This window comes from Oncorhynchus keta, chromosome 10, assembly GCF_023373465.1.
Source record: "Oncorhynchus keta strain PuntledgeMale-10-30-2019 chromosome 10, Oket_V2, whole genome shotgun sequence".
Taxonomy (NCBI): Eukaryota; Metazoa; Chordata; class Actinopteri; order Salmoniformes; family Salmonidae; genus Oncorhynchus; species Oncorhynchus keta.
The window spans coordinates 44249579-44537936 of NC_068430.1; the positions used below are offsets into that span (position 1 = coordinate 44249579).

The 288358-nt window shown below is 42.8% G+C and overlaps 11 protein-coding genes, 1 long non-coding RNA gene and 1 pseudogene across 29 annotated transcripts in view; 5 read left to right on the forward strand and 8 right to left on the reverse strand.

Moving 5' to 3' along the window:
- Positions 1-16309: 16309 nt before the first annotated feature.
- Positions 16310-22050, reverse strand: LOC118388809 (prolargin). The gene is made up of 7 exons (XM_035778290.2): positions 21888-22050; positions 18464-18899; positions 18160-18345; positions 17834-17991; positions 17373-17569; positions 17075-17153; positions 16310-16906 (listed from the first exon to the last, which is right to left on the reverse strand). Exons 2-7 carry the CDS (start codon positions 18893-18895, stop codon positions 16816-16818), a joined length of 1143 nt encoding a protein of 380 aa, XP_035634183.1. The 5' UTR covers positions 18896-18899; positions 21888-22050; the 3' UTR covers positions 16310-16815.
- A 28389-nt stretch (positions 22051-50439) lies between these two features.
- On the reverse strand, positions 50440-59659 carry zgc:113307 (uncharacterized protein LOC553753 homolog). 2 transcript variants are annotated; one of them, XM_052527101.1, is made up of 8 exons: positions 59163-59659; positions 58405-58477; positions 57851-58063; positions 57481-57622; positions 56802-57126; positions 56470-56620; positions 55816-55982; positions 50440-51211 (listed from the first exon to the last, which is right to left on the reverse strand). In XM_052527101.1, the coding sequence occupies exons 3-8, from the start codon at positions 58042-58044 to the stop codon at positions 51060-51062; spliced, it is 1131 nt and encodes a 376-aa protein (XP_052383061.1). In that variant the 5' UTR covers positions 58045-58063; positions 58405-58477; positions 59163-59659; the 3' UTR covers positions 50440-51059. The 2 variants fall into 2 exon arrangements, with proteins under 2 accessions (XP_052383061.1, XP_052383060.1); XM_052527100.1 differs by lacking the exon at positions 58405-58477 and having other exon boundaries at positions 59163-59658.
- Positions 59660-78921: 19262 nt separating this feature from the next.
- LOC118388812 (fibromodulin) lies at positions 78922-83771 on the forward strand. 2 transcript variants are annotated; one of them, XM_052527102.1, is made up of 6 exons: positions 78922-79050; positions 81014-81444; positions 81591-81713; positions 82026-82166; positions 82290-82557; positions 82945-83771. In XM_052527102.1, exons 2-6 carry the CDS (start codon positions 81073-81075, stop codon positions 83094-83096), a joined length of 1056 nt encoding a protein of 351 aa, XP_052383062.1. In that variant the 5' UTR covers positions 78922-79050; positions 81014-81072; the 3' UTR covers positions 83097-83771. The 2 variants fall into 2 exon arrangements, with proteins under 2 accessions (XP_052383062.1, XP_035634187.1); XM_035778294.1 differs by lacking the exon at positions 78922-79050 and adding an exon at positions 79127-79150.
- Positions 83772-90854: 7083 nt separating this feature from the next.
- LOC118389355 (sodium- and chloride-dependent neutral and basic amino acid transporter B(0+)-like) lies at positions 90855-100075 on the forward strand (annotated as a pseudogene).
- A 16117-nt stretch (positions 100076-116192) lies between these two features.
- Positions 116193-188433, reverse strand: LOC118388815 (acidic mammalian chitinase-like). Of its 9 annotated transcripts, XM_052527098.1 has the most exons (12): positions 188300-188432; positions 187833-187862; positions 187484-187685; positions 187067-187123; positions 186815-186980; positions 186458-186582; positions 186204-186327; positions 185878-186063; positions 185556-185678; positions 185093-185231; positions 184856-184930; positions 165404-165762 (listed from the first exon to the last, which is right to left on the reverse strand). In XM_052527098.1, the coding sequence occupies exons 1-12, from the start codon at positions 188337-188339 to the stop codon at positions 165575-165577; spliced, it is 1455 nt and encodes a 484-aa protein (XP_052383058.1). In that variant the 5' UTR covers positions 188340-188432; the 3' UTR covers positions 165404-165574. The 9 variants fall into 9 exon arrangements, with proteins under 9 accessions (XP_052383056.1, XP_052383054.1, XP_052383053.1 ...); XM_052527096.1 differs by lacking the exons at positions 165404-165762; positions 184856-184930; positions 185093-185231; ... (4 more) ...; positions 186815-186980; positions 187067-187123 and adding exons at positions 116193-116620; positions 116767-116905; positions 117230-117352; ... (3 more) ...; positions 118594-118759; positions 167933-167989 and having other exon boundaries at positions 188300-188433; XM_052527094.1 differs by lacking the exons at positions 165404-165762; positions 184856-184930; positions 185093-185231; ... (3 more) ...; positions 186458-186582; positions 186815-186980 and adding exons at positions 116193-116620; positions 116767-116905; positions 117230-117352; ... (2 more) ...; positions 118164-118288; positions 118594-118759 and having other exon boundaries at positions 188300-188433.
- Positions 145101-149016, forward strand: LOC118388813 (acidic mammalian chitinase-like). Its single transcript, XM_035778296.2, has 11 exons — positions 145101-145217; positions 145641-145670; positions 145811-146012; positions 146385-146441; positions 146526-146691; positions 146918-147042; positions 147191-147314; positions 147474-147659; positions 147857-147979; positions 148304-148442; positions 148589-149016. The coding sequence occupies exons 1-11, from the start codon at positions 145178-145180 to the stop codon at positions 148870-148872; spliced, it is 1476 nt and encodes a 491-aa protein (XP_035634189.2). The 5' UTR covers positions 145101-145177; the 3' UTR covers positions 148873-149016.
- LOC127932222 (uncharacterized) lies at positions 186850-191664 on the forward strand. The gene is made up of 2 exons (XR_008144624.1): positions 186850-186998; positions 190176-191664. It is a non-coding gene; the product is annotated as an uncharacterized LOC127932222 (long non-coding RNA).
- Positions 191665-194328: 2664 nt separating this feature from the next.
- LOC118388818 (zinc finger and SCAN domain-containing protein 2-like) lies at positions 194329-198538 on the forward strand. Its single transcript, XM_035778305.2, has 2 exons — positions 194329-196655; positions 196993-198538. Exons 1-2 carry the CDS (start codon positions 196469-196471, stop codon positions 198198-198200), a joined length of 1395 nt encoding a protein of 464 aa, XP_035634198.1. The 5' UTR covers positions 194329-196468; the 3' UTR covers positions 198201-198538.
- Positions 198539-198826: 288 nt separating this feature from the next.
- Positions 198827-201798, reverse strand: LOC118388819 (zinc finger protein 79-like). Its single transcript, XM_035778306.2, has 2 exons — positions 201370-201798; positions 198827-200244 (listed from the first exon to the last, which is right to left on the reverse strand). Exons 1-2 carry the CDS (start codon positions 201593-201595, stop codon positions 199361-199363), a joined length of 1110 nt encoding a protein of 369 aa, XP_035634199.1. The 5' UTR covers positions 201596-201798; the 3' UTR covers positions 198827-199360.
- A 259-nt stretch (positions 201799-202057) lies between these two features.
- Positions 202058-223419, reverse strand: zc3h11a (zinc finger CCCH-type containing 11A). Of its 6 annotated transcripts, none has more exons than XM_035778303.2 (19): positions 223312-223419; positions 222560-222606; positions 221224-221294; positions 219157-219283; positions 218919-219038; positions 218399-218522; positions 217989-218171; positions 217537-217626; positions 210806-210886; positions 210594-210701; positions 210396-210470; positions 209920-210018; positions 206599-206661; positions 205894-206421; positions 205694-205761; positions 205011-205590; positions 204725-204894; positions 203971-204155; positions 202058-203852 (listed from the first exon to the last, which is right to left on the reverse strand). In XM_035778303.2, the coding sequence occupies exons 4-19, from the start codon at positions 219208-219210 to the stop codon at positions 203624-203626; spliced, it is 2757 nt and encodes a 918-aa protein (XP_035634196.1). In that variant the 5' UTR covers positions 219211-219283; positions 221224-221294; positions 222560-222606; positions 223312-223419; the 3' UTR covers positions 202058-203623. The 6 variants fall into 6 exon arrangements, with proteins under 6 accessions (XP_035634196.1, XP_035634194.1, XP_035634192.1 ...); XM_035778301.2 differs by having other exon boundaries at positions 221224-221779; positions 223312-223408; XM_035778299.2 differs by having other exon boundaries at positions 221224-221816; positions 223312-223379.
- Positions 223420-256066: 32647 nt separating this feature from the next.
- LOC118388820 (acidic mammalian chitinase-like) lies at positions 256067-261822 on the reverse strand. Its single transcript, XM_052527103.1, has 11 exons — positions 261711-261822; positions 261052-261088; positions 260646-260907; positions 260383-260439; positions 259489-259654; positions 259007-259131; positions 258753-258876; positions 258214-258396; positions 257940-258056; positions 257627-257759; positions 256067-257404 (listed from the first exon to the last, which is right to left on the reverse strand). Exons 2-11 carry the CDS (start codon positions 261074-261076, stop codon positions 257160-257162), a joined length of 1437 nt encoding a protein of 478 aa, XP_052383063.1. The 5' UTR covers positions 261077-261088; positions 261711-261822; the 3' UTR covers positions 256067-257159.
- An 11292-nt stretch (positions 261823-273114) lies between these two features.
- On the reverse strand, positions 273115-277127 carry LOC118389529 (acidic mammalian chitinase-like). Its single transcript, XM_035779427.2, has 12 exons — positions 277061-277127; positions 276413-276479; positions 276238-276267; positions 275767-275971; positions 275609-275665; positions 275213-275378; positions 274876-275000; positions 274530-274653; positions 274142-274324; positions 273899-274015; positions 273665-273791; positions 273115-273527 (listed from the first exon to the last, which is right to left on the reverse strand). Exons 2-12 carry the CDS (start codon positions 276435-276437, stop codon positions 273319-273321), a joined length of 1368 nt encoding a protein of 455 aa, XP_035635320.1. The 5' UTR covers positions 276438-276479; positions 277061-277127; the 3' UTR covers positions 273115-273318.
- A 3075-nt stretch (positions 277128-280202) lies between these two features.
- The window catches only part of LOC118388821 (contactin-2-like), an 89076-nt gene continuing 80920 nt past the window's right edge, over positions 280203-288358 (reverse strand). For all 3 annotated transcript variants that reach the window (XM_052527105.1, XM_035778308.2, XM_052527106.1), the window contains 9 exons: positions 287843-287963; positions 287418-287576; positions 287089-287309; positions 286723-286957; positions 286422-286537; positions 285544-285730; positions 284505-284617; positions 283882-284050; positions 280203-282374 (listed from right to left, as the gene is read on the reverse strand). In XM_052527105.1, the coding sequence (XP_052383065.1) occupies positions 282265-282374; positions 283882-284050; positions 284505-284617; positions 285544-285730; positions 286422-286537; positions 286723-286957; positions 287089-287309; positions 287418-287576; positions 287843-287963 (1431 nt within the window). In that variant the 3' untranslated portion in view covers positions 280203-282264. The remainder of the gene's footprint in view (positions 282375-283881; positions 284051-284504; positions 284618-285543; positions 285731-286421; positions 286538-286722; positions 286958-287088; positions 287310-287417; positions 287577-287842; positions 287964-288358) is intronic.

The following is a 288358-nucleotide window of genomic DNA, read 5'->3' on the forward strand; positions in this document are numbered from 1 at the left end:
CCGACAATATAAAGTATTTGTTAAGGCCAGGCACCACACCCTCATCTGGTCATTTATCCCCCTTTGTAACGGTTTTCTTGAGTTGAAGGAGAGGCGGACCAAAATGCAGTGTGGTTACTTGTATACATCTTTAATAAAGATGAACAGTATACAAAAACAATAAACGTGAAAAAACCTAAACAGCCTATCTGGTGCAAACAAACACAGAGACAGAAACAGGAGGTGCTGAAGGAGGGGGTGCTGGAGATGAGGTGGGAAGGCCACTCCTCTCCCATCGATCCATCCTCTCCATCATTTGGTCCATGGCCGAACCAACCCTATGAAGAACGCTGGTATGATGGAGGACCCTCTCCTCCATCGATGTTTTTTTCTGGTGCGGGATTTCTGTCACGGGATACTAGGAGTGGTGGGTTGGAATCAGGCGCAGAGAGCAGGGTTCAGTATATCGTGATTTATTCTCCTCCACAAAAACGGTCGCGCCAATATACAGGGCGCATAGACCAGCCCAAACACAGGACCAAACAGTCCGGAGAATACACACATGGAAACCACAATCCAACAGAGTAACAAAAACAATCCCGCACAAAACAAGGGCGGGACAACCTACTACATATAGGGAAGCTAATTAAATTAAAATACACGCAGGTGAAACTAATAAGACAAAACCAACAGACAAATGAGAAAGGGATCGGTAGCAGCTAGTAGGACGGTGACGACGACCGCCGAGCACCGCCCGAACAGGCAGGGGAGCCAACTTTGGCGGAAGTCGTGACACCCTTAATCATGTCACAATCAACTTTTACCAGTTGAATGTACACACAAATATAACACTTTTATGTAATACAATTTTTCTGAAATATTTTATTAAAATATACAAATGAGTAGATATCTCATTAAATATGCACATATTTGTATATCACTGTATATGAATACATTTTTTGGGACACTGGATGAAGTCAGCCTAAATATTTTGGTTTCATTTTCTTAAGACAATCCAGGACCAATCAAATTGTGGATGAATACGTTTCTCATCCTTCTATCTGTAAAATACTATTTTTGGCATGTATCTGAAAATAAATATTTTAAAACATATCAACATTTCCCTCTGGGAAAGTCTGGGGAATATTTCTAAGGATAACCACACAACGTTTGGTGCTTTTGAAGCTGAGAAAAATGTGTTGGTAGCCCTTTTCTGCAGTCAAATGACCAAATCCCCCTCTAGTAGCCTCATGGTTGGAATGCTATTCCTATTTTTCATAATGCTTTTGTTATATTTCAGTCTTCTGTGATGTAAAGTGCCTTCGGAAAGTAATTGGACCGCTTGACTTATTCCACATTTTACTACATTACAGCCTTATTCTAATCTGGATTAAATAAATACAAATCCTCAGCAATCTACACACAATAACCCATAATCACAAAGTGAAAACAGGTTTTTAGAAATTGTGGCAAATTTATTACAAATAAAAAAACTGAAATACCTTATTTACATAAGTATTCAGACCCTTTGCTATGAGACTCAAAATTGAGCTCAGGCGCATCATGTTTCCAATGAACATCCTTGAGATGTTTCTACAACTTGATTGGAGTAGACCTGTGGTAAATTCAATTGATTGAACAGGATGAGGAAAGGCACACAACTGTCTATATAAGGTCCCACAGTTGACAGTGCATGTCAGAGCAAAAACCAAGCCATGAGGTCGACTTAAATCTGGGATTGTCCGTAATGCACTGAGACAGGATTTTGTCGAGGCACAGATTTGTGGGAGGGTACCAAAACATTTCTGCAGCATTGAAGGTCACCAAGAATACAGTAACTTCCATCATTCATAAATGGAAGAAGTTTGGAACCACCAAAACACTCTTCCTAGAGCTGGCCACCCCGCCCAAACTGAGCAATTGAGGAGAAGGGCCTTGGTCAGGGAGATGACCAAGAACGTGATGGTCACTCTGACAGAGCTCCAGAGTTCCTCTGTGGAGATGGGAGAACCACCCAGAAAGACAACCATCTCTGCAGCACTCCACCAATCAGGCCTTTATGGTAGAGTGGCCCGACAGAAGCCACGCCACAGTAAAAGGCACATGACAGCCCGTTTAGAGTTTTCCAAAAGGCACCTAAAGACTCCCAGACCATGAAAAACAAGATTCTCTGGTCTGAAGAAACCAAGATTGAACTCTGGCCTGAATGCCAATCATCACATCTGAAGGAAACCTGGCACCATCCCTGCGGTGAAGCATGTTGGTGGCAGCATCATGCATTGGTGATGTTTTTCAGCAGCAAAGTAGAGAGAGATCCTTGATGAAAACCTGCTCCAGAGTGTTCAGGACCTCATAATTGGATGGAGGTTCACCTTCCAACAGGACAACGACCCCAAGTTCACAGCCAACACAATGCAGGAGTGGCTTTGGGACAAGTCTCTGAATGTCCTTAAGTGGCCCAGCCAGAGCCCGGACTTTAACCTGATCAAACATTTCTGGAGAAAATAGCTGTACAGCAACGCACCCCATCCAACCTGACAGAGTTTGAGAGGATATAGATACTATATAAATTGTAAGGTAATGAAGCACAAGCCATTTCCTGTAAATTGTAAAACTGAGTACAAGAAGCCCTCTTTAGATTCTGGGTAGAGAGCGCACTCTAGTATTCTCAAAATGGTATAGGACTGAGAAAATATCCTATAGAGATTGGAAAAACAAACTTTAGTGTTGCCTGGACATTTAATGGGATTTTTGTAGCAATTTAGTTTTTGTTTGCAAATGGAGGCCCCTGTGGAGTGGATCTTTTAGCCGTTTCAAGGTTCACAGCGGGGCATGCCGGACAAAGAGACGCAACTACAAATCCAGGCCACTCTGCCCTCTGGGAGATCGATGGACTTCAAAAACAACTTTGAACGTGATCCCATTTATTAATAATTTCACATCTACTTAAGATGCACCTCACACTTTCTCCTCTTCTCCCCCTCTTTTCTCTCCTTTCCTCTTTCCCTCTCCACTACCATCTTCCCCTCTCTCCTCCCTCTCCTCTTCCTCTGTTCTGTTCTCTCCCACTCTCTCCTCTCCCCTTCTCTTCCCCTTTCATCTCCTCTCTGTTTCTTCTCCAGCCCACCCCTAATGGTGAGATAGCCTTTTCATCTTCGGTCCATGCTCAGACATCAAGTCTGGTGCTAAAATACTAATAAATTGGAGCCAATAGGGATTGTGTTCTGTGAGGGCTGTTGTTGAATTGTGGCATCAGGATGCCTGGGGACATTCTGAGACTGGCGAGTGGGAGTGGGTGATCGAGGAATGGGAGTAGGATGGGTAGTGGAGTAGGGTTGTTGGGGGATGGGACTGGGGCATTCTCATCCTACAGTAATAAAAACAAGCATATTGAATCCCACCAAGAAGGTCCTTGAAGATAAGGCTGAATATTTCACATGATATGCCTCTTAGAGGGTCACCTCCACCAGTGTTCCACCACCTCTCTAGAGGTTTTGGCACAATGAGAAACAATCAATCATACCCACAATCACAATCATACCCACATCCTGTAGTGTACTGAAAACCGGTTGTTAATGGGCGACTTTGAGGACCATAATATGCACATCACTCACAAATGAAGAGATATATTTGGAATCTCTAGTGCAGGCACAATTACTGTCCAATCGTCTTATCCGACAATTATGGCTGAAGACCGTCATGAAAATAAAATAACCATAACCGTTTTTAAAAAGCTGTTCATTTTGTAGAACGAACAGCTGACTGAAGACTGGAAGGCCAGACATTTGTGCAGTTGAGTCCGTTGTCACGGTAACATGGACTCTTTACAAAGTGATGAAACTTTGTTGCTCCTTGCTGAAAGAAGCAAGGTATTATAGCGAACAAGTCTTTGGTTGCCAAGGCAACACCCCCTCCCTGTAGTTAGAAGCAGAGGAGAGGAGAAAATGTGCATCTTTCAAACGATTATAACGATGACCATGATCATTTTTCTGACCAATAACCATCATCCAAAATTCCATGACCATCACAACCCTAGTCATCTCCCTCAGAGTTCACCCCACTTGAAAATCCCCTCGGTGGAGGAATAGTGGTGGGCAGACTGGGACAAAGAGGGAAATCCCCAGCCTTTGTCCTACAATGAGATGTTCAGGTTGTGGAGGAGAGGAGAGGGATGAGAGGGGCTTTACACCTGGTGGTGTCAGCTGTTTGAAGGGAGGGAGGGAGGAAACAGAACAGTTGCACCACCACCGTGTATCTATAGCAACCAGGAGCACCCTTTTTCTCTAAGTATTTTCTTTCCACATAGGAAGTGATTAAAAGGAGAATCCAAGTATAAAACGATGGAGAAAAGAAGATTCTTCACTGAACTGAAAACCAACCTTTAGTTTATCCTCTCCTCTGAAAGGTGTGCTTTTGAAAATGTAAAATTCCCCTTCCATACAAAATCAACGGATGTTCTCTGAGTTTCAAACACTATTCCAACTCTGGCTGTGTCTGAAATGGCACCCTCTTCCTTATATATTGCATTTCTTTTGACCAGAGCCCTATGAGCCCTGGTTAAAAGTAGTGTGCTACATAGGGAGCCATTTTGGATGCAGGCACTTTTCTTCTGTCTGCCCCCCACCCTTACTCCGGGTGGCCCAAAGATTTCTCTGGGGGCTTCTGACCTTGGGAACGGGTCAAATCCTAGGGTTTTAAAACTAACAACCTGAGATCAAATAGCAGTCCTAGATCAAAGATGGTGAACAATTGAATTATATCATCTGAAAGTAGTTGGGATGGACAGAAGAACAGTAAGCTGAGCAATAGGGGGCTACGATTGCCACTCTACTGTGGACTCTAGAGCAGAGGAACTTTACCAATCTCCCTTCATACCAGTCAACTGAAAACAGAGGCAGCACATCTGTCTCAAGTGGCCTTTCCCTGTTCCACTCCTCATCTCTTTCAGGCAGAGCCAAGATAACCAGAAAAAAAACAACAACTCCGAGCCACGGAGTCTTTATGGGGATTGAAATCAACTTCACTGCATGTCCTGGGAGACTGAGAGGGTAGGTGCTAGGTAGGAGGATTGGGTATCAGGAAACAGGACTGATCAAACAGGGAGTTTGAGGACCCTGTGCTGCTAACAGATAGATAACAAGAATTTGGAAGGAGAGTGAGGGGGGGGGGGAGGTTAACAGAGGTTCACAGTCTTCACACAGGGAACAGTAGGAGGCTGGAGAAAGAGACACAGAGACACCCAGCAGGTTGGTGGATGGTGTTGACACTGCAGCTGGGTGGGAAGAGGAGGAATGGAGAGGGGGCAGCGGGGTGGACCGAGGAGTAACAAGCAGGACTACAATGGGCTTCCCTCATCACATGACCAGAGAGTAGAAACCATATTTACATGTTTTTTTATTTATTTGATTTATTTCACCTTTATTTAACCAGGTAGGCTAGTTGAGAACAAGTTCTCATTTGCAACTGCGACCTGGCCAAGATAAAGCATAGCAGTGTGAACAGACAACACAGAGTTACACATGGAGTAAACAATTAAGTCAATAACACAGTAGAAAAAAAGGGGAGTCTATATACAATGTGTGCAAAAGGCATGAGGAGGTAGGCGAATAATTACAATTTTGCAGATTAACACTGGAGTGATAAATGATCAAATGGTCATGTACAGGTAGAGATATTGGTGTGCAAAAGAGCAGAAAAGTAAATAAATAAAAACAGTTTGGGGATGAGGTAGGTGAAAATGGGTGGCTATTTACCAATAGACTATGTACAGCTGCAGCGATCGGTTAGCTGCTCAGATAGCAGATGTTTGAAGTTGGTGAGGGAGGTAAAAGTCTGCATCACTCAAAACCGTAGGGGACAGAAGCTGTGTTAACATATACATTGATTTAAAAATAAAGGAGAGCCGCACACTCTAGGAGCTTGAGATGCAAAAAAATACATTTTTATTTTATTTGTAATTTTTAATTTACCAACATTTCGACAGCCAAGCTGTCTTCATCAGGGTATAATCAAAAACACGGCGGGATGGCCCGTTTATATGGTGTCAAGACACACAGGTGTCTGTAATCATAGCCAAGAGTGGCCTAATATCATTGGTTAATTTCTCAAATATTAAAATGGCATAGAAAGAGCAGCATACAAAAAAATACAAATGGATAGCATATTTTTTTTCTTTAACATAGACATTGATACCTCCTGACAGAAACACACATTACCACAACATCCCTTTCCAGACGTTCTCTGGTATTATTGAGCTTCGTGTGAGACTGACATATCATCACACTTAATGGCTGAGCCCATATGAGACATTTAAAAGGCTAAACAAGCTCAAATGATGATCATCTATATGTGCAAAGGTGAAATCACTTCCAATGACCAACACCACCAACTTCTGAGTCTGAGTACAACCTACACATTAACACAATAGGCTGGTATTTGGTTCAAGGTAGGAGACCTATAGTCCATATTTCTGGCTTTGCTCAGAATGCTTGGGTATGGAATGGATACCCTGGGAAATTGACCATATGCATCTTTTGTAACTCAAGAAAAGCTGATTATATGCAAAAAAAGAAGAAACAATATCAGATGTGGTAATTCCTCCTGGAAGTTATGTTCATGCTAACATATTCCACCCACTCATTTCCAAAGAGGTCTGTGTTCTTTCTGATGGACCAGAGCCATACTAGCTTTATGGCACTGTGATGCAGGCCTTAGCTTACATACCATTATCGCCATCTAGTGGATAATGAAGTAAATTACAAATCCAATCTGTAAATACACCCTGGTAGCAATGCTTCGTACTTATAACTAACCCAAGATAGGTCATCTGCGTTGTTTACAATGGGAGCAAATTAACACAGTGGGCAGAACCAGCAATGATGTGAGCATGTACAGTGAGCTCCAAAAGTATTGGGACAGTGAAAAATGTGTTGTTTATCTGGCTCTGTACTCCAGCACTTTGGATTTTGATTGATAGAATGACTATGAGGTCAAAGTGCAGATTGTCAGCTTAAAGAGGGTATTTTCTTCCATGTAGGGAGAACCGTTACAGCTTAGTTCCCCCATTTCCCCTAGTTCCCCCACTTAGGTCCCTGGTCATTTGCGTGAACGTGCTTTAGGCATGCTGCAAGGAGGAATGAGGACTGCAGATGTGGCCAGGGCAATAAATTGCAATGTCCGTACTGTGAGAAACCTAAGATAGCGCTACAGGGAGACAGGATGGACAGCTGATTGTCCTCGCAGTGGCAGACCACGTGTAACAACACCTGCACAGGATCAGTACATCCAAACATCACACCTGCGGGACAGGTACAGGATGGCAACAACAACTGCCCGAGTTACACCAGGAACGCCCAATCCCTCCACCAGTGCTCAGACTGTCCGCAAAAGGCTGAGTGAGGCTGGACTGAGGGCTTGTAGGCCTGTTGTAAGGCAGGTCCTCACCAGACATCACCGGCAACAACATTGCTATGAGCACAAACCCACCGTCGATGGACCAGACAAGACTGGCAAAAAGTGCTCTTCACTGACGAGTAGCGGTTTTGTCCCACCAGGGGTGATGGTCGGATTCATGTTTATTGTTGAAAGAATGAGCATTACACCGAGGCCTGTACTCTGGAGCGGGATCGATTTGGAGGTAGAGGGTCCGTCATGGTCTGTGGCGGTGTGTCACAGCATCATCGGACTGAGCTTGTTGTCATTGCATGCAATCCTCCTCCCTCTTGTGGTACCCTTCCTGCAGGCTCATCCTGACTTGACCCTCCAGCATGACAATGCTACCAGCCAAATTTCTCGTTCTGTGCATGATTTTCTGGAAGACAGGAATGTCAGTGTTCTGCCATGGCCAGTGAAGAGCCCGGATCTCAATCCCATTGAGAGCGTCTGGGACCTGTTGGATCAGAGGGTGAGGGCTGTGGCCATTCCCCCCAGAAATGTCTAGGAACTTGCAGGTGCCTTGGTGGAAGAGTGGGGTAACATCTCACAGCAAGAACTGGCAAATCTGGAGCAGTATATGAGGAGGGAATGCACTGCAATACTTAATGCAGCTGGTAGCCACACCAGATACTGACTCTTACTTTGGATTTTGACTCCCCCTTTGTTCAGGGACACATTAGTCCATTCCTGTTAGTCACATGTCTGTGGAACTTGTTCAGTTTATGTCTCAGTTGTTGAATCTTGTTATGTTCATACAAATATTTACACATGTTAAGTTTGCTGAAAATAAATGCAGTTGACAGTGACAGGAAGTTGATTATTATTTACTATATAAGTGACTGCAAAATGACACAATACATTATTTCCAATTCATTTCTTTTGTGCACAAAAAAATCTGAAACTCAACCAAAACTAATTTCAAATGCATCCAACAAATGTGTAGAGTCATAAGCTTAATGTAGTCAATGCTTGCTATGAATTTGGGACCAGGTACTTAAAGGGAAACCACTAGACACTATTTTGGTGTTTCTCCAGTTACACTACATCATTTTGAGTGATGAGGGTGTTTCAGACATAATTATGCACTATAGTTGGGAGAGTTGAGCCTGCTGTCGAGCTAAAAATGAATGTCATGTTTTGTTGCAATAATTATGGCTTTTGCATTTCGCTGATTGCATGATCACGCTATTACACGAGTAGATATGGTTATCCTTGTTCAATAGAGCCATTGGACTTCTGCCAGGATCTGCCAGGATATTGCAGCATATCTAGGTTGACTCATTTCCCCGGGCTTTGTAAAGAGTACATGCAACCTGACGGGGGCCATACTTTCTTGTATCACCCTAGAAGGCAGACTTTTCAAAACAAGGGGGTGGTGCAAGTTTACAGATTCACAGGAGCTATGTTCCCGTGCATTGTCTATCCGAGACTGCTATATAATGAGGTACAATTGCTGCTTCTAATTATTCCTCTTTCCAAGAAGAGCTGGATGACGAAACATTTGTTTTATGTTAATTTACATTGGAACATACAGCCCAATTTATTTGAGCCTGAATACACTGAATAGGTGTTGAGACAACGAGAAAATAATTGTGAGACCAGCAAGAAGCGGCGGCAGCCTAGACCAGCTGGACCAGGACTCAGAAAGGTAAATGACAAACGAGTAAGTTGTTTTGCTGTAAGTAGCTAGATCGAATTCGGCCATAACGGGGCTTACTAGAACCACTACAAGCCAAGCTAGCCAAGTTTAGCTAGCTATCTAGCTGTTTTGTTTGCTATACCTAAAATGTACTGCAGTCTAATTGTTATAGCTAGCTAGCTAGCTAACTAGCCTAGCTAGCCTCAGCGCCTCTCATTATGAGCAAATCTGGAGAAATGTTTTGATGATGGCGGCCGAGAGTAAAGGAATGACTTTGGCTTGATGACTCACATAAATCTTGGAGTAACTATACCTGTGTGTTGTAATTAACTATCTAACATATCGAGAGACTGAATTTTTTTTCCATTGCTCCTTGCAAAACAGCTCGAGCTCAGTGAGGTTGGATGGAGAGCATTTGTGAACAGCAGTTTTCAGTTCTTTCCACAGATTCTCGATTGGATTCAGGTCTGGATATACCTGGATATACCTGGATATTTCGGAAAAGCCGACACGACTCCATTTTGTTGCTTCCAGCCTACAGACAGAAACTAAAACAGGAAGCTCCCACACTCAGGTCTGTTCAACGCTGGTCCGACCAATCTGATTCCACGCTTCAAGACTGCTTTGATCACGTGGATTGGGATATGTTCAACATTGCATCCAACAACAACATTGATGAACACGCTGATTCGGTGAGCGAGTTCATTAGAAAGTGCATCGGCGATGTCGTACCCATAGCAACTATTAAAACATTCCCAAACCAGAAACAGTGGATTGATGGCAGCATTCGCACGAAACTGAAAGTGCGAACCACTGCTTTTAACCAGGGCAAGGTGACCGGAAACATGACCGAATACAAACAGTGTAGCTATTCTCTCCGCAAGGCAGTCAAACAAGCTAAGCGTCAGTATGGAGACACAGTAGAGTTGCAATTCAACGGTTCAGACACAAGAGGTATGTGGCAGAGTCTACAGTCAATCACGGATTACAAAAAGAAAACCAGCCCCGTTGCGGACCAGGATGTCTTGCTCCCAGACAGACTAAATAACTTATTTTCTCGCTTTGAGGACAATACAGTGCCACTGACACGGCCCGCTACCAAAACCTGTGGACTCTCCTTCACTGCAGCCGACGTGAGTAAAACATTTAAACGTGTTAACCCTCGCAGGGCTGGAGGCCCAGACGGCATCCCCAGCCGCGTCCTCAGAGCATGCACAGACCAGCTGGCTGGTGTGTTTACGGACATATTCAATCAATTCTTATCCCAGTCTGCTGTCCCCACATGCTTCAAGAGGGCAACGATTGTTCCTTGCGTGGTAATTTCCTATATTACTAAGTGAAAGGAGAGTTTACAAACCACACATAAGTCAGAGTTATACTTTAAACTCGATATTTTAATAATATGAGCTTCACCATAGCCCTTTGACTCTCAGATCAATCCAGTGTCTATAAATGAATTCTGAGAGTGTCAACATAATGGCAACTGAGATCTTTTATAGCAAAGACCAATGGCATATATTGTCATTTATAGATAGTCCCATCTCAAATACCTCCCTCCTGGATAAACTCCAGGAGAGTAGTGAGCCTCTAGGTCATATACTAAATCAAGATAAGTTTTGACATCAGCGGGGACATACAATGGTTCCAGACACTGCCATACCCCCCCAATGGACAAAGTAGGGAGTGACTGGTGTACAGACATTATGGTTTAACAGATACCCTCACATATGAAGACAATCCTGACCTCTCCCCTCTCTGGGCCCCAAGTGACCTTTCCCTGGAGAAGAAAGCGGAAAATGCAACTGCCAACAGTATTATCCAAAAGAAGACATTCCAATGACAAATATCTCACATAAGCATTATTATGTAAATAAAACATCTTATTTATCAATGTTACCTAACTAATTCTGATTCTGCTTTGACATCCTGTTCCCAAGAAGCTAAAGTAACTGAGCTAAACGACTCAGCACTCACTTCCGTCATCATGAAGTGCTTTGAGAGACTAGTCAAGGACCATGTCACCTCCACCCTACCTGACACCCTAGACACACTCCAATTTTCTTATGTCCCAAATAGCTCCACAGATGACGCAATCACAACCACACTGCACACTGCCCTAACCCATATGGACAAGAGGAATACATATGTGAGAATGTTGTTAATCGACTAGGGCTCAGCATTTAACACCATATTACCCTCCAAACTCGTCATCAAGCTTGAGACCCTGGTTCTCGACCCCACTCTGTGCAACTGGGTACTGGACTTCCTGACGGGCCGCCCTCAGGTGGTGAGGGTAGGTAACAACATCTCCACCCCGCTGATCCTCAACACTGGGGTCCCACAAGGGTGCGTTCTGAGCCCTCTCCTGTACTCCATGTTCACCCACGACTGCGTGGTCATGCACGCCTCTAACTCAATCATCAAGTTTGCGAACGACACTACAGTGGTAGGCTTGACTACCAACAACGACGAGACGGCCTACAGGGAGGAGGTGAGCGCCCTCGGAGTGTGGTGTCAGGAAAATAACCTCACACTCAAAGTCAACAAAACAAAGGAGATGATCGTGGACTTCAGGAAACAGCAGAGGGAGCACCCCCCTATCCACATCGACGGGACAGTAGTAGAGAGGGTAGTACGTTTTAAGTTCCTCGGCGTACACATCACGGACAAACTGAATTGGTCCACCCACACAGACAGCATTGTGAAGAAGGTGCAGCAGCGCCTCTTCAACCTCAGCTGCCAGGAATAGAATCCCTGCCAGGAACAGAAGACTGTTGCGAGCATTTCTTTTTTACACTGAACAATAGTGGGCAAGTATCTGCTCTTGTATGTAGTGTGAGAAGTGACTAGAGGAAGCACAACCCTCTGGCTGATGTTTTCCTGTGAATTAATAGATGGATGGATGGATGAGCCATGAGTGTCTCATTCCAATGCTTATATGCTCTTAAGGCACTATTTATAGCTGTTAAATTGACTTGATTTTTTTTATGTAGTTGTGCCTGCAGGACATTATGTGGCTCGTTTGCCTTTTGTTCAACTACTGAAGTGCATTCTGGTACGCTTTCATTCTATCACAACAATGTATTTTAAATACAAATGTTACATTTTGGGGATTTTGAAAAGTGCTTTATGAATGGAATACAGTTATTAAATAATGAGCCTTTAGTCCGTGTCTTTCAAATGAGTGATCTACAAATGTCATATTTTACACTTGTTCTGTGTTAAAACATTGTTAAAACAATGTTTCAACCCAAATGTAAACCATTACTATATGGCAAAAGAGCATGGTGTATGTGTGCCTTCACCTAAGATAGCCGAAGTGTGTCAGTGAATGTGAATATCTATTGATTAGCTCTGGCACTGTCTGATAGACAGATCTGTGTTAATACCACTTAAGTGGTTTCTTTAACACTTTTTTGGTTACTACATGATTCCAAATGTTTTAGCGCATCGTGTTGTTGTCTTCACTATTATTCTACAATGTAGAAAATAGTAAAAATAAAGAAAAACCCTTGAATGAGTAGGTCTGTTCAAACTTTTGACTGGTACTGTATGTATGGAGCTTAATGTATTTACACATGTTTTCAAGAACTGGTGACAAATATATTTTTCAAATTATTGCATAGATTGTAATGGCCACCTATGATGTGTGTAAAATACTTTTGTTGTTGTTTTGTTACACTGATTATAATGATTATAATTGTACTGATTATAATGAGATAAAGCTATTTGCCAGCTATGTGTGGCGCCGTGTTTGTTGACAATTATACAAAGCATTATGGGTGTCACGTAAACATCTGTCAGACCAAAGATGTTGTAATGAGGTGAAGGAATGGTTCACTTATCTTTCAAGTAATCCTACGGAAGTGAATGAAGGGAAGTGAATGATCGTAGACGACACACCCTCTTCAACGTGCGTACTGCAAACAGACTAAACTCCTATTGTCTCCTCTTATTGTCTTTGGTAGACGCGAAAAAACAAACATGGCGGTGTGCACAAACTACCCATCGTTGGATTACTTTTGATTTATAGAAAGTTTTTGACTCAATTATTTCGATCAATTTTGAGCTCACCCACGATGTGATGAATTATAAACAGTAATTGCTATTAGCTAACTCATATTGTGGTGTCTGTCCGCCTGAGGGCTTGTGTTGCCTCGGATCTTTCCTCAGTTAGCACAATGACTAATGTAGTCTATATTTTCCGGTATGAATGTTTGTGTATGTTGTCACTACTACTGTGAATGTCTGAACATTTTATCCAGAAATAAACTGGTGACATTCAGCACATAACTTTGTAAGGAATGTGTTTGTGAAAAATGTTTCTGTGAAAAGAAACAGTGTGCCTAGCTCAAGTGCTGACTGGTGCGTAAATCGAAACGGGATGCACCGGTTTGAGCGTAAGCTGCAGGGACCACTGTAGAATGATCTCACCCATTTGTAGGTATGTGTGAGAAGGTTAAAAGTAGGTGTAGCTGCATTCCACTTCGTAATTCCATGATCAGAACTTTATGATCAGAATACGAAAGCTGCATGAACTATCAAGTCTAGGCACGTTTTGTTTATGCATGTGATGTCAGAATGTACTCACTGTTCCAAGATATAATAGTTACGCAGCAGGACAGTTAACATGTGCTGCCCTCAAACCTGTGCTGCCTGCTAATTATCTAAAGGATTTGTTTCAATTTGTCAATGTCAAATTATTTTCTGGCAAGTTTTATTTTATGTTTTCAAGTATTGGTGACAAACCATGCATTCCGATTCTTGCATAGATTGTAATGGACACATGATGTGTGTAAGATACTTTTTCAAAAGGTTGTACTGATTAAGATGAGCTGAAGATAAGCTAAATGCTACCTATGTGTGGCGCCATGTTTGTTGACATAATACAATGCATTCTGGTTGTAACTTAGAGTGCAACTATCGTTTCTCGGGTTTGTCAGCTCAGACCCCCCCCATTCCAGGGGTTTTATTTGTATTTAGCTTACAAACTGTGTTTGTCCCCAAATTATTGATAAATTCAACATCATAGTAAAGTTTCCTGCATCATATCCCTCCATGATACCTTCCCCCATTTCTACCCCCCATGGACTCAAAATGAAATTCCTCCCACAAACTGGTTAAAATGGTTTCACCCATATCTGGCAACCCTGTTTAGCTTTCGCATAAGGGTTAGACTAGGCAGTAGGCTTTTATTTGAAGTGTTAACATTTTTTGTGCATTGTGATTTGTCAAAAACTGTAAACGACTTTTCAAGTCATGTGCTCCGGTTCCTGTTTACACTGTTACAAGTACATCGAAGATTTGCAATATGCTGAAAGTGGCCAAACTAAGTATACATTTTCAGGCAATGGGCGGAGCCATCTTTGACTTTGTTTATTTGCGTTTTATAGTGAATGGCATTCTGGGATTAGGACATTTTCGCTTGTCAAATATAAACAAACATGGCTCCCATCATAAAGAATGTAGCTGCTGTTAGCTTAGCTGACATGCATCACTTTTCGAAACAAAATGACATTTCTCCCTGATTCTCACCAGAGATGTGGTATATGTTGTAAACAAGTCTAGCTGTTAGGTCGCTAACTTATATTTTGTTTATTTGCCAGCGCAACCTGATATTTAGACTGGTTTATGGAATGAGTTTGGCTTTGCAATAAAAAAAAAGAATGTCGCACACTCATCTCTTACTTTGTGGATGTATTACCAACGGTTCGGCTCAATAGCCTCCATCCCTTTGTAAAATCCACAAGCAAGGAGAGAAGAGAACACAACTCTCTTTTTCATTGCACAGTTGTTCTTCCATCAGTAAGTACCTCCCTTTGAGGGTGTGCGGGTCTTTCAATTATCTTTCAGTGATGTAATACATGTCCTAACCATAAGAGGTCAGCATTACAGTGTTTATTTGAGCGAGTTTTGGTCCCCCTGGATAAAAGGTCCAAGGCCCCACCGTGTACTTGTACCCTGTTGCAGCTGGGAGAGATTGAAATCTTCTGATTAGAACTCTCTCGGTCAGTTTTGCAGAACCCAGATAGATTCAGACTCCTGGACTATAAAAGCATGTTGGTTCCACTGTATTTGACAGTGTCACTGCAACATGGAAACGAAGGTGCACGTCTTAGTGACACCGTCAACTGAAGTGTAAACCAACACTTTCATGCATTTACCGTAATGTCTCCCTCTAACTCAACAAGTCTTCCTCTCAGAACCGCTTTCCCTCTGTAGACTGTTTAAGCCCTAAGTTTCCTGGAGTGAACGAAATGTTTACAGTAACTTCTGCTGATCATGTTATTTCCAGGACTCCTGCTGGATCATCTAGCAATTTCTTGACATTTAATAGAATGTTATATAACGTGGCAAAATATTATGCCAATGACACAACAAGAGAGAAGAAAAGTAGTCTCTACTTCTGACTGTTGAGTAAAAAAATAAATGGTGTGAGTTCATTTCATTTTCGCTGGCGTGTCTTAAGGAATGTCATCTATTGCGTACATTATGTGGACCGGTGTGTGTCTATGCTTACCGTTTGTGAAAGGTTTTTGTGGTGGTTTACATTTGCAAACTTATAGAAATTATATTTTTTCTCCTTTCCTTGTAATGTAGTCTGACCTACGTTTCAGGTAAGCAGGGATGGGCATGAAGCCCTCAATTTCGGCAGTCATTTTGACTGCACCCTTTTCAGCACAATGAATGGTCCGGTATGAATGTAAAACTTTTATGATACACATATGCATCGTCAACAAGGACTCACCCTTCCTTCCAATGTTTATTTGCTGATGTAAACTGAACCTCTCATGACTGCGTATGCGTGTTCTTCTCAAAATAGCTCTTTCTAAAAGATCAACTGTGTCATCGTCTTGTGTATGTGTGTGTGTGTGCGTGCGCGCCTGTATGTTTACATATTCTGTACATACCGTATGGTTCGACAGACAGACAGGCGGATATGGAGATAATAATCTACATCATATGGCAGGAATGGGTCTGCTAGGAACAGGGATCACAGGGATTATAGCAGGGGTGTCCAATTTTGCACACCTGATTCTACTTTTTTAGCTGCTCATCAAGACCTTAACTAGCAGAACCAGGAACTCAGATGGATAGGAAGGATGTGAATAGGAAAGGATGCATGATTTAACTGAATCAGGAACTCATAAGGATAGGAATGATGTGGATAGGAAAGGATGCATGATTTAACTGAATCAGGAACTCATAAGGATAGGAATGATGTGGATAGGAAAGGATACATGATTTGGCAAAGAGCAGATTTGATTTATTTTATTTGTACACAACTGCTTTATACAAGAAACAAGGATATAATTTTATATTTTTTTATAAACAAAGTACCTCAAAAACACAGATTCCCCAAGGGCATTTTAAACTACATGGTAGTAACTGCAGATACATCCATGCTTCAAAGATGTAGTCAATGCGACGGCTTGGTTCTTAGTTTTATAAATATTTGTTTAGACGAGTGAAATATTCCTGAAGTTGTCAAAGCCGTACAGCTAGCATTTCACTCAGGTTATTTGGCACCATTTCACCCATCTGAAATAGTCGTGTGTGTGTGTGTGTGTGCGTCTGTGAGTGTATGTGCGTGTGACTGCGTATGGGCAAGCATGTCTGTTTGTGTCCGTGCGTGGCCTTGCGTACATCTGCGTAGGTTTGCTGCCGTTTGCTGACTGTGTCTGAGTGCGCGTGTGTGCATGTATGTGTGTGTTTGTGTATGTGTATGCGCCCGGAAGCAGCCCCTGACTCCAGGCCTGGTTCTAGACAACGATGGACTTGAGGTGTCTGAAACACATGATGACATCTAGAGGGACAGGAGGACTCAGGTGGTTCCCATCCAGACGCAGGTACCTGGTGGGTGTCAATTAATCAATGAATCAATCAATCAAGCAAGCAAGCAAACAATCAAGCAATGAATTGATCGATCAATCATTCAATCAAAAAATCTAAGACACAATTAATCAATCAATCAGTCAACCATGCCTATTGTGTTATGTACTGTATATGAAGTTTTATTACCTGAGCCTGGGCATCAGAGCTTCATCAGTCAGACTCTCAGAGGACAGACTAAATGGACACAGCTGGGTCCCATTAATACCTGACACACGCACACACATACACAAACAAGTTACTCACTCTCAATGCTGCTGTGGTTACGTTAGCTACTTGTGGTTGTACTGCCATTGTGTGTTACTCACTCGCGATGCTGTTATGATTGTGATGTGTTTGGAGTCATGATATGTGTCGTGTTACTCACTCTCTGAGGTGTCGATGTCATGTTTACGGACCTATTACAGTCTTATATTAGGCTACTCACTCTCGATGCTGTTGTGGTTGAGGTGCAAGTGCTCCAGCTGGGGGTTGAACAGGGGGACGGAGGTGAGCTGGTTGTGGGCCAGGTGAAGGTCTAGCAGAGTGGATACGTTGAACACAGCCTTAGGGACTCCCTTATCACTCAGCTGGTTGTAGTTGAGCCTCACAAACGCCAGGTTGGAGAAGCCTTGGAAGTAGTCCCTGTATGGAGAAAACAAGCGGGTTTGTTAAGAGGGTTCTTACTTTAGCACGCTCATGTCTTATCCACATTGTTGAAAACAACGTTTGTATTCCAGGTGCATCGGGGATAGAGAGTTGAGCACAATGTCATTGATGATTTGTTGTATCTCACACCAACGTTCTCGGTCAATAGATCATGCGTGTGTGCGTATGTGTGAGCGCGTGTGTGTGTGTGCATACGCGCTTGCATGCTTGCCTCGTGCTCCCGTGCCTGAGTGTGCTTACTTAGGGATGTTGTCAATGTTGTTCCTGTCCAGGAATAGCTGTGCGATGCCGTTGGGGATGTTAGCTGGCATCTTCTTCAGGATGTTGTGGGCCAAGTTCAGCTGAACCAGGTTCTTCAGGTCTTTAAAAGTGTTCTTCCCCATGTCACTGTCACTCAACTAAACACAACCGAGAATACAGAAAGTGTGGGAGTGTGTGTTTATATGATTTATGTATGTGTGTTTCTACGTGCATGCACTCGCATGTGTGTGTTTGCACATTTGTGAGTGTGATTGATTGATTGCACATGTGTGCTTGTGCTTGCTTGCATGGATGTGTGTGGGTACCTTGTTGTGGTGCAGGTCGAGCAGAGCGAGGTGCTCCATCTTGCCGAAGGCTCCAGATGGGATCTTGGAGATCTGGTTGTGGCTGAGTCTGAGCTGCTCCAACCCAGCTGGCAGGTCATCAGGAACCTCCTTCAGTTGGTTCCTCTCCATGTAGAGAAACAACAGACCAGGTACCTTCTCAAACACCTGAGAAAGACAGACGGACAGACAGACATATAGAGCAAAAAAATATATGAGTGAATATAACTGAATACATGACTAAATTAATCAAATACTAAAGAAATAAATCAAATAAAGCTCTCACCTGCTTGTCCACTTTTTTGATGCGGTTGTTGGCCATGTTGACCCATCTCAGCTCTGTGGCATTGTTGAAGGGTTCCGCCGTTACCTCGGAGATGTAGTTGTTCTGCAGGTACAGGTATTGTACTCTGGACGGGATCACAGGGACCGTACGGAGGTTCCGGTTCTCGCAATAGAGGGCATTGGGGAAGGAAGGGGGGCAGAAACACTCCCGGGGACAGTCAGAGAACATGGAAGGGGGGCCAACAACGGGAGGGGGGAAATCTGTGGGCTCCTGGGGTTCTGGTTCCTTAGGTGGCGGGGCAGGCTTGAAGGAGGGGCGCTTGCTGGGCTTTGGAGGCTTAGGAGGTTTCTTAGGCCGTGGTCTCTGTAAAAACACTGTCCCCATCAGGAGACAGAGCACCAGGGCAGTGTAGAGTCCCACACCTGTCTTCATTGTCCTGGATGGAAAGAGCGGATGAGGAGGAGAGAAAGAGGGGATGGAGGAGATATATATGTATACTGTATGTAAGAAAATGTAAAACTAAAGGGGTAAGAAAATAGTTATACCACATTTGACATTTGGTAAAGCACCAGATTTCAGGAGACAATCCTTTATGCAGTATGACTGTGCATCTACCGGTAGGTCTTCTAAGTTACGAAGGCATCATTATGCCCTAAATGTTATCAAGTGGTGGATTGCTTGCTAGCAACCACTACAGTCATATTTTCCTCTAGCCTTTTGCAGGGACTTTGTAAGCAGCTTATATAAAGGTTGAGTTGAGTGAAGTGACCTGTGCAGGCGAAGGACACAGACATGGTTCTCATTCATATCTGGGTAAAGCATTAGCTTTTCCTTTACGGCTGTTCAAAATAAGAGGGAGAAGGAGAGAGAGGATGGGTGAGAGAAAGAGAGAAAGAGAGAAAGGTGGGGATAGCGAGAGGTATAGAGAGGAGAGATAGGAGTTAAAGAGGGATGGAAGGGAAAGGAGAGTGGATGAGAGAAGGAGAGAGAGGGGTACAGAGAGAGAAGTTGGAGAGGGGGGGGGGAGAGGGATAAGGGAGTGAGAGGGCGAGAGAGAATGGGGAGGGAGAGAGGATGAGATGGGGTTAAGTTAGAGAGTGGGAGTGACAGAGGGAGGTATCGAGGGAGCTGAAGGATAAAGCCTCCATTGTGTGTGTTGGTCCAGAGAGAGTTTCTTCCTAACGAGGGGGAACAGAGAGGGCTGTATGGGAAGGGCTGTAGCTCCAGAGCGGCTGGAGTTCTGAGACGGGCGGAGGGTTGGTTGTCTAACAGCATAGAGAGACCCTCACTAGGAATCTCCATAAACATCTCTTTCTCTCTCTCTCTTTATTTCTCTCCCCCCTCTGTCTTTTTCTTACTTCTCTTTAGCAGTCGAACACCTAGAAGCCCACTGCAGATCAGAGGAAAACAGTCGTGGGTTATTCGTTTGTAGCTATTGACCGAGTCCTCAGGATAAATATGGTTACTGTGACTCTGATCCAGGCATTTTTATGTCAAGCTTTCTATTGCCTACTGGCAAAAAGACAAGGTGTTGTGGGTCAGCATCTTACAACAGTGTGGGATTGACTGTGTGTTTCTATGCTTTCTTTATCGTGAGAAAGCCTTCTGGCCAGTTCGATAAATATATGAGAATATCATGAGTCATTAGACAACTATTCCCCCAGCCTAAGTATGTCCAGGCCAGGATAAACATCTCTGAACTTCCATTCCTTTCAAACTAATCGTGCTCTCTCGCAAGGCCACTCAGGCCAGAGTGGGATTTCACTTTTCTTCTGTCAGTAGTCCAGAACCCCAACAGCCGTCATCAAGATGTCAGGACTTCAGTATAGAGTTAGGGATGTTGTTCGACAACGAGAGAGAGGACAGTCTATACCATAGTCACAGCTAAGCTGCGAGTGAGGGTTGTATAAATCAACAAGAGATATATGTTGAGACAACACTCCAATACTCAGGGATCAGCACACCTGGGTCACCAACTGTGTTAGAGTTATCCACTTGCTCCTTGTTCATCCAGGAAAGATTATAAGAATCCTTCAACGATATGAACTTTTCCATTGTTGATTTAATTGAGTCACTATGAAATATCTCGGAAACACTTTTACAGCAGGGTTGGAAACTCTATGGAGACGAGATCTAAAGACGAGTCAGAAATGGGACTGGTAACACGTCAACGTTGCTGGGCTTTGACTCGCCGAAAGCGTTTTATAGTTTTGTTTTCTGACCACAACAACCCTGTATGATTTATCTCCATGCCAAGGCTGTGATGCCCCATTTGGAAAATACTGAGAAAGACAGAGCAGGGGCTGCAGACAAGCAAAGGAACAACATTGGACTGCCTGCACTGTTAAAACTACATGAGATGGCAGGCAGATGTATAGCCCGGCTGTCTAAACTTCTGGGTGCCCCATTATTTTTCAGGAAATCTTGCCAACTGTCAAATAAAAAACTGTCAGTTCTTTTGGCAGAATGACGTAGATGCTTTATAGAAAGTATTAGACAGCAAATATATGTTGTTCGAACCACATTGTTCCATTTTCACAATGTTCCCCATGCAGCCTGGATTCTTGTCAATAATGAATTCCATTGACAAAGTTTTTTTGTTGTGTAAAAAAACAGAGATCCAATCCAACCAAACCAGACCAGACCACAGCCCATTATGAAGGAATAAATGTTCCTGAGAATGTGTCTGGAGATTTCAGAAAGCTTTTTCTCTGTTTTCGAAGACTTGATAAAGACTGATAAACAAAACTCTGCATATAATTGTGACCTGCCAATCCTAGAAGCTACATGTATACTTTGTCTAGACATGTGACATGTGGCAGAACAGACAGTTGCACAGAGAGACAGACATACGTCTTGACAGACACCAGGACAGTTGTCAAGCCCTATGTAAAGCATAGAGTTGTAGAGGATAGAGTGATACAGTCTCGCCTGCTCCGGCCAAACACAGCACAGCAGTGTTTTCATAAGCCAGACTGTGAAAAGGATCAACTCTGCTTTCTGTTCATTAGCCACCCAGTACAACGCTTCCATCAACTTGAAATAGGAAATCAACATGATTAGCTGAACAAAGGTGAAATGGATAGGTGTGCTTTGTGAGAGAACTTTAGCCGAAGCAACAAGCATTTCAGAAGCAACAAGCGTTCTACAACAAGCTCTCTCTCTGGGAAGAGTTTTCAGTACCGCTCTCATTCCGCACCTCTATAGAAACACACACTGCCAGGCTCTGTTCACGTCCGCCTCTCTGCCAAGACATGCACGCACGTACACACGTACACACACACTCCTCGTCCCCACATACACCTCACATATTCTGAGAGACACACACTCTCTCCTGGCCTCACTTTGTTTACATTCTGTTATCAACCGTGTCACATCTATAAGCGCCCCCCCTAGAGAAAAGAAACAACAAACATTGTCTTACCTGCCAATGGTACCTGCCCTCTTTTATCAAATCGAGTTTTCTGTCTCTCTGCTTTTTGTCTCTCCCACCCTTCTCTTACGCCTCCCTCTCTCTCCCCCTCTCTCCCTCCTCTCCTTCTCAGTGGACAAGCCTCCTATTGGGTTGGTTCCCTGGCTATCTTTCCCTCTGAAGGTCATAGTGTTTCCCCCTCTCCTCCACTCCCTCCCTCTCTCCAATCCTCTCGTCTACTCTCTCTCCCTCCTTCCCTCTCTCTCTGACCCTCCACAGCACATTTAATCTCCACTCCTATCCTGTTGAAGGAGGATGTATTCTCACCAGACTCTGTGTGTGTGTGTGTGTGTGTGTGTGTGTGTGTGTGTGTGTGTGTGTGTGTGTGTGTGTGTGTGTGTGTGTGTGTGTGTGTGTGTGTGTGTGTGTGTGTGTGTGTGTGTGTGTGTGTGTGTGTGTGTGTGTGTGTGTGTGTGTGTGTGTGTACTTGAGACCTGTGCATGTGGTGGGTGGGGGAGTGGACAGGTGTCTGTGATAATATAAAAATTAGTTCTGACCCCCATAAAAGCCCTCTCCCATTTGGTCTCTCTCCCAGTATCCTTTATATAATGTATCAGCATACTGCTTTCTCATGTGTCTTCCATTAGAGTTCTCTCTGCCGATTGTGGTATGTTCGTTCCTATGTACTTGTGTAGCGTTCTGGATCATTCCCAAATGGCACACACACACACACACACAAACACACACACGGGGTGGCAGGTAGCCTAGTGGTTAGAGCATTGGGCCAGTAACCAAAAGGTTTCTAGATTGAATCCCTGAGCTGTCAAGGTAAAAATCTGCTGTTCTGCCTCCGAACAAGGCAGTTAACTCACTGTTTCTAGGATATCATTGTAAATAAGAATGTGTTCTTAACTGACTTGTCTAATATTTTGTCCAGGATTTTTTTTACTCTGTGTCTGGGAAACCGCCCCACTGAGTCCTGTGATTCTGCATCAACACACAGGAAGACAGAAGCAGCACATGTATTACTTATTGAGTGCTGTGTGTTACGCTGAGTACTGTTAAGCTTTGTATTATGTGAGGGAGTTTATTGCACAGAGCAGCTGTGTGGTTAGTGCAATGGGGAGTCGTATTAAGTGTGTGTGTGTTCATGTGCGTGCAGTCATGCGTATATGTGTATCAGGCTGAGGTTATAGACACGTTAACAGTACATTCCTGCAGAATGAGCAGCATGCAGCTCAGGGTAATGAGGAGAACACATGTGGAGAACTGTTTCACACACCCCTTCCTCTCCCTCACTGTCTCACTCCCAGGCTCCCTTGCTCAATCCATCTCACCCCTTCCTCTCCCTCACACTCTTATGCCTCAGCTTCTCCCTCTCTCTTACTCCCTCCCTTTTCCTCCTTTCTTTCACCCCTCCATTTCAAATCAAATCAAATGTATTTATATAGCCCTTCGTACATCAGCTGATGTCTCAAAGTGCTGTGCAGAAACGCAGCCTAAAACCCCAAACATCATGCAATGCAGGTGTAGAAGCACGGTGGCTAGGAAAAACTCCCTACAAAGGCCAAAACCTAGGAAGAAACCTAGAGAGGAACCAGGCTATGAGGGGTGGCCAGTCCTCTTCTGGCTGTGCCGGGCGGAGATTTTAACAGAACATGGACAAGATGTTAAAATATTCATAAATGACCACCAGGGTCAAGTAATAATAATCACAGTGGTTGTAGAGGGTGCAACAGGTCAGCACCTCAGGAGTAAATGTCAGTTGGCTTTTCATAGCTGATCATTAAGGGTATCTCTACCGCTCCTGCTGTCTCTAGAGAGTTGAAAACAGCAGGTCCGGGACAAGGTAGCACGTCCGGTAAACAGGTCAGGGTTCCATAGCCGCGGGCAGAACAGTTGAAACTGGAGCAGCAGCACGGCCAGGTGGACTGGGGACAGCAAGGAGATATCATGCCAGGTAGTCCTGAGTTATGGTCCTAGGGCTGAGGTCCTCCGAGAGAGAGAAAGAAAGAAAGAAAGAAAGAAAGAAAGAAAGAAAGAAAGAAAGAAAGAAAGAAAGAAAGAGAGAAAGAAAGAAAGAAAGAAAGAAAGAAAGAAAGAAAGAAAGAAAGAGAGAAAGAAAGAAAGAGAGAGAGAATTAGAGAGAGCATACTTGAATTCACAAAGGATACCCGATAAGACAGGAGAAGTACTCCAGATATAACAGACTGACCCTTGCCCCCTGACACATAAACTACTGCAGCATAAATACTGGAGGATGAGACAGGAGGGGTCAGGAGACACTGTGGCCCCATCCGATGATACCCCCGGACAGGGCCAAACAGGCAGGCTATAACCCCACCCACTTTGCCAAAGCACAGCCCCCACACCACTAGAGGGATATCTTCAACCAACAACTTACCATCCTGAGACAAGGCCGAGTATAGCCCACAAAGATCTCCGCCACTGCACAACCCAAGGGGGGGCGCCAACCCAGACAGGAAGATCACGTCAGTGACTCAACCCACTCAAGTGACGCACCCCTCCTAGGAACGGCATGAAAGAGCACCAGTAAGCCAGTGACTCAGCCCCTGTAATAGGGCAGAGAATCCCAGTGGAGAGAGGGCAAACGGCCAGGCAGAGACAGCAAGGGCAGTTCGTTGCTCCAGAGCCTTTACCGTTCACCTTCACACTCCTGGGCCAGACTACACTCAATCATATGACCCACTGAAGAGATGAGTCTTCAGTAAAGACTTAAAGGTTGAGACGGACTCTGCGTCTCTCTCACCATTCCATAAAAATGGAGCTCTATAGGAGAAAGCCCTGCCTCCAGCTGTTTGCTTAGAAATTCTTGGGACAATTAGGAGGACTGCGTCTTGTGACTGTAGCGTACGTGTAGGTATGTACGGCAGGACCAAATCGGAAAGATAGGTAGGAGCAAGCCCATGTAATGCCTCCTCCTTCCCTCTCTTCATCACCCCTTAATTTCCCCATACTTACTTTTACTGTACCCTACACCCATATTCCAACTGCAACCACCACTGTTACTGTTTCTGCATTCTATACCCACTCTATCCCCACTATTAGAGTGGTGACAGTACAGCAGCTGTTTTCCAACCATAGGCCAGTCATAATCAGGCCAGGCAGGAGGGGTAGTCTGGGTAAACGTGCTGCAGGAACGTCCTGTTCCATCATTTAGAAGATGACTGGGATGATTCCACTGTTTAGACCGCGGAGCTCAGAGCTGAAGAACTTAGGCTTCTTCAGTCCCAAATGGCACCCTATTCCTTATATAGTGCACTACTTTTGACCAGGGCCCGTAGGATTATTTGGGACTCAGACCTTTGAGTCTGGTGGGTTAGAGCCAGAGACCTTAGAGATGCTTGTCTATGGAAAAACACACTGATTGACCTACAGCCAACACCACAATATTCCCACTGTAACTGCAGTACACAGCAATGTGCCTGCACACTGGATACAGCTTTAAAAGAACATAGGCGCGTGCTTAATGTTTATTACCAAAGTATCATCAATTGTGTTCATGGTAAATATATGTTAATAAAGCATAAACACTCCCCATCATCACTTCCAAAGACACAGAACTGACATATTTAAAGGGCTATGAAATTAAAGTTGACAGTCTAAGTCAGAACAGCCATCAGATTTACTGCTGAACAGGTAAGTACGCATGCTGTTGGCATGCTGTTGGCATGCTGTTGGCATTTCTACATCACAACGTTTTACAAAGTTATCTATCATTTAATGTTCATCAAAACCCTGGACCTGAATCATCAAAATATATACTGAAAAAAAAAACTCAAAAGGCTCCCAAGAGTGGGAGTGATGCCAGGCACGTGCACAGATAGAGGTCTAAGCTTGCCTGAGCTCCTGCCCTTTTGACCTCCTATTAGAGAAGTGCCCTTTCAGGTAGGTGGCATTTAAAAAAAACAAACATTTTTATTTCACTTTTTGTCTATTTTCTCTGTTGTTGTTTCAATGAATTGCCCATAAAACTAGATACTTTCTCATTGTTTTATCTTGGAACATTCCCCCTTGTCTGCCCCTCTGCCCCCATGTGAGCGTGCATTGCACTCGTCCTGCAGGCAGAAGCTACCATCACCAAACAGCAGTGTCGTAGTTGCTACCTTTTGAGTTGCATCTGTCATCTTACTGTCAGGAACATGGTAGGCTTCAATTCAATGTTTTGTTAGTAGGCAGCAGCAGAACAAACTATATTCACAGGTAAAGACTAGATAGATTGTTTCAACAGAATAGCTAATTAGCTAGCAGTGGTGGAGAAAGTACTCAATTGTCATACTTGAGTAAAAGTAAAGATACCTTTAATTAATAGAAAATTGAAAGTAAAACTGAAAGTCACCCAGTAAAATACCTCCTGAGTAAAAGTCTAAAAGTATTCGGTTTCACATATACTTAAGAATCAAAAGTAAAAGTGTAAAACATTTCAAATTCCTTATAGTAAAGCAAACCAGATTGTGCAATTTATTTTTTATTGAACGATAGCCAGGGGCACACTCCAACACTCAGACATAATTTACAAATGAAGCATTTGTGTTTAGTGAGTCTGCCAGGTCAGAGGCACTAGGGAGGAGCAGGGATGTTCTCTTGATAAGTTTGTGAATTTGGAACATTTCCCTGTCAAAATTTACTTTTGGGTGTCAGGGAAAATGTATGGAGTAAAAAGCACATTATTGTCTTTAGGAATGTAAAGAAGTAGAAGTAAAAGTTGCCAAAAATATAAATAGTAAAGTACAGATACCCCCCAAAAACAACTTAAGTAGTAGTTTCAAGAATTTTTACTTAAGTACTTTACACCGCTGCTAGCTAGCTAATTAGCTGATTCTGTATTCGCTATGATCAACTGATAGCCCATCCCTCTTTGCCCTCTCTTTGAGCAGTAGGCTTTAAGCTTGCTTAAGGTTGGATGAGTGTGATTTTGCAGAAAAAAATAAGTTCAAATTTGGCAACAAGAACATTAGATAATATGTTATGAATCTAAGAAATGAAAGTCAACGTTTTGTTGGGGAGAGGGAACCCTTTTTTTTGTGCACAGACCCCTCGAAGTAAATCCATTCAAAAGCAGCCAAAGCATGGTAAAGGGTATCCAAAAGTTTGGAACCAACATCAAAGTCCATACGCATGCAAGATGGGTGATTCTTTGCTGAGCCTGCTGACGGACCTCCCACTGCAGCTCATCCATCTATACCACAGTAAGACAGAGGGGCGAGCCAGCCACGTAGGAGGACAGCTAAAGACTTGAACTGACTGACTTACTCACTTAATTCACTTCATGTATGGAGGAACATGGGGCTTGTACTAATGTTTCCCAACTCTGCTTCTGGCTGCTTCCTTTGCTTCTGGCCATGACAAATGGATCTTCTTGAGTTCTACATTCAGACATCTGGGCCAGGTCTTCTGCTGAAGGCTGTAAGACAGAAGAGAACTAATCATGTGCTTCAAGTGTCAGGAGCTCACCACAGCCAATCAATCATCCCTCATATTAGACACAACCAGACCATGACCTAGAGCCGTAACACGAGATAAAAGATCGGACACATAGACAGACAGACCTAGAGCAGTAACACAAGATAAAAGATCAGACACATAGACAGACAGACCTAGAGCAGTAACACAAGATAATAGGTCAGACAGATAGACAGACAGAACTAGAACAGCAACCTGATAATACAGGTAACTGCTAAAATAAAGCAGTCAGAACAGCTTCAATGTGTATTGGCATATATTCTACAAGTGGTTGTAACTCTATTGGAAGGATGCAACACCATTCTTCCACGAGAAATTCCATAATTTGGTGCTTTCCCAGCTAGCACAGTGGATCTGGGCCGATTCTGGCTGAGAGTCTGGGCACCTGGCTGAGAGTCCGACTCGGCATACGTCATGTGACCCAAGTCTGGGACGCCTTCGGCAGTATTACTTATGCTAGGATGCGGGGATTGAGCTCAGGCTGATTCCAGTGTGAGTTATCTGGCCCAAATGTATTAATTGAGGCTTGGGCCGATTAGTGTCTACTTTCTGGCAGATGATTACACGGGCTGCTTTATATAATTAACATTTTACTATTTATTTTTCCATATTTTCTCACTGTTTTTTTTTATTTTAATTTTACCTTACAAGTCAGGCAAGTCAGTTAAGAACATATTCTTATTTTCAATGACGGCCTGGGAACAGTGGGTTAACTGCCTGTTCAGGGGCAGAACGACAGATTTGTACCTTGTCAGCTCGGGGGTTTGAACTCACAACCTTCCGGTTACTAGTCCAACGCTCTAACCACTAGGCTACGCTGCCGATCTGTGATCAAAAAATACAATTAACATTTCAATTAAATTCTTGAAGAGTCGTGTATGGTACTTTGATATATTTCCTCCGACACAAAATGCTTTTTTATTGCTGAGAATAATTTGTATGTATAAAATGTATAATAGTAATATTTGAAATTACTAAATCGGGGTAATTTTGTATATGTTTATTTAAATTTGCATCAGGCCATTTCTGGGGGGATTCTGGTAAGATGCGGGCGAAGTCGACTGAATTCCGTAAGACGGAAACGGCCCGATGTACTTGGGTCGATTCTGGGCAGTCATTCAATTTGACTCCGGGCCGAGTCCGACACCCAAGTCTGACACCCGATCCCGTGCCGATTCATTCAATTCTGGCCCCCCGGAAGAGGGCCGTTTCTGGGCCGATTCCTCATTGCTAGCTGGGTTGTTGATGGTGGTGGGAAACGCTGTATCAGGGGTGCTTCAGAATCTCCCATAAGTGTTCAAGTGGGTTGAGATCTGGTGACTGAGACGCACACACACACCCTTTCAACCCCCTATGATCCTTTGAGACCTCTCTTGATAGTCACTGAGATCGCATCTTCTAGCCATGGTACTCAAAATAATGGGCAACTGGGCACTAAGCAACATGACACAAAGCATGATGGTATATTAATTGCTTAATTAACTCAGGAGACACACCTGCTTTCAATATACTTTGCATCCCTCATTTATTTCCTTTATTTTGGAAGTTACCTGTAGATCATACAGATAGATGGACAGACTTAGAGCAGTGACACACGATAGTAGATACATTTTCATGCAATTGTTTCATTCAAATTGAATGTTTTTTAATTTAAAAAAATAATAAAATCACCTTTATTTAAACCAGGTAGGCAAGTTGAGAAAAAGTTATCATTTACAATTGCGACTTGGCCAAGATAAAGCAAAGCAGTTCGACACATACAACAACACATGGAGTAAAACAAACATACAGTCCATAAAACAGCAGAAAAATAAGTCTATATACAATGTGAGCAAGTGAGGTGAGATAAGGGAGGTAAAGGCAAAAAAAGGCCATGGTGGCGAAGTAAATCACAATACAGCAAGTAAAACACTGGAATGGTTGATTTGCAGTGGAAGAATGTGCAAAGTAGAGATAGAAATAATGGGGTGCAAATAAGCAAAATAAATAAATAAATACAGTAGGGAAAGAAAGAGGTAGTTGTTTGGGCTAAATTATAGGTGGGCTATGTACAGGTGCAATAATCTGTGAGGTACTCTGACAGCTGGTGCTTAAAGCTAGTGAGGGAGATAAGTGTTTCCAGTTTCAGAGATTTTTGTAATTCATTCCAGTCATTGGCAGCAGAGGGAGGCGGGAACTGGAAGAATTGGTTTTGGGGGTGACCAGAGCGATATACCTGCTGGAGCACGTGTTACAGGTGGGTGATGCTATGGTGACCAGCGAGCTGAGATAAGGGGGGACTTTACCTAGCAGGGTCTTGTAGATGACCTGGAGCCACTGGGTTTGACGACGAGTATGAAGCCAGGGTCAGCCAATGAGAGCATACAGGTCGCAGTGGTGGGTAGTATATGGGGCTTTGGTGACAAAACAGATGGCACTGTGATAGACTGCATACAATTTATTGAGTAGGATATTGGAGGCTATTTTGTAAATGACATCACCAAAGTCAAGGATTGGCAGGATAGTCAGTTTTTTAACATTTATTTTATTTTACCTTTATTTAACTAGGCAAGTCAGTTAAGAACATATTCTTATTTTCAATGACAGCCTAGGAACAGTGGGTTAACTGCCTGTTCAGAGGCAGAACGACAGATTTGTACCTTGTCAGCACGGGGGTTTGAACTTGCAACCTTCCGGTTACTAGTCCAACACTCTAACCACTAGGCTAGCCTGCCGCCCCGGCTTTGTTGCGAAATAGGAAAGCAATTCTAGATTTAACTTTGGATTGGAGATGTTTGATGTGGGTCTGGAAGGAGAGTTTACAGTCTAACCAGACACGGAGGTATTTGTATTTGTAGTTTTCCACATATTCTAAGTCAGAGCCGTCCAGAGTAGTGATGTTGGACAGGCGGGCAGGTGCAGGCAGCGATCGGTTGAAGAGCATGCATTTAGTTTTACTTGTATTTAAGAGCAATTGGAGGCCACGGAAGGAGAGTTGTATGGCATTGAGGCTCGTCTGGAGGGTTGTTAACACAGTGTCCAAAGAAGAGCCAGAAGTATACAGAATGGTGTCGTTTGCGTAGAGGTGGATCAGAGACACCAGCAGCAAGAGCGACATCATTGATGTATACAGAGAAGAGATTCGGTCCAAGAATTGAACCCTGTGGCACCCTCATAGAGACTGCCAGAGGCCCGGACAACAGACCCTCCGATTTGACACACTGTACTCTATCAGAGAAGTAGTTGGTGAACCAGGCGAGACAATCATTTGAGAAACCAAGGCTGTCGTGTCTGCCGATGAGGATGTGGTGATTGACAGAGTCGAAATCCTTGGCCAGGTCAATGAATACGACTGCACAGTATTGTTTCTTTTCGATGGCGTTTACGACCTTGAGCATGGCTGAGGTGCACCCATGGCCAGCTCTGAAACCAGATTGCATAGCGGAGTAGGTATGGTGGGATTCGAAATGGTCGGTAATCTGTTTGTTATTTTTAGATATAGGTCTGTAGCAATTTGAGTCAAGAGTGTTCCCCCATTTGAAGTGGGGGATGACCGCAGCTGCTTTCCAAATTTTTTGGGAATCTCAGACGACATGAAAGCAAGGTTGAACAGGCTAGTAATAGGGGTGGCAACAATTTCGGACAGATACATTTAGAAACAAAGGGTCCAGATTGTCTAGCCCGGCTGATTTGTACGGGTCCAGATTTTGCCACAGTTTCAGAACATCAGCTGACTGGATTTGGGTGAAGGGGAAATGGGGAAGGCTTGGGCAAGTTGCTGTGGGGGGTGCAGTGCTGTTGACTGGGGTAGGGGTAGCCAAGTGGAAAGCATGGACAGCCGTAGAAAAATGCTTGTAGAAATTCTCAATTATAGTGGATTTATCAGTGGTGACAGTGTTTCCTATCTTCAGTGCAGTGGGCAGCTGTTCTTATTCTCCATGGCTGTTCGATCCTAATGCAGAACGCCATAGGATGTTTTGTGTTGGTTAAGGGCAGTCAGGTTTGAAGGAACCAAGTTCTATATCTGTTCCTGGTTCTAGATTTCTTAAATTGGGCCTGCTTATTTAAGATGGTGAGGAAGGCATTTAAAAAAATAACCAGGCATCCTCTACTGACGGGATGAGATCAATATCCTTCCAGGATATCCCGGGCCAGTTCGATTAGAAAGGCCTGCTCGCTGAAGTGTTTCAGGGAGCGTTTGACAGTGATGAGTGGAGGTCGTTTGACCGCTGAACCATTACGGATGCAGGCAATGAGGCAGTATTCGCGGAGATCTTGGTTGAAAACAGCAGAGGTGTATTTAGAGGGCAAGTTGGTTAGGATGATATCTATGAGGGTGCCCGTGTTTACAGCTTTGGGGTGGTACCTGGCAGGTTCATTGATAATTTGTGTGAGATTGAGGGCATCAAGCTTAGATTGTAGGATGGCTGGGGTGTTAAGCATGTTCCAGTTTAGGTCGCCTAGCAGCAATAGCTCTGAAGATAGATGGGGGGCAATCAGTTCACATATGGTGTCCAAAGCACAGCTGGGGGGCAAAGGGTGGTCTATATCAAGCAGCAACAGTGAGACTTATTTTTATTTTTTAAATTTAACTAGGCAAGTCAGTTAAGAACAAATTCTTATTTTCAATGACTGCCTAGTAACAGTGGGTTAACTGCCTGTTCAGGGGCAGAACGACAGCTCGGGGGTTTGAACTTCCAACATTCCAGTTACTAGTCCAACGCTCTAACCACTAGGCTACCCTGCCGCCCCTTTAGAGAGGTGGATTTTTAAAAGTAGAAGTTCAAATTGTTTGGGTACAGACCTGGGTAGTAGGACAGAACTCTTCAGGCTATCTTTGCAGTAGATTGCAACACCGCCACCTTTGGCCATTCTATCTTGTCTGAAAATGTTGTAGTAAGGGAGGAACATTTTCAGAATTTTTGGTGGTCTTCCTAAGCCAGGATTCAGACACGGCTAGACCATCGGGGTTGGCAGAGTATGCTAAAGCAGTGAATAAAACACACTTAGGGAGGAGGCTTCTAATGTTAACATGTATGAAACCAAGGCTATTACGGTTACAGCAATCATCAAAAGAGAGCGCCTGGGGAATAGGAGTTGAGCTAGGCACTGCAGGGCCTGGATTCACCTCTACATCACCAGAGGAACAGAGGAGGAGTAGGATAAGGTTACGGCTAAAAGCTATGAGAATTGGTCGTCTAGAACGTCTGGAACAGAGAGTAAAAGGAGGTTTCTGGGGCGATAAAATAGCTTCAAGGTATAATGTACAGACAAAGGTATGGTAGGATGTGAATACAGTGGAGGTAAACCTAGGTCTTGAGTGATGATGAGAGCGATATTGTCTCTAGAAACATCATTGAAACCAGGTGATGTCATCGCATGTGTGGGAGGTGGAACTGAAAGGTTGAATAAGGTATAGTGAGCAGGGCTAGAGGCTCTACAGTGAAATAAGCCAATAAACACTAACCAGAACAGCAATGGACAAGGCATATTGACATAAAGGAGATGCATGCTTAGCCGAGTGATCATAAGGGTCCAGTGAGTAGTGAGGTTGGTTGGGGTCACGGCGATTCAGACAGCTAGCCGGGCCAATGTATAATTTACATTCAAGTTAGAGTTACGCTGGCAGATCTCCAGTAAACATTAAGCCCAGACTGCACAAGGTCACGCTCCATTTCATTTCGCTCCTATCTTCAGCTGACTCTTACATAAGACTGCCATCTTCTCAGAATATTGTTCTAGAAAATGTTTATGGGAACATTGCAAGAACATTTATGTCTCCCCCCCAAACAATGTCATTACACATCACGTCTTGTTTCTGTTTCCGAGCCAATCAAGGCCCTGATTGGTGATCCACTGATTAAAGCCCTACACATGCATGCATTTTAAGCCTGAGCCCTAGCCATGCCCGTGATATTCAGGCCCTGCACTACCCAGGCCCGATTGCTTTTGGACCTGCCCGAAACCCGCAATAACTTCCTTTGTTAGTAAATCCATTAGCTGCTCCTGTCTGTCACTTGCTCCCTGCACACAGCTCACTCTGCATGTGCTCTGCTCATGACAACTCTTCTCTGTGAGTATCCATAGCAACGGCTCCGCTTGGGCTGCTCTGCTCATTGAAGAGGCACAGGAGAGCAGTTAGCTGTTAGCTACTTTTCGTCACTCTAAACTCAGACAAAACTCAAGGAACATTATTATTTTCTGTGAAATCATCTTTCCTGTCTTATATTTGATGAGGTTGAAGCACTTTTGACACCATGTTTTGATCTTAGTCAGATATGACTGTACAGTTGTGGCCAAAAGTTTTGAGAATGACACTAATATTAATTTTCCTGAAGTCTGCTGACTCACTTTGTATAATGTCAATTTGCATATCCTCCAGAATGTTATGAAGAGTGATCAGATGAATTGCAATTAATTGCAAAGTCCCTCTGCCATGCAAATTAAGTAAATCCCCCCAAAACATTTCCACTGCATTTCAGCCCTGCCACAAAAAGACCAGCTGACATTGTGTCAGTGATTCTCTCATTAACACAGGTGTGAGTGTTGACGAGGACAAGGCGGGAGATCACTCTGTCATGCTGATTGAGTTCGAATAAATGACTGGAAGCTTCAAAAGGAGGGTGGTGCTTGGAATCATTGCTCTTTCTCTGTCAATCATGGTTACCTGCAAGGAAACTAGTGCAGTCATCATTGCTTTGCAAACAAAGGGCTTCACAGGCAAGGATATTGCTGCCAGTAAGATTGCACCTAAATCAACCATTTATCAGATAATCAAGAACTTCAAGGAGAGCGGTTCAATTGTTGTGAAGAAGGCTTCAGGGCTCCCACGAAAGTCCAGCAAGTCCCAGGACCGTCTCCTAAGGTTGATTCAGCTGTGGGATCGGGGAACCACCAGTACAGAGCTTGCTCAGGAATGACAGCAGGCAGGTGTGAGTGCATCTGCACGCACAGTGAGGCGAAGACTTTTGGAGGATGGCCTGGTGTCAAGGGCAGCAAAGAAGCCACTTCTCTCCAGGAAAAACATCAAGGACATACTGATATTCTGCGAAAGGTACAGGGATTGGACTGCTGAGGACTGGGGTAAAGTCATTTTCTCTGATGAATCCCCTTACCGATTGTTTGGGGCATCCTGAAAAAAGCTTGTCCGGAGAAGACAAGGTGAGCGCTATCATCAGTCCTGTGTCATGCCAACAGTAAAGCATCCTGAGACCATGCATGTGTGGGGTTGCTTCTCAGCCAAGGGAGTTGGCTCACTCACAATTTTGCCCATGAACACAGCCATGAATAAAGAACGGTACCAACACATTCTCAGAGAACAACTTCTCCCAACCATTCAGGAACAGTTTTGTGATGAACAATGCCTTTACCAGCAATGGAGCAGCTAGCCATGAGGCAAAAGTGATAACTAAGTGGCTCGGGGAAAAAAACATCAATATTTTGGGTCCATGACCAGGAAACTCCCCAGATCTTAATCCCATTGAGAACTTGTGATGAATCCTCAAGAGGCGGATGGACAAACAAAACCCCACAAATTCTGACAAACTCCAAGCATTGATTATGCAAGAATGGGCTGCCATCAATCAGGATGTGGCCCATAAGTTAATTGACAGCATGCCAGGAAAGATTGCAGAGGTCTTGAAAAAGAAGGGTCAACACTGCAAGTATTGACTCTGCATCAACGTCATGTAATTGTTAATAAAAGCCTTTGACACTTACGAAATGCTTGTAATTATACTTAAGTATGCCATAGTAACATCTGACATAAATATCTAAAGACACTGAATCAGCAAACTTTGCAAAAATTAATATTTGTGTCATTTTCAAAAACTTTTGGCCACGACTTTACTGCGCAACAGAGCACAAGCAAATGGCTCAGCTTTAAAATGTTAGTGATCAATTTAGTGATACACGAGCCCTGCCCATGCCATAGTTATTGATGAAAACAAGCAAATGAAGGACTTTCTGTATAGTTGCCTATTGTTTGTGGGGAATAGTAACCTGTTTAAATGATACTCCTGAATCACTATGATCAATAAAATATGTTCTTGATTGTGATTTTATTAACAGAGCTGAGATTTACTTCAAAGTGAATTCCATTGAGAATGACAGAGAGAGCATCCCTATATAGTTCCCTTTATGGCATCTACGTGTGCCCGGGCAGAGAAGCAATCTCCATTTTGAAGTAGTACATTTTCTTCTTCACAATGGACTGATCCGTTCTGATTACCAAGTTGGACCTGACTGCAACAAGGTGTTCACGAGGGATCAGCCAATGAAATTGGAAGTCCCACCCAGTTGACTACATTAAAGTTGTGGTAGCCATCAATGGCGCTGCCCATGTTAGAATTACATTTTGGCCACTAGAGGCCTCTATCATTCTCTACTGTGAATTTACCCTATGTTGTTTCAGATCTTCTCAAGTGCCTTAGAGTGTAAGAGTTTCTTCTGGACAGGACCCATAGGCGCGGGACGTAGTTTTGGGGTGGAGGTGCTGTGTTTTAATTTTTTTTGTATTAATTACTTTTCAAGGAGGGTGCAACATTTTTTTTGGGGGGGGGCAATACAGAAGCTATATCGGTCTGCTAATACAGCACTATTAAAGGCCCAGTGCACTACTTTTTTAAAAATATTTTTTGCTATTAATATTTTTTATTCTTATTTTCTAGGGGGTGCTGCAGCAACCTCAGCACCCCTACTTCCCGCTGCTATGACTGGGTCTAACACTACTGGCCAAATAAGTACCTGCACTAGAGATATCCATTATTATACAACGGGTGGGTCTAATCCTGAATGCTGATCAGTCAAAACCGCATTCCAACCGGTGTCTATTCCACAAGTTATCAATAGCAAAATCTATGATATTAAAATGCCTATTTGCTCTGTTCCATCTGACTGCGCTGTAGTGTCTTTACTATGGATAAAATGATATGATATGCTATTTAAATCAATTCTGTGTAATTACTATTACCTGATTAAACTAGTCATGTAAATGTAATGTAATGTAAAAGTAAGTCAGAGCAACACGGAAGAATGTTTAAAGAGCTGTTGTCTTCCGGAAAAACTCTTAAAGACCTGGTAATATGTTATATCAATAGCAGTCGATTATTAATCGTCACCTTATTCAGTCTCATCTGAATGTCGTAAAATTATTGGCTATCTTTGAGAACCCTGGCTAACAAGTTGAATCAGCAATAAAACATTTGGTTTAATTGTTTATTTACTAACTACCTAAATAATCACACAGAATGACATATACACAGGATGGATCATACATTGATTACTAATTATGTCAGAAAAGAAAACGTCCCTAGAGGATGAGACAGATATGACGGCTGGTTACACAAAAAAAAAGGGGTTGGTTTTGAATGAAAGCGCGGGAAGACTGAGGAACAAAAGGATTGGGTTTCTATCGACCCTTAAGAAGCTATGCTACTGTAAATACAGAATCTTATGCATTCTGATAACCGCCCATTCGGAAAAGGAAAATGCAAAATACATATTTACTCTGAGCTGAGCTTCGATAGATGGGTCGAAGATGGAAGACAGGTTTGCCCAGAAGAGATCGATATTGTCCTCTGAAGAATATTTTTGGTCTTACTGTCGTGGCGTGGATACATTGAAATACCCTGTCATTCTTAGGAGATTGTCTGTCCTTTCCTAGGCCATGTACGTTTACAGCTGCAGCTGATAACTCAACGTCTAGGATGTATCTCTTCTTTAGTGAATAACAGTTCAAAGTTCATACCAAGTTGCCGTAATTAGTTTGTGCTGTATTCCGGCTGGTCAAGTCAAAAGTGACCATTCCAGCGTGGTGATCATCATCTCCACGTGATCTGGTCTCATGTAAATTTTGGTAGATAGAGTAGTCGTTCAACCATTCGCAACCACAGCCCACGGGGGCTTTTGTACTGGGAAAGAGAAGGGCATGTTTCATCCCTCTCCAACCAATGTCTGTTCACTTGGACTTGGCCACTGAGTGAGCATAAGTTTATTTATGAAAACAATTCTCGCATTTAGAAGCTAAAATCAAATTTTATCTTCTCACAAACAATGGTATATTTAAACATTTAAATTGCACAGCAATTACATATGAATCTGATCATCAGATATAATGTCCCAAACAACAACTGGCCTGACATCCTATTCTTTAGGTACAAACGAACACTTTCAACTGGTTGAGAAAGGGACATATTGTTCCATTCCCCAACCTTTTGATGTTACCATACTTTCTCTGTGGTAACACAGGGCTTTCCAAGAGTCCATTCTGCAGAGTGGAGATAAAAGGGGGAAAGGTATTTATGGGGGTGGCATAATTTTAATTTTACCTTTATTTAAGTCAGTTAAGAACACATTCTTATTTTCAATGAGGGCCTGGGAGCAGTGGGTTAACTGCCTGTTCAGGGGCAGAACAACAGATTTGTACCTTGTCAGCTTGGGGGTTTGAACTCGCAACCTTCCGGTTACTAGTCCAACGCTCTAACCACTAGGCTACGCTGCCGCCCAACAGGGCAATGTCATGACAGTCCCCCTTTGTTGGGTCCGATCTTGCAATAATCCTGCATGTTGCAAACCAACATACAAATCACTGTGGTTTGTCTTGGTTGTGGACCATTGTTAGGGTCCCCCTCTGGTGGTTGACCCGGGTAGGGTTTCTGCGAAAGAAGCAAACCGCTCCAAGGCTGGGCAGCGGATGTCCAGTTGGTGATCACTGTTTTTATTGATTTATTTTACATTTATCTAACTAGGCAAGTCAGTTAAGAACAGATTCTTCTTTTCAATGACGGCCTAGGAACAGTGGGTTAACTGCCTGTTCAGGAAGATCTGGGCAGTAACTTAGGCAGATGTTAACAATGCGCACACACTTGTGAAATGAATAACCACATTTCCTCCCAAATGAGCGGTGTTGTGGCACTAACTGATGTTTGTCTGGGGAAGTTGTTTATGGTTCTCACTTCCTAAGTGTCAAAGAAAATTAAACAAAATGAATAAAAGCCTAAACAAAAAATAAATACAAAATATAGTCCTCACCTCTTAATCATCTCATATTCTATATACGTCCAAGGTCTTGACTTTCATGGTATTGTCTCTAGTGTCATGTCTAGGGTGTTCCAAATTTGTGGTGTGTGTTGCTTAGGGCTCTATATTAAATAAAAAACTACATGATTAATCTACATTTGTAAGGCACTCGTTTTGGGCAGTCTGCAAGAATGATCTATGGACTTCTGGGGGTAAAGTGGGTGGTGTTTGTATCTGAGGCACAAACGAAAAGGTCAGACCCTATGTACAAGTTATCAGCGACTGCGTTATGAGAATGGCTGTAACCTTTCAACCAAATCTCCTGGTGTTTGTGCTTTGAGGCCTGTCAGTCACCACATCATCCACGTGTGGCAACCTCTTCAGTTTCTGCGAACTGAGACAAGGATATCTGTCTGTGATATCACAAAGTGTTTGGTCTTTGGGTCAGTTGCTAGACTGACGTCAATAGTGTCATTGAAAGGGGTGACAGTCCCACACAAAGCGGAAGATGTATCATCGGAAGCAAAGTGCCCTCTGCACATCACTTTTTTTCTTGCTGAGAAGGCCGCAGTGCTTGCGGAAGTGTGCGAAGAGCAAGAGAAGTTCATCTCAACTACAGTATTGCACGACTTCAAGGAAGAGAAAGGTTGCTCATTCACAGAGACTGCTGGCTCAAAATCATGAAAAGAATGGTCAATCAGGTTGGCTGATGGGATGTGTCGAGATATTGTAATAACTCCTTGGATCAGATTCTGCACCAAGAGGTTTCGAAATGTCTTTTTCCCCAAGGGGTGCTTTCCACAGATACCCCTCCTGGATGACTACATTGCAGCTAGCGTTAGGGGAAGACAGTGTGGTCAGTGGAGGAGGCACGGTGGCCTGTGACCATACAAGGTTGGTTTTCCAATCCATCAGTGGGAGTAACCGATCCATCAAGTCTGCTCCGAGTAGCAGGGGTTCAGATTCAAGGCTGGTAACATACACAGGGTGAACGATCGATACGTCTGGGAAGTGTAGTTTCATCATGACTCTGAATGTGAGAGGCAAGGTAGTCAGAGTGAAACCTCAAAGTGTAGTGTCGCATCATTCCACTTTTAACCAACGTTTATTTGGCTTCAAAGCCCATTTGAGATCATTGAACAATGTTTGAGAGATGAGCGATATTGTCGCACCCCGCGCCCGAATCAATTAGCACATGACAAGTTAGCAATCCCCTAGGAATGTTTCTAGGTATGGCCGTTTAGAGTCGCGTTTAGTGGACATATTCCTCACAAAGTGGAGTGGTTGTTCACAACGACGTGATGTGCCATTTCTGTTCAAGGTGAAAGCAGATCGACTTTTCGGACTTTGAGTGGGCTTGGCTTTAATGAAGCTTTTAACCTCTGTACAGACTTCCTTCTTTTCACTCTGTCTATTAAGTTAGTATTGTGGAGTAACTACATTGTTGTTGATCCATCCTCAGTTTTCTCCTATCAATGTCATTAAACTCTGTAACTGTTTTAAAGTCACCATTGGCCTCAGGGTGAAATCCTTGAGCGGTATCCTTCCTTTCCGGCAAATCTTAGGAAGGACACCTGTATCTTTGCAGTGACTGGTTGTATTGATACACCATCCAAAGTGTAATTAATAATTACACCATGCTCAAAGGGATATATTTGTTTTCACCCATCTACCAATAGGTGCCCTTCTTTGTGAGGCATTGGACAACTCCTTGGTCTTTGTGACTGAATGTGTGTTTGAAATTCACTGCTTGATTGAGGGACCTGACAGATAAATGTATGTGTGGGGTACAGAGATGGGGTAGTCATTCAAAATTACATTTTAATACTATTATTGATCACATAGTGTGTCCATGCAACTTATTATTTGACTTGTTAAGCACATTTTACTCTTGAGCTTATGTAGGTATTGCCATTACAAAGGGGTTGAATACTTAATGACTCAAGACATTTCAGCTTTTCATTTTGTATTAATATGAGAACATTTCTTAAAACACAATTCCACTTTAACAGTATGTGGTATTGTGTGAAGGCCAGTGACACAGACTCTGAATTTAATTAATTGAGCACAACAAGATGTAGAAAAAGTCATGTTCTGAGGGCATGAATGTTAGAATGTTCCCCTAACTGAGGGAAAACTGTACAACATTAGGGGAACATTACAAAAATCTTCTCTCTCCCTAGAGTTGTTAGCTGGGACACCATACACAGATGTTTTCTTTTATTTAACCTTTATTTTAGATGCACACATGCATGGTCGACACAAAAATACACATGCATGGTCGACACAGAAACACACATGCATGGTCGACACAAAAACACACATGCATGGACGCATGTACATACTGGAAGGTAGTTGTGTGCTGAGCTGTTTCTTTGCCAGCATGAACTGTGTGTGTGTGTGTGTGTGTGTGTGTGTGTGTGTGTGTGTGTGTGTGTGTGTGTGTGTGTGTGTGTGTGTGTGTGTGTGTGTGTGTGTGTGTGTGTGTGTGTGTGTGTGTGTGTGTGTGTGTGTGTGTGTGCATGGGTGTGTTACTGTAAGCCACATGTGGTCAACGTATGAGATTGTGTGGGTAGATGAGATCATTTTAGACCATCAATACATTGAGAGAAAAAAAGAAAGAAGCAAACAAATGAATTTGTGCAGGACACAGAGAGCTTAGCAGAAATAGAGAAACAAAGAAAGCCTTTGTGACTCCAGTAGGGCGAGGAAGGAAAGGAAAATGAAAAGATCAGTTGATAATGAATCCAAGATGATTTGAGTGTTTATTCTCAGTCAGAGAGACTCCTATGAGGCTCCAGCTGAAACTAGTGATTTAAATCTACGTTCCTTCCTCACATGCATCACTCCCAATGTAGTATACCAATGTTGTGAATTAATTTAATTTAATTTTCGTTTAATTTATTAGACTTGTTTTATGTTGATATAATTATGATATATTATAAATACAACAATATTTTATATTATAACTATTAAAGGCCCCGTGCTGTCAAAAACATGATTTCCTGTCATTCATAGATATTTCTACACTATGAAGTTGGAATGATATTGTAAAATTGTGATAATCATGCTAATGACTTTTTAGTGTAAGAGTTGTTTGTAGACTGCCTGAAATCTCAGCCTGTTTCAAGTTTGAATGTCAAGTGCACAAGTACAGTGAAATACCTTTCTTGCAAGCTCTTAAACACAACAATGCAGTAACCAATATCAATCTAGTGCTAAAAAACATAAGGTAGAACAAAACAGATGGGATATACAAATATGAAATAAGAACACGAGAAAGTAAGTCAGCTACAGTATATAACAGGTCAGCTCCAATACCATATTTTCAATGTGCAGGTATACTGGTCTTCCATGATGTCATCACCATGCGGTAAATTAGTTAACTGACCAACGAGAGTTCCAAAGCTCTCGGCCAATAACAGCTAATTTTCAGTTTTCCCCTCTCCACTCAAACCACTCCCAGACAGTCCTAGCAAAATTCTTGCTTGAGATATTGCTAAGCTTCCTTTGCTAAGAAGCTATTTTGTATCTTATTGACCATTTGAATTCAAAACAATCACAGTAGCTCTTAGCTGTGTTGGCTAAGAGTCCCCTGTGGGACTGTTGAGCTAACGTAGGCTAATGCGATTAGCCTGAGGTTGTAAGTAACAACAACATTTCCCAGGACATAGACATATCTGATATTGGCAGAAATATAAAATTATTGTTAATCTAACTACACTGTCTAATTTATAGCAGCTATTACAGTGAAATAATACCATGCTATTGTTTGAGGAGAGTGCACAGTTTTAAACAACAAAAGTTATTAATAAACAAATTAGTCACACTTGGGCAGTCTTGATACTTCATTTTGAACAGAAATGCAATGGTTCATTGGATCAGACTAAAACTTTGCACATATACTGCTGCCATCTACTGGCCAATATCTAAATTGCAGCTGGGCTGGAATAATACAATATGGCCTTTCTCGTTCATTTCTAGGGTGATGGTACACAAATACAAAAACATGTTTTTTTTGTATTATCTTTTACCAGATCTAATGTGTTATATTCTCCAACATTCCTTTCGCATTTCCATAAACTTCAAAGTGTTTCCTTTCAAATGGTACTAAGGAAGTGCATATCCTTGCTTCAGGGCCTGAGCTACAGGCAGTTAGATTTGGGTGTCATTGTAGGCGATACTTTTTAAAAAAGGGTCCGATCGAGGTTAATATATTTTATGTTGACATAATTCTCCAGATGGTGTGGGTTTTCAATTACACAACATTGTTTTTGTTGAACTAGCGACATTTTGATAGATGTCCCTGCTCTTGTGTTGACAGCCAGAATGTTTTCCCTTACCACTCAGACTTTATGATAGAGTTATGATATAAACACTTCCGGTGTCATGAAGTGTTGCGTGGTGTTGAGGACAATCTGATTAACTGGTATGTTGTCCATGCTGTGAAGTAACAATGAAAGTCCAAGTCAATCACAGGAAGCAGATGTTTGGGGTGCTGTAAACCCATATAATGTCCATATAATTGTCAAAAGCACACATTAAAGGAACCCTGAGATCCGAGTCAGCATTCCTCTGTCTTACAAATGAGATGAGATCCCAGCCTTGTTAAACAAGCCTATAAATCTGTATACACACACACAGCAGTGTCTAGCAGGGAGGCCTGAAACATGAGCAGACAGTATCATTAAGAGCTCATTAAGTGGAAAAAAAAGCTCACATCCCACCCAGTGTAAAGCAGGGTGTTAACAGGTACAGTGTGTTAAAACCAGTGGTAAAATAAAGCAGGTCAGCATTGAACATTGGTTGAAAATTACAGGTGGCGAGTGGCATAAATGCTAACGTTTATGCGTGTTGGCTCTCCACTACATCGCCAAGTTCACTTTGCGAAAATGTTCAACACTGGGGAACTGGTTTATTGAGAGGCGAGTCAGAGCTGAGTGTCTTACTTTTCCAAAGCTGAATTTGGGAACGGTAGAGCTGTGTTTGGTTCTGAAGAGTAACTGCATAACTGTAATTGATTCTAAAGTTATTTGCTTTCTCCATCCCCCCCCCCCCTCCTCCTCCCACTGGTTCATTAATTTCCTCTTGGTTCACTCTTTCCCCTGTTTTAAGTGTCCACAAGGGAGCCGCCCTGCTGCCTTAAGGGCTCAGAGGATGGGGAATGCAGAAGCCAGGCCAGGCTAGGAGGATGGAGGCACGGGGTGAGAGGATGAAGGGAGGGCTTGGAGAAGGGAAAAAAGTGGGATGGGTGTGAGGGAGGGAGGGCTCAGGTGTCTGGGGTAAGGAGGGGGGGGGAGGTGAGCAAAGCGGAGGTAGAGCGTGAGCTGCTGGGACTTATACACCAAAAGTACAACAGAGGGAACAGCTAACCCAGGATACTAAATAGACCAACACTACAGGCCAGACTCACACAACAGAGGCAGAGAGTAGCGCCGCAAATAGAAGAACAGACAGAGATGGTTCCAGGCCAGGGAGACAGGAGCTTAACATTCACTAACTCTGCAACCCAGAGAACAGCTAAATATATGCCAGGGCTCTAAACACTCTAACACTACAGAGCTTCCCCAGCTTCTATCTCAAGGCCATCAGACTGTTAAACAGACACCACTAACATTGAGTGGCTGCTGCCAACACACTGTCATTGACACTGACCCAACTCCAGCCACTTTAATAATGGGAATTGATGGGAAATGATGTAAATATATCACTAGCCACTTTAAACAATGCTACCTTATATAATGTTACTTACCCTACATTATTCATCTCATATGCATACGTATATACTGTACTCTATATCATGGACTGCATCCTTATGTAATACATGTATCACTAGCCACTTTAACTATGCCACTTTGTTTACTTTGTCTACATACTCATCTCATATGTATATACTGTACTCGATACCATCTACTGTATGCTGCCCTGCACCATCACTCATTCATATATCCTTATGTACATATTCTTTATCCCCTTACACTGTGTATAAGACAGTAGTTTTGGAATTGTTAGTTAGATTACTTGTTGGTTATCACTGCATTGTCGGAACTAGAATCACAAGCATTTCGCTACACTCGCATTAACATCTGCTAACCATGTGTATGTGACAAATAAAATAAAAAAAAATTTGATTTTGAGCCAGGGAATGCAGAAACAGGTTGTGTGGAATATACCCCGTCGCATCTGAACCAGAAAACAGAGGAGGCTGCAAACCGGTTCCTGGTATAGGTCCAGGCCAGGGAGACAGTGGCCTTGTTTGAATACCTGTGCTTGCGTTGTAAATAAAAAACAATTCAGTATCCATAATTGTCATACTCATTTCAGTTTTCATCTAGTAGAGTTCGCTGCACCCGTGTGTCTGGCAACAGTTGATAATCAGCTGAGGGAACGTGCTGTACCAAAACAAAAGAATGGCAGAAATCCATGCAATTGCTCAATGATATGACATATTCTCAGTAGGATGAAATGCTGTTATTTGTTGCTCATTTTTACTAAACTGTATGTTCTAAATAGTATGTAGTACCATTAATACACCGTATGCAGTTTATGTAAGTAGTAGGCAAGTAGATTTCAGACACAGCCAGTATCTTAACATTAAGTAACTCTACAACACATAGAACAGCAAAGCAAGGCCTCAATACACTCCAACAGCACCAGGCCACAAACTTGATGGAAATATGCCTGTGTCCTGACAGGAACAACAGGAGAGTTGAGATGTGGAAAGTCAGTGTAATGTAGCTGTTACGATGTTGTGTTTTAGGGAGCGTGTACACCAATGTGCCCAGCACCATGATAGAACCAGAGAGTTTCCTTACACAGCCCTCCTCCCTCCTAACCATGACTTAATCCCTGCTAGAGTGCAGTCATCGCTGGCATGACATTTTATAGGGCTCTGCTCAAAAGTGGTGATCTATGTAGAAAATTGCATGCCTTTTGGGATGGAGCCACAGGCTTTTATCGCCAGTGGCTTGTGTGATGTGTTGAATGTCTTGAGTCAAAAAGTATTCAACCGCTTTCTTATGGCAAGCCTAAATACGTTCAGGAGTAAATTGCAATGACTCTGTGTGCATTAATAGTGCTTAATATGATTTTTGAATGACTACCTCATCCCTGTACCCCACACATTAAATGATCTGTAAGGGCCCTCTGTGAATTTCAAACACAGATTGAACCACAAAGACCAAGGAGGGTTTCCAATGTCTTGCAAAGAAGGGCACCTATTGGTAGATGGGTAAAAAAAACAAAAGCAGACATTAAATATCCCTTTGAGTATGATGAAGTTATTAATTACACTTTGGATGCTGTATCAATACACGCAGTCACTACTAATATACAGGCGTCCTTTCTAACTCAGTTGCTGGTGAGGAAGTAAATAGCTCAAGGATTTCACCCTGAGGCCAATGGTGAGTTCAACACAGTTACAGTGTAGTGGCTGTGACAGGAGAAAACTGAGGATGGATCAACATTGTAGTTACTCCGCAATATACTGGCACTGGGAGATGAATTCACCTTTCAGCAGGACAATAACTTAAAACACAAGACAAAATCTACAATGGTGTTGCTTACCAAGAAGACAATGAATGTTTCTGAATGGCCGAGTTACAATTTTGACTTAAATCTACTTGATAATCTATGGCAAGACCTGAAAATGGTTGTCTAAAAATGATCATCAACCAATTTGACAGAGCTTGAATCATTTTAAAAAGAGTAATGGGCAAATGTTGCACAATTCAGGTGTGGAAAGCTCTTAGAGACTATCATTTTTTTTTCTTTTCACCTTTATTTAACCAGGTAGGCTAGTTGAGAACAAGTTCTCATTTGCAACTGCGACCTGGCCACGATAAAGCAAAGCAGTGTGACACAGACAGCAACACAGAGTTACACATGGAGTAAACAATAAACAAGCCAATAATACAAACAAGTCAATGACACAGTAGAAAAAAGAAAGGCATGAGGAGGTAGGCAATAAATAGCCCATAGGAGCGAATAATTACAATTTAGCAGATGAACACTGGAGTGATAAATGAGCAGATGATGATGTGCAAGTAGAGATACTGGTGTGTAAAAGAGCAGAAAAGTAAATAAAATAATAACAGTATGGGGAGGAGGTAGGTAGATTGGGTGGGTGGGCTATTTACAGATGGACTATGTACAGCTGCAGTGATCAGCTGCTCAGATAGTTGATGTTTAAAGTTGGTGAGGGAATAAAAGTCTCCAACTTCAGTGATTTTTGCAATTCGTTCCAGTCACTGGCAGCTGAGAACTGGAAGGAAAGGCGGCCAAAGAGGTGTTGGCTTTGGGGATGATCAGTAAGATATACCTGCTGGAACGTACCCACTATGGGTGGGTGTTGTTATCGTGACCAGTGACCTGAGATAAGGCGGAGCTTTACCTAGCATAGACTTATAGATGACCTGGAGCCAGTGGGTCTGGCAACGAATATGTAGCGAGGGCCAGCCGACTAGAGCATACAGGTCCCAGTGGTGGGTGGTATAAGGTGATTTGGTAACAAAGCGGATGGCACTGTGATAGACTGCATCCAGTTTGCTGAGTAGAGTGTTGGAAGCTATTTTGTATATGACATCGCCGAAGTCGAGGATCGGTAGGATAGTCAATTTTAATAGGGTAAGTTTGGCGGCGTGAGTGAAGGAGGTGAGTGAAAGAGGATTCTAGATTTGATTTTGGATTGGAGATGTTTAATATGAGTCTGGAAGGAGAGTTTACAGTCTAGCCAGACACCTAGGTATTTATAGTTGTCCATATATTCTTGGCTGGAAACGTCCAGGGTGGTGATGCTAGTCTGGCGGACGGGTGTGGGCAGCGAACAGTTGAAAAAGCATGTATTTGGTTTTACTAGCGTTTAAGAGCAGTTGCAGGCCACGGAAGGAGTGTTGTGTGGCATTGAAGCCCAATTGAAGGTTAGTTAGCACAGTGTCCAAGGAAGGGCCAGATGTATACAGAATGGTGTCGTCTGCGTAGAGGTGGATCAGGGAATCGCCCGCAGCAAGAGCAACATCAATGATATATACAGAAAAAAGAGTCGGCCTGAGAATTGAACCCTGTGGTACCCACATAGAGACTGCCAGAGATTCAGACAACATGCCCTCCGATTTGACACACTGAACTCTGTCTGCAAAGTAGTTGGTGAATCAGGCGAGGCAGTCATTAGAAAAACCAAGGCTATTGAGTCTGCCAATAAGAATACGAGTCGAAAGCCTTGGCCAGGTCGATGAAGATGGCTGCACAGTACTGTCTTTTATCGATGGCGGTTATGATATCATTTAGTACCTTGAGCATGCCTGAGGTGCACCCGTGACTGGCTCGGAAACTGGATTGGGTGAAGGAGAAGCTGGGGAGGCTTGGGCGAGTAGCTACGGGGGGGCAGAGCTGTTGGCCGGGGTTGGAGTAGCCAGGAGGAAGGCATGGCCAGCCGTTGACAAATGCTTCTTGAAATGTTCGATTATCATGGATTTATCAGTGGTGACCATGTTCCCTAGCCTCAGTGCAGTGGGCAGCTGGGAGGAGGTGCTCTATAACAAAAACACAGCTGTAAGCTCTGCCAAAATGTGATTCTAACATGTATTGACTCATGGGGTTGAATACTTATCTAATCAAGATATATTAGTGATTTATTTTCCATAAATAAAATTAAATGTAGACATTTTTCTTCAACTTTGACATTGCAAAAAGACTCGCAGCTGTAATTGCTGCCAAATGTGCTTTTACAAAGTATTGACTCAGGAGTTTGAATTCTTATGTAAAATAGATATTTCTGTATTTAATTTTCAATACATCTATATATATTTCTTAAAACATGTTTTCACTTTGTCATTATGGGGTATTGTGTGTAGATGGGTGAAAAATAATCCATTTAATCCATTTTGAATTCAGGCTGTAACACGACAAAATGTAGAATAGGTCAAGGGTTATGAATACTTTCTGAAGGCCCTGTAATTTAGCTTAATAAGCACACTTGAATAATGACACATGGCATGTAGACATATTGAAAATGTTCATTCATTTACTGTTTGGCAAAACAATGTCCTTATACAGGGTACACCAATTTACAAAAAAAATACCTGGTAGCTTGCTAGTTAGCTAGCAAAAGATGTTACATTCAGCTGGCTAGCTTACAGCTAAAGCTAATGTCAGTTTACTACCCTAAAACTTGATAATGTTATAATATGCAAACCATAACCCAAAGCAAGCTGATTTTCTTCCAAAATGTTCAACGTGTTAAATGACTTTCTCTTTCTTGTCGAACTGTTGTAATGTGACAGAGGAGCGTCTGGATCTGCAAAATGATTCAAGTGTTAACTCGAACAGCGCACCTCTTTCATGAACGAAGAGATTAAGTTGCTTCAAATAAAGTATAATTCTATTCATAATATACTGTACTTCGTAAAGGACAAGATGTAGACTAACAGTGAAATGCTTACTTATGGCCCTTCCCCAACAATGCAGAGGGAAAGAAAATGGAGAGATAATAGAAAAGTTAAACACGTAGTAATAAATACACAATAGCAGCAATAACTTGGGTACCAGTACCGAGTCGATGTACGCGGCTACGAGGTAATTGAGGTAGATATATACATAGAACTAGGAATAAAGGGACAGATAATAAAGGGTAACAGCAGTGTGTGTGATGAGACAAAAACGTTAGTGCAACATGGTCGATGCAGATAGTCCGGGTAGCTATTTGGTTAACTATTTAACTAACTATTTATCAGTCTTATGGCTGAAGCTGTAGAAGCTGTTCATGGCCATGCGATAGCTGAGAGAACAGTCTGTGACTTGGGTGGCTGGAGTCTTCAACCATTTTTAGGGCCTTCCTCTGACACGGCCTGATACAGAGGTCCAGGATGGCAGGCAGCTTGGCCCTAGTGATGTACTGGGCTGTACACACTACACTTTGTAGCGCCTTGCGGTCGGATGCCAAGTAGTAGCCATACCAAGCAATGATGCAGCCAGTCAAGATTGTGCAGCCGTAGAACCTGTTGAGGATCTGAGGGCCCATGTGAAATATTTTCATTCTCCTGAGGGGGAAGAGGGGATGTTGTGTCCTCTTCGTGATTGCATTGGTGTATGGACCATGATAGATCCTTCTATGCACATTTTGTTGATCAGTAGGCTAATATAAGTCCCAAATGGAAGGGCAACTGATTGCTTGTCATCTGTAGCACCATGGACTCCACTGACCAGGAAAAATGCTCAATAACTCAATGCATGCACACACTCCTATTGAATACGCATTCACCGGTATTGTGAGTAGGCCGAAGCCATCTTGATTTACCCAGTTTATTAAGATATTTACCATTCAAATACAATTGTGACTATTATTTTGGTATGTAGTTAGATTGGTAAAAACAAAGTCAAATGTATTGTTTGATCTGAAAATGTAACCCCAAAAATTGGTATCGGCATCTGCCCTAAAAAAATCCATATATAGCCATTTATCACAGGCTTTCCATAAACACACTTCGAGACACAGACACACACACACACACACACACACAGTCACACAGACATACACTCAGCCACAGTTTCCATTGCATGTATGCTGTTGGTCCAGATGCAATACCCCCTGAACGGCTGGGTCTGCAAAGTGCAATGTCACCGGTAAAATGTTGGTATTGACATTAGTACACACACGTGCACATGCACACACACACACACTTTCCATCTATTGGTTCAGAGATATGGTAAAGTCATTGGAACACGGCATGTTAAAATTCCACTCATGGGGTAACCTATACCTCTATTAATGTGTGTCTAGGGATAGGGTTATATTATGTGTGGTTTCTAGGTCTATGAAACTGATATTCAGGAATAACAAACCTTGTGTTACCATGAATATAACAGCAGGCCGTTATGGGCTGTGTTCATAGTGAAGGTATAGTTGTTGTGTCTCTCATACCGAGCGCTAGCTACCCATAGAGCAAACAGGAACAGGATCTAGACTAATGAGACCAATCTAGGTTTATAGAGACTAACGCTCTGGATTGACAACGGTTTTGTGTTATATGAAACAGATAGTATTTCATGTCTACGTCACTAGTAAAAACACAGTAAAAAGAATTGATAATGGTGTAACTTTTATTGTTCTGTTCATATGCAAAAAGAATGCGTTACAGTCATACATCCGATAAAGCACATCATTTGACCTTTTAGCAAAACATTGACGATATTGTAAAACTTTACAGTAACAAAACGCATACAATGTGCACATTAATATGTGTGTGTGTTGGATCAGTTCAACTCCAAGTTGACTCTACAGTACTGTGATGTATTAACACGCCTTGGTGGGTGATGTTTGTGGATGATTTGAATGACTACGTGCTTCATACACTGATCAGACTGTGTTACAGGATGAAGTGGTTACAGTGAGACTAGCAAAACAACATTAAATGAGCCTCAGCTCTACTCCTGGAGGATAAAAAAAATAACCAAAAAAATAAATGTATTGAGTATTGAATATCTGTTCTGAGAGCATGTAAGCGTTTGCTTGCGTTTGTGTGTGTCCAAACGTGCGTCCGAGTGGGCATGAGTGATGTGTGTTTGAAGGATGTGCGTTTGAATGACATACTTGTGTGCATGTGTGTGTGTTAATTTCTGAATGTTCGGACCTTGACAGAATCTTTCCAGGTAAGCTTCAAAGCAGGGTTGTGGCAAGGTCAGGGGGTTAGAGGTACGAGGTCAGGGTTAGATGTATATGTGGTGCAGGACTCGGAGGCAGTAGACCCATTCAGGTGGTAGTAGATGATAGGACATCTTGTTCCCGTCCAGACGAAGGATCCTCATCCTGGAGTACGACAGAGGACCCACCTCCCGACAGAAACTAGAGATGTTAAACTCTGCAGAGGACAAAGAGCAGAGCGAGGACAGAGAGGATAGAAATGATAGAGGACAAAGAGAACAGAGGACAGTATGGTTTTTACATGCACTCACACCCTATACCCAGTAATGGCATTCCCACTCATATACCCTTACTTCACAAAGTATATTTTTACAATATGTGAACATAACTTAAACCCAGTTCCTCCAATTTAGAGTTGTCACAGTATTTTGAGTGTACTGCCATCATTGTTCCTGAAATGGCAGACTGTATGAGGAGGATTTGCCTGATCAGAAGCTGGATACAGCTACAGTATCCTATTCTATTAGGAGCAGAAACCACAACATGCTACAGTAGTTGATGCCAAATCCAAAAAGCAGCTACACCTATCTTAAAAAAGAGGAGGAGAGAAAACATAATCTCCTCTCTACCTCCTGTTCCTGCCTATAGCTATTGGCAGAAGGGTACATTTGGCAGAGGGTAGACAACAGTAGCTAGCTATCGGGATGCTAGACAGTGAGGTGAGTGTTTTTCTCTCGGTGAATGTCTTGTGTTTAGCTCTCTGTCAGACTAGACCAGACACACATACCAGGTTATTGTGCTGACTCATGTCTCCTGGAGAGCCTTGCGGAAAACAAGCTCACACTCCATCTTTATTTCTCTTGCTTTCTCGCTCTCTTTTTATTTCTGTGTCTCTAACCCCGCCTCTCTGTCTGTTCCTCTACAGTGCCTACAAAAAGTTTTCACACCCTTGACTTTTTCCACATGTTGTTGTTACAAAGTGCCATTTTTTGTCAATGATTGACTTAAAAATACTCTGTAATGTCAAAGTTGAAGAACATTTTTAAAATGTTAATAATGGAAAATAAAATACTAAAATATCTTAATTAAAGGAGTACTCAACCTCTTGAGTGAATACATGTTAGAATCACCTTTGGAAGCTGTCTTTCTGAGTAATACCTTGACTACAGCGCCCGCATCGCATGCGCGAGCGTTGCAAAATAAATGTAGAAATCTATATTATTTAATTATTGCACTCACACTGCTTGTGTTGCCAAGGGCTTAGAAGTCAGTTCTAATTGTGACGCAGATCGCGCTGCAAGTCCTGCCACTCCCATCTCCTCATTGGTTTATAGAAGCAGGTACCGGCGTGCCATCTCCTCATCGGTTATACCCACATGGGTGACTGAAAGACGAATGAGGTAGGTGGTGGTAATGCACCTAATTTATGAAAGTTGCCAATCACAATATAAAATCGAGAGAAGAAAAAGCCTGAAAGGAGGAGAGATGACAAGAAACGATTCGGTTGACCGTTTTATGTGTGGATTAATTTTTGGAGTAGAGGACCTTGTGCATTTAAGGTAAAAGAACAACCTAATGTTTATGTCCCAGGACAAATTAGATAGCAACAGCAAGCAAGCTAAATAGGACAAATTATCTAGCAAGTGCAAGCTAGCTAGATAAATTGCCATAAATATTTAATGCTTTTTGACCTGTCCCCAAATTAATGTAATTGGTTGAGATTTTGTTTTGATATTTTAACCTACGTATCATGATTGCGTTTAGCGTGGTTGGGACAAAATACATTTACACAAACGATGGAGCACGCGAGCAGCCGGTTTGGGTTCCGTGTAAGTCTCTAAGAGCTTTGCAAACCTGGATCGTACAATCTTTAAAAAATCTTCAAGCTCTGTCAAGTTGGTTGTTGATCTTTGCTAGACAGACTTTTTCAAGTCTTGACATTGATTTTCAAGCCGAGTTAAGTCAAAACTGTAAATAGGCCACTCAGGAACATTCAATATCACCTTGGTAAGTAACTCCAGTGTATAGTTTGGCCTCATGGTGGTTTTCCTCCTCTCCGTAAACTGAGTTAGGAAGGATCTTTGTAGTGACTGGGTGTATTAATACACCCTCCAGAGTGCAATAATAACTTCACCATGCTCAAAGGGACATTCAGTAGATACAGTATGTTTCCATAAACTTCTCCCTTGATTTTTTTTGTCGACATTTAGAAAGCTTGCATGGAAAATAGATGTGACAAATGCCTGCTAGGGTGCATTTCAATGTATCTACCTTGTGTCGATATAAACAGCTGGATGTAACAACGTCACAGCTGGATGTAATGATGTTGAATCAAACTGTAGTGTTTCCACTACCCATTTAGGCAAGTTGCGCATTAATAAATTGGCAACAGCCTGTATGCCCTCCCATCTATCTGTTTCATGTCTCAGGTAGCCGATGAAAGCCAGCATGGGATAGAATTCAAGAATAGACTAGTGTGCAATATAATGTGCCACAATATTGCCACGGTCTGTGCCATTATGAAACTTGCACAGTAAATAATTGGATGTTGAAACTTGCATCCAGCCAACCAGAAAAGCAATTTGAAGCAATTCAACCATTCTTGAAAGTCAGGACAAGGATCCTGCAAAGAAACACTATTTTGATAGTTAAAAAATGGATTTAGCAGGCATTTTAGAATGAAATGTGGAGTGGAGCTTGTGATGACGTCACGTGCCGCGCGTATCTTCCAAATTATTCGGCAATCATCGTTTAATCGAAAAACACAGTTTCCATCATCATTTGTCGCAATAAAGAAAGATTTCCAAAAGAAAAATCCACCCCTGTCGAATGGATAAAAATGTTGTTGATCTTTAGAAAATGCTCACCTATATATGCCGTCTCCATTACACATAAACCTGGGTCAATGGAAACCTCCTTACTCTCTGTTTTTTTAAATGTTTTAGCTATCATCCAATAGGTGCCATTCTTTGCAAGATATTGGAAAACCTCCCTGTTCTTTGTCTTTGAAATTGTGCTTCACTGCTTGACTGAAGGACCTTACAGATAATTGTTGGTGTGGGGTACAGAGACAGGGGTGGTCATTTAAACATCTTCTTAAAACCATTGAGGACAGAGTTAGTCAAGCAACTTATTATCAGTGGTGGAAAAAGTACCCAAATGTCATATTTGAGTAAAAGTACAAGTTAATAAAAAATGAAAGTGAAAGTCACCCAGTAAAATACTACTTAAGTATACTACTTGGTTTAAAATATACTTATCAAAAGTATATTTTGATAAGTATCAAAAGTAAATGTAATTGCTAAAATATACTTAAGTATCAAAAGTAAAAGTATAATAATGTTGAATTCCTTATATAAAGCAAACCGGACAGCATCATTTTCTTATTTTTAAAATTATGGATAGCCAGGGGCACACTCCATCACTCAGACATCATTATAAATGAAGCATGTGTGTTTAGTGAGTCCGCCAAATCAGAGGCAGTAGGGATGGCCAGGGATGTTCTGTGTGAATTAGACAACTTTAATGTCCTGCTAAGCATTCAAAATGTAACGAGTACTTTCGGGTGTCAGGGAAAATGTAGTGAAAATTACATAATTTTCTTTAGGAATGTAGTGACGTGAATGTAAACGTTGTCAAAAATATAAATAGTAATGTGAAGTTCAGAAACCCTACAAAACGACTTAAGTAGTACTTCAAAGTATTTTTTACTTAAGTAGTACTTTAAAGTACTTTACACCACTGCTTATTATCTGACTTTTTAAACAAATGTGTATTCCTGAAGTTATTTTGGCTTGCCTTAACAAAGTGCTTGAATGCTTATTGACTCAAGTCATTTCAACTTTCCATTTATTTGAATTAATTTGTAAAATATCTAAAAACCTAATTCCACATTGAGATTAGGGGGTATTGTGTGTATGCCAGTGACACTAAATCCACATGTAAACCACTTCAAATTCGGGCTGTCACACAACAAAATGTGAAAAAAGGTTAAGGGCTGTGAATACTTTCTGAAGGCACTGTAACTCTACCTCTGTTTTTCTCTCTTGTCATTCTCTCTCCCTCTCTCACTCTCTCCCCCTCTTTCCCTCTCCCTCTGTAGCCCAAACATCCAAGCCAGAACAGGAATCCAGGAATCCTAACAGTGTTTTGTCAAGGAGACACGGCTGAGCGAACGAGTGGCCAATTGTGAGATTCACAGGTTTGTTATTGAAGATGAGGCAGGAAGTTAGATCCACTCCTCATGTGCTGATTTGCAGTTCAAGAGAAGCATTCAAGTGTTCATAATTTGATCACGAGGATTGTTTTTCTCAGAGAGAGATGGAAAGAGCATGATATTTGGCTGATCTTACCATCTAGCTCTCAAAGTCTCATGTCAGAATTAGACGTTCATCCATGTTTCTCGAACGTCAAATTCTGCAGTTGTTCCAAATGTCAAATTTTGAAGTGTTTAAGGTTAAGTTTAGGCATGAACTCAACATTTTAAGTTAAGTTGAAGCATTAACTCCGAAATCTTGAGGTCATGCATTAACTCTGAATGGTTAAGGTAAGTTTTAAGGTTTGGGATAGGCTTAAAACAAAAATCTCAAAACAACTTTCGATCGCCGGATTCGAACAAAAGATGCTTACGCCCCTAGTGGCCGGTTTCCACATCATCTCCCTATGTCCTTCGACATGGATGGACGTCGAATACTGACTTGTTTCACGGGTGACCTGGCTGGATCTTACTCCCCTGGTCAACCCCTCACAGATGTTTTCTCCACTCCTTAGATTGTCTATGTGTGCACGTGCGCGTGTACGGGAGTGTATGTGTAGTTTTACCTTGTATGTGGTTGGCCTCCAAGTACAGGTACTGTAGTGTGAGGGGAACCAGGGGGATGGTTGTCAGCTTGTTGTAAGAGAGATCCAGCTCCACAAGGGAAGACAGGTTGAAGGATTGGGGGTGGAGGGAAGGGCTCACTAAACCACAGCGGCTCAGACGCAGGTACCTACACACACACACACACACACACACACACACACACACACACACACACACACACACACACACACACACACACACACACACACACACACACACACACACACGCACACACACACACACACACACACACACACACACACACACACACACACACACACACACACACACACACACACACACACACACACACACACACACACACTACATTTACATTAAAGCCACATTCTTATCCAGAGCAACTTTCAATATTAGAGAACAAAATAACCACAATTTGTGATCAGAGAGGTGTGATGCATATCAGACTGAAATAATGTGTGTGTGTGTGTGTGTGTGTGTGTGTGTGTGTGTGTGTGTGTGTGTGTGTGTGTGTGTGTGTGTGTGTGTGTGTGTGTGTGTGTGTGTGTGTGTGTGTGTGTGTGTGTGTGTGTGTGTGTGTGTGTGTGTGTGTGTGTGTGTGTTTGCATGCTTGCATCTATACGTGTGTGTGTTACCTGAGATTAGTGAAGCCCTGTAGACTTTCCTCCCCCAGGCCAGACAGAGAGTTGTTGGAGAGGTAGAGCTGCTGGATGGAGGGAGGAAGGTGGGAGGGGAAGGAGGAGAAGAGGTTCCCGCTCAGGCTCAACAGGTTAAGAGACACCAGGCCTGGTGGGGGAGGAGGGAGAGGGAGAGGGAGCGAGGGAGGATGGGAGAGAGTATACCAGAACAAGCATGTTCAGAGCTGTTACCTTTGAGGCTGTTATTTTTAAGATATGTCAGAAAAGGTGTCATATGTTTTGGCATAAAATATAATATCTCAGAATGGAAGCAGAGCGAAGGCACTTACCTGTGAAGTCAGTCTCTGTAATCACGTTCAACCTATTCCCCTGCAGTAGCAGCAATGTAAGATTATGTAAGTTCCCGAAGGTTCGCGGGGAGATGCTGGTGATGAGGTTGTGTGCCAGTCGGAGCTGCCGCAGGCTCCTGGGCAGGCCAGAGGGCACGACAGTCAGCTTATTGTGGTTGAGGAACAGGTATTGGAGCTGGGTCAGGTTCTGCAGCGTGGAGGTCTGCAACCCGTCTGTCTGCAGACGGTTATCATCCAGGATGAGCCAGCGGAGTCCTGAGGAGTTGGTGAAAGAGGAGGAGGGCAGGGACGAGATGTTGTTGCCCTGAGAAAACACACACCCATAAACTGTGTGTTACCTATAGATGTAGGATCTTAATTTTGTTGCTGAGAATTTTACTGCACAGCAGTGTATTCAAGGTTTAATAAGGCTTCTAAAGTTTGTAATTTCCACTTTAAAATGTCATATTTGATTTGCTCTAACGAAAAATGTATCTAACCCCTATAAAAAATGTCCATGACTTATAATATATATAATAATTAAAATGCTCTCTTGCTGCAGGATTATTGGCTCAAATTAAGATCTGACACCTGTATAGGAACCGTGTGGTGCCTGGCAGTCTTTCAGACAGGTGTCTCAGACCCCTTTGTGCATGTGCTTGCATGTGGTGTGTATTACCTGCAGGAACAGGTATTGTGTATTGTAAAGCATGCTGTCCGGCAGCTCTCCCAGGTCTCTGTGGTCACAGTACAGAGCTGAGGGCCACTGGATAGGACAGTCACACAGGTCAGGGCAGGACTGGGGGTTGTTGGCTCTGTACCTGGATCACACACAGAGAAATATCTGTCTTTACTCGGATATTACATATGTAAATAAAGTAGGAAATGATACTTTGCCATTGAATGATGTCTAAACATTACCCAATCCCGAAGCATCAGCTAAAGCAACTCACGGATTTGCAAGTGCATTTAATTTATAAATGATTTAAAGTACCACGACCTTCAGCCTGTTGTTACAGTAAATTAATGAATCAATGTTTTATTTGTACCATGCCCGGTCCATTCGGCCCCTCAGGCTGAATACAGAGGGTTCCCCCAGAAGACGGTTGATCCAGAGAGGAACCCCTCCATAGTCCAGGTCCTGGGTTGTCCCTGGGGTACCACACACAGGCCTGCAGGCACTCAGCATCAGGCCCAGGGCTAGAGTGAGGACTAGGGAGAGCACCGACACTTGTACAGCCATGGTGATACTGTAAGAAAACCTGGGGATAGTGATAATAGTTGTTATATATTGTTTATCTATATACAAATACAAAGAACCAGTGCAAGGACCAGACCCGACCCACACCACAGCCATGAACACAGCTACTTGGATAATTCCATCGCAGGATCCGAAACACAGGTTTCGATCACAACATTTCGGTGAGAAAAATGAAGAAACCATAGGCCTCAAGGCTTTTTCACAACAATTCGAAACACTCTGAGCCATAGAAACTTTGAGAGTTAGAAGCTACTGTAACTTGTCACTCCTGGAGAGTCAGTTGACTAGGTGACGTCACAGTGTGAGACAGCGACTTTCTTTGCTTAATTAACATCTTAATACCTTAATACAGCTGAGGTATTGAGGTATGAGTTTGCCCTCCTGCCATTTGTTGTTGTAAGTTGCAGACACACATCTGTGTTGGAGAGAGAGGAATGTGTATCCATATTTTTCCACATGCACAGCTGCAAACTTAATAATACACAGTGGACAAAAATGTCACACATGCACATATTCACAGACACACGCACGCACACAGGCAGCCAGGCACACACACACACACACACACACACACACACACACACACACACACACACACACACACACACACACACACACACACACACACACACACACACACACACACACACACACACACACACACACACACACACACACACACACACACACACACACACACACACACACACACACACACACACACACACACAGACGAAATACGAATACACAAAATAAGCATGCACACGCATAGATGACAGATACTGCATCATCAGGGTGTCCTTAAACTGTAAGTCAACTGGACTTCAGAATGGTAACATTCAAATTCACAGTCGCATTATAAACACTTCTCTCATTGAGGTAGGGGCAGTTTGGATTATAGCACAGTCATACACATCAACATTATTCTGCCTGTCAGTAACAACATAAGATACAGACATTTATAGCCTGCAGTAACTGCAATTATACATTTGCCAGTATATTAATCAACGCATTTATTTTACACAAAATCTCACTTAACACTCACAAAAACATTCACAAACACCACATGTACATGAAGGAAACCGACAAAGCACACATACCTTCTTTATGGGTTCAGGTTTGTGGTTGTTAGTATTCCTGAGCTGTGGTTCCATGTACAGTAGCAGTAGACAGTAGTAGTGGTTCACTGTCTGCACAGATGAGCATGTGGCACTGAATGGGCGTGAGCGTGTGTGTGTGTGTGTGTGTTCAGGCTACCTGCAGTATTTACCCACTGCCAAATACATTCCTGAGGCATACACCCCAGGCCTTAGACATCCTCCATATTCGTCCCTCTCTCCCGGCTTTCTCTTCTCCCTCTCTCCCTCTTTCTCTTCTTCTCTTCCCTCTCTCCTTCTCACCCTCTCTCCTTCTCTCCCTCTCTCCCTCTCTCCCTCTCTCCATCTCTCCCTCTTTCTCTTCTCCCTCACTCCCTCTTTTTCTTCTCCTTCTCTTCGCTCTCTCTCTCTTTCTCCTCTCCTTCTCTTCCCTCTCTCCCTCTTTCTCTTCTCCCTTTCTCTTCTCTTATCCTCTCCTCATTCCACTCAGACACAACACCCTATAGTAACTGTTCAGCCTGCAACATTTGGTGGAAACATGTTCTTCAAAAACAAGAGAGAGTGGGGGGAGAAGGATCAAAAGGATGAGGGAAAGTAGAGGTCTGATATCAGGGCATAGGGTTTGAATTATAATCTGGCAAAGTTTTCAAAGGCTGCATGCCATTAGGATCACATGGTCTTTGGTCAATCCTTTATCTGCACACACTGTACTTTATAAATACGCAAAGGGCCAATGTGATTATGATCCAGGCGACAGCCCAAAGCTTTGTCTGTGTGTGTGTGTGTTTGTGTGTGTGTGTGTGTGTGTGTGTGTGTGTGCGCACCTTTTGGGCATTTCGGGATGATTCTCAGCTGAGTACACTGGAAAGATTCCAGGGTTACTGCTGAAAGTTATGGGGACCGAGAGAAAGAAAATAACACAGTAGGAGAGCTGGAGGGAGAGGGAGGAGTGTCGAGAAGAGGGAGGCAGTGGGGACAGAGAGTAGAAGGGAGGGTTGGAGAGAGGGAGGGACTGGAAGAGCGGGATCTTGTGGGGGATTGAGGGAGAAAAGGAGGTTGGGAGGACTGAGGGAGAGCGGATGTGGGGACTGAGAGAGAGGAAAACACAGGAATAGCGCCCCCTATAGCACAAACAGATGTCATAAGACCATCAGTTCCAAAGTGTTTGTGTGTGTGACTGTGTGTGCACACGGATACATGTGTGAACACTTTCCCCTACCTATTAGTGTCATCCGGGCATGTTTTTCTGTGTATGTTGCCAGAGGGAGAACCACAGGGTTTTACATGACAGTATCCTCGGGGGAGCTGTGTAACAATAGGTCTGACATAATGCCACTCAGGCTAGCCATGACTCACAACAATAAGTGGAGACTAAAATGGGAACTATTATGGGTACTGCTATTAGGGGACTGAGAGAGGGAGCTAAAATAGGGGATTGTTAATAGGGAACTAAATAGGGGAATATTATTGTGATATCTGATTCCTTAGCACTACAATAATATGTTTAGGTATAAGCTTGTAATGCCATTGAGGGAAAGCTTGATGAGAAAACAACAAGATTGAATAACTTCATAAGGTTTTGAAATAATTTGTTGGGCCCATGATGGTATTGTTCTTCAATAACATTTGTTATGAAATAGGTTTGGCGCTCTGATTTATAATGGAATGAATGAGGAACTTGTTCCAGAAACATATTTGAAAAAGATTGACTGAGCTGTGACTTATTTTAGGACAGACTGAGTGTAAGGGTTTTCTTCTGGTGAAAGAGAGGCGGACCAAAATGCAGCGGTGGTGGTTATTCATGTTTAATTTATAAAGACACTATACATTAATAAACTAACAAAAACAATAAATGTGCGAAAACCTAACCAGTAATATCTGGTGCAAACACAGAGACAGGAACAATCACCCACAAAACCCAACACAAAACAGGCTACCTAAATATGGTTCCCAATCAGAGACAATGACTAACACCTGCCTCTGATTGAGAACCATATCAGGCCAAACATAGAAATAGACAAACCAGACACACAACATAGAATGCCCACTCAGCTCACGTCCTGACCAACACTAAAACAAGGAAAACACATACGAACAATGGTCAGAACGTGACACTGAGCCTACAGGTAGCACATACCATTCTAGAGTACTACACACACACTATCGCACACACACGCATGGACACACACGCACACACACGCATACACACACACTGGCTGGCTGATGGCTTTTCCATAAACAGAAGAAGGAAATGAGGAAACCTTCCATAGTCTCTTGGCCAGGTTCTCTCTGCAGCAAAATCTGTGTTTTCACCAGTAGGCAGCCTGTGAGAGCCAGCTGACCACTAGAATATATCAAAATCGAATCAAATGTAACTTTATTTGTCAAACGCACCGAATACAACTGGTGTAGACTATATACACAGGGAGTACCAGTACCAGATCAATGTACAGAGGTACGAGTTATTTGAGGTAAGATAAGTACTGAAGGCGGCATCGGGACAGTGACTTGGCATCAGGATAGATAATAATAAGACTAAAATAAAGAACAGAGTAGCAGCAGCAAATGATGCGTGTAAAAGTGTGTATTCGTGAGTAATGTGTATGTGTGTGTGTTTGTGTTGTGTAGGTATGCGTGTGCATGTGTGTGTGTGTGTGTGTGTGTGTGTGTGTGTGTGTGTGTGTGTGTGTGTGTGTGTGTGTGTGTGTGTGTGTGTGTGTGTGTGTGTGTGTGTGTGTGTGTGTGTGTGTGTGTGTGTGTGTGAATGTAGTGTATGTGAAATGTGTGTGGGCTTGTGTGGGAGTGTCAATGTAGCGTGTGTGTATATGTTGTGTATATACTGTATAGTGTAGAGAATATGCGTAGGGTCAGTGCAAGATAGAGTGCAGAGAGTTCAGGTACCATTAATTGACTACTTAGCAGTCGGGCTTAATCACTCCGTCAAACAACTGCATGAGTCTACAGCAACAGTAGCAGGCAGTAATATTCACTTTTCACAACAACAACATTCCTAAATTTGAGTACAGTAACCGTGTATGTTCCAGGCTCATTTTCAAGCAGGACTTGAACCATCAACCTTGTGATTACATGAGACAAGGGAGCTAGAGGGCAAAGTCATAAAGAAGAACAGTATACAGTGAAGGAAAGTTAGGACACGCTAAGAGAGAGCCAAACCAAACCTTGTGAATGTGGGAGGACAAAGTCCATAGGATTTCTCCAGGCGGACAGTGAAAAAGTGAAGTCATGGCTATCTGCTTAAATTAAAAACTATCTTTCCTCTCTCCCTCACTCTTCCCCTCTCTCTCTCTCTCTCTCTCTCTCTCTCTCTCTCTCTCTCTCTCTCGCTTGCTCTTTGTCTTTTTCCCTCCCTCCCTTCCCTCTCTCCTTCTCCACTCTCTCTCAGGCCGGGTGATACCTATCTCCCTGCCCAGACACTCCTAAACCCCACACTCTCCCCGTCTCCCCTCTCTCCCCCACTCTCTCCTCAGTCTCCTATTTCCCTCCATATGTCCCCAGCCAACCCTCCCACTATCTCCATCCCCACCAGACATATCAGATAGTTGGGTGTGTACAGTATGTATGTAGGAGGATATGTAGTGGTTGCACTAAAGTCTCTAGAACTCTGCTTATGAGGTCATACATAAAAAAAGAGATAGATAACTGTCTGTGATCTGATGTTGGACCATGTTCGCTGACACCCAGAGGCACACACGCAATCCAGATGTACTTCTCTCGCAACTGCTGGGTTGCAGAAAGACAGACCTACCTGCCTTATACAGCGCATTCGGGAAGTATTCAGACCCGTTGGCTATTTCCAAATGTTATTACGTTACAGCTTTATTCTAAAATGGATTTAAAAAAAACATGTTCCTCGTCAATCTACACACAAAACCCCAAAATGGCAAAGAGAAAACAGGTTTTAAAAAATGTTTGTAAATGTATTGAAAATCAAAAACACAAATATCGTACTTGCATAAGCATTCAGACTCTTTGCAATGAGACTCGAAATTGAGCTCAGGTGCATACTGTTTCCATTGATCAGCCTTGAGATGTTTCTACAACTTGATTGGAGTCCACCTGTGGTAAATTCAATTGATTGGACACGATTTCGAAAGGCACACACCTGTCTGTATAAGGTCCCACAGTTGACAGTGCATGTCAGAGTAAAAACCAAGCCAAGTCGAAGGAATTGTCCGTAGAGCTCTGAGACAAGATTGTGCCGAGGCACAAACCTGTGGAAGGGTACCAAAACATTTCTGCAGCATTGAAGGTCCTCAAGAACACAGTGACCTCCATCATTCTTAAATTGATTCATTTCGGAACCACCAAGAATCTTCTTAGAGTTTCCGCCCGGCCAAACTGAGCAATCGGGGGAGAAGGGCCTTAGTCAGGGAGGTGACCAAGAACCCGACAGAGCTCCAGAGCTCCTCTGTGGTGATGGGAGAACCTTCCAGAAGGACATCGATCTCTGCAGCACTCCACCAATCAGGCCTTTATGGTAAAGTGGCCAGACAGAAACCACTCCTCAGTAAAAGGCACATGACAGCCTGCTTGGAATTTGCCAAAAGGCACCTAAAGGACTCTCAGACCATGAGAAACAAGATTCTCTGGTCTGATGAAACCAAGATTGAACTCTGAATGTCAAGTGTCATGTGTGAAGGAAACCTGTCACCTTCCCTACGGTGAAGCATGGTGGTGACAGCATCATGCTGTGGGGATATTTTTCAGTGGCAAGAACTGAGAGACTAGTCAGGATCGAGGGAAAAATGACCGGAGCAAAGTACAGAGAGATCCTTGATGAAAACCGACTCCAGAACGTTCAGGACCTCAGACTGGGGCGAAGATTCATCATCCAACAGGACAATGACCCCAAGCACACAGCAGTGGTGTAAAGTACTTAAGTAAAAAACACTTGTAAGTTCTACTTAAGTCGTTTTTTGGGGTATCTGTACTTTATTATACTATTGATATTTTTGACAACTTTTACCTTCACTTCACTACATTCATAATGAAAATGATATACTTTTTACTCGATACATTTTCCCTGACACACAAAAGTACTCGTTACATTTTGAATGCAGGTCAGGAAAATGGTCTAATTCACACACTTATCAAGATAACATCCCAGGTCATCCCTACTGCCTCTGATCTGGATAAACACATGCTTTGTTTGGAAATGATGTCTGAGTGTTGGAGTGTACCCCTGGCTATCCGTTAATAACGGTATTTACAAAATGTATACTGTCTGGTTTGCTTAATATAAGGAATTTGTAATGATTTATACTTTCACTTTTGAACTTTAGTATATTTTAACAATTACATTTACTTTTGATACTTAAGTATATTTATAACCAATAAACCAAGTATGTTTAAAATCAAACCACACTTTTACTCAAGTAGGATTTTACTGGGTGACTTTCACTTTTACTTTTTCTATTAAGGTATATTTACTTACCTTTTCCACCACTGGCACACAACCAAGACAACACAGGAGTGACTTCGGGACAAGTCTCTGAATGTCCTTGAGTGGCCCAGCCAGAGGCTTGAACCAGATCGAACATACATGTATCTGGAGAGACGCTCCCCATCCAACCTGACAGAGCTTGAGAGGATCTGCAGAGAAGAATGGGAGAAACTCCCCAAATACAGGTGTGCCAAGCTTGTAGCGTCATAACCAAGAAGACTTGAGGCTGTAATCGCTGCCAAAGGTGTTTCAACCAAAGTACTGAGAAAGGATCTGAAAAATTATGTAAAATGCAATATTTCCGTTTTGAATTTTCAATACATTTGATGAAAATGTCAAGTCAAGCAGAATTTTTCCAAGCTCCTGGTTTTCCTAGTCTCTCTTTTTTAGTCTGAAGTACGGATTTATTTTCTAGTCTGAAGTAGCTCTTCATGTCTTTTAATGGTGGCTCCCTACAGGGAGACAACATGACAGAGCTAGTCTGAGTGTGCTGGGTCAGTCATGGCCAGTTCGTACTACAATGACACAAGGCGAGACCCAGATGCAGGGACAGGAGGCAGATGGTTCGAGTCTCTGATATCTATTGAACAACGAAGGGGCAGGCAAGAGGCAGGCCAAGTACAGGCAAGAGTTCCTAACCAGGTCAGAGTCCAAAAGGTACAGAGCGGCAGGCAGGCTCGAGGTCAGGGGCAAGCAGAATGGTCAGGCAGGCGGGCTCAGTGTCAGGGCAGGCAAAAGGTTAGAACCGGAAGGACTAGAAAAGAGAGACTAGGAAAACCAGGAGCTTGGAAAAATGCTGGTTGATTTGGGAAGTCAAGACAAACTTGCAAGCTGTTGCCATGGAGGAGTACATTGAGGACTCTCTGGCTGCTGGTAGCATTCGTCCTTCTGTATCCCCTGCCAGCGCAGGGTTTTTTTGTGGGAAAGAAGGACAAGACCCTGTCTCCATGCATCGGCTACCGGGGCCTCAATGCCATCACAATTAAGAATTGTTACCCCCTGCCAATCCTCTCCTCTCCTTTTCGAAATCCTTGTCTTCTCCCGGGCTGACCAAGAACAAATCCTCCATGTCTGACAAGTCCTAAGTGCATCCTGGAGAACCATTGCTTGTGAAAGCTGAGAAGCACAATTTTCGCCGCTCTACTATCTCCTTTCTGGGATACGTCATCACAAAAGGAAATGTCCAGATGGATCCTGAAAAAGTGAGAGCGGTGGTGGATTGACCCCAACCCACGTCCAGAGTGAAATTGCAATGTTTCCTGGGGTTTGCTAATTTCTACCGCCACTTCATCTGTGGCTACAGCACCCTGGAAGCTCCCCTCTCTGCATTCACTTCTCCCAAGGTACCGTTCACTTGGTCCCCAGCTGTTGACGGGGCTTTTGTGGATCTGAAGCATCAGTTAACTACTGCCCCCATCCTTGTCCATCCGAACCCGTCCCGTCAGTTTGTGGTTGAGGTCAATGCTTGGGGGGGCCATCCTGTCCGAGCAATCTGCCCAGGACCAAAAGCTCCATCCCTGTGCCTTCCTGTCCTTTTGTTTCAACTCCACTGAGAGAAACTACGACATAGTTAACCAGGAACATCTGGTGGTCAAGATGGCACTGGAGGAACTGTCTGGAAGGAGCGGAACATCCATTTTTGGTTTGGACCGACAATAAGAATTTGGAATTTCTCCGCACAGCCAAGAGCCTTAACTCTAGGCAGGCCCATTGGGCTCTGTTATTCACCTGGTTCAACTTCACCATCTCCTAACGCCCAGGGTCTAAGAATGTGAAGCCAGACGCTCTCTCTCTCTCTCGCCTGTACAGTTCCGCTGCCACATCCTCTGACTCTGAGAACATCCTCTCTATTTTAGAGACACAAGAGAAGAGTGCTTCTTAGGTATGTGGTTAAGTAGTTTAGTTAGGGTTAGGGTTAGTGCTCTTTGATCATAGGATGGGATACAAAATAATACAAATAAGTTGTCGGACACCACTATTGTTTGTCACCCTGATGAAGACTGTTGTAGCCGCAAAGCGTCGGTGCATTTTTATTCTTGCCATGCATAAGCGAGTATAACAATGAAGGCTTTTAAATGTTTTTACTACATGAAAGTGCCTTGATTCATTCTGGAAGTTCGTTTTGCACAAAGGCTATTTTTGCATTGTTCATTATCCAACATCAACTTATTTTTATTCAGTTTACTCTATTTTAGTTCCAGCACATTTGATTCAAATAATATTGGCCTTGATTATTTGAATTGATTAGGTGGTTGATTTGGTTGATTATTATGTGAATCCGATGTGTTTGTGATGTGTTTGGAATAAAAAAAATATTCAACAAATTGAGAAACAACACTGTAGACAATTTGGGTTAGTTTATTGTTTAGCATCACACATGAGAACACTCCCTCTTACTTGGGCTAGAGGGCATCATTTCATCATGAACTATCACTGTAGTCTAGCATAGAACGCGGAAAGAGAAAGGGGATACCTAGTATCCTGAATGCATTCAAACGAAATGTGTTTCCCGCATTTAACCCAACCCCTCTGAATCAGAGAGGTGCGGGGGGGCTGGCTTAATAAATGTTCAAGTCATCAGTGCCCGGGGAGCAGTTGTTGTTGGGGGTTATGGGTCAGTGATGTTACATTCAGAGTAATAGTTGTTCTATTCAATGCACGTATATGCTGTGGCACTCTACCAATCAGTCAGGAAGAGCTTTCATGAGTACACTGTTTATTCTTTCCACCAGAGGCTTTTAATCACAAACATCTGTGTGTGTGTGTGTGTGTGTGTGTGTGTGTGTGTGTGTGTGTGTGTGTGTGTGTGTGTGTGTGTGTGTGTGTGTGTGTGTGTGTGTGTGTGTTTGTGTGTGTGTGTGTGTGTGTGTGTGTGTGTGTGTGTGTGTGTGTGTGTGTGTGTGTGTGTGTGTGTGTGTGTGTGTGTGTGTGTGTGTGCATGCATGTTTGCGTTCATTCAATGTGTGTGAATGTGTGTGTGTGTCTGGCATGCATGCATGTGTGCTGAAGTGCCTATGTGTATATGTGTGAAATTGTGTAACATAACTATGGAACATGGCCTGACTCAGTCAACCACACTTCCTCATCGTGTGTGTGATTTTCGGGCTTTTGTCGTCTAACACTACTTCCCAAACAGACACGTGAACTGTCGACAGCTCTGCAGGACCTCTGGAACGTTCTAGCCACTCTTTTTTTGTACTGTTTTTGAATCAATGAATATCAAACCCAGGTCATACATTAGCCTCAAGACCACTTGGCCCACTGAACTAAAACCTATAGGAATTCATTTGCAGGCAAACACCAGCCTTCAATACATTGTGAAATATGAAATTAATTATCGAGCTAGCAAAGATATTATATCATTGGTCTAGGTTTATCCATTGCCATTATTACAGACCGCAGTGCATACCGTTACACTTGAGATCCTCTGCAACGAGAGCACAAAAGAGAACGTTTAGGGATTCAGACAGTGAAGTTCCTGTGTAGAAGGTGAAGCAGTTGTGTGATGTGATGAACAGACATTTTTGGGGAGAGAGAGGTCTGTCTGACCCTCTGGCTCGGGTTACTACAGGAGCCACCCAGTCCAACCCTTTGTACCCTTAAGGTGTGTGTGTCTGCGTGTACGTCCTGGTAACCTAGCAAGTGAGAATAGAGGGTGGTACAGTAGCAAAGTAAAGAGGAAGGGGGAAAGAGAAATAAGAAAATGAAAGGGAAGAAAAAACAAAGAGAGAGGGAGGAAGTAGAGAGAGAGAGGGTACAAATGTTGTGTCTTAATTTAATCATCCTGTTGTTGCAGGAATTGTCGTGTACGGCAGAAAATGTACACTTGTTTTGTTTTGTAATTTCCACTTAAAAATGCCAGACTTGATTGCCCTAGTGAAAAAATATATCAACCCCTACAAAAAATGAACATGACATCTACCCTAATTAACAACTTCCTGTTGCTGCAGGACTTTTTCCCTGCTGTGTGAAACCGGCTCAAAGATACGGCATCTGTAAAAGAAAAAGAGAGGCAGACAGAGAGACGGCGAGAGATAGACACACGCGCGCAAGCACGCACACATGCACACAACAGTCACACACACACATATATACATAGACAGAGAGTCTTAGTTGTGTATTGATGAGGGTGCAGTAAAACCAAACAGACACAAAAAGCCCCATAAAGCTGTAATACATTCCCTGCTGTCCAGAGTGGGTCAATGACACCTAGAGGCAAACACCAGGGGGGCAGAGGGAGGGGTGCTAGCTTTGGGGTGTTGTTTAGGGTGAGTATTTTGGATGGTGTGTAATGTATGTTTGGGGTGTTTTTTGGAGTTGTGGAGTTGTGGTGTTGTTTGGTTGGGTGATTTGTTTATTTTTTCGTAAAAAAGCAAAGATGGGTGGTACAGGGAGAAGCGTTGTGTAATAATATCTGTGTGTGGACATCTTGAGGGGGAACCCATGTGAAATGGTATATGTGGTTCTGAATGTGTTTCAGAAGAAAGAGTGAATTCTAAATTCCACTGTGGAACTGGACGTGTCTCAGCATCACAGTGATGGGATAAAGACCTGTGGAATGAGATGGTAATTGAAAAGGAGAGGAGAGAACGGTCACACACTCTTACCGGTACCCACTCACCCACGCACACAAACTCTCTCTCTCTCTCTCTCTCTCTCTCTCTCTCTCTCTCTCTCTCTCTCTCTCTCTCTCTCTCTCTCTCTCTCTCTCTCTCTCTCTCTCTCTCTCTCTCTCTCTCTCTCTCCCTCCCTCCTTAAATCAGCTGTCAGTTTTCATTTCATAAAGAAAACATGCACACACACACACACACACACACACACACACACACACACACACACACACACACACACACACACACACACACACACACACACACACACACACACACACACACACACACTTCTGTATTTCAGAGCCCTGCCGCCTCATGCCCCCGGCCCTTAATACAGAGAGACAGGAAGGAATGTAAAATGTTTCCTGATGCTGCAGAGCCAACTTCAACTCTAAATACAAACACACACACACACACACATACACACATGCAAACACAATCACACACACAGTCCTTCATGCAGTCCCCCCACAAACCTAAACCAGTTCAACAAAACCCGAAACCTGTGTGTGCTGGATATGAATATTAAATGACTGGTCCCCTTGATACAAACATCAAATCCATCTCCTCCCCAGTATATTTACAGTAAGGGCGGGCATCTACAGCCTATAGCCATTCTCCCTCAGAGGTGCTATATAATGTGCGTACAGTGTATAGGAAAGGTTTCTGTTCTGATCATACCCCCAGCCAAGTCTTTGTCGACACCAGGCCTGTGTCAGAGGACCTGTCACAATCAGCCCTCACAGTTTCATAGGCCTGACGTGTTTATTTATCTATCAATGCACTTTCAAATAAATGTAGAAAATGTGTAGAAATGACTGTGTCCAGCACTCTAGTAATCACTGAAATGAAAGCTAGACAGTCAGAGAGCATCTAAAATCAAATAAAAACGATGGACATTTTGACAGCGAGGAAATGAAACATACTTTCAGTGCGGCCCTCCGGACCTCGATGAAGACTGAGTGCAGCCCAAGGGGCCAAATAACTTTGACACCCCTGCTGTACAGTTTGCTCTGTGTAACCCTGTAGCTAGTTCCAGAGGGGCCTAGTCTTAACAAGACCCGTGGCTAGCTGTATGGACTGTGGGTAGCACAGGGGTACTGACCGGATGTGGATAACATCTATTTCATTCAACCTTCTTGTATGCAGCACATGCAGCATGTATGCTATATGCATGTAAACACGTACTGTATCAGAGGGCAATGCTAACTATAATTTAGCTTTATGGCTTATGGGCCTTGTGAAGGTCTGTGGTTTTGTATTGGACTGTTATTTCCAGTCATATTCTATGTTGTGTTTTCCATGTACAGTGAGATCCAAAAGTATTGGGACAGTGACAATGTTTTGTTGCTGTTTTGGATCTGTACTCCAGCACTTTGGATTAGACATTATACTGTGAAGTGTAGACTTTCAGCTTCCCTTTGGAGTATTTTCATCCATATCGGGTGAACTGTTTAGAAATTACAGCATTTTCGTAATAGTTCCCCCTGTTTTAGGAGACTAAAAGTATTGGAACAAATTCACTTATACAGTAGCAGTCAAAAGTTTGGACACACCTACTCAATCAAGGGTTTTCTTTATTTTTACTATTTTCTACCATGTAGAATGATATTGAAGACGTCAACTATGAAATAACACATATGGAATCATGTAGTAACAAAAGAAGTCTTCAACAAATATATTTTATGTTTGAGATTCTTCAAAGTAGTGTGACAATACAGAGGCGGATGCAAGATGCAAGCAACGATGGTTTAATGAATACAGTTTACAGCAGCAACAGGACAGACAGACTGTACTCAGACGGAATCCGACCCAGGGACTAGGGCGCATCTTCCGATGATAGCGTGCTGAGAAATCCAGGGGAGTGTGTCCGGATGGGTAGGAAGGAGCGCAGCAGATAATCCACACAAGGGCGGCGAGAGATGAACACGGACACACGACACAACCTCAGGGAAGTAACAAGCACGGACACACGACACAACCTCAGGGAAGTAACAACGATCTGACAACAAGAAACACTGGTTACAGAACATATAAAGGGAAGATAAGTGGTTCCAGCTGGCGCAGACAATCAGGCAGAGATTGGGAACCACGCCCACACAAACACGGGAGAGAGAGAGAGAGAGAGAAAGAGAGAGGGAGGCAGTGGATTCATGAACCATGACAATACCCCCCCCTAGGAACGCCTCTTGGCGTTCCCAGGCGAATTTACCTGTCGATTGAAATCATCGATAAGGGAGTGATCCAGAATGTCCCTAGCAGGCACCCAACTTCTCTCCTCCGGGCCGTAACCCTCCCAGTCCACCAGGTACTGGAATCCGCGTCCCCTCCTTCTAGAGTCCAAAATACGATTGACAGAAAAGGTGGGTTCCCCATCAACAAGTCGTGGCGGCGGGGGAACCGGGACCGGCGGGTTAATGCGTGCCTGAAACACAGGTTTTATTTTAGACACATGAAAGGTAGGATGAATTCTCCTATACGCCGGAGGAAGCTTGAGCCGGACCGCCACCGGACTAATGATCCTGGTGACTTTGAACGGGCCGATAAATTTGGGGGCAAGCTTGTTCGAAACGGATCGGAGTGGAATGTTCTTAGTAGAAAGCCACACTCTTTGGCCAACGACGTATACCGGAGGCTTCGACCGGTGGCGATCGGCCTTAGCCTTGGTGCGCGCCCCCACCCGGAGAAGAGTCTCACGGGCTCTGCTCCATGCGTGACGGCACCTCTGGATGAAAGCGTGAGCGGAGGGAACAGTGACCTCGGACTCCGTACTGGGAAAGATAGGTGGCTGGTAACCTAAACTACACTCAAACGGAGAGAGACCCGTGGCTGCCACTGGCAACGAATTGTGAGCGTACTCAACCATAGAGAGTTGTTGACTCCAGGAAGAGGGATTCTTAGAAACCAAACATCGCAACACTCTCTCCAAATCTTGGTTGGCCCTCTCTGTTTGACCGTTGCTCTGGGGATGAAACCCTGAAGACAGGCTGACACTCGCTCCCAGTAACCTACAAAACTCTTGCCAAAACTTGGACACAAATTGGGGCCCCCTGTCAGAAACTACGTCCATCGGCAGGCCATGTAAGCGAAAGACGTGATCCACGACAGTTACCGCTGTCTCCTTGTCAGATGGTAATTTAGGCAAGGAATAAAATGAGCCGCCCTCGAGAACCGGTCCACCACGGTCAAAACAACAAAATCTAGCGCAATGTGGGACCAGGGTCTCGAAGGAACCGACAGCGGTTGGAGTAACCCATCTGGGGGTCGATTAGAAGTCTTCCCAGTGGCACAAACCGAGCAAGCCAAGACAAAACTGTGAATGTCACGAGCCATCAGTGGCCACCAAAAGTGTTGCTTAACCAAAAGGCTAGTGCAGCTGACTCCTGGATGACACGCTACGTTGGAGCAATGCCCCCACCGAATAACATCGGACCGACACCCTCCGGCACAAACAAATTCTTGTGATCGGTCCAAACTATAAAAGGTACCCCCGAACCCTCTAACCAATGGCGCCACTCCTCCAGTGCTAACTTCACTGCCAACAACTCTCTGTTGCCAATGTCGTAGTTGCGTTCCGCAGGTGATAACCGATGGGAAAGGAACGCGCAAGGGTGCATCTTGTCGTCAGAAGAGGAACGTTGGGAAAGTACCGCACCTACCCCCACCTCTGAAGCGTCCACCTCCACCACGAACTGACGCGAGGGATCGGGAGCTATGAGGATGGGAGCCGAAACAAAGCGGCTCTTGAGTTTGGCGAATGCAGCCTCGGCTGTATCGGACCACCTGAACGTCACTCTGGGGGAGGTTAAGGCAGTAAGAGGAGCGACTATCTGACTAAAGTTGCGAACGAAACGCCGGTAGAAATTGGCGAATCCCAGAAACCTCTGTAGGGCCTTACGGGAATCTGGGCTAGGCCAATCCACCACAGCCTTAACCTTGTCAGGATCCATGTGAATACCTTCAGTCGAGACGATGTAACCTAGGAATGGAACGGATTGTGCATGAAAAATGCATTTCTCCGCCTTGACAAAAGTCCATTCTCCAACAACCTCTGAAGCACTCGTCTGACGTGCTGAACGTGTTCCTGGAGAGAAGAAGAAAAATCAGTATGTCATCCAGGTAAACATATATGAACTGATCAATCATATCTCTCAGCACGTCATTGACGAGTGCCTGGAAAACCGCTGGGGAGTTGGATAGCCCAAAAGGCATGACCAAATATTTGAAGTGCCCTCTGGGGGTGTTAAACGCGGTCTTCCATTCGTCCCCCTGATGTGAAACAAATGATATGCATTACGTAAATCCAACTTAGTGAACACGGATGCTCCCTGTAACCTTTCAAAGGCTGAGCACATCAACGGTAAGGGATAGGTATTCTTCACTGTGATGTTATTCAACCCACGATAATCAATGCAAGGACGCAGAGATCCGTCCTTCTTCCCCACAAAGAAGAACCCCGCCCCCGCTGGAGAAGAGGAAGGACAAATGAATCCAGATGCCAGAGAATCAGAGATGTATCTCTCCATAGCCTCCCTCTCAGGAACAGAGAGTGAATATAACTTGCCTTTAGGCGGAGACTCACCTGGCAATAATTCTATTGCACAGTCATAGGGACGATGCGGAGGAAGAGAAGCAGCACGGGACTTACTGAACACCTCCTTCAGGTCGAGGTATTCAACGGGCACGTTAGACAAATCCACTGCCTCCTCTAGAAACACAGAATCAGACACAGACGAACAAGCAGACACTAAACAGGACTCAAGACACTTGTTACTCCACATGGACATAGAGTTATGAACCCAGTCAACTCTGGGGTTGTGTTGGGTGAGCCAAGGGTGGCCGAGAACTAATGGTGCAAGGGGTGAGTCCATGAGTAGAAATGATAGTGTCTCAGTGTGATTGCCAGAAGTGATGAGTGTGATAGGTTCAGTGGTGTGAGAAATGTTGGGGAGTTCTTGACCATTGAGAGCGTTGACGGATATCTTGTGCGTGAGTGAGGTGATAGGAATCTGGAGTTTGTGAGCGAGCTTGAAGTCCATGAAATTACCCTCTGCTCCTGAGTCCAGTAAGGCTTGGGTGTCGTGCGTGTGGGTAGCCCATCTTAGTCTTACCGGGAGGAGAGTAGATGATGAGGTCTTCTCTGTGGTGACACCACCCGATAGTAGCCTCATGCTTACTACCGGGCCTGATCTTTTACCGGGCAGGAGTGGATAAAGTGGCCCGCTCTACCACAGTAGAGACAGAGTCCTTGGGATCTCCGCCTCTCCCTCTCTTCCCGGGAGAGGCGAGCTCTCCCAGCTGCATGGATTCGTGAGCGGAGGCTGAACTGGCCGTGTTCCCGCCGCTGGCATGCCAGCCCTCCGTGTCGTTATACGGTCTGTTAGGGCATGCTCGGTGGCCAATACGACTCAGACGAGCGTCGACCCTCAAGGCTAGTTCCACTAGTCCATTTAAACTCCTGGGAAGGTCCAGAACATAAATCTCCTTCTGGATCCGGTCCTCCAGCCCATGCAGGAACATGTCCCACTGCGCCTCCTCTTTCCACTGACACTCTGCGGCCAGAGTGCGGAATTGGATGGAGTATTCCGATACTGAACGGTCTGCTTGGCGAAGGTCAGCGAGTAGTCTGGCCGCCTCCCTACCCGCCACGGCCCGATCGAAGACCCTTCTCATCTCCTCGGAGAGTGTCTGGAAAGAGGTGCAGCATGGGTCCTGGTTCGCCCACACCGCCGTTCCCCAAAGAGCCGCTTTGCCTGATAGCAGTGTGAGTACGAATGCTACCTTAGACTGTTCACGGTTGAAGGTCCGTGGCTGCAACGAGAAATGCATGGAACATCTCGTAAGAAAAGCTCTGCAATAGTCAGGATCACCTGAATAACCCTCTGGTGTCGGTAGCCGTGGCTCTAGCTGGGAATCCGGCTCTGGCGGGGCGGGTTGAACTGCCGGTGTAGGTGGCGCAGCGGAACCCCTCAGATGTTGTAATTGTTGGGTCAGCTGGGATACCTGCGTCGCAAGGGCTTGTACTGCCCGACCTGTGCTGGAGATGTTCTCCTCTTGTTGATCCATTCTCGTGATACTGCGGGAAATGAATTCGGTCAGACTCGTTGAACTCGCTGCATCCATGGTCTGGTCAGATCGTTCTGTGACAATACAGAGGCGGATGCAAGATGCAAGCAACGATGGTTTAATGAATACAGTTTACAGCAGCAACAGGACAGACAGACTGTACTCAGACGGAATCCGACCCAGGGACTAGGGCGCATCTTCCGATGATAGCGTGCTGAGAAATCCAGGGGAGTGTGTCCGGATGGGTAGGAAGGAGCGCAGCAGATAATCCACACAAGGGCGGCGAGAGATGAACACGGACACACGACACAACCTCAGGGAAGTAACAACGATCTGACAACAAGAAACACTGGTTACAGAACATATAAAGGGAAGATAAGTGGTTCCAGCTGGCGCAGACAATCAAGCCGAGATTGGGAACCACGCCCACACAAACACGAGAGAGAGAGAGAGAGAGAGAGAGAGAGAGAGAGAGAGAGAGAGAGAGAGAGAGAGAGAGAGAGAGAGAGAAAGAGAGAGGGAGGCAGTGGATTCATGAACTGTGACAAGTAGCCACCCTTTGCCTTGATGACAGCTTTGCACACTCTTGACATTATCTCAACCAGCTTTATGATGTAGTCACCTGGAATGCATTTCAATTAACAGGTGTGCCTTCTTTAAAGTTAATTTGTGGAATTTCTTTCTTCTGAATGCGTTTGAGCCAATCAGCTGTGTTGTGACAAGGTAGGGGTGGTATACAGAAGATAGCCCTATTTGGTTAAATACCAAGTCCATATTATGGCAAGAACAGCTGAAATAAGCAAAGAGAAATTACAGTCCATCATTACTTTAAGACATGAAGGTTAGTCAATCCATATACCATAGAGTCTCTACTTTTATCCAATGTAAAAAAACGGCATTTCAAATGTTGTTATGTAAGACCGAATCGAGCCAGTCGGTCAAAATGGATCCATAGCCTATAGGCTATAGTCTACGAAGTGCATGCTCAGAGAAGCATAGAGCTGAGTTATATTTCTAAGATAGATGCTAGAATGGTCTAAATAAAACTAGGCTGATATTCCAACACTGAGCCCTGCCTGCTCTGCTCTTGCTGATCCCCAAGAAAGGTGTGTGCTGCCTAACCAATGGTTGCGCTGTCTGGGCCTACGGTGGCAGTTCAGGAGGAGAGTCAAAGGCTTCTTCCGAAATTAATGTTTAGTTTAGTCTAAATATTGTACTCGGTTGTGCATGGACTATTCTATAGCCTATGTTCTGTTCAGCTCGAGAAGAAGAGCACAAAGATGAGAAGGAGGACCGGAGGTCAACTTTGATAGCTTGCTACTGCTATGATTTGATGAAAAACATGATGTTTCTTGCCCATGATGTGTTTATCAGAGGTATTGACCTCACAGTAAGTCAGAATCGAGTAACTGACATTGTGGTGCTGAAACTTGACGCTGCAGCCACAGAACAATCAGTCAGAAATGGAGAGAGCTCATGGTGCTGAAAGTAAGCAAATTTGAGTAGGCATCACTCATTTCAACCATCTTCATTTTAATTTGCTAACAACAAGAGGGCTTTGTATTGGAGCCTATTTCTTCCTATTTAAGAAATAGGAGGTAGGCCTACCTGTTTGACAGACTAAATGAGGGTATAATGCTGATATATCGTAGATTTGTTGGTCAATTCCTGCACCCAACATGCACCCTTTAAATAGCTTACCTCTGTGTCCGTGAAGGGCTGTTAAGTTAAAACCAGGACTCAATTTGAGGGGGTATGAGAGGGTATGCCATAGGCCTACTTTTTATTTTTTTTTAAATTGCAAAAAGCACAGGTATTGACAGTTTAAGATTTTTTTTTTAAATGGATTTGATTACATAAAGTGACCTATAACAGCACTTTGATCCGCAATGCTTTATGCTAGAAACAAACTGTAAAATACCTGTGAAAGATGTGACTCCAATGCATATGGGATATATTTGACTTTCTATAGCGGAGGAGACCTAAATTAGACTTTGCTTGGGAAGTAATCTTTTTTTTTTTTACTATCAATTGATTAAGCTATTCACTTTATGTACAATAGAAGATGCTTAAACCCAGGCAGCTTTTAGGGAAACACTTGAGACTGTCTCTCTTTGGGTTAAGCCACGGAAGAAGAGTAGCCAGCCGCTAAAACATCATTTCTTTCTGCGTCGGCATGCATACTCTGTCTGGGGTGGAAAGGTAGGCCTAACTTTTGAAAGTACCATGCTCAGATTCCTAATGACACCTCAGATTGAGTTATTTGCAAACAGGGACAGTTTAGATGGAGATATATGATATGATAAACACATGGTGTAGGCCTATCTCTCTGTCTATTCTAATTTAGGTAATTTGTGTGGTATTAAAAAATATTCTGGTAATATGTAAAATGATGTAGAATTGCATGACATTTTTATAAAAGGCCATTTTTTTCGAACAAGCAAATACAATTATTGATTCATGCAATGCTTTTAATATAACGGAAATATTTCCACCTCTGTTCCAAAGTAGTCTGCGAACCCTCAACCTTCTGGTCTGCAGCCCTGTGCGCAATCAAAATTCCTGCGTTGCATTGTAAGGCTTTACTGGACAGAGAACAGTTTCTAAAACTGCATATCTAAGACTCTGGTCTGTCCAAGAATTGAGGGTAAACAGGACACATGTTCTCCTCTATCCACTTGTTTTCTAAGCATTCAGGGAGGATTTAGGTCAAATATATTTTGCTGAAGGTCGGGCCATCCATTTTCATTTCAGAGAGGTCAAATTTTCACCATGTAAACCTTATGAATAATGTTCACTCCATAAGAGGAAGGCCATGTTGGTGTCAGTTATTTTCAGTTTATCGTCCAAACTCTATCGCAATGCACTTCATTATTACAGATGTGAGTGCTACAGGGTGGTAGTCATTGTGGCAGGATGCCTTAGAGTTATAGCTCTACCACCAGCACTTAGATTTACCATTGTAAATGTGTTGAACCTTCAGCATCTACGAGGTCAATTATAACCTAGGTGTGTTCTTCAACCTTCAGGATAGGTTTATAGGGTAAATATCAACACTTTGGAGAGAGAGGAAGGTTGGGCTGAAGGTGGGATACCCCAAGCAGGTAGGTAAGTTAATGTAAGCCCCTGGGTAAGGGCAGGGGGAATGCATTTAGAGCTGTTATGAGCCTGTAATAAGAACAGAAATGAGGAGATGGGAGGCCAATTTGGAACTGACTGTTTAGTACAGGTACAGATGGGGGTGTTTAGCGGGGACAGGGGACTGAGGGCCTTAACATGCTCCATAGATGAGAGCAATACCGCAGGCACAGCCATCCCACAGCAAAGCACTATATCACTCTCTTTCCCACACTCAACCTGGAGGAGAAGGAGACCCCGGTACAACTGGGTTTGACAAAGGGTATAGGAAGGAGAGAGATGGAAGGAGGGGGAAAAACAAGAGCTGGGCAGGTTTGAAGGGGCTGATAGGAGAAGAGAGGAGGGAGCAGAGGGGCAGGGTTGTGTGAGTAGTAACAGGAAAGGGTGAGGTAGGAAAGAAAAGGAAGGGGGAGAGAGGGGGAAGCTAGCAAAGTGTAGAGTGAAGGGGGGTCGAGAGGGAAGGATCGGTGGAGAGAGGGATGGAGGAGGGAAAGAAGTCTTGGAGAGAGAGAGAGAGAGCGAGAGAGAGAGGTTTTCACAAAGTGTTTGGCAAAGTCCCTCTCAGTCCTGCACAGCCTCTCAAGAGGAGGGACTAGTTCTCACTGATCAGGTAGGTAGGTGTGTGTTGTGTGTTGTGTGTGTGCCAGTGCAAGTTTGTGTGTCTATTTTAAATCACCACCTAATGTTATTGAAAAGGAGAAAAACAGAAGGTAACGTCTTTTGTTTTTATTGGATACTTTTCTTTCTTTTTTGCATTAAAGGACACTTGTTCGACATTTCTCTGCAGAATGTGCTGGTTTGGCACCAGCGTGAATACTTATACAAAGACTACATTCATGGATATATTCTTCCCTTTTTTCTTCCCTCTCTGGACCAATTACTTCATGGAGAAAGAGCCCTAAATTCTGTCTCTGCAGTAACATACAGTATTTAACATGCAGTATATCCAGTGTTGAGTCAATATTGCCTGTTGTTTGGCTGATCAGCTGCTCTTTGACATGAGCTCTGTGCTGGGATACCTTTGATTATGGTTGGTTATGATTGGTTATGGTGTTTTGATGTTTCTAGTCATGTTGCAATAGACTGTAAAAAAATGACAGTATCTTATAGTGCAGAGTCCAGTAGTACATTATGGTGCAGATTCCAGTAGTACATTATGGTGCAGAGTCCAGTAGTACATTATGGTGCAGATTCCAGTAGTACATTATGGTGCAGATTCCAGTAGTACATTATGGTGCAGATTCCAGTAGTACATTATGGTGCAGATTCCAGTAGTACATTATGGTGCAGAGTCCAGTAGTACATTATGGTGCAGAGTCCAGTAGTACATTATGGTGCGGATTCCAGTAGTACATTATGGTGCAGAGTCCAGTAGTACATTATGGTGCAGAGTCCAGTAGTACATTATGGTGCAGATTCCAGTAGTACATTATGGTGCAGATTCCAGTAGTACATTATGGTGCAGATTCCAGTAGTACATTATGGTGCAGAGTCCAGTAGTACATTATGGTGCAGATTCCAGTAGTACATTATAGTGCAGAGTCCAGTAGTACATTATGGTGCAGATTCCAGTAGTACATTATGGTGCAGAGTCCAGTAGTACATTATGGTGCAGATTCCAGTAGTACATTATGGTGCAGAGTCCAGTAGTACATTATGGTGCAGAGTCCAGTAGTACATTATGGTGCAGATTCCAGTAGTACATTATGGTGCAGAGTCCAGTAGTACATTATGGTGCAGATTCCAGTAGTACATTATGGTGCAGAGTCTAGTAGTACATTATGGTGCAGATTCCAGTAGTACATTATGGTGCAGAGTCTAGTAGTACATTATGGTGCAGATTCCAGTAGTACATTATGGTGCAGAGTCCAGTAGTACATTATGGTGCAGAGTCCAGTAGTACATTATGGTGCAGATTCCAGTAGTACATTATGGTGCAGATTCCAGTAGTACAATATGGTGCAGATTCCAGTAGTACATTATGGTGCAGATTCCAGTAGTACATTATGGTGCAGATTCCAGTAGTACAATATGGTGCAGATTCCAGTAGTACATTATGGTGCAGAGTCCAGTAGTACATTATGGTGCAGAATCCAGTAGTACATTATGGTGCAGAGTCCAGTAGTACATTATGGTGCAGAGTCCAGTAGTACATTATGGTGCAGATTCCAGTAGTACATTATGGTGCAGATTCCAGTAGTACATTATGGTGCAGATTCCAGTAGTACATTATGGTGCAGAGTCCAGTAGTACATTATGGTGCAGATTCCAGTAGTACATTATGGTGCAGCTTCCAGTAGTACAGTATGTGTTGCTTTTACAAAGAGGGGCAGAGAAACATCTATCTATTTAATGGAAATGTATGTATTCAAACTCCTAAAAAGGAGAGTCCATGGGTCTTTACAATGTGCTCTCATTTCTTTGGGGCCCTTTTCTTGTAGTAGGGCAAGGTTGGTTTGATTTTTCCACTGATATTTGGAGTCTTTCCCAGTTTGTTCAGGTATGTTTTACTCACATTTCCGAACTCTGGGTAACTAATCTGTCTCCTCTCTTTCTCTCCGTCTCTCCTTCAGGCTGAGGTAGACTTGTGTGTAAGCTCTTTTCTGCGTGTGTGTGACCTGCGTCTGTGACCATGAGGGGATTGTGTGTGTTCCTCTTGGCGTGCGTCCTGCCGCTATCCCTCACCTCGCCAGGCAGGCAGGACCCGTTCCTCTGGCTGTCCGCCCTGCGAGGTCGTGGTTATGTCGAGGGCTCCCTATTGGCTGACACCACCGGAGGGGAGTGTCCTGCAGAGTGTGACTGCCCGCCCTCCTTCCCCATCGCTATGTACTGTGATGGGCGTGGCTTGACAGCCATGCCCAATGTGCCTTCCAGGATGAAGTATCTGTACCTGCAGCACAATGAGATCTCCGCCATGCCAGACTCTGCCCTGGCCAACGCCACCAACCTTGTCTGGGTCATGATGCATCACAACGCTCTGTCTACGGACAAAATCGGCAAGAGGGTAGGTTACTCTACCCAACACAACATGACACTGAACTTCACAAAAAGATGCTCGGAACATGTTCGGAAACCCTGCTCTGCACTGCACTAGGCCTTGACAAATCAAACCTACTTTTATGTTTGAACTAACATGTCCTTATATTCTAGGTGTTTGCCAAGCTGCAGGGGTTGGAGCGTCTGTATCTTCAACATAATAACCTGACTCGTGTCCCCCCCAACCTGCCAAGCTCACTACGGGACCTCAGACTCAACAACAACAACATCAACAAGGTAACAACACTCAGACTTCTCACCACTACTGGCCCTTCAAACACTTTCATTCATCTTCATCTGTCTTCAGATGTTTTTATGTTGATTGTAAAGTGGATCCAGAGGTTTTTCAATCAAGTGTCCAAGCCACATGTAAAAAAAAAACTTTTTAAAACACACTCTTGGAAAGACAACACTCATCCTTGTGTCAAGTATGACAGCACCAGGCCTTACTGTTTCTATCAATAATTTAAATATAGCATGTTTTGTTGTTGTTGTTGCTCAGAAGTTTTAAATAAAGTTAATAAAGTTTGTATTTGTGTGAGTGCCTAGATAACACCAGCGGCCCTTGATGGCATGGAAAACCTGACCATCCTGTATCTCCACGATAACGCTCTGACAGATATGGGCACGTCTCTGAGGGGTTTGAACTCACTCACTCTGCTTGATGTCAGCGGCAACAAGCTGAAGAAGGTATCGTAATGTAGAGTGTGTGTGTGTGACTGTTCATTGAAGCCAGCGATGGCAATCGAATAGCCTTGCAAGATTGATTAATTCATTGAATGATTAATTGATCGACTGACGATCCATGTCCAGGTACCAGATAGTCTCCCAGAGCGCCTCCACCAGCTGTACCTGGAGTCCAACGCCATCAGTGCTGTCCCAGAGGGTTTCCTCAGTAAGTTCTCCCAGCTGCAGTACGTCCGCATGGCCCACAACCAGCTGACCGACAATGGCATCCCCCCCAACACCTTCAACGTGTCTGGCCTGGTGGAGCTGGACCTCAGCTTCAACCAGCTGGAGAGGATCCCCCCCGTCAGCCAGACGCTTGAGCACCTCTACCTGCAGGCCAACCACATCAAAGGTGTGTAAAGTGGGCCTGCAAGCAGTAAACACACTCGTGCACATACTCACGCACACCGTCTTTGCTATTAATCGAAGTCGATTATGACAATTTTTTGTTGGAGTTAGTGGAGCGGTCAGTGACTCTGGTTCCACTTCATGTGGCTGTGGGGGGTGATGTGGCTGCTGCAGGTGGGACACGTTTTGAGTGATTCGTATGACGTGGTTTCAGCAACCCTTTGAAGTTAAACAAACAAAGTTCCTTTTTGTTTGAATGCCAGAATGTAAACAATAGCTCCTCCCCCTCTCTCACTCTCATTTGTCCCTTTTATTTTTCTGTCTCCCACTCCTTTGTCTCCCTTCCCTCTCTCTCCCTTCCTCGCCATCTCTCCCTCCTCTCTCTCTGTAGAGTTTACCCTGGGGAGTTTCTGTGATGTCGTGGACGTAATGAACTTCTCCAAGCTAAGGACACTGCGTCTGGAGGGGAATGAGATCAGCATCGGAGATGTCCCCTCGGAGTCGGCCCTCTGTCTGCGTCTGGCTAACACCATTGATGTGTAAAGCACCAATTTCACCACCGGGCGGCAGCATCATCTCACCATCAGAGCATTGTGCAGCAGTCCTTATTTTAGCCTAACATTTAAATTCCCCAATCTCACCAAGAAGGGGCAGTAAAGGGCTGTAAAAGCACAAAGGCCCAGGTGCTCCAAGTTTATCTGTTGTTTTATCTCTTATCATTCAAAGGACATTATGATAGATCTCCATATCAGGTCATTTTTCTTTCTCTAAGCTTTAGATGCATAGATCATTCAAAGCATGTTGAAAGTGCTTCTTCCAAAGTCAACTCTGGAGGAAAGATAACTTTATATAAGCTACGTGAATATTGTATACTTCTGTGGTGATGATTTCAAAGCCACATTTGCTGGTATATGTGAGTGTGGATGCTCACATTTCTAATAGGATGTGTGTACCAGAGGAAGCAGGTGGGAGGAGCTATAGGAGGACGGGATCATTGTAATGGCTGGAATGGAATCAGTGGAATGGAGTCAAACGTGGTTTCCATTTGTTTGATGTGTTTGATACCATGCCATTGATTCCATTCAAGCCATTACAATGATCCCGTCCTCCTATAAGCTCCTCCCACAAACATCAACTGGTGTGTATGTTGTCTGTGTATGTGTCCCCATTTGACAGTTACTGTCTTTTTACAATAAATGTTATAATATGATGATGATATGTATGAATACGTATGCAGTTTATTCTCCATAAGCCTTACTGTAAAGAGACTAAGACCACACAAAGGCAGATGAAATGCATGAAGAACGCACTACGAATTCATCTATCCGCCAAAAGTGTAACTTTTGACACTCTTATGGACAAAATTATGGATGAGTGGCGGTTGACTGTCAATCATTTGAAGGGTTTAATTCCAAAACACTATACATCCATTTTCAGAAATGTTAATAAATGATCTTTTATTGTTTAACAACACATTTTTGGAGTGGTTAAAAAAAATAGTTTTAATGACTCGACACGCTGCAACTCCTGCCTCTCCCATCTCCTCATTGGTTTTTAGGAGCATATACCCACATGCCATCTCCTCATTGGTTTTTGCCATATACCCACGTGGGTGATTGAAAGATGAACTGAGGTTCACTCTCCATTCCAGTTGGTTGTGATAATGCGCCTGCGCCTTAAAGTTGGATGCCAACCGCCATATAACGTGCAAAGAAGAAGCCTGTAGGAGGAGAGATTACTAGAAACAAACTCAGTTTACCTTTTTATCTGTGGATTAATTGTTGGAGTAGAGGACCTTGTGCATTTCAGGTAAAATAACAACTCAATGTTTATATCCCAGGACAAAGTAGTTGGCAACAGCAAGCTAGCTAGCTAAATTGCCATAAATGTGTAATGCTTTTCGACCTGACCCCAAATTAATATAGGTAGTTCAGAGTTAGTTTAGATTTTTCAACCTGAGTGTCCTGATCGCGTCTGGTGTAGGGGGACAAAATCAAGATGTGCTCGATGGCGCACGTGTGTCTGGTCAGCATCTAAGGGCCAAGGGGAAGGGGTGAAGATTTAATTGGGACTGGCTGTAATACTGTTTTTTTGCTTCTCTCTATGTGTTTTAATTTTGTGTAAGCAGCCAGCCCATTATACCACTGAATCAATCATATTGACCTTAGGGGAGATTGGTCTCACGTTTATTTAAACAGTGTAGTAATGACTAAGGCTATTTAACATCTGCTAACCATGTGTGTGACCAATTATTATTATTCTTTTTTTTATTTGACCTGAACCTAAACTCTTTATGGGCGGGAGTTCCGGGAATCTATCCGTACAGCCACAGGGCTAACCCTAACTCTAAGGTTGCCAGTCCATTTATATACCCAACCTCTTGGTTAACATATGTAACCCTACGGCCAATCATTTCCTTACCCAGCCTCAGATTCAGTGGGTCACTCTGTCAGACTAGCCTCTACAGGTAAACTGCCAAAATTAAGGAAACATTTGAATAAATGAGGGATACAAATTATATTGAAAGCAGTTGCTTCCACACAGGTTTGGTTCCGGAGTTAATTAAACAATGAACATACCATCAGGCTTAAGGTCATGTATAAAAATGCCCAGTTGCCCTTTATTTTGGCTACCATCGCTAGAAGAAAAGGGAAATGGACTGTTGTGCTGACTCAAGCGCCATGGAATTGTCGACCCATTGTCCACCCGTCTTGGAACACCTGATGGTAAAATGTTGACTCTTCCACCTCCTGAGGGAGTTTTCAGCTGTTATATTGACTGCTGTATACATTCCACCTCAGGACAAGAAAAATAACAAGCTGACACTTAACGAACTGTACAGGGCAATAAACAAGCAGGAAAACTTACATCAGGAGGCTACTTTTCTGGTTGCCAGTGATTTTAATTGTGTCATTAAGACATGTGATGCCCAACTTCCATCAACCAGTCTCCTTCAACACTAAGTCCTAGACCACTGTTGTTCTACCCACAAGCAAGCATACAAGGCCCTCCCTATTCCGCAATTCAGCAAATCAGTTCATGACTCTGCAATCCTGCTTCCTGTTAACAAGCAGAAGCTCAAACAGGAAGTACCCATTACTCGCTCCATTGACAAATGATCACCAGAATCTTAGATTATGCTACAGGACTGCTTTGCTAGCACTTATTGGAATGTGTTTCAGGACTCCGCTGATAACATAGACGAGCTAGACACCTCTGTCACAGGCTTCATTAGGAAATGCATCGGCGACATTGTCCCCACAGTGAAGGTTCAATGCTTTCTCAATCAAAAGCCCTGGATTAACAGCGAGGATGGTGCTAAACTAAAGGACAGAGCTACCGCACACAGGGCTATCACAGACAATCCTGAGGCTACGGCTGAGGACAGGAACAAGTACAAGAAGTCCCGCTATGACCTGCGCAGATTCATCAAATGAGCAAAAGGACAATATGGTGTAAGGAATAAGGTGGAATGATATTACACAGGCTGTGACGCCCACCGCATGAGGCAAGGGCAACGATGCCTCTCTACCACACAAACCCAATGCATTTTATACACACTTCGACAATAACAACATTGTGCAAGGTGAGGGCCATCACCGACGTGAGCACGCCCCCATCCACGGGGATGCAGTGGAGCCGGTCTAAAGCTTCAAGTTCCTCGAAATCCAAATCACTGAGGGCTTAAAATGGTCCACACACACTCGTACAGTAGTGAAGAAGGCACGACAGCACGTCTTCCCCCTCAGGAGGTTAGAGGTTTGGCATGGGACCTCAAAGTTCTACAGCTGTACCATTGAGAGCATCTTGACTGGCCGCATCACTGCTTGGTAGGGAAATACTGCCCTCGATCGTATGGCGCTATAGATGGTGGTGAGGACAGCACCGTACATCACTGGGGCCGAGCTCTTTGCCATCCAGGCCCTCTAATATCAGGCGATGTGAAAGGAAGTCCCGACACCAACAGGCTGCTGAACAACTTCTATCCCCAAGACATAAGACTGCTAAATAGTTAACAAAGTGGCTGAGTTTGCCATTGTAATTTATTTTTGCACGGACTATGCACACTCACGTGGCCCTACACACTCACACACGCTGACACAATTCATAAAATATGCACACACCTTTACACTGATTACACACACGCACACGCACACGCACACGCACCATTTACACTGCTGCTCCTCTGTTTATCATATGTCCTGATGCCTAGTCATCTTACCCATATACATATCTTCCTCTATCATTCCAGTATCCTTGCACGTTGTCAATATGGTACAGGAACTGACTGATCCTGTATATATTATGCTTACTTACTTTCTCATGTTCTTCTTATTTTTATTTTGTGTGTATTTTTGTTCTACACGATCTTATGTTTAGTATTACATTGTTATTGATTACTGCATTGTTGGGTTTAGAACTTGCAAGAAAGGCATTTCATTGTACTTGTGCACATGACAAAACATGAGTCTTGATCTCAGTCACTGTAACGGCCGTCGAAAGAACTACACCAAAGCGCAGCGTGGTGAGCGTTCATAATCCTTTTATTTAGGATGACGCCGACAAAAACAATAAACACCACAAAACAACCGTGACGCTTAAGGGCTATGTATAATTTCAAATTTATTTCAAATGTATCAAATTTATTTATATATAGCCCTTCGTACATCAGCTGATATCTCAAAGTGCTGTACAGAAACTCAGCCTAAAACCCCAAACAGCAAGCAACGTTGGCTAGGAAAAACTCCCTAGAAAGGCCAAAACCTAGGAGAAAACCTAGAGAGGAACCAGGCTATGTGGGGTGGCCAGTCCTCTTCTGGCTGTGCCGGGTGGAGATTATAACAGAACATGGCCAAGATGTTCAAATGTTCATAAATTACCAGCATGGTCCAATAATATAATAAGGCAGAACAGTTGAAACTGGAGCAGCAGCACGGCCAGGTGGACTGGGGACAGCAAAGAGTCATCATGTCAGGTAGTCCTGGGGCATGGTCCTAGGGCTCAGGTTCTCCGAGAGAGAGAAAGAAAGAGAGAATTAGAGAGAGCAAACTTAAATTCACACAGGACACCGAATAGGACAGGAAAAGTACTCCAGATATAACAAACTGACCCTAGCCCCCCGACACATAAACTACTGAAGCATAAATACTGGAGGCTGAGACAGGAGGGGTCAGGAGACAACTGTGGCCCCATCCGAGGACACCTCCGGACAGGGCCAAACAGGAAGGATATAACCCCACCCACTTTGCCAAAGCACAGCCCCCACACCACTAGAGGGATATCTTCAACCACCAACTTACCATCCTGAGACAAGGCTGAGTATAGCCCAAAGATCTCCGCCACGGCACAACCCAAGGGGGGGCGGGGGGGGTGCCAACCCAGACAGGATGACCACAACAGTGATTCAACCCACTCAGGTGACACACCGCTCCCAGGGACGGTATGAGAGAGCCCCAGTAAGCCAGTGACTCAGCCCCTGTAATAGGGTTAGAGGCAGAGAATCCCAGTGGAAAGAGGGGAACCGGCCAGGCAGAGACAGCAAGGGCGGTTCATTGCTCCAGAGCCTTTCCGTTCACCTTCCCACTCCTGGGCCAGACTACAGTCAATCATATGACCCACTGAAGAGATGAGTCTTCAGTAAAGACGTAAAGGTTGAGACCGAGTTTGCGTCTCTGACATGGGCAGGCAGACCATTCCATAAAAATGGAGCTCTATAGGAGAAAGCCCTGCCTCTAGCTGTTTGCTTAGCAATTCTAGGGACAATTAGGAGGCCTGCGTCTTATAACAGGAAGCCAGTGTAGGGAGGCTAGGACTGGAGTAATATGATAAATTGTTTTGGTTCTAGTCAGGATTCTAGCAGCTGTATTTAGCACTAACTGAAGTTTATTTAGTGCTTTATCCGGGTAGCCGGAAAGTAGAGCATTGCAGTAGTTTAATCTAGAAGTCACAAAGCATGGATTAATTTTTCTGCATAATTTTTGGACAGAAAGTTTCTGATTTTTGCAATGTTACGTAGATGGAAAAAAGCTGTCCTTGAAATGGTCTTGATATGTTCTTCAAAAGAGAGATCAGGGTCCAGAGTTACGCCGAGGTCCTTCACAGTTTTATTTGAGACGACTGTACAACCACTAAGATTAATTGTCAGATTCAACAGAAGATCTCTTTGTTTCTTGGGACCGAGAACAAGCATCTCTGTTTTGTCTGAGTTTAAAAGTAGAAAGTTTGCAGCCATCCACTTCCTTATGTTTGAAACACATGCTTCTAACAAGGGCAATTTTGGGGCCACAAACAAAGTTAACTTCCCACACTGAAAGGAGGGAAAGGGCTACCTAAGTATGGTTCCCAATCAGAGACAGTGATAGACAGCTGTCCCTGAACAGCTGTCCCTGATCGAGAACCATACCAGGCCAAAACATAGAAATACAAAATCATAGAAAACAAAAACATGGAATGTCCACCCCAAATCACACACTACCAAACCAAATAGAGACATAAAAAGGCTCTCTAAGGTCAGGGCGTGACAGTCACTTTGAAAGAGGGGTCTCAAAGGAGCACAGGCGGCGCGTTGACGGTTGTGTGTGTGTGTGTCAGTGTCTCAGCCACCAGAACTCAGCACAATTGAACACTTATGAGAGATTCTGGAGTGGTGGCTGAGATGGTGTTTTTCCACCACCATCCACAAAACAGTTCCAGATACTTGTAGAATCTATGCCAAGTTCATTAAAGCTGTTCTGGTGACTCATCTTGGCCCAATGCCCTATTAAGACACTTTATGTGTTTCCTTCATTTTGGCAGTTACATGTAGCTGTTTTATGAGCCAGAACACAGATTGCATGGTAAAGACGTTACTCAGTTTTGGGGTTACTCAGTGTAAATCCTTCTACTGCTATTGTTTATTTATAGAACTGTCTAGGGTCATGTTTCCAAATCCTGGTCCTGGTGACCCTTAACCTAACGTAACAGGCATAGAAAGACGCCTGAGCCGAGTCCCCTACTTTCAGCTTTTCAGGGGAAATGGAAATGGAAGTTAGGTTGAAAATACTCTAGCCCTGAAAAACAGAAACATCCACTTTCTGCTTCTAAGGGTGGGGGACCACCAGGACAACAAAAATGTTCAAACAAAATTGTGCACCACCTTGGGTCCTCAGTACAAGGTCTAAAAAGAGCACTGGTCTCGGGTGTGCATGTAAACAAATTCTTAGTCATACTTTTTGTTTGGGGGCGTGTTTCTTTCCCTACCATCCCTACCCTAATTGGAGTAAACTAATGGACAACAATACTTCTACTGCTACTTACAGCTATTTCGCTCACATTTCCAGTATCTGTAGTTAAATAATTATACATCTATTCCTAATTTCTTCTTTGTTAAAGTGCTAGATTTTCACCCACACGGTCACAGTCATACTCGTTTGTGACTCATCTATTTATTTATTTTCATTGCCATTGCAGTTACTGTAGCGCGTGCTGTGTTGGATAAATGACACACTTATCACACTTATCACGTTCTCTGCCAGGTCTTAGAGAATGTTTCCCTCAAAATGGAGCTTCCTTGTTTACATACATCTGAAGAAAAGGAACTACAACGTGACAGGTTGACCAGTACACCAGGAATCAATGGTTCTGACTGTTTGCCTCGGGCTGAATCAGTATGTGGTAAAGATGGAACTTCACAGACCTGCATGTTCTGTCAGTGAAGTGACTTTGCTATCAGGGATAGGGACAATTCACCTCAGTTAAATCTATGCAGGAAGTGAAGTGAAATTCAGATTCAAATATTGAAGAATCCTCCTTGATAATAATCAAACAGCGATTATTTTTAACCCTTCATCCCTCTCCCTCTCCTCTTCAGGTGCGTGTGTTGCCATGGTTTTGGTCAGTACGTTAGTAGCCATCTACTATAATGTCATCATTGCCCACGGTCTCTACTACATGTTTGCCCCTCTGCCATGGAGCGACTGTTTCTACTGGTCCAACAGCAACTGTAGCCTCACACCTAGAGGTACCTGTTTTATAATGTAGCATCACATTTAAAGATGTGGGGAAGTGTCCATGTTGTGCAGTTTTTACTCTTCCATTGTGTAACCTAGGCTCCAAACAGAAGAAAACCTGGACTTGTCCAGTTATTTTTCAATTTTACATTGCTAAACATGTCAAAACATTTTCCACTGTGTGCTTTAATGAACATGACCCAGGTGAACCAGGAAAGAGTGCCCAGTAACTCTGCCACTTTGACCAATGAGTTCTGACCTGTGCAATGTTACAAGAGTTTCCAATTGGAGTGTGCCAGTACTTACAGCCAACATGACGCTGTGGGAGAATGGGACCTGCCCAGAGGGAAATATCAGCATTCCAGTACAGAGTACCAGTGAACAGTACTAGGAGTGAGTATCAAACCACACACACACACACACACACACACACACACACACACACACACACACACACACACACACACACACACACACACACACACACACACACACACACACACACACACACACCTCAATTCTATTTCATTTTTGCTCGCAGTCGAAAATATTTCAGTGGGAGCACAGGTTGTGTTGAATGCCAGGTTGCCTGTAATGCAGCGGGTAAGCTGAGCCTGTCGGTAAGACAGGTTAGTGTTTTTCACCATGAATCTTGTTCTGGAGGCAGCTCTACAGAGTGGTCAATAGTTGACACAGCCACAAAGTCATACAATTCGATTGTATACCTAACCCTAACCTTAACCACACTGCTAACCATAAGGCCTAACCCGAACCCTAAATTAAGACAAAAAAGCACATTTTAGTTTTCATGATTTTTTACAATATAGCCAGTCTGTAAGGTGGTCTATCTGTCTGTACGTCCCTCCCCAGCCTGGTGGCCTTACAAAGACCTAGTAGTCTGGATGAGACTGGTCCGGTGGTCTGGCATCTGGCTCTCTGCCTGCTGCTGGGATGGCTGCTCATTGCTGCTGCCCTATACAAAGGCATCAAGTCCTCAGGAAAAGTCTGTATCACCCAGATCCATTTCGTGTGTGTGAGTTGGTCCTGTCTTTCTGATGTGTGTGTGTATGTTGTCAGTCTAATAATTGTTTGTGTGTCTGTCCCTAGGTTGTTTATTTCACCGCTACGTTTCCATATGTGGTCATGCTGATCCGTGGAGTGACACTAGAGGGTGCCAGAGACGGCATTGAGTTACATATCGGCTGTGCGAGGCAGAGGTCAGGGACTAACCTCTCACATATGACTATGACCTTTCTACTCATATCTACTCAGGAACAAACCACTACCCTTTAACCCCACTAGGTCAGGGTTCCTCTCACCATATCTGCCACTGATCAGCTGGAGAGGCCGTATTAGTTTACCTGTTAGTTATGTTGCTCACAGAGCAGGGAAATCACCCTAGTTTGAAGTCCCAAGAACGTCTGGGATTGTCGGGGAGCACTATTGCATTCAAGTAGGCTGGCAGCTTGCTATGGTGTTGTGGACATGAATGGGCGTATAAAGCCACAATCCAATGCCAAAGGTTTCAAGTTCAATCCCAGTGCAAGACAATCCTTTTTTTTTGGTTTTATGCCTTTCCCTAACTTTAACCCTTAATCGCTCTGAATTAATTCCTAAACTTAACCCTATTTTTACCTTATCCCCAAACCTTATCCCTTAACGAGATGTATAAATCCCCAGCTCGACTCAAGTGTTTTCAGTTTCATTTTTGTGGAGTTCTGTAACAGTGTCTCAACTTAAACATCAAAAACCATTGTTTACCTTAACTTCACCCGTAGATGTTTGGAGAGACATGAACAAACGTCAAATTTCAAAGTCAAACTTTGATACCTTGTAGCAAATAGATGGTTCACTCAAAATACCTAACTGATTGCTGTTAAAAGTTACTGAGGCTGACTGTGTCATCTGTGATTGTGTCTGTGTCTGTGTCTGTGGCAGGTGTGGATGGGATGCAGCGATACAGATGTTCTATTCGCTGTCGGTAGCGTGGGGTGGAGTCACAGCCTTGTCCTTTTTAAAACAAGTTCCACAACAATGTGTTCAAGGATGCGCTGATCGTCTGCCTCACCAACTGTGGTATGGAAAACACACACACACACACACCAGACTGATGCCAATTGCATCATAGAAACTATGAAATATACATTTAAGAACACAGTTCCAGTTGTTTCATTGTGTTTCATTGACAGTGTGTTTGATCCTTATTAACTAATGTCACCGTATAGGTACCCGTGTGTTTGCAGGCTTCACCATCTTCTCCATCCTAGGTCATGTTTATGGAAAGCCTGTATCAGAGGTGGCCCAGGCAGGTCAGTAGTACAACATTGTACTGTATTCAGCTTTACCTGACATGACAACCACCTAAGAAACTAACAGTGTGTGTGTGTGTGTGTGTGTGTGTGTGTGTGTGTGTGTGTGTGTGTGTGTGTGTGTGTGTGTGTGTGTGTGTGTGTGTGTGTGTGTGTGTGTGTGTGTGTGTGTGTGTGTGTGTGTGTGTGTGTGTGTGTGTGTGTGTGTGTGTGTTTTTGGCCTAGCATTTATTGCATACCCTGATGCCCTGTCCATCTCTCCTCTCTGGTCCATCCTCTTCTTCTTCATGCTGCTCACCCTCAGACTCGACTCGCAGTTAGGTCAGACACAAACACACACTACCAACTAGATCTAGACAATGACCCCTGACCTCTGACTCTTGACCTCTGTTCCCTCAGAGGTCATCTCCACCTGCCTACAGGAGGCCTTTCCTGAAACCTTCAAATAAAAAAAACTCCATCGTCTATGTGGCTCCCTGTGCCATTCTCTTCCTGCTCGGCCTGCCGTGCGTAACCCAGGTAGGTCCTTAGTTACCGTAACCGAAGTACGTCCTTAGATCCCCCAATTTCCTTTCGCTGTTGACCATTTAGTGCGAATTCATTCATGCTATATGTGTGTGTATTTGTGAGTGTGTGCATGCGTCTGTGCGTGTATGTGTGTGATAACTGTGTGTGTGTGTGTGTGTGTGTCTCTCCAGGCAGTGATATACTGGGTGACTCTGATAGATTAGTTCTGTGCTGGCTTTGTTCTAGTGATCTCGTCTCTGCTGTAGCTCATTGGAGTCTTCTATATCTACGGTAAATTGAAATATGCTACAGAAAGATGTAGGATCTTAATTTGAGCCAGTTTGCTAAAGCAGGAAAATAATCCTGCAGCAACAGGAAATGTGAATTATTATGTGGATTGTAATTATTGGAAAGCTTTTGTAGGGATTAATACTTTTTTGTTAGGGCAAATCAATTCTGACATTAGAAGCCTTTGAAAACCTTGAATACACTACAAATTTGCAGCAACAAGAGCTATAAATTAAGATTGTGTCACGGGGGGGGTTCTAGTTGATTCATTTCTATGTTTGGGATTGAGTATGGTTCCCAATTAGAGGCAGCTGATTATCTTGTCTCTAATTGGGGAGCATCTGTGTTCCCACCTGCATTTGTGGGATATTGTTTGTGTATGTGCTTGTTGCACTCGCCCGTTTTGAATTGTTTTTGTTGAGAAGTTTCACTTTTAATAAAGATGTGGAACTCCAATCATGCTGCGCCTTGGTCCATCCATTTTAACAAGTGTGACAGAATCCCAGAGCAGCGTGCTGGAGATAAAGTGGTTGGACCTGGGAGGAAATCCGAGGATGCGAGACCCTTCCTTGAGAGAATCGAGAAGGATCAGGAAGGAGCGACAACGCCGGGGCCGCAGAGAAACCCCAAGATTTTTTTGGGGGACAGGGGTGTGGTCTGCCTGTTTGGGAGTCAGGAATTCAACCTGGAGAGAGCCTGCTCAGCAGTCTTGCTGAAACATGACACTGTCTGGTGCTATCTGCACGCACACAGGCCTCCAGTGCCTTCCAGCCCGGTACGTCCTGTGCCGGTTCCTCGCACCCGCCCTGAAGAGCAGGTCATCAGTCTGGTGCCATCTGCCTCCCCGAACTCGCCCTGAAGAACCAGAGACAGTCAGGGAGGCGATGGAGAAGTGGGAGAGAGAGAGAGAGAGAGAGAGAGAGGAGAGATGTCAGGTGTGGTCTGCTCAACATTCAACCTGAAGAGCCTGTCAGCAGTCTGGTGAAACCTGTGCCGGCTCCACGCATCAGGCCTCCAGTGTGCCTCCCCAGCCCGGTACGCCCTGTTCCGGCTCCTCGCACCCGCCCTGAGGTGCGTGTCATCAGTCCGGTGCCACCTGTACCTGCTCCACGCACTAGGCCTCCAGTGCGCCTCCCCAGCCCGGAGCGTCCTGTGCCGGTCCACGTACTCGTCCTGAGGAGTGTGTCATCAGTCCGATGCAACCTGCGCCGGTGCCCAGTCCAGGCACACCGTCCAGTCCCACTCCATGGCCGGAGCCTTCCTCTGCGCCGGTGCCCAGTCCAGGCACAGTGTCCAGGCCCGCTCCATGGCAGGAGCCTTCCTCTGCGCCGATGCCCAGTCCAGGCACAGTGTCCAGTCCCGCTCCATGGCAGGAGCCTTCCTTTGCGCCGATGCCCAGTCCAGGCACGGCGTTCAGCCCGACGCCATGGCCGGTTCTGGGCAGGGGCTACGACCCCCACCGGAGCCGCCACCGACACTAGTCCCCCCCATTTGGTTTCAGGTTTTGCGGCCAGAGTCCGCAACTTTGGAGGGGGTACTGTCACGCCCTGACCATAGAGAGCCCTTGGTTCTCTATGGTGTTGTAGGTCAGGACATGACTAGGGGTGTTCCAGTCGATTTATTCATATGTTTGGGATTGAGTATGGTTCCCAATTAGAGGCAGCTGATTATCGTTGTCTCTAATTGGGGATCATACTTAAGGTGTCCCTGTTCCCACCTGCATTTGTGAGATATTGTTAGTGTATGTGCTTGTTGCACTACGTTACTTGACGTATTGTTAATTGTATATTGTTTTTGTTGAGAAGTTTCGCTTTTAATAAAGTCGTGGAACTCCGATCACCCTGCGCCTTGGTCCGTCGATTTTAACACAAGCGTGACACATGGAGGCAGAGCAGGAAGATTTGAGTGCAAATCCCAGGTGAGGACATGTTCAATAATAATTAATGTATAAATCACAATGTGTGTGAGTATCCGTAAACTTGCTCAACAAAAAAAAGAACTGTGGGCAAATCAGTGGTTCACCAATCAGGGCCTTGATGTGCTTGGCAACAGTAACAAGGCATGATGCGTAGTTAAACATTTTGGAGAACGTTTCCTTGGCGATGGCCAGACAACTGATACACAGAAATATTCTTGCAACATTTCCATGAAACGCATCTAGAACATTAATACTGTATAATCTGATAATATGGCAACCATGTTCTGTTCTGTATATGTTTGGTGGGACATTGATGGAATATTCTCCTAATCCTCAGAAAACTGGACACATGAATGTTCTTGCAACGTCCCATAAAACACACATAGAACATTCATGTTGTAAATTCTGAGAACATTATAACCACGTTCGAGATCCATTCTGTTTGGCTTTAAGGGAATATTCCAACTTTAACACTTCTGTAGCTCAGTTGGTAGAGCATGGCGCTTGTAACGCCAGGGTAGTGGGTTCGATCCCCGAGACCACCCATACGTAGAATGTATGCACACATGACTGTAAGTCGCTTTGGATAAAAGCGTCTGCTAAATGGCATATATTAACACAAACATGCTCGAATGTTTCGCTAACAAATGGAAAACTGGACACTTTATTTTAAATGTATTTTATCTCACCCTAGAATTGTTAGCTGGGAATGGAGGTGGTCCGGTTAGCTATTTGTTTAGCTATTTAGCCATTTGTTTAGCTATTTAACTATTTGTTTAGCTATTTAGCTATTTAGCTAAACAAATGTTTTGCAGTCTAATGGCTTGTGGGTAGAAGCTGTTCAGGGTCCTGTTGGTTCTAGACTTTAGGGGTCAAGGGTGTCTAGGATGATTGTGTTGATGTGAGCCATGACCAGCCAGGTGCTCTCATGCATGGTTCAGTGATGCTTGCATAAAAGGCATTTAGCTCGTCAGGCGGGCTTTCCATCGCTAGGCAGCTCGGCATTGGGCCACCACGAGCCAAAACAGCTTCAATGCACCTTGGCATAGATTCTACAATTGTCTGGCACTCTGTTGGAGGGATGTGACACCATTCTAACACGAGAAATTCCAAAATTTGATGTTTTGTTGATGGAGGTGGAAAACGCTGTCTCAGGCACCTCTCCAGAATCTCACATAAGTGTTCAATTGGGTTGAGATCTGCTGACAGACGGCCATGGCATATGATTTACATATTTCATGCTCATCAACTAATTCAGTGACCACTTGTGCTCTGTGGATGTGGGCTTTGTCATCCTATAGTGGCATAGCCATGGTAGCAGAAATAATGGCCTGCCCAACATATTTATACATGACCTAAGCATGGGATGTTAATTGCTTAACTAGCTCAGGAACCACACCTGTGTGGATGCACCTGCTTTCAATATAATTTGTATCCCTTATTACTGAAGCGTTTCTATTATTTTGTAGTTAAGTGCATTCACCCTATTACTTTTATTTTAATTGTATTTGTATTTATTTAACCTTTATTTAACTAGGCAAGTCAGTTAAGAACAAATTCTTATTTACAATGACGGCCTACCAAAAGGCAAAAGACCTCCTGCGGGGATGGAGGCTGGTATAAAAAAAAGATACAGTATATAGGACAATATAGGACAAAACACACATCACGACAAGAGAGACAACACAACACTACATAAAGAGAGACCTAAGATAACAACATAGCAAAGCAGCAACACATGACAACACAGTATGGTAGCAACACAATATGACAACAACATGGTAGCAACACAACATGGTAGCAGCACAAAACATGGTACAAATATTATTGGGCACAGACAACAGCACATTTGGCAAGAAGGTAGAGGACAACAATACATCATGCAAAGCATCCACAACTGTCAGTAAGTGTCCATGATTGTCTTTGAATTAAGAGACTTATATAAAACTGTCCAGTTTGAGTGGTTGTTGGAGCTCGTTCCAGTCGCTAGCTGCAGCGAACTGAAAAGACGAGCGAATGTGACTGGAATCTTTAACAGAATGTGACTGACAGACGGGTGTTGTATGTGGAGGATGAGGGCTGCAGTAGATATCTCAGATAGGGGGGAGTGAGGCCTAAGAGGGTTTATAAATAAGCATCAATCAGTGGGACTTGCGACAGGTATACAGAGATGATCAGTTTACAGAGGAGTATAGAGTACAGTGTCATATAAGGAGTATTGGTGGCAAATCTGAAGCCCGAATGGTAAAGGACATCTATCCACTCGAGAGCACCCTTACCTGCTGATCTATAAGCTATGTCTCCGTAATCTAGCATGGGTAGGATGGTCATCTGAATCAGGGTTAGCTTGGCAGCTGGGGTGAAAGAGGAGTGATTACAATAGAGGAAACCAAGTCTAGATTTAACCTCCCTTGGGTAGGGGGCAGTATTTTCACGTCCGGATGAAAAGCGTTCCCAAAGTAAACTGCCTGTTACTCAGGCCCAGAAGCTAGGATATGCTTATAATTGGTGGGTTTGAATAGAAAACACTCAAAAGTTTCTAAAACTGTTAAAATGATGTCTATAACAGAACTGATATGGCAGATGAAACTCCGAGGACAAACCATCCTCCCCCAAAAAATCAGCCTACCACTGTTTTCAATGGCTGGCACTTTTATTATAAGGCGAAATCCTCCAAGATTGCAGTTCCTAGGGCTTCCACTAGATGTCAACAGTCTTTAGAAAGAGTTTCATGCTAATTTTTTGAAAAATTAGCAAGAAATTGTAGTTTTTCTAGGTGGCTCCCATTTTGGCTGTAGTGTTTCCAAGCGTGTGCATGAGAACGCGTGCTTTGGTATTTTTCTCCAGTAAAGACAATAACGATTCTCCGTCTTAAATTTGATTTTTTTAATGCTTTTGTATGCGTGGTGCTGTCCTCAGATAATCGCATGGTGTGCTTTCGCCGTAATGCCTTTTTGAAATCTGACAGAGCGGCTGGATTAACAAGAACTTAGGCTTTATTTTGATGTATTACATTTGTGATTTTATGAAAGTTAAATATTTATAATTCTGTAGTTTGAATCTCGTGCTCTGCAATTTCACCGGATGTTGGCCAGGTGGGACGCTACCATCCCACCTGCCCATAAGAAGTTAACTTTAGCCTGCAGCTTTGATGTATGCTGAGAGAAGGACAGTGTACTGTCTAGCCATACTCCCAAGTAATTGTATGAGGTGACTACCTCAAGCTTTAACCCCTCAGAGGTAGTAATCACACCTGTGAAGAGAGGGGAATTCTTCTTACCAAACCACATGACCTTTGTTTTGGAGATGTTCAGAACAGGGTTAAGGGTAGAGAAAGCTTGTTGGATACTAAGAAGGATTTGTTGTAGTGCATGTAACACAAAATCTGGGAAGGGGACAGCTGAGTATATAAACCGATGAGAGAGCTTCCTACTGCCTGAGCTATGTTGTTGATGTAAATTGAGAAGAGTGTGGGGCCTAGGACTGAGCCTTGGGATACTCCTTTGGTGACAGACAGTGGTTGAGACATCAGATTTTCTGACTTTATACACCGTATTCTATGAAAGAGGAATTTAGCAAACCAGGCCATCAATATCCCTTAGCCGGCCCACAATAATGGAATGGTCTACCATATCAAAAGCGTTGGCCAAGTCAATAAAAATAGCAGCACTACATTGCTTAGAATCAAGGGCAATGGTGACATCGTTGAGGACCTTTAAGATTGCAGTGACACATCCATAACCTGAGCAGAAACCAGATTGCACACCAGAGAGAACACTATAAACATCAAGAAAGCCAGATATCTTGCTTGTTTGTAGGTGACCAAATACTTATTTTCCACCATAATTTGCAAATAAATGAATTAAAAATCCTACAATGTGATTTTCTGGATTTTTTTTCTCATTTTGTCTGTCATAGTTGAAGTGTACCTATGATGAATATTACAGGCCTCTCTTATCTTTTTAAGTGGGAGAACTTGCACAATTGGTGGCTGACTAAAAACTTTTTTGCCCCACTGTACATATTCTGTGACATGTATTATGTGTTTGTGTGTAGGAGGAAACCGTTTCATTAAGGACATAGAGATGATGATTGGGATGAGGAGCTCTCTCTTCTGGTTGTGGTGGAGAGCTTGTTGGTTCTTCATCTCTCCCGCCATCATCATTGTGAGTTCTCGCTCTTTGCCTCTGTCTCTGTCTTTCTCTTTAGAACTTAGATTCTATCCTACCTGGCTCTCTGTTCAATGGTCCTCATTTCTCTAACCCCTTTGTTTCTCTAACAGACGCACCCACACTCTCTAACTCTTGTTTGTGTGTGTATGTTGTTGTTGTTGATGTGTAGATGATCCTGGTGTGGTCGTTGTTGACATTCAGTACGGTGCAGTACCCTGCATGGGGCGTGGCTCTAGGATGGTGTATGATCGCCTTCTGTCTCATCTGGATCCCCCTCCTCGCTGTCTGGAAAATACTCACCTCACAAGGAATAATTGCTCATGTAAGTCACTCTGGATAGGAGAATCTGCTAAATGACTAAAATGTAAATATGCTATCACCAATTAAATAAGATTTTTAAAAAATGTTATACGTACACTCCCCTATGTATTTAGTTGGACAGTGAAGCCGCTATGTCACAGAATGCCACCTTCTTTTTGAAGGTATTTTCATACATATCTGTTTTACCGTTTTACCGTTTATTTATTAATACACTTCATGTATCAAGTCCCCTCATTTGAGGGTGTCATAAGTATTTGGACAAATTAATTTGTAATTTATATTCTGAGCACGCAATGACTACATCAAGCTTGTGATACTCAAAAGGTCAAATAAGGGGTGCCTATATTTATTATGCATGTACAAGTGAGTAACTTGTACAAGTGTGAAATGAAAATGTGTTTTTTGTATATCGTAACTCCCCCTGAGAGTCGTGTCACAGCCAGGGATCAGCCATTATTGACAGGGAACCTGGCGCAATTAGCGTTAAGTGCATTGCTCAAGGGCAGATCAATTGATTTTTTATCTTGTCGGCTCTGGCATTCATAATATCAACCTTTCAGTTACTGTTCCAACGCTCTAAACACTGTCATCTCTAGGCTACTTGCCGCTCTCTACAACCTTGTTGGATGCATTTGCAGTTAGTTTTGGTTGTGTTTCATGATGTTGTGCCCAATAGAAATTAATGCTAAGTAATGTATTGTGCCAGTTTGGAGTAACCTTTATTGTAAATAAGAATAGAAATATGTTTCTGAACACTTCTACATTAATTCTACCATAATTAATAGTGAATAATGATGAGTAAGAAAGTTTTGACTACAAAAGTTGACTACTTTAGTACATTTCTCCAAATACTTGACATCTTCAAAAGGGTGGACTAGATACATAAAGTGATTTCATTTTTAAACAGCAAAACTGATATGACAAAAACTTGGGGGTTTCTTACTGGCTCCCCCTGTTCTGCTGGCACTAGCTGAGCATAGAGCTTTTCTAGGAAAGCTATAAGCCTTTCTGTGTTGTATGGGCCAATGAGTAGTGTGTTGAGAAGCAAACCATCATTGGCCATTGCAGCACACATGGTGATATTTCCCCCCCTTTGGCCTGGAACCTCCACAGTGGCCCTTTGACCTATAACATTCCTTCCTCTGCGCCGTGTTTTGGCAAGGTTAAATCCAGCTTCATCGATAAATACAAATGAATGTTGTCTTTCCAGTGCTTCCACCTCCATTACTCTCTGAAAAACAGTAAGTGCACAGTTTTACTGTAGAAATGCTAGTGTTTTTTTTTACTGTAAATATTTTCTATAGCTGTGTACGTAACCCTAGACGTCTTACCTGGACATATTGGTATCTTTGCTCTTTTACCCGTTCACTGTATCTCTCGAACGGTACAGTGTATAACTGTTTCATTGTAACTTGGTGTTTCTTTAGGACTTGAGCAATAGTTGTTGTGCTGACAGAATTAACATTTTCAAATATATCATTATCAGCCAGCACTCTATCTTGAATCTCCCGCAGTTTTATTGCATTGTTGACAACAACCATGTCAACAATAGCATTTTCCTGCGCATCTGAAAATATTTTTCCTCTTCCCCCTGTTGGGGGCAGCCTTTGGGTCCTGTTGTAAAAATATATTTTACAGTCAAACTTACTGTAATATATATCTGTTTAAATATTCTATAATTGCAATACAAAATAGATTCCTGTAATGTTTTCATTTACTGTAAGGATGTAACTCTCACCTGTTTGCATGATGGAAAATTCGCATTACAGATGCCACTGTGGATCTTTGCAGATTGGGTTGCACCCTCAACCCTGCCTCTCTCAATGAGAGACCATGGTTCATGACATGGTCTATAAGTGTAGCCCTTATTTCATCTGAAATAACAGCTCTTTGTTTTCTTTGTCTTACTCCACGCATCCGCCCTCTCCCTGCCACCCTTCTCCCTCCACGAACCCATCTTCCTTGTTCCATTTCCAAAATGAGTCTTTCTGAGCTCTACCTATATATACTGTAATATGTGTGTGTGTTCACTAACAAGTCTAAAACAAGACACCTGCTTAGCCTTTCAGCTGAAATTGCAATCAGCAGTGTTTGAAAGGAACAAGGCTGAAATCTATTCCGTTTTGAATGTGTGGTTCACAGTTTTGACAGCAGCGTGTTAGCATTTTAACAAAGTGCTGTAAATCCACAGTGTTGTGCAGGTTGTGGTTAAAGTCATGGGATAAGTGTGTAGAGTTTTGAAAACTGTGTTCAAGCAATGAAAAACGAACTAGAGTTTGGTCCACATGAACTGCTGCTGTGCAGACTGTAGTTAGAGTTTTGCACATGTGACTCCAGTTGTGTCCACTGTCGTTTAGCAATCGAAAAAAACTGTAAGTATCTGTTAATGGGGAGAAAGTACTAGTCCCCCTAGATGTTGCGAGTTTTGGGTCTTGGTATTAGTTTTTGTGTTTGCTAAAAAGCTAACTACTTTATGCTCTGCATGTGTAGCTAACGCTTCCTTGCTTGGATTACATTTGTGTTTGAATCTCAAACCCTGCCTAGGGCATGTGGTTTCACAAGGAAAATTAAAGATACTCACGAGTGCTGTCCTGTTGCCTGGAGTGTTTCTTTGTTAGTTTCAGAGTCCGGATTCCAGGGATTATGTACTATCCCTGATTGGCTATGGAGGATTTGGAGTTACTCCAGGTTTGGGGGAGGTATTTACCTCTTGTCCATGCAACTTTGAAGTGTCACATATCCCTGTTTAAAGACTTTGCCGATGAGTTGCGAGTTACTTAGCTCCAGAGGCTAAAAAGGGGGATAATCCTAGCATGGTGCTTCAGAGTAAACAGCACCGGTTCTTGGGATTACTGAGACGGACAGGCAGATGTACTTGGATGCGCCAGTTTTGCCAACAAGTTTGTATGGCTCTGGGCCTTCATCCCCAAGCATATACTGTTCTAATAGTGCTCCCAAGTGGCTCAGTCAATGGGGGCGAGTGACTTGTTGCAGAGGTCCCCGTAGCTGGTGTTTGCCTGGTATCAGAATGCACAGTTCCTTCCCCACATTCGGACACACGATTGTCAAGAGTGGTGGATATGAAAACAAGCATAACAAAATATAATAATATATATTATCCCAGTAGTCAGGTTGGCCTTTTACCCCTTCAGGAGCTAATTTATGGTAGACTGGCAGCGTGCTCCGTCCAGTGGGGGGCATACAGAGTTTCACCATGGGTGATGAAAACTGTGACAAGGGGGTAGGGTCTGCAGTTTGCTGTGCTTCCTCCTCATTTTCGTGGTGTCATTACATCATTGGGTCCCCAAGGTCCTAGCGTCTGTCTTGAGAGAGGAGATTTTCTCTCTCCTTCAAAAGTAGGGTATTCAGTTGGTCCCCGTGTCAGAAGTACAGAGCGGTTGGTACAGCCGGTACTTCTTAGTTCTCAAGAGATATTTAACGTTGCATCCTATCCTGGACTTGCGTGTTATAAACAAACACCTCAAAACGCTCACACTTCACCCGCTATTGGTTCATGTCCATAGATCTGAAGGAAACATATTTTGATGTGCTATACATCCTCACCATCTACCTATTGCCTGCACCTTTTCTATAGTGGTGGAAGCGGCTTTGTGACCGGTGTGGTGCCAGGGGATCCGAGTATTTGCCTCTCTGGGCGATTGGCTGGTCGTGGCGGAGTCAAGAAACTAGGTGCCAACAGCATACCACCCTGCAGCCCATTGCTGGCTTGCCTCTGAAACTAAGCAGGGTTGGTCCTGATTGGTCCCTGGATAGGGGACCAGACACTGCTGGAAGTGGTGTAAGAGGGATGGTAGGAGGGACTTTTTTTTCTGGTTTAAAAAAATATGCCAAAGCCCCAGGGCAGTGATTGGGGACATTGCCCTGTGTAGGGTGCTGCTTGTGTGGAGCGGTGTGAATTCCCTGTTACTCAGGGCAACGTATCTCCCCAGATCTTGTTTATAACACGCAAGTCCAGGATAGGATATAGCCCTTGGTTACATTTACATTTACATTTAAGTCATTTAGCAGACGCTCTTATCCAGAGCGACTTACAAATTGGTGCATTCACCTTATGACATCCAGTAGAACAGTCACTTTACAATAGTGCATCTAAATCTTAAAGGGGGGTGAGAAGGATTACTTATCCTATCCTAGGTATTCCTTAAAGAGGTGGGGTTTCAGGTGTCTCCGGAAGGTGGTGATTGACTCCGCTGTCCTGGCGTCGTGAGGGAGTTTGTTCCACCATTGGGGGGCCAGAGCAGCGAACAGTTTTGACTGGGCTGAGCGGGAACTGTACTTCCTCAGTGGTAGGGAGGCGAGCAGGCCAGAGGTGGATGAACGCAGTGCCCTTGTTTGGGTGTAGGGCCTGATCAGAGCCTGGAGGTACTGAGGTGCCGTTCCCCTCCCGCCCCGTCTGGTTCACTCCAGACCTGACTGCCCTTGACCAGCACAAAAACATCATGTGGCAGACTGCAATAGCATTGAATAGTCCCTGCGATATGCAACTTTTCAGGGAGGTCAGGAACCAATACACGCAGTCAGTCAGGAAAGCAAAGGCTAGCTTTTTCAAGCAGAAATTCACATCCAGTAGCTCTAACTCCAAAACATTTTGGGACACTGTAAAGTCCATGAGGAACAAGAGCACCTCCTCCCAGCTGCCCACTGCACTGAGGCTAGGTAACACTGTCACCACTGATAAATTCATGATAATCGAACATTTCAATAAGCATTTCTCAACGGCTGGCCATGCCTTCCTCCTGGCTACTCCAACCCCGGCCAACAGCTCTGCCCTCCCGTAGCTACTCGCCCAAGCCTCCCCAGCTTCTCCTTCACCCAAATCCATTCAGCAGTCTGAAAGAGTTGCAAAAGCTGGACCCTCTCTTTCTAAAACTATCTGCCGCCATTGTTGCAACCCCTATTACCAGCATGTTCAACCTCTCTTTCATATCGTCCGAGATCCCTAAAGATTGGAAAGCTGCCGCAGTCATCCCCCTCTTCAAATAGGGTGACACCCTAGACCCAAACTGTTACAGACCTATATCCATCCTGCCCTGCCTATCTAAAGTCTTCGAAAGCCAAGTTAATAAACAGATCACTGACCATTTCGAATCCCACCATACCTTCTCCGCTGTGCAATCCGGTTTCTGAGCCATTCACGGATGCACCTCAGCCATGCTCAAGGTACTAAACAATATCATAACCGCCATCGATAAAAGACAGTACTGTGCAGCCGTCTTCATCGAACTGGCCAAGGCTTTCGACTCTGTCAATCACCGTATTCTTATTGGCAGACTCAATAGCCTTGGTTTTTCTAATGACTGCCTTGCCTGGTTCACCAACTACTTTGCAGACAGAGTTCAGTGTTTCAAATCGGAGGGCATGTTGTCCGAACCTCTGGCAGTCACTATGGGGGTACCACAGGGTTCAATTCTCGGGACGATTCTTTTTTCTGTATTTATCACTGATGTCGCTCTTGCTGCGGGAGATTCGCTGATCCACCTCTACGTAGACGACACTTTTCTGTATACATCTGGCCCTTCCTTGGACACTGTGCTAACTAACCTCCAAATGAGCTTCAATGCCATACAACACTCCTTCCGTGGTCTCCAACTCCAACGCTAGTAAAATCAAATGCATGCTTTTCAACCGTTCGCTGCACACACCCGCCCGCCCGAGTAGCATTACCACCCTGGACGGGTGTTACATAACTATAAATACCGGGTGATACCTAACTATAAATACCTAGGTGTCTGGTTAGACTGTAAACACTCCTTCCAGGCTCATATTAAACATCTCCAATCCAAAATCAAATCTAGAATCGGCGTCTATTTCGCAACAAAGCCTCCACTCATGCTTCCAAACTTACCCTAGTAAAACTGACTATCCTACCAATCCTCGACTTCGGCGATGTCATCTACAAAATAGCTTTCAATACCCTACTCAGCAAACTGGATGCAATCTATCACAGTGCCATCCGTTTTGTTACCAAATCACCTTATACCACCCACCTCCGAGACCTGTATGCTCTCGTCGGCTGGCCCTCGCTACATATTTGTCGCCAGACCCACTGGCTCCAGGTCATCTATAAGTCTATGCTAGGTAAAACTCTGCCTTATCTCATTTCACTGGTCACGATAACAACAAACACCCGTAGCACACATTCCAGCAGTTATATCTCACTGATCATCCCCAAAGCCAACATCTCATTTGGTCGCCTTTCCTTCCAGTCCTTTGATGCCAGTGACTGGAACGAATTGCAAAGATCGCTGAAGTTGGAGACTTTTATTTCCCTCACCAACTTTAAACATCAACTATCTGAGCAGCTAACCGATCGCTGCAACTGTATATAGTCCATCTGTAAATAGCCCACCCAATCTACCTACCTCCTCCCCATACTGTTTTTATTTTATTTACTTTGCTGCTCTTTTGCACACCAGTCTCTCTACTTGCACATCATCATATGCTCATTTATCAATCCTAATTTTTCGCTCCTATGGCCTATTTATTGCTTACCTCCACATGCCTTTTGCACACACTGTATATAGACTTTCTTTTTTCTACTGTGTCATTGACTTGTTTATTGTGTTATTGGCTTGTTTATTGTTTACTCCACGTGTAACTGTGTTGTTGTCTGTGTCACACTGCTTTGCTTTATCTTGGCCAGGTCGCAGTTGTAAATGAGAACTTGTTCTCAACCTGCCTTCCTGGTAAAATAAAGGTGAAATAAAAATGTTTAATTAAAAATAAAAAAAATCTCGCAACGTGTGTGCGGATCAACTTTCCAGGTGGTCCTATCTCTATGGAGTGGAGACCGCACCCCTCGGATGGAGCAGAGATATGGGATCGGGCCCAGACAACCCTGGTTCCCGGAGATCATCCGCCTGGTGGTTCCGTTTCTTCCTGATGTATTGTCCCAGGCGCACGGGAGAATTTGGCACCCATGAAGGTTTAAGATTTTTATGGCAGCCATTCTGGCGTTTCATGTAGGGATGGCTCTACCCTGGGATCTCATCCTCTGGTGGTGTGGTTCCTCAAAAGCCCGGACCATAGAGTCTAGGCGTATGACACCGACCTGGGACCTGCCGTTGGTCCTGGACGCCTTGTATGAGCCTCCGTTTGAACCATTGGAGTCTGTGGACCTGAAGGTCCTTTCCTACAACACTGCCCTGCTCATGACCTTTGCGTCGGCCAAGCGCGTTGGGGATCAGTACACTCTTCCTGTTCAGTTTGCATCTGTCTACTCCAAAGTGTGGTTAAGTCCTAATGCAGTTGTTCATAAGTTTATGCCTATGAGTAGGGTGGCTCTTGTCTAACTATCTTTCACAACTCGTTGATTTATGAGGGGGGCGGGACACACCAGGATGTAGTAAATATCATACCCATTGTTCTGAGTGGACGGGGCATTACCACATTGTATATTTAAGTCATTTAGCAGACGCTCTTATCCAGAGCGACTTACAAATTGGTGCATTCACCTTATGACATCCAGTGGAACAGCCACTTTACAATAGTGCATCTAAATCATTAAAGGGGGGTGAGAAGGATTACATTATCCTATCCTAGGTATTCCTTAAAGAGGTGGGGTTTCAGGTGTCTCCGGAAGGTGGTGATTGACTCCGCTCTCCTGGCGTCGTGAGGAGTTTGTTCCACCATTGGGGGCCAGAGCAGCGAACAGTTTTGACTGGGCTGAGCGGGAACTGTACTTCCTCAGTGGTAGGGAGGCGAGCAGGCCAGAGGTGAATGAACGCAGTGCCCTTGTTTGGGTGTAGGGCCTGATCAGAGCCTGGAGGTACTGAGGTGCCGTTCCCCTCACAGCTCCGTAGGCAAGCACCATGGTCTTGTAGCGGATGCGAGCTTCAACTGGAAGCCAGTGGAGAGAGCGGAGGAGCGGGGTGACGTGAGAGAACTTGGGAAGGTTGAACACCAGACGGGCTGCGGCGTTCTGGATGAGTTGTAGGGGTTTAATGGCACAGGCAGGAGCCCAGCCAACAGCGAGTTGCAGTAATCCAGATGGGAGATGACAAGTGCCTGGATTAGGACCTGCGCCGCTTCCTGTGTGAGGCAGGGTCGTACTCTGCGGATGTTGTAGAGCATGAACCTACAGGAACGGGCCACCGCCTTAATGTTAGCTGAGAACGACAGGGTGTTGTCCAGGATCACGCCAAGGTTCTTAGCGCTCTGGGAGGAGGACACAATGGAGTTGTCAACCGTGATGGCGAGATCATGGAACGGGCAGTCCTTCCACGGGAGGAAGAGCAGCTCCGTCATGCCGAGGTTCAGCTTGAGGTGGTGATCCGTCATCCACACTGATATGTCTGCCAGACATGCAGAGAAGCGATTCGCCACCTGGTCATCAGAAGGGGGAAAGGAGAAGATTAATTGTGTGTCGTCTGCATAGCAATGATAGGAGAGACCATGTGAGGTTATGACAGAGCCAAGTGACTTGGTGTATAGCGAGAATAGGAGAGGGCCTAGAACAGAGCCCTGGGGGACACCAGTGGTGAGAGCGCGTGGTGAGGAGACAGATTCTCCACGCCACGCCACCTGGTAGGAGCGACCTGTCAGGTAGGACGCAATCCAAGCGTGGGCCGCGCCGGAGATGCCCAACTCGGAGAGGGTGGAGAGGAGGATCTGATGGTTCACAGTATCGAAGGCAGCCGATAGGTCTAGAAGGATGAGAGCAGAGGAGAGAGAGTTAGCTTTAGCAGTGCGGAGCGCCTCCGTGATACAGAGAAGAGCAGTCTCAGTTGAATGACTAGTCTTGAAACCTGACTGATTTGGATCAAGAAGGTCATTCTGAGAGAGATAGCGGGAGAGCTGGCCAAGGACGGCACGTTCAAGAGTTTTGGAGAGAAAAGAAAGAAGGGATACTGGTCTGTAGTTGTTGACATCGGAGGGATCGAGTGTAGGTTTTTTCAGAAGGGGTGCAACTCTCGCTCTCTTGAAGACGGAAGGGACGTAGCCAGCGGTCAGGGATGAGTTGATGAGCGAGGTGAGGTAAGGGAGAAGGTCTCCGGAAATGGTCTGGAGAAGAGAGGAGGGGATAGGGTCAAGCGGGCAGGTTGTTGGGCGGCCGGCCGTCACAAGACGCGAGATTTCATCTGGAGAGAGAGGGGAGAAAGAGGTCAGAGCATAGGGTAGGGCAGTGTGAGCAGAACCAGCGGTGTCGTTTGACTTAGCAAACGAGGATCGGATGTCGTCGACCTTCTTTTCAAAATGGTTGACGAAGTCATCTGCAGAGAGGGAGGAGGGGGGAGGGGGGGAGGATTCAGGGGGGAGGAGAAGGTGGCAAAGAGCTTCCTAGGGTTAGAGGCAGATGCTTGGAATTTAGAGTGGTAGAAAGTGGCTTTAGCAGCAGAGGCAGGGGAGGAAAATGTAGAGAGGAGGGAGTGAAAGGATGCCAGGTCCGCAGGGAGGCGAGTTTTCCTCCATTTCCGCTCGGCTGCCCGGAGCCCTGTTCTGTGAGCTCGCAATGAGTCGTCGAGCCACGGAGCGGGAGGGGAGGACCGAGCCGGGCTGGAGGATAGGGGACATAGAGAGTCAAAGGATGCAGAAAGGGAGGAGAGGAGGGTTGAGGAGGCAGAATCAGGAGATAGGTTGGAGAAGGTTTGAGCAGAGGGAAGAGATGATAGGATGGAAGAGGAGAGAGTATATACACATCACACCCCACTGTTCTGATTACAGTATGACATGTTGTGAAATGTGTTGGTGGGGTGACAGAGACTATTGTGTTGAACAAGGGGCTATTGTATTGGGGCCTATGGTGACACCGTAGGGGTTGATGTGATGGGCTAGTTAGGATGAGAGTTCCGTGTCTTGGCATAACACTTATACTCCTTTGTCCACATTTCTTAAGTGAGAAGGCTTGAAGTTGTGATGGGCTAGTCAGGATGGAGGTCTGTGTGTTTGTGTGTATTGTTGGGGAGAGGCTGGTGATGTGGGTCTGGACAGTTCAACTCTAAAAATGCTTGGTTGACAAATCTTGTGATTTATTAGGGGGTGGGAGGTCATACCAAGATGTACATTTCACACCCATTGTTCTGAGTGGCCGGGGCTTCACACTAGGAAGCAAATATCTCACCCATGTGACTTCCCATAAGGATGTGAATATCACATCCTCATGTTTTGAATTTATTTACCACGATTTGTATGTAAACATCATACCCCACTGTTCTGATTATTGAGTCTGGATATGATGGGTTAGTTAGGAGAGGGTCCATGTGTCTGTGTGAGACATGTTGTGAAAGGTATTGGTTGAGGGACCGAAACTATAGTGTTGATCAAGGGCTAATGTATGCATGCAGCGACTGGTTATGAACACTGTACATTTCTATATTTTATACGTCATAAATGTATCAAATTGACACCAATTTATGTTTCCATTTCCATTTTAGTCATTTAGCTGTGACACTCTTATCCAGAACGACTGACAGAAGCAAGTAGGGTTAAGTGCTGTGCTCAACACTCAGACACTCTTATCCAGAACGACTTACAGAAGAAGCAAGTAGGGTTAAGTGCTGTGCTCAAGGGAATCAAGTCATATATGGATGTGGCTGCACTACATCATCATTCTCCATCTGCCAGTGTGCTTCAATAGGACAAAGTGGCAAGAGTCACTCATGTGCTACCATTTGGAATTGTAGCGTACTATAAACTGGGTGGTTCAAGCCCTGAATACTTATTGGATGAAAGCTGTGTTATGTCAGACCGTATGCCACAGGTATGCCAAAATATTTATTTGTACTGTTCTAATTATGTTGGTAACCAGTTTATAATAGCAATAAGGCACCTCAAGGGTTTGTGGTATATGGCCAGTACACCACGGCCATGGGCTGTGTACAGGCACTCCGTGTTGAATTATAAACTTGATCTCCACTATAAAAAACACGTAGACTTTCAATCTCCAGCTGTCCCATAGTAATGAATGTGTCAGGATTCGGGACAAGACAGACAGGCAGACAGCTTTTCTCAGCCAATCGAAATCATGAATCAGCTGGCATTATTTTTATGGATTTAAACAAAGAAATGTCAATAGAAAACAGGTAAAACCATGTTTGGGGGGTCATGTTCATAGATACAGAACAAAAATAATTAACGACTTTGTCGCATCTCTGGCAACTGAACCGATAGAACGAATGACTAGCCAACTTGGGTAGCAATCTTAGATTCATGTCAGGACTATATCTCATGGAAGGATGAAGTAGTATGAATAAATTCATCTAAATAGTGTTTTTTATTTATCTTAATTTAACCAAGCAAGTCAGTTAAGAGCAAATTTAAATTTACAATAACGGCCTAACACGGCCAAACCCTCACTTAACCAATTGTGTGCCGCCCTATGGGACTCCTGGTTGTGACACAGCCTGGGATCGAACCCGGGTCTGTAGTGATGACTCCAGCACTGTGATGCAGTGCCATAGTCCACTGCGTCGCTCAATCGCCGAGTTAAAATATGTCAATCATTATTTGAATATGTTGGTAACCTGACTTCGTCTTGGGCCTAGCAACACCCGTACCAATATATCCTCCAAACACCGGCTTCGAGGGAATTATCACTTAAATGCCACACCCCCTCGTGCTTTATTGCTCAAGTGTTAAAATTGCTTAAATTACCTGAGTTATATAAACTCTGCAAAAAAAGAAACATCTCTTTTTCAGGATGCTGTCTTTCAATGATAATTCTCAAAATAACTCCACAGATCTTCATTGTAAAGGGTTTAAACACTGTTTCCCATGCTTGTTCAATGAACTATAAACAATTAATGAACATGCACCTGTGGAACGGTCGTTAAGACAGCTTACGGACGGTAGGCAATTAAGGTCACAGTTATGAACATTTAGGACAGTAAAGAGGCATTTCTACTGACTCTGAAAAACACCAAAAGAAAGATGCCCAGGGTCCCTGCTCATCTGTGTGAACGTGCCTTAGGCATGCTGCAAGGAGGCATGAGGACTGCGGATGTGGCCAGGGCAATACATTGCAATGTCTGTACTGTGACATGCCTAAGACAGCGCTACAGGGAGACAGGATGGACAGCTGATCGTCCTCACAGTAGCAGACCATGTGTAACAACACTTGCAAAGGGACGGTACATCCGAACATCATACATGTGGGACAGGTACAGGATGACAACAACAACTGCCCGAGTTACATTAGGAACACACAATCCCTCCATCAGTGCTCAGACTGTCCGCAATAGGCTGAGAGTGGCTGGACTGAGGGCTTGTAGGCCTGTTGTAAGGCAGGTCCTCACCAGACATCATCGGCAACAACATTACCTATGGGCACAAACCCACCGTCGCTGGACCAGACAGGACTGGCAAAAAGTGCTCTTCGCTGACGAGTCAAGGTTTTTGTCTCACCGGGGGTGATGGTTGGATTTGCGTTTATCGTCGAAGGAATGATCGCTACACTGAGGCCTGTACTCTGAAGCGGGATCGATTTGGAGGTGGAGGATCCGTCATGGTCTGGGGCGGTGTGTCACAGCATCATCGGACTGAGCTTGTTGTCATTGCAGGCAATCTCAACGCTGTGCGTTACAGGGAAGACATTCTCCTTCCTCATGTGGTACCCTTCCTGCAGGCTCATCCTGAAATGACCCTCCAGCATGACAATGCCACTAGCCATACTGCTCGTTCTCTGTGTGATTTCCTGCAAGACAGGAATGTCAGTGTTCTGCCATGGCCAGCGAAGAGCCCGAATCTCAATCCCATTGAGCACATCTGGGACCTGTTGGATTGGAGGGTGAGGGCTAGGGCCATTCCCCTCAGAAATGTTTGGGAACTTGCAGGTCCCTTGGTGGAAGACTGGGGTAACATCTCACAGCAACAACTGGCAAATCTGGTGCAGTCCATAAGGAGGAAATGCACTGCAGTACTTAATGCAGCTGGTGGCCACACCAGATACTGACCGTTACTTTTGATTTTGACCCCCCTTTGTTCAGGGACACATTATTTCATTTATTTTAGTCCCATGTCTGTGGAACTTGTTCAGTTTATGTCTCAGTTGTTGAATCTTGTTATGTTCATACAAATATTTACACATGTTATGTTTGCTGAAAATACACGCAGTTGACAGTGAAATAACTTTTTTTTTTGCTGAGTTTATAACAAAATATTCCACTCATTATCTGAATTTCATTCATACACATATGATGTTCTTGTCATTTGTTAACAATACAATTAACTATCACTGGCCTAAACCCACTCTAATTCACATACCGCCCCAACAGATCCACAGATGACGTAATCAATCGCATTCCGCAATGCCCTTTCCCACCTGGATAAAAGGTACACCTATGTGAGAATGCTGTTCATTGACTACAGCTCCGCGTTCAACACCATAGTGCCCACAAAGCTCATTACTAAGCTAAGGACCCTGGGACTATACACCTCCCTTTGCAACTGGATCCTGGACTTCCAGATTTGCCACCCCCAGATGGTAAGGGTGGTAAGGGAAGCCAAAAACACGTCTTCCATGCTGATCCTCAACACTTGGTCCCCTCAGGGTTGCATGCTTAGTTCCCTCCTGTACTCCCTGTTCACCTACGACTGAGTGGCCAAACACGACTCCAATGCCATCATTAATTTTGCTGACGACACAACAGTGGTAGGCCTGATAACTGACAACGATGAGACAGCCTATAAGTAGGAAGTCAGAGACCTGGCAGTGTAGTGCCAGGACAACCACATCTCCCTCAATTTGAGCAAGACAAAGGAGCTGATCATGGACTACAGGAAAAGGCAGACCGAACAGGCCCCCATTAACATTGATGGGGCTGTAGTGGAGCAGGTTGAGAGTTTCAAGTTTCTTGGTGTCCACATCACCAACGAACTATCATGGTCCAAGACAGTCATGAAGAGGGAGCGACAACACATTTTCCCCCTCAGGAGACTGAAAAGATTTGGAATAGGTCCCCTGATCCTCAAAAAGTTCTACAGCTGCACCATCGAGAGCATCTTGACCGGTTGCATCACTGCCTGGTATGGCAACTGCTTGGCATTTGACCATAACGCGCTACTGAGGGTAGTGCGTACATCCCAGTACATCACTGGGGCATCAAGCTTTCTGCCATCCAGGACCTGTATATTAGGCGGTGTCAGAGAAAAGCCCAAGAAATTGTCAAAGACTCCAGCCACCCTAGTCATAGACTGTTCTCTCTGCTACCGCATGGCAAGCGGTACAGGTTCCCCAAGGGGTACCAACCCCCCGCTCAACTGAAACAGTGGCGCACAGAATGCAAAAATATTCTTCGAAATATTTAACCTCCACACATTAACAAGTCCAATAGCTCAAATGAAAGATAAACACCTTGTTCATCTACCCAGCGAGTCAGATTTCTAAAATGTTTTACGGCGAAAACATAGCACATATTTATGTCAAACCACCACCAAAGACACAGCTAATTTAAATAGCCATTTTGTCGAACAAAAGATGTAATCACAAACGCAGGATTAAAATAAAAATAATTCACTAACCTTTTGAAAATCTTCATCAGATGACAGTAATAGGACATGTTACACAGTACATTTATGTTTTTTTCAATAATATGCCATTTATATCCATAAATCTCTGTTTACAATGACGACATGTTCAAAAAATGCTACTAAAATGTCCGGAGAAATTATGATAACTCCACCAGATAACAGCAATACACATCATAAACTTTGACTAAATATACATGTTCTACATATAGTTAGAAAGATACACTGCTCCTTAATGCAACCGCTGTGTTACATTTATTTTTAACGTTACAGAATTCGTTCACTAGGCAATAATCTGAGCTCAGACATTAGCAATATTTCTCCGCTATGTTGGAGTCAACAGAAACACAAAATTACCACATAAATATTCCCTTACCATTGATGGTCTTCGTTCAGAAGTCGTGCAAGGAGTCATACTTACCAAAAACAGCGTTTGGCTTTCAAGTCTGCGTCTTTGGGTTATCAAACGCGACAAATTCCGGCTGAAATGCAGCCAAATTCGAGGTGTTGCGCATCAAAACCTCAAAATTACATATTATATGTCGACTAAACTGGTCAAACGAAGTGCAGAATCAAGCTTTAGGATGTTCTAAACGTGCAAAACAATTCTCAACTCGAACAGACAAACTCACATCGTGTAATGATTCCTGGAACAAAGGGATCTCCAGACGCGACGTGCGCATGAGAGTGCATGTATTTTCGCGTGACCCGAATGTTTTAGCCCGCCAAAGGGTGAGAGAGCACGCGATTTTCACAATGAAACGCCCCATTGAAAGGAGACATCGCGCTGAAGACATAGAAACTGTTCACAGATCCGTAGCTGGTTGGGAAGGGTGGGGGCGATGATGTCAAAGTTGGCCCAACTTTACTGCTGACAGAGTGTTTGGGAGAATGGATGCCCTGTGAGTTCTGCTTTACATACAGACATCATTTGAACGGTTTTAGAAGCTTTAGAGTGTTTTCTATTCAATAATAATTATTATATGCATATATTAGCAATTTTGGACAGCTTTTTTTTCTGTTTACTATGGGCACGCAATTCCTCCAAAGGGGGCAGTATTCTGCCTAGCTCTAACTGGTTATTAAGGGCTTGTAAATTAGCATTTCACTGTAAGGTCTACCTACACCTGTTGTATTCGGTGCATGTGACCAAGAGTTTGATTTGATTTTAAATAAAACAATGTGCATGTCAAGTTATATTCAAATTCTGTAAAGAAAATAACATTTACTATAGATTCTTCCTTTTCAGCATTTCAAAAAGAACAGTTTTGAAATGTGTGTCTTCTATTTTTGAATTTGGATGAAATGGTAGTTAAAAAGACAAATGGTGAGCCTATCATTATGTCATGTTAATGATGAGTCAGTCTAAGCTCTGCGTGCTTTATACCGTGTCTGTCAGCCTGGTAAAGTTTGACTGCAGTAAAGGACTTATATTTTACTGCGATTCTCTGTGGTGGAATGAATTGTATAAAAACTAAACTGACAAAAGGTGTTTGAGGGAATCAGTTTGAGAACGGCGAGGAGCAGAATTGCTAATCTTGTTCAGATAATGACTAGCTATGTGGGATTCAAGGTGATTCTGCTCAAAGTGGAATGAAGTTGACCTCAAACCCACACAGAGCGGAATAAATACAATTTCTGAGACAGCAGGATGCATTCATATGTTGGGAGTTTATTAGAGTGGATTTGACATGTTAAATGGAGCTGATGTTAGAATAGGACATGACAACAGTGGCCCTAACAACCACATAACCTTTAGACCCAGCTCCTTCATTAATAAGGGGAATTCTGGTTTCTTAGGCCCAGTTGCAGCACTTGCAGCTAGTGTCGAAAACCAGGCCGGCAGCACACTGCTGGTCGTAGGTCTTGCCCTGGCTACAATTGTAGAAGTGGTTGGAATTGGTGGGGTCAGGGTATATTCCGTCAGCCTTCCCGGCGCAGAAGCCAGATCCGCTGCTACTACTGCCACCGCCACTGCTGCCACCGCTGCTGCTGCCACCTTGACCGCCGGGCTGTGGGGGGTTAAGTGGGTGCTGGGTAGGGGTCACTGGGGCGATGGGGACCGTACGGGCGGCACAACCTGGGAGAGATGGAGGACATAGGAGTGGGGAAAAGGGTTTGAGATCATTTGAGATAATTTCAACGACATTGTGATAGAGTGATAGAGAGGATTGCTGTTGAATGTTTGTGTGTGCATGCAGGCATGCATGTGTCTGTGTCACTCACCGGCTCCGGTTCCCAGTCCAGACTTGAGGGTGTTGATCAGTGGGTATCTGCCCTGTCCACAGAAGGTTCCAGAGAAGTCATCCAGATCCAGACTCCACACCATGGCTCCTCCGAAGCCAGTGTTCTTCAGCCACTCGATCTGTAAGGGAGACAGAGAGGGGAGAGGAGGGTTTACTTAACAGGGTGAAATTGGATAAATATGTATAGGTGATAGAACTTCATAATTTGCCCTATGTTGCTCAGTTGGTAGGGAATGGATCTTTCATTGACAGGATGGTGGATTCGATTCTCGCTGGGGTCACCTATAACAAAATGTATGCACTCACTACTGTAAATCACGAAGAAAAAAGCTACTGTTGAATTCCATATATTATTAGGCTTATTGTAACAGAGTAGGATGCTACGCCATTACTCCCTAGTTATATATTTCCTCCAACAGACAAACACCCCCACAAACACAGACCTTGTTCTGGAAACTCTTGACGTTGTCATATCCAACCCAGATGTTCTGCTGGGTGTAGGCGTAGGGCACCATCTGGGCAGAGTCCCAGGCCTGGGTAGCTCCCTGCTTCAGTAAGGTGCAGATCTAATGACACACACACGTTAGGGTTGCAAGTTGCATGATTCAGGAAGCTGCAAATGTAATCACTCAAAAACATACACTGGGTTTGCGTCCAAAATGACACCCTGTTCCCCAGGACACTTCCTTTGACAAGAGCAGACAAGTAGTACACTGTGTAGGGATTGGAATAGGGTGTAATTTCGGACCTATCTTAATCCTGTGTCAATTACCTCATAGTAGGCCAGGAAGCCAGACTGTCTGGTGAATGGTCCGGCCGGGCCGGGGCCATTGGCCGGTGCGCCTACCCCAGTGTTAGAGCCACTGGCCAGCTTGAAGGTGTGGCCATAGGTGGGGAATCCAACCAGGAGCTTCTCAGCGGGGGCACCACTGCTCTTCCAGTACTTCATAGCATAGTCCTGAGAACACACAAAGTATGTAGTAGTGAGAACACTGGAGAGAGAATAATTATTAAGAAATGTGGAACTCACTCTCAGCTCAAAACTAAATAGGCAGGAAGAGATAAATGAGCCGAGGAAGACAGAGAGGAAGAGATGAGCATGGAGAGAGAGACTCACCACATCGAAGTAGATGTAATCTCCCTGATCAGCTGGTCCTCTGTAGAGAGGGCTGTTTTCTCCAGTGTTGTGTTCCCAAGATCCATGAAAGTCATAGGTCATCACATGCAGATAGTCCAACACCCTGAGAGGGAGAGAGAGAGAGGGAGAGAAAGAGAGGGAGAAAGAGAGTTTCCAAAATGCCAAGAAGTATTTGATAGATCATGCATGTTTTAATGTACAAATAATGTATGAATGAGATCCAGTGTGTATGTACTGACGATCCAATCTCGGCGATCTGGTATCCGGAGTCGATGGTTCCCTTTCCGGCAGAAACAGCTGCAGTCAGCATCAGACGAGGACGGTTGGTGTTCTTTCCTTCAGCCTCAAAGGCAGCCATCAGCTCCTAGATGGAGACAGTGCACAGAGGGATGTGTGTGTTCATGTGGGTGTTCAAGCATTCATTCTTGTCTGTGTGTTCATTTGTGTGTGCATGAGCTATTTTGTGCGTGTGTGTGTGTCTGTATGTGTGATTGTTAATCTGCGTGTGTGGGTGTTTATACATGTGTTTGTTCATTCGTGTGTGTGTGTGTGTGTGTGTGTGTGTGTGTGTGTGTGTGTGTGTGTGTGTGTGTGTGTGTGTGTGTGTGTGTGTGTGTGTGTGTGTGTGTGTGTGTGTGTGTGTGTGTGGTGTGGGTGTTTGAGTCTAACCTGCAGCAAGGTGGTGAATCTGGCTTTGTCTGCGGGTGGGGAGCCTCTGGATCCGGGATACTCCCAGTCAATGTCCAGGCCGTCAAACTGGTACTGCCTCAGGAACTTGATAACGCTGCTGATGAATGTCTGGCGGTTGGCTGCACTGGACACCATTGCTGTGAACCTGGGTACACACACACAGCTCAGACACAGGGTGTGTGTGTAAATGTGTGTGTGCAATTGCATGTTTATATGCATCTCCACTTACGGCTGAGTGCCAAAATTCCATCCTCCAATGGCCAGCAGAGTCTTCAGGTTGCTGTTCCTGTTACCAAATACAAGACTTAGGGTTATTACTGGCTTAGGCGTGCATGTGTGCACCACGGGAGGCTGCTGAGGGGAAGAAAGCTCATAAAAATGTCTGGGATGGGGGAAATGGAATGGCATCAAACACATAGAAACAATGTGTTTCACATATTTGATACCATTCCACTAATTCTGCTCCAGCTCTTACCACGAGCCCGTCCTCCACACTTAAGGTGCCACAAACCTCCTGTGGAGTGTACATGCCTGAATGAGAAAGTGTTTGCCTGCATTTGTCTATGTGTGTGCGTGCCTGCATGCATGCATGCGTATGTGCATGTGTGCATGCCTGCTTGAGTGTGTGTTTGTGTGTGCGTGTTTGTGCATGTGTGTGTCTCTCTCTCACTGGTTCTTGAGAGCCTGGAACTGTCCGTAGAGTTTCTCATCGTCCCATTCATAGGTCTTGATCTCGTTGTTGGCCATGCCGGCAAAGGCATAGATCAGATGGTCACAGAGACAGGGGTCCACGTTGGTGGGGAAATACTTGCCGGCTCCTGGCCGGTACTGGCCCCAGTTAGTGAAATAACAGGATAGGATGTAGGAGGATCCTATGGAAGGGTAGTAGTAATGTTAGAGTTTGGAGTTAGGCAGTTTTAGAGTGATGGTTGTCATGCTCTGTAAGTTGAGTTATAGTTCTCTTATTAGCTACTTATTAAGCTGCTGGCTAAATGTAAATTAAATGTACTTAAAACTTACCTAGCTGTGCATGCAGCAGGAGAGCCAGTCCTAGAGAGCGAGAAAAGGAGAATGGTGAGAGAAAGCGAGAGAGACAGAAGTAAAGAAAGGAGAAAGACAAAGGGAGAGATTTTATGTTACATTAAACTTTTTTTAAAGTCAACATAATTCAGAACTGTAATGATCATGATATAAAGTGCAGTTCTTCCCCTCAGACATGAATATAGATGGGTCATGGTGCTGGCAACCTCAGTCCTTAGAAACAGACATTGAACACAGTAGCATTGACAAAATGCATAGCTAGAGGACATTCGTCAGTGGCCAATTCTCTCCACAGGGAGCCAAAGCCTTAGCATAGAGCATAGTATGTCTGAATGTTGGTAATTTTAATTACAATGAAAATGTAAATAACATGTTTGAAATAAAGAGCAATAGTACAGTTATAAGCTAAATAAGCCAAAATAAATTCCACTTACCAACGCAGATGAGTAGTTTGCCCATGGTTGCTCTGTACATTGCTCCATGGGCTGCTGAACCCTTTTATACGCTCAACGACCACTCCTAGCTCACTCATATCTCTAAGACTTTCCCATTCCGCAGCAAAACTCAATCAGCCTCAATCACTTGTTTGAACATGGGTTTCCACTGCCTTAACAAAAACACTGATAAACTTCATATGTCCTTGTTTTAAGACATGATATGCTGACAATAAAAAAAGCAAGTCTGTTTTGGGCTGTAATCATTTAGTGAAACTGACACTGAAATTGATAATTTGGTGAAACCATAGAGATGGGTGCATTAGTCACCCCTTAGCCTCTTCAGTACATCCCCTACAACTAGCCCCTGCATCCTAGCTAGCACCTTTCTCCTACCACCAAACTCCCTATATACTTGTGGAGATTGCTTATTGTTCCTCTATATATTTTTATATGTATATATTCTTAGTCCAATCCTTTACTTAGATGTATGTGTATTAGGTAGTTGTTGTGGAATTGTTAGATAACTTGTTAGATATTGCTGCACTGTCAGAAATAGAAGCATTTTGCTACACTAACAATAACATATGCTAACCATGTGTATGTGACCAATATATTATAATTTGATTGAGATTGACCTTGAAATGGGATAGATGTAAAGAATATGGTGACCATTCTACCAAGTCAAGCGCAAGGTTGAGAAGTCCCCATAATTAATTGATCTATCTTTTGTTTCAGTTGTACTAGTGGTGGGCTGAAGGTTGGGGGGGAGTGAGAGATATTGTTATCCACGTCGGCACCAACGATGTTAGGATGAAACAGTCAGAGGTCACCAAGCGCAACATAGTTTCAGTGTGTAAATCAGCTAGGACCAAGCCTGACATGCTGAGAGTGACGGACTCCATCCTGGCTGGAGGGGTGCTCTCATCTAATCTACGAACATAGACAGGGCTCTAACTCCTCTAGCTCCACAATGAAATAGGGTGCAGGCCAGGCAGCAGGCTGTTAGCCAGCCTGCCAGCATAGTGGAGTCTGCAACTAGCACAGTCAGTGTAATCACCTCAGCTATCCCCATTGAGACCGTGTCTGTGCCTCAACCTAGGCTGGGCAAAATTAAACATGGCGGTGTTTGCCTTAGCAATCTCACTAGAATAAAGACCTCCTCCATTCCTGCCATTATTGAAAGAGATCATGATACCTCACATCTCAAAATAGGGCTACTTAATGTTAGATCCCTTACTTCAAAGGCAGTTATAGTCAATGAACTAATCACTGATCAAAATCTTGACGTGATTGGCCTGACTGAAACATGGCTTAAGGCTGATGAATTTACTGTGTTAAATGAGGCCTCACATCCTGGTGACACTAGTGACCATATCCCTCGTGCATCCCGCAAAGGCGGAGGTGTTGCTAACATTTACGATGGCAAATTTCAATTTACAAAAAAAAAAAGACGTTTCATCTTTAGAGCTTCTCGTCATGAAATCTATGCAGCCTACTCAATCACTTTTTTAAAGCTACAGGCCTCCTGAGCTATATACACGTTCCTCACTGAGCTCCCTGAATTCCTATCAGACCTTGTAGTCATAGCAGATAATATTCTAAGTTTTGGTGATTTTAATATTCACATGGAAAAGTCCACAGATCCACTCCAAAAGGCTTTCGGACCATTATCGACTCAGTGGGTTTTGTCCACCATGTCTCTGGACCTACTTACTGTCACAGTCATACTCTGGACCTAGTTTTGTCCCATGGAATAAATGTTGTGGATCTTAATGTTTTTCCTCATAATCCTGGACTATCGGACCACCATTTTATTAAGTTAGCAATCGCAACAAATAATCTGCTCAGACCCCAACCAAGGAGCATCAAAAGTTGTGCAATAAATTCTCAGACAACACAAAGATTCCTTGATGCCCTTCCAGACTCCCTCTGCCTACCCAAGGACTTCAGAGGACAAAAATCAGTTAACCACCTAACTGAGGAACTCAATTTAACCTTGCGCAATACCATAGATGCAGTTGCACCCCTAAAAACTATAAGCATTTGTCATAAGAAACCAACTTCCTGGTATAGAGAAAATGCCCGAGCTCTGAAGCAAGATTCCAGAAAATTGGAATGGCAATGGCGCCACACAAAACTGGAAGTCTTCCGACTAGCTTGGAAAGACAGTACCATGCAGTATCGAAGAGCCCTCACTGCTGCTCGATCATCCTATTTTTCCAAATTAATTGAGGAAAATAAGAACAATCCTAAACGTATTTTTGATACTGTTGCAAAGCTAACTAAAAAGCAGCATGCCTCAAGTGAAGATGTCTTTCATTTCAGCAGTAATAAATTCATGAACTTCTTTGAGGAAAAGATCATGATCATTAGAAAGCAAATTACGGACTCCTCTTTTAAATCTGTGTATTCCTCCAAAGCTCAGTTGTCCTGAGTCTGCACAACTCTGCCAGGACCTAGGATCAAGAGAGACACTCAAATGTTTTAGTACTATATCGCTTGACACAATGATGAAAATAATCTTGGCCTCTAAACCTTCAAGTTGCATACTGGACCCTATTCCAACTACTGAAAGAGCTGCTTCTGTCACGCCCTGGTCTTAGTATTTTGTGTTTTCTTTATTATTTTGATCAGGCCAGGGTGTGACATGGGTTATTTTATGTGGTGTGTTTTGTCTAGGGGTTTGTTGTAGATTATGGGATAGTGGTTAGTGCGGTTGTCTAGATTAGTCTATGGCTGCCTGGAGTGGTTCTCAATCAGAGGCAGGTGTTTATCGTTGTCTCTGATTGGGAACCATATTTAGGCAGCCATATTCTTTGAGTGGTTCGTGGATGATTGTTCCTGTCTGCTGTGTCAGTATTTGTACCACACGGGACTGTTTCGGGTTTTCACGTTTCTTGTTTTTGTAGTTTATTCATGTATAGTTTCTTTATTAAAGACCCATGAATTATCACCATGCTGCATTTTGGTCCGCCTCTCCTTCAACGGAAGAATCCCGTTACAGCTTCCTGTGCTTGGTCCTCCTATGTTGAACATAATAAACGGCTCTCTATCCACCGGATGTGTACCAAACTCACTAAAAGTGGCAGTAATAAAGCCTCTCTTGAAAAAGCCAAACCTTGACCCAGAAAATATAAAAACTATCGGCCTATATCGAATCTTCCATTCCTCTCAACATTTTTAGAAAAAGCTATTGCGCAGCAACTCACTGCCTTCCTGAAGACAAACACTGTATACGAAATGATTCAGTCTTGTTTTAGACCCCATCATAGCACTGAGACTGCACTTGTGAAGGTAGTAAATTACCTTTTCATGCCGTCAGACCGAGGCTCTGCATCTGTCCTCGTGCACCTAGACCTTAGTGCTGCTTTTGATACCGTCGATCACCACATTCTTTTGGAGAGATTGGAAACGCAAATTGGTCTACAAGGACCAGTTCTGGCCTGGTTTAGATCTTATGCGTCGGAAAGATATCAGTTTGTCTCAGTGAATGGTTTGTCCTGTAAATTGTAAATGTTGGTGTTCCTCAAGGTTCCGTTTTAGGACCACTATTGTTTTCCCTATATATTTTACCTCTTGGGGATGTCATTTGAAATCATATTGTTAACCTTCACTGCTATGCTGATGATGGGGTGGCAGGGTCGCCTAGTGGTTAGAGCGTTGGACTAGTAACCGGAAGGTTGCAAGTTCAAATCCTCTGAGCCGAAAAGGTACAAATCTGTCGTTCTGCCCCTGAACAGGCAGTTAACCCACTGTTCCTAGGCTGTCATTGAAAAGAAGAATTTGTTCTTAATTGACTTGCCAGTTAAATAAAGGTCAAATAAATAATAAAATAAACACACAGCTGTACATTTCAATGAAACATGGTGAAGCCCCAAAATTGCCCTCGCTAGAAGCCTGTGTTTCAGACATAAGGAAGTGGATGGCTGCAAACGTTCTACTTTAAAACTCGGACAAAACAGAGATGCTTGTTCTAGGTCACAAGAAACAAAGAGATCTTCTGTTGAATCTGACAATTAATCTTGATGGTTGTACAGTCGTCTCAAATTAAACTGTGAAGGACCTCGTCGTTACTCTGGACCTGGATCTCTCTTTTAATGAACATATCAAGACTGTTTGAAGGACAGCTTTTTTCCATCTACGTAACATTTCAAAAATCAGAAACTTTCTGTCCAGAAATGAAGCAGAAAAATGTATCCATGCTTTTGTTTCTTCTAGGTTAGATTACTGCAATGCTCTACTTTCCGGTTACCCAGATAAAGCACTAAATAAACTTCAGTTAGTGCTAAATACAGCTGCTAGAATCCTGACAGTGCTAGCCTCCCTACACTGGCTTTCTGTTAAGGCAAGGGCTGATTTCAAGGTTTTACGGCTAACCTTCAAAGCATTACATGGGCTTGCTCCTACCTATCTTTCCGATTTTGTCCTGCCATACATTTCTAAGCAAACAGCTGGAGGCAGGCTTTTCTCCTATAGAGCTCAATTTTTATGGAATGGTCTATCTACCCATGTGAGACAAATCGGTCTCAACCTTTAAGTCTTTACTGAAGACTCATCTCTTCAGTGGGTCATATGATTGAGTGTAGTCTGGCCCAAGAGTGTGAAAGTGAACAGAAAGGCTCTGGAGCAACAAACCGCCCTTGCTGTCTCTGCCTGGCCGGTTCCCCTCTTTCCACTGGGATTCTCTGTCTCTAACCCTATTACAGGGGCTGAGTCACGGGCTTACTGGTGCTCTTTCATGCCGTCCCTAGGAGGGGTGCGTCACTTGAGTGGGTTGAGTCACTGACGTGATCTTCCTGTCTGGATTGGCGCCACCCTCTTGGATTGTGTCTTGGCGGAGATCTTTGTGGGCTGTAGTCGGCCTTGTCTCAGGATGGTAAGATGGTGGTTAAAGATAGCCCTCTAGTGGTGTGGGGGCTGTGCTTTGGCAAAGTGGGTGGGGTTATATACTTCCTGTTTGGCCCTGTCCGGGGGTATGATCGGATTGGGCCACAGTGTCTCCTGACCCCTCCTGTCTCAGCCTCCAGTATTTATGCTGAGGTAGATTATGTGTCGGGGGGCTAGGGTCAGTTTGTTATATCTGGAGTACTTTGCCTGTCTTATCTGGTGTCCTGTGTGAATGTAAGTATGCTCTCTCTAATTCTCTCTCTTTCTTTCTCTCTCTCGGGGGATCTGAGCCCTAGGACCATGCCTCAGGACTACCTGGCATGATGACTACTTGCTGTCCTCAGTCCACCTGGCCATGCTGCTGCTCCAGTTTCAACTGTTCTGCTTGCGGCTATGGAACCCTGACCTCTTCACCGGACGTGCTACCTGTCCCAGACCAGATGATCGGCAATTAAAAGCCAACTGACATTTACTCCTGATGTGCTGACCTGTTGCACCCTCGACAACTACTGTTATTATTATTATTTGACCATGCTGGTCATTTATGAACATTTGAACATCTTGGCCATGTTCTGTTATAATCTCCACCCGGCACAGTCAGAAGAGGACTGGCCACCCCTCATAACCTGGTTCCTCTCTAGGTTTCTTTCTAGGTTTCGGCCTGTCTAGGGAGTTTTTCCTAGCCACCGCGCTTCACGTCCGGATGAAATGCATGCCCAAATTCAACTGCCTGCTACTCATCCCCAGAAGATAAGATATTAATATTATTAGTATATTTGGATTGAAAACACTCTGAAGTTTCTAAAACTGTTTGAATCATGTCTGTAAGTATAACAGAACTTATTTAGCAGGCAAAACCCAGAGGACAAACCATTCAGATTTTGTTTTTGAGGTCACTCTTTTTTCAATGGGGTTTCATTGGGAATCCAGATTTCTTAGGGACCTTCTCGCAGTTCCTACCGCTTCCACTGGATGTCACCAGTCTTTACAAATTGGTTGAGGATTTTCCTTTGTGTAATGAAGAAGTAGCCCTGTTCAAAACGAGGGTCACTTCAAGTGTACTGTTTGATAGAGGCGCATGACCAGAAAGCTAGGTTCAGTTTGTTTTCCTCATGTATTGAACACAGATCATCCCGTCTTCAATTTGTCAATTATTTACGTAAAAAAAATACCTAAAGGTGTATTGCAAAAGTAGTTTGAAATGTTTTGGCAAAGTTTACAGCTAACTTTTGAGATATTTCGTAGTCACGTTGCGCAAGATGGAACCGGTGTTTTTCTGGATAAAACGTGGCAAACAAATGGACATTTTGGATATATATCGACAGAATTAATCAAACAAAAGGACCATTTGTGATGTTTATGGGACATATTAGAGTGCCAACAAAAGAAGCTCGTCAAATGTAAGGCATGATTTATATTTTTATTTTCTGCGTTTTGTGTCGTGCCTGCAGGGTTGAAATATGTTTTCTCTCTTTGTTTACGGAGGTGCTACCCTCAGATAATAGAATAGTTTTCTTTCGCCGAAAAGCCTTTTTGAAATCTGACATGTTGGCTGGATTCACAACAAGTGTAGCTTTAATTTGGTATCTTACATATGTGATTTCATGTTATTTTTATAGTAATTCATTTGAATTTGGCGCTCTGCATTTTCACTGGCTTTTGGCCAGGTGGGACGCTAGCCTGCATATCCCAGAGAGGTTAAATGACACCGAAAAAACAACAAAATACAAAACCGACCGTAAAGCTGCATGCAGTGCAGAAAGCAACTACACACAAACGTAGTCAAGATCCCACAAACTAAAAGTGGAAAAAAGGCTGCCTAAGTATGATCCCCAATCAGAGACAACGATAGACAGCCTCTGATTGGGAATCATACCCGGCCAACAAAGAAATAGAAAAACTAGAATGCCCACCCAAATCACACCCTGATCGAACCAAATAGAGAAATTAAAAGGCTCTCCAAGGTCAGGGTGTGACAACTAGAGGGTAAGGGGCAAGGGGTCTATTTAAAATTGAACATCAGGCTTGAAACAGACCTGTATAACCCCATGGTCTGCCTAGCAAAAATGTTGGTACTTGGTGTAGCGTAATTGATAATAGTAATAATGTAGTACAATGCAACCATATAACAAGTAATTATTAAGAAATCAAGTGTACTTTTCAGCATGTTACCGTATTTGTTTTAGTATATTGGAATCTGTTATTATTACTAATATTTAAGATTTAGCCTCATTGTAAAAAAAAAAACAATTGTCAGAAAATAATTTTTAAAAATTCATTACAGTCACGATCAGGTTAACTTGTTTGTGCTGGTGTTTCTGTAGCTATACCATGAATTGTTCAAAAGGAGTTAAGTGCTCTGATATCTATCTACCTTATCACATTTAACACAGTGTATCAGTCCTTATAAGTACCTTGAATACAATCAATGCCTAAGTTGATATCTTGGTTGAAGGATAGCATTTGCACAGCATACTCTGAGTAAGCATTTTGCTGTCTGCAAAGTTTTTAACACATGCAAACTCTGCCTTCTTTGCCCAACGCAGGAAATGTATCAGGAAATAGTAAATGTCAAAGCATTGCCTGAACAGTGATGTGAAGCCTGGAAAGTCAGATTAAAAGTCTGATGACATACCAATTACACAACACCTGTCTCTGATTCATTGGCGAGGGGAATTCTTAGTAATTTATTGGTAGCAAGAACTGATATGATTGGTTGGAGCAACCCAAAATATTATAGACTCAACATTGCCAGTGGGTGCCATACGGGCTCTGGATGTGCTGTCACATTCCTTTTGTGCCAGGGGGGAAGCACGTTCCGATGGTGAGGAATTGTCTTATGGAACAGTTCAATTATACCATGCCTCCCCTGCATATCTGGTGGTCAACCAATAACTCGTGCTGACTACAGATTAGAATGTTGCATGTTCAAATATGTTGGGGTGGAGGTTTTTATGCCCTCAACCCTGGCTTAAGCTATGTAGCTTTTATTCCTTTTATTGTATTATTCTTGTTTCTGTTTTATGGTCTTTGCTGTAGCACAGTGTCCTTGAGTTTTTTGAATGGCGAGAGACTGAAAAAACAGCTTCTAACTCAAGGCCATCAGACTGTTAAATAGCCATCACTAGCTGGCTACCACCAGGTTACTCAACACTGCCCCTTAGAGGCTGCTGCCCTACATACATAGACATGGAATCACTGGGCACGTTAATAATGGAACACTAGTCACTTTAATAAGGTTTACACACATATACAGTGGGGCAAAAAAGTATTTATTCAGCCACCAATTGTGCAAGTTCTCCCACTTAAAAAGATGAGAGAGGCCTGTAATTTTCATCATAGGTACACTTCAACTATGACAGACGAAATGAGAAGAAAAATCCAGAAAATCACATTGTAGGATTTTTTATGAATTTATTTGCAAATTATGGTGGAAAATAAGTATTTGGTCAACTACAAACAAGCAAGATGTCTGGCTCTCACAGACCTGTATCTTCTTCTTTAAGAGGCTCCTCTGTCCTCCACTCGTTACCTGTATTAATGGCACCTGTTTGAACTTGTTATCACTATAAAAGACACCAGTCCACAACCTCAAACAGTCACACTCCAAACTCCACTATGGCCAAGACCAAAGAGCTGTCAAAGGACACCAGAAACAAAATTGTAGACCTGCACCAGGCTGGGAAGACTGAATCTGCAATAGGTAAGCAGTTTGGTTTGAAGAAATCAACTGTGGGAGCAATTATTAGGAGATCAAATCAAATCAACATCAAATCAAATGTATTTGTCACATACACATGGTTAGCAGATGTTAATGCGAGTATAGCGAAATGCTTGTGTTTCTTGTTCCGAAAATGCAGTAATAACCTACGTGTAATCTAACCGAACAATTCCAAAACTACTACCTTATACACACAAGTGTAAAGGGATAAAGAATATGTACATAAAGATATATGAATGAGTGATGGTACAGAACGGCATAGGCAAAATGCAGTAGATGGTATCGAGTACAGTATATACATATGTGATGAGTAATGTAGGGTATGTAACCAAAGTGTCATAGTTTAAAGTGGCTAGTGATACATGTATTACATAAAGATGCAGTAGATGATAGAGTACAGTATATACATATGAGATGAATAATGTAGTGTATGTAAACATTATATTAAGTAGCATTGTTTAAAGTGGCTAGTGATGTCACACCCTGGCCTTAGTATTCTGTGTTGTCTTTATTATCTTTCATATCGTCTGAGATCCCCAAGGATTGGAAAGCTGCCGCAGTCATCCCCCTCTTCAAAGGGGGAGACACCCTGGACCCAAACTGCTATAGACCTATATCCATCCTGCCCTGCCTATCTAAGGTCTTCGAAAGCCAAGTCAACAAACAGGTCACTGACCATCTCGAATCCCACCGTACCTTCTCCGCTGTGCAATCTGGTTTCCGTCACGGGTGCACCTCAGCCACACTCAAGGTACTAAATGATATCATAACCGCCATCGATAAAAGACAGTACTGTGCAGCCGTCTTCATCGACCTCGCCAAGGCTTTCGACTCTGTCAATCACCAAATTCTTATCGGCAGACTCAACAGCCTCGGTTTTTCGGATGACTGCCTTGCCTGGTTCACCAATTACTTTGCAGACAGAGTTCAGTGTGTCAAATCGGAGGGCATGCTGTCCGGTCCTCTGGCAGTCTCTATGGGGGTGCCACAGGGTTCAATTCTCGGGCCGACTCTTTTCTCTGTATATATCAATGATGTTGCTCTTGCTGCGGGCGATTCCCTGATCCACCTCTAGCAGACGACACCATTCTATATACTTTCGGCCCGTCATTGGACACTGTGCTATCCAACCTCCAAACGAGCTTCAATGCCATACAGCACTCCTTCCGTGGCCTCCAACTGCTCCTAAACGCAGTAAAACCAAATGCATGCTTTTCAACCGATCGCTGCCTGCACCCGCATGCCCGACTAGCATCACCACCCTGGATGGTTCCAACCTTGAATATGTGGACATCTATAAGTACCTAGGTGTCTGGCTAGACTGCAAACTCTCCTTCCAGACTCACATCAAACATCTCCAATCAAAAATCAAATCCAGAGTCGGCTTTCTATTCCGCAACAAAGCCTCCTTCACTCACGCTGCCAAGCTTACCCTAGTAAAACTGACTATCCTACCGATCCTCGACTTCGGCGATGTCATCTACAAAATGGCTTCCAACACTCTACTCAGCAAACTGGATGCAGTCTATCACAGTGCCATCCGTTTTGTCACTAAAGCACCTTATACCACCCACCACTGCGACTTGTATGCTCTAGTCGGCTGGCCCTCACTACATATTCGTCGCCAGACCCACTGGCTCAGGTCATCTACAAGTCCATGCTAGGTAAAGCTCCGCCTTATCTCAGTTCACTGGTCACGATGGCAACACCCATCCGTTCCAGCAGGTGTATCTCACTGATCATCCTAAAGCCAACACCTCATTTGGCCGCCTTTCGTTCCAGTACTCTGCTGCCTGTGACTGGAACGAATTGCAAAAATCGCTGAAGTTGGAGACTTTTATCTCCTCACCAACTTCAAACATCAGCTATCCGAGCAGCTAACCGATCGCTGCAGCTGTACATAGTCTATTGGTAAATAGCTCACCCTTTTCACCTACCTCATTCCCATACTGTTTTTATACTGTTTTTATTTATTTACTTTTCTGCTCTTTTGCACACCAATATCTCTACCTGTACATGCCCATCTGATCATTTATCACCAGTGTTAATCTGCAAAATTGTATTATTCGCCTACCTCCTCATGCCTTTTGCACACATTGTATATAGACTGCCCATTTTTTTCTACTGTGTTATTGACTTGCTAAATTGTTTACTCCATGTGTAACTCTGTGTTGTCTGTTCACACTGCTATGCTTTATCTTGGCCAGGTCGCAGTTGCAAATGAGAACTTGTTCTCAACTAGCCTACCTGGTTAAATAAAGGTGAAATAAATAAATAAAAATAAAATTATGTTGGTTAGGCCAGGGTGTGACATGGGTGATTTATGTGTCTTGTTTTGTCTACGGGTTTTGTAGTCTATGGGGTTGTGTTCAGTTGAGTGTTCTAGGTAAGTCTATGGTTGCCTGGAGTGGTTATCAATCAGAGGCAGGTGTTTATCGTTGTCTCTGATTGGGAACCATATTTAGGCAGCCATATTATTTAGGTATCTTGTGGGTGATTGTTTCCTGTCTCTGTGTTCTCTGCACCAGTTAGGACTGTTTACGGTTTTGCCACGTTTTCTTATTTTGTATTTGTATAGTGTTTATGTTTTTGTCTTTATTAAAGATGCTTAACAATAACCACGCTGCATTTTGGTCCTCCTCTCCTTCCCAGGAAGAAAACCATTAAAAGTGATATATTTGACATCAATTTCCATCAATTCCCATTAATAAAGCGGCTGGAGTTGAGTCAGTGTGTTTTGGAGCAGCCACTCAATGTTAGTGGTGGCTGTTTAACAGTCTGATGGCCTTGAGATAGAAGCTGTTTTTCATTCTCTCGGTCCCAGCTTTGATGCACCTGTACTGACCTCGCCTTCTGGATGATAGCAGGGTGAACAGGCAGTGGCTCGGGTGGTTGTTGTCCTTGATGATCTTTATGGCCTTCCTGTGACATTGGGTGGTGTAGGAAACCCTTCTGGAAATGGAAGACATACCAGACCACTGATAATATCCCTCGATCTGGGGCTCCACGCAAGATCTCACCCCGTAGGTTCAAAATGATCACAAGAGCGGTGAGCAAAAATCCCAGAACCACACGGGGGGGACCTAGTGAATGACCTGCAGAGTAACACACTATGCCACCAGGGACTCTAATCCTGCAGTGCCAGACGTGTCCCCCTGCTTAAGCCAGTACATGTCCAGGCCCATCTGAAGTTTGCTAGAGAGCATTTGGATGATCCAGAAGAAGATTGGGAGAATGTCATATGGTCAGATGAAACCAAAATATAACTCAACTTGTCGTGTTTGGAGGACAAAGCATGCTGAGTTGCATCCAAAGAACACCATACCTACTGTGAAGCATGGGGGTGGAAACATCATGCATTGGGGCTGTTTTTCTGCAAAGGGACCAGGACGACTGTAAAGGAAAGAATGAATGGGGCCATGTATTGTGAGATTTTGAGTGAAAACCTCCTTCCATCAGCAAGGGCATTGAAGATGAAACATGGCTGGGTCTTTCAGCATGAAAATGATCCCAAACACACCGCCCGGGCAACGAAGGAGTGGTTTCGTAAGAAACATTTCAAGGTCCTGGGGTGGCCTAGCCAGTCTTCAGATCTCAACCCCATAGAAAATCGTTGGAGGGAGTTGAAAGTCTGTGTTGCCCGGCAACAGCCCCAAAACATCACTGCTCTAGAGGAGTTCTGCATGGAGTAATGGGCCAAAAGACCAGTGTGTGAAAACCTTGTGAAGACCAAATAATACTTTTCCACCATAATTTGCTGATAAATTCATTAAAAATCCAACAATGTGATTTTTCTGGATGAAAATTACAGGCCTCTCTAATCTTTTTAAGTGGGAGAACTTTCACAATTGGTGGCTGACTAAATACTTTGTTGCCCCACTGTATATATATACAGTGTGTTCTATTCTACTGTATTTTAGTCAATGCCACTCCGACATTGCTCGTCCTTATATTTTTCATAATAGTGAATTGTTAGATACTACTGCACTGTTGGAGCTAGGAAAACAAGCATCTCGCTACACCCGTAATAACATCTGCTAAATATGTGTATGTGACCAATAAAATTGGATTTTTTATTTTTATTAATCTTACTATTATTTAGGAGTTAGGGACATTAGATCACAGGTGTGGAGGACAGTACAGGCGTGAAGGACAGTACAGGCGTGAAGGACAGCACAGGCGTGGAGGACAGCACAGGCGTGGAGGACAGCACAGGTGTGGAGGAAAGCACAGGTGTGGAGGACAGCACATCTTTGGAGTACTGCACAGGTGTGGAGTACAGAGGTTTCGGTGGTGGTGTATAACCTAGAGGAGCGGAGGACAGCAGACTAACTGATGAGTGTAGAGGTGTGGACTGGATGCTGGCAGATGGGGTGGGAGCTCCAGGTACTCCTTGAAAGTAATATTATTGGCAGAATGCTTTTTTGTGTCACTCCTAGCTTGCTGAGAGACAGATTCTCGAGTCTCTCTGCATCAATGTCAACAGCATAGCCCAGAGCATATTCAACCATCCACTTGAAGGTCTGCTCCCTATAAAGGCTGAACTGCATTATGTGTTGACCAAGCAAGTGTGCCTTGCTGTCTGAGAAGTATAGCTCTCCTGGCTGAATTTATCTGGAGACATAGCCCTGGTGCACTCTCTTTAGGAACTGTCGGATCCTCAATGTTTCCTCAATGTTTCGTTCCGGACCTTATTTGGCCGGATCCGGTACCTCTCGTGGCATGATTATTTTTATTTTAAAAAATTGTTATGTAAAAAATGTTAATAAAAGCTATGTTAATTAGAGTTGCCTCCTTGTTAATCCCCCCCACCACAAAAAAAAATGTAATGTGAAAAAGTTGATTTTCACGCGGAGCCTGATTATCAGGTCTGAAGGTAAGACCCAAGTGCAGACAATGTTGATGTAACAAAAGTTTATTATTTCGAACATGGGCAGGCAAAGGTACAGGATGGCAGGCAGGCTCAGGGTCAGGTCAGGCAGAAGTCGGTAATCCAGAAGAGTGGGGCAAAGGTACAGGACAGCAGGCATGCTCAAGGTCAGGGCAGGCAGATGTTGGTAATCCAGAGTAGAAGGCAAAGGTACAGGACGACAGGCAGACTCAGGGTCAGGCCAGGCAGAAAGGATAAAACCGGGAAAACTAGAAATCAGGAAACTAGACAAGGCAGGAGGAACAGGAAAAACGCTGGTAGGTTTCAGGAAGAAAACTAACTAGCAACAGACAGAGATCACAGATAAAAATACACAGGGGATAATTGAGAATATGGGTGACACCTGAAGGGGGGTGGAGACAAGCACAAAGACAGGTGAAAGAGGAGATAAGGTTTAAACTCTAGACACAGAAAAGGTAGGAAAAATACGGAGGGTACGGGGCAACAGAGAATGAACAGCAGAAGGGCTAATGATCTTGGAGCGGGGGGGAAAGGTCTCGGCTTCCGGGGTGTAGCTACGGCACTACAGCGGCATGCCAGCGCCTCAGGCTTGACCTTCTTGGATACCGGTTGGTGCTGCGGAAGTGAAGTGGCCTGTGCCTTACTGAAACCCTCCTGGACATCCTGGTACTCTGCGGAGCTGGCGGAGAGGGCTGGAGCAAATTCCAAGCCCCCAGGAAGACGTCCCGTGGCAGGCAGAGCTGACTTCAGGCAATGAGTGTGGCAGGACAGGCTCCAGCACACAATGTCACCAGTACACCAGTCAATGGAGTGAGTGTGTCGCTGGAGCTAAGAGAATCCCAATACCACCGGAACCTGAGGAGACTCAACCAACAGGACTTGAATTGTCCCGCTGTGGTTCCCCGACACTTGTAGGTTGACGGGGGTGGTCTGGTGGGTGACCCAGCCCAGAGAGCGCCCGTCTAGGGCTCTAAAACCCATGAGAATGGAGAGGATGGAGAGGGGTTGAGTGAGGATGCACTGCTCGGACACAAAGTTAATATGCATGAGACTCCCATCGGCCCCCGAGTCGATGAGTACCTGGAGACTTGGACTGGTTGCCCCACCGCAAATGGCACGGAGAGCGGGGCGAGCAAGGGGAGACACAAAATAAAAAATTATCTTTAACCTCTTGGAACCTCCAGGAGAATTGTCAGCAACTACACTAATTAGCATAGCGCAACAGTCAAATAATCTTACTAGAAAATATTAATGTTCATGATATCACAAGTGAAATATAGCAAAACACAGCTTAGCCTTTTGTTAATCACACTGTCGTCTCAGATTTTGAAAGTATGCTTTACAGCGATAACAAGACAAGCGTTTGTGTACGTTTATCAATAGCATAGCATTATGTCCAGCTAGTAGCAGGAAGCTTGGTCACAAAAATCAGAAAAGCAATCAAATTAACCGTTTACCTTTGATGATCTTCGGATGTTTTCACTGACAAGACTCCCAGTTTAACAGCAAATGTTCCTTTTGTTCCATAAAGATTATTTTTATACCCAAAATACCTCCGTTTGTTTGTCACGTTATTATCAGAAATCCACCGGAAATAGCAATCACGACATCGCCGAAAATAATTCAAAATTCTATCCATAATATCGACAGAACCATGGCAAACATTTTTTATAATCAATACTCAAGGTGTTTTTCAAATATCTATTCGATAATATATCAACCGGGACAGTTGGCTTTTCAGTAGGACCGGGAGGAAAAATGGCTACCTCTCTCATTTCCACAAGAATCACTCTGAGAGCCATTAGCTGGCCACTTACGCAATGTGCTCGTTTATGCTCATTCTTCATCATAAAGGCGTGAAACTACGTCTAAAGGCTGTAGACACCTTAGGGAAGACGTAAAAAAGGAAAATGGTTGCTATCCCTTTAAATGGAGGATAGGCATGCAAAGGAGCAGAAGGGTTTCAAAATAAGAGGCACTTCCTGATTGGATTTTCCTCAGGGTTTCGCCTGCAATATCAGTTCTGTTGTACTCACAGACAATATTTTTACAGTTTTGGAAACTTTAGAGTGTTTTCTATTCTAAGCTGTCAATTACATGCATATTCTAGCCTCTGGTCATGAGAAATTGGCTGTTAACTTTGGGAACGTTACTTTTCCAAAAATAAAAATAGTGCCCCCTAGCTTCAAGAGGTTATTAACTTCTTACGGGCAGGTGGGACGGTAGTGTCCCACCTGGACAACATCCGGTGAAATTGGAGCGCGAAATTCTAACTACAGAATTATAAATATCTAACTTTCATAAAATCACAAGTGTAATACATCAAAATAAAGTTTAACTTCTTATTAATCCAGCCGCTGTGTCAGATTTCAAAAAGGCTTTACGGCAAAAGCACACCATGATATTATCTGAGGACAGCGCCCCGCAATACAAAAGCATGAAAAACATATTTCAACCAGGCGGATGCGCCTGAAAGTCATAAATAGCGATATAATACATGTCTTACCTTTGAAGATCTTCTTCTGTTGGCACTCCAAAAGGTCACAGTTACATCACAAATTGTCCTTTTGTTTGATAAAGTCCTTCTTTATATACATAAAAACTCAGTTTAGCTGGCTCGCTTCAGTCAATAATCCATCCAGTTTCCCTCCATCAAAATACATACAAAATTAATCACAAACGTTACTAATAAACTTTTCAAGTCAAACAATGTTTATAATCAAATCTTAGGTACCCTAATACGTAAATAAATGATCAATGTTAAGACAGAGAATTGTTATTGTCTTTCCCGGAGAAAAATACAAAAGAACGCGTGCTCTCTTCCACGCGCTTGGAAACACTACAGCCAAAATGGGAGCCACCTAGAAAAAAATCCAATTTCTGGCTCATTTTTCCAAAAACAAGCCTGAAACTCTTTCTAAAGACTGTTGACATCTAGTGGAAGCCCTAGGAACTAGGATGCTTGCCATTTCAGGAGAGTGTACCAGGGCTATGTCTCCAGATAAATTCAGCCAGGAGGGCTATACTTCTCAGACAGCAAGGCACACTTGCTTGGTCAACACATAATGCAGTTCAGCCTTTATAGGGAGCAGACCTTCAAGTGGATGGTTGAATATGCTCTGGGCTGGTGTATGCTGGTGGCATCGATGCAGAGAGACTCGAGAATCTGTCTCTCAGCCAGCTAGGAGTAACACAAAAAAGCATTCTGCCAATAATATTACTTTCAAGGAGTACCTGGAGCTCCCACCCCATCTGCCAGCATCCAGTCCACACCTCAACACGCATCAGTCAGTCTGCTGTCCTCCGTTCCTCTACGTTCTACTCCACCCCCTAGACCTCTGTCCTCCACACCTGTGCAGTACTCCAAACATGTGCTGTCCTCCAAACATGTGCTGTCCTCCACACCTGTGCTTTCCTCCACACCTGTGTTGTCCTCCATACCTGTACTGTCCTCCACAACTGTGCTGTCCTCCACACCTGTGCTGTCCTCCATACCTGTGTTGTCCTCCATACCTGTACTGTCCTCCACATCTGTGCTGTCCTCCACACCTGTGCTGTCCTCCACACCTGTGTTGTCCTTCATACCTGTGTTGTCCTCCATACCTGTACTGTCCTCCACATCTGTGCTGCCCTCCACACCTGTGATCTAATGTCCCTAACTCCTAAATAATAGTAAGATTAATCAAAACAATACATGGGATTTACAGTGCCATCAAATCAAATCCAATTTTATTGGTCACATACACATATTTAGCAGATGTTATTATGGGTGTAGCGAAATGCTTGTGTTCCTAGCTCCAACAGTGCAGTAGTATCTAACAATTCACAACAATACACACACATCTAAATTTAAAGAATGGTATTCAGAAAAATATAAGGTCGAGCAATGTCGGAGTGACATTGACTAAAATACAGTAGAATAGAATACAGTGTACATATATATATGTATTTAACCTTATTAAAGTGACTCGTATTCCATTATTAACGTGAACAGTGATTCCATGTCTCTGTATATAGGACAGCAGCTTCTAAGGTGCAGGGTTCAGTAACCTGGTGGTAGCCGGCTAGTGATGGCTATTTAACAGTCTGATGGCCTTGAGATAGAAGTTGTTTTTTTAAGTCTCTCGCAATTCAAAAAACTCAAGGACACTGTGCTACAGCAAAGACTATAAAACAAAAACAAGAATAATACAATAAAAGGAATGAAAGCTACATAGCTTAAGCCAGGGTTGAGGGCATAAAAACCTCCACCCCAACATATTTGAACATGCAACCTAATCTGTAGTCAGCACGAGTTATTGGTTGACCACCAGATATGCAGGGGAGGCATGGTATAATTGAACTGTTCCATAAGACAATTCCTCACCATCGGAACGTGCTTCCCCCCCTGGCACAAAAGGAATGTGACAGCACATCCAGAGCCCGTATGGCACCCACTGACAATGTTGAGTCTAGAACATTTTGGGTTGCGACAACCAATCATATCACTTCTTGCTACCAATAAATGACTAGGAATTCCCCTCACCGACGAATCAGAGACAGCTGTTGTGTAATCGGTATGTCATCAGACTTTTAATCTGACTTTCCAGGCTTCACATCACTGTTCAGGCAATGCTTTGACATTTACTATTTCCTGATACATTTCCTGCGTTGGGCAAAGAAGGCAGAGTTTGCATGTGTTAAAAACTTTGCAGACAGCAAAACGCTTACTCAGAGTATGCTGTGCAAATGCCATCTGTTGTAGTTTTTGTTACATATAGAGACAGATATGACACTATTGAGCAAAGATAGGTATACATTAGACCACAAACAGAAAGCGGACAGGAAACTGAAGATTAAACAGACATAAGTGTAATGGCCGAAGCCATACGTGCTTTACTGTGCATAAGGGCTTAGAGCAGAGGAGGAGGTGACCCTTAAATACATGATCTATCATGGAAGGAGCAGGACATCATTATAAAGATTAGATAGAGAGGGTAAAGGACATAAGTGCTTAGATTAAAGGCCATAAGTGCTTAGGGTAAGATATATATACATTCATTTTAGGACACGAGAGGGTCCTGCCACCATTGTAATCTAATCAAGAGCGGATACAGGCGTTATTAGGCATGAACATGGAGGAAGCCTGGACTGAAAGATAATGGTGGCCGGTGACCTGAGGGAAGTAACTTCATTAAAATATGGAATGGACTCATATACTGTGTGTGTATATAAATACAGAGCCAGTGCTCTGGGAAAGTGTGTGTGTTCCGCGGACCATCTAGGCTTCTGATATGTTTGTATTAAGTGTTATATTTTGAAATTATTCTCCACGACACATCCTTCAACCAAGAAATCAACTTAGGCACTGATTGGATTCTAGGTACTTATAAGGACTGATACACTGTGTTAAATGTGATAAGGTAGATATCAGAGCACTTAACTCCTTTTGAACAATTCATGGTATAGCTACAGCAACACCAGTACAAACACGTTCACCTGATTGTGACTGTAATGATTTTTTTTCTTTTTTCTGACAATTGTTTTTTTTTACATTGTGGATAAATCATAACTATTAGTAATAATAACAAATTCTAACACACTAAAACAAATATGGTAACATGCTGAAAAGTACACTTGATTTCTTAATAATTACTTGTTATATGGCTGCATTGTAATACATTATTACTATTATCAATTACGCTACACCAAGTACCAACATTTCTGCTAGGCAGACCACGAGGTTATACATGTCTGTTGTAATGGCTGTTGGATGAAGGATAGGACCAAAGCGCAGCCTGGGAAGTGTTCATCTTGATATTTAATAAGAAACGTGAACACTGAAACAAAAACAATAAACGACAACGTGAAATAACTCAACCGAAACAGTACCGTGTGGACCAAACACTGACACTGAAAACAAACACCCACAATTCTAAAGTGAAACCAGGCTACCTAAGTATGATTCTCAATCAGGGACAATGATTGACAGCTGTCTTTGATTGAGAACCATACCAGGCCAAACACAGCAATCCCAAATCATAGAAAAACGAACATAGACAACCCACCCAACTCATGCCCTGACCATACAGAACGTGACATCTGTCTCAAGCCTGATGTTCAATTTTAAATAGACCCTTTGCCCCTTACCCTCTAGTTGTCACACCCTGATCTGAGAGAGCCTTTTTATTTCTCTATTTGGTTAGATCATGGTGTGATTTGGGTGGGCATTCTAGTTTTTCTATTTCTTTGTTGGCCGGGTATGTCTATCGATGTCTCTGATTGGGGATCATACTTACGCAGCCTTTTTTCCACTTTTAGTTTGTGGGATCTTGACTATGTTTGTGTGTAGTTGCTTTCTGCACTGCATGTAGATTTACGGTTGTTTTTGTATTATGTTGTTTTTTCGGTGTCATTTAAAATAAACAAATTACATCAGCTGATATCTCAAAGTGATGTACAGCAACACAGCCTAAAACCGCAAACAGCAAGCAATGCAGGTGTAGAAGCACAGTAGCTAGGAAAAACTCCCTAGAAAGGCCAAAACCTAGGAACAAACCTAGAGAGGAACCAAGTTATGAGGGGTGGCCAGTCCTCTTCTGGCTGTGCCGGGTGGAAATTAGAACAGATCATGGCCAAGATGTTCAAATGTTTATAAATGACCAGCATGGTCAAATAATAATAATCACAGTAGATGTCGAGGGTGCAACAGGTCAGCACATCAGGAGTAAATGTCAGTTGGATTTTCATAGCCGATCATTAAGAGTATCTCTACCGCTCCTGCTGTCTCTTGAGAGTTGAAAACAGCAGATCTGGGACAGGTAGCACGTCCGGTGAACAGGTCAGGGTTCCAAAGCCGCAGGCAGAACAGTTGAAACTGGAGCAGCAGCACGGCCAGGTGGACTGGGGAAAGCAAGGAGTCATCATACCAGGTAGTCCTGAGGCATGGCCATAGGGCTCAGGTCCTCCGAGAGAGAGAAAGAATTAGAGAGAGCATACTTACATTCACACAGGACACCAGAAAAGACAGGTGAAGTACTCCAAATATAACAAACTGACCCTAGCCCCCCGACACATAATCTACTGCAGCATAAATACTGGAGGCTGAGACAGGAGGGGTCAGGAGACACTGTGGCCAATACGATGATACCCCCAGACAGGGCCAAACATGAGGGATATAACCCACTTTGCCAAAGCACAGCCCCCACACCACTAGAGGGATATCTTCAACCACCAACTTACCATCTTGAGACAAGGCCGAGTATAGCCCACAAAGATCTCCGCCAAGGCACAACCCAATGGGGGGTAAGCCAGTGACTCAGCCCTTGTAATAGGGTTAGAGGCAGAGAATCCCAGTGGAGAGAGGGGAACAGGCCAGGCAGAGACAGCAAGGGTGGTTCGTTGCTGCAGAACCTTTCCGTTCACCTTCACACTCCTGGGCCAGACTACACTCAATCATATGACCCACTGAAGAGATGAGTCTTCAGTAAAGACTTAAAGGTTGAGATCGAGTCTGCGACTCCCACATGAGTAGACAGATCATTCCATAAAAATGGAACTCTATAAGAGAAAGCCCTGCTTCCTGCTGTTTGCTTAGAAAATCTAGGGAAAATTAGGAGGCCTGCTTCTTTTGACCGTAGTGTACTTGTGGATATGTACGGCAGGACCAAATCGGAAAGATAGGCAGGAGCAAGCCCATGTAATGCTTTGTAGGTTAGCAGTAAAACCTTGAAATCATCCCTTTCCTTGACAGGAAGCCAGTGTAGGGAGCTAGCAATGGAGTAATATGATCATTTTTTTTGGTTCCAGTCAGGATTCTCGCAGCTGTATTTAGCACTAACTGAAGTTTATTTAGTGTTTTATCCGGGTAGCCGGAAAGTAGAGCATTGCAGTAATCTAACCTAGAAGTAACAAAAGCATGGATTCATTTTTCTGCATAATTTTTAGACAGAAAGTTTCGGAGTTTTGAAATATTACATAGATGGAAAAAAGCTGTCCTTGAAACAGTCTTGATATGGTCATTAAAAGAGAGATCGGGTGTCCAGAATAACGCCGAAGTCCTTCATAGTTTTATTTGAAACGACTGTACAACCATCAAGATTAATTGTCAGATTCAACAGAAGATCTCTTTGTTTATTGGGACCTAGAACAAGCATCTCTGTTTTGTCCAAGTTTAAAAGTAGAAGGTTTGCAGCCATCCACTCCTTATGTCTCAAACACAGGCTTCTAGTGAGGGCAATTTTGGGGCTTCACCATGTTCATTCATTGAAATGTACAGCTGTGTGTCATCCGCATAGCAGTGAAAGTTAACATTATGTTTTCGAATGACATCCCCAAGAGGTAAAATATATAGTGAAAACAATAGTGGTCCTAAGGAACCCCAAATTTACAGTTGATTTGTCAGAGGACAAACCATTCACAGAGACAAACTGACATCTTTCCGACAGATAAGATCTAAACCAGGCCAGAACTGGTCCTTGTAGACCAATTTGGGTTTCCAATCTCTACAAAAGAATGTGGTGATCGACGGTATCAAAACCAGCACTAAGGTCTGAGGATGAGCACAGATGCAGAGCCTCGGTCTGATGCCATTAAAAGGTAATTTACCACCTTCACAAATGCAGTCTCAGTGCTATGATGGGGTCTAAAACCAGACTGAAGCATTTCGTATACATTGTTTGTCTTCAGGAAGGCAGTGAGTTGCTGCGCAACAGCTTTTTCCAAAATTGTTGATCGTTTTTTAGATTTTCTGGGTCAAGGTTTGGCTTTTTCAAGAGAGGCTTTAATACTGCCACTTTTAGTGAGTTTGGTACACATCCGGTGAATAGAGAGCCGTTTGTTATGTTCAACATAGAAGGACCAAGCACAGGAAGCAGCTCTTTCAGTAGTTTAGTTGGAATAGGGTCCAGTATGCAGCTTGAAGGTTTAGAGGCCAAGATTATTTTTATCATTGTGTCAAGAGATATGGTACTAAAACACTTGAGTGTCTCTCTTGATCCTAGGTCCTGGCAGAGTTGGGCAGACTCAGGACAACTGAGCTTCGGAGGAATACGCAGATATAAAAGAGGACTCCGTAATTTGCTTTCTAATAATCATGATCTTTTCCTTAAAGAAGTTCATGAATTTATAACTGCTGAAGTGGAAGCCATACTCACTTGGGGACTGCTGCTTTTCAGTTTGCTTTGCGACAGTATCAAAAATAAATTTAGGATTATTCTTATTTTCCTCAATTAGGTTGGAAAAATAGGATGATCGAGCAGCAGTGAGGGCTCTTCGATACTGCACGGTACTGTCTTTCCAAGCCAGTCGGAAGACTTCAGTTTTGTGTGGCGCCATTTCCGTTCCAATTTTCTGGAAGCTTGCTTCAGAGCTCGGGCATTTTCTGTATACCAGGAAGCTAGTTTCTTAGGACAAATGCTTATAGTTTTTAGGGGTGCAACTGCATCTAGGGTATTGCGCAAGGTTAAATTAAGTTCCTCAGTTAGGTGGTTTTTGATTTTTGTCCTCTGAGGTCCTTGGGTAGGCAGACGGAGTCTGGAAGGGCATCAAGGAATTTTTGTGTTATCTGAGAATTTATTGCAGGACTTTTGATGCTCCTTGGTTGGGGTCTGAGCAGATGATTTGTTGTGATTGCAAACGTAATAAAATGGTGGTCGGATAGTCCAGGATTATGAGGAAAAACATTAAGATCCACAACATTTATTCCATGGGACAAAACTAGGTCCAGAGTATGACTGTGACAGTGAGTAGGTCCAGAGACATGTTGGACAAAACCCACTGAGTCGATGATGGCTCCGAAAGCCTTTTGGAGTGGGTCTGTGGACATTTCCATGTGAATATTAAAATCACCAAAACTTAGAATATTATCTGCTATGACTACAAGTTCCGATAGGAATTCAGGGAACTCAGTGAGGAACGCTGTATATGGCTCAGGAGGCCTGCTCAGTAGGCCTGTAATCAGTAGCTAAAGTGATTGAGTAGGCTGCATAGATTTCATGATTAGAAGCTCAAAAGACAAAACTTCATTTTTTTTGTAAATTGAAATTTGCTATCGTAAAAGTTAGCAACACCTCCGCCTTTGCGGGATGCACTGGGGATATGGTCACTAGTGTAACCAGGAGGTGAGGCCTCATTTAACACAGTAAATTCATCAGGTTCAAGCCATGTTTCAGTCAGGCCAATCACATCAAGATTATGATCAGTGATTAGTTCATTGTCTATAACTGCCTTTGAAGTGAGGGATCTAACATTAAGTAGCCCTATTTTGAGATGTGAGGTATCATGATCTCTTTCAACAATGACAGGAATGGAGGAGGTCTTTATTCTAGTGAGATTGCTAAGGCGAACACCGCCGTGTTGAGTTTTGCCCAGCCTAGGTCGAGGCACAGACACGTGTCTCAATGGGGATAGCTGAGCTGACTACACTGACTGTGCTAGTGGCAGACTCCACTGAGCTAGCAGGCTGGCTAACAGCTTGCTGCCTGGCCTGCACCCTATTTCATTCTGGAGCTAGAGGAGTTAGATCCCTGTCTATGTTCGTAGATTAGATGAGAGCACCCCTCCAGCTAGGATGGAGTCCGTCACTCCTCAGCAGGTCAGGCTTGGTCCTGTTTGTGGGTGAGTCCCAGAAAGAGGGCCAATTCTCTATCATTTCTATATTTTGGGATGGGCAGAAAACAGTTTTCAACCAGCGATTGAGTTGTGAGAATCTGCTGTGGAGCTCATCACTTCCCCTAACTGGGAGGGGGCCAGAGACAATTACTCGATGCTGACACATCTTTCTAGCTGATTTACACGCTGAAGCTATGTTGCGCTTGGTAACCTCTGACTGTTTCATCCTAACATAATTGGTGCCGACGTGGATAACAATATCTCTCACTTCCCAACCTTCAGTCCACTGCTAGTACAACTGAAACAAAAGATAGATCAATTAATTATGGGGACTTCTCAACCTTGCGCTTGACTTGATAGAATGGTCACCATATTCTTTACATCTATCCCATTTCAAGGTCAATCTCAATCAAATTATAATGTATTGGTCACATACACATAGTTCACATATGTTATTGTTAGTGTAGCAAAATGCTTCTATTTCTGACAGTGCAGCAATATCTAACAAGTTATCTAACAATTCCACAACAACTACCTAATACACATACATCTAAGTAAAGGATTGGAATAAGAATATATACATATAAAAATATATAGAAGAACAATAAGCAATCTCCACAAGTATATAGGGGGTTTGGTGGTAGGAGAAAGGTGCTAGCTAGGATGCAGGGGCTAGTTGTAGGGGCTGTACTGGAGAGGCTAAAGGGTGACTAATGCACCCATCTCTATGGTTTCACCAAATGATCCATTTCAGTGTCAGTTTCACCAAATGATTACAACCCAAAACAGACTTGCTTTTTTAATCGTCAGCTTATCATGTCTTAAAACAAGGACATATGAAGTTTATCAGTGTTTTTGTTAAGGCAGTGGAAACCCTTGTTCAAACAAGTGACTGAGGCTGATTGAGTTTTGCTGCGGAATGGGAAAGTCCTAGAGTTATGAGTGAGATAGGAGTGGTCGTTGAGAGTATAAAAGGGTTCAGCAGCCCATGGAGCAATGTACAGAGCAACCATGGGCAAACTACTCATCTGCGTTGGTAAGTGGAATTTATTTTGGCTTATTTAGCTTATAACTGTACTACTGGTCTTTATTTCAAACATGTTATTTATATTTTAATTGTAATGACAATTAGCAACATTCAGAGTCTATGCTCTATGCTAAGGCTTTGGCTCCCTGTGGAGAGAATTGGCCACTGACGAATGTCCTCTAGTTATGCATTTTGTCAATGCTACTGTGTTCAATGTCTGTTTCTAAGGACTGAGGTTGCCAGCACCATGACCCATCTATATTCATGTCTGAGGGGAAGAACTGCACTTTATATCATGATCATTACAGTTCTGAATTATGTTGACTTTTTAAAAAGTTTAATGTAACATAAAATCTCTCCCTTTTTCCTTCTCCTTTCTTTACTTCTGTCTCTCTCGCTTTCTCTCACCATTCTCATTTTCTCCCTCTCTAGGACTGGCTCTCCTGCTGCATGCACAGCTAGGTAAGTTTTAAGTACGTTTAATTTACATTTAGCCAGCAGCTAGGTAAGTAGCCAATCAGAGAACAATAACTCAACTTACAGAGCATGACAACCATGACTCTAAAACTCCAAACTCTAACATTACTACTACCCTTCCATAGGATCCTCCTACATCCTATCCTGTTATTTCACTAACTGGGGCCAGTACCGGCCAGGAGCAGGCAAGTATTTCCCCACCAACGTGGACCCCTGTCTCTGTGACCATCTGATCTATGCCTTTGCCGGCATGGCCAACAACGAGATCAAGACCTACGAATGGGACGATGAGAAACTCTACGGACAGTTCCAGGCACTCAAGAACCAGTGAGAGAGAGACACACACATGCACAAACACTCACTCAAGCAGGCATGCACACATGCACATACGCATAAATGCATGCAGGCACGCACACACACATAGACAAATGCAGGCAAACACTTTCTCATTCAGGCATGTACACACCACAGGAGGTTTGTGGCACCTTAAGTGTGGAGGACAGGCTCGTGGTAAGAGCTGGAGCAGAATTAGTGGAATAGTATCAAATATGTGAAACACATTGTTTCTATGTGTTTGATGCCATTCCATTTCCGCCATCCCAGACATTTTTATGAGCTTTCTTCCCCTCAGCAGCCTCCCGTGGTGCACACATGCACGCCTAAGCCAGTAATAACCCTAAGTCTTGTATTTGGTAACAGGAACAGCAACCTGAAGACTCTGCTAGCCATTGGAGGATGGAATTTTGGCACTCAGCCGTAAGTGGAGATGCATATAAACATGCAAGTGCACACACACATTTACACACACACCCTGTGTCTGAGCTGTGTGTGTGTACCCAGGTTCACAGCAATGGTGTCCAGTGCAGCCAACCGCCAGACGTTCATCAGCAGCGTTATCAAGTTCCTGAGGCAGTACCAGTTTGACGGCCTGGACATTGACTGGGAGTATCCTGGATCCAGAGGCTCCCCACCCGCAGACAAAGCCAGATTCACCACCTTGCTGCAGGTTAGACTCAAACACCCACACCCACACCCACACACACACACACACACACACACACACAAATCAACAAACATGAATAAACACACACACACGCAGATTAACAATCACACATACACACACACACACACACAAAATAGTTCATGCACACACAAATGAACACACAGACAAGAATGAATGCTTGAACACCCACATGAACACCCACATCCCTCTGTGCACTGTCTCCATCTAGGAGCTGATGGCTGCCTTTGAGGCTGAAGGAAAGAACACCAACCGTCCTCGTCTGATGCTGACTGCAGCTGTTTCTGCCGGAAAGGGAACCATCGACTCCGGATACCAGATCGCCGAGATTGGATCGTCAGTACATACACACTGGATCTCATTCATATATTAATTCTTAGGAAAGATTTGTACATTGAAACATGCATGATCTATCAAATACTTCTTGGCATATTGGAAACTCTTTCTCCCTCTCTTTCTCTCCCTCTCTCTCTCTCCCTCTCAGGGTGTTGGACTATCTGCATGTGATGACCTATGACTTTCATGGATCTTGGGAACACAACACTGGAGAAAACAGCCCTCTCTACAGAGGACCAGCTGATCAGGGAGATTACATCTACTTCGATGTGGTGAGTCTCTCTCTCCGTGCTCATCTCTTCCTCTCTCTCATCCTCGGCTCATCTATATCTTCCTGCCTATTTAGTTTTGAGCTGAGAGGGAATTCCACAATTCTTAATAATTATTCTCTCTCCAGTGTTCTCACTACCACATACTGTGTGTGTTCTCAGGACTATGCTATGAAGTACTGGAAGAGCAGTGGTGCCCCCGCTGAGAAGCTCCTGGTTGGATTCCCCACCTATGGCCACACCTTCAAGCTGGCCAGTGGCTCTAACACTGGAGTGGGCGCACCGGCCAATGGCCCCGGCCCGGCCGGACCATTCACCAGACAGTCTGGCTTCCTGGCCTACTACGAGGTAATTGACACAGGTCCGAAATTACACCCTATTCCAATCCCTACACGGTGCACTAGTTGTGTGCTCTTGTCAAAGGTATTGTCCTGGGGAACAGGGTGTCATTTTGGACACAAACCCTGTGTATGTTTTTGAGTGATTACATCTGCAGCTTCCTGAATCATGCAACTTGCAACCCTAACGTGTGTGTGTGTCATTAGATCTGCACCTTACTGAAGCAGGGAGCTACCCAGGCCTGGGACTCTGCCCAGATGGTGCCCTACGCCTACACCCAGCAGAACATCTGGGTTGGATATGACAACGTCAAGAGTTTCCAGGACAAGGTCTGTGTTTGTGGGGGTGTTTGTCTGTTGGAGGAAAGATATAACTAGGTGGTAATGGCGTAGCATCCTACTCTGTTACAAAAAGCCTAATAATATATGGAATTAAACAGTAGCTGTTATCTTCCTGATTTACAGTAGTGAGTGCATACATTTTGTTATAGGTGACCCCAGCGAGAATCGAATCCACCATCCTGTCATTGAAAGATCCATTCCCTACCAACTGAGCAACATTGGGCAATTGATGAAGTTCTATGACCTATACATATTTATCCAATTTCATCCCGTTAAGTAAACCCTCCTCTCCCCTCTCTTTCTCCCCTACAGATCGAGTGGCTGAAGAAAACTGGCTTCGGGGGAGCCATGGTGTGGAGTCTGGATCTGGATGACTTCTCTGGAACCTTCTGTGGACAAGGCAGATACCCACTGATCAACACCCTCAAGTCTGGACTGGGAACCGGAGCCGGTGAGTGACACAGACACATGCATGCCTGCATGCACAGACAAACATTCAACAGCAATCCTCTCTATCACTCTATCACAATGTCGTTGAAATGATCTCAAATTATCTCAAACCCTTTTCCCCACTCCTATGTTCTCCATCTCTCCCAGGTTGTGCCGCCCGTACGGTCCCCATCGCCCCAGTGACCCCTACCCAGCACCCACTTAACCCCCCACAGCCCGGCGGTCAAGGTGGCAGCAGCAGCGGTGGCAGCAGTGGCGGTGGCAGTAGTAGCAGCGGATCTGGCTTCTGCGCCGGGAAGGCTGACGGAATATACCCTGACCCCACCAATTCCAACCACTTCTACAATTGTAGCCAGGGCAAGACCTACGACCAGCACTGTGCTGCCGGCCTGGTGTTCGACGCCAGCTGCAAGTGCTGCAACTGGGCCTAAGAAACCAGAATTCCCCTTATTAATGAAGGAGCTGGGTCTGAAGGTTATGTGGTTGTTAGGGCCACTGTTGTCGTGTCCTATTCTAACATCAGCTCCATTTAACATGTCAAATCCACTCTAATAAACTCCCAACATATGAATGCATCCTGCTGTCTCAGGAATTGTATTTATTCCGCTCTGTGTGGGATTGAGGTCAACTTCATTCCACTTTGAGCAGAATCACCTTGTATCCCACATAGCTAGTCATTATCTGAACACGATTAGCAATTCTGCTCCTCGCCCTTCTCAAACTGATTCCCTCAAACACCGTCAAGACCTGCAAGAGAGACAAACTGGCAAGAGAGGTCTGGGAGAAGTGGGTGGAGTGTACTGCCGGTCATGGTTATGTGTCTACCTGTCCCTTCAAGAGACCTAGCTCATAGTTGAAGTGAGTACTCTGGTGGGCCTTAACTTCATTGGGGTAGGGGGCACTATTTTCACCTCCGGATGAAAAGCGTGCCCAAAGTAAACAGCCTGCTACTCAGACCCAGAAGCTAGGATATGCATATAATTGGTAGATGTGGCTAGAAAACACTCTAATATTTCTAAAACTGTTCAAATGATGTCTGTGAGCATAACAGAACTGATTTGGCAGGTGAAAACCTGAGAAAGATCCATCCAGAAAGTGGGATTCTTTTATGTTTGTAGTTTTCAATGCCATTACAGTATGCATTGACTTAGGACTCAAATTGCACTTCCTATGGCTTCCACTAGATGTCAGTCTTTAGAAATTGTTTCAGGCTTGTATTCTGAAAAATTAGCAAGTAAGACCATTCTGAATGAGTGGACCATTCAGAATCCCAGAGACTTTTCATGCTTAAGACCAGGAGCGCGCGTTTCTTATTTACCTTTTATTTTGATTGTCCGGTTGAAATGTTATCGATTATTTAGGCTAAAAACAACCTGAGGGTCAGATCAGAGGCAGTAGGGATGACCAGGGATGTTCTATTGATAAGTGTGTGAATTGGAACATTTCTGTCAACATGTAGAAAGTAAATGTATGGAGTAAAAAGTACATTATTTTCTGTAGCAGTGTAGAGAAGTAAAGTGGTCCTTCTGTAGCTCAGTTGGTAGAGCATGGCGCTTGTAACGCCAGGGTAGTGGGTTCGATTCCCGGGACCACCCATACGTAGAATGTATGCACACATGACTGTAAGTCGCTTTGGATAAAAGCGTCTGCTAAATGGCATATTATATTATTATTATTATATTATTATATTATTATATTATATATTAAAAGTAAAAAGTTGGCAAAAGTACTTTACACCACTGTGTAATGGTGAATGAATCACACATTGTTAAATGTGATACAGTACCTACCTGCAAGCTCTCTGTGTTTACATCAGTCTCTGTCCAATCACCAAATATATAGAGGGAGAGAGGTTACAAGAGAAAAGGTGGGTGGACTAGGTGGAGGTTCAGAGCTCCTGTAGCTTATCAACCAGCTAGTTAAGGGGTTCCCCAAAAAATTTGGCCCACGACCCCATTTCGATATCTGAAAAATCTTGCGATCCCAACCATGAGAAAACTATTATGCAATTAACAGCAAATGTTTGCTTTTATGTTTGGTGCTATGGCAGTTAATTGAAAAACATTCTAACAGTATTTCTGATTCTCTTCTCAACTCACTATTGAATACTTGTCACGGTTCTCTTGACTTGAAGGAGAGTCAGACCAAAATGCGGCGTGGCTATTGAGATTCATGTTTAATGAAACAAAGTAAACACGAATCAAATACAAAAACAATAAATGTAACACGAAAACCGAAACAGCCTAATACTGGTGCAAAGTAACACAGACAGGAACAATCACCCACAAACACAGTGAAACCCAGGCTACCTAAGTATGATTCTCAATCAGAGACAACTAATGACACCTGCCTCTGATTGAGAACCATACTAGGCCGAAACATAGAAATACCCCAAAACATAGAAAAACAAACAGACTGCCAACCCAACTCACGCCCTGACCATACTAAATAATGACAAAACAAAGGAAATAAAGGTCAGAATGTGACAATACTTTTAATGTGGGTTATTATGTGCAAATTAGTCTGACATTATGTATCTTATCTCAACACCACTAATGAGATGGCTGTGCTTGATGCATGACACGTCAGAGCTTCTCAAAGTCAGGAGGCGTGGTTGACAGTGTGCTCCTAATCTCCGCTGTCACTTCCAACCTGGATCAATATTTGGTTTCAATGCAGACGAGAGCACTGATGGTGCTTTCAAGAAAACTGGGAAAACTGGGAAATCAGAAAAATATGAGGAAAAATATTGACGTCAGCGATCTTCAGGTCGGAAAGTCAGAGCTCTAGAAAGAATGCTGGAGTTCCCTCCTATCAATTTTTCCCAGTCGGAGCTAGTTTTTTGGGGGGTTCCCAGTTGTCTTGAACACACTGAATTCAGAAATCTGAGATTTCATAGTTCCCAGTTGTTTTGAACACGGCATTAATGCTCAGAGAGAGACGGCAGGAACCACTGCATGATCACAATCAAACGGATTGGGAAGTAGGCGCCAAAGTGCTCTTCCAAGCGTTGGAGGTGATTAGGACACGTACTGATGCTGTTCTCTGTTGGAAACATGCACAGGCATGTTCGCTTTTGAAAGACTCTCTCTCCAATGAGAATAGTTTCCTCTGATTCGGTCAGTCATCTGTAGACTGTTTTTGTATTTCCCCTGCATGCTTGCATTCAGTTAGTTCAGTTTCCCAAATATGTATGTTACATAAGCAAGGAGGAATATATATTTTTTTATTACACAGAAAGTCAACCAAGTCTGTTTTTTTTACATTCTGAATGACAACAGTTCCTCTCTTACTGTAAAAAAAAATCTTTCCAACACTCCCCCTCGATAACCACCAAGCTTCGGTTTCAAATCTAGCATTGTCTTGGTCAAAAAATAAAACATAATCATATTAAAATCACTACTCTGAAAAACTCCACAAAGAACTTATTGTACCCATATGGTCATAGGAAAATAGACTTACGGCAGCCTACCCTTAGTCAAAGGCAACACCCTCGCCTTCACATTGGTCCAAATTACAATATTGCTAAGAGCTATAAACTTCATAATTATCAATTTCACAAATGACCTTGAAATCAGTATTACAAATTACTTTAAATTCAATATCCAAATGGCTTTCCAATGAGGGTGATCAAATCACAATAGAAAGTCATGACAGAGGTCATACAAACCCTTCAAACAAGTGTTTCTTACTATATTAGACAAATTAAAGAAAAACAGTCAAACATTCCCTACATGTTGTATCCCAGGTTCCCAACACATTACTTTATCAGAGAATTCACGTGTTTAAAATTAAAAACTCAGAAGGAAAAAAATGTCTAAACATTCCATGTGTGTGCGTGCCCCTTTAAGATATTTTGGCACTAAGACAAATGGAAAATTCACCAAACCCAAAGGAAATAGAACACACAAATCAAACATAGTATTTAAAAACACCAACAAATGGTCATAACGAATGTGTTGTGTGTGGGTATTTGCAAACCCTAAGGTAAAAAAATATATAAAATTGCAAGGCCTTTTCAATTTGGTCGTTTACGGCCTCAATCTCACTCACTCTCCCCAAGATTAAATCCACACTTGTCCACACACTCAAACCTCTCCACAATGGCCAAGACCAGAGATCTGTGTAAGGACATCAGGGATAAAATGGTAGACCTGCACAAGGCTGCGATGGGCTACAGGACAATAGGCAAGCAGCTTGGTGTGAAGGCAACAACTGTTGGCTCAATTATTAGAAAATGGAGTTCAAGATGACATTCAAGTTCAAGATGACGGTCAATCACCCTCGGTCTGGGGCTCCATGCAAGATCTCACCTCGTGGGGCATCAATGATCATGAGGAAGATGAGGGATCAGCCCAGAACTACACGGCAGGACCTGGTCAATTACCTGAAAACCATTAGTAACACACTACGCTGTCATGGATTAAAATCCTGCAGCACACACAAGGTCCCCCTGCTCAAGCCAGCACATGTCCAGGCCCGTCTGAAGTTTGCCAATGACAATCTGGATGATCCAGAGGAGGAATGGGAGAAGGTCATGTGGTCTGATGAGACAAAAAGTGCTTTTTGGTCTAAACTCCACTCGTCGTGTTTTGAGGAAGAAGAAGGATGAGTACAACCCCAAGAACACCATCCCAACCGTGAAACATGGAGGTGGAAACATCATTCTTTGGGGATGCTTTTCTGCAAAGGGGACAGGACGACTGCACCGTATTGAGGGGAGGATGGATGGGGCCATGTATCGTGAGATCTTGGCCAACAACCTCCTTCCCTCAGTAAGAGCATTGAAGATGGGTTGTGGCTGGGTCTTCCAGCATGACAACGACTCGAAACACACAGCCAGGGCAACTAAGGAGTGGCTCCGTAAGAAGCATCTCAAGGTCCTGGAGTGGCCTAGCCAGTCTCCAGACCTGAACCCAATAGAAAATATTTGGAGGGAGCTGAAAGTCCGTATTGCCCAGCGACAGCCCTGAAACCTGAAGGATCTGGAGAAGGTCTGTATGGAGGAGTGGGCCCAAATCCCTGCTGCAGTGTGTGCAAACCTGGTCAAGAACTACAAGAAACGTATGATCTCTGTAATTGCAAACAAAGGTTTCTGTACCAAATATTAAGTTCTGCTTTTCTGATGTATCAAATACTTATGTCATGCAATAAAATGCAAATTAATAACTCAAAAATCATAATGATTTTTTACATTTTTGTTTGAGATTCCGTCTCTCACAGTTGATAAGAAATTACAGATCTCTACATGCTTTGTAGAGTAGGAACACCTGCAAAAGTAAAAGCAGGAAAACCTGCAAAATCGTCAGTGTATCAAATACTTGTTCTCCCCACTGTACATACTTTAGGTGACTTCCATCTGTCCCGGAAGAAAGAATCCTATTCAAACACATCAGATAATACAATGTTTAATTCAGTGACATCAACACCTAAACAAACCTGTTGTTTTGTCACGGTCGTCCTCCTCTTCATCTGAAGAGGAGAGGCGAGAAGGATCGGAGGACCAAAATGCGGCATGGTATGTGTTCATCATGAATTCTAATAAAGAAAACACTGAACACAAACAATATACAAAAACAATAAACGAAATAACAACTGTGAAGCTAATGAGAACTGTGCTGAAACAAGCAATCAACATAGACAATCACCCACAAACAAACAGTGCAACCCAGGCTACCTAAGTATGATTCTCAATCAGAGACAACTAATGACACCTGCCTCTGATTGAGAACCATACTAGGCTGAAACATAGAAATCCCCAAATCATAGAAAATCAAACAGACTGCCCATCCCAACTCACGCCCTGACCATACTAAATAATGAATACAAAACAAAGGAAATAAAGGTCACAACGTGACATGTTTAACAAATCCATAACCTTTAAAAAGTTGGTGCTGTCTCATCAGCGTAAGAGTCAAAACTAACTTTTTTCCACTCATAGATACAATATTTGCTTCTTAAAAAAACACTGTCTGCATGTTCCTCACAAAGAAAACAACTGATGCCACTGAGACAGATGTCTATGTATCAGGGGAAAAGCTCCAGATGGTATCCGATTTTAAGTACCACGGCATCATACTTGATTCCAACCTCTCTTTTAAAAAGCAAATTAAAAAGGTAACTCAAATAACCAAATTCAACCTAGCTCATTTCCAAAACATATGAAATTGTTTGACTACAGAGGTAACAAAACTGTACTTCAAATCTATGATACTCCCTCACTTAACATACTACCTGACTAGTTTGGCCCAAGCTTGCTTTACAACATTAAAACCAATTCAGTCTGTCTGCAAACAGGCTCTCAAAGTGCTTGATAGGAAGCCCAATAGCTATAATCGCTGTTACATTCTCGGAAGGCATGAGCTCCTGAGTTGAACAAAATCTTGTGCAATACACTGATGCATGTCTTGTATTCAAGATTCTAAATGTCCAGGCTCCCCCTCCACTCAGTAATGACCGGACATTGTTCCACGTAATGGAAACAGATTATAATGTTAGAATACATTAAACTTCCTGCTCAAATTCACTGGTGTTACCTAAACAATAAAACCAAGCAACAATCATCAGAAACGTATCACAACACTATTCCTTATTCACACCTGAATCCCCTACAGCCCAACATAGCCCAGCCTGCACAACCAACTCTCCTATTCTTACGAGTAGGCAAAAATATAACCCCTACTCAAATATGGTGCTGCCGACATCTATCGTAAGATTGAAACCAAACTTTACAACTTTCCCTTCTCTTTTGGCTTCACACTTTATGAAATGTCCAAGACTTTAAAAAATAACATGTAAAGCACCAAATTTATTAAATATGTCAGTCAACCCTTTTGAATTAAAAACACATTTCGGTGGGCACAACTCTATCGCAATTACCTCTCCGCTATTATAAAATTCATTAGATTTAGGTAACTTTCTCTTCTTTGATTCAGTTATTTAAATACGACCTGATTCTTCGCAATATGTTATTTCAGCAGATCATTTAGGCAACAGACAACGTATTACATCAAAAGCGCATACCTATTTATTTTGGATGAATTAGTCTTTCAATGTAATACTAAACAAGCTATTAAAACGTTCAGTTTATATCTGAAACAAACACTAGCGCCCGTATCTTTCTAGGCAAAACATACCAATCGTTGAATTACAATCAGAAACCCAGACCTTTGTCAATTAGAGCATTGACCAGGGAACAAACCCAAACCCAAAAATTCCACCACTGAACCACCAACGATATTGAAGGAATGAAAAAAACTCTGTAAACAACCCAATTACAAATGAATTGATTAGCAGTCAAAGAGTTACATCGACATTCATTGACTGGGAAACAGATCTTGCACATTTGAATAAAAGTAGATTGTTTTCTCATGCAACGTATTTCAATTATTTTACTACATCAGATGTTAATGCGAGTGTAGCGAAATGCTTGTGCTTCTAGTTCCGACAATGCAGTAATAACCAACGAGTAATCTAACAATTCCAAAACTACTACCTTATACACACAAGTGTAAAGGGATAAAGAATATGTACATAAAGATATATGAATGAGTGATGGTACAGAGCGGCATAGGCAAGATGCAGTAGATGGTATTGAGTACAGTATATACATATGAGATGAGTATGTAAACAAAGTGGCATAGTTTAAAGTGGCTAGTGATACATGTATTACATAGAGATACAGTAGATGATAGAGTACAGTATATACGTATACATATGAGATGAATAATTTAGGGTATGTAAACATTATATTAAGTAGCATTGTTTAAAGTGGCTAGTGATATATTTTACATCAATTCCCATCAATTCCCATTATTAAAGTGGCTGGAGTTGAGTCAGTGTGTTGGCAGCAGCCACTCAATGTTAGTGGTGGCTGTTTAACAGTCTGATGGCCTTGAGATAGAAGCTGTTTTTCAGTCTCTCGGTCCCAGCTTTGATGCACCTGTACTGACCTCGCCTTCTGGATGATAGCGGGGTGAACAGGCAGTGGCTCGGGTGGTTGTTGTCCTTCATGATCTTTATGGCCTTCCTGTGACATCGGGTGGTGTAGGTGTCCTGGAGGGCAGGTAGTTTGCCCCCGGTGATGCCAATAGTTGATATACCAACTCAAAACCTACGTACGTCTAAGAATGGGTTGTTTAAATTGTATCTAATTTTATTCTCAGCATTAATTCATAAACTCTCTAGTAATCGATTATACACACATATAATTTATCATATTTTTATATATTCACAGAATCCATATAAAACGTAAGATATTCTTAGGTACTCACACAGAACTTTAATGATCACCCACACTGGATTGGTCAGATGTCCACACAGAACATCAGAACATCACTGAAAGGTTACTGAAAGGTTACTGAAATTATAGTTGAAATGATTAATTATGTATACATTTACATTTAACCTCTAGCGACGAGAAATCCCGTATCCGGGAGCGTAATCATAGCCTCAAGCACATTACCATAACACAATGTTTCCTATTCATGAAAATCACAAATGAAATTAAATAAATATATTCAAACACAAGCTTAGCCTTTTGTTAACAACACTGTCATCTCAGATTTTCAAAATATGCTTTTCAACCATAGCTACACAAGCATTTGTGTAAGAGTATTGATAGCTAGCATAGCATTAAGCCTAGCATTCAGCAGGCAACATTTTCACAAAAACAAGAAAAGCATTCAAATAAAATAATTTACCTTTGAAGAACTTCGGATGTTTTCAATGAGGAGACTCTCAGTTAGATAGCAAATGTTCAGTTTTTCCAAAAAGATTACATGTGTAGGAGAAATTGCTTTGTTTTGTTCATCACGTTTGGCTAAGAAAAAAATCTGAAAATGCAGTCTCTACAACGCCAAACTTTTTACCGAATTAACTCCATAATATCGACAGAAACATGGCAAACGTTGTTTAGAATCAATCCTCAAGGTGTTTTTCACATATCTATTCGATGATAAATAATTTGTGGCAGCTGTGTTTCTCCTCGAAGCAAACGAAAAATACACGCAGGTGGAGATTACGCAATAATTGCAACGGAGGACCCCAAGCGGCCACCTGGTAGATGTAGTCTCTTAAGGTCAATCTTCCAATGATTTGCCTACAAATACGTCACAATGCTGCAGACACCTTGGGAAAACGACAGAAAGTGTAGGCTCATTCCTGGCGCATTCACAGCCATATAAGGAGACATTGGAACACAGCGCATTCAAAATCTGGCGCACTTCCTGTATGAAATGTAAACTTGGTTTCGCCTGTAGCATTAGTTCTGTGGCACTCTTTGCAGTTTTGGAAACGTCAGAGTGTTTTCTTTCCAAAGCTGTCAATTATATACATAGTCGAGCATCTTTTCGTGACAAAATATCTTGTTTAAAACGGGAACATTTTTCATCCAAAAAATGTAATAGCGCCCCCTAATGCATAACTGGTTAAATTAGAACCATTAATTTTAATACTATTATGTTGTGGTATGAAATGTATGGGTTTTTGGTTAAACTAGGACTGAAAATGCAGGTAAAACGAATGAATTGTCTGTTTAAGGGAGAAGGAGGGTATATCTCTTTAGACAGATAAGAATGTTCTTTGATGTTCCATTAGTGGAGAAGAGTATATCTTTTAGACAGATTGGAATGTTTGCTTTATGAGGGGAGTAGGAGACAATCTCCAGACCTGAAGACACTGCGCTATTGTGTGGATCGGAGAAAGTGTGAGAACTGATGACGTTATTTTTATCTTCTCTTTAAAATGTAATGTTCTTTGTATTTTGGGCCAGTACTCATTAAGAATAAATGCTGAACTTGTTTTTAAGACTGGTCTCTCGCTATTTCATGCAAATGATAATCCTACAAATTATTATGAAATAGATAGAGTGTGAATTTGGTTTTGGCTACAAAACATATAGGAATTTAGAATTCCTCTAACAATTGGTCCTTCGATCCCGGATCTAAATACCCCTCCCTGTTATCTGGAGGTAGTACGCCGATAATCGTGCACGGACGGGTCTTGACCCGTTTACTAAAGACCTGGCCCCTGAATTGAGGTTAGAATACAGGCCTGCGTATTACCACAGAATACAGGAAAGGTGACTAGATACAACGAACATTGCTTTCCCAGTCGGTGATAAGGTCAGTAATCTTTATTCTTGATTAAGAGGGAATGACTTAAATTATCATAGGATGGATTTAAGTTGTTCTCAGATTGAAAGTCAACTCTACAAATAGACTATGCTTGGAGCGACATTTTAGTTAAAAGTCTTATAGGAACAGCGACTTACTGTATATTCCTACAGTGATCACTGTACACGGGTGAAAATTAATGTCAGATCGAGCGATGAATGGACGGGGGGGGGTCTTTCCCGGTTTTCAGTAGTCTGTGTTCTTGATAGTGAAAAGTGATTGTGTGGTTGAGGTTCCGGGGAAGAAACGGAACATGTGATTTCACACCATCAGCTTTCAAGAATAGACACTGCATGATTGCTTTTGGGACTGGCCTCGGTCCATTTGTTTTCGGTCAACACTACAAGTAGGCTATGTTTGGAGCGACATAGTTTAAGTTAAAAGACCTATAGGAACAGTGATTACTGTACAGGGGGAGTTAAATGTCAGATTGAACAATGTATCCAATGGAAAGACAGAACAAGTGACCCCATAGATATATAGTTCTTGATAATAGACACTGCAGGTTAGTGGTCTTTATTTAGATTATGGTGAACAATTGAGTTGCTTTCCGTTGGTAATTTTCAATCAACTCTACAGATTAAGCTATATTTGGGGCGACATTTGGTTAAAAGTCTTATAGGAATAGAAATTGCTGTATATTACAAGTAATTGCTGTACACGGGTGAGATTAAATGTCAGACGACGAGTGGACGGAGACTCTTGAGCCTCTGTCTATTTGTCCTCGGTCAACCCTACAGGTAAGCTGATTTGGAGCGACAATTTTAGCAGAAGACTTATAGGAACAGTAATGTTTTGTACACAGGTGAGACTTAATGTCAGACTTTAGTAGATGAGGATTCCAATAAAGAGATATTAACCATAAGGTGTTAAATATTGGAATTACTAGGTGTGAGTAGATAAGGATTCCAATAAAGAGAAATTAACATCAAGTGTTGAAGATTGGAATTATTAGGAGGGGCAGGAATTTATTATAATGGGTAGTAAATCCCTCTAAACTGCTTTCGGAAGAGACGGAAGATTACCGTTATATGAAACAAAAAGATCGAAGGAATGTAGACTTCTGTCCTAAATGGGAAAAAAGGTATGGTTTTGACGGACGCCGAGATGTCGAAAAGTATTTCTGATAAGACAAATATACAAGGATTGTGACAAAGATGTGAAGAAGCAGAGTAAACTAGGTTTAAACGTAGCTAGGGCCTGGCTCTCGGAAGCTAGGAAGAGAGTGGAAAAAGCTGGAAAAAAAGAGACGAAAAGAGCCAAAATATTCTGCCCTCCGCTCCCATAGCTGGAAAAAGTGATCAATTGGGTGGGGGTGGGGATCAAAACCTATACCCTTCTCTAATAGACCAAGCTTACAGGGATAATCTCGATGATGAGGTGGTGGTGACTCAGAAGAAAGCAAAATTACCGCTTTGTGCTGAGCCCCCCCATCTTATGACCTGGGAGCGGATGGCGTGAATACCCCCTACTTTTTCGAACATTATGTTAAATATCGCTCAACATTTCAGCGCCTTGCTACTCATGCCAGGAATATAGTATATGCATATGATTAGTTTGTGTGGATAGAAAACACTCAGACGTTTCTAAAACTGGTTAAATAACGGCTGTGACTATAACAGAACGTGCGTTTCATCGAAAAGCGCAGGATAATCTGATCACTGAAAATTGGAAAATATATCAATGCGCCACTTGAATGTATTGTTGAATGTAAACCACATTACCTGGAGCCGAGATTGCAATTCCTACAGCTTCCACACGATGTCACCAGTCTTGTCAATTGCCTAGACATTGTTTCTTGGTCAAACGAAGAAGAGACAGCCCATTTCTTCCGGTCTCCGACCGGATATTTTGGTTGAGATTTATCCGGACATTATTTCAAGACGTAGAGCTATAGAATATACATCGCCCTGTGATCAATTTGATCGATTATTAACGTTTACTAATACCTAAAGTTGCATTACAAAAGTATTTCGAAGTGTTTTGTGAAAGTTTATCGTCAACTTTTTTAATTAAAAAAAATGACGTTACGTTATAAGACGCTATTTTTTTCGTTTATCACACAGTCTTCATAGATCGATATCTAGGCTATATATGGACCGATTTAATCGAAAAAAAAGGCCCAATAGTGATTATGGGACATCTAGGAGTGCCAGCAAAGAAGATGGTCAAAGGTAATGAATGTTTTATATTTTATTTGTGCGGTTTGTGTAGCGACGACTATGCTAATTATTTTGTTTACGTCCCCTGCGGGTCTTTTGGGGTGTTACATGCTATCAGATAATAGCTGGATTCACAACAAGTGTAGCTTTAATTCAATACCCTGCATGTGTATTGTAATGAACATTTGAGTTTTAACTAGTACTATTAGCATTTAGCGTAGCGCATTTGCATTTCCAGATGTCTAGATGGGCAAGAGGTTAAGAGCAGACTAAGGAAAACACACCTAAATACTGGAATGAATTGGGTCAAATGCTTGCCTATAGTGTTAATGACTATTATGATAACTCCTGATAGGGAGGGACTGTCTCCATTTGAGAAGGTTTTTGGTAGACCCTATAGGATGTCACAATTAGGACGATTGGAACAAGTAGATATAGAAACAGAAAGTAATATGATAGAACACATGAGAAGGTTGTTCATTAACCAAAAACGTATGTCAAATGTTTTATGCCCAGCAGGAGAACTACAGAAGGAGGTGGCACATAGGATAAAGCCAGGAGACTGGATCTGGGTCCTATCACAAAAAAGGAAGGACTGGAAACAACCACGGTGGGAGGGACCGTTCCAAGTACTCCTGGTTACTGCCTTTGCGGTGAGAATAGCCGAAAAAGCGACCTGGGTCCATATCACGCATTGTAAGAGGGTAAGACATTCTGACACTGTCGAACAATCACAGGGGTAGGAGAGGAACCACTACCTCTAGGGTACGGGGGTCAAACTCCTACTGAAGATTTCCTAACCTGACATTTCCCCGCTGTGAGCGTTCATAGAAGTGTGGTGATGGCTTGGTCTCTTGCTGATGATATGTTTTCAGGAAAGGGGTGGGGCTTTATAGGTTCACTGACCATCCTCGGCTGTCTTATTGTGGGAACCATATTCTTAATCCATCATGAGCCCCCAGAAAAGATTAAAGAGGATAACCTGACCCAGGTGCTAGACAACGGAGCTTTTACATTACCGAAACATTTCAGAAGATCACTACAGCAGAACAGTAAGGAAGTGAGAGTGGAATTGGGTAAGGATGTTTCAGCTGAATTTTATGTTGATCAAATGGGGTCATTCACCTCCTTGGCAGTCTAGGACCATGGGTCTCTATGGGAAATATTTGTGTAAATCACCATGTAATTCATGGAGTCAGGTCATAGCTAATATTGAAGGACATGGCTACATGAATCCAAACACCCGATTTGGGACCAGATGGAGTTTAGTGAGAGTTGGTGTTTCGGACTGTCTTCCCGAGCGAAATAAGTATTGTATAAAGGTACAAATAAACATCAAAGCAGTAAACACCCAGGATCTTGGTTTATGGTATATCGGCTTCGACCAGTTCTCAACTGATACCATGGTGCCGTTCCAGGTGGTGGAGTTTAGAGGGGGTAGAGAGGATATGGTCCGTCAGAGTTCGACTAATATCTCCAAAACAACGGACATTCTTAGTGAAATCTTCCAGGGTGAAGGACCAGTACGAATAGTCCAGACAAAAAAACCTTACGGAAGTTATAGAGGTGGAAACCGGGTATAGAGATTCCAACTTATGGATGGAATGGATACAGTATAAAGTCAGGTCAGTAGCTACAGAATAATGTTATGTCTGCGCTACTGCTAAACCTCGCTTGACCACTATCCCTTTTCCACGTAATGGAATGAATTCACCTAAGGGAATGACCTGTATGTTGAGATTGTTTATGAAGACGGGAATGCCAGATAATGACAGCTGCATTGATTTGCACAATTTATATCCACAGGCACCCCTTTAAATCAAGGCTTCCTCCCTTTACAGTATCCAAAGGAGATTATTACTGTTTGGCCGGGTACAGTACTCATGGAAAATATGTGGGAGAAGTTAGTACTTGTAATAGAACAGAGAATGTTACCACTAATAAGACCATGTCGGATTTGAGAGGTTGGTTAAACTCTGAAGATTTCAGTAAAGTAAGGTGGGCCAGGGCTGACATCTGGTGGTTGTGTGGGGGAACAATTCTATGGCCAGTCTTACCCACCGATTGGGTGGGGTCATGTGCATTAGTGCATTTGGGGATGCCTTTCACACTCATTCAACACCAGGACATGAAGTTATCTAAACGGGAAAAGAGAAGCACTCCATCTGGGCCATTTGATGACAAAGTATATATTGATAACATTGGGGTTCCACGGGGAGTGCCAGATGAGTTCAAAGCAAGGAATCAGATCTTGGCTGGCCTTGAATCAAGCATTTTTTGGTGGTCCACTCTCAATAAAAATGTGGAGTGGATCAATTATATCTATTATAATCAGCAATGTTTTATTAATTATACTAGAGATGCTGTTAACGGATTGTCAGAACAAATTGAGGCAACTAGTCTGATGGCTTGGCAGAATAGGATCGCATTAGATATGTTGTTGGCTGAAAAGAGTTTGTGTGCTTTTCGGGAACTTGTGTTGCACGTATATCCCAAATAATACAGCACCGGATGGCTCAGTGACAAAAGCCTTAGCTGGTTTGACCACCCTGGCTAATGAAATGGCAGTAAACTCTGGGGTGGATACTACTTTGACTACTTGGTTTGATGATATTTTTGGAAAATGGAAAAATGTTATGATAACGGGGTTGTGGGCTACATTTACTTGTCTGATTGTTTTGGTTTTGTGCAGTTGTTGTCTAATACCCTGTGTACGAGGCCTTGTTTCCAGAACTCTGGAGAAAATGATGACTCAGCAGATGGTGAGATATGGGCAGATTCCAAGTTCTGACCCGTGGGATGTGGAATGTGGATCTACTGAAAAGGGGATGAATCCGGATCTTTCATCATTGGGGAATTTATGTTTGATGAGACTATTTTTGAGATGAAAGGGAATTAGATTGTACTTTGTTTCAAGGATTAGACTGTTTTTTGAATGAAGATTGTAACGAAAATCCTGATAAGAAGAGTTATAATTCTGATGTAGGTTTAAAAACAGTTGGTGTTAAGGTTAGATTTGATTAATGATGGGTGAAGAGTCTGATAAACATTTATAATAATGTTGGTTATGTGTCTATTCATATGATAATCTGATAAACATTGATAATTATGTTGGTTATAAGTCTATTCATATGATAATCTGATAAACCTTTATAATAAGGTTAATTATAAGTCTATTCGTATGATAAATCTGATAAACCTTTATAATAAGGTTAGTTATAAGTTTATTCGTGTTTTTATTTTTTTATGTTTGATAAAACTAGATGTAGATTTGAATGTATAATATTTAATCAAAGGGAGGATTTGTTGGAGGAAATTATAGTTGAAATTATTAATTATGTATACATTTAAATTAGAACCATTAATTTTAATGGTGGTATGAAATGTATGGGTTTTTGGTTAAACTAGGACTGAAAATGTAGGTAAAACGAATTAATTGTCTGTAACTTGCGGGTTTAAGGGAGAAGGATGGTATATCTCTTTAGACAGATAAGAATGTTCTTTGATGTTCCATTAGTGGAGAAGAGTATATCTTTTAGACAGATTGGCATGTTTGCTTTAGAGTAGGAGACAATCTCCAGACCTGAAGACACTGCGCTATTGTGTGGATCAATTCAGTGTCAGGATGGCTCTAGGTCACCCGCAACCGACCAATGATAGGTGTCTTTGAGTCGACTAACTCTCAGATCATCCTCCACTGACTAGGCCCTGCTTACGCCTCCAAGGTGCCCCCCTCACACAGGAATACATACTCGGAGCCTACGTAACAGAGGCTTTTCTAAATACTCGACTTCAAGTGTGGTTTGCTCACCTCTTTCTTTAAAAATAACTAAGTTTGAGATGTGGTATCCAGTCCTATCCGCCACAGGAGTCGCTGGTGCGTGATGAAACAAGGGCATCCCTACTGACCAAGCCCTCCCTAACGCGGACGACGCTAGACCAATTGTGCGTCGCCCCACGGACCTCCCGGTCACGGCCGGTTACGACAGAGCCTGGGCACGAACCCAGGACACTGATGGCACAGCTGGCGCTGCAGTACAGCGCTCTTAACCACTGCGCCACACAGGAGGCGTATGTGTGTATTTTATACCAAGGTGTGAACATTAGAATTTACAATTATGAATGCTTAGTTTCACTTTGAACCTTGGTCTTGTCTGTTTTACAATTTTGAAAATCACAGATTTCCCATTAAGTTGAAGTACTTTTCTATTTACTGTTGTCTATATGTTGTTTATGTCAGTGCCTTAACTTTAAATGTCATGGTAATGATGAGTCAGTCTAAGCTCTGTGTGATTTTATACCGTGTCTGTAAGCCTGGTAAAGTTTGACTGCAACAAAGGACTTTTACTGCGATTCTCTGTGGTGGAATGAATTGTATGAAACTAAACTGACAAGGGAATAAGTGAGGGAATCAGTTGAGAAGGCAAGGAGCAGAATTGCTTATCTTGTTCAGATAGTCATTATCTGAACAAGATAAGCAATTATGCTCCTTGCCTTCTCAAGCCTGGTAATGTGGGATGCAAGGTGATTTGTAGATTACTGAGTTTTTGCAGTCAAAGTGCAATGAAGTTTAATAACTAAAACCCACACAGTGTGGATGAAGTAAAGTGACAGAGACAGCAGGATGAATTTATATGGTGGATGTTTATTGGAGTGGATTTTAAATGTTAAGTGGAGCTGATGTTGGAATGGGCCATGACAACAGTGGACCTAACAACCACAAAACCTTTAGACCCAGCTCCTTCATGACATACGAGAGGGGGAAGGAAACATTAATAGGGGGGAACCGTGGTTTTTTAGGCCCAGTTGCAGCACTTGCAGCTGATGTCAAACACCAGACCGGCAGCACAGTGCTGGTCGTAGGCCTTGCCCTGGCTACAATTGTAGAAGCTGTTCTTATTGGTGGGGTCAGGGTACATGCCATCAGCCTTGCCGGCGCAGAAGCCAGATCCCCCATTGCTACTGCCACTGCTGCCCCCTTGACCTCCGGGCTGTGGGGGGTTGAGTGGTTGTTGGCTAGGTATCACTGGGGCAATGGGGCCCGTACGGGCGGCACAACCTGGGAGACATGGAGGAAATAGGAGTTGGGGGAATGTAGAAGAGAAAGGGGGTTGAAATCTTTTCAACTACTATTTGAACCCAGGTCTGGTTGAGATAGTGAGAGAGGGTTGTTGTTGAACGTTTGTGTGTACAAGCAGGCTTGTGTTTGTGTCTGTCTCACCAGCTCCGGTTCCCAGTCCAGACTTGAGGGTGTTGATCAGTGGGTATCTGCCCTGTCCACAGAAGGTTCCAGAGAAGTCATCCAGATCCAGAGTCCACACCATGGCTCCCCCGAAGCCAGTTTTCTTCAGCCACTTGATCTGTAGGGGAGAAAGAGAGGGGAGAGGAGGGTTTACTTAACGGGGTGAAATTGGATAAATATGTATAGGTGATAGAACTTCATCATTTGCCCTATGTAGCTCAGTTGGTAGGGAATGGATCTTTCAATGACAGGATGGTGGATTCAAATTCTCGCTGGGGTCACCTATAACAAAATGTATGCACTCACTACTGTAAATCAGGAAGATAAAAGCTACTGTTTAATTCCATATATTATAAGGATTATTGTAACAGAGTAGGATGCTACGCCATTACCCCCTAGTTAAATCTTTTCTCCAACAGACAAACACCCCCACAAACACAGACCTTGTCCTGGAAACTCTTGACGTTGTCATATCCAACCCAGATGTTCTGCTGGGTGTAGGCGTAGGGCACCATCTGGGCAGAGTCCCAGGCCTGGGTAGCTCCCTGCTTCAGTAAGGTGCAGATCTAATGACACACACACACGTTAGGGTTGGAAGTTGCATGATTCAGGAAGCTGCAGATGTAATCACTCAAAAACATACACGGGGTTTGCGTCCAAGGGATTGGAAGAGGGTGTAATTTCAGACCTATCTTAATCCTGTGTCAATTACCTCGTAGTAGGCCAGAAAGCCAGACTGTTTGGTGAATGGTCCGGCCGGGCCGGGGCCAGTGGCGGGAGCACCCACTCCAGTGTTAGAGCCACTGGCCAGCTGGAAGGTGTGGCCGTAGGTGGGGAATCCAACCAGGAGCTTCTCAGCGGGGGCACCACTGCTCTTCCAGTACTTCATAGCATATTCCTGAGAACACACAGTATGTGGTAGTGATAATTTTTAAGAATTGTGCTACTCCCTCTCAGCTCAAAACTAAATAGGCAGGAAGAGATAGGTGAGCATAGGAAGAGAGAGAGAAAGAGATGGGTACAGAGAGAGAGACTCACCACATCGGAGTAGATGTCATGTCCCTGATCAGCTGGTCCTCTGTACAGAGGGCTGTTTTCTCCAGTGTTGTGTTCCCAAGATCCATGAAAGTCATAGGTCATCACATGCAGGTAGTCCAATACGCTGAGAGGAGGGAGAGAGAGAGAGGGAGAGAAAGAGAAAGAGAGAGAAAAAGATTTTCCAATATGCCAAGAAGTATTTGATAGATCATGCATGTTTTAATGTACACATTTTTCCTATTAACTAATATATGAATGAGACCCAGTGTGTATGTACTGACGATCCAATCTCGGCGATCTGGTATGCGGTGTCGATGGTTCCCTTTCCGGCAGCCACAGCTGCAGTCAGCATCAGACGAGGACGGTTGGTGTTCTTTCCTTCAGACTCAAAGGCAGCCATCAGCTCCTAGATGGAGACAGTGCACAGAGGGATGTTTGTGTTAATTTGGGAGTTCAGGTGTTCATTCCTGTCTGTGTGTTCATTTGTGTATGCATGAGCTATTTTGTGTGTGTATGTGTGTGTGTCTGTATGTGTGATTGTTAATCTGCGTGTGTGTGTGTTTATTCATGTTTGTTCATTTATGTGTGTGTATGTGTGTATGTATATGGGTGTTTGAGTCTAACCTGCAGCAAGGTGGTGAATCTGGCCTTGTCTGCGGGTGGGGAGCCTCTGGTTCCGGGATACTCCCAGTCAATGTCCAGGCCGTCAAACTGGTACTGTCTCAGGAACTTGATAACGCTGCTGATGAACGTCTGGCGGTTGGCTGCACTGGACACCATTGCTGTGAACCTGGGTACACACACACAGCTCAGACACAGGGTGTGTGTGTAAATGTGTGTGTGCACTTGCATGTTTATATGCATCTCCACTTACGGCTGAGTGCCAAATTTCCATCCTCCAATGGCCAGCAGAGTCTTCAGGTTGCTGTTCCTGTTACCAAATACAAGACGTAGGGTTATTACTGGCTTAAGGGTGCATGTGTGTACCACGGGAGGCTGCTGAGGGGAAGAAAGCTCATAAAATGTCTGGGATGGCGGAAATGGAATGACATCAAACACATCGAAACAATGTGTTTCACATATTTGATACCATTCCACTAATTCTGCTCCAGCTCTTACCACGAGCCCGTCCTCCACACTTAAGGTGCCACAAACCTCATGCCTGCTTGAGAGTGTGTTTGTGTGTGAGTGTTTGTTCATGTGTGTGTCTCTCTCACTGGTTCTTGAGTGCCTGGAACTGTCCGTAGAGTTTCTCATCGTTCCATTCGTAGGACTTGATCTCATTGTTGGCCATGCCGGCAAAGGAATAGATCAGATGGTCACAGAGACAGGGGTCCACGTTGGTGGGGAAATACTTGCCTGCTCCTGGCCGGTACTGGCCCCAGTTAGTGAAATAACAGGATAGGATGTAGGAGGATCCTATGGAAGGGTAGTAGTAATGTTAGAGTTTGGAGTTTGGCGGTTTTAGAGTCAGGGTTGGCATGTTCTGTAAATCAAGTTATTGTTCTCTGATTGGCTACTTACCTTGATGCTGGCTACATGTAAATGAAATGAACTTTAAACGTACCTAGCTGTGCATGCAGCAGGAGAGCCAGTCCTAGAGAGAGAGAAAAGGAGAATAGTGTGAGAGAAATCCAGAGAAATAAAGAAGGGAGGAAGAGAAAGGCAGAGGTTTTGTGTCATATTAAACTTTTTTTCAAGTCAACATAATTCAGAACTGTAATGATAATGATATAAAGTGCAGTTCTTCCCCTCTGACATGAATATAGGTGGGTCATGGTGCTGTCAACCTCAGTCCTTAGAAACAGAATTTGACCACAGTAGCATAGACAAAATGCATAACTAGAGGACATTCGTCAGTGGCCAATTCTCTCCACAGGGAGCCAAATCCTTAGCATAGAGCATAGACTCTGAATGTTGCTCATTGTCATTACAATGAAAATGTAAATAACATGTTTGAAATAAAGACCAGTAGTACAGTTATAAGCTAAATAAGCCAAAATAAATTCCACTTACCAACGCAGATGAGTATTTTGCCCATGGTTGCTCTGTACATTGCTCCATGGGCTGCTGAACCCTTTTATACTCTCAACGACCACTCCTATCTCACTCATATCTCTATGACTTTCCCATTCCACAGCAAACCTCAATCAGCCTCAATCACTTGTTTGAACAAAGGTTTCCACTCCCTTAACAAAAACACTGATTAACTTCATATGTCCTTGTTTTAAGACATGATAAGCTGGCGATAAAAAAAAGCAGTCTGTTTTCGGTGAAATTGACAACCATAAAGATGGGTCCGTTAGCCACCCCTTAGCCTCTTCAGTATAGCCTCTACGACTAGCCCCTGCACTCTAGCTAGCCCCTTTCTCCCACCACCAAACCCCCTATATAATTGTGGAGATTATTATTATTATTATTATAGATTGACCTTGAAATGGGATGGATGTACAGAATCTGGTGACCATTCTACCAACTCAAGCTCAAGGTTGAGATGTCCCCATAATTAATTTATCTATCTTATGTTTCAGTTCTTCTAGCAGTGAGTTGAAGGTTGGGGGAAGTGCCTAGGGGATAGGAATAAAAGGTGTGACTTGAGGGTAAGGGGCAAGGGGTCTATTTAAAATTAAGCATCAGGCTTAACACCTAGCTTCAAGTAGCTTAGTCACAGAAATCAGAAAAACAATCCCATTAATTGTTCACCTTTGATGATCTTCGGATGTTTTCACTCACAAGACTCCTAGTTACACAATAAATGTTCCGTTTGTTCCATAAAGATTATTTTTATATCCAAAATACCTCCGTTTGTTTTGTGTGTTATGTTCAGAAATCCACAGGAAAGAGCGGTCATGACAATGCTGACAAATTCCAAATAGTTTCCGTAATGTCCACAGAAACATGTCAAACGTTTTTTATAATCAATCCTCAGGTTGTTTTTAAAATATATAATCGATAATATTTCAAGCAAAACTGTATTTTTCATTAGGAGAGGGAAAGGCAATGGCTGCCCAAACTCTGTTGCGCGAGCAAAACTCATCCGAACACCTGACGCAATGTTATCTTTCTGGCTCATTTTTCAAAATAAATGCCTGAAACTATGTCTGAAGACTGTTGACACCTTGAGGAAGCGATAGGGAAAGGAATCTGGTTGATATCCCTTTAAATGGGCAGGCTATGGAACATGGAGTTTTCTAAATAGAAGCCACTTCCTGGTTTGATTTTCCTCAGGGTTTCGCCTGCAATATCAGTTCTGTTATACTCACAGACAATACTAATAATAATATGCATATTTTAGCAACTGAGACTGAGGAGCTGGACATTTACTCTGGGCACCTTTTCATCCAAGCTACTCAATACTTCCCATGCAGCCATAAGAAGTTAACCAATTCAATTAAAATACTCTGTCTGCTACTAAGAATTTGTAAGGTTCTTATTAAAATGAAACAGACAGAGGCGCAGCTACAACTGTCAGGAATGTTTATTTAGAGAGCTCTCCCCATCAATTCCGGTACATTGGTCTATATACCTCACATTTCGTCATAAATGTCCCTCCTCCTCTCAGATACAATGGCAACATAGTTCACAATCTACTCCTACTCAAAAATAGTCTGCCTCCTGTTAAACAATCTACTACAAGCTCAAGGTCTCTCCCCTCCCTGGGTGGGGACAGAATTTCCTGTAAGGAACACAGTATTCCTGCCTGTCTGACGATAGCTCCATTTTGTTTCTCACTTATACCCTGCTTACATACTAAAAAGGAACGGAAACTCCTTGTTCTAATTCTTGACTAAAACTACACCCATTGGATTTAGTTTTATGATTCTAAATAAGTTTCATACAATCATACAGTGACAGGGTAGTATTCTGTTAGTTATGGTTCTTCGTTAAAGTGTCTAAGTGTTATGGGATATAATTGAGTCATTATTCATAAAATAAATCCCATAACACTTAGACACTTTCAGAACGAGGTCCTTCTTCCAATAGGGCATCACCAAGTACTGTGCTCCACACAGAATCCACAGTCACCCTGGCCCCTCACCCCTGCAGACAACACCAATCCCCACTGTGATCAATTCAGTGTCAGGATGGCTCTAGGTCACCAGCAACCAACCAATGATAGGTGTCTTTGAGTCGACTAACTCTCAGATCATCCTCCACTGACTCGGCCCTGCTTATGCCTCCAAGGTGCCCCCCTCACACAGGAATACACACTCGGAGCCTACGTAACAGAGGCTTTTCTAAAAACTCGACTTCAAATCTGGTTTGCTCACCTCTTTCTTTAAAAAAAACTGTTTGAGATGTGGTATCCACAAGTACAAAGATCTTTTATAGCCAAGATACACCCCTCTCAAACTACATGACGAACAACAGATACATAGAATGGTCACAAGGTTAAGATTTGTATGAAAGATATCTATAATACATAGCAGACAGCAACTGCTGTGTCAAGAGTTTTCATTGTATAGACCAGTGTCTGGTCATCCTACTCCAAACTGGAACCATCTCACCATGGTACGGTATAGCACAAAAACATTACCTTATGTTCTCTGGAATGCTCTTTAGGTTTTATCACCCAAAGACATCTTAAATCGCCTCTGTCAGTGTTATCTCATAGAGGTCCATTCTCAGTAGAACACACACAATAGTGAACAGAATACTCTATTCTGTCAAATAAAACAACCATTATAATGCAATACAAGCTTTATAACAGAATCTTGCAATTTCCATGACAATTTACGCTGAGTACATGATTTTATCGGTTTTGCCTCTCTGAACGCTAAATTCCCCACGCCCTCCCTTCGGCAAATCCAACCACGACACCATCTTGCTCCAACTGTCCTATAGGCAGAAGCTCAAACAGGATGTACCAGTGACTAGAATCATTCAACGCTGTTCTAAACAATCGGAATCCACGCTTCAAGATTGTTTTGATGACACGGACTGGGATATGTTCCGGGTTAGCCTCAGAGAATAACATCAACCTATACACTGACTCTGTGAGTGAATTTAAAAGGAAGTGCATTGGAGATGTTGTACCCACTTTGACGATTAGAATTTACCCTAACCAGAAACTGTGGATGATGGCGGCATTCGCACAAGTCTGAAAACACGACCCACCGCATTTGGAAAGAGGTCTGGGAATATGGCTGAATATAAACAGTGTAGATATTCCCTCCGCAAGGCAATCAACCAAGCGAAATGCTGGTACAGGGACAAAGTGGAGTTGCAATTCAACGGCTCAGACGTGAGACATATGTGGCAGGATCTACAAGAAATCACAAACCACAAAAAGAAAACCAGCCACGTCAAGGATACCAATGTCATGCTTCCAGAAAAACTGAGCACTTTCATTGCCCGCTTTGAGGATAATACAGTGTCACTGTTGCGTCCTGCTAACAAGAACTACACCCCTCCCTCTCCTTCTCCGTATCCGCTGAGAATAAAACATTTAAACGTGTTAACCCTCGCAAGGCTCGTGGCCTTGATGGCATCCCTAGCCATGTCCTCAGAGAATACGCAGACCAGCTGGCTGGTGTGTTTAAGGACATATTCAATCGCTCCCTATCCCAGTCTGCTGTCCCCACATGCTTCAAGATGGCCACCATTGTTCTTGTACCCAAGAAGGCAAAGTAATTGACCTAAATGACTACTGCACCGTAGCACTCACCTCTTTTATCATGAAGTGCTTTGAGAGACTAGTCAAGGATCATATCATCTCCACCTTGCCGGCCTGTTAGGAATTTTATGAATAATGACTAAACAATATCCCCATTTTAAATAGAACTGTTCATTATATCTGATTAACAATATGAATTCATAAGTGAGGGATTGTGGAGCATGAAACAGGGGCTAATTAAATAAATACCATTCCTGCCAGGTTGGAGAAGACTGGACTTGTGGGTTTTTAAGTAAGCAGAAAGGGTCGTTAACCTATGGTTGAACCGACTCAACTTAACTCTGGGATGTTTAGATATTCCGTTTGTGTTTTCTTAGGTTTTCCATTAGCTGGATCTGTCTGCTGAATGGTGATGGATGAAAACTTCAGAAGGTTTATCTCGAATGAACTTTTGAACTGTTGGGAGTCTTCCATGACTGCATGGCCATACACGCCTCCAACTCAATCATCAGTTTGCAGACCACACAACAGTAGTGGGCTTGATTACCAACAATGACGAGACAGCCTACAAGGAGGAGGTGAGGGTACTCAAAGTGTGGTGTCAGGAAAACAACCTCTACCTCAATGTCAACGAGCCAAAGAAGAAAATCAGCAGAGGGAGCACCCCCCTATCCACATCGAAGGGACAACAGTGGAGAAGGTGGAAAGTTTTAAGTTCCTCGGCATACACATCACAGACAGACTGAAATGGTCCACCCACACAGACATTGTGGTGAAGAAGGCGCAACTACGCCTTTGAGCAACAAACATTTCCAATACTGTGACGACCCTCCCACCCTGTCTGCCGTATTCTCTCTTTGTTGTTTCCTTATTAGGATGCCGGTGGGTGGAGTTGGGAGGGTCGTCAGCTACATGGGAAACACCTGGGCCCGGTGTCTCCCAGGATAAATACACCACTTCCCCATTCATGGAGGAGACTCTCTCCATGCAGACACCTTTATGGATTTTGTTGTGTTTCTTGGTGGTTTTTGAGTTGTTTGCTTTAGCATCTTTTCAACACCCTGCATTATCACATTCATGCATGCGAAATACTCACTTACACTACTGATTACACACGCCATTGTATATTTTCCTTAGTTGCTTTAGTTAATAAATATATCTTTTGTTACGCCTTATCTCCACGTTGTCTCCCTTTTGTTACGGGCTTTGAGCCGGTTCGTGACAAGTGGGGGCTCATCCGGGATCTTTGAACTATTGGTTTGGGAGACCGTCAGTATTGGTTGCCTTTGTTGTTTGGGTTGTGCTGCGTTGGAGAGAGTATAATGGTTAGTTTCCAGGCCCTGCCTAGCCTGGAAACTATTGTTATACTTTCTGTTGGGACGTTAGTCTGAGGTGAGTAATCGGCTGTGTACCTCGGTGGGAGATTTGGGTAGGGTAGTGGAACTTGCTACCCGGAGCTATAGCCTTTTTCCCCTGATAGGCTTAGCGACATGTTTCATTTTTTGGAATATGTTGGGCATGGTTAATGTTTGTTATTTTTGTGTGGTGTCTGTGGACTGAGCAGTTGTCTCGGGGGCACATCCGTGGCTTGGTGGAATTTGCCAGCATGCTGGGGAGTTCTATTTCCTTGCCAGCGGGCTACCTTGCTTAAATTCCCACCGCAAATCCGCACAAAGACTAGGGTTGAGTTATTGTAGGTTTTGGGGAAGCTCTGTATCTCATCTCTCTTCTGTGGTGCTCAGGGTGATTGTCAATTCTCGGGTTGTGGTTTGGTGTGCTCAGCAGAGGGGAAGAGTGAGAATTTTTTTTTTGTGACTATGGCGTCTTATGTAGATGAGTTCATTCGCTTTCCATCAGAGGAATTGTTAGATTTACGTACTAAAGAACAGCTGTTGAAGATCACTGAACACTACAAGGTTGAAATTGGTGATAAACGTTTAAAGAATTCTATTAGGTTGATATTGAAGACCAATTTGATGGAGTGGTATTCTTGAAGTTACCACTGGGGCAGCCTCTGCTGAGGACTTGTCGTCTCCCCATAACGTTACAATGGCCATTCTATCGGTTAGTCCTAGTAGCCTTTTCCAACAGCAGAAAGAACTGCTTCTGTTAAAGCTAGAGCATGATCGGCAGCATGCACGTGAGAAAAGAGAGCATGATCGGCAGCATGATCGTGTAAAGTTTGAAAAGGAATTGGCATTTAAACAAGATATGGAGCGTGCTAAAATCAAGTTGCAACAAGAACGTATAGAGTTGGTTAGGGAAGGAAAGATCTCAGGGGAGAGTTTGTTCTGGGAAGGTGACCCAGATCTACCTAGGGGTAGTTCCTATTTTGGTCGTGCCCCAGAGACATTTGATATTGTTGGAAACTTACGGTTATTGCCTCAGTTTAATGAAAAGGACCCAGAGACTTTCTTTTCGTTGTTTGAGCGTGTTGCTGACGCTAGGAGTTGGCCTGATTCTGACCGCACTTTAATGTTACAGTGTGTGCTGACCGGTAAAGCGCAGGAAGCATATTCAGCTCTTAGTGTAGCCGACAGTGCCAGTTATGATAAAGTTAAAACAGCTGTGTTACAGATTTATGAATTGGTCCCTGAGGCTTACCGCCAATGATTTAGAACTTTAAAAAGGGATGATAAGCAGACTCATGTTGAGTTTGCGCGACAATTGTCTTTACAGTTTCATCGCTGGTGTTCCGCCTCTGCAGTTGTGACTTTCCAAGGGCTGTGTGATCTGATTATGTTAGAGCAATTTAAGGACACAATTCCTGATTGTATTGCCACGTATATTAACGAACAGAAAGTAAAGAATGTCGCTGAAGCTGCGGTTTTTGCGGACGAGTATGTGTTGACTCACAAATGTGTCTTTGCAGAGCCCCGTATTCAGGAAGAGTGGGGGCGTTCGGATAGATTTGGGCTTCGCTCACCGAGATACTTTGGTTCACGGGGAGAGTTCTATTCAACTAGGGTTGAGCCTGACTCCCATGGTAAAGCTGACTTTGGGCAGGAGTGTCACTACTGTCAAGGTTCAGGTCATTGGAAAAACGAATGTCCACTTCTCAGGTCAAATGGTGCTTACGCTAAATCTAAGCCTACCGCATTAGCTGCACCTGTTCCACATCAGTTCACACATGACTCATTTCCTCAGGCCCAGGAGAATGTGAAAGTCCATATTGATCCAGACTATTTACCTTTCATTACGGAATGTTTTGTGTCTATGTTAGGAAGTAAAGACCTAGTGCCAGTGAAGATCCTGAGAGACACAGGTGCCTCTGAATCATTTGTGTTGGAGTCTGTTACCCTTTTCTGCTGAGACTGATTCGGGGAATAGTGTTCTAATTAGGGGAAGAGGTTTGAACACACTGTCAGTTCCATTGCATAAACTGATGTTGGATTGTGGGCTGGTGAAGGGTGAAGTTGTTGTGGGGGTGCGTCCTTCGTTGCCTATTGAGGGTATCGACGTTATCCTTGGGAATAACTTGGCTGGTGAGCGTGTATGGCCTGTCGTGTTTCCATCTCTAGTGGTTTCGACCAAGCCGTCATTTGTTGGTATTCCTGATGAGTGTACAGAGTTTCCCAGAGGTGTTCTCTGCGTGTGCAGTGACACGTTCTATGGGCCGTGGTGAACTGGTCACTGCGCCGACTAATGATAATAATACAAACATGCATGTCACTGTTTTCCCTGTTCCGTTATCTGTAACCCGCTCAGATCTAATCAATGCGCAACGGGATGACTCCACGTTAGAAGAGTTGCGTGACCAAATTGTGCCTGTAGAACAGTTGGGAGATGTCGCCCATGGCTATTTTCTCCAAGAGGATGTCCTGATGAGAAAGTGGGTGTCTCATGATAGTTGTTTTTTGGGGGAGGCAATTAGTCAGGTTGTTGTACCAGTTAAGCTTCGTGAGTTGGTGTTGGACTTCTCACAGTGACGTTGCTGGACATATGGGGGTGAGGAAAACTTAGATTAAAGAGGGATGTTTCTGATTTTATCAAAACTTGTCACCTGTCAATTAACTGGTAAGCCTAATCAAGCTATTAAGCCGGTACCCTTGTTTCCTATTCCTGTACTCAGCCAACCTTTTGAGTATCTGATTATTGACTGTGTGGGTCCTCTGCCTCGTTCTAAAAAGGGTAGCAAGTTACCTGTTCACTGTGATGTGTCAGATCACTAGGTTTCCTGCTGCCTATCCTCTCCGATCTGTCACGACTAAGTCTGTGTTAAAAGCTTTGACTCAGTTTCTCTCATTGTTTGGAATCCCAAAGGTCATTCAGAGTGATCAAGGATCTAATTTCACCTCTAATCTGTTTAGTCAGGTTCGGCAACAGCTCCATATTAAACACAATTTGTCTAGCGCCTATCACGTGCAAAGTCAAGGAGCACTGGAACGTTTCCATCAAACACTTAAGTCTTTGTTGAGAGCTTATTGTACTGAGATGGATAAGGATTGGGAGGCGGGGTTGCCTTGGTTACTGTTAGCCGCTAGGGAGGTTTCACAGGAGAGCACGGGTTTCAGTCCAAATGACCTTGTGTTTGGACATAGGGTGCGTGGACTTTTATCTGTTCTCCAGGATGACGGAAGTGTCCCGAGCCTCCTCAGTCCCTGTTATCGTATGTGTGTGATTTCCGGTGACGCCGGTGAAATGGCTAAGGAAAAGTTGTCGTCTTCACAGGAGAGGATGATGGGCATATTTGATCGCCGAACTGAGCCTCGTCACTTTAGTCCGGGTGACCAGGTTCTTGCTCTGCTGCCAATTGTTGGTACTCCTTTTCAAGCCAAGTTTCAAGGTCCAGATACAGTGGTGCGCCAGTATACTGAGCAAAATTATCTAGTTGCCACTCCAGAACAGAGGAAAGCACATCAGCTGTGCCATGTAAATCTGTTAATTAATTAACCTCTTAAGGCTACCCCTGATTACTGCCCCTTCTGGAGGAATTGGGTACCCATATAAAACATGATACATTTTTGTCAAAAGTTGCTAATATATGCATATAAAAAATATTATCGAATAGAAAACACTCTCAAGCTTCTAAAACCGTTTAAATTTGGTCTCTATGTAAAGCAGAAGTGTCAGGGCATGCATTCTCCCAAAGTCTCTCTTGTAATGGAAAAAGTTGGCACCACTTTGACGTCATCGTATACGCACTTACCAAGCAGTTACAACCCTGGGAAGAGTCTGTATGTGTTCAGTGCGAAGCCTGCTTCCAATGAGGTGTGTAACTGTGAGAATGTCGCGCTCACGAGACTTTGAGCGTGCCGAAAGTGCACCTCTATGTGCGCTCTGCACCTTTTCTCTCTTTCCCTCAGGATCGATTAAAAGACGTGTGTCTGTTCGCCCTCACGATTGCTGTAGACCTTTATAACATGTTAAAGCTTAATTATGAACATAGTTTGACAAGTTTACTCGACATATAATATATAATTTCGACGTTTTGGTGCGCATCCACTTGAATTTTGCCTACATTTTGACCGAAATGAGGCTATTTTGAGAACCGAAAGACGCAGACTTGAAAACTGAACGCTAATTTGGTGAGTATAATCCCTTCCAGGTCTTCTGATGGATGAACAGCAAAGGTAAGGGAATATTTATGTGTTAATTTTGGGTTTCTGTCGACTCCAAGATAGAGGAGTCCTTCTGTAGCACAGTTGGTAGAGCATGGCGCTTGTAACGCCAGGGTAGTGGGTTCGATTCCCGGGACCACCCATACGTAGAATGTATGCACACATGACTGTAAGTCGCTTTGGATAAAAGCGTCTGCTAAATGGCATATATTATTATTATTATTATAGAGGAGTCATTATGCTAATGACTCCCTATTATAGCCTAGTGAACGCAAAATGTAACGTTAAAAATAAATGTAACACAGCGTTTGCATTTAGAAGAAGTGTATCTTGCTATACATATGTAAAACATGCATATTTAGTCAAAGTTTATGATGTGTATTCCTTGTTAGCTGACGTTATCTGCCGGAGCTATTTCATTTCTCCTGACATTGCAGTAGCATTTTTTGAATGATGCGTAATTGTAAACAGAGATTTATGGATATATATAGCATATTATTGGAAAAAAAATGAATGTACTGTGTAACATGTTATATTATATTACTTATCTGATGAAGATTTCAAAAGGTTAGTGAAATTATTTTTCTTTTAATCCTGCGTTTGTTGATTGCATATTTTTTCCTACTTGGCTATGCTAATGAGGTATGTCTGCAGTGGTGGTTGGACATAAATATGTGCTATGTTTTCGCCGTAAAACATTTTAGAAATCTGACTTGCTGGGTAGATAAACAACTTGTTTATCTTTCATTTGAGCTATTTTTCTTGTTAATGTGTGGAGGTTAAATATTTGTAGGAATATTTTTTCACATTGTGCGTTATGCTAATGAGCTTGAGCCCTAGTCACAAACCCGCATACGGTTTTGGTGGACTAAAAGGTTAAAACCCTATTATGCACGTTCCTCTGAGACTGAACAGTGGAAGTCCACAGAGGACGGTAACCTGTTCTTTTGGCTGATACCGTTGTTTCCTTGGGTTCTTGTCGTGCTAGATCTGTGCATGAGGAGGATGTTCCTGGTCCTGACGATTGTATATTGCAGGGTAGATTGAAAAATTCAGAAACACTGGATATTTTAGACAGTCTTCTCACTCACCTACCTGTTGATGGGCGGAAAGAGATGGTTGGTCTGATTCAGACATTTCCTGGTTTGTTTTCTGATACACCTACACGTACAACCTTAATAGAACATGATATTGACATTGGAGATGCTGACCCCATTCGTCAGCGGTTCTATAGAGTTTATTCAGAGAAACTACGTTGTCTGGATACTGAGGTCAAGTACATGCTGGAGAGTAAGATAGCAGAGCCTTCTTTCTCCAGTTGGGCTTCTCCCTGTATCTTGGTCAGTAAACCGGATGGAATAAACAGATTTTGTACGGACTACCGTAAGGTAAACAGTGTCACAAAGCCAGATTATTTTCCTCTTCCTCGGATGGAGGACTGTGTTCAAGTCGGTGCAGCTAAGTTTGAGCAAATTTGACCTGTTAAAAGGCTATTGGCAGGTGGATGCTAGTCATGTGGGGGCAGGTGCAGTTTTGCTGCAAGCAGATGTGTCTGGGGTTGAGAGGCCTGTTAGTTTCTTTCCTAAAAAGTTTAATGATTATCAGTTGATCTATTCGGTTATTGAAAAGGAAGCGCTAGCACTCATTTGGGCCCTACAACACTTCGAAGTGTATGTCGGGTCGGGGGGTAGTATCTATTGTGGTCTACACCGACCATAACCCCCTCACTTTTCTGAGGTCCATGATGTGTCCAAACCAGAGGATAATGCGCTGGTGTTTATTTTTACAATCATTCCATCTTGATGTGCGGCACATCCGGGGGACTGAGAACGTGATTGCTGATGCGCTCTCGTGCGCCCTGTTCCTAAATGTTTATGTGACTGACCATTGTTCGTATTGTCATGTTCTCTCTGTCCTGTCAGCTCCCTCCTGTTTTTTTTCTTTCCTCTTAAATGTTGCTTCCTGTGCGAAGGTTGCTGAGGTCTAGGGAGGAGGTTGGCTGGGGCAAATTGTAAGTGAACACGTAACCCCTCATCAATTTGGGACGCAGAAGCTGTGTGAAGTTGGGACGCAGAGGGCTGTGTCGTTGTTCTGGGGCCCTTGTTGGTCCCCGGTTTTATGGGCGGGAATGTGACGACCCTCCCACTCTGTCTATAGTATTCTTTCTGTTTCCTTATTAGGATGCCGGTAGGTGGAGTTGGGAGGGTCGTCAGCTACATGGGAAACACCTGGGCCCGGTGTCTCCCAGGATAAATACACCACTTCCCCATTCATGGAGGAGACTCTGCAGACACCTTTATGGATTTTGTTGTTTCTTAATGGTTTTTGAGTTGTTTGCTTTAGCATCTTTTCAACACCCTGCATTATCACATTCATGCATGCAAAATACTCACTTACACTACTGATTACACACACCATTGTATATTTTCCTTAGTTGCTTTAGTTAATAAATATGGTTCTGCTCACACTGCCTTACCCGGTGTTCTGACCTCTTTCTCCCCTCTCTCTCCAGATGAAATCTCGCGTCTTGTGACGGCCGGCCGCCCAACAACCTGCCCGCTCGACCCTATCCCCTCCTCTCTTCTCCAGACCATTTCCGGAGACCTTCTCCCTTACCTCACCTCGCTCATCAACTCATCCCTGACCGTTGGCTACGTCCCTTCCGTCTTCAAGAGAGCGAGAGTTGCACCCCTTCTGAAAAAACCTACACTCGATCCCTCCGATGTCAACAACTATAGACCAGTATCCCTTCTTTCTTTTCTCTCCAAAACTCTTGAACGTGCCGTCCTTGGCCAGCTCTCCCGCTATCTCTCTCAGAATGACCTTCTTGATCCAAATCAGTCAGGTTTCAAGACTAGTCATTCAACTGAGACTGCTCTTCTCTGTATCACGGAGGCGCTCCGCACTGCTAAAGCTAACTCTCTCTCCTCTGCTCTCATCCTTCTAGACCTATCGGCTGCCTTCGATACTGTGAACCATCAGATCCTCCTCTCCACCCTCTCCGAGTTGGGCATCTCCGGCGCAGCCCACGCTGGATTGCGTCCTACCTGACAGGTCGCTCCTACCAGGTGGCGTGGCGAGAATCTGTCTCCTCACCACACGCTCTCACCACTGGTGTCCCCCAGGGCTCTGTTCTAGGCCCTTCCTATTCTCGCTATACACCAAGTCACTTGGCTCTGTCATAACCTCACATGGTCTCTCCTATCATTGCTATGCAGACGACACACAATTAATCTTCTCCTTTCCCCTTCTGATGACCAGGTGGCGAATCGCATCTCTGCATGTCTGGCAGACATATCAGTGTGGATGACGGATCACCACCCCAAGCTGAACCTCGGCAAGACGGAGCTGCTCTTCCTCCCGGGAAGGACTGCCCGTTCCATGATCTCGCCATCACGGTTGACAACTCCATTGTGTCCTCCTCCCAGAGCGCTAAGAACCTTGGCGTGATCCTGGACAACACCCTGTCGTTCTCAACTAACATCAAGGCGGTGGCCCGTTCCTGTAGGTTCATGCTCTACAACATCCGCAGAGTACGACCCTGCCTCACACAGGAAGCGGCGCAGGTCCTAATCCAGGCACTTGTCATCTCCCGTCTGGATTACTGCAACTCGCTGTTGGCTGGGCTCCCTGCCTGTGCCATTAAACCCCTACAACTCATCCAGAACGCCGCAGCCCGTCTGGTGTTCAACCTTCCCAAGTTCTCTCACGTCACCCCGCTCCTCCGCTCTCTCCACTGGCTTCCAGTTGAAGCTCGCATCCGCTACAAGACCATGGTGCTTGCCTACGGAGCTGTGAGGGGAACGGCACCTCAGTACCTCCAGGCTCTGATTAGGCCCTACACCCAAACAAGGGCACTGCGTTCATCCACCTCTGGCCTACTCGCCTCCCTACCACTGAGGAAGTACAGTTCCCGCTCAGCCCAGTCAAAACTGTTCGCTGCTCTGGCTCCCCAATGGTGGAACACACTCCCTCACGACGCCAGGACAGTGGAGTCAATCACCACCTTCCGGAGACACCTGAAACCCCACCTCTTTAAGGAATACCTAGGATAGGATAAAGTAATCCTTCTCACCCCCCTTAAAAGATTTAGATGCACTATTGTAAAGTGGCTGTTCCACTGGATGTCATAAGGTGAATGCACCAATTTGTAAGTCGCTCTGGATAAGAGCGTCTGCTAAATGACTTAAATGTAAATGTAAATGTAATATATCTTTTGTTACGCCTTATCTCCACGTTGTCTCCCTTTTGTTGCGGGCTTTGAGCCGGTTCGTGACAATACCTTGTAGAATCCATGCCCAGAGAATGTTCTGAAGGCAAAGGGGGGTCAGACCCAGTCCTAGATGGGTGTACCTAATAAACTGGGTGTATTTGTTTGGATAGTGAAGCTAATGTTTAATTTTGTTCTAAACACCAGCATTTTGGATTTGAGATCAAATGTTTTATGAGGCAAACAGTGCAAAATGTAACCTTTTTATTTGGGGGTATTTTCATACATATCTTTTTTAGAAATGAAAGACCTTTGTTTCAAGTCCCCCAATTTCAATATGTCATAAGTGTTTAGACAAATTAACTTGTATTGAATTTAGTGAAAAGTTTTGTAGTCATTGCATGCTAGAAATATGGGACCAAATGCATCAAGTTTGTGACTCTCAAAAGGTAAAATAAGAGGTGCTTGTATCTGTCCTGTTTCACTGCATGTACAACCTGTACGAGGGTGAAATGGAAATGTGTTTCTTGCATATCCCAACTACCCCTGAGAGTGGGGTCGTTGCCAAGGATAAGCCATTGTTGATGGGTATCCTGGAACAATTAGGATTAAGTGCCTTGCTCAAGGGCAGATCGACTAAATTTCCACATTGTCAGCTCATAGATTTGAACTAGCAACTTTTCGGTTACTGGCCCAACACTCTAACCACTCTAAATGCTAGGCTACTTGCCAACCTCTAAAACCTTGCTTGATGCATTTGCAGTTTGTTTTGGTTGTGTTTCGGGAATGTTGTGCCCAATATAAATGAATGGTAAATAATGTATTGTGTCATTTTGGAGTCACTTCTATTCTAAATAAATTAACACTTCTACATTAATGTGGATGCTGCCATGATTACGGATAATCATGAATGAATTGTACATAATGATGAGTGAAGTTACAGATGCATAAAGGTCATGCCCCCAAAACGTGTTAACCTCTCACTCTTACCAATGTCAGGGGAGGGGGGTCAAATTTTGATGGGGTAATAAATATGTATGCCTCTAACTCCCTCACTCATCATTATTCATGATTTCCGTAAATATCATAGCATCCATATTAATATAAAAGTGTTCAGAAGCATACAATGTCATTTAAATTAAAAGTGGCTCCAAAATGACAGATTATTTAAATATGAATTTCTATTGGGCACAACATTATCCGAAGCTCAACCAAAACAAACTTCAAATGCAGCCTACAAGTTTGTAGAGTCACTAACTTGAAGTAGTCATTGCATGCTTGGAATTTGTGACCAAATACTAAACTTTTGACTACTTTAATACACACGGGAATTTGTCCAAATACTAGACACATTCAAATGGGTAGACTAGCTACATACAGTGCTTTCATTTCTAAACGGTAAAACAGATATGTATGAAAATACCCTCAAATAATAAGTGACATTGTGTGCTGTCGCCTCATTTAAAACATTTGATCTCAAATTGAGTACAGAGCCAAATTAAAAGTTGTAGCTTCAATGTACAAATAAAAATGCAGGAGAGTGTATGTGTGTATTTTATACCAAGGTGAGAACATTAGAATTTACAATTATGAATGCTTAGTTTCACTTTGAACTTTGGTCTTGTCTGTTTTACAATTTTGAAAATCACAGATTTCCCATTAAGTTGAAGTACTTTTCTATTTACTGTTGTCTATATGTTTATGTCAGTGCCTTAACTTTAAATGTCATGGTAATGATGAGTCAGCCTAAGCTCTGTCTGATTTTATACCGTGTCTGTAAGCCTGGTAAAGTTTGACTGCAACAAAGGACTTTTACTGTGATTCTATGTGGTGGAATGAATTGTATGAAACTAAACTGACAAGGGAATAAGTGAGGGAATCAGTTGAGAAGGCAAGGAGCAGCATTGCTTATCTTGTTCAGATAATGACTAGCTATGTGGGATCCAAGGTGATTTGTAGATTACTGATTTTTTTGCAGTCAAAGTACAATGAAGTTTAATAACTAAAACCCACACAGTGTGGATGAAGTAAAGTGACAGAGACAGCAGGATGAATTTATATGGTGGATGTTTATTGGAGTGGATGTTAAATGTTAAGTGGAGCTGATGTTGGAATGGGCCATGACAACAGTGGACCTAACAACCACAAAACCTTTAGACCCAGCTCCTTCATGACATACGAGAGGGGGAAGGAAACATTAATAGGGGGGAACCGTGGTTTTTTAGGCCCAGTTGCAGCACTTGCAGCTGATGTCGAACACCAGACCGGCAGCACAGTGCTGGTCGTAGGTCTTGCCCTGGCTACAATTGTAGAAGCTGTTCTTATTGGTGGGGTCAGGGTACATGCCGTCAGCCTTGCCGGCGCAGAAGCCAGATCCCCCACTGCTACTGCCACTGCTGCCCCCTTGACCTCCGGGCTGTGGGGGGTTGAGTGGTTGTTGGGTAGGTATCACTGGGGCAATGGGGCCCGTACGGGCGGCACAACCTGGGAGACATGGAGGAAATAGGAGTTGGGGGAATGTAGAAGAGAAAGGGGGTTGAAATCTTTTCAACTACTATTTGAACCCAGGTCTGGTTGAGATAGTGAGAGAGGGTTGTTGTTGAACGTTTGTGTGTACAAGCAGGCTTGTGTTTGTGTCTGTCTCACCAGCTCCGGTTCCCAGTCCAGACTTGAGGGTGTTGATCAGTGGGTATCTGCCCTGTCCACAGAAGGTTCCAGAGAAGTCATCCAGATCCAGAGTCCACACCATGGCTCCTCCGAAGCCAGTGTTCTTCAGCCACTCGATCTGTAGGGGAGAAACAGAAGGGAGAGGAGGGTTTACTTAACGGGATGAAATTGGATAAATATGTATAGGTGATAGGGCAAATGATGAAGTTCTATGTTGCTCAGTTGGTAGGGAATGGATCTTGCAATGCCAGGATAGTGGATTCGATTCTCGCTGGGGTCACCCATAACAAAATGTATGCACTCACTACTGTAAATCACGAAGAAAAAAGCTACTCTTTAATTCCATATATTATAAGGATTATTGTAACAGAGTAGGATGCTACGCCATTACTCCCTAGTTATATATTTCCTCCAACAGACAAACACCCCCACAAACACAGACCTTGTCCTGGAAACTCTTGACGTTGTCATATCCAACCCAGATGTTCTGCTGGGTGTAGGCGTAGGGCACCATCTGGGCAGAGTCCCAGGCCTGGGTAGCTCCCTGTTTCAGTAAGGTGCAGATCTAATGACACACACACACACGTTAGGGTTGCAAGTTGCATGATTCAGGAAGCTGCAGATGTAATCACTCAAAAACATACACTGGGTTTGCGTCCAAAATGACACCCTGTTCCCCAGGACAATACCTTTGACAAGAGCACACAAGTAGTGCATTGTGTAGGGATTGGAATAGGGTGTAATTTCGGACCTGTGTCAATTACCTCGTAGTAGGCCAGGAAGCCAGACTGTCTGGTGAATGGTCCGGCCGGGCCGGGGCCAGTGGCGGGAGCGCCCACTCCAGTGTTAGAGCCACTGGCCAGCTGGAAGGTGTGGCCGTAGGTGGGGAATCCAACCAGGAGCTTCTCAGCGGGGGCACCACTGCTCTTCCAGTACTTCATAGCATAGTCCTGAGAACACACACAGTATGTGGTAGTGAGAATTTTAAAGAAATGTTTTACTCACTCAGCTCAAAACTAAATAGGCAGGAAGAGATAGGTGAGCAGAGGAAGAGAGAGAGGAAGGGATGGGTACAGAGAGAGAGACTCACCACATCGAAGTAGATGTAATCTCCCTGATCAGCTGGTCCTCTGTACAGAGGGCTGTTTTCTCCAGTGTTGTGTTCCCAAGATCCATGAAAGTCATAGGTCATCACATGCAGGTAGTCCAACACGCTGAGAGGGAGAGAGAGAGAGAAAGAGTTTCCAATATGCCAAGAAGTATTTGATAGATCATGCATGTTTTAATGTACACATTTTTCCGAAGAACTAATATATGAATGAGACCCAGTGTGTATGTACTGACGATCCAATCTCGGCGATCTGGTATGCGGTGTCGATGGTTCCCTTTCCGGCAGCCACAGCTGCAGTCAGCATCAGACGAGGACGGTTGGTGTTCTTTCCTTCAGACTCAAAGGCAGCCATCAGCTCCTAGATGGAGACAGTGCACAGAGGGATGTGTGTGTTAATTTGGGAGTTCAGGTGTTCATTCCTGTCTGTGTGTTCATTTGTGTATGCATGAGCATGAGCTATTTTGTGTGTGTATGTGTGTGTGTCTGTATGTGTGATTGTTAATCTGCGTGTGTGTGTGTTTATTCATGTTTGTTCATTTGTGTGTGTGTGTGTGTGTGTGTGTGTATGTGTATGGGTGTTTGAGTCTAACCTGCAGCAAGGTGGTGAATCTGGCCTTGTCTGCGGGTGGGGAGCCTCTGGATCCGGGATACTCCCAGTCAATGTCCAGGCCGTCAAACTGGTACTGTCTCAGGAACTTGATAACGCTGCTGATGAACGTCTGGCGGTTGGCTGCACTGGACACCATTGCTGTGAACCTGGGTACACGCACACAGGTCAGACACAGGGTGTGTGTGTAAATGTGTGTGTGTGTACTTGCATGTTTATATGCATCTCCACTTACGGCTGAGTGCCAAAATTCCATCCTCCAATGGCCAGCAGAGTCTTCAAGTTGCTGTTCCTGTTACCAAATACAAGACTTAGGGTTATTACTGGCTTAGGCGTGCATGTGTGCACCACGGGAGGCTGCTGAGGGGAAGAAAGCTCATAAAAATATCTGGGATGGCGGAAATGGAATGGCATCAAACACATAGACACAATGTGTTTCACATATTTGATACTATTCCACTAATTCTGCTCCAGCTCTTACCACGAGCCCGTCCTCCACACTTAAGGTGCCACAAACCTCCTGTGGTGTGTACATGCCTGAATGAGAAAGTGTTTGCCTGCATTTGTCTATGTGTGTGCGTGCCTGCATGCGTATGTGCATGTGTGCATGCCTGCTTGAGTGTGTGTGTGTGTTTGTGTGTCTCTCTCTCACTGGTTCTTGAGTGCCTGGAACTGTCCATAGAGTTTCTCATCGTCCCATTCGTAGGTCTTGATCTCATTGTTGGCCATGCCGGCAAAGGCATAGATCAGATGGTCACAGAGACAGGGGTCCACGTTGGTGGGGAAATACTTGCCTGCTCCTGGCCGGTACTGGCCCCAGTTAGTGAAATAACAGGATAGGATGTAGGAGGATCCTATGGAAGGGTAGTAGTAATGTTAGAGTTTGGAGTTTGGCGGGTTAGAGTCAGGGTTGGCATGTTCTGTAAATCGAGTTATTGTTCTCTGATTGGCTACTTACCTTAATGCTGGCTACATGTAAATGAAATGAACTTTAAACGTACCTAGCTGTGCATGCAGCAGGAGAGCCAGTCCTAGAGAGAGAGAGAAAAGGAGAATAGTGTGAGAGAAATCCAGAGAAATAAAGAAGGGAGGAAGAGAAAGGCAGAGGTTGTGTCATATTAAACTTTTTTTCAAGTCAACATAATTCAGAACTGTAATGATATAAAGTGCAGTTATTCCCCTCTGACATGAATAATATAATATAATAATATATTAATATAGGTGGGTCATGGTGCTGTCAACCTCAGTCCTTAGAAACAGAATTTGACCACATTAGCATAGACAAAATGCATAACTAGAGGACATTCGTCAGTGGCCAATTCTCTCCACAGGGAGCCAAAGCCTTAGCATAGAGCATAGACTCTGAATGTTGCTCATTGTCATTACAATGAAAATGTAAATAACATGTTTGAAATAAAGACCAGTAGTACAGTTATAAGCTAAATAAGCCTAAATAAATTCCACTTACCAACGCAGATGAGTAGTTTGCCCATGGTTGCTCTGTACATTGCTCCATGGGCTGCTGAACCCTTTTATACTCTCAACGACCACTCCTATCTCACTCATATCTCTAGGACTTTCCCATTCCGCAGCAAAACTCAATCAGCCTCAATCACTTGTTTGAACAAGGGTTTCCACTGCCTTAACAAAAACACTGATAAACTTCATATGTCCTTGTTTTAAGACATGATAAGCTGACGATAAAAAAAAGCAGGTCTGTTTTCAATGAAATTGACAACCATAAAGAGGGGTCCATTAACCACCCCTTAGACTCTTCAGTATATCCTCTACGACTAGCCCCTGCACCCTAGCTAGCACCTTTCTCCTACCACCAAACCCCCTATATACTTGTGGAGATTGACCTTGAAATGGGATGGATGTACATAATCTGGTGACCATTCTACCAACTCAAGCTCAAGGTTGAGATGTCCCCCATAATGAATTGATCTATCTTATGTTTCAGTTCTTCATGCAGTGAGTTGAAGGTTGGGGGGGAAGTGCCTAGGGGATAGGAATAAAAGGTGTGACTTGAGGGTAAGGGGCAAGGGGTCTATTGAAAATTAAGCATCAGGCTTGAGACAGACCTGTTTCACCTCATGGTCTGCCAAGCATAGGTTTTGTTACTTGCCGTAGCGTAATTGATAATCGTTATAATGTATCACAATGCAGCCATATAACAAGTAATTATTATGAAAGTGCACTTTTCAGTGTGCTACCATAGTGTTACCATATTTGTTTGAGTTTATTGGAATCTGTTATTATTACTGATAGTTGTGATTTATCCACAATGTGGATAAATCAGTCTGATAGCCTTGAGATAAAAGCTGTTTTTTCAGTATCTTGCCATTTAAAAAAAAAGACACTGTACAGCAAACTATAAAACAAGAAGGATACAATAAAATGAATAAAAGCTACATAGCGTAAGCCAGCTGTGAGAGCACAATGTTAAAAAAAAACTATTAAAAAAAAAAAAAAAAAAAAATCTAAATAAAATTCATTACAGAGTCACGATCAGGTTAACTTTTTGTACTGGTGTTGCTGTAGCTATACCATGAATTGTTCAAAAGGAGTTAATTGCTCTGATATCTACCTTATCACATTAACACAGTGTATCAGTCCTTATAAGTGCCTTGAATACAATCACTGCCAAAGTTGATATCTTGGTTGAAGGACGGCATGTGCACAGTATACTTTGACTAAGCGTTTTGCTGTCTGCAAAGTTAACGCATGCAGGAAATGAACCAGGAGCTAGTAGATGACAAAGCAATGCCCGAACAGCGACAAGAAGCCTGGGAAGTCAGATTAAAACTCTGATGCCATACCGATTACAGCTGTCTCTGATTTGTTGGCGAGGAGAATTCTTAGTAATATTTTGGTAGTAAAATTGTTATTTGATTGTCACACACCTTTCGTACCAGGGAGGAAGCACGTTCCCGTGGCGAGGAATCCTCTTATGGAACAGTTCCATTAAACCATGCCTCCCCTGCAGATTTGGAGGTCAACCAAGACCTTGTCTTGCAACAGTAGTGGGCCTGACTCAAGATTAGAAAGTTGCATGTTCAAATCATGATGGGGTTAAGGTTTTTATGCTCTCACACCTGGCTTAAGCTATGTAGCTTTTATTCATTTTGTTGTATCATTCTTGTTTTATAGTTTGCTGTACAGTGTCTTTTTTTTAAAATGGCAAGATACTGAAAAAACTGCTTCTATCTCAAGGTTATCAGACTGTTAAATATCCATTACTAGCCGGCTACCACACGTTTACTCAACACTGCACCTTAGAGGCTGTTAAACTCAGCAAAAAAAAAGAAATATCATATAACTGTCAATTTCTTTTATTTCAGGAAACTTAATAGATTTGCAAGTTCTGGAAGTGAGATGTTACCCCACTCTTCCAACAAGGCACCTGCAAGTTCCCGGACATTTCTGGGGGGAGTGGCCCTAGCCCTCCCCCTCCAATCCAACAGGTCCCAGACGTGCTGAATGGGATTGAGATACGGGCTCTTCGCTGGTCATAGCAGAATACTGACATTCCTGTCTTGTGTCGTGGAAATTTCCTGTATTACCAAATCATGAGAGAGCAAACCACACACAAAAGTCAGAGTTATCATAAAGTCCATCTTTAATTATATGAGCTTCACCATAGCCCTGTGACTCTGAGATCAATTCAGTGTCTATAAATGAATTCTCTGAGTGTCAACATAATGGCAACTGAGATCCTTTATAGCAAAGACACACCCATCTAAACTCACATGACAAATAACAGATCTTAGGAACATTACACAAAGAAAGATTTTACTTCAGAGAGGAGTATACCATAGCCAGACACCATTGGCTATAAATTATCGTTCAGTTTGCCCTTTTAGACAAAGTTCTTTTCTCGTTCTTGGTACCACTTAGGACCAAAACATTACCTCATCCAATGGCATACAGTGGGGCAAAAAGGTATTTAGTCAGCCACCAATTATGCAAGTTCTCCCACTTAAAAATATGAGAGAGGCCTATAATTTTCATCATAGGTACACTTCAACTATGACAGACAAAATGAGAAAAAAAATCCAGAAAATCACATTGTTAACCTAACCAGGAAAACTTTGGACACTATAAGGTATAAGGTATGACTGATTAATCAGTTGTAAAAAGGTTTTATGAGGGCTATGATGGGACCAATTTTTCCTAATCAGGTCACATGTTTTTTGTTGAAAATGAAACAATGTCCTATACTTGTGGGGATGAAAACCCTGTCAAACTGCAGCAACCTTATTCTTGTTCATATGAATTATATTTAGACTAGAATAGGAGGGTGGATTTCCTCTACCCAGACACAGAGACAACAACAGAGAGACAATAGAACTCACAGGGCTGAGCTTGATTTATGCATGTTTGCATCATGCAGGCCTATACAACTGCAGGCCTCATAAAACATTAACACATATGTCATCACTATTATGTTGATTGATTAAATCCAGTTCATAATTTTGGATTGAAAACATATAGGCAGCCTAGCCAGCACACTTTTGAATATAAACCAAATTTGATCACATTCACATTTTCTCCTGACACACAAATGGAATATAAATACATAACGTCACCAATTAGTTACCCTGACCAAATGGACAGCGCGCATTGGATGTATGCAGCTGCTCTTATGAGTAGCCTACAGTTGATCAGACTGAAAAATTGTCTCCTTTTCACCCCATACCGCATGTCAGATCTCTAATGTTTAGGTGTAGCCAAGGCTGCTGTAACGTTCATGTAATGAGTGCTTGCTTGTGTCTGTCTGTGATTATGTGTTATAATCTTTGCAAAATAAATAGTGGAGTGTGAAAAGCCTACTTGAGCGCACGCGAATAAATGTGCTGCGTCAGAGTCTGCATTATGGAAGCTGCATTCTGAATTGATTTCGAAATCCCAGAAAATACATTAGAAAGTTCCATATGTGCAGCAAGTAAAGCATCGTAACGTGCAATTATGGCTGCAAGCTCCTTGTAGTTGTAAACGGAACTTCCCCTCTAGTCGTGTCTTATAAAAAACAATTATTGCATGCCCAAAAACGCAGTTGTGAAAATATATATATATTTTATATAACTAGGCAAGTCAGTAAATAACAAATTCTTCTTTACAATGACGGCCTATCGGGGAACAGTGGATTAGCTGCCTCGTTCAAGGGCAGAATGACAGATTTTTTTTACCTTGTCAGCTCAGGGATTCAATCCAGCAACCTTTCGGTTACTGGCCAATGCTCTAAACTGCCTTTCAATTACTGGCCCAACGCTCTAACCTGTCTTTCAATTACTGGCCCAACACTCTAACCTGTCTTTCAATTACTGGCCAACGCTCTAACCTGTCTTTCAATTACTGGCCCAACGCTCTAACCTGTCTTTCAATTACTGGCCAACGCTCTAACCTGTCTTTCAATTACTGGCCCAACGCTCTAACCTGTCTTTCAATTACTGGCCCAATGCTCTAACCTGTCTTTCAATTACTGGCCCAATGCTCTAACCTGCTGCCCCAAATAAGCATCTTGAAAAGATCCCTGTTTCTCCTTAGTTTCTTGTTGTGTTAAGCAGTTTGAATAACCAGACCTTCGCCATGATCGATGCTGCTTTTTCCCAGAAGCTTGAATCTGATGTGGGCATTTATATCCTCCCTGCTTTGTTTTGCCGTTTAGCTGAACGATCACTGTACCCCCATTTCGCCCAAGACTTTCCAAGAAACAGGCAAGGCCTGCAATACAGGCAGATTGATGAACTGCTCCCTGTTAACCAACTATACTTTTGATAACAATTTGTATTGAATGTCCTAACCTTTGCACCATTCTTCATGAATCTGATCTCAGGCAGCGGTCAACCCTCGGTTTTAGTACACTTTCTGTGTACCCCAGAGAATGAAAGGGGATCTTCAACAAAAAAGTCAACAAAATTTGTGGGTAGTGTTGGCGACAAAAACAGCACACTTGAGCAGCTAGCTAGCTAGCTAGCTAGCTGCTGAAGTTAGCAAGGCACATTTTAATACATTGCACTAACTGGACACAAAAATAAAGTTCTAAAACCAAGAGAACTATTTATAATCTACCTCCTCCATTTCCTGTAATTTGAAGAAACTCATTTGAATTGAATAGTGACCCAAAAATGCTCAACTATCACTTTTCAATCTCTATCCAATAATGTCATCCCCCCCATAATGCTCGGTGGTACAACCCCAATTCAACACACTAGGTTCATTCTCTGATCCTAATACTATGACTGGATGAACAACATATCAGTTCATACTGATTGGCTTGGTTGGAGGTCGTCCTCTGGAAGTGGTCATAATTATCATGGAGGTCCATGGAAGGGAGTGAGGCCTATGAGCCTCTTAGGTTTTGTATTAAAGTCATTGTACCCAGAGGAGAACAGAAGATCGCTGTCCTCCGGCTACACCATGGTGCTACCCCAGAGAGTGCTGTTGAAGTTACTATAGACCTTCATTGCAAAACAGTGTGTTTTAATCAATTATTTTGTGACATTTGAATCAATATAGTTTTATCTAAAAGGATAACTTTTTTAGTATTTCACTATTTTATTTTTATACAATTTCACAGAGGATGATGGTCCTCCCTTCCTCTTCTGAAGAGCCTCCACTGTATTGGCATAGGGTCTGGGGTTCCGTGAGTGGCTTTTAACAATTGTTTTGGATTCCTCATGTCTTACTCATTGATTTGAACAAGTTTGGTTCGGATGCTGGGTACTATATTTTCTGAATATAATATTATCTGCCACTCAGAGTGAAAACAATGAATGTGTCGATGATGTGGAGAGTGGAGCGCTACTGTCAGGGTCAGAGCTGCTAATTGACAAGGAGAGCAAAGACAATGAAAAGCAAAAGACATGACAACCACACATTTGCTCCCCCTGAAATCACCCAGTCAAAGCCATGCTCCTTATTGTTGCAAGGCATGTGGGAGGTATTTTCATGTTTAAAAAAACAAATTCAATATGAGGAAACACATCATTGTGGGTAGTGCATCAACTCTGAGAAAGCATTCTGACAAAATGTTTAAAATCCCATACCTTGGAGAAACCACATAGCTGTCATGTGTGCAGTAAATGTTTCCTTACAGAGGAATACCTTCAAAAGACATACAGTATGCCAATACATACAGGGGAGAAATCATTTCATTGCCATGTGTGTGGCACTCACTTTACCCAGAAGGGACACTTGGCAGAGCATTTCAGGAAGTTACACCCAGAAGGGAAACCGTTCCACTGCCAGGTAGGTAGTAAAAGTTTCAAACGTGCTAGTATTTTGAAGGATCATATGAAATTACACAAGGGGATACACCATATACATGCTCCCAGTGGGCTGCAGCTTCATATCCAAGAGTCAACTAAACATCCACCAGCTAGTTCACACAGGGGAGAAGCCTTTTTGCTGCAATGTGTGCAGCAAATATTTTCCTAGGATGGGATACATTAACATACACTACATATGAGGATACACACAGGGGGACATTTTGTTGCCATGTTTGCCAGAAAGGCTTCCATCCAAAGGCACACCTGACAGAGCATATGACGAAGACAAGACGCAAGGGTGGAAGTGCTCTATGAGGGGAACATAGTTCAGTCAGAATATCTGAAGAAGCAGTTTAGCAATGTAGGACATTCCCCTCATGTCACTTCTGTTAGTCGAATGAATCGAATGTATTGATGTATGTGGGCAATTGATATGTGTTAGTGTATTTCTTGACGTGGTCTTCTATTTGGCACTATATCAATTTATCACAAAGCATAGTACATTTGTACTGTTTTGGCATATCCAAGGAAGACAATATCAAACAGGGTAAACGTCCATGGTTGAACTATTGGTGTCATTCATAAGAAAACTGCAAATATTGACAGTCCTGTCCATATAGGGTGGCAGGGTAGCCTAGTGGTTAGAGCGTTGGACTAGTAACCGGAAGGTTGCAAGTTTGAACCCCCGACCTGACAAGGTACAAATCTGTCGTTCTGCCCCTGAACAGGCAGTTAACCCACTGTTCCTAGGCCGTCATTGAAAATAAGAATTTGTTCTTATCTGACTTGCCTAGTTAAATAAATAAGCCTATATATATTCTTCTGCAACTATCTTTTAACAGATGACTTTATCCAACAAGGAGAAGGCTGCACAACGCAGGGCACAGATAAATGCTGATCCTCTATCAAAAGAGGAATACTTTGCCAAGAGAACAGCATGGTATTATTTTCATGAATTCCATTGTACAGTTCAACTTAATTAGTTCATTGTACACTGAGTGTACAAAACATTGGGAGCACCTTCCTAATATTGCATTGCAACCCCCTTTGCACTCAGAACATCCTCAATTCGTCAGGACATGGACTACAAGGTGTTGAAAGTGTTCCACAGGGATGCTGGTCCTTGTTGACTCCAATGCTTCCCACAGTTGTATCAAGTTGGCTGGATGTCCTTTGGGTGGTGGACCATTCTTGGAACACATGGGGAAATTGTTGAGCGTGAAAAACGCAGCATTGTTGCAGTTCTTAACACACTCAAACAGGTGCCCCTGGCACCTACCATACCCTGTTCAAAAGGCACTTAAATCTTTTGTCTTGTCCATTCACCCTCGAAATGGCACACATACACAAAACCATTTCTCAGTTGTCTCAATGTTTAAAAAGCCTTCTTTAAACATGATTGAGGTAGATTTAACAAGTGACATCAATAAAGGGTCATAGCTTCCACCTGGATTCACCTGGTCAGTCTGTCATGGAAAGAGCAGGTGTTCCTAATGTTTTGTACACTCTCATGCCTGATCATGAACTACCACGGCTATCTTCAGCACCAGTGAGAGACGTTCAACCAGAGTAGTTCTAAATCCTAACACCACAAAATAAAAGTGCAGATTTCATAAACAATGCAAAAGAGACGTCAGTTAGCTACGGAGGGTCGAACCGCAATTGCAACAAAACAAAAGAAACCAAAAAGTTGAGAGGTAAAATAAAATGAAAGCAAGTGAGCGAGAGGAAGGGAGAAACTATTTTGAGAGAAAAAACGAAGTCAATAAATTCTTGTGAAAACATGAAAATTGTGGGATTGAATTTTACTGTATGTTATAAACCACAATGCGTTTATGGTGCAAAAACTAACCTTGGGAATATGAACTTGACATAGTCAGAAAAGGTGAGGAATGCATCTGCAATGGTTATGATATATTCGAGAAATTTGACATTACAGTATTCAGACGTGCAATACTTCAACCACTTAAAACTGTGCTTAGGCATGGTCTAACGTTTGCAGGAGGATAAGCACATTCTCACCTCAAGTTTTAATAAATTCCAACATTTGCGTGAAAACTAGCGCACGCATGTTTTGTGCGTATGTATGGCGTTTATAAAAATAGGCACCTGGGTAGAAAATGTGTTGTTCAGTCTCATACATAGATCAGATCACACAAACCAACAGTGCAGAGTCCTGGCATGCCTGCACAGTAGGTGGCGGTAATACAAATACTTTCAACGTCGTGTAGGCGACATCACCGACTGACTCAAAGGGAGCAAATATACAGCCATTGGAGCAAACCATTATCGCTTCTCTGTATGATATCAATGGTATACACTTTACTGTATCGGACATAAGAGGTCAACTGCTTCTTTAAAAAATGTCTCGACTACAGTTGTTACACCTATTTGTCAGTGAGCGGCTAAGAGCGGCTGCTGCTGAAATATTTGGGGCCGTGGAAAAAACAATAACGGATTACCAGGAAGAAATCTCACGTTCAAAGGAAGACAACGACCGTTTACGATCGCTGTTCGATATCGCATTCCAACCTCAGTTGCCGAAAGCAGGTTTGCAGTTTACTGATTTTCTTTTCTTTAACTAAAGCCACATTCCGTCTATGTCTGATGTGCCTTCCAAAGGGCTTAGCAGTGGAGAGTGTGTATTCCATTCACATTAGGATGTGAAATTTAATTTAGGATTGCTATGGCAAAGACATTTTCTTTTAAAGCTATACATCAAGTCTGATACAAATATTTATTTTTGTGATGATTTGGTCACAGAAATCAAGGGAAATGACCAATAAGCATCTGGAACTTGTGTCAGGGCATATAGTCTAATTATATTTAGATTGTATGTCTCATGCCAGCATATGTGAGTTAGCTATGTTTTTGTTCTTCCCTCCAGACCCACTCCATCTCACTCTCTCCAAAGAGCTTCTCCCTGAGCATCAGCACCATGAGCAGGCGTGGAGCCCCAGTCTGGACCAGGGGGACCCAGAGCCCACGCAGGTTAAACAGGAACCAGGGGAGTTTGGGACCAGTCAGAGGGAGGAGTTAATAACCAAAGACTCCATTTTGAGGGACTGTAATCAGAAACCACCTGAGCCACATCTTTACCACATCCAAATAGTGGAGAACAGAGAGAGGGACTCACTATCGATCAACACAACAGGAGAGATCAAAACAGAACCTGGTGAAGAGTGTTATGGTGGGTCTCACTGGGAACCAACCAGTGACTCTCAGTCCCTCTCTGCAGTAAATCCTGACAGTTCTGCAGCTCAGACTGAAAACAGTGAAAGTGAGGATGGGGTGGACAGTGGAGGACTACCATCAGGGCTACAACCATTACAATCAAACAACACCCAAACCACTTCTCAAGATAATAAGATGTTTCCATGCCGTACGAAATCACGCCGCCAAAGACTAGCCACACCGTGTTTTTGCAAAGTGTGTGAAAAGTCTTTTGACTTCATAAATCATTTAATCAATCATGTGCGAATGCATGCAAAGGATAAAGATCACCTCTGTGGTGTATGTGGGAATGGCTTTGAGTCCACAGACAGCATGCTGGATCACCTACTAACACACATTGGAGCCAAACCTTTTTGCCAGATGTGTGGTAAATGTTTCACTAATAAGGCGAACCTGAAAGTGCATATTGTGAGGGCTCATGCCGGTGAGAGACCATTTGAGTGTCCTGTGTGTGGAAAACGCTTTCAAACATCATTCATTTTAAAAACACACCAAGTCATTCATACTGGGGAGAAACCATTTCAGTGTCAAGATTGCGGTAAACATTTCAGTCGAAAAGGAAGCTTGCAGATGCACCTGAGGACACACACAAAGGAGAAGCCGCATCGTTGCCATGTTTGTGGAAAGGGCTTCCCTGTGAAGAGATCCCTGACCACACATATGACAAGTCACACAGGGTTGAAACCGCATCGCTGTGAAGAATGTGGCAAGGCCTTCGCTGTGAGTGAAGCCCTGACAGTGCACATGAAGACTCACCTCGAGGAGAAACCGCATCCATGCCATGAATGCAGCAAACGCTTCAATCGGATGGGATCCCTTAGAAGGCATATGAGCTTGATTCACAAACTGGAGAAATCGTGATATGCGTGGGGAAAATGTATCGGTTTAAAAAGTACTAACTGATATCTAGAATTATACACATACTGTATCTCAGAAGTCACTGCTTTAGGTTGAAAAATGTAGACAATAATGAATGCATGAACTTGCATAACATTGTGGGGAGCCACAGAGTGGTGTGTCTAACAAAGACCTTTTACTGGATTAATTCAAATTGCATGTTTTGAAAATGTGTACGTGACTGCTTGAATGTGTGTGGTTTGAGAAGGAGGCTCTTTGTTGAAATATTGAAATATGTCAAATCTATTTTGACTGTGTTGCACAAAATGTAATAGTTTAATAAAACAGATGTTGAAAATGTTTTTTTGAACAAAGGTTATTTTGGGAAAGCCTTTTCCCTTGCCGTATTGTAAATGAAATTGGGTAGGACTTTTGGTAATAGTACAAATAGTGTAACCGTGAGATTCTTATATACAGAAGACGCCACCACAGTACACACTTGACATAATACTACACCCACACATATTGCTGCTGCCTGGATGGTAGAAGATTGCACAAATAGTCATCCTGACTTGAAACAGACCATTTCCTGGTTGCTAAAAAAAAAGAAGCATTTTGCACCGCTGCCCCCAAACTCTGGAAGTCCCCCCAAGCCACCTGCAATTCAGACTCCATCGACATTTTCAAAAACAATATCAAAGCCTACTTGTTTAGTTTCGCATTCCCCTAAGCTTAGCTCACCCTTACTCAGCCCTAGCCTAAGATAAGTAGCTTTTATTCATTTTATTGTCTTGTTTCATATTCTTTGGTGTGCAGTGTTCTTATGGTTTCTGAAAGGTGCTTAAAGTCCCATGTATTATTATCATTAGGGATAAGGATAACTGTGGCAAGACCCTAATAGGCTAGTCATACAGCCCAGCAGTCAGGTCCAAGTCCTAAAGGGAAATAGATAAGGATGATCTAATTAACTGATTGATTGCATCTAGTTAGGTTGAATAAGATGGATTTTCTACCCTCTGCATCTAATATAATTACAAAAGAATAACAGCAGCAGTCCTCAATGTATTGTAATGCATTGTTCAAACATCAATCACGGGTTCTTCTAGTGTCTTAAATCCTGGACAATAGTTCTACTGCCCAGATGTACATGTTTCTCTCCCTTCTGAGTGTAGATGTCTCTGCTGTTAACGTTTTGACTGAGACATTTTCCAGCTGTGTGGTCTCTCCCCTGGGTGAATTTTAAAGTGGGTGTTCAGGTGAGCCGACTGATTGAAACATTTCCCACAGATGTGACAGCGGTAGGGTTTCTCTCCAGTGTGAATGCGGTGGTGTCTCCTCAACAGGCTGATGGTGGTGAAGCTTTTTCGACACACAGAGCAGCTGAATGGTCTTTCCTTGCTGTGCCATCGCATGTGGACTTCTAACTGACAAGAGAAATTGAAGCACTTCCCACACTCCCGGCAAGGATACACTCTCTGTATGCCTTGGGCTTGATAGGGGGATCTCTGTTGAGGCAGCTTGGTGGTGTTCTGGTCTCTAACATGTATGTGTAGACCAATATTTTCTCTTTCATATGTTGCCTGTGGCTGTGGGGCCTCATATTCTGAGAGTCCTTTCTGAATTCTATTGTTGATATTGGGTTGGGCACTGTTTTCACTCCGAGCTGCAAGACAGTCTGAATTCACAGTGAAGACGTGCTGTAAGTCACTGGTTGGTTCTGATGTGCTGTAGCCTTCTCCTTCATTCTCTATTTTGATATGATTATTAGATATGGTTCTGGCTAAAGAGTCTCCTTCTCTGTTGTTCACAGTTTGGGGAAGATGTGAAGGTGGAGGTGGGTCCTGATCACAGTTACTTTTCACAAAAGAAGGCGTATATATGGATTCTCCTTCGGTTTCAGACTCCAGCCCTTGAAGCTGCTCTTCCTCTGGACTGTTTCTGAGCTCCTGTTCCTCTTTAATCTGTGTGGGCTCTGGGTCCTCCTGGCCTAGACCGGGGATCCACTCCTGCTCACGATGCTGCTGCTCAGGTGAAGATGCATCTTCGGTGAGATGGATAGTATGACAGTCTAAAGGGAAAAGAAATGAAGAAAGTCTGGTAAAGGCAATTCTATTTCAGCAAACACAGCATACACAATCAATTCTAACTGAAGCTGAAAAGACAGTAAACTACCGGTTTTCTATTGATAGTTCTTTGTATATACATCCATAACAATTATTCTGCTATATGGCTGAGAAAAGCTGCCTGCCTGTCTGTCACACGTTCATTATTATGGGACATCTGGAGATCGAATTTAAATATTGAAACAATGTTGCAAATGTCAGACACAGACAGCAAGGTTTATACAAATCTCTGCTGTTGAAAACGAAATGTTAGTCTAAATTAAATGTGAGATAATATCTAGATGCTTCTTATAGTGGAGATCAAGTTAATAAATTGTCTGGCTGGGCTGATGAGACAGTGGATTGTGCCATCAGATGGAATAGAGTAAATAGGCATTTTATAAACGTAATAGCGTTAGCTGGTGAGAACTTGTGGAATAAAAGACAACTGGCTGGAATGCGGTTTTAACCAATCAGCATTCAGGATTAGACCCACATATAAGGTGTTTTAGAGTGTGTTAGTCAATTCAAACTGGAGTGCCAGAGTGCGCTCTGGGCGTTCGTAAATGTAGCTCACAGAGCATTCAGAGCGCACACTGGACGCTCTGGCCGGGGAGGAAGGTTAAGCCGAGCTCTCTTGACCTCAACTCAGTCAAACACCCAAGCTAACTGGCTAACATTGGCTAGCTACTTCCAGACACGTAATGAGAGAACACCCCAGCCTGACCATTTTACTCACCCTAGCAGAGTTGGTTTGGCTGTTTTCGTGTTATACAGAGCATTCATTGGTGACTAACTGTGCTGCTGGCAACAATTTAAATTACGCTATGCTTACTGACATCATACCTATTTAACGGGTGTAGAGCTTTCGTAAATTCATCAGTTATCCTGCCCTCTGGCACACTCAGACGCGAGTGCTCTTAAATCTGAGTAGCAGCTCAGTGTAAACAAGCGTAATGGTATAAACAAATTATTGTAATGTATTTTCAATAGATTAATTCATGGAGTCCAACAACAACCAATTCCTTCATTTTGAGAAATACAAATAGGTTGGTTGGCCTAGCGTTCATTTAGCTAACTAGCTACTATACCTGTTTGAAGTAGAACGCGCTGAACAGCGATATCCAGCAGCTTTCGGAGATGATTGTTCTCCTCCTTGGAGCGAACGATTTCTGTCTGGTACTCAACTATAGTACCCTTCACAGCCCCAAATATCTCATTGGCAGCCGTGGTTAATTTCTCGGTGAGAAATATATTCAACAATTCCAATTTTTTCATTTTGTTTTCTGTGTGAGTGGTATTTTCACAATCCACCATCTTTGTTTACGTTTAGTTTCACGGAAGTGACGATGATTGTGATCTTTGTTTCCGCTCTGATAGCACTGACCGAACTAAAGAGCACCATCTGTGTATTGAACTGTATTAAAATCAAATAGGGCAATTCTCCAGATTTGTCTAGTAAGGGTTCTCAAACCGCTCAGGGAATCCTAGCTATTCCATATATTTTAACTATTCCACAGCTAGCACACCAGATTCAAATAGTCAATCAGTCAAGCCCTTGAGTTTGTTCAATGCTCCAACAAAATTGTGAAATGTCTGGGGTGTCCCCAAGGAGAGGTTTGACAACCACCGACATAATGAACTGAAACATGACCTCCACGGCACTCAGTTTTCCAAATGTAGCTGTAAAGGAAACACGTTCTCAGTAAGATCAACATGCCTTTGAATGTCTTCTATTTGCGGGACATCTGGAATAAACACCCTGGATGAAAGCACATCTTCATAAAAGCATTTTTATTTAGTTTCAACGCCCTTTAGAGATTTAGATCATGAATATCAGGACAGGCCCAAGCAGGTACAGATACACAAACAGGCTCTTCACTCCAGATCGTAAAACTGATCAGCATATATAATCTGATCAGTCAACGTGGAACAGGAGGTACTCAAACAACGAAATGTCACATGCTAGCAGAGAAAAATGGAAATTGTCTGTTGAATTATAACATTGTGTATGAACAGTACAAATAGGTTCAAACTCAGACAGCAAATAAGTACTCCCTGAGAAGCTGCTTTTCACATTAAGAGCAAAAAAAACATTTGTAACAAAAGTTAAATAGCGAACAGGCTGGATGTTGAACAGTGAAAGGAGTAATGTTTCATTTTCAACTGTTTTGAGTGGGTCATGGTCAGATTAATTGGATAGGTTAAAATGTGGTCCGAACATATTTCTTTGGACCAAAAATACACGGCGCAGAAACAGAGGAACATGGTGGGTGTATTTAAAAAAAAAATTGACATATTTCAGTGAGTTAGCTTCTGTAAGACAAAACAGAAAAGCTAACAGCCAAAAAGGGTACACACCTTAATTTCATACTTCAAAACCATCGTTCCATGCTTATTCAATTAACCTCAAATCCAACTTAGTCCGTTCCAACAGTTCCACATTTACAGTGATCAGTCCAAAACTAGGAGAACAAAAACTTTGTACATTAGTTTGAGTCAGTAGATGTGGGACATGACAGATACAGGAGGCAAAGCAGGTTAACTATTTTAAGTGCAGTAGAATGTGTAGTTACTGTTACTCCATTTAAAGCAGTCTAGGCATACACAGTACACAAATTCACTCTTTCTGCAACAATGATTTAACATCCATAGGTGACAGGCAAAACATGCTTTTGTCCTTTCAATGCAAGATGGGGAATTACCTGAGGATGTTAGATTTTTTTTTATTTATGTAATTCTCCAACCAAACGGTTGCTTTTTCATGTTCTCTTTCGGGACAAAGAAAAGGGCATAAAAGGAAAATGAACAAAGATATAATTCTTACGAGTATATCACTAGCACTGTAAATCAAATAATAATAAAAGGTGCAGAAATTAAAACACATGAAGGATGGTTTCTCCAGGACACAAAAAGTTAATCATGAATTAAAAAGAGTAAAAACAACACCATCTAAAACACAAAATACAATGTGTTTTAATTAAAGAAAAATAAAATAAGCCCACCAGTCCCCTCTGACATATTGTAGCAACCTTAGTCTACTCCGATGACATGGGTTGATAGACAGTGGTGGTTGGGAATCAGTAACAAATACATATATCCTCCCCAAATCAATGAAGAAATCTGTCAAATCAACCCTCTATGGCAGTGATAGGTGATACCCAGCCAGTTGCGCTGGTAATAGGTTGACGTTCAACTGGTGTTTAGTTCTGGTGATCATTTGAAATTATATTGGTGTTGATGAATGTAGGAGTTACTGTCGGTCAGGGGTCGTGAACAGGGTATCAGGTGACATTAACATAGGCGTTGGTCAAGGGTCACGTACGGGGTATCAGGTAGGCCAGTCTAGCTGTCAATCATCTCAGACAGCTCCAGCAGGTAGTCATCCTCTCCCTTGCCTGGATCCAGCTCCAGGTCATCGTCCAGACGGTCATCTGTGAACTCGTTCATCAACTCGTCGAATTCGTCCATGGCGGAGGTTGAGGAACTAGCGGAAGGGGCTGTTGCGGCCGAGCGAGACATCGCAACGCTGGGCCGCCGGGGCTTGGGCTGGATAGGTGTATTCACCACAGAGCTAGAGAGGAGAACAGAGTTTAAGCTCATTTAGCCATTGATGTTTGGCTTTATGCTGGGTTTAATCATATGACAGTATACAGGTGAGTTGTAACCGCAGAGCAGTTTGCCAGTGTTACCTCTGTGGGACTACGCAGGTCTCTGGGGCTGCTGTGGTGATGGCTGGGCTATGTTGGTTGACAGGGACTGCTTGAAACTCCTCTCTCAGGGGGCTGGAGCTGAGGCCAGGGCCCGGGGGGGTGGGGGGTCTCCTGGAGACCACAGGGCTTATCTGCGCTTTCACACTGGAGGAAGTAGAGGACACCTGGAGAGAACACAAAGTTAACACAGGTTACAATAACAGTGGTTGTTCAAAGTACATCTCCATAACATCAAAAGGAAACCCTACTATGCTGAGAGAGCAACTTACTCTGTTTCACTTCGGAATTTGACGAAATTGGACAATCGGCTACTTTTGACCAATTAATTTAACGTGGTTACAGGGTTAATTATGCATGGTTACAGGCTTAAAACAGAAACAAAGGAGTTTAGGTATTTATTCAGAGTGGTTAAGGTTAGGGCTATGGTTTAGGGAAAGCATAAAACTAAATTAATCAAGTCCTCTCCCTGCTTGCTGGACAATTTTGAATTGAGGTGCAGTGGTCTGAGCAGAGCACTCTGGTTCTGAACGTTGTGAGTTTGAGCCCAGTGTGTGTGTGTATATATATATATATATATATATATATATATATATATATATACACATACATATATGCATTTTGTTGTGAGCGTTGACGACTGCATATATATTGACATTCTCAGGACCTTTTCAAACATCCAAAATCGACGTGTGTTTCTAGTGACCAGCCTGAGAGAGTGAGCTTTGAGACATACCCCTCTCCGTTTGCAGGGCAGTTCCTGCAGTGGCTCCTCCTGCACTGCATAGGTGCTATTGAGGGGTTTGACTGCAGCGACAGCAGATCTCGCTGATGTTCTCTTCTGGCCTGGTTTCACCTGGGCAGCCAGCTTCATAACAGAAGGCCTCACGTTCAGCTTGGGCCTCACTGCAACAACAGCACACAGGATGTCAGACTAATACTTTGGAGTTGATCTTTGCATAGGCTTTCTAGATAAGTGTAGAAAAGAGCTTGCGAGAGGATTTCTCTCTGGAGGCATATACCTTTAGCTTCAGTAGCTTGCCCTGGGGACTTCTTCTGGGCTCCATCCTGAGCCTTCTCAACCGGCGAACCTTTCACAGAGGGCCCAGGGGAGGCCGCTGCTGCGGCAGCCTGCTTTGGGGGACTGGCACCGCCTGGGGAGCCTCTCTTCCTCTTGCCTGGGGCAGTGCTGGAACTCCTGGGGCTGAGTGAGGGGGCGTCTGCCTCTGCCTGCCTCAGTGGAGACCCCTGCTGGGGGGAGGTGGCGCAGGGCAAAGGAGAGGCAGCCTTGGGTTTGAGGGTGATGCGCTGGCGAACGGGGGCTTTGGGTGCCTGGGCAGGTGCCTCCAGGGTGATTGAGGGGGGAGAGGAGGCGGCAGGGGTGCTCACACACACCCTCTTCTCCCGCTGGAGGGCGGGGCCTGTGGCCTGTTTTGGGAAAGAGTCTGCCTCGGCAGAGCCCTCTGGTTGGCTGGTGGACGAGGCCTGCTCTTCCTGCAGCTGTTGCCTGCGGAGCCTCTTCTCACGCATGATCTCCTCAAAGGTCTTCACCTTCACACTGTCACCAGACACAGCATCACTCCTACCGTTAGCAGGGCTCGCCTAAGGACCAGAGGAATAGTGACATTCAGTGACTAACAGAGCTGATTGAGTATAACTACATATTTGGATGTACAGTATTCATACAGAAGGACACAATTCTTACCTCAGTAGCAACAGAACTCTCCCTCTTCTCGGTCACCTCAGATGTCTTCTGGGTGGTAGTGCTGGCAGCTGTCAGGACAACAAAAGAATGTCTTAGAATTATACAAGACACTGCAGCTAGTTGGGTCAAGCCACCTTACAATGTAAATTACTATGAGAAATTCTAAAAGGTTTATATCAAATCAATAATAAACTCCTTACCAGAAGAAGCTGCTTTGTTGATGCGCAGTCCCAGGGGCTTCTTGGTGCCTCCCTCTCCAGAGGCTGAGCCTGGGATTTTTCCGTTGGACACCTGTCCGCGGGCCTGCATCTTGGCTGCCTTCTCCCTGCGGATCTCCTCCAGGGTCTTTACCTTGACTCCACCTCCAGGAGATGTGCCCCGACTGGGCATGGCTGGCTCAGTGGGTCCCTGGGCCTGGGAGTTCCCTGGAGATGCTTCCATAGCCTCCTGCTTGGCCTTTCTGAGGCTGGGGCCTTTCTGCTGGTCCTCCTCCAGCTTTCTCTTGGCGTGGAGGATCTCAGAGAAGGTCTTCACGTGGAGGCTGACTGCAGGTTTGCCAGTGGTGCCTCTCTTTGGGGCCTTGCTGGTACTGGTGGTATCAGGAGTTGAAGGGAGAGGGTGGTCCCCCACAGCTTGTCCTTGGGACTTAGCCAACTTCTCCCCCCTGATTTCCTCCAGGGTTTTGATGCGGATTATTTCCGGTGCTGTATTCTTACTGTTGCTCTCAGCTGAGGGAGAGGTTAGAGATTAAAATACAAACAATAATACATTTCATTCAACATTTACAAACAACAATAATTGTATACTGTTAAAAGATACCCATTTCTAATGAAGATTGTACGAGCCACCCAAAGCACTTTTTGAAAGACATTTGTTAATTGTGAGAGGCAAGTTAATGATTTTACCTGATTCAGAGGCAGTAGTGGGTTCAACAGGTAATCCCAATCTATCCCTGACAGGTTTCAGAGCTAAGGGTTGAAAAAACAAACATGAAATGAATTCAAATTATCAATGACAATTACTTTAAACACCACTTTTACTTTAGTATCTAACAATTATGCATATCCTGTGGTACAGATGGTCCTAGAGGGAATCTAACGTGGATTCCTTTGTTCCAGAACAGACACCTGATTCTGCTTAACCACTAATCAGGGACTTTAACCAATGATGGGATTCAATTAACGCCCTGGGCATGCCCCAGGTGAACCTGGTTAGTGTTGATTGCATTCAATTTGGAAGCCGGCTGCCTCCCAGGTGTGAGCCAGGGGTGTAATCATTAGTCCAAACAGTAAAACAAGTTTGTTGGACAAAAACAGGTAGGTCCCTCCCCATTTAGTTTACTTCCATTTAAAAAACATTTTGCAACAGAATTGGCATAATGAATACACCCCAGGTGCCCCGTTCTAAAAGTGACCTAGGTTGAAGGGCCACTGCCCCTAAAAAACAACTAATCCCTTTGAAAATGGCATCAATACGAGTCAAACATTTAATCTCATCTCAAAATTGACTACAAAGTGTAAATGGGATGATTTGTCAGTCTCACAGTAAGGTAAGGTTGGGTTTGAATTACAATTACATCAACAATTCATGGCCCCCTTTGCCAAGCTCCACATACAAATCGCCCCTTCACCTACCTTCATTGAATGGGACTCTTGTTTCATCGCCCCTAGCACATTAAAAGGATTACTGCCGTTTGAGAATGAATAGCCCTATACAGATTGACTATGGCGCTCCAGTTTGCATGCCCTGCTGAAGGACCCTAGTACCATACCATGCGGAATAAGTGGTTGAAGCTTGTTGGTCCCCAATGATGGTGAGTATAATGCTAGCTAGACCATACGGCTGGTTATGTATATTTTGACAATCATTATCATCTCTAGCATAGCTGACGTTACCTAGCTAGCTACCTAGCCAGAAACAGACTAGAGCTTCATTATATTCTCTCTAGTCAGAACGTAGCTATGCCACGACCAGAACAGTGCGGAGCTGGCGTGAGATATGACTTGGGAAAATGTGCCTCAATTCAGGTATAGGAGATGGCAGCGTACTCTAAATTATCCCATTACCCGAACTGACAAATCAAGAAGCTTGAAAGACTGCTAGTTTTTGTCAGCATGCTAGGCTAGCTAATGCTTTAACAGGCCATTGGATTCAACAACAGTTCTGGTAGCTACTCACCTCAATGCTAGAGGTCACATTTTAATGGAATCCAATGGGCTGCTATAGCATTATCTAGCCTGGCATGCTGACAAAGCTAGTAGAAAAACCTTTGTCATGATTGTGATGTTGCCAGATTAACTTTAGATGCACTAAATTCAGCCAGCTAACTAAGATTGAGGGGACCACAGTATTTCAGCTAGCAAACATCAATAAAATTTGATTTGAAGCATTGCTAACTATTTTTTGACAAACTTAGTCATATAATGGCAACATTGCCATTTCTCTCAAGTAAATTTGACATATGGCAAAGTTGTTTTCTACTAACTATTTGCCCACTTTAGCAATTGTCATATTTCTATGCCACTTTAAATTAGTGGAATTTATACTAAACAGTCAGCCTCCGAGGTGCAGGGCACAAATTAATTGAATGCAGCTATGGCTAATACAATATTTTCTTGTATTAAATCATTATAGTGAATAAATTGCATATAGGCTGTGATTTATTTAGAATTAAATAAACAAAAAGCCTCAGTCTTCAGTGCCTTTGAATTCACTTTTAGAAACACGTTTAGCCAGTGGTTTCAGGCTCATGGGAGAGCAGTCCAGCAGTGGAGAATAACATCTCCGCAGTTGCAGCGCTACTGGGGATGCTAGAAATCCTTCTGGCCACTCTTGCCAAGCTGGGCAGGGATGTAGAATTTTTTTTTTTTTTAAATGTATAGGTAGGCCTGAAGGTTTTTAGGCAAATTAACCCTATCAAATCAGAAAGCTCCTTGAAAATAAATGATATGTCAGGCCTAATGAGCCAAAATCCAGAATAGCCTTTTGTATAGATAATAGAATGAAAATGAATGCAAGAGATCAGATTTTTTATTTTTTCTACAATGACAGCTAGCAAAACACCTCGTTACTTTCTGTTAACACTTTAGTATGCTTTTGGGATTTGGGTCTTTTCAGATTGCACAATGATTTTTTTAGTTGTGGACACTACATCACCACACTCCCTCTCTTGCTTTTGGTCCTCACCTTGACTTAGTACCTGTATGTTTAATCACTTCCTTTATGAAAATATTTAGCAAACTCCATGCCAATAGCTATAGCAGCACACAAGTAGCCTACAAATACATACTGGGACGGGCATGCCCTGAGCTCCTGAAGTGAGCACCACTGGAACTCTCCAGTCAAATTGGGCACGCTCTGCTCCAGCTGCGCTCACATACTCTGGTCCAGGGCATAACCTAGCCCAGTGGAACCAGCCTGATCACTGTGTTAGGTAGGTTTAGTCTGACCTGTTCTGACTTCAACATAGGTGGTATCTGATGCAAACATATACTATCTCTGCCATTGGTAATAGAATATTCAAAGCTTCCGCCGGCATTTCCCCATACATCTGCTTGTAGTTATTGAACTCAACCTCAACCAATAAAAGATCCCAGAAATGCAACATATGCACAAAAATCTTATTTTTCCAAAATGTTGAGTATTTCTGTCTTTGTGCCCTCCAAGGCCGCTTCCATTGCAGTCATGTGAAATCAATAAATTAGGGCCTAATTTATTTATTTTTAACCGACTGATTTCCTTCTACGAACTAACTCAGTAAAATCTTAGAAATTGTTGCATGTTGTGTTTATATTTTTATTCAGTATAGTTGGAAAAGTCTAACATGTTTTATAGGAAAGAGCTGTTTCTGAACAATACGACAGACTGGCACAGATTACCGTTCCATTCGAGCAGGCATGGTGCCTCCCTCACTGGTTTCGCTTGGTCATGTGATGAGCCATAACCTGGTTCAACCCAGTTCCATCTTAATGTAACTCAATTAGTACAACCTGGGTCATTCATCAGGCACAAAAGACAAACTGGGAGGGACCACTAATACCTGTCCAATAAACGCTCATTTTAGTTTTCCATTGCCAAAAATGTCTAAATGTTTTGTGCAGCAAACAAAAGAACAGAGGCTAACATGCCATTTCAATTATATTTTCTAAATTAAAAACTAGTATTCCTGATAGTCTGAGGTAAATCAATCCATTGGGGATATTTGATTGTCATTTCCCCTCGCATACCTTTCTGAGGCGGCAGGTCCGTTTCACTCTCGTCCATTTTCCTCCCGAGGCGCTCGGCCAGACAGCGTTTCATTGGCAGGTCACCCCCGGCAGGAACTTCTAAAAGGTCAGAGATCATGGAAGCTTAGTGTTGGTGACCAATGGTACCACCAATAATGAGTGTAATTTTGTAGTTAATTTAACACTGTACATCTACCTCTAACAATTATTATTATTATTTGGGGGTGCTTACATTTTTCCACTTAGACTTGACAAATATGTCATGGAAATGTGTTTTTTGCATATCCCAACTGGGGTCACAGCCAGCATCAATTGAGGTTAAGTGCCTTGCTCAGGGGCACAGCGACAGAATTTTCACCTTGTCGGCTCCGGTATTCGAACCAGCAACATTTTGGTTACTGGCCCGACACTAACCTCGAGGCTACCATTGACTTCCTTACATTTTATAGACAAACAAGATAATTGAAAACATTTACCTTTGACTGTTATTCTCTTCCCAAGCCTGTCCGCAACATTGCGTCTCACGGTCTCTTCACCAAAGACCACAGTGTCTGAGGGGGCAGCAAGTGTGTGTTCATATGTACTTGTGCGATTCACTTCAACAACATACAATCTGGGATCTTGTGTTAATCTATACACAAGGCTCAGTTAGATCAGTGTTCAATGATTCTTACCATCCTTGGCTGTAAAGAGAGATGGCCGGATGAAGGATCTCATGTTCTCCTTCTCTCCGCTGGCACCATTGTTCCGCTGATCTGAGCCCTGACCAGGAACTGGATAACCTGACAAAGTACAGTTGATAAACTCACACCTCATCAATTACAACATAATAACACAAAAGGCAATAGTAAATGTATTTGGGCGGTAAGAGGAAAGATGAACTCACCAGCTCTCCTCATACTGGCTTTCAGCGCTTTCCTCAGTCTGATCTCCTCCAAGGTTCTGACACCAAAGTCCAGCGAATCATCTGTGCCAAAGAAACACTGTTAGCCAATCAGAGTCATAGGGGCCACTCAAAGAACATGGGGTCACTCCAGTCTCGTTTTCACCTCTTAACACCTGATTTACTTAACAAAAGGAACGCCTCAATATGTGGTCCAGGTACAGTGCCTTCAGATTGTATTCACACCCCTTGACGTTTCCCACATTTTGTTGTCTTACATCCTGAATTTAAAATAGATTAATTCAGGGTTCGTACAGATAGTGGCAAGTCAAATTCAAGGTCTTAAGTACCTTTTTAAAGCAGTAATATTTATTTTCAAATACCATTAATTTGGCCAGGTCGCAGTTGTAAATGAGAACTTTGTAATAGTTAATATTATGCAATTGTTTCTAGTGGCCACCAGATGGCAGTATATAGCTACAACCCCATGAAAAAATGAACTTCGTATTCATCACTACCTTGCAAGTTCTATTCAATAATACATTGTTTCACCACTTATTTAATACATATGAGTGTTAGCACTAATAAGAAGAGAATTGGGACATGTCCACTGGTGAACACACTTCCTATTTGCATTACTAGACAATTCCAGCTTAATTTAGACTTTATAATTGGGCATTTGGGAAGATACTACTTAACTTCTTGGTGACAGGGGGGCAGTATTGAGTAGCTTGGATGAATAAGGTGCCCAGAGTAAACTGCCTGCTACTCTGTCCCAGATGCTAATATATGCATATTAGTAGTATTGGATAGAAAACACTGAAGTTTCTAAAACTGTTTGAATGATGTCTGAGTATAACAGAACTCATATGGCAGGAGAAAACCTGAGACAAATTCAACCAGGAAGTGGGAAATCTGAGGTTTGTAGTTTCATTTAAGTGATTGCCTACCCAATATGCTGTGTCTATGGGACCAGATTGCACTTCCCAAGGCTTCCAGCAGATGTCAAGTCTTTAGAAAGTTGATTGAGGCTTCTAATTGTGGAAGGATGTCGAATAAGAGCTGTATCAACAAGTGGACTAGGCTGAGGCCAATCAGTTGTTTTCTGCGCGTTCCTTTTTCCTGGAATATTATTGAAGATTTATTATAAAAATATCCTAAGGATTGGTTGTAAACATCTACAAACTAATGGAACTCTTGAATTTGTCTGGATTTTGCGCTCACGCATTGTGCCTTTGGAATAGTGAACTAAAGGAGGAATTTGGACATAAATATGGACGTAATCGAACAAAACAAACATTTCTTGTGGGAGTCCTGGGAGTTCATTCCGACGAAGATCAGCAAAGGTAAGTGAAGATTTAATGCTATTTATTACTTGTTGACTCCACAATTTGGCTGGTAACTGTATGGCTTGCTTTTGTGGCTGAACGCGGTTCGCAGATTATTGAATATTGTGCTTTTGCCATAAAGCTTTTTTGAAATCTGACACAGCGCTTGCATTAACAAGTTTATCTTTAATTATATGTAAAACATGTATCTTTCAAAGTTTATGATGAGTATTTATGTTATTTGACATGGCTCTCTGCAATTTCTCCAGATGTTTGAGGCATTTCTGAACATGGCGCCAATGTAAACTGAGGTTTTTGGATATGAACTTGATCGAACAAAACATACATGTATTGTGTAACATTGAGTCCTGGGAGTGTCATCTGATGAAGATCATCAAAGGTTAGTGATTCATTTTACCTATTTCTGCTTTGTGAGACACCTCTCTTTGGTTGGAAAATGGCTGAATGCTTTCTGTGACTAGTTGCTGACCTAACATAATGACATGTTCTGCTTTTGCCGAAAATCCCTTTTGAAATCGGACACTGTGGTTGGATTAACGAGAAGTGTAAAATACTTGTATGGTTGAGGAATTTTAATTGAGATTTCTGTTGTTTTGAATTTGGCACCCTGCAATTTCACTGGCTGTTGGCGAGGTGGGACGCTAGTGTCTCGAACGATCCCAGAGAGGTTAATAGCATCTTGCTTCCGACTGGCAGCTTTGGTGCCGCAGAGAAGGGCGGGTGGGCTTTTTGAAGCACTAATAATTCAAGCATCAATGTAATGTATTCTATATGCAATTGTTTCTAGTTACCACCAGACAACAGTACATTTTCACAGCCTCAAATAACTGACTATTCATTACCTTAAACCTTCTACTCAATAATACTTGTTTCACTACATAGCGTAAGTGGTAAGTCAGTACTGATGATGTTGACTGATTTCCTTATGAATTGTAAATCTTTCAAAAATCTTTGAAATTGTTGCATGTTTCATTTATATTTTTGTTCAGTGGACATATTAAATTGTCTTTTATATTTAAAATGTATTTTATTTCACAAAATTTTAGGTCCCACAGGCTTTCCCAACACATGACATGAATGTGATTTCTGACAGTGTAAAATGCCCTTAGTTGACTCTAAAATGTATTCAATACCCATTTGAAGAAAAACAAGTTATTTGTGTGTTTGATAAGATTAGAGATTCTATCAGGGGACTCTATTTAAATTTTAGGGGACCCCACATGGGTCCTGGACCGCAGGTTTGGGAACCCCTGTACTTCCCTGCTTGCTTCAATGCAGCCTCACTCACCACTGTCTAACTAATCTCTATAAAAATAAATTATGAGAACTTCTAGTAACCCATCCCAACCCTTCTAGTAACCCATCTTTTGATTATAGCTAGCTTAATTTCAGTCAAATGCTGCTTGCAAGGTCAGGCTCCATTCAACATTAGCTTCTACCTTCATCCTTCTAGCAAGCTAGCTACTAAGTATTTAGTCAGCCACCAATTGTGCAAGTTCTCCCACTTCAAAAGATGTGAGGCCTGTAATGTATCATAGGTATACTTCAACTATGACAGACAAAATGAGGAAAAGAAATCCAGAAAATCACATTGTAGGATTTTTAATGAAATTATTTGCAAATTATGGTGGAAAATAAGTATTTGGTCACCTACAAACAAGCAAGATTTCTGGCTCTCACAGACCTGTAACTTCTTTAAGAGGCTCCTGTCCTCCACTCGTTATCAGTATAAAAGACACCTGTCCACAACCTAAAACAGTCACACTCCAAACTCCACTATGGCCAAGACCAAAGAGCTGTCTAAGGACACCAGAAACAAAATTGTAGACCTGCACCAGGCTGGGATGACTGCATCTGCAATAGGTAAGCAGCTTGGTTTGAAGAAATCCACTGTGGGAGCAATTATTAGGAAATGGAAGAGATACAAGACCACTGATAATCTCCCTCGATCTGGGGCTCCACGCAAGATCTCACCCCGTGGAGTCAAAATGATCGGTGAGCAAAAATCCCAGAACCACACGGGGGGGCCTCGTGAATGACCCGCAGAGAGCTGGGACCAAAGTAACAAAGCCTACCATCAGTAACACACTACGCCGCCAGGGACTCAAATCCTGCAGTGCCAGACGTGTCCCCCTGCGTAAGCCAGTACATGTCCAGGCCCGTCTGAAGTTTGCTAGAGAGCATTTGGATGATCCAGAAGAAGATTGGGAGAATGTCATGGTCAGATGAAACCAACATATAACTTTTTGGTAAAAACTCAACTCGTCGTGTTTGGAGGACAAAGAATGCTGAGTTGCATCCAAAGAACACCATACCTACTGTGAAGCACGGGGGTGGAAACATCATGCTTTGGGGCTGTTTTTCTGCAAAGGGACCAGGACGACTGATCCGTGTAAAGGAAAGAATGAATGGGGCCATGTATCGTGTAATTGAGTGAAAACCTCCTTCCATCAGCAAGGGCATTGAAGATGAAACGTAGCTGGGTCTTTCAGCATGACAATGATCCCAAACACACCGCCCGGGCAACGAAGGAGTGGCTTCGTAAGAAGCATTTCAAGGTCTTGGAGTGGCCTAGCCAGTCTCCAGACTTACAGAAAACGTTTGACCTCTGTCATTGCCAACAAAGGGTATATAAAAGTATTGAGAAACTTTTGTTATTGACCAAATACTTATTTTCCACCATAATTTGCAAATAAATTAATCTTACAATGTAATTTTCTGGAATTTTTTTCCTCATTTTGTCTGTCATAGTTGAAGTGTACATATGATCAAAATTACAGGCCTCATATTTAAGTGGGAGAACTTGCACAATTGGTGGCTGACTAAATACTTTTTTGCCCCACTGTAGCTAATAGCCAGAGCCCTTGAACTACATTGAAATTGGACTTAAATATAAGCAACTATTTGCCAGTTGTATACTCATTCAACGACTGAATCTACATTTGCCAGGCAGTTTAGCTATCGATGTGACATTTGGAAGCACTTGTTCTGCACCTGGCTGGCTGAGTGGCAGTGTTGGTGGAATGAGCGAGTTTGCCTGGCAACCAGAGAGCAAAACACGTTAAAAAAAAACATCTGCAGTCTGCCTGGAAATTATTTTGCAAGACCGATATTTTTCATTAAACAGGTCTGTTCTCTCATTTTAATTCAAGTACTAACTTGAGAAAATGTGATTTAAGGTATTCCAGTACTTAATTTCAGAGCGTCAAAATTAAGTACCGCAAGCACCTTGTGCGAACCAAGTGTGTTCATGTGGCTCTTCATGGCCAACTGAAAAAATATATAAAACGTAACATGTAAAGTGTTGGTCCGTGTTATGAGATGTAAGAAAGTGAAACACGTGAGAAAATACAACTAAGTAGTCTGCCTGGAAATTAATTTGTAAGACCAATACAGAGATGAGGTGGTCATTCTAAAACCATGTTAAACCCTATTATTGACAGTGAGTGAGTCCATGTCCACATAACACCCAATAATGTCAAAGTGGAATAATGTTTTCATTAAAAGAATTACACTAATTATTTAAATAAAGCTGATTGGTCTTGAGTCATTAAATATACAACACCTTTTAATGGGAAGCCTAAATAAGTTGAGTAAAAATGTACTTAACGAGTTACATAAGAAGTTGCATGGACTATGTGCAATAATAGGATTTAACATGGTTTTTAAATGACTACCTCATCTCTGTACCCCACATATAATTATCTTTAAGGTCCCTCAGTCGAGCAGTGAATTTCAAACACCGATTCAACCAAACACCAGGGAGGTGCCTTGCAAACAGTTGTTGGAGAGGAAGAAATCCGCTCAAGGATTTCACCATGAGGCTAATGGTGACAAACAGTTAGTTTACTGTGATAGGGGAAAACTAAGGTTGGATCAACAACATTGAATTTACGCCACAATTCTAACCTAATTGACAGAGTGAAAAGGAAGCCTGTATAGACAAAAAAAAAACATGCATCCTGTTTACAAGGTACTAACATAATACATAAAAAAAATGGCAAAACAATTCACTTGTTGTCCTGAATACACCATGTTATGTTTGGGGCAAATCCAACACAAAACATTAGAGTACCACTCTCCATATTTTCAAGCATAGTTTTTGGCGGCATCTTGTTATGGGTATGCTTTTAATCGTTAAGGACTGTGGAGTTTCAGGATAAAAAATAAAACAGACTGGAGCTAAGCATAGGCATAATCTTAAAGGAAAAACTGATCCAGTCTGCTTTCCACCAGACACTGGGAGATTAATTCACCTTTCACCAGAACAATAACTTAAAAAACACAAAGCCAAATCTACACTGTAGTTGCTTACCAAGACAGTGAATGTTCCTGACTGGCCAAGTTAGTTTTGCCTTAAACCTACCTGAAAACCTATGGCAAGACCTGAAACTTGTTATCTAGTAAAAATCAATTTGACAGAACTTGAAGAATTTTGAAAATAATAAAATGGGTAAATGTTGCACAATCTAGGTGTGGAAATCTCTTAGAGACTTGCCCAGAAAAACTAAACTCTTATCGCTGCCAAAGGTGCTTCTACAAAGTACTGACTCAGGGGTGTGAATACTTATGTAAATGAGATCTGTATTTTATTTTCAATGCATTTGCAAACAAATATGGCGTATTGTGAGTAGATGGGTGAGAATCTATTTTGAATTCAGGATGTAACAATGTGGAATAAATCAAGGGGTATGAATACTTTGAAGGCACTGTATGTCATGACATAGAACAAGTGGTGGGATGGGCCTTTCCTCTTGTTCTCTATTGCTCCTTAATTGTTTTTCTTTTTATTATTTAACTTAGGCAAGTCAGTTAAGAACAAATTCTTATTTACAATGACGGCCTATCCCGGCCAAACCCTAACGACGCAGGGCCAATTGTGCACCTCACTTTGAGACTCCCAATCATGGCCGGTTGTGATACATCCTGGAATCGAACCAGGATCTGTAGTGATGCCTCTAACACTGAGATGCAGTGCCTTAGACCGTTGCGCCACTTGGGAGCCCTTAAGGGGGAGGCCAATGACATACCGGATTCCCACCAGAACAACTCCTTGAATGCCCAACTCTTTGAAGTTAACAAAAAATACTACTTTACTCAACTTTTTTATTACACCTTAGTATGTGTACTTTAATGAATTTATACTTGGGATATCGCTTTTCAACAGTAAAAATAAAAATAGCTGGCGGATGTCTTTTAAAGGGATTGTTCCATTCGAAGGTCTTTCAATTACAACACTTTTGTCAATGAAGCACTGAAAAGCGAAGCCGTCAACTAAAGTTTGAGCCTACCCTTGTAGCGTTTGAAACGAAATCTGTGTTAAAACAGGCGTTGTTTAAGATGTTAATCTATTCTATGTGTTCTGTGTCTTTGTCCTCTTCTTACCTGAGGTGGAGCCCACGGCCATCTTCCTGGGAGAGACCACTCTGGATCCATCTGAGCCAGACCTGCTGTCCTCCCCCTCTGACAACTGATCTGCATGCACACACAAAAAATACCTTTTAAATGGTATTTCTCAAATTATTCTGGAAAAAAACTATTGTACTGTACCCAAAAATATCCATATCATTTTCACCTAGCACTTTAATCACCTTAAAGGTCTGCTCCACTGTCTCTGCGCAACTGCCCCTTTAAGAGCTCCTTTCTGTGACTGCGCTGTCTATCTTTCCATTGCCGAGCTCATTCTTGCCCTACGGACTACATGCTGTTCAAATTTTATATTGCTTTTTATTGTTTCTTTCTACATTGTTTGCTTTTCCTTTCTAGTGATAATGTGTGTAAAGTGTGTTGTGACCTTTGTAAATTGCACTTTAAATAAACTTGATGACGTTTCTCACCATCTTCATCCTCATCTTCGTCATCTGCCGGGTTAATAACCACAGGCGGGTGAGTGGGGCTGGGAACGTTCTCCTGAGTCTCAGCCTTAATGACCCCACGGAGCTGAGGATTGGCCGGGCTGGGGATGGGGACAGGAGGTAAAGAATCCTCATGAGGCTCCTCCTCTTCTTTCAGGGCCGAACCTGAGTGACAAGACAATCAAGCTCAGAAACTATGGATAAACTCTGGTTCTGGTGAAAAATAGGTTCATAAGTGAATCCAAATATGTTATTTATCTGCTGATACACAACCATGTCAAGTGAAAATCATGTCAATAATGTCTTTATGAGCCATGCGATGCTAAGGAGATAAAGATCAGTAAGCTAATGGTGGCTTGGTCAGGATCGGCCTCTTCAGAGCGACTACTCACTTTTGTTGGGCGGTACGTATTGGCCGTCTATTAAGCGTGATTTCTCGTGGTGGAAGGCACAGTGCGGCTTCTGGCAGCCAGCAGGCTGGTTCTCCCAGTAACAAGCAATTTCCTTCCTGTTTTTCTGTAAGAGGGGAAGAGAGCAGGTCAGAAAATATAGCATAATGTCTTGCAACATATGAGTCTTTATGAAAGCTCACTTTAAAAAACAAAGTGAAATTCATCCCTAAAAAGCTATGACCGATTGCCTCAAAATGGCCAGGTGAAAAACTAGGGAATATGGTATTACTGCAAGGAGACCCCAAAAAATATTTAAATGTCCCCCGACAAGTCCAGAAGCACACAACCCCTGACCCAGGTTAAGAGAGGGTATTTCTCTACACTTCCGTAATGGCAACTCAAGACACACACAGCCTTGAGTATGCAAAGCTTTAAGGGGATATTCCTGAAATACATGTTTGGTTTGTTTGACAAAATTGAGGCATAAATGGTCTACTGAAAAAGAGAGCACTATCCTAACCTTGATCTCCATGTGGCGGAACTTGCAGACCTGTCGGAAACAGCGGCTCTCCTGCCACAGGCTGCAAACGACCTCACTGCCCATTGCGGCTTCACAGTGTCTGAAGGGGCAACTGTCACCCTGCACCAGGAGACAAAAATACAACCATGTTAATACTTACTTCTGAGAGCTGCATTTACACCACAAACACAGCAACACAGAAAATGCTACAGTGCTAGTTTCTCTTTATGACCCATACCTTAGCGCAGTTGGAGTAGTAAAAGAAATAGCAGTCATCTCCATGGTTAGTCATGTTCAGGATGGTGGACTGGATTCACGTCCGGGTCAGGGATGTTCTCTTCAGGGCCAACAGGACTCTCCCTAGGCTGGCAACAGTGAAACAGAAGCCATGGTCATTTCTCTGCCATTAGTGGACTTGATTGCTTCACTGTTGTGGCAACAGAACTCCACAGAGTTGAATTTGAATTTCTTTGAGGACTATGGTGACATACAGGTAACTGACTAAATAAAGGAAACACCAACATAAGTGTGCCTTAATTAATAGGGTGTTGGTCCACCACGAGCCGCCGGAACAGCGTCAATGCTACTTGGCATAGATTCTACAAGTGTCTGGAACTCTACTGGAGGGATAAAACGCCACTCTTCCACAAGGAATTCCATCATTTGGTGTTTTGTTGATGGTGGTTAGTGCTGAGCGATTAACCAAACTTTTTTTAAAGCACGAATTGACTGACATCGGTTCAATTATTTGAATTCCACTTCGTTACACATTTTTCTTCCTGTGAGCTCAATGGGCAGTTCTTGTCAAGATAAATCAGATGAAGCCTGAACTATGCAATGTAGAAGGGAGTTGTAGTTTCCAGTAGGCCAGCATTCTACATAGTTTAGCTCAGAAAACATGGTAATTAACTACAATGATCATAATCCATTGTGCGCCCACTTAAACCCAGAAATCTGCTCCTTTTATTCTCTGTTCCCAACGCACTAGACGACCAGTTCTTACTGCCTTTAGCTGTACCCTCATCCTACTCCTCCTCTGGTGATATAGAGGTTAACTCAGGCCCTGCAGACCCCAGTACCACACCTATTCCCCCAGGGACTATCATTTGTTGACTTCTGTAACCGTAAAATCATGTTAACATCAGAAGCCTCCTCCCTAAGTTTGTTTTATTCACAGCTTTAGCACACTCCGCCAACCCTGATGTGCTAGCCGTGTCTGAATCCTGGCCTAGGAAGGCCATCAAATTCTGAAGTCTACATCCCCAACTACAACATTTACCACCAAGATAGAACTGCTAAAGGGGGAGGGTTGCAATCTACTGCAGAGATCCAGGTCTGTGCCCAAACAGTTTGAGCTTCTACTTCTCAAAATCCACCTTTCCAGAAATAAGTCTCTCACTGTTGCCACTTGCTATAGACCCCCCTAAGCCCCCAGTTGTGCCCTGGACTCCATACGCGAATTGATTGCCCCTTATTTATCTTCAGAGTTCGTACTGTCAGGTGACCTAAACTGGGATATGCTTAACATCAAAACAGCAAAAATCACTGAAGCTGGAGACTGATATCTCCCTCACTAAATTCAAGCATCAGCTGTCTGAGCAGCTTACCGATCACTGTACCTGTACACAGCCAATCTGTAAATAGCCCACCCAACTACGTCATTCCCCAAATTGGTATTTATTTTTGCACCCCAGTATCTCTACTTGCACATCATCATATGCACATCTATCACTCCAGTGTTAATGCTAAATTGTAATTACTTCACCACTACGGCTTATTTATTGTCTTACCTCCCTAATCTTACTACATTTGCACACACTGTATTTGGATTTTTCATTGTGTTTTCCCCCCATTGTGTTATTGACTGTACATTTGTTTATCTCAGGTGTAAGTAACTCTGTGCTGTTGTTTTTGTCGCACCACTTTGCTTTATCTTTTCCAGGTCGCAGTTGTAAATGAGAACTTGTTCTCAACTGGCCTACCTGGTTAAAAAAAAATAATTGGGGTGGGATCTGGTGACTGACACAAACACACCCTTTAAACCCTACGCTCCTTTGAGACCCCCTTTCAAAGTCACAGCTCTTTTCTTCTAGCCACGGTAGCCAAAATAATGGACAACTGGCCCTAACCATGATGTGATGCTAATTGCTTAATTCATTCAGGAACCAGGCCTATGTAGAAGCACCTGCTTTCAATATATTTTGTATCACCCATTTACTCAAATGTCCACGACAGGAATATGACCCAGAGTAGAAGTTGCAGAGAAACTAAACTCTGCTTGAAAGGGTTGTGGGGCTAAACTCACCTGTAGTGGCTAAGAAGATTCCTCCTTTCCTCACACACTTCTGATAGGGTGTCTCCGTGGCAACAAAGGTCCTGAAGGAACACTTGATCCGTGAGATAAAAGGAAAAAGGGATTGTCCAGAGACACTCGTCGTCTTATGACCTCCCTTATGACTCCTTCCAGCCAGACTGCTAAGCATTACAGATGGATGGTGCAAGAACGTCCATTCTTTTGTAGATTATTTTTTGTTAATGGGGGGAATAATGTGAGATAGAAGCGAATCCAAAAAGACAGCCAGAGGAAAAAAGGAGAGGTTTTAAAAGAGAAAAAAAAATGGGGTGAAGAGAGGGGGGGGAAGAAAAATCTTCGACTTCTTCTTAAACTTGATGGCATAAAGGATGCTGTAGAAAAATATAAGTAAGGGTGGGGCTTCTAGGGATTCCAGCAGGCAAAAAGTTGAGTGGAAAAAAAGTGGTGGGAATTTTGCATAAAATCTTCTGGGAATCTACTTTCTTTATAATGAACTCTATCCCACATCCAAAGATCTTCAGGAACGGACAAGAAGCTGCTTCTTAACCTATATTTAAATAAAACAAAAACACTCCCCTGGAGAACTGAATAGAAATTGGTTAGAGTACAGGACAGAGAAAGACTTGCACACAAACACAGTATCTGAACTGCAGTTTCTCACCAAATTTTAACAACATCAAGAGAGAAAATGTATAACATGACAAGGATGTGCCAACACCATCCACAATAGCATATGATTAACCATTGTTTCCCAACTCCGGTCCTGGAGTATCCCCAACAGCACACATTTTTGTTGTAGCCCCTGACAAAAACATCTGTTCCAACTTAGCAATGGCTGGATGATTAGTTGACAAGTAATATCAGGTGTGCTTGTCCAGGGCCAGAACATAAATATGTACTGTTGGAGATATTAGAGGAAGAGTTGGGAAACATTGTAGAGCATGGGTCAAACTGAATTTGACTATAACAGACTACACAACTGGGTATTGTGTAATCCATTATTGGGAGCTCAATCAGCTCATACTACTTGATATGTTCAGATATCAACCCATTGCTTCAATTTTATGTATTTCATTTGGAATAATAAAATGTTAAACTGTATGTAGTTTGTAACATTTGACACATCTGTCCAGAGGCCCCCAGAACATCTTGTTAACTTGGAGAGCCTCGATGTAGGTTTGCAATTTCGATGAGTAACATACCGCAGTTATCGTACAATCCAGGACAAACATTTCGAATAATGTAATAAGGTAATTAAACAGCTAAAAAACACGTTATTTAAACCGTAAAATTATAAAACATTAAATATATTGGCAAGACGAATTACCAGAATTACTGGGCGAATGCGATTTTCATCTTCATACGTGGTAGTTACTGAAAACACAAAATGCATTGCAACATTTAGATAGCTAACGTTACTCATGTTATATAGGACTGATTTAGAAAAATTACGTTCCAGATTACGATACACGCGTTTGTAACTTTTGCCCCACATCAAAATACAAAATAACTAAGGTAACTAGAAACAAATCGTTCTGGTTGTATTTATATTGGCGTGTGTATTATGTAAGTTGTTATTCACATTCAGGTCTCCCTGACATAAGACTCCATGATCAAATAAAGGCTGAATAAACTCCAAAGCCAAGTTACCTGGCTAACGTTAACTAGTTACAGTAACAGTTAACTAAACAATAGAAACAGTCACTTACTATTTTAGGTACGTTATTGCAAATTAAATGTCTAACCGTCCTTAGCTAGCTAACGTTAAACTCAGTCACCGTTATGCCATTGGCAAAATGAACTGGGTGGTAATTGTATTCAACAAACGTTAGCTAGTTACCAGCTATGTATAGACAGACTCTGGTTACAAGGCCTCGATGCTAGCAACTAATATTATACTTCTTGGCCTAGCCAAACTCTGTGGCCTGGTTGATAGCGACGAGGCTCGAGCTAAGTCGTTGTTGCTAACATTAGCTAACTCGGACGTTTTACACCTCGCTTCCAAGTAACGATCTACCCTTAAATAGTAATGCAATGACATCAAGACAAAACAATGATTTAATAAAGCGAGTTAGTTACCAGTATTACAAAAAAGGTTAAAATGCAAGAGAACAAGACGTCCGCCGGGTTCCTTGCTGCGCAGCACTGGAGCCTGGAACAAAATGGCGACGACTCACACGAAGAATAGACATAGAAAATCAATGCTAGATCAGAGATGAACGATTCAAAGTGAACTTTTTGGAGCTTTACAGACAACTATAACGCCCGTGCCTATTTTAATATACGAACTCAAACTTTATGGATTTAAAAAAAATAAGTTGACTTATTTTAAGTGCACTTATTTTTTATCCATAAAGTCTGAGATCTTATTGGAAAATGCATGCACATTCTATTTACTTTCTGTCTATGGTCAATATTCACCACAGACAAAAGGGAAATCAGTATCTTCAACGTCACGATTTATGTCAGTCTACCTGCAAGTTGAACAATTCAAAGTGAACTTATTAGACCTTTACAGATATAACTATCACATGTGTATTTTAATAACAATTATATGTTATCATGTTTATGTATAAACTAACTTTTTTTCTCCATAAACTCTGAGATCTTATTGGAAAATGCATGTGCATTCTTATTTCACTTTTTGTCTATGGTCAATAGTCACCACAGACAAAAGGGGATAACAGTATCTTGTCACTTACTGCATTGTCACAATTTATGCCCCCCAAATGTATTTGATGTTATTTCCAATCTGATCACAAGCTTAATATCATGCCTATCATGTGTACATGCTTTTTGGTGTATGAATACAACGGGGGATGTAATATATGCCTTGTACACTAGACTCAAAAATAGAGATTGTGTATACTGTTTTTTGCCTAAAAATATCTAGACATACTTTATATGTTTATTCCATGTGTAGCTGAGGTAAGCAACATATACATTATGTGTTTGTCTGGATTGTTTTGGAATGAGGGTCTGCACAGACCACCCTTTTTACATTAGTAATTGTAGCACATTTTACACTTCATATCCAGTGACTTATAATCAGTGCATTCAAGCAAAGAACATTACAGTACACAAACATCTTCCATTAATTGATTGCTTGATTCACTTATTTACAGTTTTTCCCTATTAATTTACTTTCTTCCCCAATCCTAGCCAATCCTAGCCGGACGCTCTGGGCTGGGTACTGTAACCGGACGCTCTGGGCTGAGTACTGTAGCCGGACGCTCTGGGCTGGGTACTGTAGCCGGACGCTCTGGACTGGGTACTGTTGCCGGACGCTCTGGACTGGGTACTGTTGCCGGACGCTCTGGACTGGCGAGGAACACTGTAGGCCTGGTGCGTGGTGCCGGCACTGGTGGTACCGGGCTAGGGACACGCACCTCAGGGCGAGTGCGAGGAGCAGGGAGTACTGGACCCTGGAGGCGCACTGGTGGCCTGGTGCCTGGTGCCGGAACTGGTGGTACCGGGCTGGAGACACGCACCTCAGGGCGACTGCGAGGAGCAGAACAGGGAGTACTGGACCCTGGAGGTGCACTGGTGGCCTGGTGCGTGGTGCCGGCACTGGTGGTTCCGGGCTGGAGACGCGCACCTCAGGGCGAGTGCGGGGAGGAGGAACAGGGCGTACAGGGCCCTGGAGACGCACAGGAAGTGCGTGGTGTTGGCACTGGTGGTACTGGGCTGGGGACACGCACCTCAGGGCGAGTGCGGGGAGCAGGCACAGGAAATACTGGGCTGTGGAGGCGTACTGGAGGTCTGGAGTGTAAAGCTGACACAACCCGTCCTGGCTGGATGCTCATTCTAGCCCGGCCAATGCCAGGAGCTGGAATATAGCACACCGGGCTAGAAATGCGCGCTGGAGACACCGTGCGCATCTCTGCATAACACGGTGCCTGACCAGTTACACGCTCCCCACGGCTCCCGACGGTAAGCACGATGAGTTGGCTCAGGTTTCCTACCTGACATAACCAATCTCCTCACGTGCCCCCCCCCCAAAAAAAAATATTATTGTGGCTGCCTCTCTGGCTTCCGTGCTAGCCGTGTACCCTTATATGTTCGTCGTTCCTCCCTTCTCCTGTATCCCTCCTCGCACTGTTCCAAAGAATCCCATGCAGGCTCTGGCACTCTCCCTGGATCGATCGACCAACTCTCAATCTCCTCCCAGGTTGTTACCCATTCGTCCTTCTCCCGGGTCCATTTCTCCATTAACTTCATGAGGATAGGGGGCAGTATTTTCACTTTGGATGAATTGCGTGCCCATAGTGAACTGCATCAAACTCTGTCCTAGATTGCTAATATATGCATAGTATTATTACTATTGGATAGAAAACACTCTGCAGTTTCTAAAACTGTTTGAATTATGTCTGTGAGTATAACAGAACTCATAGGGCAGGCAATCTTCCAAACAAGGAGTGAAATTCTGAAAGTTGGGGCAACTTTGACGTCATCGCCCCCTCCTTTCCCAACAAGATATGGATCTGGAAGCACTTCCTACGCCTTCCACTTGATGTCCTCATTCAGTAGAAAGGGTAATGGAGCATTTGCTGTGAACTTTGACCTAATGGGAGGGAAAATAGTCAGCGTCGCAACAGAATTACATTTTGCTGTGGCGCATCTCTCTGTGATTGCTACCGCTGTTCCATTCGGCCCCAGATGAAAACGTATGATCCGGTTGGAACGTTATTGGATATATATGATAATAACATCCTGAAGATTGATTCTCTACTTAGTTTGACCAGTTTATTCAACCTGGAATATATCTTTTGGAAGTTTTCGTGCGAGTTATCTTGGACCAGCAGTTTTTGGGCACGTGAGCTGAAAGTGATAGCAAATGCAGCTACTTGGACACTAGTATTGGACATTATAGAACAAAACAACAATTTATTGTGGAATTAAGACTCCTTGCACTACATTCTGATGAAAGATCATCAAAGCCAAGGGAATATTTATGTTGTAATTTCGCCAACAGGTTTTAAGCGCTGTTCCTCCCAATCACGCTGCTTGGTCCTGGGTTATTCTGTCACGTTCGTTGTACGGAGAAGACCAAGGCACAGCATAATGTGAATACATGATACTTTTAATAAAGATAGACACTAAACAAACTATACAAAAATAACAAAACAAACATGACGCTATGATACAAAAGTGCAAACACAGGCAACTAGACATAGATAATAACCCACGAAATACCCAAAGAAGATGGCTGCCTAAATATGGTTCCCAATCAGAGACAAACGATAACCTGCTGCCTCTAATTGAGAACCAATCTAGGCAACCATAGACATACATAAACACCTAGATGGTAAACACCCCCATAAACATACAAAACCACTAGACAGTACAAAAACACACATATCACCCATGTCACACCCTGACCTAACCAAAATAGTAAAGAAAACAAAGAATACTAAGGTCAGGGCGTGACAGGCATAAAGGGACAAGGAGCGGATAAGAGGGAATCCGTCATTTCGATCAAGACATTAATGAGCTAGCTAGGATGGACGTAGTTACTATTTGATTTGATTTGATATTTTTTCAACACTTGTTAAATGTACAGCGACAGAATTCAGAACATGGGCCATTCTTACAATATTCACCCTGTCTCAGAAATGTAAGATAAAAAAGAGGGCAAAAAGCAGACAATGAAAGCTCTTACAATATTCAATGACAACATTTCTCTAAAATAGGCTAAAGGCTGAATATGCACCACCAAGTCAGAACTGTAGGCTAAGTTATGAGGTGAAAAGGGAGCAAATTATTACTGTGAAGCACATGGCCTACTAACACCTTACTTCACAACATACACTTAGTATTACTTTCTTAGCTAGAGTATACATATCTCACTGGCAAATTACATAAATTATGCAGCAGCGTATAATACATTTTTGGACTCACCCTTGTTGGTTTGTGCTCACTTGAACAGGAATGTGGCGCGGCAGGTCCTTCTTGTGGGTCCTTCTAGAAAGAGGCCCGAAATCCCAACTTGGAATTCAGAGTTGGATGACCGTTCAAAACTATTTTCCATATTTTCCCAGGCGGAACAAGTTTCTTTCCCCGTTCCCAGTTTTCTCAGACTTATTGAAGTCTGAGATTTCCCAGATCTGAGTTTCCAGTTGTTTAGAACGTGATAGAAGTCATGCTGTATTTAGAGCATGACCAATGTATTCAAATTTTTCTGGCCCTTGGCGTTATCCTCTGTTTCGTGATATTCATTTGGTCGTTACGATCTTGTCTCATCGCTGCAATTCCCCTACGGACTCGGCGAAGGTTCGAGAGGCAAGCCGCGCTGCTTATTGACACACTACCCGGAAGCAAGCCGTAGCAATGTGTCGGAGAAAACACTGTTGAACTGACGAACAAAGTTGACCGACCGGCCCGCCACAAGGAGTCGCTATAGCATGATGAGACAAGGACATCCAGGCCGGCCAAACCCTTCCCTAACCCGGACGATGCTGGGCCAATTGTACGCCGTCCCATGGGTCTCCCCGGGGCAACAGTGGCACCTTAGCACTCAATGTTGAATTTGTGATTTCCAAATTGTTGTGTAATGTCTATGTCCAATGGCTGATAAGCACCAATACGTTTTATCTATCATTTCTCTTCATATGACAAAGCTTGAAAAGGATTTACCAGTAGATTGCTTGACTTGATGCATGATGATGACTGCTTGTCTCGCCTGCTAGCTAAGATTTTGAAAGCATGATGTTGACATGGTCAGTCCAATCAAAGCTAATGTAGATATGAAGTGATTTGATGTTATTTTGTCTGTGGCCAATGACCTTGAGCCTTCTCGGATGGGCATTTGTCATTTAAGTCTATGACAGCACCCAAGGGGCTTGAATTTTCGAGCTCTACCCGTAGATTTTGCGGTGACATAGTGTCCCCATGAGTGAAGGAACACTGAGCCAATCACGGCGCAACTAGAGAACATTACCAACCCCTACGCTCCATATTTTCTGCTGGCTGCCCCACCACCACAGAAAGCAAAAAAGAGACCATGTTTGTATGCGGCTTTATTAACTCAATTATCTTTTTCTTTTTACATTGTTTGCAAACTGTTATGTAACACGTATTAATAACCTCTACGGGATCGGTGTCCCTATACCAGGAGGATTGTTGCTAACGTGTAACTAGAACGATGTCGTAAGTCACAGCCAACTTTCCAGGACATAGACATGTTTTATATGGGCTGATATCTAAAATTCTTGTTAATCTAACTGAAGTGTCCAATTTACAGTAGCTATTACAGTGAAAAATACCATGCTATTGTTTGAAGAGAGTGCACAACAACAATAAACTTTTATCACGGTAGCTCATTTCATACTTTCACCTCTGAAAGTAAATAATGTACTTCAAATCAGTAATCTTGCTCTGATTTGTTATCCTGGGGGTCCCAGAGATAAAATGTGGCTTAGTTTTGTTTGATAAAATATATTTTTACATTCAAATGTAGGAACTGGGTGCTACAGTTTGAACCCCTGCTGTGTCTTTTACCAGATCTAATGTGTTATATTCTCCTACATTAATTTAACATTTCCACAAACTTCAAAGTGTTTCCTTTCAACTGGTTTCAAGAATATGCATATCCTTAGGTCCTGAGCGACATGTAGTTAGATTTGGGTATGTCATTTAAAAAAAAGGGTCAGATCCTTAGCCAAAATAACATTCAAAACAGTCAGTAGCTATGTTTCCATTAACTTGTTGTAACGGCATTCATAGGAAGAAGGTGAGGACCAAGTGCAGCGTGGTACGTGTTCATCTTTATTTATGAATTGAACACTGAATGAAAAAACAACAAAAGAGAATGAACGAAACAGTTCTGTCTGGTACAGAATACAACAACAGAAAACAACTACCCACCAACACAGGTGGGAACAGGCTACCTGAGTATGTTTCTCAATCAGAGACAACGATTGACAGCTGCCTCTGATTGGGAACCATACCAGGCCAAACACATAGAAATACAACACACAGAACAAAACATAGAATGAAAAACATAGAATGCCCACCCCAACTCACGCCCTGACCAAACCAAAATAGAGACATAAAAAAGGAACTAAGGTCAGGACGTGACACTTGTCTCGTGATTTTTTTTTTTTTTTTACATTTAGAAAGTTTGCATAGAAAATAGATGCAACAATTGCCTGGTAGGTTGTGTTTCCATTTAACTATCTTATGTCAATAAAAGACAGCTGGATGTAATGACATCACACTTGAAAAAACATAATACAGTAACCAGGTTTCCATCCAACCTTTTTATGCAAGTAAAGTAGGGGAGACCGGGGATGGTCGAAACACATTTAGCAAGTTTGTCATTTTCTCAGAGATTGTTTGAGCTACCACATTCAAAATGGGATAGGAACAGCTTTCATCTGTCTGCTACGAATGAGTGTAGATATTACAAACAGACAAGTTGTGACTTTGTCTCAAACACAAGGAGTGAAATGTTACACTCCCAGGTCAGTTGTAACAGGGATTGCTGTGAAATGTAACAGTTTGAAAAAACGCAGAAATCATGACATGCAACGAAAAATGTAAAAACCTTTAACAACATTGCCATGTTGAACATTTTGTGCAGCAGAAACAAAATAATAATACAAATCATAACATTTGTATTATTTTTTTACATTATGTTAATCATTTTAACTGGCCTTTCTCGACTAAACAACAACAATTAAATGTTTGTGGTGTCCCTAATGGAAAAAACTCATGAATTCCACGTAATCAGATTTTTGTTAATAAAGTCTACAGTCTATCACAGGGTCTTGCTTCTTCACATGAAGATTGAGGACTAAACTCACCATTTGCATAGTGAGTCAAATTATTCTAGCTTGTTCCTGATTAGAGATATTGAGAGTGTTATAACTATCAAGGAAAAACTCCCTAGAAAGGCCAAAACCTAGGAAGAAACCTAGAGAGGAACCAGGCTATGAGGGGTGGCCAGTCCTCTTCTGGCTGTGCCGGGTGGAGATTATAACAGAACATGGCCAAGATGTTCAAATGTTCATAAATTACCAGCATGGTCAAATAATAATAATCACAGGCAGAACAGTTGAAACTGAAGCAGCAGCACGGCCAGGTGGACTGGGGACAGCAAGGAGTCATCATGCCAGGTAGTCCTGAGGCATGGTCCTAGGGCTCAGGTCCTCCGAGAGAGAGAAAGATATGTATGTATGTGTAATGTTTACTGTTAATTTTTGTTGTTTTTCACTTTATATATTCACTTTGTATGTTGTCTACCTCACTTGCTTTGGCAATGTTAACACATGTTTCCCATGCCAATAAAGCCCCTTGAATTGAATTGAATTGAAATTGAAAGAAAGAGAGAAGAGAGAATTAGAGAGAGCAAACTTAAATTCGCACAGGACACAGGACAGGACAGGAGAAGTACTCCAGATATAACAAACTGACCCTAGCCCCCCGACACATAAACTACTGCAGCATAAATACTGGAGGCTGAGACAGGAGGGGTCAGGAGACACTGTGGCCCATCCGATGGAGCTTGATGCTCCTTTCCAATAAATATTGAGGGACTTATTCTGTTGACATGATCAACAACGCTTGGCTGCCATTTGACAAATAAAAATAATCTTGCTCTTTTTTTCCCCATAATAATCTCATCATGTAGGCTATAGGCCTACCCGCACTGTATCTGCAAGCTGTTAGCTGGAGTGCACTGGCCAAGACCAGAGTAGGCACATTTGCTATTCAATGCAACAGTTATTTTGACTATCGGTAGAGTTACAAATGTTATGGAAGCAGATTGAAGATTTTTATTCAATACATGAAAACGTACATTTTGTGTGCACTATGTCATCATGCACTGATTTGTATCCACAACAAGTCCGTTTGTTGGAAACACCACTGGTGGGAAAATGTGACCATTTTCTTTATGCAGATTTTTGAATATTGGCATGAAAATCTGTCGCCAATTGGATGTAAACCTAGCAACTGCCAAAGAGACTGGCCTTTCAGCAATCTCAACATTCTATAGATGGGTTAGCTGACAACATCAGGAAAACGAGGTGCCTGCTTAAATGGGGCAGAATTGTTGTGAGCTGAGTTGAAGTAAAATGGCAGAAGTGGATGCTGTTCAAATCAGTGTGAAAACTGGAACAAAGAAGGACTAGTCTAAAATTGGAGTGGAGGATACATCTATGAATCATAATGATTTGATTCTTGTTGGGATGCGTTTGTTGAGTAAGAACGCATATGTTGGAAATCCATTTGAGGTGTCAAACAGAGTGACCGGGACTCAGGAGGGGTCTTATTTTGATTAATTGTATTTCTGAAGAACAGAGGAAGATCATGAGGGCTTATGCACCAAAGCCTTTAAGATGTTATAACTGCCAGAGGTTTCAGGCATGTGGAAAAAGCCTGTAGAGAGAAGAGGTAGTATGCCAGATGTGGAGGGGAGCATGAGTATGGGAAATGTGGGTATGGTGTACAACCATGGTGGACAGAGGAGTTTGGGGCAGTGGTGAGGAGTGGGAACAGGGCATTTGGGAGGACTGAAAAGGAACAGGGCATTTGGGAGTACTGAAAAGGAACAGGGCATTTGGGAGTACTGAAAAGGAACAGGGCATTTGGGAGTACTGAAAAGGAACAGGGCATTTGGGAGTACTGAAAAGGAACAGGACATTTGGGAGTACTGAAAAGGAACAGGGCATTGGGAGTACTGAAAAGGAACAGGACATTTGGGAGTACTGAAAAGGAACAGGGCATTTGGGAGTACTGAAAAGGAACAGGACATTTGGAGTACTGAAAAGGAACAGGACATTTGGAGTACTGAAAAGGAACAGGACATTTGGACTACTGAAAAGGAACAGGGCATTTGGGAGTACTGAAAAGTAAGCATGACTTCCAACATCTGATTCAGTATAAGCAGGCCCAGAACCTGGTGAGAAGAATGATCCATAAGGCAACGAGGTCGTGTTGGCGTCGGTTCTGTGACACAGTTGGAAGGGCGACATCTGCAGGAGAATGGCAGTAACAGATGAGAAGGCAGAGATTATGGCCAAATCGTTTGTCCAAGTGCATAGCTCTGCAAATTTGTCAGAGGGGCAGAGGGGGAAGGAGAGAGAGAATGAGAGAGGCGCACCCTGGAGTGCTGGGTAGTAGGGAGGATATAAATGATGTGTGGGAGAGATGAAAAAGGCAATAGGTAAGGCTGGGTTAACTTCATCTGGGAAAGAGGAGGTGAGCAATGTCATGTTGGCTCATCTTAGTGATGAGGCACTGGATAAGGTATTGGTGTTGTACAACAGAGTGTGGGGGGAGGGAAAATTACAAGGCAGCTGGAAAGAGGGAGTAGTGGTACCAATCCGGAAGCCAGGGAAGGAACCAACGAAGCCGACAAGCTATCGGCCAATAGCTTTAACATCACATGTACTGTATGTAAGATCATGAAACGTATGATTATGGAGAGGCTAACTTACTTCCTGAAAGCAAGGGGCTAGTATCGCCACACCAAAGTGAGTTCAGGAAGGGGAGGGGAACTATGGACCCAGTGCTCTGCTTAGAAACAGATGTCCGGAGGCTCAGGTGAACAAAGATACAGTTGTAGCTTTCTTTTTTGATGTGGAGAAGGTGTATATGATATGATGTGGAAGGAGGGGTTGTTAATCAAGCTTTATATTATGGGGGGAGGAGGAAGAATATACAACTGGATAAATAATTTCCTGTTTGGAAGGTCTATCCAGGTGAGGGTGGGGAAGTCTCTATCAGGCAGCTACCTGGTGGATAGAGTACACTGCAGGGGAGCTTGATTAGGAGACAGCAGCTGGCAATTAATTATTAAGTCAACCTAAAGGGACATGGGGTGTCTCATCCTGCATGCTGGGAACATGAGTGAGGACAGAATACGAGCTTTGGGTGTGTGGGTAATACCCAGGCGAGGGAGATCAGACTGTATGTAAGGGAGATGTGTCCAACTTTAGCTATTCCTGTAAATCCACCATGGCTACTCCCGCCTCCAGTAGTTTATTTAGAAGTGCTGGAGAGATTACAGAAAGACAGGGAAGGTGTTGATCCATCTGATTTGTTTAAGAGACGTCTGGATACTGTGTATTAGGATTTTGTGGCCGTTTCCAAAGATGGTTCAAAAGATCCAAGGACAGGACGTACTTGGCCAGCATTTGTAGTGCAGGAATGTGGGGTGGAAGTCAGGAAACGTATTACAGATCATCTGGCTGTATATACGACGGAGCTGATGGCTACTGTTGGCCTTGCAGTGGGTGGAGGAAGTCAAGCCAGACAAACTAGTTATTTGCTCTGATTCATGTGCAGTGTTGATGAGTCTGCAATCCTTTAGAGCACGTAGCAGACAATACCTGCTTTATGACGTGCTACGAACCCAAGGCAGGATTAGACAGATGGGTATACAGATACGATTTACTTGGGCCCCAGCCCATATGAGGGTGGAGGGAAACGAGGCAGTTGAGTGGTCCTTCTGTAGCTCAGTTGGTAGAGCATGGCGCTAGTAACGCCAGGGTAGTGGGTTCGATTCCCGGGACCACCCATACGTAGAATGTATGCACACATGACTGTAAGTCGCTTTGGATAAAAGCGTCTGCTAAATGGCATATATTATTATATTAGTTGATGCACTGGCGGAACAAGCACTTAGTAGTGGGAATGTTGATGTTGTAGTTTCAAGGAGCAAGGCAGAGGCAAAAAGCATGATATGAACAGTGATGGTGCAGAAATGGCAGGAGCAGTGGAATAGAGATACTAAGGGCAGGCATTTATTTCAAGTACAGAGGAAAGTTGGGGAGTGGAGGACGGCACAGAAGAGAGGAGGCTATTTTTACAAGATTAAGGGTGGGACACAGCCAGTTGAATAAGACTTTGAATGTGATAGGAGAGTCCAGCAGGAAAGTGTGATTATTGCCAGGAAACAGACAGTGGAGCATTTATTGATACAGTGTGGGCAGTATGAGAGGGAAAGAGAGAGGCTCAGCTCTAGTATGAGGGAGAAGGGGATACAGGAAATTAGTTTCAAGAGTATATTGAGTAAAGCGTCATTAGGTACAGTCTCAAATATTTTGTTATATTTTAAGAGAAATGGGGCCAGGTAGGATTTAGTCTCTGGCCCACACTCCAGTACAGTAGGTGGCGGTAATGTACCATAACATTGGATGACGACAACTGCCAATAAACCCCACCGCAGAAGGAGGAGGAGCAGCAGCGGTTGTGATTTTGGATTGCTACAAACAATGATAAACTCCCCAAATACAGGTATGCGAAGCTTGTAGCATCATACCCCAAAATACTCTAGGCTGTTACCACTGCCAAAGGTGCTTCAAGAAAGTAGAGTAAAGGGGTTGAATACTAATGTAAATACGTTTATTTTTTTTGTAATAAATGTGCTAACATTTCTAAAAACACGTTTTCACTTTGTCCTAATGGGGTATTGTGTGTAGATCGCTGAGGATATTTTGTTATTCTATCCATTTTAGAATAAGTCTAACATAACATGTGGAAAAAGTCAAGCGGTCTGAATACTCACCATAACTAACCGGTCAGTTATTAGGTATACCACCCCGTTCACGAAAATGGATCGCTCCTACAGACAGTGAGTCATGTGGCTTGCTACATAAAGCAGGCATTGATTCATTCATTCAGTTACTGTTCGATTGAATGTTGGAATGGGCAAAACGAGTTGTGTAGATCATCGCCGGATCCGGAGCCTTAGAAACGGCCGCCTTCTGGGATTTTCACCCATGACAGTGCCTAGTGTTTACCGAAAATGGTGCAACAAACTAACAACATCCAGTCAGCGGCAGTCTTGTTGTCAAAAACAGCTTGTCAAAGGAGAATGAAAAGAATCATGCAAGCTAAATAACGGTGCAGTACAACAGTGGTGTGTAGAATGGCATCTCAGAACGCACAACTCGTCAATCCTTGTCATGGATGGGCTATTGCAGAAGATGACCACACCGGATTCCACTCCCATCAGCTAAAAATTAGAAGAAGCGGCTCCAGTGGGCACGTGATCACCAACATTGGACAACTGAGGAGTGGAAAAACATTGCCTGGAACTTGACAGCGACTTCAGTTTACTTGAGTGGCCTGCGCATACCCCAGACCTCAACTCAAAAGAGCATCTTTGGTATAAAATGGAAGGGCTGTTCGCAGCATGAAGGTACCGCCGTCCAATCTGTGGTAGAATAAGAGGTGATGTTAGGGTCTTCCAGTCTAACAAAGAATATCAGAAAGAGAAATAAACATTTACCCATAATGTCGAAGTGGAATTATGTTTTTTCTAAATGATTTCAAAATGAAAAGCTGAAATGTCTTGGATCAATAAGTATTCAACCCCTTTGATATGACAGCCTAAATAAGTTCAGGAATTAAAATGAGTTGCATGGACTCACTGTGTGCAATAATAATGTTTAACATGATTACCTCATCTCTGTGCCCCACACATACAATTATCTCTAAGGTCCCTTGGTTGATCAGTGAATTTCAAACACAGGTTCAACCACAAAGACCAGGGAGGTTTTCCGATGCCTCATATAGAAGAGCACCCAATGGTAGATGGGTCAAAAAATAAGAAAGCAGACAATGATTATCCCTTTGAGCATGGTGAAGTTATTAATTACACTTTGTGTGGTGGATCAATACACCCAGTCACTTCAAAGATACAGGCGTCATTCCTAACTTAGTTGCCGGAGACGAAGGTAACCGCTCAGGGATTTCACCATGAGGCCAATGGTGACTTTTTTCTTCAGGATTTTGGAAAATATCCCATGGCCCCATTTTCATACCAGGCAATTTTTTTTTGTACATTATGAAGGGCTTGACATGAATGAATTAATGATTTTTATAATTGGTCTGTAACACCATGGGCCAAATAGGTGACTACAACTTGCATTATATTGTTTTTAGGGCTGACCCCAATTAGTCAACTGGTCAATGGTTTGGTCATTAAGCTGTTGGTCGACCAACATTGTTTTAGTCACAACACAAACTCACTTCTTTGACAACAGCTCTGCACTGCTCCACAAAGCACAATAAGTATGACCAATGCAGACTTTGGATTGACCATGCGCCCAGATACACAATGTACTTCTCTCCAGAACGCGCTCTCTCCCGCCAATTAGTGCACATTCATTGTTTCATAACTTCATTGTGTGAATGGTTTGGTTTTGATTGTATATCAATTACCCATCACATATATCACCAGCAGTACATTTATCTTTAATTCCTATCATTTCTAATCTACAATGGTTCTTACTTTGCATGAAATATTATTACTCCAGTCTTCCCATTCTCATTGTCAGAGTGGACACATTGTTTGCAGAGTTCACAACCTATGCTACAATTGTGAGAAACAAGTTTTGGTTTATTTCATTCCATTTTCGAGTTGTGTCAAAGAAGACATGGTCTTTCGTTTTGAGCGCACTTAGTATTACTTTCTCAGATCCAGTATACACATCTCCACGGCATATTACATCATTTATGCAGCAGCCAATACAATACATTTTTGTACTCATCTTGTTGTGCTGTGCTCACTCAACAGGAAGGTGGTGTGGCAGTCCTTCTTGTGGGCAGATTTCATCATTAAAGTCTGGCATTCTCTGGATTTATGGTTCTTTCAAGACAACTGGGAACACCAAAAAAACTAAAAACAAGGTTGAATCATGACGTCAGTGATCTTCAGGTCGGAGCTCTAGAAAGAGGCCTGTGTTGGATGACCATTCAAAACGTATTTTCCCAAGTCGGCGCTCATTATTTTATGATTTCCCAGTTGTCTTGAGCTCACAGATGTCTTAGATTTCCCACTTCCGAGTTTTCCAGTTGTTTTGAACATGGCAGAAGTCATGCTGGATTGACAGCATGGCTAATATATACAACTTTTTCTGCCCCGTGATTTAGCATGTGAATGTTTATCCTGTCAAGCTTGGAAAAGAGATGCTTAAACCCAAGCATGGACCACACACCCTCTCCACTAAATAGCAGGCTAGTGATGGCTTTGCAACACTTGCAGTTAGCCACTGATTCCTTCCGAACCACTCAATGTTGAATTTGCGATTTTACAAATTGTTGTGTAATGTTTGTTTCCAATGGCCGACGAGCACCGGTACGCTTTATCCATACTTTTTCTTCATAGGAAAAGGATTGAAAATAAATTACCAGTAGATTGTCGACTTGATTCATGACGATGACCGGTTGTCTAGCTTGCAAGATAAGATTTTGAAAGTATGATGATGTTGACATGATCAGTCCTATAAAAGCTAAGGTAGATATAACGTGATTTGACATCATTTTATCTGTGGTCAATGACCTTGAGCCTTCTTGGATGGGCACTTCTAATGTAAATCTATGGCAGCACCCAAGGGTTTTGAATTTTCGAGCTCTCCCTGTAGATTTTGTGGTGACGTAGTATCCCCATGAGTGACAGAACACTGAGCCAATCACGGCGCAACTAGAGAACATTACCAACCCCTAGGATCTTTATTTTCCTCTGGCTGCTCCACCACCACAGAAAGCACTGAGCTAGGCTGAAACACCTGCATTTGGGAGCTGCCTAACTCAAGAAAGCAAAAAGAGACCATGTTTTACGCAGCTTCATTTTTTACCATTTCTGAATTGTAGAATAATAGTGAAGATATCAAAACTATGAAATATTACATATGTAATCATGTAGTAACCAAAAAAGTGTAAAACAAATTACATTTATTTTATTTTTGAGATTCTTTGCCTTGATGACAGCTTTGCACAATCTTGGAATTCTCTCAACCAGCTTCAACAGGTGTGCCTTGTTAAAAGTTAATTTGTGGAATTTCTTTCCTTCTTAATGCTTTTGAGCCAATAAAATGTGTTGTGACACGGTTGAGGGGTATACAGAAGATAACCCTATTTGGTAAAAGACCAAGTACATATTATAGCAAGAACAGCACAAATAAGCCAAAAATAAATAACAGTCCATCATTACTTTAAGACATGGTCAGTCAATATGGAACCTTTCAAGAACTTTGAAAGTTTCTTCAAGTGCAGTTCAAAAACTATCAATCGCTATGATAAATCTGGCTCTCATGAGGACCGCCACAGGACAGGAAGACCCAGAGTTACCTCTGCTGGAGAAAATAAGTTCATTAGAGTTACCAGCCTTTCAAATTGCAGTTCAAATAAATGCTTCAGAGTTCAAGTATCAGACACATCTCAACCTCAACTGTTCAGAGGAGACTGCATGAAATCAGGCCTTCATGGTCGAATTGCTGCAACAGAACCACTACTAAAGGACACCAATAAGAAGAAGAGACTTGCCTTCGCCAAGTAACATGAGAAATGGACATTCATTTGAGATTTTTGGTTCCAACCGCCGTGTCTTTGTGAGACACAAAGTAGGTGAACGGATGATCTCCGTATGTGTGGTTCCCACCGTGAAGTATGGACGAGGAGGTATATGTGGGAACTCTTTCAAGGATGTTGGAAAAGCATTCCCGGTGAAGCTGGTTTTAAAGAATGCCAAGAGTGTGCAAAGCTGTCATCAAGGCAAAGGGTGGTTAATTTGAAGAATCAAAAATATATTTTGATTTGTTAAACACTTTGAGTTACTACATGATTCCATGTTATTTCATAGTTTGATGTCTTCACTATTATTCTACAATGTAGAAAATAGCACAAATAAGGAAAAACCCTTGAATGAGTAGGTATTTCTAAACTTTTGACTGGTACTGGTTAAATCAAGTAATATGTTTTAAATGGTCTTTCCCGTTTCCAAAATATGTTGTTCAAAGTTACTAGGTACTCTGCCAGCTCCAACTCCATGGGGGCGTACGTCTGAACATTGCTTCGATATAAGTGGGAACTGGCCCAATGAAATCACACTATTTCATCAGAACTTCTGAGTCTGCTCTAATCTCCTCCTCCCAATGTATCTCTCGTGCCAGACAGCTTACTTCCACACGTGAGACTGGATCTGCTCTCAGGTACAGATGGAGCTAAAGCAAACATCAAATTGCAGTTGACTTGTAAGTAAATAATCATAACAGTCATGGGAGGCTGGGACCTGATAAACCGGACAACTACATCCAACAAGAAACGAAGGACAGAGGGATACAGTAGCTAGATCCTTCTCATTGCGGATCTGTTGGGATAAAATCCACAACCAATTTTATTGATCCCCCAACATTCACATGTTGGGACTAAACCAGCATAAAATCGGGTGTATCACAAAGAATGATCAAATTAATTTGCCAGCTACAGAAACATTGAGAAATAGTTGAATTAGTTTTTTTGGGGTCAAATTCACCAGCTATCTACCTTTTGATAAGAAGCTAGCTGGTAACTTGCTACCTAGTTAGCTCCCATATGTAACGGCTCTCTTCTATCTCCTCCTCTGACGAAGAGGTAGAACAAGGATCGGACCAAAATGCAGCGTGATGATGATTCATGATATTTTAATGAAGGAAAACTATACATACAGAAACTACAAATATAACGAAATGAAATAACGAAAACCGAAATAGCCCTATCTGGTGCAAACACAAAGACAGGAACAATCACCCACGAAACACTCACAGAATATGGCTGCCTAAATATGGCTCCCAATCAGAGACAACGATAATCACCTGACTCTGATTGAGAACCGCCTCAGGCAGCCATAGACTACGTAGACACCCCACAAAACCCCAAGACAAAAAACACACCACAGTAACCCATGTCACACCCTGGCCTGACCAAATAAATAAAGAAAACACAAAATACTAAGACCAAGGCGTGACACCATGGCAATTGTAAGTCTTTCTAAACTCATATCTGACTAACTCGGATAATATGAAGATATTTCAGAATGAAAGTTAAATGTCTAGTGCATCATGCTTTGTGGCATTATGTTAGCTAGCAATCCTGGCGCACTCGCTCTTTTGTGAGAAGGCATCTCCTTCTAAACAGCATAATTGAATCCAGTGGTGGCTGGTGGGAGGAGCTAAAGGAGGACTACCTCATTGTCGTGGCTGTATTGAAATAAATGGAGTCAAACATGCGGTTTCCATGTCTTTGATGTGTTTGATACCGTTCCATCAATTCCATTCCATTAATTACAATGCGCCTGTCCAGCTTCCACTGATCTAATCTGTTAAAAACAGTGGCAGTATGTGCAGCTGTGGTCATGAGTTTTTTTCACATGCAAAAGTGAAATGGGTGTATTTATGATCGATATATATATATATATATCTCGATCTGTGAATTTGAACAACAGCATAAATACACCATACACCATAGTCAGCAGAGTCTTTAGGTTTGTGATCAGAGGGTTTGTCCCTTGTCCACAGAACTGCCCAGAGAAGTCATCCATGTCCAGAGCCCACACATGGGCACCGCCATACTGGCTTTCTTTCAGATACGCCATACTGGCTTTCTTTCAGCAGATCGATAAAGACCAGTATTATCCTTGTAAAAGATATGCATGAAAGAAACACAAATCACAAAAAAGTAATCCTCAGATTTAGATAGAGGTTGAGTCTGTTGGTCATGCATGTCTGGAGATTTGGTTAGAAGATCTTACCTTGGCCTCATAACTCATCTGAGGAAAAAAACAACAACATTGGATTATGATTAAATGGATTTCAGTCTTTGAAAAAGATGAGTGCAAGACTTCTGAAAACGTGTGAACCCTATAAGCAGGGATTCACAAACTCAGTTGTCGGGACCCCATGGGGTGCACATTTGAGTTTTATGCCCTAGAACTACACAGCAGATTTAAATAATCAACTAATCGTCAAACTTTGATAATGTGAATCAGCTGTGTAGTGTTAGGGCAAAAACAAAAACGTGAGTTTTTATAGTAAGCCCATTTCCTGAGTGTAGGGCCCAGGAGAAGCGGGTCCACTGATAGGGGCCCCACATAGTCCTGCAAAGGAGGAATAGAGTTAGTTTAGCAAAATACTACCCTAATCTGAAGGCTTCATCAAAACAGTAAACAAGCTAATGTACTTTTTGCAACTTTACCAAAGAGACATTTGCAACTGTGTTTTTGACTCTTGCCTCAGAGTCCTGTTTTCCTTACTGTGTTAGTGTATTTGTCATCTCCAGTTCGCCCCTGATAGTGGAGCGGTGACACTCCCCGAGGCTCCATGGAGGTTGAACCTCACTGATGAAGTCCAGACACGCAACAACAGAGACATGTGACTCTAACAGTGACCGAGGTGTGAGACTAAATATGATCAACATGAAATCTTCAAAATGTTGATGTATCACTTGATCAACCAGATGCAGGCCATACTCGGACAGCGCAGTGATTTCATATACTCCATCAATGTCATCTCTCCTGGCTGCCAGTGCAGTTGACAGGATCAGTCTTGAGGCTCCGCTGGCCTTGCTTTCTGCGACGTAGGCCTCAAAACTCCTGTGGGTGCAGGTAAAGACGCACAAAGACACAGTAGTGCGCACAATGGATGCGTTTCTATTTCTATCGTACTAGTTAATGCATTGTTCTGTGAAACATTGTTAGTTTAATCAATGCCGAGCTAGAACAAAAACATGCACCACATGGGTCCAGCCGGAATGGATTGAGAAGCGAGGTGTAACTCTCAAAGCCATGTCCTCAGGAAGCTGATGGACGGTGAGGATGATTCCCTGTAAACACCCTGTTTTTTATGTGAGGATAACTAAGATCAGTGTTTTCTTTGACCAATGTGACATTTCACTTTGTACTATGTGAAATTTGTAATATAAACTTTATAGAAGTTTAGAAGCGCTGAGATATTCCTTTCCGTAACTTATAGCGTATCATGTCAATGTTCTTAGTTTAGTCTCTAGAGGGAGACCTTTCAAAGGGAGTAGATGTGCTCTGCTGCTTCTGCCTACCTTCCATTGTAGAGTTCATGGTTCCTCCCTCTCACCAACAGCGAAGTCATCAGTTTGGGGTTTCTGTACACAAACAAGAAAAAGAGAAGACCTCTTAAATATGAATATCATAATATGTGTATCTCTCGCTCTCTCCCGTGTGTGTGTGTGTGTGTGTGTGTGTGAAAGGAGAAAAAAAAAAGGTAGCAAGAGGTGGCAGGTAGCCTAGTGGTTAGAGCATTGGGCCAGTAACCGAAAGGTTACTGGATTGAATCCCCGTGCTGACATGGTAAAAAATCTATCGTTCTGCCCTGAACAAGGCAGTTAACCCACTTTTCTCCGGTAGGCCATCATAGTAAATAAGATTTTGTTCTTAACTGACTTGCCTAGTTTAAAAAAAAAGAGAAATGTAGTGTTTTACCAAATGAGCAACAAATGACCTTTTTAATAGATACAAAATTGATTTAATTTGAATTCATCATCGTAAACTATTACTTGGCCGTCAAGGCGGTGAAAGACTTGTAGAGGGTCTTGTCGTTCCACTCGTAGGTGATGACCTCATTAGCATAATGTGACGGCAAAAGTGTAGACCAGGTGGGTGCACAGGTAAGGATCCACATTCTCACCAAATAAGTAGACTCAGACCTATAAGACACATTACAGATACAATTGTGTGCTGCTCAAATAAATGTCTGGGGTTTGGTAAATAATCACTAATACGACATGACAAAAGCAACAGCACAACCAAAAATATGTAGCGACATACAAAGAAAACAAAATCTGTGGAAATGGCACCTGCTGAATATGCTATGCCTCTCATTATTTTATCTGTCCTGGTGTGCTCCTGGCTCTGGCAGTGTGGAAAGTCCCATGGAGAGGTACATGGGAGAGCAGAGAGGGAGAAAGAGAGAGAGAGTGGGAGGAAGATGCATACATCGCATAACGCCAGATGAACATTACCTCTCTGGTTACAGACATACGGTGAGCCAGGTGGAATGCTATTCCACTGGTCAGAACATTTATACAACATAGCCTAAAATAGACTTCTATTTGTCTTGTTGAGAAGTAGAATGACAGACTGCATGACATGTAGACGAAAGTACAGGGTGTGGACCAAAATATTTTTTACTCAGTTGACAGCCTCATTTATCAGTTTAAATAGTAGGCCTATATAATCCTACATGCACAGTACAGCTTGAGTTGGCCTGACTGGTCTAAGACCAATTTATAATTTTAGGTCATACAGAGTGTATGTCACTGTTTCTGCCTTCCCTTCGGCCGGCGGGCCATTTAGCAAAGACCCAGAGTTACCTCTGCTGCAGAGGATAGGTTCATTAGAGCTACCAGCCTCAGAAATGGCAGCCCAAAGAAATGCTTCAGAGTTCAAGTAACAGACACATCTCAACATCAACTGTTTAGAGGAGACTGCGTGAATCAGGCTTTCATGGTCGAATTGCTGCAACGCAACCACTACTAAAGGACACCAAAAAGGACCCGAGCCTATGATCACCATGCGCAATGCCAAACGTCGGCTGGAGGGGTGTAAAGCTTGCCACCATTGGACTCTGGAGCAGTGGAAATGCCTTCTATGGAGTGATGAAATCATACTTCACCATCTGGCAGTCCGACAGACAAATCTGGGTTTGGCGGATGCCTGGAGAACGCTACTTGCCTGAATGCATAGTGACAACTGTAATGTTTGGTCTGGGGCTGTTTTTCATGGTTCGGGCGAGGCCCCTTAGTTCCACTGAAGGGAAATGTTAACGCTATAGCAGACAATGTCATTCTAGACAATTCTGTGCTTCCAACATTGTGGCAACAGTTTGGGGAAAGCCTGTTTCAGCATGACAAGGCCTCCATGCACAAAGCAAGGTCCATAAATTAATGGTTTGTCGTGATCGGTGTGGAAGTACTTGACTGACCTGCACAGAGCCCTGACCTCAACCCTTTCGAACACCTTTGGAATGAATTGGAATGCCGACTGGAGCCAGCCTAATCGCCCAACATCAGTGCCCAACCTCACTAATGCTCGTGGCTGAATGGAATGCTCGTGGCTGAATGGTCTTCCCAGAAGAATGGAGGCTATTATAGCAGCAAAGGGGGACCAACTCCATATTAATGGCCATGATTTTGGAATGAGATGTTCGACTATCAGGTGTCCACATACTACATTACCAAAAGTATCTCTTATTAGAATTGTGGGAACGCTTGAACAGTTTTCCTAAATGGAACACATTTTTTGCTGAATTCCTGTTGTTTTTTTTGAGCCCAAAACTAAAATCTCCCTTCTTTTTTATTGTGCTAAAGGACATTGTGAGCAGCAATTATTCAGGATGTTATGGTTATGTATTTTTTAAACCATTTTAATTTACTCCACTAGCCTCATCTGCACATGTATCATAGAATTCTATCACTTACTGCTGCAGTTTAGTGTCCACACTACCTGATAGCACTGGTTTAGCACACACACCCACGGCTGTCCCATTGCATGTATCGGTCATCAACTGTGGGCTACTAAACTATGCTGTGATGTCAGACAGGGGCATAATAGAAAAACTGTCTATCACCCTACACTGAACACAAATATAAACACTATGTAAAGTGCTGGTCTGATGTGTTATGAGCTGAAATAAGAGCTCAGAAATGTTCCATTCACAAAAAAAAGCATATTTCTCTTTTGTACAAAAATGTACTTTGTTGTAAGTGAGCATTTCTCTTTTGCCAAAATAATCCATCCACCTGACAGGTGTGGCATATCAAGAAGCTGATTAAACAGCATGATCATTACACAGGTGCACCTTGTGCTGGGGACACATCCACTACAATGTGCAGTTTTGTAACACCACAGATGTTTTGAGGGAACGAGCAATTGGCACGCTGACTGCAGGAATGTTCTCCAGAGCTGTTGCAAGAGAATATGTTAATTTCACTACCATAAGCCACTTCCAACGTCGTTTTAGAGAATTTGGCAGGACATCCAACCTACCTCACAAGCACGTGTTACGTCCTCCAGCTAGAAAACCAAATAATGTCACTCAAACAGAATGGGAAACCTACAGAGTCTCTGACAACAACCAAAACAGAACATAGGAGGGGTTTCTGAAAGACACTCATGGGGGTGTCGGTTGGCCTGACTGGATTTGGAGCATTTCCAAATCTGTCAAATGACATGCACACATTTTTGTTCTTCTCAGTCTGGTTGCACGTTCCTCTTGGCTTTCCCTGTGCTCCAACCTGTCGTCCCATTCTTTTTCCCCCTTTCCTTGTGCTCAAGCTCTCATCTCTCCTCACATTCTCATTCCTTGTGCTCGAGCAAGATCATTTTTGTTGCTCCAACTTTGCCTTTAGTTCTAACTCCCTTTGTTGCAAATCTTAACTACAAAAAGGTGTTAATTATGGTGCCTCTGTGCAAACACAAACTTGTTAGCTAGCTAGCTCAAGCTTGTTAGCCAGCTACCTCAAAGGACATTCGATGTTCCCCCTTAGAACTCAAACTTAGCACTCAAGTTTCCCATGTGTATCAAGAATGGTCCACCACCTAAAGGACATCCAACTAACTTGACTCAACTGTGGGAAGCATTGGTGTCAACATGGGCCAGCATCCCTGTGGAATGCTGTCAACACCTTGAAGAGTCCATGTACTGACGAATTAAGGCAGTTCTGAGGGCAAATGGTGGGGGTTGCAACTCAATATTAGGAAGGTGTTTGGTATACTCAGTGTATGTATTGTTGATAAATTAAATGTTGTCTAGGCTACCAGAGAAATTTGACATTACAATATTCAGATGTAGCCTAAAAATGCCAATGGAAAAGGTTGTAACGGTTTTCTTTAGGTGAAGGAGAAGCAGACCAAAATGCAGCATGGTTTCTTTGATTCATTTTTAATAACAAAAGCTAAACACGAACACTACAAAAACAATAAACGTGGCAAACCAAAAACAGCCCTATCTGGTGCAAAACACAGAGACAGGAACAATCACCCACAAACAGTGAAACCCAGGCTACCGAAATATGGTTCCCAATCAGAGACTATGACTAACAGCTGCCTCTGATTGAGAACCATATCAGGCCAGACATAGAAATAGACAAACAAGACATCCAACATAGAATGCCTACTCAGATCACACCCTGACCAACCAAAACATAGAAACATACAAAGCAAACTATGGTCAGGGTGTGACCGTTATACTGTGCTTTGGATCAGATCTCGTAGAGTCAAATACTTGAAATACCGGTAGCTCATCTATTTACTATTGTGAAGTGGGTCCAATTAAATGAGATGTGAGATGAATTAGATCATATCCTAATTTATGGGCCTATAGGCTATTTTGTGAGTATGAAACCATCCATATCAAAAAAGATAAGGAATTTGGAAATGATCATGGTAATGAAATAAATAATCGGAAAAAGATTTCTAATGATTTTGGAATGCAAAGATAAAATACATAGATTTTCATCTCTTCTCACTAACAGAAAGTTATTCCATCTTGTTTTAAAATTTAGCTACCTATTTGTTTTGTTATGTGTAAGTCATATATTCCTCATTTACACAAGGCTACTTTTGCCTTCTTGCAATGCAATACTTCAATCACTAGAAACTGTGCTTATGCATGGTCTAAAGTTTGGAGGTGAAGCACATTTTCACGTCAAGTTCAGTTTTTATGAATGGCAACTTTTACGTGAAGTTACTTTTACGTGAAGTTACATTCAAATAATAGTTACATTTGAAAAGAATGGACTGATGCTTCAATTGTTTTTGCATATCAGTTCATGAATCCTATGCCATGGTACTGGGACATAAAAACTATGTTCCAACTATCTAGAATTTTATACTGCATAGTTAGTGCATAACTAGTGAAACAGATACATTCTACGATTTACACTAGTCATTTTTAAGCCATGCATGGTTTATCGTTGGAGGCAGACAAACCGATATGTTCCTTTCTCTTTTGAGTAATTGCCCTTTCTATTTTTGTGGCAGAGCTGCGACGAGTTGGTTATACTTTCGTACTGAGCATATATCTCCATAAACTTTTGTTAATGGCTTGTGTGACATAAATTTACAAACTCATTCATAAACATTGTACCTTCCTTACACAGTACCAGTCAAAAGTTTGGACACACCTACTCATTGCAGTATTTTCTTTATTTGTACTATTTTCTACATTGTAGAATAACACTGAAGACATCAAAACTGTGAAATAACACATATCGAATCATGTAGTAACCAAAACAGTGTTAAACAAATCAAAATATATTTTAGATTTGAGATTCTTCAAAGTAGCCACACTTTGCCTTGATGACAGCTAAACCAGATTCACATGGAATGCTTTTCCAAGAGTCTAGAAGGAGTTCCCACATATGCTGAGCACTTGTTGGCTGCTTTTCCTTCCCTCTGCAGTCCAACTCATCCCAAACCATCTCAATTGGGTTGATGTCAGGTGATTGTGGAGGCCAGGTCATCTTATGCAGCACTCCATCACTCTCCTTCTTGGTCAAATAGCCCTTACAGAGCCTGAAGGTGTGTTGGGTCATTGTCCTGTTGAAAACAAATGATAGTCCCACTAAACGCAAACCAGATGGGATGGTGTATCTAATGTCCATTGCTCGTGTTTCTTGGCCCAAGCAAGTCTCTTCTTCTTATTGGTGTCCTTTAGTAGGTGTTTCTTTGCAGCAATTCGAACCATGAAGACCTGATTCACACAGTCTCCTCTGAACAGCTGATGTTGAGATGTGTCTGTTACTTGAACTCTGTGGAGCCTTTATTTGGGTTGCAATCTGACTTAACCTGTTACTCCTACCCCCTACTTTTTCGAACATTCTGTTAAAAATCGCGCAACATTTAAGCACCCTTCTACTCATGCCAGGAATATAGTATATGCATATGATTAGTATGTGTGGATAGAAAACACTCAGACGTTTATAAAACTGGTTAAATCACGGCTGTGACTATAACAGAACGTGCGTTTGATCGAAAAGTGCAGGAAAATCTGATCACTGAAAATGGGAAAATATATCCATGCGCCACTTCAACCCATTGTTAAACGTGAACCACATTAAATGGGGCCGAGGTTGCAATACCTACAGCTTCCAGACGATGTCAACAGTCTTGTCATTTGCCTCTGATTTGTTTCTTGGTCAAACAGACACGAGGCAGCGCAGTTCTTCCGGTCTCCGACCGGATATTTTGGTTGAGATTAACCCGGACATTATTTCCAGACGTACAGATATAGAATATACATCGCCTCGTGATCAATTTGATCGCTTATTAACGTTTACTATAATACCTAAAGTTGCATTACAAAAGTATTTCGAAGTGTTTTGTGAAAGTTTATCGTCAACTTTTTTAATTAAAAAAAATTACGCTACGTTATAAAACGCTATTTTTTTCCTTGATCACACAGTCTTCATAGATCGATATCTAGGCTATATATGGACCGATTTAATTTAAAAAAAGACCCAATAGTGATGTTTATGCGACATCTAGGAGTGCCAACAAAGAAGATGGTCAAAGGTAATGAAGGTTTTATATTTTATTTGTGCGTTTTGTGTAGCGCCGACTATGCTAATTATTTTGTTTACGTCCCCTGCGGGTCTTTTGGGGTGTTACATGCTATCAGATAATAGCTTCTCAAAAAAAAAAAAAAAAGCATTTTAAAAATCTGACTTGTTGCCTGGATTCACAACGAGTGTAGCTTTAATTCAGTACCCTGTTTGTGTATTTTAATGAACGTTTGAGTTTTAACGAGTGTTATTAGCATTTAGCATTTGCATTTCCAGATGTCTAGATGGGACGCCTGCGTGTCAGGTAGGAGCAAGAGGTTAACTGTAATGAACTTATCGTCTGCAGCAAAGTAACTCTGGGTCTTCTTTTCCTGTGACGGTCCCCATGAGAGCCAGTTTCATCATAGCGCTTGATGGTTTTGGCAACTACACTTGAATAAACTTGAAAAGTTCTCGAAATTTTCCAGATTGACTGACCTTCATGACTTAAAGTGATGACGGAATTTCGTTTCTATTTGCTTTTTTGAGCTGTTCTTGCCATAATATGGACTTGGTCTTTTACCAAATAGGGCTAACTTCTGTATACCACCCTTACCTCGTCACAACACAACTGATTGGCTCAAACGCATTTTAAGAGGTAAAGAAATTCCTCAAATTAACTTTTAACAAGACACCTGTTAATTGAAATGCATTCCAGGTGACTACCTCATGAAGCTGGTTGAGATTATGCTAAGAGAGTCCAAAGCTGTCATCAAGGCAAAGGGTGGCTACATGAAGAATTACTAACATTACTTAAATTACTGACAGTGTCACCAGCAAATCACCCCCACACCATCACACCTCCTCCTTCATGCTTCGCTGTGGGAAAAACACATGGGGAGAACATCCATTCACCTACCCAGCGTCACACAAAGACATGGAGTTTGGAACCAAAAATCTCAAATTTGGACTTGTCAGACCAAAGAACAGATTTCCAACGGTCTGATGTCCATTGCTCGTGTTTCTTGGCCCAAGCAGGTGTCTTCTTTATATTGGTGTCATGTAGTAGTGGTTTCTTTGCAGCAATTCAACCATGAATGCCTGATTCACACAGTCTCCTCCGAACAGTTGATGTAGAGATGTATATGTTACTTCGAGTAGCTAATGTTGAATATTTCAACCCTGTTGATTTGCTCATGGTCTAAATATGTTATAAAAATAGTGGTGAGAATATCTTGCATAAACTTAATTTCATGTTTTTTCTTTGTCATGCCTCTGGAAGAACAGTCCACCATGCACTGCCTGCTGGTCAGTCAGCTGAGATTAAGGTACACCGACAGTGATTGCTCCCATAAAGACATGGACTGACCATAACATTGTTCTACATCTTACAATTTTCTCAAGGATTTTGATGCATACAACCATTGCTAATACACCACACTGACTCAGATGCATCTGCAAATCGGTATTGGATTTAAAGAGAGGCATAAAGTCGCTGTCTGACACTCCACACAAGTCGCCGTCTGACACTCCACACAAAGAGAGCAAAGGAACGGGAAATAAAAAACATGAACACTTTTTTGGTTACTGCATGATTCCATATGTGTTATTTTATAGTTTTGATGTCTTCACTATTATTCTACAATGTAGAAAATAGTCAAAAATAATGAAAAACCCTGCAATGAGTAGGTGTGTCCAAACTTTTGATTGGTACTGTACATTTATTTCAAGAAAATTGGTCCTTCCTCTGTCAGTGCATTGGAGTTCAGCCATATTATTTGTTGTAATATTTGTTCTTCCTCTTCCGGAGGAATTTTAGCCAACTAATTTAAAAAAGAAGATACTTTAAACAAGGTTCCATTGTCAAGCCAAGAGAAAGGGTTGGTCTTACTCTGTATAATGGCAAAAACACTGTTTTTGAATATTGGATGTACCTCTCCTAGTAGCCTGCTGGAAAACCAATTTGGATTTTGATATAATTCCTGTATAATGGAGGCTTTAAGATAGAAGTTTAATGCCTTAATATTTAATCGTTTTAACTATCCAAACTCATGTTCGTTATATAAATATGACTGTATAACATGATCTGGTTTGCTGTCCACCCATTTATTTGGGAGATAACATGCCAATTTAAAGTTAGCATGTTTTAGAACCCAATGCATAATATAGTACTCTTATCATAGTTGGGTTTTACTCCAGAGAAACTCGAGAAATTATCCAGGTCCTCAATAAGGCCCATTCAAGGTTGAAGATTGAGGAAAACTTGTGCTAAATGACTTAAATGTAAATGTAATGTAAATGAAAACTTAAATCTTTGGCATACATTGATACTTTAGTCCTTAATCCCAAAATGTTTTGCCCCTTAATGTTATCGTTAGATATTTATATTTAACATTTCAACGGCCATAATAAATACGTACGGTGACAGAGTGCAAATGTTTTTTTTACCTCTCTTGATAATTCAAAGTTCTCAAAAAGGAACCGTTATTTAGGATTTTACATAAAGGATTGTTGTACAGTACATTACTACCGATCTCATGAGAGATTTTCCAACATGGAAAAAAAAATCCAGGCACTTGTAAACAGATTCTAAACATAATGTATGGAAAGCTCTCAAAATTTAGATTGTAGCTGGTTTCTCTGTAGTCTCATAGTTTTCAATCATATCTAGTAGTTGTCTAATGATATCTCCAATATTTCCTTTTAAGAATCCCATCGGATCGTGATGAATAATGTGTCCGGTAGGACCTTTTTAATTCTATGAGCAATACATTTTGCCATTCTCCATCCAGTTTGCCCAGTTTAAAAAAATAACTGAAACCCGATATTTCCTGAATAAAATCCTCAAACCCCTTTGGTTTTCAGTCTAGATTATTCCGTGCTTCTATAGTACATTCATCAACACCATTGATGTGGAATCTTAGATTTTCTATTTCTGGTTTAAGTCTTTTCTCCATCGACCGATACTGTTTTTGTTTCTGAGATGAACATTCATTTGAATGGCCTCTAAAGGCACATTTTAAAGGCATCCCCTACATTAAGTGGGTCTGCTGATCCTGTATTGTGCAAGAAAATCTTATGAATTCCTTAGATTTCTGTTAGGAGGGTACTGCCAGTCAATAAACCTTGGTTAAATTTCCAATATCTCCATCCTCATGATAAGTCTGTCATAGTTACTATATATGGAGGGATGTTGATCTGATCTTATTCAAATCTCAATTATGACTTTTTTTTCATTTTTGGCACCATAGAAACGGATACCAGGAAATAATCAATCTGACTTGCTTGATTAAGCCTCCTCCAAGTATATCTTATGAGATCCAGGTTTTTAACCCTCCAAATATCAGTAATTTCCAATGTGTCCATAATATTCGTAATCTCTTTGAACGCCAGAGGTTGATAGTTGGTAGTATGATTGCCTTTACGGTATATTGGCGGACTTACAACTGTGTGGAGACTAAAAATATTTTCAAATAAATTGGTATCGTCATTATTAGTCGGTCCATATAGATTTATGAGCTATATCTTTATATCATCAAGTAGAACAGCACCTTCAGAAAGTATTCACACCCCTTGACTTTTTCCACACTTTGTTGTGTTACAGCCTGAATTTAAAATGTATTAAATGTAGATTTGTTGTCACTAGCCTACACACAATAACCTGTACTGTCAAAGTGGAATTATAGTTTTTCGAAATTATTACAAATGAATAAAAAATGAAAAGCTGAAATTTCTTGAGTTAATAAGTATTCGACCCCTTTTGTTATGGCAAGCCTAAATACGTTCAGGAGTAAACATTTGCTTAACAAGTCACATATAATACATTGTATGGAATAGTGTTTAAAATTATTTTTTGAACGACTATCTCATCTCTGTACCCTACATATACAATTATCTGAGGTCCCTTAGTCGAGCAGTGAATATCAAACACTGATTCAACCACCAAGAACACAGAGGTTTTCCAATACCTCGCAAAGATGGGCACCTATTGGTAGATGGGTATAAATTAAAAAAGCAGACATTGAATTTCCCTTTGAGCATGGCAAAGTTATTAATTACACTATGGATGGTATATCAATATACCCAGTCACTAAAAAGATACAGGCATCCTTCCTACCTCAGTTGCAAGAAAGGAAAGAAACCGTTCAGAGGTGTCACCATGTGGCAATGGTGACTTTAAAACAGTTACAGAGTTTAATGACTGTGATGGGAGAAAACTGAGGATTGTAGCTACTCCACAATACTAACCTAATTGACAGAGTAAAAAGAAGGAATCCGGTACAGAATAAAAAATATTACAAATCATGCATGCTGTTTGCAAGAAGGCACTAAAGTAATACTTTTTTAAAAATGTGGCAAAGCAATTAGCTTTTTTCTCTGAATACAAAGTGTTATGTTTGTGGCAAATCCAATACAAAACATTACTGAGTAACACTCTCCATATTTTCAAGCACGGTGGTGGATGCATCATGTTATTGGTATGTGTGTAATTGTTAAGGATTGGACAGTTATTCAGGATAAAACATTTGTGGAATGGAGCTAAGAATAGAAAACATCCTAGAGTAAAACCTGTTCAGTCTGCTTTCCACCAGAAACTAACTGGGAGATTAATTCACCTTTCAGCAGGACAATAACCTACAACACAAGGCCAAATCTACAGTGGAATTGCTTACCAATAAGACAAGCAAGTGAACAAGTTATAGTTTTGACTGTAAATGTACATGAAAATCTATGGCAATAGTTGAAAAAAAAAGATTCAGCTTGAAGAATTTTGAAAAGAATAATGGGCAAATGTTGCATAATCCAGGAGTGTACATCTCTTAGAGACTTACCCAGAAAGACTCACAGCTGTAAATGCTGCCAAAAGTGCACCTGAGAACTTATGTAACTGAAAAAAAATCTAAAAACATGTTTTCACTTTGTCATTATGGGGTATTGTGTGTAGTAGATTGGTGAGAAAAAAATGATACATTTAATCCATTTTGAATTCAGACTGTAACAAATACATTTAGAATAAGTCAAAGGGTATGAATACTTTCTGAAGGCACTGTATACAGTGCATTTGGAAAGTATTCAGACCCCTTCACTTTTTCTAGATTTTGTTACATTATGGCCTTATTATGAAATTAATTAAATCATTTGTTTTACTAATCAATCTACACACAATACACCATAATGACAAAGCAAAAACAGGTTTTGGGAACTTTTAACTTATTTATTGAAAATGAATTACTGAAATATTACATTTACATAAGTATTCAAACCCTTTACTCCGTACTTTGTTAAAGCACCTTTGCAGCGATTACAGCATTGAGTCTTCTTGGGTAGGACGCTAAAAGCTTGGCACACCTGTATTTGGGGAGTTTCTCCCATTCTTCTCTGCAGATCCTCTCAAGCTCTGTCAGGTTGGTTGGGGAGCGTCGCTGCACAGCTATTTTCAGGTCTCCCCAGAGATGTTTGATCGGGTTCAAATCCAGGCTCTGGCTGGGCCACTCAAGGACAATCATTGACTTGTCCCCAAGCCACTCCTGCATTGTATTGGCTGTGTGCTTAGTGTCATTGTCCTGTTGGAAGGTGAACATTTGCGCCAGTCTGAGGTCCTGAGCACTCTGGAGCAGGTTTTCATCAAGGATCTCTCTGTACTATGCTTCATTCATCTTTCCCTCAATCCCGACTAGTCTCACTGTCCTTACCATTGACAGCATGATGCTGATCCTCCACAGCATGATGCTGACACCACCATGCTTCACCGTAGGGACGGTGCCAGGTTTCCTCCAGACATGATACTTGGCATTCAGGCCAAAGAGTTCAATCTTGGTTTCATCAAACCAGAGAATCTTATTCCTCATGGTCTGAGAGTCATTTGGGTGCCTTTAGGCAAATTCTAAGTGGACTGTCATGGGCCTTTTACTTTTATCTGGCCAGTCTACTACAAAGGTCTGATTGATGGATTACTGCAGAGATGGTTGTCCTTCTGGAAGGTTCTCCCATCTCCACAGAGGAACTCTGAACTCCAATCAAGTCTTGGTTGTTCCAAACGTATTCCATTTAAGAATGATGGAGGACACTGTGTTTTTGGGGACCTTCAATGCTGCAGAAATATTTTGGGACCCTTCCTCAGATCTGTGCCTCAACACAATCTTATCTCTGAGTTCTACGGACAATTCCTTTGACCTCATGGCTTGGTGTTTACTCTGACATGCACTGTCAAGTGTGAGAACTTATATAGACAGGTTTGACTTTTGCAAGTCATGTCCAATCAATTGAATTTACCACAGGCGGACTCCATTCAAGTTGTAGAAACGGGATGCACCTGAGCTCAATTTCGAGTTTCATAGCTAAGGGTCTGATTACTTATGTAAATAAGATATTTCATGTTTTTTATGTAATAAATGTGCAACAAAAAAAACAACAGTTTTCGCTTTGTCCTAATGGGGTTTTGTGAGTAGATTGATGAGGAAAGTGTTTTATTTAATCCATTTTAGAATAAGGCTGTGGCGCAAAAAAAAACGTGTGAATGCATCTGAATACTTTCCGAATGCACTGTATATAAATATAAAAATAAATTATTTTAAAACATTCCCAGATTTTTCCCAAATTACCGTTCTGCAATTTCCTTAGGTAACTGATCGTTCATGCCTATTTAAGTGCCGGCGAGTGATTTGCCCAGGATTCTGACCGTTGTTTTGTCTTTAAAGGATACAAATTAGGAAATGATTGGGTGTTCGAAACGATGTTCGCATTCAAGTTTGATTGTGATGTCAGTCAGTTGTCTATACTGTTGTTATAGTGATATGGGACGACTCTTGAGGAGCAGGTGTTAGTGGATTTGTCTTCTCTCACTGGCTGAATGGTTCTCACTTCCTGCTTGGGTGGCAGGATCCTTGTAATCCCTGTCACTTCCTCAGGACTATGCTGTCAGCCCGACTGCTGCTCACATAGCTAAGGGCTGTTGTATACTGGCCTGTACATAGAAACATAACCTAAAATGTCACGATGTGTGTCAGTGCAAAAATGTTGGTGAACTAAGGAATATTACACTGCAATTGATTTCTAAATATATTTTTAGTTTTGTGTTCAAATGCTGTGTGTATGTGCATTTGATTGACATTGCAATGGTTTTTAAAAAATTATCTCTGGGATGTTTTTCATTAATGTTTGTATATGAGGAATTTCAACGCTTCTATTCTACTGTATGTAATTCACATTGCAAGGTGACCGGCTGTAACACTTTTTGTCCACTATGTAACCCAACCCTTTTTATAGATGGCCGATTTGGCAGCGTCTCTAAAATAGCTATTATCGTTTGAACACTATATTGTATCACCAGTGTATTTTCAAATGCCATTTGATGAGGAGTCAATAATTAGAAGGGAAAATAAACAGATATTCAAGTAGAATAAAGACTATAGAGATACAGTATATGGCTCTGGGTTTGTAGAAGTATCGCAACACAAATGCGTTTGTCATGCAAAACCAAGAAGGTAATACATGTTTTAGTGTAAGAATTAAAAGTATTAAACATGTCGAACAAAGGGAAAATACAAGATAAGGCAGAATCTTTTATTTTTTTGAACTCATTCAAAACAAAAAAGTTTTCACTTCTACAAAACTAAGCGCGAGACTCAACTAATTGCATCTCAATTACTTTCTACATTCAGCATTCTTCCCTTCCCACACAACATGTTTTAGCACCACAGTAATACTTAAAGATGCACTATGCAAAAATCGCTCCTCCATTTCCTGATTGCTAAAATTCGAATAGTTCGCCTAATTTCAGTTTATGTGACAAAACAAGCAAGTATAGTGTAGAGAATCATTGTACCATCTAAACCACTGAAATATATTTTCAGCTGTATACACAAAAGCGAAAGTAAAAGACGCAAAAACTAAACTTGAGCATCAGAAGTATAGAAATATCACACATAGAACAGATCTACCACTTCTTAGACTTGCTTTCGATGAACATGACAGATCTATAACTCACAGTTTTATGTGAATTTGTTGGGTCACCCAAAAAGTTTAATATAGCATCTTTAAATCCCTGATGCAGTCTTTTTAATTACATTTTCAAATCCTCACTGTATGTATAATAAATCACTGTGTTTTTCATGAATATAACTAATAAAATAACTAAATATATTGTTTCCCTGTGACTCTTTTTCCGTTTGAAATACTCAGTCTGGTCATGTGGGCGTGTTGATACAAATTTAAATATATTTACATACACAGCCCTGATTGGCGGATAGGAGCATCAAGACCATACAGTTAGAAACTAAAATACTAATTTAGTAGAATCTCTGTGGTCTAGAATCTAGAGCCTACCCAATTTACCCCAAGGAGGAGGATACATATGCAAATAAAAGATGACTGGTCATTGGTCAGAATAATCAGATCAGATTGTGATGTCAAGTTGTGGACCAAAAACTCCATCCCATCTGAACAGGCTGAAATTCCAAGTGTACGCTAAAGGGCATTATCATAACATTTTACCATTTCCTAGTGTTATTTTGACCTCATATTGTGGAAATATTTATTTTCAAAAAGTAAATTAAAGGGGCAGTGCAGTCAAATTTAAAGTTGGTAAATACAACGTTGGCATTAGCGATGCTAATTCACACCCTTACTTCCTCACAACGCGCTTAAGGCCACACGCAGATCTTGGAGCTGGGGTCGAAGACCGAGCCTTTGCTGCAGGTTTTGAGGTGGGTGAGGCCATGGGCGCACATGTAGAAGGTGGTGATGTCGTCTGGGTTGGCGTAGATACCATCAGGCTTTCCGTTGCAGAAACCTGTCCCAGGGGCGTGGGTGGTGACGGTGGTGGTGGGGCGGGTGGTGGTGACTGAGCCAGGTTTGGGGGTGGTGGTAGGGGGCAGAGGGGGTAGTACTGGATGGAAGGAAATATGAAAGGAGAGAGGGTTTCCCCATGAAAGACAGAGCTGAGGTGATGAAACAGTGATGTCATTTCGGGACATTATTTCATCTGACTGGATTTATCATAGTGGCCCATCACACAGTGGGATAATCTGGTCTAGTAGTTGATTCATTTCAGATTACACTTTAGTTTTTGAATATCAGGTTTGCTCCTTCACTAAAACTTCAGACTTACCGATGTCAAGAAGTTTGCGCAGATGTCCCAACAGAGGGTGGTTGCCCTCAGCGCAGAACTGGTTGGCGAAGTCATCAAGATCCAGGGCCCACACAAAGGCACCGCCAAACTTGTTGTCCTTCATGTAGCGGACCTGTGCAGCGGATCGAATGAGGAGACCGAGGTAGATAGACATAGATAGAGAGGGTGAATATATTTCGAGGATATGTCACAGAAGTATCATACCAGACTTTTTGTTGACCACTTTAATGACTATGGGCAAAAATGTCTTATCTAAATTACAATATTATGTAAACTGATTAGGGGAAATGACCTTGGTCTCAAAGCTCTGCCTGGAGTCAAATCCAACCCACTCATTGCCCTTGTAGGCATAGGGAACCATCTGGTCTGCAATCATCTCAACTGTTGCGTCCTTTATGAAGGTGCAGATCTGAACAAAACACGCAAAAAGGGAGTTTGTTTTGTGAAAAACTCATGCAAAGGTCTCCGTTGTACAGCATTCTTGGAATAACAATGAAAAATGGATTTCTAACTTTGCTTAACATTTTGGTGTTGAATGTTTTGGCCCCCAGCAGCCAGGCTCTCACCTCATAGTAGGCCCAGAAGCCAGCTTCGCGGGTGTAGGGCCCGGCGGAGGCAGGGCCACTGACTGGTGCTCCAACGCTGGTGTCAGATGATGTCAGGCGGAAGGTACGACCATAGGTGGCGAAGCCCATGTTCAGCTTCTCCACTGGGGTGCCATTGTCTCTCCAGTACTTCATGGCGTAGTCCTGAGAGAGAAAGAGGGGGTTAAGAGGGTTGGAGGGATGGATGGAGATAGAAGTGAGAAATGTAGCAAGTACTTCAGCAGTGCTAGAGTATTTATTGTTGTGGAATAGCACACCACAGTAAAGTGGCACTATACTTTCTCTATCATGGTGAAAATATGTAGCAAATATCATGATTATACCACACCATTATAAGTAAATAACATCAGTAAAGCTGTATGATGTTTAAAACCTATTTTCCTTTATAAAGATGGAATGACAAGGGTTTTAAACGCACTATTTGCATACTATGAGTTTACAACAGTATCATTATACACACTGATAAAGATTCTGTCAGTCTGTGTGTTATTTTTCCTTACAGCGTTGAAGTAGATAAGCTCTCCCTCGTCATGAGCACCGCGATACAGGGGGCTGTTGTGTCCAGTGAATCTCTCCCAAGTTCCGTGGAAGTCGTAGGTCATCACGTTGATGAAGTCCAGAGACCTGGAGACGCACGCACAGACTATAACCACTGAGAAGAAATGGCACCTGGAAACTGTTTCTAAAGCGCCGTAGCTATTTAAACTGATTGACCTCAGGAAACATTGTTATTCAAAATGGCCGGCAGACTCACTTGGCAATCTCGGCAATTTCATATCCAGCATCGATGGTTCCCTTTCCAGCGGACACGGCAGCGGTCAGCATGAGCTGGGCATTACCGGTGGACTTGGCCTCAGCTGCGTAGGCTGCCACTAGCTCCTGTAAAATACACACACACACACACACACACACACACACACACACACACACACACACACACACACACACACACACACACACACACACACACACACACACACACACACACACACACACACACACACACACACACAACATCATGTGTCAGAGAGGGTTGGGGATGCACAGTGAAGATGTATTATGGGGAACATATGAATATATGAATAGTATGCCCCCAGTATGCTAGTGAATAAGGAGAGTTTATCTTATTTTTGTAAAGCTCTTTGAACACTTGGAAAAGCACCATATACATCCAAACCATTATCTATCTACATTACTATCATTGAGTAATAACTGTAGTGGAGGAGCCACACCCACCTGGCAGAGCAGAGTGAACCTCTTCTTGTCTTCCGGGGGGCTCCCTCGGGCCCCGGGGTACTCCCAGTCCAGATCCAGACCGTCAAAACCATGGGTTCTCATGAAGCTGATGGACGACTGGATGAATGCCTGACGGTTGGCAGCATTACTCACCATGATGGAGAACCTGAGGAGAGGAAGACGGTTTTATCATGAGGCTGTAGTACAATACACCATATGGTTTCTAAATACTACCTTACTACTTCCACAGATATACTACTTGCTAGTCTCTCATGGACAAACTAGGTAAACATAAATCAAGCATATGACCAAATTATGCAAGATTTTAGCTCTGGGTTAACTGAGAGTTTTCTATATACATGATGGAACACCTGAGAGACGATCAAGGTTCTATCATGACGCCATAACATAAGACACCATATAGTTGCTAAAGTGTACTAAACGTAAATTAGTACAGATACCAGTAGTCATATAGTACTGATAGTCATGAACAAAGTTATATTGACAACACAAACGTGTTGTCCTCTGTCAAAAGCACTTTGAACAGCATCTTCACTGAAAAACATGATAGTTGTGTCAACTATCATCAGGCCCTACACCCAAACAAGAATCCACCTCCCTGGGCTCGCCTCCCTAGTAATCCTTCTCACCCCTCCTTAAAGATTTAGATGCACTATTGTAAAGTGGCTGTTCCAACATGATAGTTGTGTTATTTCACGTGCCGTGCCCTAGTAGCTATAGTTAACACAGTTCCAGAGAACCTAAATGTAGCTGCAGAGATTATCTCACAAACACGACGATACAGTAGGTACTGTTGCAGATACTCTAAATCTAAGTAATCCAAATGTATGGTGCTTTTCATAGCCCTGTAGCATGACTAAGGGAGGTGCTCACTGGGAAGAACCAAAGTTCCATCCTCCGACGGCCAGCAGAGTCTTAAGATGAGGGTTCCTGCAGAGAGATGGCAAAGAGAGAAGGGGTTGAGATTATTCAGCAATTTTGTATATGAGTAGATTGATAACTCTGCAAGTTGCTGCTTAAACAAGCTCCAGTTCAGAGGAGGGATTAATAAAACCAAAGAAATATCCCTGGACACTTGGGAAACTAAATTCCTCCTTCAACACCAACACTAATAAGTTGTGAAGCGAGCTATTTACTTGGTCTTCAAGGCGTTGAAGGACTTGTAGAGGATGTCATCATTCCACTCGTAGGTGACCAGCTCATTGCGGTGGTTGAGGATGGAGAAAGCATAGATCAGGTGAGTGCACAGGTGGGCGTCCACATTCTCGGGCTTGTACTTCCCTTTGTCTGGTCTGTACTGAGACCAGTTGGTGAAGTAGCACACCATTTTGGGAGAAGCAGCAGCTGTGGTGGAAACTGAGGTGGAAGCGCCAAACTGGCACAGCACCAGGCACAAGCCTAGAGCGAGTGAGAAAGAGTTTTGAAAGGTTAAGCAAATGTCTATGTAAATAGCCCCATTAAAACATTTGTCAAAGCGTATCATTTTATTGCACGATAGAAGGCAGTGATAGTGCCTGATGTAAATGATGGAGTCATAGTCACCTGCTAAGATTGTCAGCTTAGACATATTGACTATTTGCTATGAGACAAAGAGAGAGAGAGAGAGAGAGAGTAAGAGAGAGAGTGAGAGACAGACAGAGAGATATTTACAACAATGATACTTGGACCTGTAATCAGGATGTTTACACTGGGTTATGCCAGCATGGAACTGATGCAAGGTTTTGAACATTACCTGCTCACAACAGACAGAACAACAATAAACTACCACCACTCACATTTCCCCATTAAATTAACATTACCCACTGCACTGCACAGGGTACTGTCCTAAACAAGTGCCACAGTATTTAAATATTGAAATATAAATAAATATAAATAAATATATTTGTGCATTCACTGACTCTCATTACTACATTGATGTAGTTAAATTATTTACTAAACTAATTTAGCAATGTACTTAGATTCACACTAAATTCTTTCCAATAGCTATATTGCATCAGTTGTTGTCAGAGTCCAATACAAATAATAGCCAGAGACTAAAGGTATACAGACCAAGACATTGAAAGCAACAGTTGCTAGCTACTGAAACAAAATCGTTACTAACATCGAAGGCCCATTTATCCAATTACAGAATCAATCAAGTTGGTCCTAATATGACCAAGGAAACTGTCAGCTGTCACAAGTGAGTTTCCTTCTAAGCTTACCGTGGGAACTTCACCGTTGAAACCGTCATTGATGAGAAGTTAAGTCTGGCTTTTTATATAGTTTATCCAGTGGTGGGTGGGCCCCAGGGTGGGTGGGCCCCCATGGAACCAAATGGGAGGGGGGGGTTAAACAAATGTGCAATACAATCAGATAAGTACAGAAGAGTCTGGACTGGGGTGGTGATTAATTTATGACAGGCCAGGTAATATACAGTAATCAGCTCAGAAACACTAAGCAAGACGGATAAGATACGAACCACATAAGTAGACACATGACCTGAGCATAAACAGATGAACAACAGTGCACGTTAGATTGGTAATGTTGATTCTCTGTTCATTTCCCATTTTAGTAGAGATTTTGAGGTCAAAGTAATTAATACGAAGCATATACACCGTGAGAATGTTCATTCTGTATTTGGAAAACAATGTTATGTACAGTATTATAAAAACTGTAGCTGGGATTATACAGTGAGTGTACAAAACATTAGGAACACCTTAGAAAAATGTTAATCATAATTGGCACAACTATCCATTTGTTGGAATTGTGATAACACATTAATTAGTCATTATGTTGGCAAGTTTGATAATAATGACCATTATTTGTTCAGATTACGCTATCTGTGTCCCGAGCTGTCAAAAACATCCCAAAAGTTAAATAGTTGACACTTCTCAAATGTATATTGGCATGTCTAAATGTCTTTGATCCAGCAGGTTCATAGCTGTACTGAATTATGTACACTGCTCAAAAAAATAAAGGGAACACTAAAATAACACATCCTATATCTGAATGAATGAAATATTCTTATTAAATACTTTTTTCTTTACATAGTTGAATGTGCTGACAAAAAAAATCACACACAAATTAACAATGGAAACCATGGAGGTCTGGATTTGGAGTCACACTCAAAATTAAAGTGGAGAACCACACTACAGGCTGATCCAACTTTGATGTAATGTCCTTAAAACAAGTCAAAATGAGGCTCAGTAGTGTGTGGGGCCTCCACGTGCCTGTATGACCTCCCTACAATGCCTGGGCATGCTCCTGATGAAGTGGCGGATGGTCTCCTGAGAGATCTCCTCCCAGACATGGACTAAAGCATCCGCCAACTCCTGGACAGTCTGTGATGCAACGTGGCGTTGGTGGATGGAGCGAGACATGATGTCCCAGATGCTCAATTGGATTCAGGTCTGGGGAACAGGCGGGCCAGTCCATAGCATCAATGCCTTCCTCTTGCAGGAACTGCTGACACACTCCAGCCACATTGTCTTGCATTAGGAGGAACCCAGGGCCAACCGCACCAGCATATGGTCTCACAAGATGTCCGAGGATCTCATCTCGGTACCTGATGGCACTCAGGCTACCTCTGGCGAGCACATGGAGGGCTGTGCAGCCCCCCAAAGAAATGCCACCCCACACCATGAATGACCCACCGCCAAACCGGTCATGCTGGAGGATGTTGCAGGCAGCAGAACGTTCTCCACGGCGTCTCCAGACTGTCACGTCTGTCACATGTGCTCAGTGTGAACCTGCTTTCATTGGTGGATGGAGCGAGACATGATGTCCCAGATGTGCTCAATTGGATTCAGGTCTGGGGAACGGACAGTCCAGTCCATAGCATCAATGCCTTCCTCTTGCAGGAACTGCTGACACACTCCAGCCACATGAGGTCTCGCATTGTCTTGCATTAGGAGGAACCCAGAGCCAACCGCACCAGCATATGGTCTCACAAGATGTCTGAGGATCTCATCTCGGTACCTGATGGCAGTCAGGCTACCTCTGGCGAGCACATGGAGGGCTGTGCGGCCCCCCAAAGAAATGCCACCCCACCCAACACCATGACTGACCCACCGCCAAACCGGTCATGCTGGAGGATGTTGCAGGCAGCAGAACGTTCTCCACGGTGTCTCCAGACTGCCACGTCTGTCACATGTGCTCAGTGTGAACCTGCTTTCATTTGTGAAGAGCACAGGGCGCCAGTGGCGAATTTGCCAATATTGGTGTTCTCTGGCAAATGAAAAACGTCCTGCACGGTGTTGGGCTGTAAGCACAACCCCCACCTGTGGACGTCGGGCCCTCATACCACCCTCATGGAGTCTGTTTCTGACCTTTTGAGCAGACACATGCACATTTGTGGCCTGCTGGAGGTCATTTTGCAGGGCTCTGGCAGTGCTCCTCCTTGCACAAAGGCAGAGGTAGCGGTCCTGCTGCTGGGTTGTTGCCCTCCTACGGCCTCCTCCACGTCTCCTGATGTACTGGCATGTCTCCTGGTAGCGCCTCCATGCTCTGGACACTACGCTGACAGACACAGCAAACCTTCTTGCCACAGCTCGCATTGATGTGCCATCCTGGATGAGCTGCACTACCTGAGCCATTTGTGTCGGTTGTAGACTCCGTCTCATGCTACCACTAGAGTGAAAGCACCGGCAGCATTCAAAAGTGACCAAAACATCAGCCAGGAAGCATAGGAACTGAGAAGTGGTCTGTGGTCCCCACCTGCAGAACCACTCCTTTATTGGGGGTGTCTTGCTAATTGCCTATAATTTCCACCTGTTGTCTATTCCATTTGCACAACAGCATGTGAAATTTATTGTCAATCAGTGTTGCTTCCTAAGTGGACAGTTTGATTTCACAGAAGTGTGATTGACTTGGAGTTACATTGTGTTGTTTAAGTGTTCCCTTTATTTTTTTGAGCAGTGTATTTAGAAAGCGTACTTTTTCAACTTTGATCTCTTATGATAACGATATGAATTTCTGGCAGTGGTTTGTTAGGTACATTTGGTCAAGTCACTGCCAACTGTTTTTGGCAGATGCCTTGGAGCAAAGTTGACTTGGATATTTATTGTCAGCAGAATTGTCGTTTTTTTGGCGCTCTGCCACGCATGTGCGCTCACGTACGTAATAAAATCAACGTAAGAAATATAAAGTTGTCAGCAATATTTTATTTAATCTTTCATTAGATCACCACCTTAGTGGGCTTATTTCTTTGTCACATAAATGACAACATTTGCAAATCCCTTCCTACTGCTGAGACTACTGATTAGAGTAATAGAAAACAGAGGTGCAACAACCTTTAGTAGCTGTCTGTCAATAAATATGAAAGCCTTATGTAAACTGTCATTGTGGAATATGGCACAGATTGCAGTGTTGCATTTCTTTGATCTTTTTTATTACATTGACTTGTATTGTTCAGAGACAGGAATGACAGTTCATATTAATCATGTAAATATATATACTTTGCAATATCTACATAACAAAACAGTTACTTTGGTGTCTATTTGAAATTTCATAACCTGAGCATAAACAGATGAACAACAGTGCACGTTAGATTGGTAGTTTTCTGTTCATTTCCCATTTTAGTAGAGATTTTGAGGTCAAAGTAATTCATATGAAGCATATACACCGTGAGAATGTTCATTCTGTATTTGCAAAACAATGTTATGTACAGTATTATAAAAACTGTAGCTGGGATTATACAGTGAGTGTACAAAACATTAGGAGCACCTTCCTAATATTGAGTTGCACTCCCTATTGCCCTCAGAACAGTCTCAATTCGTCGGTACATGGACTCTACAACATGTTTTGGAAGTGCTCCACAGGAATGCTTGCCCATGTTGACTGCAATGCTTCCCACAGTTGTCAAATTGTCTGGATGTCCTTTGGGTGTTGGACCATTCTTGATACACATGGGAAACTGTTGAGTGCGAAAACCCCAGCAGCATTGCAGTTCTTGACACACTCAAATCAGTGCACCTGGCAACAACTACCCTTCCCTGTTCAAAGGCACTTAAATATTTTGTCTTGCCATTCACCCTCTGAATGGCACACATACACAATCCATGTCTCAATTGTCTCAAGGCTTAAACATCCTTCTTTAACCTGTCTCCTTCCCTTCATCTACGCTGATTAAAGTAGATTTAACAGTTAATATTACCAAGGAAGCATATCTTTTACCAGGATTCCTCCGGTCACTATATTTCATGGAAAGAGCAGGTGATCGTAATGTTTTGTACACTCGGTGTGTATTGCAGGCATTTAGAAAAATGTAAATCATAATTGGCACAACTATGCATTTGTTGGAATTGTGATAACACATGAATTAGTCATTATGTTGGCAAGTTTGATAATAATGACCATTATTTGTTCAGATTATGCTATCTGTGTCCCGAGCTGTCAAAAACATCTAAACAATTCAATAGTTGACACTTCACAACTTTATTATGGCATGTCTGATTGTATTTGATCCTGCAGGTTCATAGCTGTACTGAAATACTGTTTATAATTAAAAAGTGTACTTTTTCAACTTTGATCTCTTATGATAACGATATGAATTTCTGGCAGTGGTTTGTTAGGTACATTTGGTCATGTCACTGCCAACTGTTTTTGGCAGATGCCTTGGAGCAAAGTTTACTTGGATATTTAATGTCAGCAGAATTGTAGTTTTTTGGCGCTCTGCCACGCATGTGCACTCAAGTGCGTAATAAAATCAACGTAAATATATAAAGTAGTCAGCAATATTTCATTTCATCTTTCATTAGATCCCCACCTAAGTGGGATTATTTCTTTGTCATATACAGTTGAAGTCAGAAGTTTATACATACACTTAGGTTGGAGTCATTAAAACTTGTTTTTCAACGACTCCACACATTTCTTGTTAACAAACTATAGATTTGGCAAGTTTGTTAGGACATCTACTTTGTGCATGACACAAGTAATATTTCCAACAATTCTTTACATACAGATTATTTCATTTATAATTCACTGTATCACAATTACAGTGGGTCAGAAGTTGACAAACACTAAGTTGACTGTACCTATAAACAGCTTGGAAAATTCCAGAAAATGAAGTCATGGCTTCTGATAGGCTACTTGAAACCATTTGATTCAATTGTAGGTGTACCTGTGGATATATTTCAAGGCCTACCTTCCAACTCAGTGCATCTTTGCATGACATCATGGGGAAATGAAAATAAATCAGCCAAGACATCAGAGAGAAAATGTAGACATCCACAATTCTGGTTCATCCTTGGGAACAATTTCCAAATGCCTGAAGGTACCATGTTCATCTGTACAAACAGTAGTACGCATGTATAAACACCATGGGACGACACAGCTGTCATACCGCTCATGAAGGAGACGCGATCTGTCTCCTAGAGATGAACATACTTTGGTGCGAAAAGTGTAAATCAATCCCAGAACAACAGCAAATGACCTTGATGCTGGAGGAAACGGGTACAAAGGTATCTATATCTATATCCACAGTAAACAAGTCCTTTATCGACATAACTTGAATGGCCGCTCAGCAAGGCATGTTGTGTGGGTGCTTTGCTGAAGGAGGGACTGGTGCATTTCACAAAATAGATGGCATCATGAGGTAGGAAAATTAGTATTGGTAGGAAAATTCTGTGGATATATTGAAGCAATATCTCAAGACATTAGTCAGGAAGTTAAAGCTTGGTCTCAAATGGGTCTTGCAAATGGACAATGACCCCAAGCATAGTTCCAAAGGTGTGGCAAAGTGGCTTAAGGACAACAAAGTCAAGGTATTGGAGTGGCAATCACAACACCCCGACCTCAATTCCATAGAAAATTTGTTGGCAGAATTGAAAAGCGTGTGCGAGCAAGGAGGCCTACAAACCTGACTCTGTTACACCTTCTCTGTCAGGAGGAATGGGCCAACATTCACCCAGCGTATTGTGGGAAGCTTGTGGAAAGCTACCTGAAACGTTTGACCCAAGTTAAACAATTTAAAGGCAATGCTACTAAATACTAATTGAGTGTATGTACACTTCTGACCCACTGGGAATGTGATTAAGGAAATTAAAGCTGAAATAAATCATCCTCTCTACTATTATTCTAACATTTCACATTCTTAAAATAATGTGGTGATCCTAACTGACCTAAGACAGGTAATTTTTACTCGGATTAAATGTCACGAATTGGAAGTGAAAGGAAGTGAAAAACTGAGTTTAAATGTAGTTGGCTAAGGTGTATGTAAACTTCTGACTTCAACTGTAAATGACAACATTTACAAATCCCTTACTACTGCTGAGACTACTGATTAGAGTAATAGAAAACAGAGGTGCAACAACCTTTAGTAGCTGTCTGTCAATAAATATGAAAGCCTTATGAAAGCCTTGCAGTGTTGCATTTGTTTTGTTCTTTTTTATTACATTGACTTGAATAGAATTTCTTTTTTTTTTTCAATATCTAAATAACAAAACAGTTACTTTGGTGTCTATTTGTAATATCCTTAAATTGTGCGCCCTTCATTAAAACATTGAATGAACACTCAACTTCAGTCCCTGTGGGATGCATTTTGCTGTGTACAGGGCTGCATTGTGGCTGCAAACAAACAGCACATTTATCCCATTAGACGTTGTTGGTTATAATGAGAGAAATCAATATCACCATGCAGAAGTGTTCACATAAACAACTATATTTTTTGGTACCCTCATTACTGGGATTTACACTGAGATGTCATTGAAACTTCTTTATTGCATTGTCATTACATTTACATTTAAGTCATTTAGCAGACGCTCTTATCCAGAGCGACTTACAAATTGGTGCATTCACCTTATGACATCCAGTGGAACAGCCACTTTACAATAGTGCATCTAAATCTTTTAAGGGGGGGGGGGGTTACTTTATCCTATCCTAGGTATTCCTTAAAGAGGTGGGGTTTCAGGTGTCTCCGGAAGGTGGTGATTGACTCCGCTGTCCTGGCGTCGTGAGGGAGTGTGTTCCACCATTGGGGAGCCAGAGCAGCGAACAGTTTTGACTGGGCTGAGCGGGAACTGTACTTCCTCAGTGGTAGGGAGGCGAGCAGGCCAGAGGTGGATGAACGCAGTGCCCTTGTTTGGGTGTAGGGCCTGATCAGAGCCTGGAGGTACTGAGGTGCCGTTCCCCTCACAGCTCCGTAGGCAAGCACCATGGTCTTGTAGCGGACGCGAGCTTCAACTGGAAGCCAGTGGAGAGAGCGGAGGAGCGGGGTGACGTGAGAGAACTTATTACCTGCTAATTAATGCTTTTTAGTTTCTTTGGGAATGATTTGATTGAAATTAAGTGCCATTTGCACATATGGTAACATGTAATAATAATACGGATTCTATTGAATTATATATTTTTTCAACCCAAATGCCTCATCCTTCTAAACTGTAGCATAAATGAATTAGCCACTATGACCTCATTCGGAATCCATTTAAATCATGTAAACAGAACGTGTGCTATCTACGCTGATGTGCAAAACATTAGGAACACCTGCTCTTTCCATGACATAGAATGACGGACCAGGTGAATCCGATTGAAAGCTATGATCCCTTACTGTTGTCTCTTGTTAAATCCAATTCAATCAGTGTAGAGGAAAGGGAGGAGACAGGTTAAATAAGTATTTTTAAGCCTTGATACAATTGAGACATGGATTGTGTATATCTGCCATTCAGAGGGTGAATGGGTAAGACAAAATATTTAAGTGCCTTTGAACAGGGCATGGTAGTAGGTGACAGGCACACTGGTTTGAGTGTGTCAACACTGCTGGATTTTTCCCACTCAACAGTTTCCCCCGTGTATCAAGAATGTTCCACCACCCAAAGGACATCCAGCCAACTTGACACGACTGTGGGAAGCACTGGAGTCAACATGAGCCGGCATCCCTGTGGAACACTTTCAGTCCGACTAATTAGCGCTGTTCTGAGGGGAAAAGGGGCTGCAAATCAATATTAGGAAGATGTTCTTAATGTTTTGTACACTAAGTGTATGTGCAGACATCCGGGAAGTAATAATAATGCAGCACTTTGGATAAAGGCATGACGCTTATTACTCTCCTGATGGCCATTATCTGAGGATAAGTGTTGGCAATGTAAACCACAGCATACACTCTGACTGCTCTGCTACTGTCACACCCTGACCATAGTTTGCTTTGTATGTTTCTATGTTTTGGTTGGTCAGGGTGTGATCTGAGTGGGCATTCTATGTTGGATGTCTTGTTTGTCTATTTCTATGTCTGGCCTGATATGGTTCTCAATCAGAGGCAGGTGTTAGTCATTGTCTCTGATTGGGAACCATATTTAGGTAGCCTGTTTGGTGTTGGGTTTTGTGGGTGATTGTTCATGTCTCTGTGTTTGCACCAGATAGGGCTGTTTTTGGTTTTCACGGTTCTTGTTTTGTTAGTCTGTTCATGTGTAGAGTCTTTATTAAAGAACCATGAATAGAAACCACGCTGCATTTTGGTCCGCCTCTCCTTCACCTCAAGAGAACCGTTACAGCTACTATGACCATGGGAGCGCAGTTTTTATTTGGCATGTTTTCTGGAAAACATCCAGGTTTGTTGAAATTAAAATATATAATGTTGCTTTATTTTTTTTGTCTATGGTATTAGAAATGACTTGGTAAACTGATAGTAAAATAACATTATGGACGTTTGCATCATCTTGTGTGAGATTACTTGACCCCCTAACAATGTGAAGTTCTCTGAGACCAAGTGGAAAGTGCTAAACTACAGTTGTAGTGATTCTAACACATTCTTATACTGTATGTCTATGGTTGTATTTGCAGAGGGAGAGGGGCCGTTGACCAAATGCTTAATATATGCAGTTTAATCATAGCTAATAAAAGTGACAAGCTGACATTAGTGTATGTGCTTTAGTGCCATGACATGCAAGATTTGTTTCCACCATGAATCACGGGTAACGGGTTGAAATATTACAGCACTCTTCAACTTCATGTAAAAATACAAACATTTTACATATCAAATCAAATTTACTTATATAGCCCTTTGTACATCAGCTGATATCTCAAAGTGCTGTACAGAAACCCAGCCTAAAACCCCAAACAGCAAGCAATGCAGGTGTAGAAGCACGGTGGCTAGGAAAAACTCCCTAGAAAGGCCAAAACCTAGGAAGAAACCTAGAGAGGAACCAGGCTATGTGGGGTGGCCAGTCCTCTTCTGGCTGTGCCGGGTGGAGATTATAACAGAACATGGCCAAGATGTTCACAAATGACCAGCATGGTCAAATAATAAGGCAGAACAGTTGAAACTGGAGCAGCAGCACGGCCAGGTGGACTGGGGACAGCAAGGAGTCATGTCAGATGGTCCTAGGGCTCAGGTCCTCCGAGAGAAAGAAAGAGAGGAGAGAATTAGAGAACGCACACTTAGATTCACACAGGACACCGAATAGGACAGGAGAAGTACTCCAGATATAACAAACTGACCCTAGCCCCCCGACACATAAACTACTGCAGCATAAATACTGGAGGCTGAGACAGGAGGGGTCAGGAAACACTGTGGCCCCATCCGAGGACACCCCGGACAGGGCCAAACAGGAAGGATATAACCCCACCCACTTTGCCAAAGCACAGCCCCCACACCACACCATCTTCAACCACCAACTTACCATCCTGAGACAAGGCTGAGTATAGCCCACAAAGATCTCCGCCATGGCACAACCCAAGGGGGGGGGGGGCGCCAACTCAGACAGGATGACCACATCAGTGAATCAACCCACTCAGGTTTATTTATTTAAAAAAAAATATATATATTTTACCTTTATTTAACCAGGCAAGTCAGTTAAGAACACATTCTTATTTTCAATGACGGCCTGGGTTAACTGCCTGTTCAGGGGCAGAACGACAGATTTGTACCTTGTCAGCTCGGGGGTTTGAACTCGCAACCTTCCGGTTACTAGTCCAACGCTCTAACCACTAGGCTACGCTGCCGCCCCGGCAGGGACGGCACTAGGCTACGCTGCCCCCCTTCCAGGGACGGCATGAGAGAGCCCCAGTAAGCCAGTGACTCAGCCCCTGTAATAGGGTTAGAGTCAGAGAATCCCAGTGGAAAGAGGGGAACCGGCCAGGCAGAGACAGCAAGGGCGGTTCATTGCTCCAGAGCCTTTCCGTTCACCTTCCCACTCCTGGGCCAGACTACACTCAATCATATGACCCACTGAAGAGATGATTCTTCAGTAAAGACTTAAAGGTTGAGACCGAGCTTGCGTCTCTGACATGGGTAGGCAGACCGTTCCATAAAATATGTGAGCTTATATACAGTACCAGTCATAGTTTGGACACACCTACTTATTCAAGGGTTTTTCTTAATTTGTACTATTTTCTACGTTGTAGAATAATAGTGAATACATCAAACTATGACATAACACATATGGAATCATGTAGTTACCAAAACAATTGTTACAAATCAAAATATATTTTAGATTTGAGATTCTTCAAAGTAGCCACACTTTGCCTGGGGGGGTGTTTGGTCACTGTCCTGTTGAAAAACAAATGATAGTCCCACTAAGCGCAAACCAGATGGGATGGCGAATCTCTGCAGAATGTTGTGGTAGCCATAATGGTTCAGTGTGCCTTGAGTTAATAATAAATCACAGACAGTGTCACCAGCAAAGCACCCCCACACCATCATACCTCCTCCTCCATGCTTCACAGTGGGAAATACACATGCAGAGATAATCCGTTAACCTACTCTGTGTTGGAACCAAAAATCTCAAATTTGGACTCATCAGACCAAAGGACAGATTTCCAACGGTCTAATGTCCATTGCTCGTGTTTCTTTACCCAACTAAGTCTCTTCTCATTGGTGTCCTTTAGTAGTGGTTTCTTTGCAGCAATTCGACCATGAAGGCCTGATTCACGCATTCCCTTCTGAATAGTTGATGTAGAGATGTGTCTGTTACTTGAACTCTGTGAAGCATTTATTTGGGCTGCAATTTCTGAGTTTGGTAACTCTAATGAACTTATCCTCTGCAGCCAAGTAACTCTGCGTCTCCCTTTTCTTGTGGCGGTCCTCATGAGAGCCAGTTTCATCATAACACTTCATGGTTTCTGCGACTGCACTTGAATAAACGTTCAAAGTTCTTGAACGTTTCCAGATTGGCTGACCTTCATGTCTTAAAGTAATGATGGACTGTCATTCTCTTTGATTATTTGAGCTGTTCTTGCCATAATATGGACTTGGTCTTTGGCCAAATAGGGCTATCCTCTGTATACCCCCCTACCTTGTCACAACACAACTGATTGGCTCAAATGCATTAAGAAGGAAATATATTCCACAATTTAACTTTTAACAAGGCACACCTGTTAATTGAAATGCATTCCCGGTGACTACCTCATGAAGCTGGTTAAGAGAATGTCAAGAGTATGCAAAGCTGTCATCAATGCAAAAGATGTCTACTTTGAAGAATCTCAAATATATTTTGATTTGTATAACACTTTTTTGGTTGCTACATGATTCGATATGTGTTCTTTTATAGTTTTGATGTCTCCACTATTATTCTACAATGTAGAACATAGTAAAATAAAGAAAAACCCTTGAATAAGTAGGTGTGTCCAAACGTTTGACTGGTACAGTATGAAAAACTGACAAGCAAAATTAAACATTCACAATATTGTATTCAGTCTTAGTATGGTATTATTTTTATTTGAGAAAGACAGTAACCCGACAAATAGAAAATGACAAAATGAAAATTAGTATATTTTGTAAAATTTTGCCAGTTGCAGTTCAGGATCAGATCCTAGGATAAGTTATTGCCGTTACAGCTAGTTGTCATTGAAGGTTGTTATAGCATTCGAACTAATTGGTCCTACATAGCTAGCAGTCATTCAGGGCCAGTCACAGCACTTGCAGGAATCAATATAGACGAGGCCGGGCTGGCATCGGTGCAGGTAGGTGTTTCCACGGAAACACTGGAAATAGGTGGTGTTGTCGATGACGTTGACGTACAAGCCATCTGGGCGTCCGGAGCAGAAGCTGAGGATGGGGTCAGGGGTGGTGGTGGGGGCCCGAGTGGTTGTGGGCTTGGGGGCGAAGCCTGGGAGGGAGAAAGGGAAGGAAGGGTGGAGGGAAGAGAGTGGGAGATAAGATTATATAAAAACCTACCTTTAATGTACTTGACTTATGGGTTTATAAAAAAAAAATAGAATTTAACTTCAATGGAACTGAATTTACCCAGAGACTTGCGGAGGTGATTGACAAGAGGGAAGGAACCATCAGCACAGAAAGCACCAGTGAAGTCATCCATGTCCAGTGTCCACACGGAGGCTCCTCCCAGGTTCTTGTTCCTCAGCCAATGGACCTGATGGAGCAAAAGGGGACAAAGACAGATGTGTAAACATGGACATGGGTATATAGAGAACTTGATTGATTGATGGATCAATTGACTGAGATGTTCCTGGCATGCACCTTGGCAGCGTAGCTCTCCTTGTTGTCATAGCCCACCCAGGAGCTGCCCTGGACAGCATAGGGGACCTTCTGCTCATCAATCCACCCAACAGTGGCGCTGGAGGTGAAGGCGCAGACCTGGGAGGAGAGAGAAGCATCCTGTTAGCTAATGACAAACAAACACATAAACAAACAAACAACACAATATAACATAGTGTTTTGAGATCCATGGCCTGTATGCTTTGAGTTTGAGAAAAAGTGCACCTCGTAGTAGGACCAGTATCCTGCTTCGCTTGTGAATGGGCCGGCGTCAGCAGGGCCTTTGGCGGGGGCTCCCAGGCCAGTGTTGGTGGTGGTGAGACGGTAGGTGCGGCCATAGGTGGGGAAGCTCATCAACAGCTTCTCAGCAGGGGCACCGTTGTCCAGCCAGTAGGTGATGGCAGAGTCCTAAATCACATGGACAGGTGGTTAGGACAAGGCAGCGAAGTTGAAGGACATCAACACCAATATTTCCTATATGTAAATAGTTTATTTACAAGTTTCCTTTATATAATCATGGTCAATAACACAATGGTTTACAAGTACTTCCTGGTTTAATACTCAGCATGGAATAGAATCAATCCTAATAAAACCAAGTGTGTGTTAGTCTTACGACGTTGAAGTCGTAGTGTGTCACTGAGTCGTGACTGCTGCGGTACAGGGGGCTGTTGTGTCCGGTTGCTTTCTCCCAGTGTCCGTGAAAGTCATAGGTCATCACATTGATGAAGTCCAGAGAGCTGCAGAGACATAAAGAGACAAGTATATGGAGTATAGCGTGCCTGTTGAGTTTGTAAGATTCATGAATTGGATGTATGGTGTTATTCTCTATTATAAGGTTTTCCTTCATTGACTCATTTGTCTTTTTTAGATCAAATGTAATTTACCCCAACTCTGGTTTAAAATCATTTCAAAATGTGTTTGACGAATGTCTCTTTCACCCTCAGTCACATGCTGCCTACCTGGCGATCTGGGCCACCTCGTAGCTGGAGTTGATGGTGGGCCTTAAAGCAGCCACGCTGGCAGACAGCAGCAGCTGGGTTAGCTTGGTGTCTTTGGCATCGTCCATAAAGGCCTTCTGCAGCTCCTGTAAAGCCATACAGAAACATAACGTTCTGACAGAAAGTAATATAAACTATTTGGCCCTTCAGGCTGAGCTAACCCCTTCAGCAGGTGGTAGATCGCTATACAACCATACATAGTCCCAGAAAATTAAAGTAACACATTGAAAGATATTGGTGCAAATCCTCACTCATGTTATAACTGTCAGTAAAAAAAAAAGGTTCTGTGCAAGCTTACCCTGACGAGCTCGGTGAACCTCTTCCTGTCTCCGTTGGGGCTGCCGTTCTGAGTGGGGTACTCCCAGGCCAGGTTGAGACCATCAAAGTTGTGGGAACGCAGGTAGTTGATGGCTGACTTGATGAAGGCCTGGCGGCTCTCAGGTTTGGACACCATGCCGATGAATCTGGAGGGGGAAGGAGACATAATTTAACCATTATTCTGGTTGTGAGCCTATATGAAAGGACTGAAACCCAACAGACACAGCAGTCCTCCAGATTAGGACAAAAACCGGGAAACACTATGATAATTATAATTTATTTCTCAGGTGCTGGGTGCAAAAAGACAAATCTGCCTTATGTGGAATTGCGCAATATAATATCGTTATCAACCAATAAGAATCATCACTAGACTTACGGGCTGAGTCCATTGACTGTGCCTCCGACAGAAAGCAGAGTCTTCAGCATTGGGTTCCTGCGGATCAGCGAGATAAGATGAGGAGTCAAACCTAGTGTTCATTATGGAGTTATCAACTAAGGCCCAACTCTCACTGAAGTACACCCAGAGTCACTCACACGTTCTTCAGGTTGTTGAGGCTGATGTATAATGTTTCGTCGTTCCACTCGATGGGGGCGACCTGGTTGAAACTGTTGATGGTGGCCAGGCCGTAGACCACATGGGTGCAGAGGAAGGGGTCGATGTTCTCAGGGGTGAATTTCCCACTGCTGGGGCGGTACTGGGCCCAGTTGGTCATGTGGCAGACCAGTTTGGTGGAGGCGGCTGAAGGTAGGTAGAGAAGGAAAACTATTCAGAGACAGAAGTTCACATTGACCTTTTGGGGTACCTTAAAATAGCGGGCTGGACATTGTGTTCGTTGGGATGCTCTCTTTATTATTCCAAATGCTTATGGGGGATCTGTGGTTTTTGATGGGATTGCCAAGCATTTTGAGTATGAGCCACAGAATTATTTAGAGATAAATTATATATTCTATGGTCTAAACATTTCAAGTGAGAATTGTAAAAAGGTTGATGAGGGAAATGCTTACCAATCTGCACCATCAGCAGAAGGCCCAGACCTGAGGAGAGATGACAATGTTTTCATACACTGAATGACCCAGGCCCAGAGGATCATATTGAAGAATAATGATAAGAATATGATGAGGATGATGATAGGGATTATAATGACCGAAGAAGCCTGCAAGCATAGGGAGTCTGTGGTACCTGCAAGCACAGTGAGTCTGGCCATTGTGTTGTGAAATCAAGTCGGTTATCCTTAGAAACAATGTACCTGTATAAATAAATACAAAATATGACATAAATGCATGAATAGACACACATTTTGTAATTTTTTTACATTTTTTACAAATGTAAGTCTGTTGCATGCATCCAGATGTAGGATCTTAAGTTGATCACTCTTTTACTACTGATAATTTTCCTGCACAGCAGGAAATTGAACCTTCTGGTGTATTTCAGGTGTAAAAAAGCTTCTAAAGTTTGTAATTTCTACCTTGAAATTTCAGAATTATTTGCCGTAGTGAAAAATGTATGTATCCCTACGAAAAATATCCTTTAATTATAATTCACATAATAATTCACATTTCCTGTTGCTGCAGGATTATTTCCCTACTGTAGCAAACTGGCTCAAATGAATATCCTACATCTGTACACACACTCATTCACTGTTAGCAAACCTCCTCGATCTATTTACATGCAATTCACAAGTTAATTAATAAACACACCTTCATCACCATGTCATCCGTGATAAGTAAGGTGCAATATAGTAGGGATATTACCTCTGATATCACAAGCAATGTTACATAAATGAATATAAAGTTACATATTAGATACAATACATGAATACCATATTACCTTTCTCCACCAGTGACAGAGGGAGAGTTCCTACAGTAGCTGTGCTGTGTTCTTGCTGATTTATACTTCTCATTTTCCCTAATAATAATTGGTACCAAAGTGCAAGTGATAAGATTCCTGAGTAATCCGGGAAGTGGGAGACGAACTGATTACCTAATAGATTAAATTACACACACTAGGTAAAATGGCAAGTATTATGACTTACTTGAAAAGGGGATATTCATGCTGCTAGGTCACAACTGACATAATAAAGCAATCTAATATGATCATGCTACATCTGCCATGCAAATTCAACAGTGGTAAGGAAATAAAAAACACAGTGGAACAAGCATGATTTAAATACAATCCCAAGGTGTTTATTGAGTAATATTTACAAGTGCCATACCTCCCCTTCACTCTCCCATTTAATCACAGATTTAGAAGGGCCCAATGGTATCAGAACATTTCAACATTTCAGCCCATCCAGCTGACAGACAAAACACATCCTAGCAAACAGGTTGCCCTTAACCACTGATACAGGGACATATTTGTTTTCATCCCTTTACGGTTCAGGTTATGATTCCTAGATCTGTGGTTAAGGGCAAGCTCTACCTCAATAGCCATTGTAGCTTCCACCAGGAAGTGTGATTTGAACCGACTTCTTGAAAATGACACAGAATATTCAGAGAACAGGGGTTTGAAAATATGTCACCTTAGTATTACAGAGATGCTGTAAGATGATAATTACTTTTAATGGGTCTTTAGCCGATGGGAACTTTGCATATAAAAAGCGTTAACAAAAACATTCACACACACACATACACAAATGAGCTAGCAAATGAGCTAGCATTATGCAAATAAGCTAGCATTAAGTACATAACCAAAAAGGCAGTGTTTCCAATGTTTCCCATTGGGTTAGAAACCAAGCAAGGGCAGAGCACGTGTACTTGTGAGTCTTTCAGGCCTATACCAGTGCTGGGTGAAAAAGGAACAACACTAGCCACCAGAGAGTAAGCAATTTTAGCAGTACAGCACCGCACAGTATCTACAGACCGATGATGAGTGAGATCCAGTGTATATGTATCTCTTTACTACAATAACTCCTATCCTGCTCTTGAGGGAACATAGGCTGCTTTCCCAGTTGGCGGCTCTATCAGTTTATCTTGAACATTATTGAACAGCTAGATGAGATATAGTGTATAGTGATCTCCGAGCTGGGTGATCCAGTGGCTTACAGCATTTACCGGCCATCTGTGAGACCCTGCAGTTGCTGCCACATGGAGGAGAATGAGATATCATATCACCAGCAACGTTTGACTACAGTTTGACAGGCAGGTTGAAAGAGAGCCAAGTTGACTCCCTTGTCCTGCAGTTTCGTATAGCCAGCCGGTAGTACCAGTCACACCTCCACTGTCTTCAACTACGAAGTGTGAGTTTGAGTTCCCCCCCCCCAAGGAAGTCATCACTGCAAGACATCTGGATATTTCACGTGTTTTTAAGCTGCCCTCTTTCTTCTAAGGTACATTGAGCCACGTACAAAAACAGTTTATAAAACACAACACTCCTAATCCAATATAAAATGACCCTGAACACCGTCAGGCACAGGGTTAAGTGGCTTCGCCCACTAAAATCAAAACAACATCATTGGTCTAAACATAAAAACTGTCCGGTGGGGACTAGTGTGGTGCTGAATATGTCTATGTATTATAAAAGCAACACTACTGTCACTACTGGGGCACTCTGGGTATACACGTTGACAAAAAATGCTCTCTTCAACCTAAAGGGTTATTTGAATGTCCCCATATGAGAACCCTTTGAAGAACTATTTTTGATTCCTGGGAGAACCCTTTTGGTTCCAGGGTTCTACTTGGAACCCAAAAGGGTTATCCTACGGGGACATGGGAAGAACCCTTACGGAACCCTTTTTTTCAAAGATTGTACTGGTGTTGCTGCTGTACTAACAGATTGTCATCAACATGTTTCATGTCCAGAGTGTGTTTGTATCTTGCTCATTCTGATGTCGACAATCAATCGATGTCTGTGTAAGAGAGTCAATAACATCATAATAACTTCTATACAGTTGTGGGCACAACAAAGTGAGATGTAGCTGACAACCAAACAACACCAGAAAAACCATCATCCAACCACTTTACTCAACAAACCTTTTTCACCTCTCAGACTTTTACAAATAACAAAACACAATATGATTTTGGCTTCTCCAGACCGCTTGCAAACCACAAAAAGTATTGTTTGATTCCTAAGCTCCTGAGATGTATCGAAATCATGAGCTAACAATGACAATTTATGAGGAACCACAAACCCTGAAGTGCCGCAAAACGTCTTGATACCTTGCACTGTTCTACTGCATAGAACAACATGTAGCAGCAGAACTGTACTGCCACTGGCCAACCTGCCTATGAATGTTTCAGAGCAACCAGAAATGAAAAATAAACAAATAAATAAAACAAGAGACAAAATACAGTAGTTGCCATTTTGTTTCCTGTTGCCTAAGCTTCATCTACCGGTAGTTATATTCAGAACAGACACACTGTGTTAAAATGGCCGTTTACCATTGAACTACTTGACTATGCCCAAAATCAATAGTTCAAGGTATTATACAGAACACACATTCCACAGACTTTACAGGTGCAAAGGGGTATCAAATATGGAAAAAGAATATCCACTGTTCAAATGCTGCCATGGTTTTAATATACAGTGGCAATAGGCTTGAGTGGTTGACATGTTAGTATTGTAACTTTGGGAACATCTAAACAGTGTGTGGGTATTATCCTGGCTTTCCACCCAAATCAATCCCACAGGGGCTTCATGATTAACTAGCAGACGCGGGTATGTTCCATAGATGACATATCCTTGCAGTGAACTCTCCTCAGACAGGCAGTGTTTATGGCAGAAGTGTTGCATGATTAACAGTTAATGAACAACATGACATGTAAGAGGTGAACGATAACACTGTACTTTGTGATCAGTCTTCAGTACCTGCTTTCATCGTTTTATCGCAACTATTGCCATTGCGAAAGGCTCATCTTACACTTCGGCATAGATGGGTTTCATAACCTACCCAAAAACACTGAATTGAAATTGTTTTCCATTTGTGTCTGAATCTTCTAAACAATGCAGGCACAAAAAAAAAGTGTAAACACAGAACTGATAAATATCTTTATAAAGTTGAGTTCCCAACATGAACATAAAGGTAAACATTCATTTGGACGAGTGAAGTTATTCATTCAGACGCTGTCACCGCCATAACTACATCACATAAAACAAACAAACCAACACACAGGCAGAAAATCCTAGGACGAGACAAAAAAGTTGTGTCATAAGAAAGTAAGCATGCGTCCATTCACAGGGAGTTCAATTTGAAGTAGACTTCCTGAAGAGCCATGAGATGTATGAATGAGGTCACTGTTTAATCCCCCCTTCATCTTATTCAAGAGACAAAGAGTTGGTCAGTGTCTGAGTGCACCAGAGATGTCTACTGTTCTGTATGTACACATTATGTTCTACATACAGAAGATAAGTTGGGTGACATATAGTGCTAAGCGATTAACCAAAATGTTATTTTTTGTTTTTTAATTAACTAACTGACCAATGTCGGTTCAATTATTTGAATTCCATGTATTTTTAGTTTTTTTTACTGTAAGCTCAATGCACTGTTTCTCAACAAAGAAATCAGATCAAGCGCAAACTGTGATGTAGTAGGGAGATGTAGTTTTCAACAGCCCAATATTCTATATAGTTTACTGCAGAAAATGTGGTAATTAACTATAATGACCATAATCCATTGCGTGCCTACTTGTCCGGTCAAGTTTGTGGAGCAGATACTCTCTACCCAACAATACAAGTGTTTGATAGTTGGTATTCAGCAGTCATAAAAGTATGCCTTCTTTACTTGGAAGAACTAATAAAATAGTGATTTCGTCAGACAACGCAGGCAGCAGCTCTATAGAGCCAGGTAATATATAGGATGACTCATTGGGGAGCACAGAGATAGTAGGCTGGCTGGCTGCAACTGCATGAGCAGAGATGAGACAATGTCTTGGATTTTTTTTTAAAAGGGCCCAATCAGATCTGCTTTAGCCAACATCCGCAAAACTGATGTTTTGACAGTGTAGTAGGTAGAACTGTGTTAGAGCTGTCAAATCCCCAAGCAGCTCCCGGCATTATACCTAAAGTGGACATTACCATTGGCTGCAATGAGTCGCAATAAGAGAAATCACATGCAGCCTTGATTACAAATTTGAACACTAGAATGTGAGATGTAATCTACAGCTTGATTAGTCTGATGGAAATCCTTATTATTTAAGTTGAATGATTTTACAATTTCAGTGTAATTATTTCTACATAGCCTACACTTTCTTATTCGGAACTTCTAACGCAAATGGGGCGGGTGTAGCTTCGTGACGATGATCACCAGAGCAGCTGCTCACCGATTTGACTGCAGTACAGTTTCACCCCTGACACCTCCAAAACATCCACCCGCATGGGTGTCTGCTAGTGCCAGTTACTGCTTGATCTGATTGAATCTAGTCCGAAGTTATCAAATAAAACAAATGTATACATACACAACAGACATATTTTATTAATAAAGTAATGTGAATGGTTAATAAGAGATACGCAGTATTGGGTCGTCACTACCATCATGGGGCTTTAAAAAAAATGTTTCTGTGTTATTACAGCATTCAACCCACATTATGCATAGTGCATTTATTGTAAAAAAAAAACTACATTGAAACCGAAAACCATTTTTTACATTTTTTAAACTACACGAAACTGAACCGACTTCAGAAAGCACGACTGACATACGCTATCGAGCTTAGGGTTCATAGCAGAGTAGGGGAAGCCAGGAGACATGGCGAGTGTGACGAATTGCCCTGCTGCTGTGAAGGAGGACAAAAGCCTCTCGTATCCCCATAAGGCATGGTTCTAATGACACCAATGTAATTGACAATCAGGTAGTCTGACCCCTCCCTTAAAACCCATAGACACACACACTTAAAAAATGTCCCGGTTTGATGTTCTTATAAAAAGAAGAATAAAATAACAATTTTAATTCCCCCATCCCCCTTGCTTCAAAATATTACCCCACACACCCTTGTCCACCTGATCAAAATACCCTCCCCGCCACAACAAAACAATAGATAGGTGAATCTGAACAATAGGCTTTACACCATAACTATGACACAATGTCCAGGGACTGGCGGAGATCACAGGTCCAGTAAGCCAATAAGAGTGAGGGAGAGTGTGGCGGTGAGAAGGAGGGGAGCATGATTGGACCATGGGGATCTTGCTTGGTTCTGCACCATCATTCCAGTTCCTGTTTGAGAGAAAGAGAGCGACAGAGCGAGAGAGAGAGAGGTGGGGTGGGGTGAGGGGGTCAGAATTGCAGACATGATCTAGTACAGTATTATCCCAACAGTTGCCTACTTGCCTCCTTGGCTTTTTTGAGGAGTCACAGCTAGGGTCTCAGAATAGTGAAAGACAGGTCCTAATATGGAGCACAATGGAAATACTAATTGACTCACTTAAACCTGTCTCTCTGACTGGCTAAAACAGCTCTATTGTGTTCTAATTTTAAGCAGTCTTAAAGGTGACACAACATAATTGAGAGCAAGTCTAGGAAGCGGTAGATCTGTTCTATGTGCTCTATTTCTAAGCTTCCACTTTCAGTTTTGTACACCAGCTTTAAACAGCTGAAAATACAATATTTTTGGTTATATAAAATATATTTCACAGCGATTTTGATGGAACAATGATTCTCTACACTATACTTGCTTGTTTTGTCACATAAACTGACATTTTTGCAAATAGGAAATGATGGAGCGATTTCTGCATAGGTCAAATTTAAGCAGAATCTAAGTACTAATGTGTATGTGGTGCCGGCGCACACGTGTGTACAGTACAGATGTAGGATCTTAATTTGATCACTCTTTTGTTGCTGAGCTGTTTCCGCACTAACACACGGTTATATTAACAGTATTCTACTTTTCACGTAGCCTAGTTTTGACCAGATATCACCGATCAAGCAACATTAAGGACTAAATGTTCAAATCCTGCTACTACAGGATTATTTTGCTGAGACAAATTACGATCTTTCATCTCTATGTGCATGTCTGCGTGCACTAATACAGAGCCCAGTGAGGTAACCCCCCCATTAACCCTCACTGCCTCTCACTAAACCCCGTCACTCAGTGACAAACCTCAACTTCCATCAGCAGCATATCAACCTCACAGGCAGATGTCGTGTGTGGCCGCCAGATGATACAAAACACTAATTAGTCCCTCTTGGTTCAAATGAGCACTTATGCTCTTGTACCCTTCTGCGTGTGACAGCTAGCTAATCCTGTTAGCCTCAGGCCATGCTAGCTGTTGGCGGTAGACTCGGTGAAGAACAGGAGGAGAGATTTGGATTATTTCCTCCTGTAGTGAGTTCTAGTCACAGCAGGAGTGGTGTTGCTGCTAGGCAAGTCTCAGGTGGGGATGTAACTTAAACCTGACACAAAACCTTGCCTGGATAAGCTCTGGGGCTATGTGGTGCGTGATTGAAAAACATGTGTTGTGCCGAAGTCTCCCTTCCATCAAACCTCAGTGTCAGTGGCTACGTCCCTATTACAATCTCCTTCCTCCCAAAAGGTGCAATTGTTCACTTCCCTTCACTGATTTGAAAGGAAATGACTGGCATATAAATATGGTGGAAATTCCCTTTAAGTATAGCCCATCCTTCCACCAATCCAATGCTTTTAGATTTGTGGGAAGTAGCGAATGAATGTACACTTCAGGAAGAAGGTGATATTATTGCGACATACCCAGTCAGTCTGTCTCACCTGAGTCGCGGGAAACAATGGTCTCGTGTGCGGCTCCGTCTCCTCCCTCCCCCCAGGAGCGTATCTCCAGGACCACATAGCCGTTGTCTTTGGGTAGTGGCAGGGTGACGGACGTCTTCCCCTTGTCCAGAACCTTCAGTGCAGACTGGCCCTCATGCTTATACAACACCTGAAAGAAGAGAGAGGGAGGGAACCGCTTCATTTCAGATTCTGACAAACTGTACAGAGGAAATCAGTTATTTCATGTTTTTCCTTTGCCCCTTTGTTCAATGTTTGTTGAAGTATTTTTGGTTTAATTAAGAAGCTAATGTTTCTATCCCTTTTCTTTTTTTTTCTCTCTGCACACTATCGCATTATAAAAACAATAAATGATTGTTAATGTTATCTGTTGATGATATGCCGTATCATGCTCTAAGAGTTTTATTGCTCTGCAAATCGGATTACTTACAGAAGTAGCTCATTATGATTTATCCAAACAGCATGAATCATTTTGACCGCCTATCTCCTTTCCCTTCACACATTTGAACATTCTTTTAAACATTTTGACCGTGCATTTGCAATATGACAAACACATATCCACCTGCACACACACACACCTCTCCTTCAAAACAGACGCCACTCACCTTGTAGCCCAGCACAGCTGATTCGTTGCCGAGGGCCTTGACATGATCCCACCTCACAGTTACCCATGAGCCATCAGTCTTCCAGAACACGTTGCCAGGGGGGCGATTAGGAGCTGTTGACATAAAAGAACAGACAACAACTTACTGGCCGGTCTCTCACCTTCTGAAACTTACTTGATCAAGACATGACCAGAAAGTTATTGAGGAATTACACTTAGATACTTAATAACTTGGTAATACAAAGGTCTCGTGCACAAATTATAGATACAGCAACGTTATGATCCAAACTGTAACCGAACTGCAAACTAAAAGGCATGATATCATACATAATATATTAATATAGCCATGTTTGTGCGTGATGTTGATGTTCGTGTGCTCCGAAAGGGTTCGTCAGCTGTCCCCATAGGAGAACCCTTTTTAGTTCCAGAGAGAAGAGAAGAGAGAGGAGAAGATCCTCTGTATCAGGATCTAAATCCCCTACTAGAATCCCTTTATACACTTAAAAGGAAAACTCCACCCTCAAACTATCTTTTGGTATTTGTTTCATCAGTCCATTGTTGATATAGTCCCAAAATGTTTTGTATGTCAGCGATCAAGTTTTCAAGAGATACGACAAAACGCATCTGACAGGCTGCATTTCTGCATTTTAAAAGTGACATATCTTGAAAACATGATTGTGGACATGCAAAACATTTTGGGAACTACAGGGTATATCAATGGACTAATACCCAAATATTTCTTGCCTTTCTTGAAGTCCAGTGCATGCTGGTAGTCAGGTGCATGGTGGATATCTCCCCTCCCAAACACACTGTGTGTTTGAACCCCTGGGGTATTCTCAGCCGGTAGGGACAATCCATCTTATCCCACATGGGAGAACTCATACTTGCACCGCTGGCCTAACCCGGTTATGTCACATCTGATCCCTCGAAGAGGGCTGGGGCCAGGGGACTGAAACAATATTTGAGTGTGTGTGTTTATTATGTCACACATTCAGTACGGTGTGTTGGTGGTGGAAACTCTGTGTGTGTATCCTACATACGTGGTCTCCTGGTAGTGACAGTGGATTTGGGTGAGGCTGGTCCTGTGCCAGCGCTGTTGTAGGCCAGCACGGTAACATGGTACCGGGTGCTGGGTCTCAGTCCTGCCACCCGAGCCTTTGTCTCCAACCCGGCTGTACGCACACGGTCTGCAGCTGCCTCCCGCTCATGCTGACGCCAGTACCGGATCTGTAAACACACATTTTAGTGTGCTGATGCCACCAAGAGTACATCTCCGTGAAAAACTGGGGGCATTCCCCCAAAAAAAGAAACAACCAAATAATTTTTTCGCACAATATACTGTGAGGTAAATATCACTTGAAGGCCCTAAAATGTAAGCATTCTGTTATCTCTTAAACAGTTTCCTTTTAAATGTGTACAATGAACAATAACCAGATTAATGAGCAAAGTTTCCTCCAGCTGCCCTGTCATAACATTAATGACTCTCACTCTGACTCTCCCATTTTTTCCCCTCAGGGTCATCATGATAACCAGCCAGACCTAATCTGCCTGGTCGACGGATCCCAACCAAACAACACATCAAATAAATGAATAAAACCTTTATTAGTCGGGGGATATAAGATATCAAGGCTGAGGAGATGAGGTGAGGTCATCTCCAGGGCAATGTCACTGTTGCCTCAGGATGGTAATAGCATAGCTGTTACCTCAGTTAACTTGCACACCAGTACTGACTGGTTCAGACTGGTTTGAACATGAAGTCTAGATATGGGTCCCAAATTGCATGCTATTCCCTTTATAATGCACAACTTTCGACCAGGGCCCATTGCTTGTCACATTGTTTGGGGTAAATGCACATGTCGGGGTATATCGTATTATATATTTCATGGATGTTCATGTGTATGTTGTGCAGTTCCTTAACCTCGTAACCTCTGAGGATGCCATTGGCGCTGAGGTGTTGGACCGGGTCCCACGACACCTGCATCTCGAACGCCGTCAGAGCCGTGGCGTTGATCCTCGAGGGCGCCACCGTGGGCTCTGCATGGAGGGGCAGGGGTGAAATTAGGGTTGAGGATTATATCCAACACACACAAGTACGATAAACACAGTGAACAAATGTGGTTGGTAACATTTTGTTTTTTGTGTTTTTGTTCGCCCTCTTGTGGCAATGTAGCATAATGTTCCTCATCCTTCTTGTATAACCCAGATCTGTTCTGACTCACCCTCCTCTGCAGAGTGCACCAGGGCAATCTGGCTGAAGGGACCCTCTCCTTTACGGTTGTAGGCTTTGATCTTCACCTCAAATGGGCAGTAGGGGGACAGGCTCTGGTTGGAGTACACATAGCGAGACGACTCCACGTTGGAAACACGCTCCACCACCCATGTCGGAGTGTTCCGCTTCCGGAATGCCAGGATGTAGCCAAAGCCATCTCCGTTCTGGTACTCTCTGGCCATGGGCTGGGATCAGATTCAAACAAAACTTCATGTCAACTTTGACAAAGCTCTCCATCTAACTCTCTCTCTAAAATGCGCACACACACACACACACACTCAGGCATGCGTACACATACACAGACAGACACACTTACGGTCCAGGTGATGATGAGTTCGTTGCGGTCTCCTCCTCCTCCACCTAGTCCACTAGGGGCCACTGTGGGAGCTGCTTGCTGGGTGCGTACGGTGTGAGAGGACATGCTAGGCTCTCCACTACCCAGGATGTTACTGGCGATGACCTGGAACTCATAGTCCATCCAGGGCAACAGGCCAACCACACGAGCCGATTCAGCATTGCCTTCAATGTTAGATGGTTCTGCGGGGGGAGAGGAGTATGGGGAGAGGGAGAGGTCAGGGACTGATTGATTGATACAAAAACATACATTCATATGCACGCGTGCACACACAACGGTGTTCCTCTCACCTGTCCTCATCGTCCTCCATCCGGATGACAGTGGGGAGCAACCCATGATGACATACTTCCCGATGGGGCTGTGGTTGTCATAGCCACGACTCCACCGCAGCTCCGCCGACGTCTCAGCAACGTTCTTCACCACTAAACCACCAGGAGGTCCCGGGGGGCCTGAGGAGAGACCGTTGGAGAATGCATGGTCAGGACATTTATCCAAATTCCTTCATTTACATGCAACTACAAATCCTCACCCAGAAAGTAGTGGACGGAGCTCATTGTGGCCTGGGGATGAAGAGGATTACGCAAGTAAGTAATTAAGTAAAAATCCTCATGAAATGTAGAATCGAAATCCTGCAATGCTGTAACACAAACATTTCATGAGGATGACCATCATAGAAAAAGGACAGGTGAGTTGTTGTGATATGATCGGGTCTTACCTCTGACCACCAGTTTAGCGGAGGCTGAGGCGCTGTCCACCACGGTCTGAGCTGTACAGCTGTATGTACCGGCCTGACTCAGCTGACCACTCACTATCAACAGATCCCCTATGGTCTCCTTCTGTTAGAGAGACAGAGAAAGACAGAGAGAGAGAGAGACAGACAGAGAGACAGACAGAGAAACAGACAGACAGAAATAAAGACAGCGCAAGTAAGAGAAAGACAGAGAGAGAGAGAGAGAAAGAGACAGACAGACAGACAGACAGACAGACAGACAGACAGACAGACAGACAGACAGACAGACAGACAGACAGACAGACAGACAGTGACAGAGACAGAGAAAGAGACAGAGACAGAGACAGAGACAGAGACAGAGACAGAGACAGAGACAGAAAGACAGAGACAGAAAGACAGAGAAAGAGACAAAGAAAGAAAGACAGAAATAGACAGAAAGAGAGAGAGAGAAAGAAAGACAGAAAGAGCGAGACAGAGAGAGAGAGAGAGAAAGAAAGACAG

Coding starts and splice junctions, on each gene's coding strand:
- LOC118388809 (XM_035778290.2), bottom strand. CDS start 18,895: ATGAAGACAGGTGTGGGACTCTACACTGCCCTGGTGCTCTGTCTCCTG. Junction 18,346..18,463: donor TCAAAAAAGTGGACAAGCAG/GTGAGAGCTTTA, acceptor TGTCTTTCTCAG/GTGTTTGAGAAGGTACCTGG. Junction 17,154..17,372: donor CAACCACAACAGCATCGAGA/GTGAGTAGCCTA, acceptor TGCGTGTGTCAG/GTATTAATGGGACCCAGCTG.
- zgc:113307 (XM_052527101.1), bottom strand. CDS start 58,044: ATGGCTGTACAAGTGTCGGTGCTCTCCCTAGTCCTCACTCTAGCCCTG. Junction 57,623..57,850: donor GGCCGAATGGACCGGGCATG/GTACAAATAAAA, acceptor TGTGTGATCCAG/GTACAGAGCCAACAACCCCC. Junction 51,212..55,815: donor GGAGGCCAACCACATACAAG/GTAAAACTACAC, acceptor TGTCCTCTGCAG/AGTTTAACATCTCTAGTTTC.
- LOC118388812 (XM_052527102.1), top strand. CDS start 81,073: ATGAGGGGATTGTGTGTGTTCCTCTTGGCGTGCGTCCTGCCGCTATCC. Junction 81,445..81,590: donor CGGACAAAATCGGCAAGAGG/GTAGGTTACTCT, acceptor CTTATATTCTAG/GTGTTTGCCAAGCTGCAGGG. Junction 82,167..82,289: donor GCGGCAACAAGCTGAAGAAG/GTATCGTAATGT, acceptor ATCCATGTCCAG/GTACCAGATAGTCTCCCAGA.
- LOC118388813 (XM_035778296.2), top strand. CDS start 145,178: ATGTACAGAGCAACCATGGGCAAACTACTCATCTGCGTTG. Junction 147,315..147,473: donor ATTACATCTACTTCGATGTG/GTGAGTCTCTCT, acceptor GTGTGTTCTCAG/GACTATGCTATGAAGTACTG. Junction 147,980..148,303: donor TCAAGAGTTTCCAGGACAAG/GTCTGTGTTTGT, acceptor TCTCCCCTACAG/ATCGAGTGGCTGAAGAAAAC.
- LOC118388815 (XM_052527096.1), bottom strand. CDS start 188,339: ATGTACAGAGCAACCATGGGCAAACTACTCATCTGCGTTG. Junction 118,760..167,932: donor TGGAAATTTGGCACTCAGCC/GTAAGTGGAGAT, acceptor GTGTGTACCCAG/GTTCACAGCAATGGTGTCCA. Junction 118,028..118,163: donor CAGATCGCCGAGATTGGATC/GTCAGTACATAC, acceptor TCTCCCTCTCAG/GGTGTTGGACTATCTGCATG.
- LOC118388818 (XM_035778305.2), top strand. CDS start 196,469: ATGTCTCGACTACAGTTGTTACACCTATTTGTCAGTGAGCGGCTAAGA. Junction 196,656..196,992: donor ACCTCAGTTGCCGAAAGCAG/GTTTGCAGTTTA, acceptor TCTTCCCTCCAG/ACCCACTCCATCTCACTCTC.
- LOC118388819 (XM_035778306.2), bottom strand. CDS start 201,595: ATGGTGGATTGTGAAAATACCACTCACACAGAAAACAAAATGAAAAAA. Junction 200,245..201,369: donor GCGCGTTCTACTTCAAACAG/GTATAGTAGCTA, acceptor TTTTCCCTTTAG/ACTGTCATACTATCCATCTC.
- zc3h11a (XM_035778303.2), bottom strand. CDS start 219,210: ATGACTAACCATGGAGATGACTGCTATTTCTTTTACTACTCCAACTGC. Junction 206,662..209,919: donor GGACCTGCCGCCTCAGAAAG/GTATGCGAGGGG, acceptor TTCAACCCTTAG/CTCTGAAACCTGTCAGGGAT. Junction 205,762..205,893: donor CAACAAAGCAGCTTCTTCTG/GTAAGGAGTTTA, acceptor TTGTCCTGACAG/CTGCCAGCACTACCACCCAG.
- LOC118388820 (XM_052527103.1), bottom strand. CDS start 261,076: ATGTCTAAGCTGACAATCTTAGCAG. Junction 260,440..260,645: donor TTCAACGCCTTGAAGACCAA/GTAAATAGCTCG, acceptor ATCTCTCTGCAG/GAACCCTCATCTTAAGACTC. Junction 258,877..259,006: donor GAAATTGCCGAGATTGCCAA/GTGAGTCTGCCG, acceptor GTGCGTCTCCAG/GTCTCTGGACTTCATCAACG.
- LOC118389529 (XM_035779427.2), bottom strand. CDS start 276,437: ATGGCCAGACTCACTGTGCTTGCAG. Junction 275,972..276,237: donor TCTGCTGATGGTGCAGATTG/GTAAGCATTTCC, acceptor ACCTACCTTCAG/CCGCCTCCACCAAACTGGTC. Junction 273,528..273,664: donor TCACCTCCGCAAGTCTCTGG/GTAAATTCAGTT, acceptor TCTCCCTCCCAG/GCTTCGCCCCCAAGCCCACA.